Source organism: Camelina sativa, chromosome 11, assembly GCF_030686135.1.
Source record: "Camelina sativa cultivar CO46 ecotype springtype chromosome 11, ASM3068613v1".
NCBI lineage: Eukaryota > Viridiplantae > Streptophyta > Magnoliopsida > Brassicales > Brassicaceae > Camelina > Camelina sativa.
In genome coordinates, this window is record NC_141890.1 from 11,744,367 (window position 1) to 11,981,884 (window position 237,518).

The 237,518-nt window shown below is 36.1% G+C and overlaps 37 protein-coding genes, 5 long non-coding RNA genes and 6 pseudogenes across 88 annotated transcripts; 22 read left to right on the forward strand and 26 right to left on the reverse strand.

Annotated features, from left to right (window-relative positions):
* Positions 1–2,141: 2,141 nt before the first annotated feature.
* LOC147933870 (heat stress transcription factor A-1-like) lies at positions 2,142–3,088 on the forward strand. The gene is made up of 2 exons (XM_087470857.1): positions 2,142–2,555; positions 2,673–3,088. The coding sequence occupies exons 1-2, from the start codon at positions 2,346–2,348 to the stop codon at positions 2,841–2,843; spliced, it is 381 nt and encodes a 126-aa protein (XP_087326983.1). The 5' UTR covers positions 2,142–2,345; the 3' UTR covers positions 2,844–3,088.
* On the forward strand, positions 3,052–4,201 carry LOC104723078 (uncharacterized). 2 transcript variants are annotated; one of them, XM_010441375.3, is made up of 3 exons: positions 3,052–3,192; positions 3,285–3,412; positions 3,552–4,201. In XM_010441375.3, exons 1-3 carry the CDS (start codon positions 3,141–3,143, stop codon positions 3,846–3,848), a joined length of 477 nt encoding a protein of 158 aa, XP_010439677.1. In that variant the 5' UTR covers positions 3,052–3,140; the 3' UTR covers positions 3,849–4,201. The 2 variants fall into 2 exon arrangements, with proteins under 2 accessions (XP_010439677.1, XP_010439676.1); XM_010441374.3 differs by lacking the exon at positions 3,052–3,192 and having other exon boundaries at positions 3,206–3,412.
* Positions 4,202–4,335: 134 nt separating this feature from the next.
* LOC104723083 (uncharacterized) lies at positions 4,336–7,143 on the reverse strand. 4 transcript variants are annotated; one of them, XR_015570998.1, is made up of 9 exons: positions 6,854–7,143; positions 6,409–6,617; positions 6,137–6,291; positions 5,835–5,899; positions 5,559–5,685; positions 5,358–5,378; positions 5,176–5,273; positions 4,930–5,094; positions 4,336–4,723 (listed from the first exon to the last, which is right to left on the reverse strand). It is a non-coding gene; the product is annotated as an uncharacterized LOC104723083 (long non-coding RNA). The 4 variants fall into 4 exon arrangements; XR_015570996.1 differs by having other exon boundaries at positions 5,358–5,415; XR_015570997.1 differs by having other exon boundaries at positions 6,849–7,086.
* A 2,593-nt stretch (positions 7,144–9,736) lies between these two features.
* LOC147933871 (uncharacterized) lies at positions 9,737–11,292 on the reverse strand. Its single transcript, XR_015570366.1, has 4 exons — positions 11,018–11,292; positions 10,724–10,864; positions 10,380–10,540; positions 9,737–10,276 (listed from the first exon to the last, which is right to left on the reverse strand). It is a non-coding gene; the product is annotated as an uncharacterized LOC147933871 (long non-coding RNA).
* A 1,868-nt stretch (positions 11,293–13,160) lies between these two features.
* On the forward strand, positions 13,161–14,462 carry LOC104707578 (uncharacterized). The gene is made up of 3 exons (XM_087472359.1): positions 13,161–13,217; positions 13,315–14,044; positions 14,211–14,462. The coding sequence occupies exons 1-3, from the start codon at positions 13,186–13,188 to the stop codon at positions 14,460–14,462; spliced, it is 1,014 nt and encodes a 337-aa protein (XP_087328485.1). The 5' UTR covers positions 13,161–13,185.
* Positions 14,463–14,545: 83 nt separating this feature from the next.
* LOC104724506 (uncharacterized) lies at positions 14,546–17,731 on the forward strand. Its single transcript, XM_087471620.1, has 9 exons — positions 14,546–15,127; positions 15,216–15,419; positions 15,489–15,578; positions 15,661–15,768; positions 15,849–16,100; positions 16,181–16,219; positions 16,308–16,607; positions 16,704–17,222; positions 17,300–17,731. Exons 1-9 carry the CDS (start codon positions 14,639–14,641, stop codon positions 17,573–17,575), a joined length of 2,277 nt encoding a protein of 758 aa, XP_087327746.1. The 5' UTR covers positions 14,546–14,638; the 3' UTR covers positions 17,576–17,731.
* A 654-nt stretch (positions 17,732–18,385) lies between these two features.
* On the reverse strand, positions 18,386–19,259 carry LOC147933872 (multiple RNA-binding domain-containing protein 1-like). Its single transcript, XM_087472360.1, has 5 exons — positions 19,224–19,259; positions 18,982–19,086; positions 18,791–18,904; positions 18,536–18,730; positions 18,386–18,412 (listed from the first exon to the last, which is right to left on the reverse strand). The coding sequence occupies exons 1-5, from the start codon at positions 19,257–19,259 to the stop codon at positions 18,386–18,388; spliced, it is 477 nt and encodes a 158-aa protein (XP_087328486.1).
* Positions 19,260–19,932: 673 nt separating this feature from the next.
* Positions 19,933–20,679, forward strand: LOC104723082 (heat stress transcription factor A-4b-like). The gene has a single exon (XM_010441377.3). It carries the CDS (start codon positions 20,002–20,004, stop codon positions 20,410–20,412), a length of 411 nt encoding a protein of 136 aa, XP_010439679.1. The 5' UTR covers positions 19,933–20,001; the 3' UTR covers positions 20,413–20,679.
* Positions 20,680–21,428: 749 nt separating this feature from the next.
* LOC147933873 (heat stress transcription factor A-4b-like) lies at positions 21,429–22,091 on the forward strand. Its single transcript, XM_087470858.1, has one exon. The coding sequence runs from the start codon at positions 21,484–21,486 to the stop codon at positions 21,892–21,894; it is 411 nt and encodes a 136-aa protein (XP_087326984.1). The 5' UTR covers positions 21,429–21,483; the 3' UTR covers positions 21,895–22,091.
* A 1,707-nt stretch (positions 22,092–23,798) lies between these two features.
* LOC104727909 (uncharacterized) lies at positions 23,799–24,835 on the forward strand. Its single transcript, XM_010446968.2, has 2 exons — positions 23,799–23,978; positions 24,069–24,835. Exons 1-2 carry the CDS (start codon positions 23,841–23,843, stop codon positions 24,582–24,584), a joined length of 654 nt encoding a protein of 217 aa, XP_010445270.2. The 5' UTR covers positions 23,799–23,840; the 3' UTR covers positions 24,585–24,835.
* Positions 24,836–27,053: 2,218 nt separating this feature from the next.
* LOC104723081 (heat stress transcription factor A-4a-like) lies at positions 27,054–27,646 on the forward strand (annotated as a pseudogene).
* On the reverse strand, positions 27,603–32,531 carry LOC104723080 (uncharacterized). The gene is made up of 15 exons (XM_087470859.1): positions 32,187–32,531; positions 31,951–32,058; positions 31,734–31,848; positions 30,920–31,644; positions 30,675–30,806; positions 30,375–30,464; positions 30,159–30,276; positions 29,737–30,060; positions 29,585–29,649; positions 29,272–29,416; positions 28,825–28,929; positions 28,647–28,748; positions 28,393–28,566; positions 27,995–28,129; positions 27,603–27,891 (listed from the first exon to the last, which is right to left on the reverse strand). Coding segments are annotated over exons 1-15 (2,493 nt in total). The 5' UTR covers positions 32,189–32,531; the 3' UTR covers positions 27,603–27,738.
* A 174-nt stretch (positions 32,532–32,705) lies between these two features.
* On the reverse strand, positions 32,706–37,047 carry LOC104723086 (cyclin-T1-4). Of its 3 annotated transcripts, none has more exons than XM_019232647.2 (8): positions 36,911–37,047; positions 36,299–36,397; positions 35,944–36,190; positions 35,209–35,290; positions 34,692–34,826; positions 34,349–34,524; positions 34,108–34,259; positions 32,706–33,987 (listed from the first exon to the last, which is right to left on the reverse strand). In XM_019232647.2, the coding sequence occupies exons 3-8, from the start codon at positions 36,168–36,170 to the stop codon at positions 33,179–33,181; spliced, it is 1,581 nt and encodes a 526-aa protein (XP_019088192.2). In that variant the 5' UTR covers positions 36,171–36,190; positions 36,299–36,397; positions 36,911–37,047; the 3' UTR covers positions 32,706–33,178. The 3 variants fall into 3 exon arrangements, with proteins under 3 accessions (XP_019088192.2, XP_019088193.2, XP_087326986.1); XM_019232648.2 differs by having other exon boundaries at positions 36,299–36,370; positions 36,911–37,043; XM_087470860.1 differs by having other exon boundaries at positions 36,299–36,767; positions 36,911–37,033.
* Positions 37,048–37,301: 254 nt separating this feature from the next.
* On the reverse strand, positions 37,302–39,276 carry LOC104723085 (uncharacterized). 2 transcript variants are annotated; one of them, XM_010441380.3, is made up of 2 exons: positions 39,142–39,276; positions 37,302–38,600 (listed from the first exon to the last, which is right to left on the reverse strand). In XM_010441380.3, exon 2 carries the CDS (start codon positions 38,560–38,562, stop codon positions 37,492–37,494), a length of 1,071 nt encoding a protein of 356 aa, XP_010439682.2. In that variant the 5' UTR covers positions 38,563–38,600; positions 39,142–39,276; the 3' UTR covers positions 37,302–37,491. The 2 variants fall into 2 exon arrangements, with proteins under 2 accessions (XP_010439682.2, XP_019088194.2); XM_019232649.2 differs by having other exon boundaries at positions 39,054–39,200.
* A 1,096-nt stretch (positions 39,277–40,372) lies between these two features.
* Positions 40,373–41,278, reverse strand: LOC104727910 (uncharacterized). The gene has a single exon (XM_087472361.1). It carries the CDS (start codon positions 41,276–41,278, stop codon positions 40,373–40,375), a length of 906 nt encoding a protein of 301 aa, XP_087328487.1.
* A 2,364-nt stretch (positions 41,279–43,642) lies between these two features.
* On the forward strand, positions 43,643–47,256 carry LOC104723087 (malonate--CoA ligase-like). Its single transcript, XM_019232448.2, has 4 exons — positions 43,643–44,188; positions 44,560–44,722; positions 44,858–44,943; positions 45,131–47,256. The coding sequence occupies exons 1-4, from the start codon at positions 44,177–44,179 to the stop codon at positions 45,284–45,286; spliced, it is 417 nt and encodes a 138-aa protein (XP_019087993.1). The 5' UTR covers positions 43,643–44,176; the 3' UTR covers positions 45,287–47,256.
* On the reverse strand, positions 45,899–46,868 carry LOC104727911 (uncharacterized). Its single transcript, XM_010446970.2, has one exon. It carries the CDS (start codon positions 46,866–46,868, stop codon positions 45,963–45,965), a length of 906 nt encoding a protein of 301 aa, XP_010445272.2. The 3' UTR covers positions 45,899–45,962.
* A 212-nt stretch (positions 47,257–47,468) lies between the features above and the next one.
* LOC104723088 (uncharacterized) lies at positions 47,469–48,589 on the reverse strand. The gene is made up of 3 exons (XR_015570369.1): positions 48,290–48,589; positions 47,942–48,041; positions 47,469–47,842 (listed from the first exon to the last, which is right to left on the reverse strand). It is a non-coding gene; the product is annotated as an uncharacterized LOC104723088 (long non-coding RNA).
* Positions 48,590–48,757: 168 nt separating this feature from the next.
* Positions 48,758–49,593, reverse strand: LOC147933874 (uncharacterized). The gene is made up of 2 exons (XM_087472362.1): positions 49,021–49,593; positions 48,758–48,958 (listed from the first exon to the last, which is right to left on the reverse strand). The coding sequence occupies exons 1-2, from the start codon at positions 49,591–49,593 to the stop codon at positions 48,758–48,760; spliced, it is 774 nt and encodes a 257-aa protein (XP_087328488.1).
* A 605-nt stretch (positions 49,594–50,198) lies between these two features.
* Positions 50,199–52,896, reverse strand: LOC104731608 (uncharacterized; annotated as a pseudogene). Its single transcript, XR_015570368.1, has 5 exons — positions 52,760–52,896; positions 50,925–51,876; positions 50,777–50,825; positions 50,403–50,536; positions 50,199–50,325 (listed from the first exon to the last, which is right to left on the reverse strand). The product of XR_015570368.1 is annotated as an uncharacterized LOC104731608 (transcript).
* Positions 52,897–53,008: 112 nt separating this feature from the next.
* On the reverse strand, positions 53,009–54,948 carry LOC147933875 (uncharacterized; annotated as a pseudogene). The gene is made up of 2 exons (XR_015570367.1): positions 54,843–54,948; positions 53,009–54,702 (listed from the first exon to the last, which is right to left on the reverse strand). The product of XR_015570367.1 is annotated as an uncharacterized LOC147933875 (transcript).
* A 1,809-nt stretch (positions 54,949–56,757) lies between these two features.
* On the reverse strand, positions 56,758–58,616 carry LOC104727912 (uncharacterized). The gene is made up of 2 exons (XM_087472363.1): positions 56,918–58,616; positions 56,758–56,828 (listed from the first exon to the last, which is right to left on the reverse strand). The coding sequence occupies exons 1-2, from the start codon at positions 58,608–58,610 to the stop codon at positions 56,758–56,760; spliced, it is 1,764 nt and encodes a 587-aa protein (XP_087328489.1). The 5' UTR covers positions 58,611–58,616.
* Positions 58,617–59,459: 843 nt separating this feature from the next.
* Positions 59,460–62,468, reverse strand: LOC104723089 (cyclin-T1-2-like; annotated as a pseudogene). The gene is made up of 7 exons (XR_015572669.1): positions 62,391–62,468; positions 61,820–62,095; positions 61,366–61,447; positions 60,850–60,975; positions 60,534–60,715; positions 60,287–60,435; positions 59,460–60,200 (listed from the first exon to the last, which is right to left on the reverse strand). The product of XR_015572669.1 is annotated as a cyclin-T1-2-like (transcript).
* An 857-nt stretch (positions 62,469–63,325) lies between these two features.
* LOC104723091 (uncharacterized) lies at positions 63,326–65,352 on the forward strand. The gene is made up of 6 exons (XM_087475722.1): positions 63,326–63,455; positions 63,779–63,919; positions 64,336–64,416; positions 64,524–64,640; positions 64,804–64,854; positions 64,997–65,352. Exons 1-6 carry the CDS (start codon positions 63,453–63,455, stop codon positions 65,240–65,242), a joined length of 639 nt encoding a protein of 212 aa, XP_087331848.1. The 5' UTR covers positions 63,326–63,452; the 3' UTR covers positions 65,243–65,352.
* On the reverse strand, positions 65,325–67,656 carry LOC104723090 (iron-sulfur protein required for NADH dehydrogenase, mitochondrial). Of its 2 annotated transcripts, XR_015572670.1 has the most exons (9): positions 67,339–67,656; positions 67,133–67,241; positions 66,911–67,033; positions 66,712–66,809; positions 66,495–66,621; positions 66,327–66,412; positions 66,112–66,237; positions 65,613–66,000; positions 65,325–65,424 (listed from the first exon to the last, which is right to left on the reverse strand). XR_015572670.1 is itself a non-coding variant. In XM_010441386.3 (8 exons), exons 1-8 carry the CDS (start codon positions 67,414–67,416, stop codon positions 65,803–65,805), a joined length of 945 nt encoding a protein of 314 aa, XP_010439688.1. In that variant the 5' UTR covers positions 67,417–67,654; the 3' UTR covers positions 65,513–65,802. The 2 variants fall into 2 exon arrangements, 1 of the variants encoding a protein (XP_010439688.1); XM_010441386.3 differs by lacking the exon at positions 65,325–65,424 and having other exon boundaries at positions 65,513–66,000; positions 67,339–67,654.
* A 1,035-nt stretch (positions 67,657–68,691) lies between these two features.
* Positions 68,692–74,695, reverse strand: LOC104723094 (disease resistance protein RPP2B). The gene is made up of 9 exons (XM_019233130.2): positions 74,636–74,695; positions 74,297–74,370; positions 73,854–73,930; positions 73,594–73,756; positions 72,775–73,303; positions 71,480–72,563; positions 71,054–71,365; positions 69,913–70,965; positions 68,692–69,826 (listed from the first exon to the last, which is right to left on the reverse strand). Exons 5-9 carry the CDS (start codon positions 73,263–73,265, stop codon positions 69,137–69,139), a joined length of 3,630 nt encoding a protein of 1,209 aa, XP_019088675.2. The 5' UTR covers positions 73,266–73,303; positions 73,594–73,756; positions 73,854–73,930; positions 74,297–74,370; positions 74,636–74,695; the 3' UTR covers positions 68,692–69,136.
* LOC104723092 (disease resistance protein RPP2A-like) lies at positions 74,054–78,972 on the reverse strand. Its single transcript, XM_087475717.1, has 5 exons — positions 77,084–78,972; positions 75,899–76,940; positions 75,492–75,788; positions 74,636–75,400; positions 74,054–74,370 (listed from the first exon to the last, which is right to left on the reverse strand). Exons 1-4 carry the CDS (start codon positions 78,262–78,264, stop codon positions 74,858–74,860), a joined length of 3,063 nt encoding a protein of 1,020 aa, XP_087331843.1. The 5' UTR covers positions 78,265–78,972; the 3' UTR covers positions 74,054–74,370; positions 74,636–74,857.
* A 2,824-nt stretch (positions 78,973–81,796) lies between these two features.
* LOC147933876 (uncharacterized) lies at positions 81,797–82,711 on the reverse strand. Its single transcript, XM_087472364.1, has 2 exons — positions 82,453–82,711; positions 81,797–82,335 (listed from the first exon to the last, which is right to left on the reverse strand). Exons 1-2 carry the CDS (start codon positions 82,709–82,711, stop codon positions 81,797–81,799), a joined length of 798 nt encoding a protein of 265 aa, XP_087328490.1.
* Positions 82,712–90,948: 8,237 nt separating this feature from the next.
* Positions 90,949–99,195, reverse strand: LOC104723100 (vacuolar protein sorting-associated protein 54, chloroplastic). 7 transcript variants are annotated; one of them, XM_087475715.1, is made up of 20 exons: positions 99,086–99,195; positions 97,885–98,997; positions 97,714–97,776; positions 97,545–97,624; positions 96,417–96,537; positions 96,151–96,225; positions 95,816–95,972; positions 95,320–95,408; positions 94,848–95,104; positions 94,557–94,728; positions 94,389–94,472; positions 93,946–94,090; positions 93,693–93,855; positions 93,287–93,440; positions 92,984–93,065; positions 92,621–92,700; positions 92,252–92,413; positions 92,110–92,177; positions 91,574–91,654; positions 90,949–91,504 (listed from the first exon to the last, which is right to left on the reverse strand). In XM_087475715.1, the coding sequence occupies exons 2-20, from the start codon at positions 98,710–98,712 to the stop codon at positions 91,363–91,365; spliced, it is 3,003 nt and encodes a 1,000-aa protein (XP_087331841.1). In that variant the 5' UTR covers positions 98,713–98,997; positions 99,086–99,195; the 3' UTR covers positions 90,949–91,362. The 7 variants fall into 7 exon arrangements, 5 of the variants coding, with proteins under 5 accessions (XP_087331841.1, XP_087331840.1, XP_010439706.2 ...); XR_015572667.1 differs by lacking the exon at positions 99,086–99,195 and having other exon boundaries at positions 93,701–93,855; positions 97,885–99,064; XM_087475714.1 differs by having other exon boundaries at positions 93,693–94,090.
* On the reverse strand, positions 99,040–103,755 carry LOC104723098 (disease resistance protein RPP2A). 4 transcript variants are annotated; one of them, XM_087475721.1, is made up of 7 exons: positions 103,189–103,709; positions 102,364–103,063; positions 101,200–102,052; positions 100,984–101,110; positions 100,568–100,861; positions 99,872–100,480; positions 99,040–99,729 (listed from the first exon to the last, which is right to left on the reverse strand). In XM_087475721.1, exons 3-7 carry the CDS (start codon positions 101,265–101,267, stop codon positions 99,274–99,276), a joined length of 1,554 nt encoding a protein of 517 aa, XP_087331847.1. In that variant the 5' UTR covers positions 101,268–102,052; positions 102,364–103,063; positions 103,189–103,709; the 3' UTR covers positions 99,040–99,273. The 4 variants fall into 4 exon arrangements, with proteins under 4 accessions (XP_087331847.1, XP_087331845.1, XP_087331846.1 ...); XM_087475719.1 differs by having other exon boundaries at positions 100,984–102,052; positions 103,189–103,755; XM_087475720.1 differs by having other exon boundaries at positions 102,364–103,709.
* On the forward strand, positions 103,205–108,015 carry LOC104723097 (disease resistance protein RPP2B-like; annotated as a pseudogene). The gene is made up of 5 exons (XR_015572665.1): positions 103,205–103,692; positions 104,454–105,554; positions 105,638–105,949; positions 106,033–107,085; positions 107,171–108,015. The product of XR_015572665.1 is annotated as a disease resistance protein RPP2B-like (transcript).
* On the reverse strand, positions 107,994–115,549 carry LOC104723096 (disease resistance protein RPP2A). Of its 22 annotated transcripts, none has more exons than XM_087475700.1 (13): positions 115,422–115,549; positions 115,215–115,268; positions 114,981–115,106; positions 114,788–114,878; positions 114,393–114,481; positions 113,014–114,303; positions 111,717–112,794; positions 111,311–111,607; positions 110,645–111,222; positions 110,051–110,564; positions 109,279–109,961; positions 108,560–108,938; positions 107,994–108,481 (listed from the first exon to the last, which is right to left on the reverse strand). In XM_087475700.1, exons 5-11 carry the CDS (start codon positions 114,401–114,403, stop codon positions 109,281–109,283), a joined length of 4,449 nt encoding a protein of 1,482 aa, XP_087331826.1. In that variant the 5' UTR covers positions 114,404–114,481; positions 114,788–114,878; positions 114,981–115,106; positions 115,215–115,268; positions 115,422–115,549; the 3' UTR covers positions 107,994–108,481; positions 108,560–108,938; positions 109,279–109,280. The 22 variants fall into 22 exon arrangements, with proteins under 22 accessions (XP_087331826.1, XP_087331822.1, XP_087331825.1 ...); XM_087475696.1 differs by having other exon boundaries at positions 114,788–114,903; XM_087475699.1 differs by having other exon boundaries at positions 115,376–115,502.
* On the forward strand, positions 115,451–119,943 carry LOC104723095 (disease resistance protein RPP2B). Its single transcript, XM_010441390.3, is given in 5 exon segments — positions 115,451–115,941; positions 116,427–117,528; positions 117,608–117,919; positions 118,009–119,058; positions 119,142–119,943. Coding segments are annotated over 5 exon segments (3,702 nt in total). The 3' UTR covers positions 119,889–119,943.
* Positions 119,944–122,491: 2,548 nt separating this feature from the next.
* Positions 122,492–125,279, reverse strand: LOC104723101 (protein NUCLEAR FUSION DEFECTIVE 4). Of its 2 annotated transcripts, XM_087475041.1 has the most exons (3): positions 124,685–125,279; positions 122,859–123,790; positions 122,492–122,777 (listed from the first exon to the last, which is right to left on the reverse strand). In XM_087475041.1, the coding sequence occupies exons 1-3, from the start codon at positions 124,991–124,993 to the stop codon at positions 122,633–122,635; spliced, it is 1,386 nt and encodes a 461-aa protein (XP_087331167.1). In that variant the 5' UTR covers positions 124,994–125,279; the 3' UTR covers positions 122,492–122,632. The 2 variants fall into 2 exon arrangements, with proteins under 2 accessions (XP_087331167.1, XP_087331168.1); XM_087475042.1 differs by lacking the exon at positions 122,492–122,777 and having other exon boundaries at positions 122,855–123,790; positions 124,685–125,240.
* Positions 125,280–127,147: 1,868 nt separating this feature from the next.
* Positions 127,148–130,899, forward strand: LOC104723103 (uncharacterized). 2 transcript variants are annotated; one of them, XM_019231530.2, is made up of 5 exons: positions 127,148–129,829; positions 129,934–130,066; positions 130,214–130,305; positions 130,415–130,508; positions 130,595–130,899. In XM_019231530.2, exon 1 carries the CDS (start codon positions 127,284–127,286, stop codon positions 129,804–129,806), a length of 2,523 nt encoding a protein of 840 aa, XP_019087075.2. In that variant the 5' UTR covers positions 127,148–127,283; the 3' UTR covers positions 129,807–129,829; positions 129,934–130,066; positions 130,214–130,305; positions 130,415–130,508; positions 130,595–130,899. The 2 variants fall into 2 exon arrangements, with proteins under 2 accessions (XP_019087075.2, XP_019087077.2); XM_019231532.2 differs by having other exon boundaries at positions 127,167–129,829; positions 130,412–130,508.
* A 4,338-nt stretch (positions 130,900–135,237) lies between these two features.
* LOC104723104 (uncharacterized) lies at positions 135,238–136,021 on the forward strand. The gene has a single exon (XM_010441415.3). The coding sequence runs from the start codon at positions 135,322–135,324 to the stop codon at positions 135,814–135,816; it is 495 nt and encodes a 164-aa protein (XP_010439717.2). The 5' UTR covers positions 135,238–135,321; the 3' UTR covers positions 135,817–136,021.
* A 10,365-nt stretch (positions 136,022–146,386) lies between these two features.
* On the forward strand, positions 146,387–150,112 carry LOC104723105 (pectin acetylesterase 8). Of its 2 annotated transcripts, XM_010441416.3 has the most exons (13): positions 146,387–146,994; positions 147,525–147,640; positions 147,717–147,799; positions 147,915–148,044; positions 148,147–148,226; positions 148,310–148,396; positions 148,503–148,627; positions 148,774–148,834; positions 148,933–148,986; positions 149,072–149,149; positions 149,241–149,346; positions 149,449–149,594; positions 149,682–150,112. In XM_010441416.3, the coding sequence occupies exons 2-13, from the start codon at positions 147,526–147,528 to the stop codon at positions 149,808–149,810; spliced, it is 1,194 nt and encodes a 397-aa protein (XP_010439718.2). In that variant the 5' UTR covers positions 146,387–146,994; position 147,525; the 3' UTR covers positions 149,811–150,112. The 2 variants fall into 2 exon arrangements, with proteins under 2 accessions (XP_010439718.2, XP_087331849.1); XM_087475723.1 differs by lacking the exons at positions 146,387–146,994; positions 147,525–147,640; positions 147,717–147,799 and having other exon boundaries at positions 147,982–148,044; positions 148,330–148,396.
* Positions 150,113–164,635: 14,523 nt separating this feature from the next.
* On the reverse strand, positions 164,636–165,742 carry LOC104723106 (heat stress transcription factor A-3-like). Its single transcript, XM_010441417.3, has 3 exons — positions 165,678–165,742; positions 165,315–165,560; positions 164,636–165,209 (listed from the first exon to the last, which is right to left on the reverse strand). The coding sequence occupies exons 2-3, from the start codon at positions 165,516–165,518 to the stop codon at positions 164,817–164,819; spliced, it is 597 nt and encodes a 198-aa protein (XP_010439719.1). The 5' UTR covers positions 165,519–165,560; positions 165,678–165,742; the 3' UTR covers positions 164,636–164,816.
* A 2,908-nt stretch (positions 165,743–168,650) lies between these two features.
* Positions 168,651–173,851, forward strand: LOC104723107 (pectin acetylesterase 7). The gene is made up of 13 exons (XM_010441418.3): positions 168,651–168,957; positions 170,964–171,080; positions 171,199–171,281; positions 171,523–171,652; positions 171,785–171,864; positions 172,015–172,101; positions 172,200–172,324; positions 172,465–172,525; positions 172,633–172,686; positions 172,774–172,851; positions 172,984–173,089; positions 173,288–173,433; positions 173,532–173,851. Exons 2-13 carry the CDS (start codon positions 170,969–170,971, stop codon positions 173,643–173,645), a joined length of 1,176 nt encoding a protein of 391 aa, XP_010439720.1. The 5' UTR covers positions 168,651–168,957; positions 170,964–170,968; the 3' UTR covers positions 173,646–173,851.
* LOC104723108 (uncharacterized) lies at positions 173,532–175,097 on the forward strand. Its single transcript, XM_010441419.2, has 5 exons — positions 173,532–174,095; positions 174,226–174,295; positions 174,392–174,501; positions 174,583–174,697; positions 174,806–175,097. Exons 1-5 carry the CDS (start codon positions 174,029–174,031, stop codon positions 174,903–174,905), a joined length of 462 nt encoding a protein of 153 aa, XP_010439721.2. The 5' UTR covers positions 173,532–174,028; the 3' UTR covers positions 174,906–175,097.
* Positions 175,098–176,767: 1,670 nt separating this feature from the next.
* Positions 176,768–177,797, reverse strand: LOC104723109 (uncharacterized). The gene is made up of 2 exons (XR_757284.3): positions 177,165–177,797; positions 176,768–176,985 (listed from the first exon to the last, which is right to left on the reverse strand). It is a non-coding gene; the product is annotated as an uncharacterized LOC104723109 (long non-coding RNA).
* Positions 177,798–181,766: 3,969 nt separating this feature from the next.
* Positions 181,767–184,033, forward strand: LOC147933877 (uncharacterized). Its single transcript, XM_087474487.1, has one exon. It carries the CDS (start codon positions 181,916–181,918, stop codon positions 182,321–182,323), a length of 408 nt encoding a protein of 135 aa, XP_087330613.1. The 5' UTR covers positions 181,767–181,915; the 3' UTR covers positions 182,324–184,033.
* Positions 182,387–182,989, forward strand: LOC109127268 (uncharacterized). Its single transcript, XM_087472366.1, has one exon. The coding sequence runs from the start codon at positions 182,387–182,389 to the stop codon at positions 182,987–182,989; it is 603 nt and encodes a 200-aa protein (XP_087328492.1).
* Positions 184,034–193,999: 9,966 nt separating the features above from the next.
* On the forward strand, positions 194,000–195,881 carry LOC104723110 (uncharacterized). The gene is made up of 5 exons (XM_010441420.3): positions 194,000–194,468; positions 194,847–194,924; positions 195,184–195,265; positions 195,369–195,511; positions 195,606–195,881. The coding sequence occupies exons 1-5, from the start codon at positions 194,193–194,195 to the stop codon at positions 195,813–195,815; spliced, it is 789 nt and encodes a 262-aa protein (XP_010439722.1). The 5' UTR covers positions 194,000–194,192; the 3' UTR covers positions 195,816–195,881.
* Positions 195,882–199,533: 3,652 nt separating this feature from the next.
* LOC104723111 (long-chain-alcohol oxidase FAO4A-like) lies at positions 199,534–203,834 on the forward strand. Its single transcript, XM_019231436.2, has 3 exons — positions 199,534–199,991; positions 201,260–201,529; positions 202,009–203,834. The coding sequence occupies exons 1-3, from the start codon at positions 199,722–199,724 to the stop codon at positions 203,782–203,784; spliced, it is 2,316 nt and encodes a 771-aa protein (XP_019086981.2). The 5' UTR covers positions 199,534–199,721; the 3' UTR covers positions 203,785–203,834.
* A 1,741-nt stretch (positions 203,835–205,575) lies between these two features.
* LOC147933878 (uncharacterized) lies at positions 205,576–206,889 on the reverse strand. Its single transcript, XR_015572051.1, has 2 exons — positions 206,776–206,889; positions 205,576–206,173 (listed from the first exon to the last, which is right to left on the reverse strand). It is a non-coding gene; the product is annotated as an uncharacterized LOC147933878 (long non-coding RNA).
* On the forward strand, positions 205,635–207,171 carry LOC104723112 (protein MODIFYING WALL LIGNIN-2-like; annotated as a pseudogene). Its single transcript, XR_015572050.1, has 3 exons — positions 205,635–205,772; positions 205,887–206,098; positions 206,679–207,171. The product of XR_015572050.1 is annotated as a protein MODIFYING WALL LIGNIN-2-like (transcript).
* Positions 207,172–233,868: 26,697 nt separating this feature from the next.
* On the reverse strand, positions 233,869–235,672 carry LOC104727917 (uncharacterized). Its single transcript, XM_087472367.1, has 6 exons — positions 235,507–235,672; positions 235,301–235,401; positions 234,750–235,211; positions 234,551–234,640; positions 234,350–234,433; positions 233,869–233,883 (listed from the first exon to the last, which is right to left on the reverse strand). Exons 1-6 carry the CDS (start codon positions 235,670–235,672, stop codon positions 233,869–233,871), a joined length of 918 nt encoding a protein of 305 aa, XP_087328493.1.
* Between the last annotated feature and the right edge of the window lie 1,846 nt (positions 235,673–237,518).

The window sequence follows — 237,518 nt, forward strand, 5'->3', positions numbered from 1 at the left end:
TACGCCCGCGGGTTTAAACGAGTTAACCCGTTAAATATCCTATTATTTTACAGTGTTGTTAAACAGGTCACAGGCCTTATTTCTATAACAGACCCGTTTATGCCCGCGGGCTCTGAGCCCACTTTAACATCACTTGTTGTTGGTTAGTCCGATTTGATTTAGTTTTCGTGTCTGAGTTTGTTCTCTACTTGTTTGCTTAGCTACTTTCTTTCCTTATTGATGTTGTTCTACCTCTCTCAGCCAAAAAAAAAAATGCAAAGTGATTTCTGTTTTCCGGATGTGATTCTGTTTCTAATTTGGTACTTTTGTTTTGATGTTAATTAAAACTTCACACACATTGCTTTCTCAACAAAATATGCGTACAATTTTACATAAAAAAATTTAATTTATTAAGTTTTCAAATTCCTAATTAATTATATTTTATATAATTAATTTATAATTTTGTTTAGAATATTTTTTTTTCTTCTTACGTTTTATACAGTTTAGAACATAATTACATTAAATTTGTTATTAGATAGAATATAAAATTTTAAAATACTTAGTTTTGTTTTCAATAATTAAAAAAGGTATATATGCCTATATGGTATGTTAGTGTATATTTTTATGTGTATATAATTTTTTTTTTTGGAATATTAAGAATGTGTTGTAATATGTGTAATATTTTGTAATTCATACATTAAATAATTTAAGTTAAATTTTCAAACTATGACTACAAATGTATAGTATATGAAATAAACTAATAGTTTTAGTGTTGGTTCTATAGTACAAACCCTCCATGCTAGGCAGATCACGCAACATGTTCAAATATTTTTAATACGCAAAAACTCATCACACGAACTCCGTGAAAGTAAAACATAGTGTGTAAGATTAAAAATCACTTTTTATCAAATCATTTTTTCAAATTTTTATCAAGTAAAGAACAATACTTAGGTTCACCTCTTCATTCACCTCCTTGTAAAATAGGAAATAAAATTTGTATACATTTGCAATTATGTTTGTTACCTTTTAAAACACTTAGTTTCTAGGGGTGAACCTCTTCATTCACTCTTTATAAAATAAGGAAATAAAATCTGTACACATTTATTATAAAATTAGAAATTTAAACCGCTCTTTTATAAACCCAAAACGATATATAATTTTGTTGTAATTGTAAAATCTAAACCCTAACTATCTCATTTGTAAACCCAAACCATCTCATTTGTAAACCCAAACCGACATATACTTTCGTTCTAATTGTTAAATCTAAACCATAACCATCTCATTTTTAAACCCATACCGACATATAATTTCGTTCTAATTGTAAAATCTAAACCCTAACCATCTAATTTGTAAACCAAAACCGACATATAATTTTGTTCTAATTGTAAATCTAAACCCTAACCACCTCATTTGTAAACTCAAACCGACATATAATTTCGTTTTAATTATAAAATCTAAACCCAAATTCTCATTTGTAAACCCAAAGCGATATATAACCTCGTTTAATTGTAAAAATCTAAACCAAGACAATATTTAACTTTTTTAAAATAAAAGTATACAGAATTTGTTTCTTTAATTAGTTTTGCTTTTTAATTTAATTTTAATTTCTTTTTTTTAATAAAATATTAGATAGACCATTCTGATTGATTGAGAAGGAATGGGTGAATACAAAGGTTCATCCCTAAGGGTGAACCTAAGTATTTTTCTAAAAAAAATTGAATATAAGTAAAGTTAATTTGTTTATTAAATTAATTATTTAATGTTAATGACATGCACGTAAATAATTGCCAACTTCAGTATTTATTTTATAAATATCTTAAAAAATGTATATATAGATTAGTGCATGCGTGGGAGGCTATGATGAATCCAACTGTCACAACACAAAAGTTTTAGAAATCTGAAATGTTGTTGTTTTAAAAAATTAACGGAAACATTGCTTTTTGCGAACTGTTAAAAAGCCATGAATGTTTAACAGTTAAACAAGTTTTTTTTTTTAAAAAAAATTTTTGGATTTTGGTTTTTTACTATAGATATTAAATAAACTGACTGATTGGTAAAAAAAAATGACTATAAAGACTGTTAAATAATTGAAAGTCCCTTGGGCCTTCCTTGCCAATCATCCCCATAAATTATCTTTAGCAATGGCAGCCCAAGCCCATAAGAGGCACTGCACAGGAAAATTAGGTCATACAAATTTTTAATGGTTGATACTACTTTACCCTTTCTCTTCTTTCAGAGTTTGTTGGGTGGGGTTTGATATTTGCGTTAGGGTTCTTATTAAAGAAAGCGTCAGATCTGGGATTCTTGTTCTCGCGCCTTGTGTTGTTGGTTAGTCCGATTTGAAGAGTGTGTTTAAGGAGTGGGGGATGGCTCAAAATTTCCCAAACGGATTGACTTTGTTCCATAGGAGAATCTATAAGCTTGTGGAGGATCCTGCAACGGATCCACTAATCTCATGGGGCAAAGACAACAACAGTTTCGTCATTTGGAATCTGGAAGAGTTTATTCGCAGAGACATCGTTGACAAGTTCGATTGCGGCAAATTCTCAGAGTTTCGCTCTGAGCTTAGGCATTATGTAAGTTCTTCTCATCTAATCTAATCTCCGAGAGAATAAAATTAGAGAAATTGTCTAGATCGCTCTTGGAGTTTTTAATTGAGTCTTGCTGCTATATGTGGTTGCTACTTGGTATAGGGCTTTAGAAGAATCAAGAAGGGATCTGGGGAATTGGAATTCGGACATGAAGATTTTGTGAGAGGCAAACCTGAGCGGTTGAAGGCGATGATGCTCAAAGCTTTTAGGAAGAACAGGGCGAGATTTTTGGCTGAAGAAGCACAAGAGGAAATGCAACGTTTACATATTTGATCAGAATCATCCGTCGTTTGCTGAATGCTATGAATAAAGTTTGTTTGATTAAGTTGCTTTCTTTCTTTGTATAATACTTTAGTAGTGGCTGGCTTTGATGCAATTTGGGGTTTCCCCACAACGATATATCTATAACATCTACTATATATATATATATATATATATCTGTAACATCTATTTATTTATCAACCTATGGGGTTTGGAACTTGCCACTTAATGTAATCGAAAGCTTCAACTTTTAAGAATTTTTTATAAGTGGCTGCAAACTGCTTCCGGTGTGAAGCTTGTATTTGGTTTATGAGGACTCGTCAGATGTGTAAGACTTTTCCCCATGGGAAGCAAGCAGCAGGTAACTCACTATAATGATCTCGATTCGTTATCATCCGAGAAAGTTATCATTGCCGTTGTTGATTCTGATTAAAAGGAAACCATCTTCTCAAGAGAGTGATGGAACATCAAGGTTGGTGGTGGATGCTCGGGTTGAAGAGTTGAAGAATATTCGGACAGAAGAAACAGAAGCGTTTGCCACCAAGCTTCTTGGGCCGGTTAAGAAATTCATCAGGAAAACTGTAAGTTTAAGTATGTATATGTGTTTATTTATGAGGTTTTCATATAATGTATCTGTTTAGGGTGTATATAATATAATGTGCAAATCTGGGGATTTTACTAATTTTTTTTTTTTTTTATAATGGATTTTGGTGTTTTCAGACTACCACTAGAGACCAAGTCAGAGCTATGATAAGATGCCTTAACAAATGCATAGAAGATTTTAACACTTCTTTGGGGAATGAAGGATTCGTGGTTGATGTCACAGTTCCTATACCGGAAGCTGATGATTCCGAGGCAAGATACACCGATGAACACAGGCGTATGGCACTTGAGCTATTGCAGTACTTGAAGGGACATACTCTCGAGTCGTACCTTACGTCTCTAGACCCTCAAGTGCCATACTCTCGAGTCGTACCTTACGTCTCTAGACCCACCACCTACTGCCTTGACCGATGATGCGATACGCGTTCTAAACGTCGTTCGAAATGATGTCCGCTCTTGTGATAGACTCATTGACCGTGTGATGATTGACGGGTATGACTGCAGATCTGCAGCTACTGGTGAGGATTCCAGTGAAGATGAGTGAGGAGGAATTTTGCTACTCTTGTTTGTTTGTTTGTTTCTTTCTTTGTTTGACGTTTAATGCTACTCTTGTTTGTTTGTTTGTTTTAACTAGCTACTCTACTCTGTTGGTTTGTGTTTTAATTAGCTACCTAAACTTGAAAGTGTTATGCTACTTAGCTTGAGTATTTCATCTATCTTGTAATCTCCCTTTTATTATTGTTTAAATGTGTCTTGGATCATGCATCTTCGAATCTTGTGGGGTTCGCTTATAAGAATATATTATCTGGTCCACATTCATGGGGTTCTTCAAATTTGCAACCTTTTAGGTAGGGTATTATTATATGATCTAGACGCCACTTGTTAGTATTATGATACTATATGACTTCAAGGGTATTATTGTATATGAATGCAAGACACACGAAATAAAATAAAATAGTAGATGGGGCCAGTGCAAAACAAAATTTCAACCATGGAAAATCACAAAAGCGACAACAAAACAAAGTGCATATTTTTATGTTTTCATCAACAACTGTCGAGCTTTTTCCTTTCCTGCGGATATATCGTTTTCTTGGTCCAACTTGGCAGCAGAACGCACCCGGATTCCATGCTATTGTCATTGTTGTTGGCCCATTCGCACATAGAGAGAGAGAGAGAGTTGAGGATGGATAACGCTTTTTAGCTTTTCTTCTTAGCTTTGTCACAAATTCAACAAAAGCAGAACCTGCATACTTTCCACTGTTCTTCTTTAGAAGCCTGAGACTCTTGATCTGCACGTTAGATCAATAATTGTTTCAACACAATAGAGCTAATGTTTAATCCCCTTGTAGGGTCTTCAACAAAAATAATCCTAAACATGAGACCTTAACTTCCGCAATTGCACAGAGTTCTTCAAGAATGGCAGTATGTTTTCATGGCTTGTAACTGAGCTATTCAAGAATGGCACATATCATCATTTAATCAAAAGAGTGTGTACCTGTCCAAATGGACTGAAAAGCTGTCATAGTTTTTTCTTGGCTGCCTTAAAAGCTACATGTAACTTTGTACAAGTTTTTTCCATGTCTGAACCTTTCCCAAACTTGTCACTCCGCTTGTTCCAACAGAATCTCAAGATCAAAGCATGCCCATCCAGAACAGTTCCCTGCAAAAGAACACGAAAGTGTCACTGTACTTCATTATAAGTCCAATCAACTTTTCACAGGGGACTCAATTATTAACATACTTGTAGATTTTTGTAGACCACTGGCTTCTATAGAGTCGAATTCTACAAAACCAATAACCGCTTGAAAGAGTCTTCCTATACTTTACATGCTTTATTATCTGCTTATAATGGAAAATAAAAGATTACTAAAACAGACTCACAGTTAAGTGCACATAATGTGTCAGTAACGAACACGGACTTACCTTGACACTCAGAATCTATCCCTGCTTCACAGCCCATATATAACCCCACAAGGTAAGCCTAAAATCAACTTTTAGTTTCCCAAGATTTTCTCAACTATCTTGTGAGTTCGGATAGCTCAATACAACTCAAAAAAAGGAAGAATATATGTTTAAAGCTATTATAGCAGGACATAACTCATTTATATCTGGATCGATTTCAACCTGCTGCTCCAAGTCGACTCTACTCAAATCATTTTCTCCAACATCACTTTTCTTTTCATTGTTATCAGGAAGAGTTTTTGGCTAAAGAATATTTCCAGGAGCCCACTCCAGATACAAGGGAGCATCTCTGTAATATAATAGGGAAATGTAATGAATCAGTTTGGTTTAACAAGCAACATCATTTATTTCCAAGAAGCACGTTAGGGAAAGAAATTTATACAGAAGTTGATCTTCCCGTCTTATTTAATAAACATCATAATTAATGTTGGAGCTTACTTGTAACGCTTGAATGCCATTCACTTAATAGCTGCGCGTGCCTCAGCCGGCACAAGAAAAACAACCTGAAGGTCAAGTGAGTAAGGGCAGGTGAGAGAGCAATTAAGTATCTGTCCAATATACTGAAATAGCACACATGGAAAGAAAAAAACCAAGGCCATCATCGTCTTAATCAGAGGGAGGACAATTTTGTCTAGACTTCCAAATTTTTTCAAACATTTGAGCCAGTTCCTCCTTTTCAGTGGAAGAAAATGGCGAATTTTTTACTAAGAGGATATGTTTGCTTCGGTTCTTCTCATCACCTTTCCCTGTGGCAAATTCTTCGTCAAAAGAAGTAACATTTCTCCCGCTTTAGCAGGGGCTTCTTTGGTCTCCGCAAATCACTTTTGTTTCTCCCAAAGAAAAGCAAGGCGGTCAAGTAACTCACTCTTGCTTACACCATATGTGTTTCTAGAATCTACAACACAAAAAAAAGGAAAAGAATAAAAACATGAAGCAAGCAAAAAAAAAAGGCAGGTTTGAAAAACATTAATGGGTGCATTCTATTCTATAAACAAGAAAAACATAACAGTACCGGGTCGGAATGGATAAAACAATTCCAAGCCGCCTTTGTATGGTTACAGCCAGCTTCAGACGCCTTTTCTTTGTTCCTCTCTCTTTTGCTTGAAGACCAAAACTTAGGAGGGACTACTCAGACACTTGTTTATCAGACGTTTTACAGTGCTTGGCTGGCAAAACAATGGCCCCTGGAAAATTGAGTTATCTAGTTCCTCCATTGCCCCGCTGCATCAATCATCCAAAAAAGAACAAACAGCTAAAGATCAACATAAGGCTACTTGTCGAAAAGCATATATATATATATATATTAAGACCTCAAGGAGTAGCCAAACAGCACAAAAGTCAAAAACCAACATACACGGCTACTTCTTTGCAATGAATTTGCGAAAATGTTCCATAAGATTTAGTAGTAACAACAATAATCAGAGATGTAATAAACAAGAAAAAATCCAGTACCTTACCGGTTACTGTCACTGTCAGCTTTTGTGTTGCCATCGGCTTCTACTACTTCCATGGCTGGAATCTCACCGTTCATCATCTTAATTAACTCCACCAGCTTCAACATTGCCATCAATCGGAAAATTTACGCATGCCCAGAATCATGACCGCCGTCTGAATGATATGAATGATAGAGATTTTTTTAGTCTGCCGCCACCAACGACGAAGAAGAAGAACTCTGGATTGCGACATCTTTGGCGGATATGATTACATTTAGATAAAAGTAACAGAAGACAATGACAGGCCCAAACCCAATAAAGGCCCATCATCCGAGAAATATATAAAAGTATCAGAAAGAAGATGAGGAGGAAGATGAGAAAGATGATGATGATGATGATGATGATGATGATGATGATGATGAGCGCTGAGATCCATAATCTAGGTATTATGTTGTGTTAACTTAGATTAATGTTTAATTTAAAACCTACATGTGTTTTTATGTTTGTGTTAACTTAGAGTTATGTTTTGTTTAAAACCTAAATGTTGTATGTGTTCTCTATGTTGTTGTAATACATACAAATGTTATGTTATCTCCCACGGTTTTAGTCTACGTTTTTGTTTTTATTATAATAAACAAATCATGAGTATCTTTATCATACATCAATGGGATAGAGTGGACCACTAAAAACAACAGAAATTATAAAAGCATGATCTTGTGGGGTTGCTTGTGAATTTGATTCGTTTGACTTGGGTTTTTGGGCATCTATCTATGTTTCTAATAGTAGGAACTAGGAACTACAACATGGAAGCTTATTTTAGTATCATTGAAAAAATTTCTTATATAATAAATAAACTCTGTTGAAAGAAATATCTGCCAAACGCCTAAAATCTAGATAGCTCAGTTCTCAAGACTAATCCTTAATTATAAAGTGTCTGTTTGAATCTTTTACGTCGTGTGTTTAACGCTCGTCCGTTCGATTAAGGCTTCCAAGGGCGTTCTACTTTTTCCAAGATCACCAAACATCTAATTAATCCTTTTGTGTCTCAAATAGCATCTGGAACATATGCATCCATTATGAAGTAGACAGAATATGCATTCACAACAACAATGAGGATATGCTGCATCAGTTTTGGATCTCACTTGCTTAGCCTAGTTCTGATAAACCTTATCAAATACTTTTTCTTTTGACCAATACAGCAACAAGGGTATTGCAAGTACATCCTTTAGAAAACCCAACAATAATGGATAGGGCAGTGAGTTCAACCTTGATGTGTTAAAGTTAATCTCTATGACACACACTTCTCCTAATAAGGGATCTTTTGGTCAAACACTTTGTTTGTAGTTATAACTTATGGGCTTTGTTTGTATCTCTTGGCTTTGTTTTGTGTTGACATTTAATTAACCATTGGAAAAGAAAAAGAAAAAGAAGTTGTGTATATAATTAAGATATCTCTAGCTACTCTTTTGTGCTTAAATCTAATATTGTAGTAATTAAGTAAATTATCCAATTTTCCAAACACATTTAATTTCCTTCCAAAATTTCTCCAAATTATCATTTTTATATGTTATTACAAATTACAACATGTTCTACAAATGGAGAGATCCATTTTGGAAAAAAATATTCTAAAAAAAACAGAATTAATTATTGTAATCTGTTATAAAATAGAAAAAATATATATATTAATTACAAAAAATACTTGATTTTATACGGCAAATAGGAAATAAAGATTGCAAAACAACATGAGACTTGTGAAGAAGATGATGAATGAGATGAGATGTCTCACCTAAATGTTTGTTTTAACTTATATTTATGTTGTGAGAATGAGGAAATGGTGTGAGCTACACAAAGTATAGTCCAATACATTTGTACATGATTAGTACATGGTCACACATATAAACTAAATTAATATATGATGCCTTCGGATATGCATAAAAAGTTGGTGCAAGAAGGATTCGAGGTAGATGATTTAGTTTCTCAACCTGTGGCAGATGATTACACCAAGGAACATGCACTTGGTCTTTTCGAGTATTCGAAGAGCCATACCTTGGAATCCTATCTCACTACATTTCCGCCGCCTACTGCTATAATTGATGATGCTCTTCGTGTTCTAAAACTCACTAAGGATGATGTGCGTCATTGTGATAAGCTGATTGATCGTCTTATGATTGAAAGATATGACTTTTAGAGATGACAGTGGGGGTGATGAGGGTGAGGATGATGAAAGAGTCAAGTGATGAGACTGTTAGTAAATGGGGAGGATTTGCCTACGTTTATAGACCTTTTTGTTTGTTATGTTTGTGTTAATTAACCTAGATTTATGTTTGTCATGTTTGTTTTAATTAACCTGAATGCTACTCTACCCGTAGAGTTATGTTAGTTTTAATTAGCCTAAGTGTTATGCTACTACTCTCTGGGTATTTTATCAATCTTTTTAATCTCCTTTTTATTAATACTAGGGATCATGCCGTTTTTATAAGAGTATTTTTTTTTTTTTTTTTTGTAATTTGAGATTAATTTCAATTAATAAATGTCTTAAAACAATTACATTAATATTTTGACATATTTCTGAAATAAAGTATTTTGGCAAAAAAATGTGTTTTATAATAAATATTTGGAGAGGATAAATTTTTAGTAGTAAAAGTATTACATGTTCATATTTGAGTAGCTTAAGTATTAGCGTTGTATATAACGTAAAAGCTTTCAATATGATATAATCACCTTTTACTGTATGTTGATGATAATTTGGATATGTGATGATAAAAGAGTAGATGAGTTGGATTTGTATAATTAAATGAACAACTTACTTTTACACATGTCTATTAAGCGTATTCTTTTTTGCAGTGGGATTGTTTTAGAGCACTTATACAAAACATAGCATGCGAGCATAACATCAGGGCACAGAAGGAACGAATGAGAGGTATTAACCCTGAGCAGTTTAATTTGGAGACATCTCGTACTTCGAATTGAATTCCAACACATTTAAATGCTGAGAGAAAGTATATTACAGAAGGGGAACCATAAGTAGAGGTACTGAGGTAAGAGATTTCTTTGTTCTGCATCGTTTGAGTTGATGGAGAGCAACTTCCCAGGCCTTCCATCTTGCACTGTAGGAGAAGATGTCTATGATGATGTGACTTCCATGTTTTGATTTAGAAGACTGCAGCCTAGCATTTAGTTTTCTCCAAAGTTCGTAGACCAAAACTTGTAGGAAGAGTTTACAAATGAAGTTGGGCTTCCAGTTAGTCAGTGGTGCTTTACACCATTCAAGTATATCTTGTCAATCTGTTGGTGGTGACAAGAAACCATAAATGGTGATTAGTTTTTCCTAAAAGAAACCATATAGTTAACGAAGAAACAAAAGTCGGCGAAATCATAAAATTGTAGCTAGCTTTATATTTCTTCTCTTTAAGCCAACATTGGTAAGGCTCACTTGCATCTCCAGACCTGCATTCAACATATCAAAACACCATCTGATGCAAAAAAAAAAAGAAAAAAAAAAGGATTTTATCAAAAATCCAAACTGCAACTATTTCGAAAACAGGCTTACCAGTTACCATGCTGAAACAAACTTTCAATAACCATCTTACAGTTGACTTTGTGGAATGTCCTCTACGACACTTTGTCTGTATTTTCCTTTGGAATCTATATATGTGCTAACCCCAAAGCCTGTAGGTTGTTGATTTCTAAAGCCGCTTATCACTACAAAAACTGAAAGAATCACGTTAAAATATTGTGATGAAAGATAAGTAAGTATAGTCTTCCAACCAAGAAAAATTTCATGAGTAATTCTGTTTTGCCAAAGAACCGAAAGTGAATATGATAAACCTAACATTGTGGTGAATGATCATAATATGGGAAGCATGTTAAGTTATTATACACATCAACTCTTACCTTTAGTAATTACTATGCTTTGAAAATCTGACAATCGTCTCTGCTTATATATGTGGCAAGTGCATAAAACCCAACGATTCACAGAAGACAAAACGTTTACATACTAATTATGAACCAAATTCTGGCTACACAATATATTGCCTGCAACATCAAACCCAATTAGAAAATCAGGCGATTCTGATTTCTAATTTTCCAAAGGTTTAAGAAAAAAAACAGAGACCATATATGAACAGACAAAACTGACAAAAGACCCAAGTAAAAGATGAAACTGAAAGATGGAAGGAGTGGAAATACCCATGTTTAAGTATGCCTATGGTGTTAAGAAAACATCTTGAGTTTAACGTAAACTACTTGAGTTTAACATCTTGACTATGGTGACAGACAACCGTAGATTAAGGTTCCCAGATCTGCGATGTACAAACTGTTGCTCTCTGGCCTCTGTCTCTTCTCTCTGCACAGAAGAATACTGATATCAGGCTGGAGGGACGCCATTGATTTCGGATTGAAAGGAAAAAAGGTTGGAAGTGATGGAAGTCATAACAGTAACTAAAGGCTGGAGGGTTTTGAGAAGTCATAACGCTTCGATTCTCTCACGTTTTGACTTTTGAGTAGTAAGATAGGGAGATACACGTGGAATTTGATTTGAGAATTTAGCTTTCCTTATGCTTGCTTATGTGGCATCTTCATAGAGGTTTTTAAAATAGCTGATGTGGATAGGCTGAGGAGCCTCAATGGACTCCTTTTATTAGTAAGTAATTTTAAATGTGGGCTCCTTGGATCATGCATCTTGTGGCAGTTCGCTTGACAAGAATCTTTAGTATTTGGTCCACCTTCATGGGATACTTCAATTTGCTTATTAAAAACATAACAAATTGAAACCTTAAAATATTGTTGGACTTTAGTAGGGTATATATTACTAGTATATGATCCCAAGACACCCACTTGTTAATTCAGGTAAGGTATATTATTATTATATGATCAAGACAAGACACCACTTGTTAGTTTGACTTGAGGAGGTATATGGTATTATATGACTTCAAGACACAAATATATAAATAGTAAATGGGGCCAGTACAGAATAAAATTTCAACCATGAAAGATCCCAAAAGCGACGACACACAATGCATATTCAGCTATTATTCTCTCAAACTTCCCTGTGCTTTCATCAACAACTTTCAAGCTTTTCCTTTTCTTTGCATAATCGTTTTCTTGGTCCATCTTAGCAGCAGAATGCTCACGGATCGCTTCCATATTATTGACATCGTTGGCCCACTTGAGCACCTGAAAAAGGGGCAGATAAGAGAGTCGAGAATGCATCCAAGGATGCCAAATGACCAGACAAGAGTACAACACAAGACTTACCAAATGGTGTCCATAGAAATGGGCGCTCGATAATGCTTTTTTAGCGTCCACTACAACAAATATGTACATTGATAGCAGACGGATATAGCTCATTTTCCGTCACTGCTATGAAAGATGAGATTTTTTTTCGCTTACTTTTTAATAGCATCTTATTAACGCTATGATAGGAAAATTATGTAGCGGGAAACAAAAGTGACTTTTGTCCGCCAATACTTAGTGAAATTATTCACTTAATCGCCAAATAAAAAAAAAACCCAAAAACTCGACACACTCTCTCTCTCTCTCTCGTTACAACCTAAGCTCAACCTAAGAAGATTTCTTCTTCTAAATTCTCTGTGTGTGCTCAAATTCTTCTAAATTTCTTATCAATTCTTCAGTTTTATCGCCGTTTGTGAAAAGCCCCAATTTCGCCGTTTGTGAAAAGCCCCAATTTCGCCCTAAATCTCCATATCCATCGCAATTGATAGCTCGAATCCATTTTTGAGGCATGTCTTTCTTCTTCCTCCTAATTTCGTTATTTGTTTCGATTATTTGTGATTTCAAACAGCTTTTGATTTCGATAAGGGTCAGATTTAGTTATCTGTTTTGTTAGGGTTCGATTTATCTAGATTTATTTCGTTATCTGTTTTTTAGGGTTCGATTATTTACAGATTTTGAGAATGTGGAGTTTCGAATCCATCTGTTTTGTTAGGGTTCGATTATTTACAGATTTGACTCAAAAATAGCTTTTGGATTTGAGTATTTGCGCCTTCATAAACTGAACGATTTTTTTTTTTTCCCAAGTGTTGGTGATTGAAATGTTGGGGAACTGAAGCTTCTCATTTCTCTGTACTCACACAACAGGTTAGTATCACTCAACCAATAGTTAAACATTATTATTACACACGAATATTGGTGATTGCTATGTTTTGTCCTTTGAGTCTGATTCGTATAAATAGTGATTAGATTAGTGAGATTTTACACAGTTAGATATTGGTTTAAGAGCATCTGTATGTGTCTGAAGTAGTGCAGTATTGTCTGAATTGTTGCTTAATGTGAGCTTTGTATAATATGTATCTCTATTTTATCTATAAAGGTTAAAATTTATATTATAACATATAATGTTGGACAAGGCATGGGTGCATCTATGCAGGTAAGGAATTATATTTCATAATTAGGTTTTATTTTGGGTTTGGATACTTTAAGATGTTCTTTTAGTTATGATTTTTTTCTTTAATTATCCATTGAAGAGCTGATCCTGGTTATAAAAGTGGAGCTTGGAAATTTGTAAGGGATGTGTCTGCGGCTTTAGGTGACATAGAAATGATAATATGTCCTTGTAAAGACTGTCGTAATGTAGTACGACAGTTAAACAGTGTTGTGGTTGAGCATCTTGTAATAAGAGGGATGGATGAGGCATACAAGGTGCATAGTGATTGGTATCATCATGGAGATGTGAAGTCAGTAGATGAATTTCAAAGTAAACCAACTCAGTGGAATGAGGAAGTTTTTGAGTTATATAAAGCTGCTGAATTTTTTGATCAAGAGTTGGCTTTTAGAGGTGACTTAGCTGACCAACCTGTGGGCGACTTAAGTGAGATTGCAGAGGGTGAGGACCAACAAGAGGATGAGTTCCTTGCAAAGATCCGGGATGCTGAAACCCCACTATACCCTAGCTGTTCAAACCACAGCAAGTTATCGGCTATTGTGACTTTGTTTAGGATTAAGACACATAATGGCTGGTCGGATAAGAGCTTCAATGAACTGCTTCAGACATTGCCAAGCATGTTGCCAGATGGTAATGTCTTTCACACATCATTGTATGATGTCAAGAAATTTTTAAAGAGCTTTCATATGGGATATGAAAAGATCGACGCATGTGTTAATGATTGCTGCCTCTTCAGAAAGAAGTTAAAGAAGCTTGATAAATGTCCCAAATGTAATGCTTCACGGTGGAAGACTAATAAGCGGACTAATGAGGTAAATGGCTAGCATATGGTCCACGGTGTACTATTATGGGAGAATTACTGACATCATATTGTTGGACTACCATGTGTTCTATGTGCCGATATTTAGATGTAACTGGGCAGTAAAAGGTAATGGAGTTAAAGTGGAAGATGGGTTCACACTTGTTAACTTAAATCAGAGCCAAGTAAGCTTTCAGAAGGATCCGTATATTCTAGCATCTCAAGCAAAGCAAGTATTTTATTCAAGTGAAGATGGATCAAGTTGGTCTGTTGTTATGAGAGGTGCTTCAAGAAGATATAGTAAAGAAGATGTTCAGTCTGGAAATGCAGATATAATTGGTCCATTGCCAGTAGATGTTGACATGGATACTGAAATGGATGAAGCTGAATATGCTAGATCTGATTGTGAAGGCATATATGTGCAAGAGTAGATTCTTGATTCATTTATATATATATATATATATATATATATATATATATATGTTTTTGTTTATGGTTGATGTTTGTTGAATGTTGTAGATTTTATGATGTATTCTATTATATAAGTTCTACGTGATTAAGTTTCTGTTCTAAGTGATTAATTTTCTGTTTACGCAGGTGAATTAAAATGGGTGGAACTAAAAAGAAGGTTGGAGGGAAGAAGGGTGGAGGAAAAAGAAAGAGAAAGTCTAAGGATGATGACGAACCTGAGTTTATTTGTACTGTGGAGGCCCAACCTGTAGCAACAGAACAGCATGTGGAGGCCCAACCTGTAGCAACAGAACAACATGTGGAGGAAGAGGAGCATCATTCCGAAGAACCACAAACTCAACAGCAACCAGAAGAACCAGTAGGAGAGTTTGTGTTGTCTGAAGAACATGAGCAGCCTGCTACGCGTAAAAGAAAACGAGGACCAACAAAGATGAAAAACCTAGCCAAGGATCCATCTGTTAGAGTGAAAGTTGATTACAATGTACTTGGAGTAGCGGTTGGTCCAGGGTCAGTCAAGTTGGCATCATATGTAGGGACATTGATGCGAGAACACATCCCTATCAACATACCTAACTGGAAGAAAGTGAGTCCAGATCTTAAAACACTTCTCTGGAGATCTGTTCAGGTAACAAGAATTTTTTTTTGTTTTTAAAAAGTCTCTCAATTGAACATGTTTACTTTTATAGTTATGGTGTGAGTGTAAGTGAATGCAGGCAAGGTTTGAGCTTGATGAAGATTGGCAAAGGATATCTGTGATTCACCAGATGGGACATTTGTGGCGATCACACAAGTCTGTCACGGTGAAGGCTATAAATTTGGCTGCAAATAACCAAGAGAGGATGAATTTGAGACCACCAAATATTGGTCCTGTTGATTGGCAAAAATTTGTCAAACTCAAAACTAGTGCTGCATTTAAGGTAATTACTTGTGATTATAATTGTTTAGTAGTTGATTGGTGATTAGTAATTAACATGTTTCATTATTAGGCCGTGAGTGAGAAATATAAAGCAAAAAGAAAGAATCAGATACCTCACACCACTAGTCGTAAAGGGATCAGCAGACTAACAGAAGAAATGGCAAGCATATATACTACAACTATGTTGTTTATTATTATACATAGTGCTTGTACTGTTACTGAAATTTTGTTTTCTGGAACAGAAAGCTGAAAGTGAAGATCCTTCCAGCGTGACAAGACTAGATGTTTGGATCAAGTCTCGCACCAAAAAGGATGGTACACCAGTAGATACGAATGCAGCTGATTTGATTGTAAGTCTGAATAGAGTTGTACACCAGTAAATAGTGTGTTATCGACTAGTAAAACCTGAAACTGTCTTTATGTTTTTCAGCAAAAAGCAGCTGAAATTGGTGGAAGTGATGCTCCAGCATTTTTAACAAATCCAGATGAAGATCACCTCGCCAAGCTTTTAGGACCTGACAATTCTGGTAGGCTGAGGGCAATGGGTAGAGGCATGAGTAAGACCAAATTAGCTTGTTTACAAATGCAGAGCAAGTGTATGGCTGAAATGGAAGAGCGGCAAGTAAAATTAGTAAAACAGGTCAATGCCTTGGAAAGTGAACTTGGCAGAATCAAGAATCAGGTTAGATACTTAAGAGTTCTCTACTATTCATCAGCCAGTTAGAGTAATATAAATTGATGTTATTTTTGTTTATGTTACAGAGACCAGAAGCTGAAATGGATGAAAACTCAGCTGCAAGAGTAACATATTCTTACTTCTTTTCATATCAGCTAAGTGATTCTTCTTAGTGTCGTTTATGATTCTTAGTTGCTCATGAAATTGTTGCAGAGTGTAAACAAAAGAGCACATCCTAAGTGTGTGTTTGTTGATTGGTCTGACATTGATGAAAATGTTGGTGAGGGTCGGATTCTTTCTTCTGATCCGGATGACATAGTGAATGACTGTCGTCTTGGCCCTTATGATCTCAAAGTGTTAGTTGAAGCTGCATATAAACCAGATGCATTTCTATGGAGACCTGCACAAAAGATCTTTCATATGAAAGAAGCTGTTGGACATATAATCGCATGGCCAACTGATAAGTGTAGACTGGTAGACAACAACATCCAAATGGAAGACATTGCCCCTATGGTATTTATAATTTCTAGCAATGTGTTAGCAATGTATTACCCCTGTCTATAATGCTAATTAATTATATTGGATTTGTTTACTGATTGTGTTTAACAGGGTATACAAGGAAACAAATGTAAACTATTGGATTTGTCTAAGGGTGACGTCATTGTTGCTGAGGGGCGTTGGGAGACACAAGAACCAAGTGCGTTGGTTAACGGAATTCCTCTTGGACCAAAAGCAGTTAAAGTATTTGTGGATTCAGTAAAGCAGCCTGATACATCACTATGGAGACCTACAGCTGAAATGTCATTTCTTGAGGACTGTTTGATGGCTTACGTATCTTGGCCCCTGAGTAAGGTTGATTTTGAAAATCCCTCAACTCCAACTGGTCAGAATGCTACATCACATGCTTCTTTGTCTGCATCAAAGGCCAAGTCTGCAGCCACAGCTTCTAAGTCTGCTACAGAGTCCAAAACTTCAGCAACAGCTTCAAAGGCTGCATCGCAGGCCAAATCTGCATCTATGTCTTCTAAGTCTGCATCTGGTTCTGAGTCTCCTGTTGATGATGCAACGGGTCCAATATCACCAATAAAGAATACTTTACCATCACAGTCTCCTCTCAGGAAGTCTCCAGTAAGTGTTTTCATATGTTATGAAGTTGTTTTTGTTAATTATATGATGACTGATGGTTTATATTGTAAACATGGCAGCGCATTAATAAAGTTATTTCCAAGGAGAATAAGAAGTGCAAGTTGATGGATTTAACTGAAAAGAATAGGGTTGTGGCTGAAGGACGATGGGGAACAAATGATCCAGAACATAAGGTTCACTTTACTCGCTTGGGTTCTAATGCAGTTAAAGTGTGGATAGATGTTGTGAAGGTGAAAAATGTAAAAGTTTGGAGGCCATCCGATGAAATAGAGATTATTGAAGATGCACTTAGCTCCTGCATTGCTTGGCCAGAGAACAAGGTCATTATGTCTTAAACTGATGGTTTTATTGTGTAATGTTAAGTACTTGAGATTGCTTGTTTATTTTGGATGTTCTTGAGACTTTGATGGTAAACTGATGTTCTTGAGACTTTTGTTATGTATTTTGGATCTGAGACGTTTATTAATCAGATTTTATGAGATTTTATAAAACAGGTTATGTGTGCTATAATCACATATCAGAAAATGCTATAAAAGTACAGGTAAACGTTATGATAAAAGAATATACCATAGCACAGTAAACAAGATAAAACAGCATTTCGCAACAGCTATATTAGATATGTATAACATAGCACGAAAAATTAAATATTGTATAAATTTTTGCAAAATTATAATCTTGATAATACAGCAGTTTATTAGAGCTATGCTATAAAACTATAACATAGCACGAAAAAACAAATGTTGTATAAATTTTTTCAAAATTATGATCTTGATAATATAGCAATTTCTTAAAGCTATGTTATATTTTTATAACATAGCATACGTAATAAGTGCTATTGTATATGGGGTACATATAATAACAGTGCCCTAAAACAGCGCTCATGAAAACGCTATCAAAGACCTATGATAGCGTTTTTCTCTGGTTAACAATGTGCATATTTGTTGTAGTGGTCTAAGGCTTCTTGTTGCTTTGTCAAAAATTCAACAAAAGCAAAACCCGCATATTGCCCGGTATTCCTCTTTGGAAGCCTCAGACTCTTGATCTGCATAAACAAGAAACCGCAACATTGTTAGATGTTTTTGAAAAATGTTATCCAAATCCAACTTGTTTGCACATAATTTCTATATTGTTCCAATGCCAGAGAGCTAATGTTTCATCCCCTTGTAGTTTCTCTAACAAAAAGACCAAAACTTCAGCATTGTACGAGAGAATGGCAGTATGTGTTCATGGTTTGTAAAATAGAACTAATAAGCTGTCCCCATAACATAATTCTATATCCTGAGATAAGTGTGTACCTGTCCAAATGGACTGAAGAGCTGTTTTAGTTCATTCTTGGTTGCCTCAAAAGCTACATTTTTCACATGCAACTTTGTCGAAGTTTTGTCCTTGCCTGAATCTTTTCCAACCTTGTCACTCCGCTTGTTTTCACAGAATCTCAAGATCAAAGCATGCCCATCCAGAACAGTCCCTTGCCAAAGAAGAAAGTGTAACTATACTTCATCTACTCCATTCAACTTTTAAGTTTCCAAAGAGACTTAACTATAATATACCTGTAGATCTCTGTAGACACTGGTGGCTGTCTGACTGTCTGTACAGAGTCGAATTCTACAAAACCGTAACCGCTTCAAAGATTCTTCCCATACCTGTAGATCATGCTTTATTATCTGCTTATAATGGAAAATAAAAGATTAGACTCACAGTATAAGTGCACATCATGTGTCAGTAACGAACAGGAGCTTACCTTGACACTCAGAATCTTGCCCTGCTTCACCAGTTCAGTCAAATGCTTCTTCAAACTCTCATCAGTTGTCTTAAAGCTCAGATTCTTAATATAAAGGACATTTGACTGAAATATAATGGCGTTATTTAAAGGAAATGTTACGAACAGACCAATTCAAAAGATACATATGCAACTTTCTTTTGTCTACAAAATGGATCAGAAAACAAAGAAGAGGATATGTTTGCTTCGGTTTTTCTCATCACCTTTCCTTGTAGCAAATTCTTACCAAGAAGTAACATTTACTCCAGCTATAGCAAGGGCTTCTTTGGTCTTCGCAATCACTTTTGTTTCTCCCAAAGAAAAGCAAGGCGGTCAAGTAACTCACTCTTGCTTACACCATACACCCTGACTATGTTTTTCTAGAATCTACCCACAAAAAAAAGGAAAAGAATAAAAACATGAAGCAAGCAAAAAAAAGGCAGGTTTGTAAAACATTAATGGGTGCATTCTATTCTATTCTATAAAAAGAAAAACATACAGTAACGGGTCGGAATGGATTGGTCTTGGTCTTCAAGCAGGGATGGCTGAGAAATACCCAAATAATACACCCTAACCGATGTTTGTCGCATAATTTATATTTGATTTTGCATGTCACCATGCAAATTCACTTATTCATGTAGATATTTATACAATATAATTTGTGTGGTCATATGTGAAGTGAAACTATTCGTGTAGCTAAGAAGAATCATTTTTATTTTGTTTAAACCTGAATGTTATCCTCCCAATTTAATGGGATTCTCTATTATACAAATCATGAAATGTCTTTATATTGCTTCCAAGGAAAAAAAGAAGACAATGATAGGCCCAAGTCCAAAAAGGCCCATCAGCCGCGAAATATATACAAACAAAAGTTTTGCGACATGATGAGAGTTTTTTTTTTAGGGTTGATGAGATTATTCAGAATTTGGGGGGGGGGGGGGGTTTGTTAGATATTTTATAGATCTGGGGATTCTTCGTGTTGAGAACGAGGAGGAGGAGGGGATGGCTGAGAAGTACCCAAATGGAGTGATGGGTTCGTTCTACGTCGACATATACGAACTTGTGGAAGATCCTTCATCGGATCCATTAATCTCGTGGAGCAAACGCAACAACGGTTTCGTCATGTGTAGTCAGGAGGAGCGAATCCGCAGTAAGATTCTTCTGCCATTCTATTGCGACAAACTCTCTGAGTTTCTCTCTGAGCTCAGCTATTATGGCTTTAGAAGAGTTAAGACGAAGGCTGGTTCTGGGGTAGTATTGGAATTCAGAAATGAAGATTTTGTGAAAGGCCAGCCTGAGCGTCTCAAGGACATGATGATCAAAGCTTCTAGGAAGCGCAGGGCCAAATCCAGAGCTCAGCAAGCTGCCAAAGATGCTGTCGATCGCCTCCAATTGCAACGTTTACGTATTTGATCTGAATCATCATCTTAATTAACTCCACCAGCTAGCTTCAACAATATGGCCATCAATCGGAAATTTACGAATGCCAGAAATCATGACCGTCTTAATGATATGATAAGATATTTTCAATCTGTCAGAAGAAGAAGAGAGTTTTTTTTTAGGTCTTTTTGTTTTTCCTTCTATAAAGAAAATTTTTCCATAATATTGTTTAACATTAATATTTTCCATCAAAAAAACATTTACAAATTAGAAAACATATTTTATTTATTCGATTTTTCGTAATATTTACTCTTTAAAAAAAAAAAAACAATTATCCATTGAATAATAGATAAAAAAAAAGTCACATTATAAGGGATTCACATACAATCAACAAACCCAAGATATCCTTAATAAGGCCATAAGGGTAATCCTAGCTTCTTCTGCAATAATAGGATCAGCCAAAGTATTAGCACTTCTACTAATCTATATATATATATATACATTTTTGAAGTGAATTTTGGATTCTACCTTTTAATTTTACATATTTAAATACTTATTTAAAAAATTAATCCTTAAAAAAATTCCATCACTTCAAATTTTGTTTCCTAAATACACATTTCTAACGAGTAACGAATAACATGCCGTGGGTCGGAAATAAACAGATCAAACCGAAAGACAATATTAAATGAGGTTTGTCACATAATTTATATTTGATTTTGCATGTCACCATGCAATGCAACTTCAGTTATTCATGTAGATATTTTATACAATATACAGTAATTTGTGTGGTTAAACTAATCGTGTAGCTAAGAAGAATCATTTGTTATTTTGTTTAAACCTGAATGTTATCCTCCTAATTTAATAATGTCTCTAACTCTCTATTACACAAATCATCATCTTTTATATTGCTTCCACAATTTGAGAAGGAAAAAAAACAGAACACAATGGCAGGCCCAGGTCCAAAAAGGCCCATCAGCCGAGAAATATGTACAAACAAAAGTTTTGCGAGAATGATTGATCAGAGTTTGTTTAGGTTCAGAATTTTGGGGGGGGGGGGGGGGTTTGTTAGATATTTTATAGATCTGGGGATTCTTCGTCGAGGGGATGGCTGAGAAATACCCAAATGGAGTGATGGGTTCGTTCTACGTCGACATATACGAACTTGTGGAAGATCCTTCGACGGATTCATTAATCTCGTGGAACAAACGCAACAACGGTTTCGTCATGTGTAGCCAGGAGGAGCGAATCCGCAGTAAGATCCTTCTGCCATTCAATTGCGGCAAACTCTGTGAGTTTCTCTCCGAGCTCAGCTATTATGGGTTTAGAAGAGTTAAGAAGAAGGCTGCTGGGTCTGGGAAATTGGAATTCAGAAATGAAGATTTTGTGAAAGGCCAGCCTAAGCGTCTCAAGGACATGATGCTCAAAGCTTTTAGGAAGAACAGGGCCAAATTAAGAGCTCAGCAAGCTGCCAAAGATGCTGTCGATCGCCTTCAACTTCAAAGTTTACATATTTGATCTGAATATCACTTCATCAGCATCCTACTTGCTCCTGCTCCTTTTTTTTTTTGTTTATTATAAATAAATATGGGTTTGTTAGCTTAGTTAAGTTGCTTTCTTGTTAACAACACTTTAGTGGCTTGGCTTTGTTGTGATGATGAAATTTGGGAAACGATTGTAACCTCTCTAGTAGTATTAGTTATGTTATCTCTTCATTCGAACTTGCAACTTACTAGTATAGATTTAATTGAAAAGAAATCATATTCTTCTTTGACTTTGTCTTGAATGTTCCAACAAGAACATTTTAATTATTGTAGTAACAATCACAAATCTTATTCCCGTGAAGATTCTACTTGGTTTATGAGCAAGAACCTTGGAGGACTCATCAGAATCTACAGCAAGATTTATATGTTCATCAATTGTTTGCTTATGTAATTTAGCTACTTTCCCTATCCGAGATTTATGTGTTCTTCTATCTTCTTAGTCTTCGTTTGAGTTTTTTATGTCTTCTTAGTAAATGGGTTCAGCAACTGCAGGCACAGGGGTCTCATCTCGGTTTTGATTATTCTTTGTTACTTTCTGACTTCCAGTTGCAGCTACTGTCAAGCTTTAGTTTCTGTCTCTGTGGGTTATATATTCTTGTGTGAATAGGTAAGCCCTAATATGGTCATCATGGCCCTTGCTGACAACAAATCTGATTTGTTAGATGCAAGGAAGGAATGCAACTGCAGAGGTAAGCAAATCCTATTCTCTCCTGACTGCTTTTTTTCATTGTCATGTTTGGATTTTGCTATCAAGTTCAAAGTTGAGCAATGTGTTATATAGGCCTTATTAGCTGATCCATCGTGACATGACAGAACGTGTTAAGCTATATTCTGGATTTTTCACTTGTCATGTTTGAAAGGGACCAAGCCATTAGGTGATATCTCTTTGTTGTAATATCACATTGTACCTTAACGGCACAAGACTAACCCGAAGAACCGAGCCACCTAAAAAGACCCCACCCACTCAACAAATCATAGGATAGGCTTTTTTTGTATAAAGAGTTGGGTTTTCATCAAGCAGTACAGAGCACATTTCTCTGACCAGCATTGGAGGATGATTTAGTTGTTTTTAACACGTAGTTGTCATCAAGCAGTATAAAGCCAGCTTTTCATAATGACTAATGTATCTTCATATGACCTTACTTATCCCACTTTCGATGTCTGTTTGTTACTTTCTTATGTCAAAAAGCCTAGATTTTACTAGATAGTCTCATTTCTCAAGACTGATATTTTCAAGTGTCTGTTACTCTCATTGGTGTCTGTGTGTTGTGTTAACGTTCAATTGCGGCTTGGAAGGACAGAAGGAACAATTTCGCTCTACTTTCCAGATGATCAAACATCTGATTCCTTGTGTGTCCGAGAGCATCCGGCACATATGCATCCTCATGGCATTAATAACTATAGACTCTATATGTATCCTTGACGAGCGAAGGTTGTTAGCTCACAACCACAGGTCCACAGTGATCAACACTTTTGGATCTCACTGCCTAGCCTAGTTCCCCACTAAACCCTATCAATACTTTTTCTTGACTGGTACAGCAAGAAGGCTACCGGAAGTACAGGCAACAGAAAACCCAACAAGATTGGTTCTCTCAAATAGGGCAGTGAGTTCAATCTTGTTTAAGTTAATCTGTATGGCACACACACTTGTCTTAAAAAGAGACCTTTTGGTCAGTCACTTACGAGTTATGGACTTTTCTCTGTTTGTAGCTCTTGGCTTTGTTTTGTGTGTTTCAAATTTAATTAAGCACTGGCAAAAATGTTGTAAAGGAACAAGCAAAGTTTTACGGAAGCCCAACAACAAATAAAAAAAAGCCCCGTAGCCCAAGAAAAGAAACTGGTCAATTGGATTATACTAGTATATATAAATTTGGACATATAGGGTTTGACAGTTGTGGAAAGCTCCCTAATTCGACGGCAATGTCTCAGGATAGTGATGATTCATCAGATTCACAACCTCCTCCTAATGTAGAAACATTGACAGAGACTTTGACGGAAGAGACGGAAGCTTTTGCCACAAAGCTTATTCAAAATGTGAAAGCATTTGTCAATAGCACTGTAAGTTGTATTAGACTAAAAATAATTCACTTTTTTTAGTTTATATATGTGTGTATTTCAGGTTTTCATATAATATACCTTTGTTTTCAGACTACATCTAGAGATGAAGTAAGGGCTATGGTCAGATGCCTCAAGATTTGCATCCTAAAGTTTAACTCCTCTTTGGGGGAAGAGGGATTAGCGGTTGATAACTCGGTGGTTCAACCTAAGGCCAAAGACTCGGAGGGAAGAAACACGGACGAGTATAGAGAAAACGCAAACGAACTTTTGAGGTTTCTGAAGAATCATACGTTGGAGTATTATCTAACTGCTTTGCATCCTCTTCCTACAACTGCAACTAGCGAGGCATTGAGAACTCTCCGCGTCATCAGATCCGAGGTGCGTGACTGTGATATTCTAATCGATAGAGTGATGTTTGAAGGTTATGATTGCATAACAACAATAGAGGATGAGGAAGAAGAAGAAGAAGAAGAAGAAGATGATGAGGAGGATGAGAAAGAAGATGAAGATGAAGATGAAGATGAAGATGGTGATGGTGATGGTGATGGTGATGGTGATGGTGATGATGGTGATGATGATGATGATGATGATGATGATGATGAATGAGGAAGATGATAATAAGGAGCTGAAATGCAAAATCTAGGTATTATGTCTCTGTTAACTTAGATTAATGTTTAATTAAAACCTATATCTGGTTTTATATGTTTGTCTTAACTTAGAGTTATGTTTTATTTAAACCTAAAATGTTGTGTTCTCTATGTTGTTGTAAGACATGCAAATGTTATGTTATCTCCCACGGTTTTAGTCTACGTTTTTGTTTTTATTATAATAAACAAATCTTGAGTATCTTTATCATGCATATCAATGGGATAAGAGTGGACCACTAAAAAATTAACAGAAACTATAAAAGCATGATCTTGTGGGGTTGCTTGTGAATTTGATTCGTTTGACTTGGGTTTTTAGGTATCTGAAGATATCTTTGAAAATATTCTTCTATAATAAATAAATAAATCTTGTTGAAAGAAATATACGCCTATAACAAATAAATTAAGACTAGAGAGCAAAATTTTTAAACATGGAGAATCACACGAGTCACACACTACACTAGGCTTCTTGATTTGTCACGAATTCAACAAAATCAAACCAGACCGGAAGTCTTTCGGGTCACTGAGTCAATCGGTCGGATCGGTTGAACTACGAGTCAATTAATTTATTGGGTTGTTTACATTTTATGAATATAACATCTATTTTTCTATAAATATATGGACAAAAGTGAACATACATAGTTAAGTACTAAAAAACCGAAAATTAAACTTTTAAATAATTAAATAAAATAATAAGTATGTGATTATTTTATAAATAACAAAATTTATTTTTTAATTTGGTTTGAGTATGAAGTGTGACAAAAATAAAATATTTTAATTTGAACTAACCCGCCGGTCCGACCTACTGGTTCAACAACCGGTTCATAGGTTTTAGCGGGTTTTTTCGGTTTTTTATGGGTTTTTATTTGTTCGGATTTCTAGAGGTAATCCGGACCAGAATACCTACCAGATCGCGGTTGGACCGGTCCGACCGTTCTGTCCAAACCCATCGCATATTTCCCCGATATTTCCCCGATATTTCCTCATTGCCTATAGAAGACAATGACAGGCCCAAACCCAATAAAGACCCATTAGTGGAGAAATCTATATCCCCTATTTAATATTTTGAAAGTACATGACTTTTTTTTTGTAAACTATATAATAGATACATATATGATTTTTTGGTTATAGACTTATGACATTCATGATTTAGATTTATCATAATATACAGGTTAGTTTGATTTTTGGTAACTAGAGATAATATGCATTTAGTTAATTATAATAACATATAAAATCAATTATAGGTAACATTTAAAAGATAAGGAAATCTTCCAACCTAATTAAAACAAACATATGTGATTCTTCTTTCACTTTTATCTGATTTTATATTTAACTTATTTTAAATTATTATATAATATATTTAGTTAATAAAATTTATGATTTTTTTCTCCATATGATGTAATTTAAACTTTTTTAAACGGACATATATTGCTCAATTGATAAATAAAAAATGTATAAAATGTCTCAACCATATTGCCTAAGAAAACTAGACAAAGATTCAAAGTCATACTATAAAAAAAATGATCAAAATGATTCTGAATACGAATGAGCATGAACTTTGATTTATCGGACATTGAAATCATACTATAAAGTCATACTTCAAAGTTATACTATTAAAACCAATATAAATTATTCAATCTATAAAATATTCAAGCTTTAATAATATTATTCTTTAAAAAAAATATCTATTCAACTAAAATTTTGACTGTATAACAAATAAAAATTTGAATATTTAAATTCAATTTCATATATTTCTTTTGTTGAATTGTATAATTTTATATATTATAATAAACTTTTTAAATAATTTAATTTGAAGTATTTTAAAAATAGTTTAATTTGATATTTTTAAGAATATCATAAATATATGATAGATCAAAAATTTAAAATTATAAACACTCTAATTTGATTTGTTATAGCACGGGTCAATAATATGTCACTATAATATGAAAAAATTTCAAGAAATATGATTTCTTGCTAGAGCATGGATTGAAATTTCAAGAAATACAATTTCTCAGATTAAATTAAAATTTGGAATAATGTTGTTTGGTAGAGGCTTTCTCGGTCAAGATGATTTTGACAAACATATGTTACATATTTGATCCTAAAATTAATATGCGGTATATTATGGGTTAAGTTATAGAATTAACAATCAAAATACAATATATAATTTTAAAAACTAAACAAATCAAATAAAATTAATAAACAAAAAATAATTGTTTTTTAATAAATAACTTAACCCGCAGTGTACCGCATGTCAAAATCTAAATCTACTAGACTATTTTACAAAATAGATATTATTTCATAAGTCATATTCAGAACATGATTTCATGGCATAATGTTTTATCCAAAAAAATACTTTTAAAACAAATAAAACAATCACATATATAGTGATTTAAATAAAAATTACAAAATAAATAGAAGAAATTTCAACCCGTGCTCTAACACGGATCCAATTCTAGTAAGCAAAATATTTCGACATTCTGAGAGTTTGTTTAGGGTTGAGGATTCTCTTTCGGGATGGCTGAAAAATACCCAAATGGATTGATGGGTTCGTTCTACGTCAAGATATACGAACTTGTGGAGGATCCTTCGTCGGATCCATTGATCTCGTGGAGCAAACGCAACAACGGCTTCGTCATTTGTAGCCAGGAGGAGAGAATCCGCAGTAAGATTCTTTTAAAATTCAATTGCGGCAAACTCTGTTGAGTTTCTCTCCGAGCTCAGCTATTACGGGTTTAGAAGAGTCAAGAAGAAGGCTGGTTCTGGGGTACTGGAGTTCAGAAATGAAGATTTTGTGAGAGGCCAGCCTGAGCGTCTCAAGGACATGATGCTCAAAGCTTCTAGGAAGCGCAGGGCCAAATTCAGAGCTCAGCAAGCTGCCAAAGATGCTGTGGATCGCCTCCAACTTCAAAGTTTACATATTTGATCATCTTACTACTCGTTTTTTTGCTAATGTTATTCAGTCTTGTGAACTGATTCATTTGAAAAGATTTCTTCTATAATTAAACTCTGTTGAAAGAAGTATATTAAGACTAGAGAGCAAAATTTAAACCCATGGAGAACAATCACAGTAAGCGACTCATATAAATAACACCAAACTATAGAGGAAGGGTCTCCTACTCAGCTATTCTCTCAAACTTAATGCTGCTTTCATCAACAACTTTCATGCTTTTCCTTCTTTTTGCATTATCGTTTTCTTGGTCCATCTTGGCAGCAGAACGCTTTCTGATCGCTTCCATGCTATTGTCATCTTTGGCCCACTCGAGCACCTGAAAAGAAGGGCAGAGATAGATGAGTCGAGATCGGATCCCAAGGATGCCAAATGTACAAACAGGCTTCAGAGATGAGACAAGAGTACAAAACAAGACTTACCAAATGGCGTCCGTAGAAATGGGTGCTGGCCAATGCTCTTTTAGCGTTTAAGGCTTCTTGCTTTGTCACGAATTCAACAAAAGCATAACCAGCATATTGCCCCATATTCTTCTTTGGAAGCCTCAGACTCTTTATCTGCATAAACAAGAATCAGGAATATTGTTAGATTCTTCTGAAAAAATATTATCCAAATTCAACTTGTTTGCACATAATTTCTATATTGTTCCAATACAAAAGAGTTATCGTTTCATCCTCTTGTAGTTTCTCTAACAAAATGAGCAAAACTTCAGCCATTGCACAGACGTGTACGAGAATGGCAGTATGTGTTCATGGTTTGTATAATAGAACTAATAAGCTGTCCCCATAACATCATTCTATATCCTGAGATAAGTGTGTACCTGTCCAAATGGACTGAAGAGCTGTTTTAGTTCATTCTTGGTTGCCTCAAAAGCTACATTTTTCACATGTAACTTTGTCGAAGTTTTGTCCTTGCCTGAATCTTTTCCAACCTTGTCACTCTGCTTGTTTTCGCAGAATCTCAAGTTCAAAGCATGCCTATCCAGAACAGTCCCCTGCCAAAGAAGAAAGTGTCACTGTACTTCATCAACTCCATTCAACTTTTAAGTTTCGAAGAGACTTAATTATTATATACCTGTAGATCTCTGTAGACACTGGTGGCTGTCTCTACAGAGTCGAATTCTACAAAACCATAACCGCGTGAAAGAGTCTTCCCATTCTTTACATGCTTTATAATCTGCTTATCATGGAAAATAAAAGATTAGACTCACAATTATGTGCACATCATGTGTCAGTAACGAACAGGAACTTACCTTGACACTCAGAATCTTTCCCTGCTTCACCAGTTTAGTCAAATGCTTCTTCAAACTCTCATCAGTTGTCTTGAAGTTCAGATTCTTAACATGAAGAACATTTGACTGAAAATATAATGCATTATTTAAAGGAAATGTTACGAACAGACCAATTTAAAAGATAGAACTATATTTGTCTACAAAATTGATCAGAAAACAGATATATATAACGCCGATAAACATAATTATATAGTACCTCACCTGAAACTTACAAGATAGTACTAAACCCGTATATAACGCCACAAGGTAGTACTAAACCCGTATATAACGCCACAAGGTAAAATCTAATTTAGTTTCCTAAAGCTAATCAAGATTTTCTCAATTACTTTTCAGTTCGGCTAGCTCATATCCACTCCAAAAAAAACATATAATTTCATAACGGTTCACATCTATCATAACTGGACATACCTCAGTTACATCTGGATCGATTTCAACCTGCTGCTCCAAGTTGACTCTTCTCACATCATTTTCTCCAACATCATCACTCTTCTTTTCATTGTTATCAGACTCAAGAATATTTGCAGGAGCCCACTCCAGATACAAGGGGCCATCTCTGTAACAATAGGAAAAATGTGATGAAGCAGTTTGGTTTTGACTAGCATGATCATTTATCCCCAAGAAGCGCACTTTGGGGAAAGCCTAACGGATTGTAGACATTTTATACAGAAGTTGTTCTTCCACTCTTGGTTTAATAAACATTAAAGTTAATTTTAAAGCTTACATGTAACGCTTGTATGCCATTCCCTTAATTGCTGCACGTGCCTCAGCCGGCTCAAGGAAAACAACCTGTAGGTCATGTGAGTCAGAGCAGGTTAGAGAGCAATTAACTATCTGTCCAATATATTGAAGTAGCACACATGGAAAGAAAGATACCAAGGCCATCGTCTTCGTCGGAGGGAGGACAATTTTGTCTAGACTTCCAAATTTTCCAAACATTTGAGCCAGTTCCTTTTCAGTGGAAGCAAATGGCAAATTCTTTACTAAGAGGATATGTTTGCTTCGGTTCTTCTCATCACCATTCCCTGTAGCAAATTCTTCCAAAGAGGTAACATTTACTCCAGCTTTAGCAAGGGCTTCTTTGGTCTCCGCAATCACTTTTGTTTCTCCCAAAGCAAGGCGCACAGCAGGATCTTCAGCTTCACGGTCAAGTAACTCACTTTTGCTTACACCATACACCCTGACTATGTTTTCTAGAATCTACAACACAAAAGGGAAAAGGAAAAAAAACATGAAGCAACTAAAAGCTAGATTTAATAAACATTAACGGATGCATTCTTTAAACAAGAAAAACGTACAGTATCGGGTCGCATGAATAAACTATTCCAAGCCTTTGTATTTCCACCAGCTTCCGATGCCTTTCTTTGTTCCTCTCTCTTTTGCTTGAATGTTTTTGGCAGGTTAGAAGTGTCATTCCTGTTGAGCAGGGCCATGTTAAACAACTAATGGAAAATCTGGTTCACAAAAATATCACAAGTTGAAAGATCGAAACTTAGAAAGGGTAGGCCACTGACACTTGTTTATCAGACGTTTCACGGTGCTTGGCTGGCAAAATATGCAACAACCGGCCCTGGAAAATTGAGTTATCTAATTCCTCCATTGCCCTGCATCACCATCAAATGTTTAAAAACCTGAACTAACAGCTAGAGATCAACATAAGGCTACTTCTTGAAAAGCAATTATTCAGACCTCAAGGGGTAACTTACAGCAACAAAATCAACATAAGGCTACTTCTTGCAAAGCAATTACTCAGACCTCAAGGGGTAACCAACAGCAAAAATCAGCATAAGGCTACTTTTTGACATGAATAATACCTTGCCGCACATTCCGGAATCGGGTAAAGGATGTAGGCAATTCCTTTGGACCTTTTCGTCTCCTTGTCAAGAACAAGATGGACTTCTGATATCTCACCAAATTCGCTAAAATGTTCCATAAGCTCTTCTTCTCTATTGCATGAGATTATTGACAACAATCAAAGATGTATAAGATTAATAACAGATAGATAAACAGAAATCAGGGTATATAAAAACAGCAGAAGATGAACAAGACAATCCCGTACGTTGCAGTGTACGGCAGGTTACGGACGAAAAGGCGACCAGTGTCAAGAACATCATCACTGTCAGCTTTAAATTCTTGAGCCCCCTTGCCATCAGCTTCTACTTCCATGGCATCGCCATCATCATCTTTATCAACTCCATCAGCTTCAAAATCTCCATCAATAGGAAAATTACGAATATCAGCATCATGACCATCTTCACCAGCTTTACCATCATCATTCCCCCCAAGATCATCATCATCAGCTTCATCTTCATCTTCACTACTATCAGTTTCACTATCACTGTCCGAATCCGACAGATTTTTCTTAATCCTACTCTTGAAGTAATCCATATCAGAAACATCATCAGTGGGAGCTACAGCGTTGCTCTCTTCAGCCTTTTCAATATCAGATGATCTTTTAACTTTGTTAGGCTCAGCACCATTGGAAACCATTGGCTCATCGGCTTTCTTCACCAAGACCTTCTCTTTAACGGTTTGTTCAGGGGCAGGAGGAATGGACACGTCATTGGACCAGATTTTCGACTTACCCCTCTGATGAACCTCAAGAAATTCCTGGAACTCAGGATCATCAACCTCAGGTTTCCTCTGTTTGCCTCCTTTAGCATTACCACTGTTTAAAAGTTCACTAGACGATTTTTCAAAATCCTCATTAACTTTCTCTTCTTTCTTACGAGAAATACGACTCCATGGACGAGGAGCGTTCTCATCTCCGACTTTATGAGCAATCTATAAAGCCAAAGGAGAATGAATCTAAATTACAGATTCAAACTAGTACACACAGGTGAAAACAGAGCGTAAGTTTTCAAAGTACAAACCTCAACAAAGATACGAGAAGTATCAAGAAAAGACTTGTTGAAATACTTAATAGCTTCTTGAGCTTCGTCAGCACTACGATATCCAATAAAAGCAAATTGTCTACTCTTACCATCACTGCAAACCAAAAAAAACAGAGAGGGATTCAAATTAAACCAATCAATAAAGGCACGACGTGAGAAGGATCGAATTTGGATATAGTAGTAGTAGAAGTATTACATGGAACGCATCAATTTGGCGTCAGTGATTTCTCCTTTCTGTGAAAAGACATCTCGAAGTTGATCCTCTTTCACATGTTTGGGCAAATTCTTAACGCATATCCTCGACCTGGATTTTTTTTTTTTTTTTTTACAAAAGAAAGAAGAAGATGAGTTTCTAACATTGATTGGTTTCTACGAAACCTCAGCTTAACACCCAAAAGAAAGAAGAGTTTATTTGGGAAACCCAATACTTACATTATATGGTTTTGAAAGAGCTTGTTCTTGCAACTGTAGAATTGAAGGGGGGATTCCGAAACTAATATGATTCTAAGAGAAGAAAAAGATGACCTTTGTTTTGTTGTTGTTGTTGTTCTAATTGAAATGTTTGCAAACAGTGTCGGAACGATATATATGATAGCGAGTTTAATCTGCCGCCGACGACGACGAGAGAGAGAGAGCAGCGCGAAGAAGAAGAGGAGAGAGGGTTTTTAGGTCTTTTGTTGTTTCTTCTTTAGGTCGGCCTTTAGATAATGAATAATAACCGAACCAATTTCAGATTTTGAGTAAGTTAACCAGTACATAAAATTTGATTGAAAACTCAAAACTAGCAATTTATTTGTTTTGATTTTCTTACAGGTCTGTTTTGAATTTTTTTATTATACTATTCGGCTCTTAATTTGACAAAAATCCGCCTGATTTTTGTAGATGACCGGAATGGTCAAGAAGCTAACCGATACATTCAGAAACCAATAATGACAAATTGACAATCGGAAGTTGGAAAGAGGTGGACTTTTTTAATCTTAATATAAAACAAAAAGTTACAAAATCACCTCGTTCCCTAATGTACATTGACAAATCAGTTGACCCCTCTGTTTCCTAATGTTATCAAAACTTAAGTATTGACTTGGCTCTAAATAACTTCTGTCAAAAATTCTTGTCTTCCCTACATTATACAAAGGGAATGCAAACAATAGAGTTCCTTATATAGTCCTATGGGATGGTCTCTCATGGATGGAAACCTGATTTAGTTTCTCATCTGTTGGATACACGTTCCAAGAAACAGAAAAAGAAGATATAACCAACATCGTAAATACAATGAGCTTGTTTCGCACCATGGTTGGGATTCAAAGTTGCCAAATATCTCTTGTAGACCCATGAGAAAGTAATAAACCAAAGAGAGATCATTTTTACCTCTCTTGGGAGTGTCTTCTTGGCTATTGGTCAACATGACTATGACTACTTCCTCCTCAGTTTGTCTTGTGACCTTCTTCAACATTCTCACTGTTATTTTGTCGCCTCTTTCCTTCTCCTAACTGTTTTTCACAGGGGCTTCCCATTTTTCTCTTCCGGCTTGGCATTGTTGAAGAAACATCATCTACCATTTCACCTTCCTCAGTATTGCCCCCCACCAAGTGCTTTCTATCAAGAATCTCGCCATGTTCTGTACGATTAATTTCGGAGCTCTTGTTTTGTATATCTTTGTCATCCTCAACAGCTAATTCCACGTCTTCCAGTTCTCTTTCGATCAAGTCATCATCATCCACCAAATCCTTTTTCTTCGTCCTTTCACCTTGGAACTTCTTGGCCTCTAGTTTAGCAGCCTTCACCTTATCCCTAAGCAATTTTAAGTCTTTTGGGGACTGGCTGACCGGGGCATCACCTGTATCAACAACTCTAGATTTATCATCTTCTGGAAGCTGTGCACCTGCTTTCTCTGTTTTTTCCTTCCCAGGTGCCTCAACTCCCGACTTAGCCTTATGTGCTGGATGATTTTCAGTACGCAGGCTATCTTTCGTTTCTGTATCTCTTTCCCCCTTCTGCTCGGTAATGACACTACCCGCCTCACCACTCCCATTATCATTGCTCCGGTTTTGTGTAGCTTTTGACAAACCCCCATGATTATCAGAATTAGAATGTTCATGAGTTGGGCGTGCTGATATTGGCCTAGACCCAACATGATGAGCTGATCCTCCACCTACACTACTTTCGACTTCGCTTCCTTGAGATGCAGGAACACGGTTTTGCTCATACAGCTCAAGCATTTGGTTGCTAACGTCTGCAGTATACAAAAGACAGTAGCACTTAGCATCAGATCCAAAATAACGAATAGAAGTCAAACAGAAACGGTGAAAACAGTCTCATAAAATTAATTCGATGATAAAGATAGTTCTCTCACCCTCCAGTTGTCGAGGTGTGACGTTAAATTCTTGCCACCAAACCTTCTCTCCATCTGATGGTAATTTCACTTTAAGGAACTTCGCAGCAAGAAAAATTGCTCCCGCCGCAATGTGGTGAGGCTTAAATTGCAGGCATAGTGACGTCCGCAGACTGCAAGCATCTTTTTATTGTATGAAGACGAAAATACAAGGCAGATAGATCTATCTGAAGCTTTTCAAGGAAACAGACTTTTAACGTACCCATCGTTAACAAAATTCCATGCAACTTGGGCCAGAGCATTCTGTGCGACCTTAAACTTCTTTATCGCTTCTACAAGAGGTTTATACGGATGATGAACATTGAAATCAAACCCCAGCGTAGAAAGTACAATCTTTTCTCCACTAAGTATAAGCTCTTTTTGTTGCTCATATACTTCCTGCAATTAGCAGAAGAGGATTGTTCACAAACATGCAAGCACAATCCTAGGGTTCGTACAAAATTACTGTCATCGTGAAATAGAATATGCAAGAAAAAAAGTGCGAATTCACTTTTACTAACTTAACAGGAAGCAATGGAGTAGAGAAGGTTTAGAAGTATTCGAACCTTTTGCTTGATCTTCTGTGCAGTAGTAGGATCCTTCTTGTGTATTATCTCATAAGAGACAACAATAACATCTTTTAACGGCCTTGGAGTTTCTTCAACTTTTCCAGCAAGGAACATGCAGACTGTAGCAATCGTCTGGGTGTGCAGGGAGAAAAACAAGGAAAGAGGACTCAGTAATAATCTTAATACTGTTCTGCTCTAATCTCTAGAAGGATAAATATGTACAAAGAACTAGATGCATTAATACCAAGAACGCTTAATATATATCATGGCAAAAATCATCAAACGAAGTCAGTGTACATTCATCTACTGCATCAGCTAGTTTTCCTTCTATATATACAAAGTAAACTGGCAGAGAGATGGAGACAATGAGTGTAAATAGACACCAAGGACAAGGAACTATCTCAACGCTACAAATTCATGCAAACAAGACACCAGCAGACTGGCTCGAACAACAAAGAGTACGCCCATGTCTACAAGTATTCAACTACATCCGGTGCAAAGAAATTATACTCACCCTTCTGTCATTCCTAGCATGTGACTGGCGAATGAAGAATCGGTGACAGAATATTATTGCTGTAGCTATTGTAACCTGAGGACTGTATAAGAAAAAATATATTAGCCACTTTCATTGAGAGAGCCAAAAGTGAAAGCTATCAATGCAGGTGAAACCATGTCTATATGAAGACAATTCACACCGAATACTTTGTTCACCACTATATACTAAATTTTGCATATAGTGGGATATGCAACCCAAGTGAAATCACCAGTTTCACCTTTTTGATGCCAATAGCTGTAACTAGATTACCATAACCTAACTGACATCTACCCCATCAAATTCTATATAGTTTCAAAATTTTGATCTACAAAACCTACAAGTAAAGTGTAATGGTTGGAGGATCTATCATGCTCTAGACAAAGCCCGCAAGAAGTAATCAAATCGAAAAAGCACCAAAATCTAGATATATAACCCAAGATGAACCTACCAGTTTCACGTTTTTGTTGCCAAACTGCCAATAACTTGACAAGATTATTCATGCTCTATCTATGACATCAAGTACTAAAATATTCAGAATTCGATCATATGGAATCTACATGTAAGGGGATCACTATAATACTATAAGCAAAATAGAGGCAGTTATCATGGTTGGAGAAACTATCATGTCCTAGACCAAGCTCGCAAGAAGTAATCAAACAAATGGAAAACGCAACGCATAAAGCTGAAATATATAGGCCAGAATATTATACTTACACTTTCAATCTCATGCCTAAGTCCTGCAGAAAAGTACAGTATGACTTGCGGAAATATGTTTCCTTCTTTAAGTCAATACTATCCAACCTCGACGGAGAGTTTTCTTCAATTTCTTTTCTTCCAAAATACCAGCGGGAAACCTCGTCCTGCTTTTCATTAGAATTCTTGGAGTAAGATGAAATGCCACTCTCCCCGTATGAACAATCTCCAGCTAATACTCCAGCCATTGCTATCTTTCAAACCAGGTCTAGTAAAAGTAGAACCAATGAAACAAATGAATGTACAAAACAAATGAAAAGGTAGAAATCTAATAGATGTAACTAATTTTGCTAAATCCATGAGCTGAGATTTATACCTGGTCACGTTGTGTTCCCAGCAACTGAAGTTTGATACTAGCAAAGAGGGATCTTAATCTCTATCGTCAAAACTAAAAAAATGTAAGCTCTTCAGGAATCTGAAAGGAATGGGTAATCATCAACATAACTCAATGACGAATACTCAGAATAACTGGCATTAAAGGAAACACATTCACATACTCTAAATGAGAGCAAGGGCAACACAATGACATGAATCATGAATAAGAAAAAAAAAAAAAAGCTCCTTTGGCAGGAAAATAGTGTGACTTTGAGAATCATGTAAACGACCCAGTTCCTAACTAAGCCCACGCATCCAGAAAAAGGAAAAAAAAACATAGAAATCGAAAAACTTCAATCGCCATAGAGCTAAATTAGAGAGAATCAAGCCAATTCTACATGAAAATTTGAACTGAAAGATGCAAAAGTTGGTGAATCCGTCACAAACGAACGAGAAAACGTAGAGCAGATCTGAAAGATGCAAAAGTTTGTGAAAATCACCAAACCCGAAAAAAAAAACAAATTACAAGCGAAAAGATGAAAAAATCGAGAAAACGAAACAGAAAACGAAAAAACCAATCGGAAACAGATAAAAAAAATCGATAATTACGCACCAGATTATGGCTTCTTCGACGGCGAATTGAAGCTAAACGCGTCGAACCCGTTCGTCAAACCCTAACCCTAGAGAAACGCGAGAAAGGAAAGAACCCAAAAAAAAGGAAGAAAGGGGAAAAAACAATTGGGATTTTTAACGAATATCCCGATTTACCAGTGATATATGACCCCAAGTAGGAGACTAAATCTTATCTTTTAATTATTTTGGGGGTAAAAGTGAAAACTTATGAGAATGAAGGGACGAAAAAAAGGAAATATCTTTACCAAAAATTGGAAACGTAACCAATTTAAGTGAACCAATTCCGGTCAAATTCTTCGTAAACCGTAGATAAATTCGAACTAAACCAATTTATACGTAGCAGGCTAGCAGCAGTAAAGCACACATACATATAACAACAAAAAACCAAAAAAGGGTTATGACATTTCATAGATCAAACATTGAAGATGACAGAAGGAAGAACTGACTTTGTTCCACTGTACGTTTTCCTTCCTTCGTAGTCTAGATGCAAAATATAACTCTAATCATAAAAAAAAAAAGCTGTGATTGTTGTTAAACTTCTAAATGTCAATTGTTCTTACTTCACACCTTGATTCCACTACTTGCCTCTGCATAGTCATCTGTCCTAAGCTTCTTAAAAACCCTCTCCTCTACTTCAGAATTTGAAATTCCTCTTGTAGCTTCTTCTGACTCCCTGACCTCTCTTTTCCCTCTTTCTTCTGCTTTATTTGCAACATTTCCGCTCTTGAAACTACCCATTGTTGATAAAGAAGAGTCTTTCCCACAAGAAGAAGCACCATTTGTGTTCTTGTTTGTTGCTTGCCGTGCTTCCTCTTTCTCAGTTGCTGTTTTCTCTTTCTCAGTTGCCTTAAACGTCCCACGGCAATTTCGACAAAGCACGGACTTGTTAAGGAAAAAAACCCTCACATACTCATATTCTGCCCTGCATTTGTTGCACATTGTCCAAAAGGTACTGACTTTTGAAGTGGGCTTATTGCTTCTAGATCTACCGCTAGAACTTGGCTGGTTTGGTGGTTGTTTCGGCTGGTTTGGTGGTTGCTTCGGCTGGTTTGGTGGTTGCTTTGGCTGGTTTGGTGGTTGCTTTGGCTGGTTTGGTGGCTGTTTCTGTTGGTTTGGTGGCTGTTTCCGCTGCTGTGGGGACTGTTTAGGCTGATTTGGTGGCTGTTTAGGCTGGTTAGGTGGTTTCTTTGGTGGTTGTTTCTGCTTCCGACTCCTTTTTGGTTTAACTTCGTTGAGCTTCCTTTTCTGATCATAAGCAATTCTCTTAACCTTATCAGATAATAGACACCAAGCAGCCAAAACAAGCTTAAACGCACCCTCTGCGCCTTCACACTTGTTCTTGTCAGGATGAAGCAAAAGAGCTAGCCTCTTATATTGTTTCTTAACTACATCCTCATCAGCCAACGGATCAACACCAAGAATCGCATACCAATCAAGGTCTCCTCCAATGATTTTGTTTCCAGCCGAGATATAAACATCGATCAACATCATAACTTGTTTCAACCCATCAAGCTTTGGATACAGATTCTGAGCCTTGGTTGCTACCTTTTTCGCCCCGTTGTAATCATTCTCCGCAATTTTCCTCTTGGCAATATCCATTGCCTTTATAGCTTCCTCCTTGTTGCATTCCATTGTCTTTTTGTTCTTCAAACGATTTTGCCACCTTGGCTCTACGGGAAAACCAATCCGATGAGACAAAAGAAAAAGGATTCAGAAGAGTGTAACACAGAAGCAAAACCACAATAAGTTACTTAGCCATAATAATCAATCACTAAGTTAAAAAGCCAATTCTCTAAAGCCACAAGATTAATCAATCACAAACAAGTCTGAAGCAATCTAAACAGAGAAAAAGGATACACAACACCCATTAAAGAAGACTCTCTTGTAGACTAGTAACATCTTTGATTCAACTAGGCACAAAACCATACATGCAAATCACCAATTGAATAAGAAACAAGTCCGTGGCCCAAGATTTCTCAAGTTACAGTATCTAAATCTACAAAACATCACACTAATTACAAACAGATTGCCAGAAATCAAACTGAATATACTTAAGGGATACCCAATTTAAAAAAAAAAAAAAAGATCTTTGGGATTATCGTACAAAGCCAAAATCATCATACCAAATAAGTAAAAGTCGGATTTTGATGGAGACCCACTTATTAACCCAGCCACATTCGCGGTTCAGTATCAGTAATAGTATCACAATACCTTAAAACGGTGGAGGCGACGAAATCGGAAATACGAAGAGACCACCGGTGTGTGCGTGTGAAGAAGAGTAATTTAATACCCGACGATGAAGCCAGGAATGATTTAGTTTCCGGTTCATAGAGAAAAAGAAGTGGGTCAAAATTAAAACATTTTAGAAATACAATGACGGAAAAGAAAGTATTGGTTTTTCCCTCTCTCCCTTTCCCGCGCATTCTCCAAGTTAGGCCTTTCCATGAAAATTTCAAAGATTGGTGATTTATTATTAAGCAACAGATCGATCGATCAACAATGCTAAAGTAAAACCTTGTGTTGCAACACGAAATGTAATCCCTTATATATGCAATGTAAACAACAATTTTTCCTTTATCATTCTTATTTTAATTTCTTACTAAACTACATAGGTTTTGCAATATCATTCTTCATTCACCACTACTTTTTGATCTAAATGACTTGTAATTTTACACATATCACTCTTATCTTCTCTTATTCAATTAAAACTTGGATCATGGTTTCACACGGTTGTATCTAATATCTATACCATACTACTACTAGTACTCTCCGTGACAGCTTTACACTTTTTGAACTCACTTGACTTTTGCTTCTGTTGTTGTTGTTGTTGTTACAGTGATTCTCCCTGATAAGCTCTCTTCTACTGACACTATCTCAGAATCCTGCACCAGATATTAAATTTTGAAGTCATGCCTATCTTACGAGCCAATGACCACCAACCTGAGCTTTGTCCCTCGAGGTTAAAAAGCAAGTATCTTGGGCTTTTTTTTCTTGGTATAAGGGATCATCTAGACTCAATCCATCAGGGCTGCTTGATATGCATTCAATTCTAATAAGTCCCCCTTTGCCAATAATTTTTGTTTCCAAACTCAGGTTCTTCAAAAGGTTTCTACTTTTGATCCTATTGGCTTGCGAGTAAACAGCTTCCTGATAGTATGAGTTATTTCGAATTCTTAAAAAGACAATAAACAATAGAAAACGTCTTGGTGTATTCAAGTACTAAGATTAGTTCCATTACAGATCATCTACAGATTAAGAGAAAAAGCTGAATTATGAATTGAGACGAAGAGAACGAAAAATACAAGTTACATGATTACTAGAGATACTTCGATTATTTACCTTCATCTGACTAATCTAGATTACAGAAAAAGGTTCACTACAATAAACACGATTTTACAACTTCTAAATGTGATTGTTAGTCTTAGTTCTTATTTCACATCTGTCATCGGCATCTGAAAAGCCTCTGAGCTTCATAAGTAGAGTTGGGGTCTCTTGTTGCCATCAGCTTATTGAAAAGCCACTCTGCTTCAAAAGTAGAGTATGCATTCCCTGTTTTCATCGGCTTCTTGAATAGCCTCTCTGCTTCAAAAGTAGAGTTTGCGTTTCCTCTTTTGAATAGCCTCTCTGCTTCAAAAGTAGAGTTTGCGTTTCCTCCTTTGAAAAGCCTCTCTGCTTCAAAAGTAGAGTTTGCATCTCCACTTGTCATCGGCTTCTTGTAAGGCCTCTCTGCTTCAAAAGTAGTGGAGTCTCTTTTCTCCTGATTCTTGGAAAGTCTCTCTGCTTCACGTTTTTTCTTCTGTTCCTCAAAATATCTATTTAATTTTTCTTGTGCATCCTTCTGTTTCTGCGAAGAAACAGGCTCGCGTGGCTTCGGTGTTTTCTGTTTCTGCGAAGACTCAGGCTGATGACGCTCAGGCTCGCGTGGCTTCGGTGTTTTCTGGTTAACTTGTTTCGATTTCCTTTTTTGGTCATACACGCTTCTCTTAACCTTATCAGATAACAAATCACAAGCTTGTAAAACCAGTTTAAACGCGCCTTCGGCACCGTGAAACCTGTTCATGTCCGGATGAAGCAAAAGAGCTAACTTCTTGTAACGTTTCTTCACAGCTTCATCATCAGCCATAGGATCTACACCGAGAACTCCATACCAATCAGATTCTCCGTTGATTTTGTTTGACGCAGAGATATAAACATCGATGGTCATCAACACTTGTTTCAAACCTTCAAGTTGCGGATACAGACGCTCCGCCTTGTTCACGAATTTCTTAGCCCCATCGTAATCACTCGCTGAGATTTTCTTCTCGGCGATATCAATCGCTCTTCTAGCTTCGTCCTTGTTACACTCCATGACTGACTTTTCTTAATCAAATTCAGAGAATCGCTTGCAAATAACAAAACCCTAGTTTCTGAAAATTGTTAACAACAAGCGAGAGCGATCGTGGTATGAAAAACTAGGGCGAGTCCAGCGTATATATAGACTACGCGACGCGTTTTCCCCTTTTCACAATGTTGGATTGGAAAAAAGGAAATTTTCTTATTTTGTTTTGTGGGGTAAATTAGGAAATATTAGTCTTTGTTGTTGCCATGTGTCTTAATACTAATTAGATACAAATAAGGATTCCAAGTCATGAAAACCTGATTTCCTTGAATCAAAAATATCTACAACAAATCTTGAAAGTTGAAACCACACCACAATGTTTAAGAGAAGTTAGGAGACACTATACATTGACAACGGAAGGAGAACTTGTTCTTGTCTAAAGATGAAAACATAACCATAACATGTCACAAAGCATCCATGAAAGGCTAAAAAGCAGAACTCTGCAACTTCTAGAAACGTGTAAATAAGTTTGCATGAACATGTAAATAAGTCAGGTGGTTTCTTAACTATTAAAAATAAATGTTGGAATAACTGTTTTAATTGTATGTATAACAGATTATACAAATCCAATATATAGGGAAATTAGGTAACGATATGTAATTAGTTTGCGTAATGGTAGCTAAATTTGTACAACTAATTGATCGCTAATAATAATCACGAAATTAGTGGATTATGAATAATTTCAAGTATTAGAATCTGAATATTATGGATTGCAAATTAATATATTTTTAAAAATAGATGAAAAGATCCAAGTAAGATCCATATCCCTCTGTTCATGATCCGATTATCTTATCCTAAATCTGAATCTTATTTTCTCCAAAGTAGTAATGTTTGGGAGAATTTAGATTAGGAGTGTTCAGACCAACTTCTCCTTATTGAGAGAATTTCGATAACTGTTTAAGTGGCACATTTTGTAAATACTATGAGGAATTTCAGACATTTTCAAGATGTACTTCACTTTTAATAGTACTAGAATTGGACTCGAGCTAGAACACGAATTGAAATTCTTTTTATTTATTTTGTAGTTTTTATTTTAAGCACCAAATTGCGATTTTTTTATTTGTTTTAAAAGTGTTTTTCGTTTTGTATGAAATATTATGCCATTAAATCATATGTTGAATATGACTTATGGAAATAACATCTATTTTGTATAGATTTTGACTCACGGTACACCGCAAATTAAGTTATTTGATAAAAAAAATTTGTTTGTTTGTTAATTTTCTTTAAATTGTTTAGTGTTTAAAATTATATCTTGTATTTTGATTGTTAATTCTATGATGTATAACCCACAGTATACCACATATTAATTTTTTGTTATATTATTAATTTAATCAACTTAATTAGATATGTCTATTAATTTAATATTCATATTATTAACAAAATAATGAAATAATATTTTACCCATGTAGCACGGAATTAATGAAATTTAAAATTTATATTAGTATCTACTCAAACATGTCATGCCACATAACCCCGTCGTGTGATTTTTTTAACTCGTAGTACACCGCAGAAAAAAAATCGTAAATGTCTAAATATATTATTAAATTTTAATTTTTTAATAAAGTTTATTTTTCTTGAAATTGAAATACTTATAATATTTAAACTTCTTAGAAAGTTTAAATATTACTAATATCTTAAACATTTTATAAGTTTAAATATTACTAATATCTTAAACATTTTATAAATTTTAAATATTTTAGTTATTGAAATATTTATAATCTTTAAAAAGTTTTAAAATCTTAGATATTTGAAAATTTTAAAAGTTATTAAAAGTTGAAATTCTTTAAAATAAAGAACCGTAATAAACCACATAAAAATTTAAAATTTAAATGCGTGATAAATCAAAGTTCCTGCTCATTTTATTTGAAATCATTTTGGTTTTTTTTTTTATAGTATGATTTTGAATTTTTGTCAAGTTTTCTTAAGCGATGTGAAACATTTTATACATTTTTTCATTCGTCAGTTGAACAATATATGTCTGTTTAAAAAATTTTAAATTACATCATATGCAGAAAAATCATAAAATCTATTGACTAAATATATTATATATAATTCAACATAATTTTAATATAAAATCAAAAAAAGAAATTCACATATTTTTGTTTTAATTAGATTGAAAGATTTTATTCTTTTTTAAATATTACCTATAATTGATTTTATATGTTACTATAATTAACTAAATTCATAATATCCCTAATTACCAAAAGTCAAATTAACTGGTGAAGAAGAACAATCCTCTGTTCCGACCAAAAAAAAGAAAAAGAACAATCCTCTGTTCCTATTGAATAATATGGAGAAATAATCAAATAGATAATAAGCATTTGCATAAAGTTTGTAACACAATCATTTCAGAGGCATAAATGTTACACTCCATATGACAAGTTTTGTCTATAATTAAGGTCGTTTGACGTCGATTTCAGCCATTTCAGAGCCAGCCGATTGACGTCGCTGTGCTCGATGCCACTGTTGCGGCCTTCTTTGTTAAGGAAGAGGTTGTTCAATTTATCTGCTATTTGACTTGTCAATTTTGAGTGGCTGGGACGAATCATTAAGTATATTTTGCGGGTTTTGTTAATTGTTTGAGTGTCTTCTTCTTCTCGATTGGGTGTGTGTGTAAAAAGAGTAGAAATTAGGAGCGTTTCCTTGTTAGGGTTTTAGCTCTCTGTACGTTTTTGTTCTCTAAGACCCTTGTGTTTTTTTTTTCTTTTCTTTGTTTGGTAAATAAAAAAGGAAAAATAAATTACACTTTTAGAAATTGTTCTACAAGATACTTGCTTTGTTGCAGGAGTCCTGGGAACATGGTTTAGTGGTGGTGTAGCGGTTCCACTTGCACTTAGCTAATCCAGAAGCTGAACTCTTAAGTATGTGATGAATGATTCGGTATGAAATCTATTTGTCTTCTTATTTTCTTGAAGTTTAATTTCGGTTATGGCCACTCAATCTTCAAGAAACTCTTTGTTAGTTCGTAAAGGTATTCTTCTTGATCTTAGTTTTGTGATCTCTGCATTTTGATCCATATCCAAGCTCTTGGTTTTTTCTGGCATCAGTTGTTTTCCCCATGACCAAAAAGGGTGCTCTATAGAATAAAGTAGAAATTCTATTAGAAGGCCTAGCTTTTTTCTGGTTGGCTCTGTTTTCTACCGTATTCTTTATTCAAGCTTAGAAGTGTGCCTTTTATGCTGCTCTTTACTATTAAGTAAGAGTTATTAACATTTTCTTGGGTCTGTAACATCGTTGTTTATGGTTTCTAGGATATATTTCTGTTATTAAGCACAGAGGACCATAGTGAAACTATTGCAGCAAAGAGTGGCGCTCAATATCATCTAATTCCTCTTGTTGTTGACTCAACTTCGGAAACTGTTGCTAGCAATCAGCTTCAGGACAATAGTATTGTAACAGAAGGAAAATTTCTAGGTAAATTCTGAATAGTCCTGACATGAAATTAATGATGAACTTATATTTGAAGCTACACTTTTAATTTCTGCTCCCATACATTCAGGCAATTATTGGTCTGTCTTTTCTGCATTACATCAGCCTTTATTTGTGCAGATGAACCAGCATTGATTGTCTACACTAGCGGTACAACTGGTAAGCCAAAAGGAGTTGTCCGTACCCACAACAGCATCATTTCCCAGGTATATATCCGAACTCCATATGTAGCTCACGTCATGTTTAAAATCCTTTCAACCTGCATTAGAATGTTGCCGCATATGTTAAAAATTGTGATCTTCTTATGAGCTTTAGGGTATTTCTCTGTCTCTCCAGTGAGTAAGCGAAATTATGATGCACCCCTTTATAAGTTATAAGCTTTTATATGTGCAGGTTAAAATGTTAACTGAAGCTTGGGAGTACACATCTGCTGATCATATTCTCCACTGCCTCCCACTACATCATGTTCATGGGCTTTTTAACGCTTTATTTGCTCCTCTTTACGCGCCATCTTCGGTAACTTATACTATCAGTATTTACTTGAGCTAGCTCTTTCTAAATACATTTAACGTCTGAAAACATCAAGCTCGTTATAGGTTTTTAGTTGATGTTTACATTCCTCTTTGAAGATTGATTATTTGCCAAATTTAGTGTTAGCGGAATCTGGCGTAGATGTCCCGTTAATGATGAAAAAACTGACGACGCCATAACTGTATTCACTGGAGTAAGTCTTCGTTTTTTGCTTTTATTCCTTCAAAATAAATTCTAATTCATGAATTAGTTGTCCCTGCGTCAAGTTAAGCGTTGATTTCAAGTTGTATCAGCCTTTTCTTGAACCAATATAGCAACCTTATTTGTATATGTTAACTCAGGTTCTTCAAAAGGTTTCTACTTTTGATCCTATAGGCTTACCAGTGTTTGCGAGAAAACAGCTACCTGATAGTATGAGTATGAGTTATTTCGAATTCTTAAAAGACAATAAACAATAAAAAACGTCTTGGTGTATTAAAGTACTAAGATTAACTCCATTACAGATCATCTACAGATGATGAGAAAAAGCAGAATTATGAATTAAGACGAAGAAAATAAAAAATACAAGTTACATGATTACTAGAGCTACTTTGATTAGTTACCTTCATCTGACTGATCTAACCGGTTCCTTATAACAAACAGGATTCTACAACTTCTAAATGTGATTGTAGTCTTACTTCTTATTTCACATCTGTCATCGGCTTCTGAAAAGCCTCTGAGCTTCATAAGTAGAGTTGGGGTCTCTTGTTGCCATCAGCTCCTTGAAAAGCCACTCTGCTTCAAAAGTAGAGTATGCATTCCCTGTTTTCATCGGCTTCTTGAATAGCCTCTCTGCTTCAAAAGTAGAGTTTGCGTTTCCTCTTTTGAATAGCCTCTCTGCTTCAAAAGTAGAGTTTGCGTTTCCTCCTTTGAAAAGCCTCTCTGCTTCAAAAGTAGAGTTTGCATCTCCACTTGTCATCGGCTTCTTGTAAGGCCTCTCTGCTTCAAAAGTAGTGGAGTCTCTTTTCTCCTGATTCTTGGAAAGTCTCTCTGCTTCACGTTTTTTCTTCTGTTCCTCAAAATATCTATTTAATTTTTCTTGTGCATCCTTCTGTTTCTGCGAAGAAACAGGCTCGCGTGGCTTCGGTGTTTTCTGTTTCTGCGAAGACTCAGGCTGATGACGCTCAGGCTCGCGTGGCTTCGGTGTTTTCTGGTTAACTTGTTTCGATTTCCTTTTTTGGTCATACACGCTTCTCTTAACCTTATCAGATAACAAATCACAAGCTTGTAAAACCAGTTTAAACGCGCCTTCGGCACCGTTAAACCTGTTCTTGTCCGGATGAAGCAAAAGAGCTAACTTCTTGTAACGTTTCTTCACAGCTTCATCGTCAGCCAAAGGATCTACACCGAGAACTCCATACCAATCAGATTCTCCGTTGGTTTTGTTTGACGCAGAGATATAAACATCGATCGTCATCAACACTTGTTTCAAACCTTCAAGTTGCGGATACAGACGCTCCGCCTTGTTTACGAACTTCTTAGCCCCATCGTAATCATTCGCAGAGATCTTCTTCTCGGCGATATCAATCGCTCTTCTAGCTTCGTCCTTGTTACACTCCATGACTGAGTTTTCTTAATCAAATTCAGAGAATCGTTTACAAATATCAAAACCCTAGTTTCTGAAAATTGTTATCTTTACAAGTTACAACAAGCGAGAGCGATCGTGGTATAACAAGTAGGGCGAGTCCAGCGTATATATAGACTACGCGACGCGTTTTCCCTTTTTCACTATGTTGGAAAATTGATGTATTAGGAAAAGGAAATTTTCTTATTTTGTTTTGTGGGGTAAAATAGGAAATATTAGTCTTTGTTGTTGACATGTGTCTTCAGATGATGTAATATTGGGCCAGATGGGCTTTCTAAACCGCCGTATGTTTTCTTGGGCTTTTGCTCAGTTGCTATGTGTAATGTTTATATATCAATAAAATCTTCACTTGTGGAAAAAAAAAGGAAATATTAGCTCTGTGACTTTGTAATTACTGATTTCATAATCCATTTATTTAAGTAGTGGTAGATATATGATATTCTTAATATCGTTTTACCTGATTTTTACTAGTAGATATTATTGATTTGAGATGTAGAACTTAAAAGAGTCAAAAGACTCAAAATAATAATATGTCAGTTGACAGTTGTAAACCTGTGGTAATAGTTCACTCTAATAAATTGGAGTAAAACAGTTGTGAAAACACACAACTTATATAGTATACAATATTTAGTATACACACAAGTATTTTTATATTTACTAACAAGATACAAATAAGGATTCCAAGTCATGAAAACCGGATTTCCTTGAATCAAAAATATCTACAACAAATGGACACTATACATATTGACAACGGAAGGAGAACTTGTTCTTGTCTAAAGATGAAAAGATGACCATAACATGTCATAAAGCACCCATGAAAAGCTAAAAAGCAGAACTCCGCAACTTCTAGAAACATGTAAATAAGTCTTCTCTTATCTCACATATGTAAAAATCAACTCTGCAGCATGACTCCTCAATTTCTCTTTTTTTGTTATATATATTTCTTGTACCTGATTTGCAGCATTACCACTAGATTGGTATCGAAAACCAACTATTCCAGTGAAAACTAACCAATGATGGAGAATATCTCTATCAATAAGTACCATCACCTGTGTTTTGTGTGGCTTTTAGTTTTACCTAGCTCTGATCGGTTTGGAGCGCTCCATTGTTGAGGAGATGATGAGAGGTTGACGACTGGCCTCAAGAAACCTGATTACGGAGTTTTCTAAAGTTTCACTATGATATAATTGACTCTTCATTTCAGTTATCCTAGTGTCAAGATATAGATGATAAACTCACAACTGCAAATATCCGTTTCAAAAATGAATAGAGGATGAAACAGAGTAATAACAGAGATATATCAGGCTTGATAGAGGCTTATAATAATAGAGATTGCAATATGTGATTTTCATCTCTTTACATCACCTACTAAACTACAGAGGGTCAACAATACTCACCGTTACCTTGTTTTAACACTAACTCTTATCCAACTCACTCTTGAATAATGGTTTCAGACGGTTCTATCAAAAGCATACTAGTCTCTCAGACATATCATCAGAAGCGGAATGGAGCAAGAATACCTACCTGCTGAGATCAACCTTTGGAACACAGAAACTCATGCAAAAGACAAATTAGACCGCACAGCAGGAAACAAAGCCGTGGAAATAATGAATGTTACTTATAGGTCAAGAAATGAAAGAAGAAAGATGTATTAGTCTCGTACCTTCCTAGCAAAGAGAAGTGTCTCCATAACTATTCTTTAATTTGCAGTACCGTTAAGCCAAATTTCATCAGATCAAATCAAAAAACCATTACTGATTCAAAAAAACAGAGAAAAAAAACAGATAAATTTTTAATCCTCATGTCTTACTTGTTATGTCGCATCTATCAACAAGTCTCTCTGTTGTAATCTTGATAAAAAGCCTCTATGCTTCCTTTTCATCTCCTCTAGCAGAAGTAGCTGGAATAATCTTTTCTTGTGCTTGATTTGCGCTATCAGAATCTGAAGTGTTCGAAGAAGAAGCATCATCACTTGTGCTTTCGCTTGTTCGTTGAAACTTGGCACTAAATCTGTACACTGGCCTCCCATCGACCATCTCTGGAATGATCTCGGTCGCAACGAAACACTGCCGGCAGTTTGGACAACACAAGGTCTTGTTAAGATAACGTCGAGACTTCACAAATTTACAATGTGTGTTGCACGTCTTGTTTTTGCATACTGTCCAAAAGAAAATGACTTCCTTGGTTCCCGTGGATTCTCCTGTTCCCATGAAGAATCAGGATCAGGCTGCTCAGGCTCAGGGTCAGATTTGTACCTGGACTCGTACTCGTGTGGCTTTGGTGGATCCTGCATTCTGCTCCTTTTCCGTTTCCTCTTTCTATCATACGCAGCTCTCTTATCTTTGTCAGATAATAAATCCCAAGCTTGTAAGACCAGCTTAAACGCGCCTTCCGCGCCATTAAACCTATTCTTGTCCGGATGAAGCAAAAGAGCCAACTTCTTGTACTGTTTCTTCACCGCTTCATCATCAGCTAAAGGATCTACGCCGAGTATGCCATACCAGTCAGCTTCTCCGTTGATCTTGTTTGATGCAAAGATATAAACATCAATCATCCTCAACACTTGTTTCAAACCATCAAGGTTTGGATACAAATTCTTAGCCTTGTCTACGCATACCTTCGCTCCATTGTAATAATTCTCCGAGAGTTTCTTCTCAGCAGTATCCATTGCTATTTTGGCTTCTTCCTCGTTAGATTCCATTGTTTGTTTAATTTACTTTCTCTACGAAAACAAATCAGAAACAGAGTTATTGAATCAGTTCGGTGGATATAACAAAGTTATCGAATGGAGAAACAATTAAACCCTAGAGACGACGCAAGAAACAAAACAAGAGAAGAGAAAAATATATTTAATAGGACTTGCAATACAAGCAAAGAGCGAACGCTTGGTGTTTTGATAATATATAAGCAATTTTTATTTTTCCTTTTACAAAAAGGATATTGATGGGAAAAAAAAAAAAAAAAGAGGAAATTACGTCAAAGAAAAATAATTAAATTGGAATTGGAGTAATAAAACAATTGTGAAAAGCAGAACTATTCATTCATATGTGTACAATTTCCTAATGCTAATACTAGAGGGAGGAAAAAAACAAGATTCCTTAAATCAAGAGGAACTACCACAAACATTGAACCTATATATACACCACAATGTTTTAAGAGAAATTGTAAGGTTACTCTTTGACTATATGAAAGGAGAGAGCTTCCTCTTGTTCCACTCTACTTTTTAGTCTACAGAGATGAAATAAGATTCATAACATATCAATATCACAAATCATTCATGAAAGGCAAAAAAGCTGTAAGTCTTACTTCTTATCTCACATTCGTTCTTGGCTAGCTTCTCAAGAATCCTCTCTGCAGCAGCAATCATTTCCTGCAACTCTTCAAGTCCTTTTTTGAACTTTCTTGACCTTGTTTTACGACATTTTCACCACCACTAGAATTGGCCGATATTGAACAAATTTAGTGAAAGCTAATAGCTCAAAGTGACAAATGATGAAGAACACAACTCACTTAATTAGTACCATCACATATGTTTTGGCTTTCTGATTGATTTCGGCCACTCAATTGTTGTTGTTATTGAGGAGATGCTGAAAGGTTGAAGACTGGCCTCACGAAAGTACTTGCATATGGAGTTTCCGCGGTCGCTGGAATTTGGTTATAGTTGTAATCATCTCAAGTTTAACTTCTAAATCAGAATTAAAAACCTTTACTCTACATTAAATATCTCAGCACATACACAACACCTTTAACCAACATCAATGCTTTTACTTTAAACTGTGCAGTGTAGACCTATATATTTAACTAAAACTGAACTCAATACCAATTGCAATAATGATATTATAGCTGTTAGAAGACTGATTGATCCAAACAATTGTTAGAGTTACCTTTATAGCAAAGAGACCTGTCTCCATTTCAATTCTTTAATTTGCAGTACTGTAAACCCAATTGTCATAAGATCAAATAAAAAACAATTACTGGCGCACAAAATAGAAAAAATTTAAGAGATATGGAGTTGTACTCCTATTGTCTTACTTTTTGCCATATAGGTTCTCGAAAAGCCTCAATGCTTCGAGTCTCGAGTTTGGATTTTCTTTTATCATCTTTTGAAAAAGCCTATACGCTTCGTTTGCATTTCCTCTAGCAGCAGGTGGAGCAGTAGCAGGAACAATCTCTTCTCCTGATGACTCTTTTTCTTGTGCTTGATTTGCGGTATCGGAAGCTGAAGCTGTAGAAGAAGAAGCATCATCACTTGTGTTTTTGCTTGCTGATTGAAAACTGGCACAACTGAATACTGGCATCCCATTGACCATCTCTGGAACGATCTCTGCCGCAATGAAATCCTGACGGCAGTTTGGACAAGTTCGGATCTGGTTAAGGTTATTACTAGACCTCACAAACTCACATTGGGTGTTGCATCTGTTGCACATTGTCCTAAAGGTAACGATCTCCTTTGGTTTCCTTGAAGATTTAGGTTTAGGCTCTGGCTCTGGCTCTGGCTCAGACTCAGAAGACTCTGAAGAATCAAACTCGTACCCGTGTCGCTTTGATCTGCTCCTTTTTCGTTTCAAAGGTTTTGGTTTCCTCTTTTGATCATAAGCAGCTCTCTTAGCTTGGTCAGATAACAAATCCCAAGATTGTAAAACCAGTTTAAACGCGCCTTCAGCTCCATGAAACCTGTTCTTGTCCGGGTGAAGCAAAAGGGCCAACTTCTTGTATTGTTTATTTACCGCTTCATCATCAGCTAAAGGATCAACACCGAGTATGCCATACCAACCAGATTCTCCATTGATCTTGTTTGATGCAGAGATGTAAACATCGATCATCATCAGCACTTGTTCCAAACCGTCTAGCTTTGGATACAACTTGAGCCTTTATAGCGGATTGTTTCGCTCCATTGTAATCATTCTCCGAAAGTTTCCTCTCAGCGATATCAATTGCTCTCTTGGCTTCTTCCTCGTTAGGGTTCATGTTGTTTACTTTCTCTCTACAAAATAACAAATCGAGAAAACAGATTAAATAAATCTGAAAAGAAGATACATATCAGAAACAGAATTGACACAATTCGGTGGATCTAATAACAGAATTCATGAAAGAAGAAACATTGCAAACATCAGAAACGTCTAATAGATATGTGAAAAGTCTCTGATTTATAGAGATCCACTAAAAATAAACCCTAGAGACACGCGAGATATGATGAAAGAATAGGAGAATTATATAAAACTTTCAATACAAGTAAAAAACAAAACGGGTGGATTTTTTTTTTTTTCCTCAACAAAACTACTTATTTTCTTAAGATTTGATTTCACGCAACATTGATTTTCTTCCATAAACTTATCAAGTATTAAATTTTTGATAAATTTTATTGTAAATTATTACTAATGTACAGAATGTAAATATTTTTTTAACCATTTAAAGTGTCACTGTTTGATTTTTTTAGATATCTCAAAATTAGATAGACAATGATTATAAAAATTGCATGTGTAATATTTATTCATGGATATTAAATATTTATATATATTACTATTTTCTAATATTTTCTTAAAATCTATGCAATAATTAATACACAAATGATGATTTCTTAATGTATAAATTTTGGATAACTTTTATTGTTAAATATTACTATATTTGGAATGTAAATATTTATTTGACCATTAAATGTGGCACTTTTAAAATATTTTAGATATTTTAACATTAGATAGACAATGATTATAAAAATTGCATATATGATGATAGACAATATGCTTCCTTAGCTTTAAAATCTAGCAAATACTATTATTGATATAAAATATTTTTTTTATTATTTATTTTTTATTATATTCTTTAAAATCTATCAGTAAATGGAACTCCATAAAAAGTTTAAGACGTACCATCAGTCATCAAACTTGTAAGGAGAGTAACGTTGATGCATCTTAACTTCTGCATATGTTTGGATTGGTTCTGTTTCCTGTTCTTCCTTCAGTGAGCATAAGAAGGAAGAGCATAAGTGGAGAGAAAGGGAAGAGAGGCACATATTTACCTTTACAAAAGTGCAGTGTGGTTAGCAGCAGATTGAGATGAATGAATTCAATGAAAAAGAGAAACAGATTTGAATCAAAGGTTAACTCGAAGCAGCACTGTAAATTCAAGTTCCATAAGACTAAATAAAAAAAAACTATTACTGATGCATACAAAGAAACAAAAAATAGATATAAACTAACTACTAAATCCAAATGTCTTACTTCTTACTTCACATCTGTCATGTGTTCCTTTAAAAGCCTCTCTGCTGCAAGAGTAGAGTTGGCATTCAATGTTGTCATCGGTTTCCTGAAAAGCCTCTCTGCTTCAAAGCTAGTGTACTTAGCATTCAATGGTGTCATCCGTCTCTGTTTCTAAAGCAGAGTTTTTATTTCCTGTTGTCATCTTCTTGTAAATACTCTTTGCAACGTTTGCATTTCCTCCAGCAGCAGCAAAAGCAAAATCAGCAGCGATCTTTTCTCGTGACTCGGGAAAAAATCTTTTCAGTGCGTCTCCACTTGAATATGCAGTCTTTGGCTTTGCGCTAGCAGATGCAGATGCTGATGCTGAGCTAGTAGAAGAAGAAGCATCACTAGTTGTGTTTTTGCTGCTTGATGACTTACCAAAGGGAAGAAAACTCGATGTGATGACTGGCCTTCCATTGACTATGTATGGAATTATCTCGGTCGCTTGGAAATTCTCACTGCAGTATGGACAAGGCAAAGTCTTGTTAGGAGAATTAGACCTCAAAAGTTTACAAAGTGTCTTACATCTATTGCACACTGTCCAAAAGATACTGGTTTCCTTCTTGTTCGATGAAGAATCAAGCTTAGGGTTAGGATCAAACCATCTTTTCATTCTTATGGGTGCAGCATTTGCAATGTTAGATGCTGAAGTTGAGAAAGTGCCTTTGCGCATTGGCTGATTACAGGGACTCATTATGATGACTGGCCTCCCATTGTGTGCCACTGGAATTACTTCGGTCGCAACAAACCACTGACTGCAGTTTTGACAAGTTAAGGCCTTGTTAAGATACTCCCTCTTAAATTCCCAATATGTCTTGCATCTGTTGTTTCTGCACACTGTCCAAAAGTTACCATAATTCGTTGTTTCTAATGAAGAATCAGGCTTAGGTTTAGTCTCAGTCTCAGACTTAGGCTCAGGTTTAGGCTCAGTCTTAGGCTCAGGTTTAGGATCAGGCTTCTTATGCTCAGGCTCAGGTTCAGGCTTCTTACGCTCAGGTTCAGGCTTCTTACGCTCAGGCTCAGGCTTCTTATGCTCAGGCTTAGGCTCAGGCTTAGGCTCAGGCCTAGGCTTAAACTCAGACTCGTACGTATAAGAAGAATTTGGCTTATGTCGCTTTTCTGGTTTATGATTAATTTGGTTTGATCTCCTCCTCTTGCGATCATAAGAAGCTCTCTTAGCTTTATCAGATAATAGATACCAAGCTTCTAAAACCAACTTAAACGCGCCTTCAGCACCATTAAACTTGTTCTTGTCCGGATGAAGCAATAGAGCTAACTTCTTGTAACGTTTCTTCACAGCTTCATCATCAGCCAAAGGATCCACACCTAGTACGCCATACCAGTTAGGTTCTCCTCTTGATCCGTTGATCTTGTTTGATGCATAGAGATAAACATCGATCATCTTCAAAACTTGTTCCAAACCGTCGACCCTTAGATACAAGGCCTGAGCCTTTATAGCGATTTTTTTGGCTCCATCGTAATCATTCTCCGAAAGTTTTCTATCGGCAATATCCAAAGCTCTTCTAGCTTCTTCCTTATTAGACTCCATGTCGTTGAGAGAGTTTTTTCCTCTACCGAAACAATTTGAGATGCAAAAGACAAAAAGACAATAGTTCAGAGGATTGTGTACGTACAGAACCAAAACAGGAAATCAAAGCCACACGAAATATCACACAAAATCAGAAACAGAGTTCGGTGAAAATAACAATACCCATTGAAGAAACTTGTCGCGAAATCTCGTGCTAATCAGAAAGAACCCTAGAAACGCCGCCAGAGAAGAGGAAGATATTAACAGAGGTAAAATAATGGTTTGGTATCACTCCGTATCATGTAATTTTATAGGGCTTATACGAAACGAAGATCTGATTTCCAATTTAATAAACCAATAAACCATTGGGCGAGTCACGCGTGTCTTACACGTAACACTTATGGATAGAAGAAAAAAGGAAAAATTATTAGCTTAGTGTGAGTAATAAATTATTATTATTTGTCACAACAATCTATATATATATATATATATATTTTAAGACATTTATAAAATAAATATTTAAGTTGGCACTCGACACTAAATAATTAATTTAATAGAGAAATTAAATATTTGATTTTTTATAGAAACTAATTGTTTTAAAAGGTAACAAACATAATTGTAAATGTATACATATTTTATTTCCTTATTTTATAAGAAGGTGAGTGAAGAGATATTGTTCTTTAAAAAATTAAAAAATTGATTTGATAAAAAGTGAATTTTAGCCTAACATAGTCATAGTTTTAAAAATTAACTTATAAATTATTTAGTATATGAATTACAAAATATTATAAATACTACAACACATTCTTAATATTCTAAAAAAAAAAAAAATTGTATACACAGAAAAATATACACTAACATATATGATAATACCTCTGTTTAATTATAGAAAACAAAACTAAGTGTTCTAAAAATTTATATTCTATCTAATAACAAATTAGGTTATAAATTGTATAAAACATAAGAAGAAAAAATATTATAAACAAAATTATAAATTAGTTAGATAAAATTTAATTAATTGAGAATTTCAAAACTAAATTGTAAATTAAAACTATTATTTAAAATATATTAATTTGGTACACTGCCGGTAAAAACCTAGTTAGAATACAAAATAGTTCAGGCCTATGAGACCCATCGGCCATAGTGATGATCATCGCTCTGGCTTAGATTGACTCTCGATGAGCCTCATTCGATATCAGAACTTATACACTTATCTGTGGAAGCCATATATCTCTGGAGACAAGGTAGGTTGATTGCACAACGGCTACACCACCGCTATTTTCAACTCTGCTTTCTTGATATGTACGTAGGATTAGATATATGCTTTCTCTCCTAAAGCTCAAGCATTTTTGGCCTCGGATAAATAACCCGCAGCAACAAGGTCTTTTGTGATCTGATTGTAGATTACTTTTTAGGTTTTTTTCTTCTTTCTGATCTTGATTTACTTGACAGAAGAGGGGATTCAAACTTCTTACTCCATCTATATATATCTGTTTCTTTTTGTGGAGATTTATAAATCCAACAATTACATATGATTCATTACGGACAAACAAATTGTTTACAACAAACGTTTGTTTTTCTTGAATATGTGTGGCTTAGAGAAGAAAAGCAGCAGAAGCTGTCCTGTAAAGATTTGAACAGGTTCTTTAAACATATTTGGTGTCTTTGTGGTATGGATACTGCCATGAGCATCTTTGTCTGATGATGATCTTGCAGGGGACTTATCTTATATTTTGTTGTCGAATATTTTGCTATATCACATGTGTCTCTGTCTAAGTTTCAATCTCATTCCATCAGTTATTGTTGAAGTAAAACAGAGCTAAAACAAGAGAAAAACAAGACTTCAGAGTCATGAAACCCAATTTTCTTGAATCAAAAGGATCTACCACAAATCTTGAAAACTACACCAGAGTGGTTAACAGAAGTTAGGACATCACACATTGACGGTGAAAGGAGAACTTTCTCTTGTTCCACTTTAGTTGAGTCTAGAGATAAAGAAAAAAAGAAAAAAAAAAGAAGGATCCATAACATATCATAAAGCATCCTGAAAGGCAAAAAAACAGAACTCAGCAACTTCAAGAAATTTGTGATAAGTCTTTCACTTCTTATCTCCCATTTCCCTAGGCTTTTTAAGCACCTTCTCTGCCCTCGGCTTCTTAAGAACCTTCCCTGCAGTAGCAAGTGACTCCCCACGTACTCTTTTCAAAATTTCTTGCGCTTGATTTGTGGCATTTATGCTACCAGAAATTGGCCGTTACTGAACACTGAACAATTCCACTGAAAATTGTAGGTATAACTAACCGATGATGAAGAAAAGTTCTGTGAATAGGTACCACCACTTGTGTTTTGGGCACTCCATTGTTGTTGTTGTTGGAGTTGAGGAGATGATGAGAGGTTGACGACTGGCCTCAAAACATTTACCTGTGGAATTTTCACGGTTGCACTAACAGATGGTGAAGAAACTCTGTGTGAAGAAGAGGCTCCATTTGTGTTTTTGTTTGTTGTTTGACTTTTGGCACTTGCTTGTGGAGTTTTCTGAGCTGCAGATGGAGAAGAATTTCTCACAGAAGAAGAAGCTCCATTGGTGCTTTTGTTTGTTGCTTTATTTTGGGAGCTGTTTTGTTGTTGTTGAGGAGATGATGAGCAGTTTACTGGCTTCACAACTTGTGTTGCACTGAAAACCTGACCACAGATAAGACAATGTACGGGCTTTATATGACAAAACCCCGTCACATATGGACTTTGTGTCGTGCATCTATTGCATATTGTCCAAAACAACATACTATCTGTATGCTGTTTTGATGAATCAGCAGGGGCAGGGGCAGGGGCAGGGGCAGGGGCAGGGGCAGGAGCAGGGGCATAACTCCAAGGTTTAGGGCTCAGATCCACACGGTGTCTAGCATTTTGATGCCCGCTAGAAGATGATGGTTTGTGTGGATTTAGTGGTTTGGGCATCCCACAAGCAGGCTTATGATTACTTGTAGCCCCAGCACTCGGATACACACTTCCTCTAGCACTTTGATTCCCGTTAGAACATGCTGCTGGCTTGTGTGGATTTGGTGGTTTTGGCATCCCACTAGCAGGCTTATGATCATTTGTAGCCCCAGCACTCGGATCCATTCCACCTCTAGCGTTTTGATTCCCATTGGAAGATGTTGCTGGCTTGTGTGAATTTGGTGGTTTTGGCATCCCACTAGCAGGCTTATGATCACTTTTAGCCTTAGCACTCGGATCCACACCACCTCTAGCATTTTGATTCCCACTATGAGAAGCAGGCTTGTGTGGATTTGGTGGTTTTGGCATCCCACTAGCAGGCTTATGATTGCTTGTAGCCCCAGCGCTCGGATCCACACCGCCTCGAGCATTTTGATTCCCGTTAGAAGATGCTGCTGGCTTGTGTGAATTTGGTGGTTTTGGCATTCCACTAGCAGGCTTATGATCATTTGTAGCCCCAGCACTCGGATCCACACCGCCTCTAGCATTCTGATTCCCATTATGAGGAGCAGGCTTGTGTGTTGTGTTTGGCGGTTTCTGCATCCCGGTATTTGCATCTTTCGACTTCCTCTTTTGATCATAACCACTTCTCTTGACCTTATCAGATAACAAACACCAAGCTTGTGAAACCAGCTTAAACGCTCCTTCCGCGCCTTTAAACTTGTTTTTATCAGGATGAAGCAAAAGAGCCAACTTCTTGTACTGTCTCTTCACCGCTCCATCATCAGCCAAAGGGTCTACCCCGAGAACTCCGTACAAGTCAGCTTCTCCGTTGATCTTGTTGGTTGCAGAGATATAAACGTCGATCATCATCAACACTTGTTGCAAACCATCAAGGTTAGGATACAAAACCTGAGCTTTGTTTGCAAATTTCTTGGCTCCATTGTAATCTTTCTCTGAAACTCTCTTCTCAGCGATATCCATTGCCCTTCTAGCTTCATCCTTGTTACATTCCATGTTGGAGAGCTCACTGTAATAATTAGGGGAGAAAGGTTAAGAGGAATGTTTCCATACATATAAGAGTTGTTTTGGTAAAAAAACATCAAAGTACCGAGTTCAATGTTATACGAAAATGGTTTAACCAGAATATATAATAAACAGTACTTTTTTTCTACAGACGGAATCTAAATTAGAGGATTGCTGCTAAACACCTAATTCGATAATCGAAACTCAAAAGAAAACAGAACAATAAGATCCTCATGACAAGACCATTCAACATAAAACAGTTAACAAAAACAAAAAAAACATTGCTAAGGCACAAGTAAATGTAGATTCATGCAATGCAAATTTTATCATACCTTTGGTAAGGACACAGCGAGACAAAGTAAGAAGCAGAGGAAGAAATGGGAAAATGAAAGGACTTATGTGTTGTGAGACTTAAGTATGACTCCAAAAGACAAGAAGCGTACCCTACACGATTTTTACTTTTTCAATTTTTTCTTTCTGTATGGAAATAAAATGAAGTCATTGAAAGTCAAATAATAATAATATTGCTAAATCCTGTTATGAATTTATAAATTATATAGGCAACTTTCGATTCTTTTTTATTTATATGATTCAACGAGATAACAGGTAAATTCCTTAATTTTCAAATTATATTTACTTATTCATCTTCAGATATTCTATTTCTAAGTTCAGTATGATTTCATAGTTATTGGAGTTTAAGATATAAGGCAAAAACAAAGAAACTTTGTACATGCATTTACTATTTACAGATTCTTAGGGTTAAAACTAGTGGACAGAGACAAGATTTATAAAGTCATGATGATCTACCAAAAATCTTGAAACCAAAACCATCGTGTTTTGGAGAAACATAAAATAAATTGTCTCTCCAAAACTCTTTTACTTATAAGCTCTTCCCAATAGTCGTCTCTCCAAAACCCAGTTCTTCCAATAGCTTGTCAGCTGAAAATCCAGACCAATATTTCACCATCTTCAATTCTTTCATATATCACTGTCATTCATCAGAGAGGCATCAGCCATCAATACCTGAGTTGTTTGCATCTAGAAGCTCACTGTGTTCTACACTCCTGTTGTCATCAGGGTTCATCAAGCTTTGTCTTCTCGTAATGCTATCCTCTTCTTCTGCTTCTCTTTTACTCAAGTCCTTCTCATCCATCAAATCCCTCTTCTGTATATCTTTGTCAAAGGACTTCTTATCTTTCTCTTGTTTAGCATCATCCACCTCCTCTTGAAGCACTTGCAAGTCTTTCTCCAATTGGCTGACCGCAGCATTATCACTTGTCTCAACAATTATAGTATGAACAGAATGGTCATCTCGATTCTTTCCAGCTTCATTTTCTGATTGCTCCTCTCCAATTTCTTCAGGCCTAGACCCCTCGTGGACTGAATGATCATCGCTCTGGCTTAGATTGACTTTCGATGAGCCAACTTCGATATCAGAACTTGGACACTTATCTGTGGAAGCCATATCTCTGGATAAAGGTTGATGCACTACAGCTACACCACCACTACTTTCAGCTTTGCTTTCTTGAGATGTAGGAATATGCTTTCTCTCATAAATCTCATGTATTTGGCCTCGAATATCTGAAAACGCAAATGATAAATAAACCGCAACAACAAGGTTTAGAGCCATCAAACTCGTAAATTTTTAAGAAAAAAGATACACATACCCTCTAATTGACAAGCTGGGATATCAAAATCTTGACACAAGACCTCTCCATATGATTGCAAGTCCATTTTTAGGAGCTCAGCAGCAAGGAAAAGAGCACCAGCAGCTATGTGATCAGGCTTATACTGCAGGCAGAGCGTCGTCCGTCGACTGCAAGGAACTCATGATTGTGTGAAGAAGGAAAAGCACAAGGCGTATAGAGAACCATTAGAATTCAAAAAGCTTTAAAGTAACATTTTTAAGCATACCAATCGTTGATAAGATTCCATGAAAGTGGGGCAAGATCGGTCTTAGCATCGTCAACCATAAATCTCTTAATTGCTTCGACAAGAGGTCTATAAGGGAGACTAATATAGAGATCAAAGTTTAATGTATAAAGAACAAGCTCCTCTCCACTCAATACAAGCTCTTTCTGTTGCTCATATACTTCCTGCAAAAGTGAAATAACATTTATGTGCAAAAGAAAGGAAAGAATAAATCTTTTCAAAAACCTAGTAAAGTAAACAACAAAGAAGAAATGGACAAGGAGAGTTGTAAGATCGGTATTATGAAAAAAAAAAAAACCTTTTTCTGAGCATCAGAAAAATCCTTCTTGTGTATAATCTCATAAGAAGCAATAATAACGTCTTTTAAAGCCACTGGAGTTTCCACAACCTTCCCAGCTAGGAGCATGCAGACTGTTGCAATTGTCTGGAGAGCAAATATAACAGGCAAAGGCATAAGTACCAATCTAATTGTTCTTACTGCTCAAGAAGAATACATCATCGCAAAACAAGCACAAATTTATTAACCGTGCACATCTATCCAAACCGGAAGAGACAGAGAGCTTGATCTCTATCACAGAAAAAGACAGTTTTATCTTGAATAAAAACAGGTAGACTCATCTGATTAATAAAGTAAGTAATACGCTTTGACTAGAACTAGCAAAGATGATGAAATAGAGGTATCTTAAGAAGCCAGGATGTTTTAAATCACCAGACAGACAGCTATAGGCTAAAGACTTATAGTCACTCAAAACAACACATACTAAAAGACATATATATTCCTTAGTAACCATTTCGTTCACCAAACTAAACTCACCCATCTGTCATTCTTGGCGTGCGATTGACGAATGAAGAATCGGTGACAGAATACCGTAGCAGTGGCTATCGTTACCTGGGGACTGCGTTGAGAAACTTATATCAGCCCACATTCATCAAAGGAGCCAAAATCGAATAGGCTTGTTACATTAAGATGGAGCTATGCATACATAGTGAAGACAAAATGGAAATAAGTATACCATTAATGGCTTTTAACTCTTAAGATTCATGTTAATAAACATACCAAGATACAAGGGTGTACAAATCACATACTAAAATTAAACTAACTTAGAGTATCAATGCCCCAGATTGACGAGTACATCACATAATAGAATATATAACAGACCAAAGCATATCTGTCAAAAGGATACTAAGATGGTGAACTTACGAAATACCAACACAATACAGAAACGAAAGCAGCATAAGAAACACAGGTAAGGCAAAAAGAAAGTTACAGTTTCAATCTTTCGCCGAGATTTTCCAAAAATGAACAGTAAGAGTTGCGTAGGCTATTTTCCATGTTCAAATCAATACCATCTCGCCTCGACGGTGAGGTTGTTTCGATATCTTCTCTTGTAAAAACCAAGGGATAATCTCTTCATCATGGAGATTGCTCGCGACTGACGAAACATCGCTGTCATTGCCAGAAGCATTCTCATCCAAATCCAATGCTTCATCCATTTGTTATGTAAAACAGTGATGATCTTAGTCTTTCGACTATTACACAATTTCTGAAAAAAGGAAAACAGAGTAATTAATTGTGATGCCTTTAACAAGTTAATGATAACAAAAAGACTTCAACTTTGAAAACAAACGCATTACAAAGGGTCAAATTGGTTTCGAAAGAAACAGAGACAAAAAGAATTAGTCTTGGGCGATGCAGAGGTAAAGATTGCAAATTTCAATGAATGAATGGTTAAAAATTCATGAAACGATGACCCATGACCCATAAATGAAAATAAAACAAAAATTGCGTAGCAAAAGCCTCAAAGTCGGATTCAGCAGATTAAAAGATCGATACTTTACCTAAAACAAATGCAATCAACGAGAGAAAGAAACTCGTAAACGAAGAACCCTGAGGGGAGGTATTGGTTTAGGATTTAGAAAGAATTTTAATGACTTTAAAAGTTAGGTAAAATATATTGTTATTCAATCAAGACTTTTAAAAACTCTTTAAAAATTTGGTGTTATTGGTTGTGGATTTGTAAAAAGTTATCTAAAATCTTGATAAATCTAGTGTTATTGGATTAAAAGTTTTATAAAGTTTTAAAAGTTAGGTAAAATATATTGTTATTCAATCAAGACTTTTAAAAACTCTTTAAAAATTTGGTGTTATTGGTTGTGGATTTGTAAAAAGTTATCTAAAATCTTGATAAATCTAGTGTTATTGGATTAAAAGTTTTATAAAGTCATTAAAAATTTTATGTTATTCAAGTAAAACAAAAGAATCTTGGATTGTTAATGAATTCAAATTTTATGTTATTGGTTTAGGATTTTATATTATTTCCTTCATAACAAAAGTCATGAAAACTCTTTCATCAAATAGAAAGATTTTACAAGATTAGAAAAAACAAATCATCAAGATTTTAAAAAACTTCCTAAACAATCTCTTAGAATCCTTCATTTTTAACTTTCAATTTTCTATGATTCTAAGAATCAGCAAAAACATAAAGTCATTAAAATTCTTTCTAAATCCTAAACCAATACCTCCCCTAAGCCTTAGAGCAGCGGGGAGTCAAAAGAATGGGAAGAGAAAGAGCGAGCAAGCAAAGCAGTACTACAACACTCCGCTCGTTTCTGAGAAGTATATGTTGGGGGACAAAAGTAGAAGATTTTGATAATAAGAGGATTAAAAAGGAAATAGCTTATCTTTAAAAGTGTGTATGCTTACTTGGCAAAACCTATAACCAATATGATTGAGACACGTGTAAATCCAAATTAAAATTGAAAAAGGAATTATGGGAAATAAAAATTATAAATAAGCTTCGCCGATCTCGTTTTCATATCAGGCGGCGTGTAGGTTTCTGTTATTTGAACCCAAATTCTCACCGGCGACATTGGGTTCTTTGCAACATTGGGTTCGTGAAGATGGTAAATTTTTCTCCTTTCCTTATTCGGGTTTTGATCTGATTCTCGATTAAATTTTAGGGCTGTTGTGATCTTTTGTCAGAAATTACTATTGTTTTTCTTATTGAATTGTGTGTCGCTCTGTGATCTAGATAGGAAAATAAGCCAGTAGAAACTATCTCATATTTGATCAAAGCATGGTTCTTTTAACATATATTGGTCTCTTTTGTGGTATTGATATTGCCTGGAATGACATAACTATATAGATTCCTACCTATGAGGAGCTTTGTTTGATTTGTAGAAATCTGAAGCTTTGCTTAGTAACCATGTTTGTATGTCAATTTCAGGTGGGGAAATCAGTCAAATTATCCTCGAAAGACGTTACACCGGTTAAACTTATTAGTCGAGGTTTAGTATCTGATTCAGTTGCTAGAAACATCAAAGTGTGCCGCAACAAAGGGGACTTATCTGATATCAGTGATGCTGAGGTAAAAAAATGTCTTCTACCTTAATGCTTAATTGATGCTTATTGTAGCTCTCACAAATTTTCCACACATGTATTCCATTAATCTTTAGCATCTGTAGATCCTTCTTAAGAAGTATATAATTTTGTTCCTGTTGATTTTTGTCTGATTTGAATCCCGTCTATGGTTTTAGTCTCTGTAAACTCAACACTTGTTCCTGGATTGTGGCGAATCAGCGTTTTGTTAACATGTAAGTCCATCACGTGTTAATTTAGTTTCACTTAATTCCAACCGTGTAACCTAGTCAAAACTATTTTCTTGTGCTTGTCTTCCGGTTTTTGACATTCTGCTCTATTCTATAATGTTTAATTATATCTATGAAGCTTATGAGCAAAGGCAATTTCTGTACCTTGACTTTGATGGTTATTGCTGCTCATCAGGTTGCTGGTTATCTAAGTAATAAAGAAGAATTCAATTTGAAGAAGAGAGCATGGGAATTGATGAACCCTGAATACCAAAAGGTTTTTGTTCTTAACTTGTCTTTGATCTTCTTAATTTCTGTTAAGTCGTTACTCACATGCTTCCATTGACGTTCTTGTTAATGATCATTCATTTTCTTGATTCTCAGGGAAAGAGGAGGAAAGTCGCCAATGAGAAAAAGAAGGATCCTGCTAATAAGACTGTTCCTAGTAAGAAAGCTTTTGCAACCAGAACCCTAAGCAATGTAGAAACTGAAAATACAAAGGTCGGTGCTACTATTCCTTCAGCTCTCTCTCTCTCTCTCTCTGAAACAATGTCTATATATATTGCACTTTTGTTTCTTTCAGATTTCTTTGGATCTTCCTTATTTTTCATCTGTAGTTAAATGTATCGTCTGACATAATTTTTTCTTGTCTTATTTCATGCAGAGACCGAGTTTGGAAATCAATTACGATGCCTTGGATAAGCTATTTGGTGATGTAAGTTTACTCCTATTTCTAACAAGTATAATGCTGTGTTGCATTCATAGAATTGAAAGTTGAAGAGATATCAGCTTCATGTTGCTAGAATAGGCCTCTTGTTTCTCTGCCGAGTCTCTTATGTGTATTCATATCTTTGTAGGATAACTCTCCAAAGAGGGATAATCTAGAGAAAGCAGTCGGTGTTGGTGACCAAGTGGAATATTCAAATCATAGCAGTGAAGAAAGCCTTTTGAAACCACCGGGTTCTGAGGAAGAAGAACCAGCCTGGAGTGAGGATTACAGTAATGAAGATGCGTATAGAGGAGATGAAGAATGCTATGGTAATGAAGATCTTGAATTTGAAGATGAAGTTGAACAAGAAGATGACGAAGGGATTATTTGGTGATCTCATCTTATGTTGTGAAGTGATCTCAAAATGTCTTCTCTACAATTCTTACTCAGAACATTTGGTTTTTTGAAGTCTATAGTGATCTCTACATCTCTTTATTTGATTCATTATCTGCAAATACATTCTTTTCGTTGCAAATATTCTCCTTGGTGCAATGTGAATAGAGGAGACGCATAATGCTATGGCCATGAAGATCAAGATGAAGAAGAAGATAATGAAGGGTTAATTTGGTGATCATCTTACATTGTGAAGTAATCTCAACATGTCTTACTTTAAAATTTGAAAGTTATATTTTCTTTTTCAAAATCTTGAGATAACTATAAAGGGATCTCATGTCTTATTCAGATTCTTCATCTTCCAATCTAACAAAAAAAAAAGCCTTAACAATTTGTTATGCTGATTCATATGGTTCACAACGAGTGAGTGGCTCTATCGCTTTGTCCTCTGCATATAGATTCTTCTCTTTGCAAACATTCTCTTGGGTAAAATCAGCTGAGAAGGTGAAGCAGCGAAACAAACTTGGGTTATATATTAGCCTCTTGTTCGCATGGCTTGCTCTATGATGAGCCGCTGGAGTGTGGAACGTTTAGCTTCATCTGAATCTCATTCTCTGGATTATCTCTTAGCTCCTTGAGTCCTTTTACCACGTTTTGAGCTAGATCTTCATAAGCTTTTGATACTATAGAACCCGGTGAAGAGACAACCACAGGAACACCTTCATCAGAACCTTCTCTGATCGTCATTTCCAGTGGGATCTATATATAGGCAATTAAATAGTATTTAATGTAAGGCCACAGAGAGAATGAAGAAGGCTTAAAAGCATTGAAACTCGCAGTAACAAATCGTTTCTGGCTTAAATTATTTACCTCACCGATAAGTTTCAAACCCTTCTTAGCAGCAGTGCGGCGTGCTCCTTCTTTCCCAAATATGAAAGAAGGTTCGTTACAGTGAGGACAAACAAAGCAACTCATGTTCTCCACAAGTCCCAAGATCTAGCAGAAAAATGCAGAAAGGTTAAGCAGCTAGATCGAGATCTATATGTTTCCCAGCAGGCAAAGATCACAAAAGAAGATGGCCGTACAGGTACTCTAACTTTGTCAAACATGGAGATTCCTCGATTAGCATCAGCAAGCGCAACATCTTGTGGAGTTGATACAATAACAGCACCTGGAAACAAAATCCCACTCTGATAACTACACATTTTTTCTCAGATAAGGCAACTCGGATATGCTACAACGAGATCAGCTACCTGAGAGTTTCAGGTTTTGAGATATGGAAATTTGAGCATCACCGGTTCCAGGTGGCATATCAACAACAAGAATATCGAGATTTCCCCAATCAACTCCTCTTGTCATCTTAGCAAGAGCACTCATTACCTGTAACAATACCAGAAAGCTTGCTTACTGAACGAAATCTTTTTTTTGTTTGCATAATAAACTCTAAAAAGGATGTAATAAGAAACACACCATAGGACCTCTCCACACAAGGGGTGCATCTTTTTCAACAAGAAGTCCCATTGACATGCATTTAACTCCATAGTTCTCAACTGGAATCATCTTCATATCTTCAAATACAGATTACAGTAAAAACGTAGATGATGTATATAAACACACAACATGCTAATTCTGTTGTTAAAGGTATGTGGCTATCTATCTATCTATCTACCTTGGTTAACTTGAGGCTTTTGATTGATTTTCATCATGATTGGAACAGATGGTCCGTACACATCCGCATCAAGCAACCCAATCTTCAGTTCACATTTGTTGGCCAATGCAACAGCTAAGTTAACTATATACATCAACCCCCAAACTTCTCACATTAGCATTTTGACAAAAGCCAAACACTTTCAATCTCAACACACAAAAAGCTTCAGTGGAAAGACAATACCAGCTGTGGAAGACTTTCCGACTCCGCCTTTACCGGACGCAACGGCGATGATATCTTTAACTCCATGTAACTTGAGCTCCGTCGTCCTCCCGCCGCCGCTAGCAGAGCTCTGCAATAAACGAAAAGGCGAGATATAAAAAAAACTCCAATCTCACACTAATTAAGATAACCCACGAAAGGAACGAGATTTAAGGATCAATGCTTACGAATAATTTATAGGCAGAGACGGAAGCTGAGTAGAGTTCACGGCGGCGGAGTGATCGCAGAATCGCGACGGTGGCCATAGGGAGGAGAGAGAGAGTGAAAGTGGTGACGAGGGCAGTTTAGGAAATGCGAGTGACTAAAGTAAAGGTGTCAACTTTTTTACAGAGAGAAATACAAAACAGAGAGATTGGGAACACAAAGAGAGATTAGATCCTTTTTTTTTTTTGGCTTTTTTTGATGTAAGTTTTGCTTAAGAGTGGGAAACACAACCACACTTTGATCTCTTTTTGGATCTTAATTCTGTGATAAGAGTGTGCTTCATTCGAATCCTTTTATTAGTCTATTTTATGTTTATTTGTGTATGTGTTGCTTCTGCAAATATGTAGAATTGGTTTTGAACACTAACTAGTTCACATACCATTTTTCAATGTTTCCTTAAGTTGAAGGAATTGTGAATGACTCCATCGTGTTTGTTCTTGTATTCTTTAGTTTACAAATGCTTTTGGAATTGTATCTAACAGTAGTATAGATGACAAGTCAAACTGTTTTTGCCAGCCAAAACATATAGTTCATAAAATGATATAATCCAATTAGTAATATTACAACAGTACTTAACTCGATCAACTTGAAAGCTTTGACTTGACTTGTTTCTATGTGACAAAATTAATCTCTTTACATTTCTAAGACTCCATAAAATTCATATATATATAACGAAATGTTAATGATTAAGTCTTAATCATAAAACGGAATTTATCAGTTAAACATAATAATTCATTCTGTTCAATTTCATGTGACCATCTGACTTTTTGATACACAAATTCCTTACTTTGTACTATCTAGAACGCATGATATGCCCATCATTGCTAGTTTATGTTTCTTGCATTTCTTATTAAAAAAAAAAGTCAATACCATGCATTTTGCAGCTACATTCCCATATAAATTCATAACCTCTGTTCCCTTCCTTTAGACAATCTATATAATTCGCCTGGTTTGTCTAGGCTTAACATTTGTTTAGTTCAAAATTCAGAGATTGTAAGCGATGATCCTTGTATATTTCTCGCTACCATTGCTCATATTCTTGGTGTTCCTATGCATCAGCGGTTGTGTAGGATGTTTCTACATGGGACGTCAGCAAGGTATAACTAAAGTCGGTGGTGGATCGACAATGCCAACCGCTTACCCGACCACACCGCAAGCCAACCAAGGTTACATCGCTGAGCTCAACCTTACCCGCCTATGTCATATGCTGTCTAGTCATTATGTTCCCAATGGGCGGTTAAATCATTTCAAATTTATTATAGACCGAAACTGTTTTTCTTTTCTTGTCTTTTGTTGTTCTGTGGTTTAATTTACAGTTTGATGATAACATCATTTGTAATAATCATTCGACCTTTACGCAGTGCCACAAAGGGATTTGATAAAACTGAGACAACATATTATAAGTCTGTCCAAGGATAAAGATATATAAAAGAACAAGCTAGAGTGATGATTCATAAAGTGAGTTTTGATAGATCCTTTGCTAAAGCTTTGTCCTTCTCCATAGCATCCCATAAAAAGCTATCCTCATCTGCGGGGACGCACTTCTGGTGAAAATCCTTGAAACGTAATAGGTTTTCCTGTGACAAAACTTTCCAATCTCCTGATTTCAATCTCAACAGTAAGCTCAAGTTTACCTCTCACAAAATCATCGTTAGCATACTCCTATTGTTGTTCAGAGTTCAGACATAAACTTAAACCCAAAGGTCTTTAGCCGGGAAGCAAAAAATTGAAACTCGGTTACTCATACCTTTCGTTTTCTATTCAAGACCCGGGACCTCTAACTATGGAGGTAATACTCACATCCAGGATTTCATCTCTTATTTTACCATTTTTTCTTTCTTCAATCCGTGAGTGGGACTGACCTCGAATGGTCACAAGAGCCTCGCTAGATGTACGCTCAACAGTGTCTGTAACCCGTATTCCCTGGAAACCACGGTCATTTTCATCTGGAGCATATAACAAACTCATACCACACCTTATCACCTTGCAGCATTCTACTTTCCTTTCAGTTTCATCGGTAAGGTAGAATTCAAAAGAGGCGCTAGTAGGATGACATCTATTACTGTCATTACTCTTTTCCCTCCATTCAAAGACTGGCACACTACAGTTGTTATAACTGATAAACACATGATCAGATCTAAGTTTCCGTGGTTCATGGCAAGATGATCCACATGACTCGTTCCATCCCCCAAGACAGAAACTAAAGCTGATAGACTGACCGTTTTGATTTTTGAACTCGCACTTGCATCTTACAGATAAACGGTTGGCATGATGACCTTCATTATCCTTGAAGGAGACAACAGCAGATAAGGAAGCTCCAATAAATTTACTGTTACACCAGTGTGGAAGCAGGTCGGTTTCTATTGAAGATCCCATTCTCTGATAGCAGAACCATGAGGGTATGTCATTTCCTGGAAAACAAACAGCAACCAGAGGCTCTAGAACTAGTCCCTGCAATGAGTTACAAATAAAATCATTTAAGCAATGAGCTTACGATCGAAGTATCACCAGAACAACAGAGTGAAATGGAGTTGGACCTTATGATTATGTTGAAGAGATGTCCTTGCCAGTAGTTGACTCTTGAGTTGGGCCTGCGCAACAATAGCTTCCTGCTCAGATCGGTTCAGCTTGAAGCAATCCGTGAAAATGAAAGTAGTATGCATCCTATCAGTTACTAGGGGAAGTGTCACTGGTTTTGCTACTTTTTCCAGAGAAACACACCCGTGAGCATCTACATACTGTAGACTAGATGGAAGCACTGGAAGAGAATTGAGCTTGCAGCAATGTTTCAGGTCAAGCAACCACAAGCAATGAAGTTTCTTAATGCTTTCAGGTAGAGTCTCAATATTGTTTCTGCTTAAGCATAGACACCGTAACGAGTGAAAGGAGCTAAATTTATCTGGCAATTTGTCGATATAGCTATTCGTGAGATAGAGGTCCGATAAAAAGGAGCTGCCTGAGAAAGGCAACAATATCAACCCAGCGGTACCTTTGATGCTAGATCCACAGAACGAAAACATCTTGAGTTTACTCAAACAAATCTTTTCAGGTGTCTGTTTGATGGTTGTTCCATCCATAAGAAAAATCTCTAAGCATTCCATCTCCTCTTTGATGGGTGGAAGACTCTCCAACGCTGAACAACCAGAGAGAATCAGTTCTTGAAGAGATTTCAGCTTGCAAAGATCGTTGGGAAGATACTTCAACCTGCGACAATTCTTGAGATTCAGCAAAATAAGGTTGCGAAGACTCCCGATGTGTTCAACAATTTGTTCAATTGCTGAGCCTTCCAAATAAAGTGATTCAATGTTTTCTGATATAATATGAAACTCCTGAAGGTTTGAACAGCCACTGAGGATCAGAGTCTTGAGAAATTTTAGATTGATTCCTTCTGGGAGACTTTTAAGGCTTGTGCACTCTCGAAGGTTCAGGTAAATAAGTTTGTTCATCTGTTCAATTGATGGTCCCAATAGAACCAAACTCGTACAGCCTTCGAGATCCAATCTTTCAAGATTTTTGGCCCTGGACAAACCTGATAAATTCAGCAAGTCTTTTGACCAACTGAGGTCGACCCATCTTAAATTTTCTGTATTCTGTGGCATGAAGACAATGATTAAATAACTAATCAGCACAAAAACTAAATAACTGATCAGCAAAAAATAATATATAGCCATAATGCACCTTCTCATCTTCCCACAGTTGTTTGATGTGGCTATAACGCAGATTAAGATCGACAAGTTCCTCTGGATTGAAATCTAATGGCAGGCAACCGTATGGATAGCCTTGCCAGTGAAGGTACACAAGCTCATCTGGAAAGTGATCAAGCCCTTTGCAGAACTGAAATTTATGATCATTATCACACCACTGAGAACAATGAGAATTGTGGAATTTCAGGAATTTGAGATTCGACATCCTCATGAAAACATCAGGACTTAGCTTGATCCGTTCGATACTAGACATGTTGAAGAAGATGCCTCTAACACATTCAGTTCCCTGGTAGCAAGAGCAAGAGATTAAGATACAGGGAAAGGCTAAGAGAAAGACCATATTAAGTGTAGTTACAATGTACTATAGCAAATGAATTAATGAAATATCTTTGTAGCTCACCGTTTTCTGCTCCAGCACATAGCGAATATCTTTGTGGTTCCATAACCTACTACGTTTGCCTGCCCTTTTGATGGATGACTCATATCCTATTTCCTTCCCCATTGTATGCATAAGATCATGCATCTCAAGCCGATTATAAGAAATGGTTACCATGCACTTATCTTCAAGCTCCTTCATCACAGCTGCAGCATTGACACGGTCTGATTTCAGGATGCTCGAAACGAAATCTGCATTTTCTGATCTGAAAAAACAAGCTATGTCCAGAAATATGCGCTTCTGTTCATCATCCAGTTCTTCATAGCTCCTTTTTAGCACTTTCTGAATCTCCTTGTCTGGCATTACTCTTAGTCTCTCCCATTTCTCCACCCAGTACGTCTTTTCCTTCTGACATAGACCTGAACCTAACAACTTCAAAGCCAACGGATGCCCTTTAGCATAGTAAACAAATTTATTTGATAGATCCATAAATTCTTCCGTGGGGTAAAGGTTGCCCGAAAATGCATCTAGGCAGAAAAGCTCCATAGCTTCCCTTTCATTCAATCTTGGAACTACATATGTTGCATCAGCGTTTTTCAGCAGCAGTTTCTTGTCTCTCGTAGTTATAACAATCCTACTTCCTTTACGGTACATCTCCTGCTGTCCAATGAGAACTTGTATTTGATTTTCTTCAGTCACATTATCCAGCACAATAAACAACTTCTTGTTCCTTAGAAAATCTTCCAATCTTCCATGCGCTCTGACATCCAAATTCTCTTCATCCAATAATTTACAGAGAAGTTTCTCATGCAAATGATGTAATCCATGCCGTTTCGACTCATTGTCAATGTCTTCAAGGAAACAGTACCCATCGAATAGACGATGGTTTCGTTTGTATACGCTATCAGCAACCATGGTCTTGCCAATTCCAGCCATCCCAAGAACTCCAATGGTACGGTTACAGGTTGCATCATCAAACTTCAGTAACTCCTCCAGCTCCTTTGAACGTGATTCAATCCCTGGAAACCCACGTATTTCACATGGAGACAAAGCATTCAACATCCTGAAAGTTTCCCTGGCTATTTTGTCAACAAATTCAATCTCCGGCCTGCCCAAATTGCACGATATCCCATCAAAATGTGAAGTTGAACAAGAGGATCAGTTGAAGAAGAAATGTGCAATATCTACTCTAGATTGTAGAAAACGTTTATGGAAACCGTTGAATGCATTTTAAGAACAAACACACTATTCCAAAAGTACTAAGAAGAAAAAAAAGATCCCAAATCCAAAAGAAGGAAACGTCGGATCTGCTGTATTACCTTTCCTTAGGAAGCACAAAGCCGAGGATATTGGAAGCAGCCCTCAGAGCTTCCTTCCATGCCCCAATTTTTTTGAACCCATCTCCCTTGAAACTCTCCTTAGGGTTTAGGAAGGGAGCTTCAAAACTCCCCTTCTGATTCTCCACATCAAATTTCTTGACGTTATAGAAGATTGGTATAACCCCATGACCAAATTTATCCCTGCACTGCATTATCTTCCAGAGTTCCTCCAAGCACCAGGTGGAGTTGGCATAGTTCTCCGAGAAGACAACGATTGACATCTTAGATTGCTCGATCCTGTCAAAGAGAACTGAGATGTCCTTGCCTCGCAGGAGTTTCCCGTCGAAGAAAGCATCAATACCTTTTCGGTGTAGGGACTCGAGAAGGTAAGAGGTGAAGGTATTACGCGTGTCCGCGCCTCTGAAACTCACAAACACGTCGAACTGGCGCTTCGAGGGATCCGACGGAGAGGAAGATGAAGGAAAAGCCATTAAGGGATTGCGATGATGCAGTTTTCTTGAAAGTCTTCCTGTTAAGTGAAATGGAGAAGACGATGACTTTTAGGCGTTGAACAACGAACAACGAATCTCTCCATGAATCAGCACAGCTTTGTTGACTTTTTAAAAGCCTGACCTTATAAATGTTATTTTTATCCCACTCTCACGTTTAAAGCATTTATTTAACTCTATTGGATTCACTCGCAGTGGACACAACCATTAAAAAGAAGCATGTCCATTCTCAGCAACCCGTCCACATAATATGAAGATTGGTCCGCTAGTAAGCACAAAGATGATCATATTCATAAATCCAATTTTTTACCTTGCAGGTTGAACTAGTTTATTCCCACAGGTTGCATCTTAAAAACATCCCGAAGCCAGTTGCTTTCCAATGAAATATCCACAGCTTTTCTTCCTAAGTGTTGCAACAAGAATCCATCTCGCACCACTTATGATGTTGATAATGCTCAACAGAAAGCCTCAACCTGTAACAGGCCGAGAAAGTTATAGAGACGGTCCACACAAATGAAGAGGGATAATTTTTAAGTTGTCAACGTATACTTCAATAAGTATCTTACTAACCACATATTTGACTCTGGAGAGCTGATCTCCATGTATAAAAACACTTGAGAAATCTGTTAATGAAAATTCAAATTCACCTGCCAACAAAGATTGTGGGGCATGAAAGAACCAGGTAACATGAGCCCCCAAATCCAAGTGTTTCTTTTCGTGATCCAACATATAAGCAACAGTTTGTCATGACATTCCACGAGGAAAGACGATTCTCAGACCAAAATTATTAATTGTTGAACATTACAGACAAAATGTGTGAAGAACTCAATATGCCAATAGACTTATTTATGGGCATAACAAAGACATCCTTCCAATAGGACAATATGGAAACCATAATCTAAACATAACATAAACAGTGAATTTCCTAAGTCACAACAATGATTTCTATTTAAAATTGGTTTCTTATTCCAACAAAGAATATGGTGCATAATCTAACATCGTAATGTTGATACCAGGTCTTAGCGTCCGAGCAAGTTAAGTAATCAGAATCTCTCTTACATGTGTTCTGATATCATGAACTCCCAACCTGAAACATGGATCATAAAATTAGCCACCGAAAAGGCCAATCCTTAACACAGCGGTATCTCTATCCCAAAAGGAAAAACAACTTGGCAACTAGGACATCATGCCTCTTTACTTGCCTTATAATTAGATACAATGCAATATTGATTAAATGCAATATTGATCAAAAGCCAAGGAATGATTTTTCATTTAATATTTGGATACAATGCAATATTGATTAAAAAGCAACTAACTAGGCTCTCCTTCCAACTAGTCTAGTAGTTGAATACCTGGTTAACTTATGCAGTGACTAACACCATCTGTCCTTTATCTTGTGCCCCATCTCAGATCCATTTCTCCTTTTATCCTCTGCCCAGATCCCTGCTCCTCTCAGTATCATATCTTCCAACAGTGAACCACCTTTTGTTTCTCTTGGAGAGATCTTGTGCTTCCGGTTTTTACAAAATCACGCTTCTAATGCCCAATCATATGACTCCATTACGCTTCCAAACTCACCTCTTCCGCTTCCGAAGTGGAAAAAGTGACAGAAGCGGATACGGTGATCTCACCAAAGTTTCCATGCCTTTTAGCCCGAGACTTGTGCAGCCAGACAGGTTCAGCTCGACAATACATCTCAAGTTCTCTATACCAAATGGCAGTTGCTGAAGCCTTCTGCAGTTCTCCAGATCTAGCGTACCAAGTTCAGTGAGATTCTCGATTGACTTTGGAAGTTCTCTTATGGCGGTTCCAGCTAGATATAACTCTTTCAAGTTTGGTGCAAAATCCTTAATCTCCTCAATCTCTGAGCAGCCAGATATATTAAGAAGCTTGAGAGATGTTAAATCCACCATGCCAGGCAGACTTCTCAAATGAGAACAGTCTTTCATATTCAAGGAAATAAGCTTCCCACAACGAGGAATAGATGTGCTAACGTCGAATAGACTCTCACAACCTTCAAGATCGATATGTTCAAGGGTCAGGGCTTCTGATAACATCAGGATATCAGTTAAGTTTCTGGAGTGACTCAGATTGATCTTCTTTAGCTTTCCGAGATTCTGTTTACAACATCAATAATTAAGATAAGTCATCACATGCAAGCTTATAATTCATGTAAGCAGCTCAAAACACTGTAAAGTCAACACTTACTTTCTTCCCTTCCCATAACTTCTCCATGTTACTATAAGGCATGTGTACCTCTACAAGATTCTCAGGATTAAAATTTTGAGGCAAGTATTTCAGAGGATAATTCTCCCAGTGAAGAAGTCTTAGCTCATCAGGCAAAGTATCAAGGCCTTGAGGTAGACTTAGCTTGCATTGATTCTCAGAGGTTGAACAGTAGAACTTCAGCAATCTAAGTCTATGCATCTTACCAAACACAGTAGGAGTAAGCTCGCAGGTCAAGTCAGACGCATCGAGGGAGATGCCCTCAATTGCTTCTGTTCCCTGACAAAAACGATCACATAAGTAGGGAAGCCTCAGATTTTACAACATAAGAACGGATAAATATGAAGTAACTGAAGCGTCAAAAAAGAATGAAACACATTTCGACGTACTGAATTGTTTGTCAATACATCAGCGATGTCGTTAGAGTCCCACAATCTACTACGTTCCCATGGATTTTTGCCTTCTCCGTCAACAATAAATCTACCAATGTCTTGAAAAGGAATAGGGATCTCTATCCTATTTTCCACAATGCTAATGAGCGACTCGTCAATGAGCTCACAGATTGCCAAATATGTAAGAAATCCGCAAGCATCAAGTAATTGCACCACATCATCTTTGTTCTCCCCTCCGAAAAAACACGCAAGGTCCAAAAATATATTCTTTTCGTTTTCATCTAGTCCATCAAAGCTTCTCCGAAATGCTTCCTGAATCTGAGTTGGGGGATTTCTCCGCAAGCTGTAAAGATGTTCCACCATATTGTTTATATACTGCTTTGATACAGACGAAACCAAAACTTTGAGAGCCAATGGGATACCACTACTGCAGCTCATTAGCTCTGAGATTACCACACTTTCTTCTTCTATATATTGTTTGCAAAGATAAATAGATTCAAACTCGTCTAATTTTTGGATCTCGTATGGCTTTTTAACCTTACACTGTATAAGAACTTGTTTTCTCCTAGAGGTTAAGATGATTCTGTGTCCATGAGAAAACCATCCAAACCCTCCAACTACATATTCTGCATCTCTGGCATTACTCACATCATCGAGAACAACGAGAATAGCTTTATTTTGGAACCAGTCCCTCATGAAACTCGATTTTGTCTCACAAGCGCCTATACTTAGTTTTTCTTCTCCAAATACTTTAGAGAAGAAATCATCACGTATGTGTCTAAGCCCTTTGCTCTGAGATACTAGATGAAAGTCTTGCAGAAAGTAACACAAGTCATATTGTGGAGCCAGTATTTCAAAAATCTCTCTAGCAATGGATGTCTTACCTATTCCTGCCATGCCCCAGATTCCCTCAATTTCCACATCTGAAGGCTGGGGGTGATCTAAGAATGCTAAGATTCTGACCAGATTATCGCTATCTTTCAGATATAGCCTTAAGCATGCGCTCCTTACAACTTCCTTGGCGAGTATAAACTGGGTCCTGAAAACAAAAACACACAGAAAAAGGAATTAATGCCACATTATTATGGAAACTCCTCCGAATATTTGAAATGTCAGTAAGCAGATTCCAGAGATTACAAAGTGACACATTGTAAAACTAGTTTAAGAGAGAAGTCAATATACCCATATGTCCATAAATGTCCACCGATGGAGGCCAATTCAGCAATAGCAGCCTTCCATTTCTGAACTCTGTCTGCTTGGACATATTTCCGATACTGCAGCTGTACTAGTTCAAACTGGTCTTCCAAGTCTGAAAGCGTTACCATAAAATATACAGGTATAACTACAAGGTCTTTTGCTTTCCAATGTTCCATGATTGCCACCAAATTGTCCAAGAAGTGACTGCTACGAGCAGAAGTATTTGAAAGTACCATGATAACAACACTACATCTATAAAACATCTCCAGGTCGAGGTTTCCTCTTCCGGAGAGATTAAATGTCCACGGAGTGACCTCTTGCTCCTGCAACTCTGTTAAAATGGATCTGATGAAAGATGTTTCCTCTACATCAAGGATGTCATTGCAGGAAAAGGCTAATATGCATTCTGTTTCCCCAGAAATTCTCCTCACCATCTGCAGGTATCTTATCACAGCCAAGCTGCGGAAAGGATTGTCCTTGGGTTTTATGCCACTCCTCTCACAAGCAGCACTGAGACGGCCAACAAGGGCATTGGAGTCACCCAGATCCTTCTGCACGCAGAGAAAATCAATGATGTCTTTGGCTTTGCAACCAGAGAGAGTCAATCCATGGGTGCGGAGGAAGCTCCTGAAGGCGTTGCAATCAACGGTAGACTCAGACTCAGTAGTAGTAGTAGTAATGGTGCTCCCTTCACCTGAGAAAGCTTTTCCCTCAGTATGAAATCTGTTGGAATATTGACTAGGGGTCCCGAAATTGAAATTTTTGTAACCGAAATCACCAAACTGATGGGACTGAACGAGGCTCATGTCGCGTCTATGACTCCAATCTATGTAAAGTTTCCATCTTTCGGACTCATCTCCGAGTCCTCGTTCGAAAGAGACCATGTCTCCTGCCTCGAGCTTTTTTTCTTTGACGAAACGGCTCCATCCTTTGGTCATCACGTAACTCCCCAGAGTGTTCCAATACGAGTACCGGAATCTCCACATCTTGCCGTTTTTGTCTTGGAAACTCAACAACGTGCCGTTTTGGTTGTTTGATGAGTATGGTCGGAAATGCCTCTCCGCGTCTTGTCTAGGGAGCACGAGTCGGTTGAGTTTCCCGACGTCGCTTGATGTTACCACTATGTGGAACATGTGTTCTTTCTTCGGTGCTGGAACCGTCATCATCGGAAGCTCCGATGTTCCAAGTTAATTCCTTTGGAAAATCTTGATTTTATGAGATGGTTCTTGAATCAAGAAGATTGAATCTCTTTGTTTTGGTTCTTGACAAAAGCTTGCTCTTTTTTCTTGATGTATATATATATATGTGATGGGGTCTTAAGTGAATCTTGATCAAAATTACTCCTTTTTCTTCTTGTCCTTGGACTAAAAATCTTTCTCCTTTTCTTGAGATGTGTCTTGGTGAATCTTGATGGTGTTTTAATCTTTCTCTTGACCTTGAATTGGTGAATTGTTACCGTCGTTTATTTCAGTTTGAGATCTTCAACAAACCTTGCATTAAAAAGAGGATACGAAACTAAAATCCAGCCACAATTATAAGAAAGGGGTTGCTGAATTAATGAAAAAGAGCAATAAAACTATCTTTGACCATGAAAAGTTTGAGGACATATCAAATCTCTATAATCAATCAATCGACAGCAAACTATATTACTATATTACATAAGAACTATCTACTCGTTGACTTCAAATGAAATCAAAGAAGGGATAAGAGTAAGACAAAACTAAATCAGACTTGGAACTCCAATTGGGTTCTTGCCAAATAAGACCGGTTTCTCTCTTTCTCTTTATAAGGATGAAAAAAAATGGTCGCTTGAGATTCTTCAAAGAGCTCCAAGACTCAAAGAAAGATAGCCAATGAATGATATGGTTCGGGTCTAACTTTATGACCAAAAAAGCCATAACTTTGTACTAGTTACAATGTTTTTAATTTTTTTTTTTTACTCTAGAAAATCATCTTTTTTGATACAAAATAAAATCCTAAAACATCAAATATTCTGATATAGAGAGAGTAGTAATTTTATTTCCAGAAATTGATACGCGCATCCATCAAGGCGTGTTAATGTTTTTTTTTTTTTTAAAAAGGAGATATCATTTCATTATAAAGCACAACCTGGCAACCGTTACAGGGAAAAGTTAAGAGTATTTTGAAACACACTTAATGTAGAGAAACAACCCAATACTTAAGAAAACTATGGAATTTGAAAGTATGAGAACCAAAGGCTAAGGTAAGTGTCTTGAGTTGTTGTGGGATTTCTTTGATGAGTATGATCCAGTCCGAGCAGTCTTCGCCTTATTCGAAACTGAATTTCTTGTTGCAGCTGATTTTCAGTTCGGGTTGAGTCTGTGTGTAAGCGAGAGTTGCGTTCCCTCCATAGGTAATAGATCAAAGCTTGGAAAACCATTTTGCAGACTGTATTGAGCTTCCTATTTGTGGTAGGATTCCTTATCCAGCTTAAGCAGTTAGAAAACATTGGGCCCGGGCACGAAGCAAAATGAGAGAAAAAGCCTGACCATAGATTCTGGGAGTAAGGGCATAGAAAGAACAAATGGTCCCTTGATTCGCTGCCAGTAAGACAGAGTAAGCAATTTGTTGGGATTGGGAGATTCCACCTGGATAGCCTGTCTCTTGTCGCGAGTCTATCCTGAACCGTAAGCCATAGGATGAAAGACATCTTTGGGATGTTATCTTTAAACCATACTTGTGCGCTCCATTGAACTGGGGGTCCAGGGGGATATAAGTGTCTCCAAGTTCTTCTAGTCGAGAAAGTGCCTTGAGATTGATTCGGTGGTAACTTCCATAAGAATTGATTGGGACCACCTCCATGGATTGGAGGCTCCTGACCTTGAAGGCAAGAACAAAGGAGGTGCAGAAGGGGATGTCTTCCCCTTGAGATCATCCAATCACCGTTGATTGTTGCTTCACTCACCTTAGCTAGTAGACGGATACCAGTTACCCTTGGACAGGAATCGCCCAGTATTTCCAGTAGAGGGCCTAAAACCAGTCCAATTGTCATGCCAGAAGAAAGCATCAGAGCCGGAAACAACATTGCAAGTGACAAAAGGACGCGCCAGTGGCCTGAGTTTCGCAAGTTTTCTCCATATCCAGCTTCCAGATGCACGAAAATCTGCATCCCATAAACTTTTGTCACGAAGTAAATGCTGCTTTACCCAAGAGACCCACAAAGAACCTGCTTGCGAGAATAGGAGCCAAATCAGCTTAAGACCAAAAATTTGATTCCACTCAACCAGCCTTTTAAGACCTAATCCTCCCTCGTTTTTTGGCTTACAAATTTTTTCCCAGGAGACTTTTGCACCACGGGCTGAAGAGGCAACACCTTTCCAAAGGAAAGCATTACAAATCTGCTCCAACTTCTCCAAGCATTTCGTTGGTAAGAGAAATATTGAAGCCCAGAAATTTATGGTACTATTTATAACTGAGTGAAGCAACTGAAGGCGACCAACAAAAGAGAGGTGTCTGTTAGTCCAGGATGAGATTCGACTCTGAATCCTGTCTATTAGCGGTTGATAGTCTGTTACCGTGAGCTTGTGTGGAGTCAGGGGAACACCCAGATAGCGCATTGGGAGGGAGCCGTAAGTGAGATTGTGTCTCTCGGCCAGATTATTGATGGTGTCTCTTTGGTTGCCATCCAAGTATAAGCAGGTCTTTGAGAGATTTATCCCCAAACCTGAAACTTTTTTGAAAGTAGCAATGATGTCCAAAATTCCGGCTAAAGAGTCTTCATCACCATCAAAGAAGACCAGAATATCATCCGCGAAGCTGAGATGAGTGATGAGAGGGTTTGCACATTTAGGATGAGTTCGAAACCTACCCAGAGAAGCACCTTCATCAAGCTGTTTAGAGAGAATATCCATTACCAGAGTAAACAGTGGCGCTGATATCGAGTCTCCTTGTCTTAGCCCTTTCTTCCCCGGGAAGTAACCTACTAATTCTCCATTTATACCAACTGAGTAGGATGGAGTAGTGAAACAAGCTGATAACCACTGAATAAAGACCGGAGGTAGTCCATATGCTATTAATATGTTGTTGAGAAAACCCCAATCAACATTATCAAAAGCTTTGGATAGGTCAATTTGTAGACAACCTCTTGTGACAAGTCCATCTTTGTTAAAATCAGTGACTAACTCTGAAGCGAGGAGAACGTTTTCGCAAAGCAACCTACCCGGAATGAAGGCTACTTGGTTCCTCTGGACTGCACTTCCTGTGAAGACTTTAAGCCGCTTGGCAAGAATCCTTGAGATTACTTTGTAGATGGTGTTGCAGCAAGCAATAGGCCTGAACTCACTGAGTCTCTCTACTGTAACTGTCTTGGGAATCAGTGCAAGTATCATTGCATTCATTTGCTTCAAGAGTTTGCCTGTTCTGAAAAAATCTGTGACCGCTTCTATTAGTGCAGGTCCCACTAGTGTCCAGGAGTTTATGAAGAATTCAACAGTGAAACCATACGGCCATGGCGCCTTGCTCCTTGGTAGTGAGAAGAGGGTTGAGGTAATCAGTTCAGGACTCGGAATTGAAGTGATAGCCGTAGATGTATCCTCTGAGCATTTGTAAGTGGTCAATTCTTGGATTCTAGCGACTGATAGTGGTTCAACTTGCATGTTAACCAAGCCCAGCAACTGTTGATAATAGTCCACAATCATTGTTATAAGGAGACCCTTGTCCGTAACCCTTTCGTTTGCCTCATTCAGTAGGGAACATACTTGATTCCTTTGTTGATGTGTTAGAATTGATTTGTGGAAAAAAAACTGTATTTGAATCCCCCTCCAAACACCATATAACACGTGATTTCTCTCTGAGAAAGGATTCTTCTGCATTTGACAGGATAGACCATCGACTTCTAGCTAGTTGTTCCTCTTCAAACAGAGCTGCTGAATGAGTTGAAAGAATCTGAGTTTGAATAGCGCTGAGCGCCTGATAATCTTCCGCTGTTCTGGCCTGAATGTTACTAAAGTTGTTTCGGTTGAGAGCTTTGCATGCAATTTTTACTTCCTTGAGCTTCTGACAGAGAGAGAACATACTGTTGCCCGGGACGATAGGAGTGTTCCAAGCTGCTTCGACAATGTTTTGATAGTCTGGGTGAGTGGTGAAGAAAGTATAGAATTTGAAAGGAACTTTCCTCCGATTTGCTTCTTCCGAGGTGATTACCAAGATTGGCGTGTGATCCGATCCTCCAAGAGCATCATACAGAGCATTCGAGTGAGGGAAAGCCGCAAGCCAAGCTTCATTGATGAGAGATCTGTCAAGCTTTCTTGTAATTGGATTTGATGGCTAGTTGTTATACCAAGTATGATTTGCTCCTCTGCTCGACAAATCCAGAAGGTCACACGAGTCTATACACTGCTGAAACTCAGCCATACCCTGTAGAGGCAGAGGATATGGATGAAGGGAGTAGTGGTCTGTTGCATGTAATATTTGATTGAAGTCCCCCAAAATGAGCCATGGAGAATTCCGTAGCAGACTATTCTGATGCAGCTCTACCAAGTTGCTCCATAACTCCCTTCTTGCTACCATACAGTTACGGGCGTATCCAAAGGTGATTGAGAAAGTCTGCAACGAAGAGGGGTCAAAAACTCCACAAGAAATCATTTGATCCATCTTCTTGTAGACAAAAACCTGAATTGCCGGATCCCATACTATCCAAATTCTCCCATTTTGAGTATTAGGTAAATAGTTATACTCATACCTCCATCTGGGGAAGTTACGAGCCAAAAGGATGTCCGCGTTTTCTTGCTGGACGTGTGTTTCCAAAATACCTCCTATGGAAGGTCTACTATTACGAACCCAATGCCTGAGCTCTTGTTGCCTATTGGTTGAGTTTAAACCCCGCACATTATAACAAAATTTTTTTAACATCATCATCAGTGGGCAAAAGGTTGAAAGCACAGCTTTCAAAAGTGATGATGGGAACGACCCTTCGCTGGTGGCCGTCCACTTGTGGAGTGCTTGCTAGTCTTCTGGCTAGCCTTCCTAGTGGTTTGAGTATCCGTAGGCTTAAGAGGACCCGGATCAATACCTTTCCTGCCTTTTGCCTTTGATGACTTCGGTCCAGGGGGAAGAGAGTTTTCCTGTGGATTCAAGCTAGATAGCTTATCCATTCCATTGTTGATCTTATCCGTTTTAGTAACTCCCTTTCCTTCCGCAGCAACTGGTTTAGTGGTTAGCGGGTTTGGAGACCGCAAAAGTTCACCTGTGTCAACAGTCGGCCAGGAAGTCGATTGTCTCTTAACCTCCTGCCATTCATTTGGAGAATCATTCGAAGGAGAATCGAGATACTTGTGTGTGGAGGTCACAATAGCCAGTGAGTTATTGAGAAGCTTTGATGAGGATGCCAGGGACTCCTTTTGCAGGGCTTCAGAGCTAGCATTGGGTGTTGCGGTTTCTTGTGGAATTGGAATCTCAGCTACCAAGTGCTTCTTGACCTGCCAGGTTGGAGTCTTTACTGGGATAGAAATTGGAGGATTAGATGCATTATTGAGCAGACTTGGATGAGTGGGAGCTTTGGTTCGAATAGCAGTCTGAGCAGGTATGTCTGGGGCTGAGGGACATCTATGGTACAAGTGGCCAAACTTGTTGCAGTAATCACACCTTGGAGGGAGACGGGGGTATTCCAACCAGATGCGTACCTCATTACCATCATCATCCTCAACTAGTACTGATTGAGGTAGATCTTATTTAAGCAAAATCTCCACTTTAATTCTTGTGTTTGAGGAAAGAGGGGGAAGCTGGTGCTTCTCAGTATGAAGAGGCTCCCCAATGCCTGAAGCGATAGTACTGAGGCCTGGGAGCGAGTAGAGCTGAGGGGGAACATCTTTGAGAATGACCCAAATTGGCAATGAGACAAGCTTCAGAGATGTTAAAGAAGCTGTTGGAGACCAGGCAGTGACTATGAAGAGACAGTTCCCTGCTTGCCATCATCCAACTTCCAAGACCCACTTTCGGATAAGCTCAGATGGTATGTAAATGAGGACAAGACCATTTGGGATACAGCGAATATTGATCCTGCCTTCCTTACCCCATATGGGATTTAGATCGACAAAGATTTTTCCTGCTGGGGGTGGAGTCTTGTGAAAGTGGGCGACAATGTGGTCCTTCAAGGTGTCTGACGCTCTGAGAATGATTGATGCTGGCGCACGAACTCGAGGTGTACCATCTTCAGTGAATCTTGGTTGAGCTGCTTTGTTTAGGTTACGCAGTGCCGGATTGAATCGCTCTGCCCACATAAGCTGGGTGTCGTCAATTGTGGGAGGAGCAGGCAGAAGATTGGCGGCTAGAGATTGTTCTGCAGGATTATGAGTAGTCAAATTCATGTCGGGAGTAGATGGAAGAGGTGATTGAGGAGTCTCTGAAGGTGGTGGCAACGACGGATCTGAGACAGAAAAGGTCTCCTTGGATGATTAGGGAGGTGGTTCCGGTGGATCTGAGGTGGGGGTTGACATTGCAGAGGGAAGGGGGATTTCTCAACGGTGGCGTGAGGCCAAACCGTCGGTGTAGAAGGGTTTTGCCTTTATCACACTTTCTCTCTCTATCGCACTTTCTCTCTCCCGTGTTAATGTTGGTTCACGGTTCACCTGCTTTTTCCACATCTACTACTATTTATTTAACACATCGAGATTGAAAGAGAGAGAGAGAGAGACATCTCTATCAAAGGAGAGATTGATCGGGCGAGGAGGCTACAATGTTTTAAAATTGAATACCCTTGATCAAAGGAAAAAGAAAACAACATAGTACTTAAATATCAATCTGAAAATATGGCCTCAAGTGTTTTGGAAAATATGTTCTCGTTGGGCGTTGGCAAATGTTTCTCGCTTATAAAGGTGCGGTCATGGTGACTTTTCTACACGCACAATCACAAACTCTTCGACAGCTTACTGGTGGGCCGAATTGATCGAAGGCACAATGATGAAAGTGATCTAACCAATCTCGACAGTAAGTTTCATGAACCAGATCACGATTCACTTGTTGTAGTCACAATCTCGCTTCCTTTCTTTCCTAGTTCATTCATGATGACCCTTAACAAGAACTTCTATCTGTGTCATCGAGAATCCTCATCTGCGAGCAATTCCTCTAAGAGCATCCCCAGCAGGCGTTTTAACCCCATTACATTTTTTTTTTTTTTGAATATAATGTTAAATTAATTCAAGAAAAATAACGTTCTCTTTACAACCGGTCTAGTGTGTTCTGAAAATCTGAGAGAATAAAAACAGAGCAAAACATTCAAATTGTTTCCGAATTTTCAAAGGTCCTAATATCCTCTAGATGTTAGCCAGCCCCGTATAGCCGCTGCATACCGCGTATCCCCCTCCCTCTGAATCTCTAGGAGCTTATTACAAACCTGTCTGTCCAGCAAAGCTAGGAGCTGAGTTGTCGGGATGGTTGATGTGCCATGCCGTCTCTCATTCCTCTCTCGCCAGAGAGAGTAGACTCAGATCTAGAAGCAATAGCGAACCAAAAAAATGTAATCCGATCATTTGAAGGCTGTGTGAGTAGATTTGTAACCATACCCCAATCCGTGGAAAAGCCACGAGGAAGGAGAGAAAGAGCAAGGCCTGACCAAACCTCTGCAAAATAGCTGCAGCGAAAAAACAGATGATCCCGAGTCTCCCGGTGGTGAGAACACAGAACACACAACCTAGGTGGACCCGTATGCCAGATCATCATCCGATCAGCAGTCGAGAGGCGGTTTCTCATAGCAAGCCAAGTGCAAAAGGAGAACTTTGGCGTAACATGAGGAAACCAAACAATTGTGTGCCATGGTACCTGAGGTGAAACAATGCGAGTGTGGTGCCAAGTGTCCTTGGTAGAAAAAGTGTCGGAGAAAGAGTCCCCCTTACTTCTCCACAACACTACATCTAGTCTAGAATTGTCCCGACGTTGCAGCTGCTGAGCTAACGCACTCTCAATGAGATTTAGCTCAGACTCTCGATGGCGTCTTAAACGTCGATGACGCCAAACCTCAGACAAAGTAGCAGAGAATACCAAGCGCAATAATTCCACGACGCCCTATTCGGTCCATAATACATCCCAGCGCATACCACTTATCAAACCAGAAAGAGGTCCGCAATCCATTCCCCACTTCGCACTTACAGAGCTCCCTTGCGACTGTCCTGTATTTTAACAATTTACGCCATATCCACGACCCCGCAGAAACTGTCCCACTAACAGACAAGAAAGATACACCCTTGAGCAAATTATATGACACCCAAGTAACCCAAAGGGAGGAGCTATGCGAAATGATTCTCCAGATCAGCTTCAAGAAACAAACATTATAAGCCTCTTTTAAGGATCAAAGACCCAAACCTCCCTCTTCCTTTAGCTTGCAAATATCCACCCAAGCCACTTTTGCCTTATGCGTATTTAACTCTTGACTAGACCAAAGGAAAGCAGAGCAGAGCTTATCAATTTCCTTGATACAGTCTCGCGGTAGGCGAAATGCCGCCATCCAGAAATTTGTAATGCTCCAAAGGACTGAGCTGACCAAGTTTAACCTCCCCGCAAAAGATAAAGAGCGTGAAGTCCAGGTGTCTATCCTTTTCCTGATTTGAACCAGTAAAGGTTGATAATCAGCTACAGCGAATCGCTTTGTGAGCAAAGGTAGTCCCAAATAGCGGACCAGGAGTTGACCTATTGCAAAAGGAAACCGATCACAAATATCCTGGTAGACCGCCTTTGTGATACCCGCTAAATAGAGTGAGGACTTCTCGAGACTGATCCTGAGACCGGAGGCTTTAACAAACTCCTCAAACACTTTGATGATACCATCAATTGATCTAACCTTCCCATCCGTAAAACCATCAAGTCATCCGCGAAGCTGAGGTGAGTAAGGCCCATTGATCGACACCGAAGATGATATCCAAAGCTTCTAGTGGCTGCAGACTTGTCCAATTTCTTAGAAAGAACCTCCATACAAATGACAAACAAATAAGGTGAAAGGGAGCAACCTTGCCTCAAGTCGTGATGGCTACCAAAGTAGCCTGCAAGTTCCCCAGTAACTTGAACCGAGAACGAAGCTGTGGTGACACACAGAGTGATCCAGTGAATAAACTCCGGGGGAAAAGCCAAAGCATGAAGAGTATTTATCAAGAAAGACCACTGAACTGAGTCAAAAGCCTTGGATATATCAATTTGTATTGCAAAACGAGAGGGACCCATATCCTTATGATAATCCTTCACCAACTCTGTAGCCAACAAGACGTTTTCAATCAACAACCTATCCTTCACAAAGGCAGATTGATTCCCAGAGATGAACTTAGGCAGCACTAACTTGAGCCGGTTAGCAAGAATTTTCGAGATCACTTTATAGAGCACATTGTAGCATGAAATTGGTCTGTAATCTTTCATTTCCTTGGCCTCAATTTTCTTGGGAATGAGTGCAAGGATAGTAGCATTCAATCCCTTAGGAAGAAAACCTTTAACAAAGAAAGAATGTACTGCAATAATCAACTCAGGACCAATAATACCCCATATAGCTTTGTAAAATTCCACTATATAGCCATCAGGGCCCGAAGACTTATCCCGTGGCATTGCAAATAAGACTGTCTTGATCTCCTCCGCCGTGACAGACTTCTTAAGCATAGCGACATCATCAGTTGAGCATCGAAAAGGAAGAAGGGATTGGAGATCATCCACAGTGTTACCCTCATAGTCCTCAGGACAATGTTGAAGGAACATCTTAAAGTGCCTCTCCGCTTCCAACTTGATGGCATCCCTAGAAACCACCACCCCATTTGGACATTGAATTTCATATATTGTATTGACAATCTCTCTAATCGTGACAACACGATGGAAGGCCTTATTATTTTTATCTCCAACAGCCAGCCAATGAAGCTTAGACTTCTGCTTAAGGTACTTCTCTTCCAACTTCGCTACAAACTCCCATCGAGAGAAAGCAACACTCTCCTTTGCCATTAACTGCTGAGACGGGGCTGCCAAAGTGGCCGCATGTTTCTTACAAAGATCCTCATAGGCCTCCTTCGTCCGTTTAACCAAAAATTACACATCCTATCCTTTGCCATAGCACGAATTAGTGCCTTTAAACCTTTCAATTTTTTAGAAAACTGAAAGAGAGAGGAAGTAGATAAGAAGATAGACTCGGTGCTCTGCCAATACTCGGAGACCATAAGCCTGAATTCCTCAAAATCTTGAACTGCATTAACAAACTTAAAAGGTTTATGCTTCCGTTCTCCCTCTACTGATTCTGACAGATGAATACTGCTGCATAAGTGGTCTGAGCAACCACCTGCATCAAACACCGTATATGAACGTGGAAAAGATTAAGCCCATGTATCATTAACCAGCACTCTATCCAGCTTTTTAGAAATCAGATCACCATCCCTGTGGTTACACCAAGTGAACAGTGGACCATGGTAAGCCAAGTCTACTAAAGAGCAATAATTGACGAAATCCTTGAAATCTTGCATTGCAGTGGTAAAGCTCGAAGCGTCTGCCCTAGAATTCTCTTCAACATCCAACGTAACATTAAAATCACCCATCATAATCTACGGCTTGCTGCGTATAATCGGAGAATCATAGTGTGCTTGCAAATCATCCCACAAACCTCTCTACACGTCATCAAAATTTGATGCGTAAACAAAAGAGAAGAAAAACTCAGTAGCCTCACCCTCCAACTAAACCGAACAAGTGACAACTTGATCACTTTTAAAGAATGGCGTTAATCGAGCTGTGGGCTTCCACACAACCCAAATACGACCAAGCCGTGAATATTCATAGTTTGTAATAACCGACCAATTCCAAAAAACATCATCAAACACTTTTGGAGCCTGTTGTTCCTGTACTCGAGTCTCCAAAACACATCCAATCTGAAACTTCTCCCCCTCCACCCACTTCTTCATCACGGAATGCTTAGATGTGGTGTTTAAACCACGCACATTCCAAAAGAAGTCCGACATACTTAATGCTTCTTGGAGGACCGCTTCCTACTGTACACACCCGGATTAGCATCCTTGGTGGGTAAAGCAGAAGATTCAGATTGTTTAGTGGAGCCTTTCCCCAAACGTGAAGGCAGCTTCCTGATTGAATTATCAACTTGGCTTGATACCCTCAGACTCGGGGCAACAACACCACACTTCTTAACAGTAGGAACAATCTCTCCCTCTTCATGATCTTGACATTGCAAGGCCGTATCAATTCCTGAGCCCTCCTGCTCTGTATCCCCTGTTTCAGAGAGTAGAACACCATAACGAGAAGGTGAAACTACTATTGATGTTTCCACCCGAAGCTCACCCCCTCTACTTGCTTTCGCCGGTGAAACAACAGACCAATCCTGCTTTGCGGAGCCGACTGTGGTGTGGTTAACCGCCTCCTGCGAGAGAGGCAAAGCTCCAGCTGAATCCCTTGTCGCGATGACCTTATTTGCAGAAGGCGTCCCTGACTCGGCTATAGTGGTAGCTTCAACATTCTGAATTGCAGGTGAACCCTCTTTGTCAACACTGTCTGAGTTCTCCTGGAGGGTGCTCGTAGTGGACTTCCTCTTACAGTCAGCAGTCCGACGTCCCCACTTCAAACAGCCTGAACAGCGAGAAGGAAGCCAAGGGTAAATAAACTGAACCTGAGCATCAATACCCAATTTAGAGGTGAAACGGTATGTTGCGGGCAACTCCTTTGACAAAGTAGCTGCAACAAACACCTTAGCTTCTTTGAAACTGGAACATTGCTCCGTCTCCGGGTGGAGGCGAATGGGTGTCCCCACTGCACTCGCAATAAAATGAAGACCCTCCCTCGAGTATAGTTGATGCGGTACATTCTTCAACGTGACCCACAACAGAACCGTTGAGATGACTACATCCTCCTCCACGATAGGGGATCACTTGGACATGACCATAGGGATATCAACGATATTCCACATACCCCGCCGCAAAACCCTACTTCAGGTCTGCTCATCCTTGAATCTGAATTTAACTGTGGTAGAATTCACTTCAAAAACATCTATCCGAATGGATTTTTCTCCCAAAGACCAGATCTTGTTAACAATGACCTGGATCTTGCCTACATGAGGCGCAGTGTCTAAGAACTTACCTTGAAGGAAATCATCCCACAGAGGCACCGAATTCTGAACCAAACCATCAGGGATCTCGACACGTGAATCCCCATCAACCACTTCAACATGTAACGTGTGACTTAAGTTTGAGAACCTGTTCTCAACTGCCCCTGCATATGATTTAGGTTGACTCTGAACTGGCAAACCGCTCGGACTAATATGCTCCACCGGAGGAAGAGGAGGCTCCTTCTCCGGCACCAACATCCCCCTAGTAAACCTCCTGTCTCGCGGCTAAGAGAAGAAAACCCTAATTGCCTACCCGATCGCCCTAATAAGACCAAATAAGGAAAGTCCCCAGAGAGTTAAACCAAATAAGGAAAGTCGCCAGAGAAAAAAATCGCGCTAGACATTATACTTTAGTATTTTACTTTACTTTATATCTCTGGTAGTAAGCAATGACTCGCCAAAAAAAAAATTCCAAGTCTCGGAAGAATTCATTCATAAAAGTCTTGCTAATGCCGTGCAGCCCAATGACTCCGACTTCGCAAATTACGTATCTTTTTTTTATATTTTACAAATGCATTTAGTTAAAAACTTTAAACTGACTACGCCTCCCATCAGATGGTCCTTCTATAAACTGGTGGTCTCTTTAGGTGTTGTACATCTTGTATTCTAAGAACATTAATCTTTTTTCTCTCTCTGAAATTAATATTTACGTCTAAAATATACTGCTGAACTCTTTCAAAAACTTCTATCCAGTCACTTGTACCTCTTACAAACTCGGAAAAAAACAAAGATGATAAAAAACATTGCTGGTAAGTGAGAATATCCAAACAAAAAGAGAGAATATTACTTTATAGAGATACTTTTCGCTTCCAAACTTTTGGTACAACCATAAATTGATATAATATTCATCCGGGCCAAGAACTGTAATATGCCTGCGTCCAACCATCAGAATTCTCTTTTAAGTTTTATGGAGTAGCTGAACAAAACGCGGACTTGCTTTCCAGGATACTAAATTGGTTTGCTTTCCACAAATTGTAATGTAACTCGGTGAGACAATAACGTATCATATCTTGTAAACGCCCGTTGGTTGCAGAATGGTTCACTGGTAATGGAGGCAGAAGGAAGGAGTTTGTTACCTGTAAGTTAAATCTACAGGACACGTAGTCCATCTTCAAACCCACACTCTGAATATTTTTACTTTTAACCGATGTGCGAAGAAAAAAATTGCTGTACAATGACGACTTCATCACTCAGCTTCGCCTCCTTCTCTGAAGTTTTGTGCAAAGAATTCATCTAGTTGTCCCCAGTTTGGGATGTCGGATTGATTGGCATTGTCAGATGGTAATGACCGGATACATTTGAGGATAAGCTCAATGTGAAGCTTCAGCCTGATTAAAACGAGACAATATTTATTACAGAAGCTAAGTTGGTTATATTTCCAAAGGATATGAAGTTACCTTTTCTTTGCCTCTGGAGAGCTTATCTCCAAGTTCGTAAGCGTTTGAGAGGTTTGTGTGTGGATAATTAAAATCACCTGCCTACAAGAATCATGAATCTGTATTAGGGAGACTAAGTAAAAGAAGTGACTTTTTAAAAACCCAGGAGATTGGTTCCTGCCTTATGCATTTATAAGAAAGAAACTATAATGTGCTGCGTCATACCATAAAGCTAACGTAAAGTGAAGCAGCAGTATTAAATAGAGGCATGATGGGTAACAAGGGTAAAGAGCAGAGAACTTTGAAAAGTCCAGCACTGATCTATAAAATCTCGATTGCTCAGATCCATAATGTAAAATTAATCACAAAGGTTAATGAGGTTTCTGCCAATCTCAGGTTTTATTGCCCATGCATATGACTAAGTCTCTCATTCGTCAGACAGTTTGTTTTTTAAAACTTGACTCGGCTTCTAGAGACATCTGATTGGCTCAATACGTCAATTCTAGTCCATATTTAAATGCCCTTATCTTTCCGATGAAATCTGTAAATATGCTCACCTGAAGATTGCTTGAACATCGGCTTCATGCAATGTCTCCGACAACACACGGTGTAGGTAGCCAACTTCCTGCAAAATTAAATCCACATTATATAAACCATCTACTATTATCTCTATAAGATTAGTGAATGAGAATAAATCACCCTTGTGAGTGGCCATGCAAACTCTTTAGTTTGTTTGTTGGTGTCTGGAGGTCTGTTCCAGCCCTCGACAACTTTGGGCAACCCATGAAGATGCGCCAATAGTCTTTCTCTCATTATCTGAACCAGTTTTGTGTAAATTTCATCTCGATGAATCCTATAATCCTGAGAATTGGGTAGAAGCTGAAGTTAATGGAAACGAACATTAAAACCGCAATCCTAACATTTTACAGGCCATTTTCTATACAAATAAAATAACCAACTGGTGAATATTTTTCAACTACTTCCTTATCAGGTGCAAAACGACCTCCAAAACCTTACGGCCTGTAAAATTGAAAAGACAAAAGCCAGAAGGCAAAAAGAGAAACATACCTGAGCAACTTTATCAAATTCTACTGACAACATAGGCTTTCGAGTCTCAGGTACTTTTGAAAACAGAATTCTTCTCGTTTCTTGGACCACAAAAGAAAAATAATGTTATGCAGGAACCCAATATATATAGAAAATGAGCTGAAAAATTGAGAGACTAAGCTGATCATCTTAAAAACAAATCATCAGGACATGTAACGACCAGAATAAACATCATTAGCAAGCTCATGTTAAAAATGCTTGGATAACCCGAAGGAAAACACTTTTACAGACTAGAAGAAGAAAATGATGTCAAGACGTTAATCCAGCTGAATAAATTATGAGTGCAACGGTGAAAATATAAAATAACTAAAGAAAAGCACCTACCAAGAATAATAGTGTATGTGAAATCGATTACTTGACTTGCAAGCGCCAAGTGTTTTGCCTTTATAGACTTTAAACCAGATACCTAAGGCATGAGCATGCCATTGAAAAGATCAATATTAGTACATTACATCTGTTTTGCGTAGGAATCAAATTCTTTTATTTTTAAAAAATTCAATAGCAGAAGTAAGAACGTGAGGTGATACACTTGTTAATATACAGGATCACAGGTTATTATTAGAAATTCAGTAACAGCTAATCAGCGATGAAAACTATTTTCTTCATATAAAACATCTTTTTGTATACCTGCATAGCACCAGCACCCAGAACAAGTTGGCATGTCCGAGTGTTGAAAAATCTTAACACTTCAGCAACACGAAAAGCAACTTCCGAGGACAAAGCTGGCAAAGAATGGTTCATATCAATGTACTCTGCCAACATCTTGAGCAATATTAACCCACTGCAGACATAAACGGAATTGCCTCAGCATAACAAATAAATTATAGCCTGGATAGCAGCCAAACATAAAGCAAGTGAAACCTAGCAAACAGTACAAATACTTTGAGAGAAAACTGCCCCTCTCAGGCATGTAAGACAATAAAAGTCTAATCTGGTGAATGGAAAGTGGAGAAAAATATTCATCAACCAACTTCAAATTACTAGAGAAAAAGGAATATATAAACAACATATTATGCATAACAAGAAAACTAACCAGTTTACCATGTGGTAACCAACTCCTTGATAGAGAAGGTTAGATTTTCCGTGCGCCTTCTGATTACTTTGATTATTCGGAACTGAAGATACACCAGCCTTGCTTCTTTCAAGAGACACAGGCGCGACAGTGGATTTTACTTGTGAATCATTGACTGCAGGACCTTCACCAGATTCAGATTTTTCATTTCGTAAATTAGTATTTTGATCTCCAATTCCAGAAGTGAGAGACCCATTGGGAGGTAGCGAATTACTATGGTATGTTTTATGATCAGCATCAACTTTTCTAGAAATCAACTCCTGGGATGCAAAAAGAGAACTGATTATTGATTGGAATTCTTCGGGAACATCTATCTCATCCCATGTTTCTTGATCAAGCACAGCTTTCAGTTTTGTCATCTACAGTAAAGCAAAATACAAATTAGAATAATGACCAGAACTCTGGTTAATGAAAGAGACTATAAAAATAACAGAATGTGCACACCTATGCGATGAAGTCAATATAGTTCAACACTACTTGGTTATAAGTAAGTTTAACATTATGCTAGAGAAAGTACGATGGCTTGGGCATATTGCTTTTGGTATAACTTTTTTCTGCCACTTTTTCACCACTTTTCTTTTTCCGTAAGCCATGAAACTAAACAAAAATGTGAATGTGCTTGCTGTGAAACTTATAAACGTATATAGGGAGACTAACCCGGGCTTCATGCTGGGAATCTACAAAGGCTTTGGCTTGTGATTGCAGCGTCCCACGAATACTAGATCCCAACCGTCCACCAATCTGTTAAGTTACGTACAAATATCATGCAAGAATAAGCAATGCAATTTCTTATCTATATTATGAAGAAAATTTTAGACCAAATACCTTCTCCGTAGATGTTATAAATTCTTGGGTCAGATCATAAATGCTCATGAACTCCTGCAACTTCAGTTTTGGATGAAGAAGAGCACGAACTCCTAGTAGCTTTGCCCACCTAGCATGTGTAACCTCACAAGCCGCAAAGACAGCTTCTGTGTTTTCTCTCAAGACATCGGCCCTATATCAATCAGAATAATGCCTAATTTAGTTCTAAGCATAGAGCAAGGGCCTGTGTCACACAAAACAGCGAGAATTAGGAAAAATGCATTTAAAAAAAAAAAAGAGAAACTAAGAAACCTGAAGTTTCTTGACATGTTCATCAAGCTTGATGCGTCACTTGATTTTCCCTGCAACGGAAGAGTCTTTGAGGTAGCCTTACCCAATGGAGAAGACACTAATGACCCGCCTTGGAAACCTGTTTCCTGGGCTGTTTCAGCTGCTACAGCACCAACAGCAATTGCAGCTGCAACTGAATCAGCTGCATAATGTCCATCGATATTGCAGAGGATCCATTCAATTGCTTTTTTCACTTCCGAAGCCCGGACTAGATGTGCCTGCATTCACTAAATGAAATGAAATCATATTACATCTTAATCAAACATCTAACTGTTCAGAGGGTGAAAATTTCCAAACCTCTATTATATGGTAGATGTATCAAAACCAAAATAAAGAGGCCGCCAGAGGTTTAATATAAATAAAACAAATATGTCTAATTTCCTATAATACTTGTTTAAATCATCAACAATTCCATAATTGATGCATATATTACCTGAACAATCTTAAATATAGCAGTTAGGAGATTCACAAATGCCTCAGCTGACAGAGTCCTCAATTTGTTCGCGAGAGATAAGCCACCACCTGTATACACACTAGGAATAAGCATGGTTCCAAGAGAGACAAACGACCACCGAAGTGGAATACATTATCCTAAGAGAAGATAATAAATTTCTATTTCATCCTTAAAAATAAGTTTCCAGCCAACATTCTTTATCAGTTGGCCACTTTCCACATAAATTACGTCCAAGTCGGGTCTCAGATCAAATTAGAGATTAAAAAGAAAACAAGCAGATGGGAATATACGGTAATATTACTTAAAACACAACTGCTAAAACAAAATCCAATGCTGTTGTTTATACGGGGTTGAACTTGATGAGAATGTGTATTAGATACACTTTCAAATACAAACTTCTGTTCAACTACGTTTATATGCACAAACTAAGTTGCATGAGATTCCACAGATATAGTAATAACAGTTAAGATCTCACCATCAACATCTACAGAGCGCTCCCTATGTGAAAACTCAGATTCGAGCGATCTTGCAACAAGAATTGGAAGCAACTCCGCAACTGCTTTTTTGATTGCATTTTTCATTTCGGATGTGAGTGCATCACGATACATCCTCAAAATTGAGGGGAACTTTGCCTACAAAAACAGTTCAAAGAACAACACATGAGAAGCTGAATTCAGACTATACACTTAATGAGCACTATGAACCAACAATAAAGACCAGAAACAGCATAAACGAAGAAACTAAAACAATAAAGGATTGTCAACTTCAATGGTAACATATGTTGAAAAATAATCCGGACCGGTCACTCACTGTTCTTAGCAATCCAATAACTAGAGGAAGAAGCCGATCACATAAGGTAGAGGTATCCTCTTCTTCTAGCTGAGCCTGTAAAGGTGTAAACACAATATTCAGAATTATGCTGGTCGTTGTTCCAGTTCTTTTTCTGATAATCGACACCACTTCTCAGAGTTTAGGTACTTCTATTAAGTTTTCCACCAACAATCGAGCTCCACAGTACAAAAAGAAGCGCCCATATATTCATTAAAATATATACAGTTGCATCTGATGAGACTTACTTCTTCCATAGTCTTCCCGTTATATGAAATGGATCCCCGTATTTTTGCTGCAGATAGAATCAGTACATCTATCTCCCCAGTATCATGTATTGAGATACGCATGAATTCTGATGTGAGAATACTGCAAAGAAAAATCAGCGAGCCATCAGACGCTAGACCAAATAAACAAATAAAAGAAAATAACAGAGAAAAAGTTACAGGTAGATAACTAGATAATCTCTTTAGTCTTAGTCATTTCCTGTTTGTTAGAGGCATTTGTGCGTTGATTATGAGCTGCAGTACTTTGTTTTTTGTTCATGAACAGTTTCATTGATTTCTAATAAAAATTTTAGACGGCAAAAAAAAAAGAACTAGATATAGAAAGTGAACTTATATTATACGAAATCTTCACGGAACGCACTACCAAAGAAAATCAATATACTAAACATTTAATTGACACAAATGCCTACAGGTTGTACACGTTCTACACCTTTGAAGGTAACAAAATATGAATGAATTAAACAAGTAACGAAGAACAAAGTACATTTCAGTGCAAACCAGGATTCATCATGAAAAGGGAAATTTATTTTTAGCCAGCAAGGCATTAATGCCAATGCGTGAAAGACACAAGTTAAGGGGGAAGTTTAAGAGTTCAGAAGTTATGATTGATTACTAACAGGATACTACAAGCCTAGATGCATTCATAGCCATCAGACGGTAAAAATATCCACCACAGTTATAAGCTTAACATCTCAACAAATGGCCCAAGAACGGGAAAGATGAAACGGATTGATTCATAAAGAAACAGTGACTTTCGCAAATTATAAAGAAAATATCTGTTATAGATAAACAGAGCTGCAAAACCCTGCAAACATTTTTCCAAATGTCGACTGCTTTCACAATCTAAGAAAATTTCAAGAGGTTTATTAGTGAAACCCAAAACATAGTCAATAGATTACATTTTCACCACTTCTCTATAATTGGATTCAGAATTAGATGGCTTTTTTGGTAAGGTACTTGGCACAGTTAAAATCCAACTAAGTCTCCTTATGTTCCCAATCAATCCATTCTAAAAGAGTATTACAGACAGACAGACAGACTGAATACAGCCTATTTTAGTCTCTAATCATAACCTGAGAAGAGACACACCTGTTTATGGAATCTATGGAATTAGTAACATGATCCCGAAGATGGCGGAAGCAGTGCAGACCAGTTAACTCATCCCCAGCCTAAAGAAGGTGGAAAACCATTTTAGTTTCTTGAGAGAGAGCACCCTAATCATCTAAAAGTATCCAACATCAATCACAGATCAACTTACCAACAAGTTCTGAAGATCGTCAGTTATGTCCAAAGCTCCAGCACAATCTGCGGATGCAACAAGCTGAACAATAAAGAATCAAACTTCCATCAAGAAAAAGAGGAAAACACACAAAAAGTAGCTAACTTGACAGTAGTCTAAGTAAAAGTAAATCAGTAGAGAAAAATTTACCAATTTGAGTGCAGAGAGAGCTTGGTTAACATACAAAATAAGTCTCAATTTACGTTGCAGCTCCAACATATTAATCCTAGTTGAGCTCAGCTCTTGAATCTGTCGAGCTGAATCTACCAAATTCCTGTCCAGGAGCCGAATAGTCTCTTTTAACTCACGAATCCTACTACAACCCTCAACAATCTTCACATTCAGATCCTGTAACTGTCCCTGCGCCTCAAAGAACGAATCAGACCTCACAGAGATCTCCTTCACAAGATGCAGCTCCACCACATCAAGATACTGTGACAACTTCTCTTGAAGCGCTAGATTCTCATTCAAGCTCGAGAAAGGGCAAGCAGAACGAAATGTAGCTCCGTCCTCAAGAGCAAAATCCTCCTTAAAGTAAAGCGAAGGAACCTCACGCAAGCAAGCAGCTAAACCCGAGACATGGCTCTCCTGATCAAACCCAGAGCTCTCTTCCCTCGTATGTTTCCTAATATCCTCAAACCTACCATGAGACTCAGAGATCGAAGAAACGTAGCCATGGAAGTCGGATCTGGTAAGGTCCGAACCAGGGAGCTTCGTTGAAGCAACAGGAGCGAACTCAGAGGGAGCTACAAATGTCGATGAAGACCACCAACCAACCCAAGACGCATCGGAACCATAAACACCAGACTTACCTCCATGTGGATTGTTAAGGATCGAAGAAAGACTCTGACTACTTGCATCGGAGATCGATTTGGTTAACGATAAAGGAGAAGACGAAGACGAAGAATGGCCAAGATCTAAGCTCGATCGGCTCGAATTGCCAATGGACCTTCCCATTAGGGAAGGGTGTGAATCCATAAGACCTTCACGAAATCAAAATCATGAACCAAAATCACAAGTTGATCTGGAGAAGAAGTTGAATTTTCAAAAAAATATCAGAAGGATCTTTGGGGATGGATCGAATCGAATTTGTATGTGTTGTGAGAAAGGTTTGGTTTGGTGATGAGAGTTTGGATCTGGAGACAAGTGAAAAGCCCTCTCTGTTCTGGGTTCGATGGTTCGAGAGAGAGGTGGTGGTGGTGTGTGCAGTGCGGGGTTTCACTCCGGAGATTTAATCGACGGTTGATTAGGTATCCACGTCATCTACAAAAAGAAGGATTAATGTTTACTTTTAGTGCAACTCTATTGCAGAAATATTTCATTGACATTTGTAGACTTTGTAGTAATCGACCTGGATCTTTACAAACATCATTACAAAAATGATCCAGCGCTTTTTTGCATATATCCTTTTCCACTGCAATGAATCAGATAGTTTTCAAGTTACATTCAAAATATATCAGCTTAAACCTAGTTTACCGATTCTTTTACCACCTAACAAAAACTATAGAAATAATGCTTGACGGGTTTCTTGATTCTTCATCACCAACCATATATATCTGAATTTTCTTCTCCCTGCTGCTTTGAATCATTGGTGTTCCTACCAACGGTTGCTTGTGTTGTGTCAGACACACATGGTGAAGTCCCAAGTAAAGACAAAAGTCTAAGCGTATTCGATTGTGGTGTCTCAGAAACCATGGAAGATGTGTTCTTGTGTATTCTAAATTTCTCACTTGTTGAAGAAGATCCAAGTGAAAGAGATAGTCCTAGCGGATTCATTTCCGGTGTTTTGGAAGCCACGGAAGATGTATTCTCAAGGACATGAGTTTCTTTGTTCCTCGGATGATGAAATTTACAAACATAGCCAAATTTGCAGTCGCCTGTCTTCATGTAATCTTGGCATTCTGGTTGGTTAGGTCTTTCTGGTAAAACATGATATCCCCAGGAAGACTTGTAAGAGAAATCATTTACCAAGGTAGAAGCTGAGCTATGCTGAACCTACAGAATGAAGCTAGCAGATTTAGAATGAGAAGAGAAACAGAGTCTTTTTAAGCAAATAAGATATCTCATTCATATTGAGTTTGATTAAGTTCAACATGGAGGCCAGAAGCTTACTAGCATGTATTTGCCAATAAATTACCTCAGAAAGGCTTGTGGCTCTAGAGACCCTCTTCACCCCCTTCCTTTTTCTTAGCCTTAAAATAACAGACTCAATAACTCTCTTCAATCGGCATCTCTTATATGGTGATGTTATATCCTCCAAGCTAGATAGATCCCTAGTATCCATGGAAGAAGCAGGACGTTTTGTGCTAAGTGTAACAGCAGCTTTCAGGTTACTTATACTCGGTGGCAGGTGCTGAAGTCTTTTACAATTTTCCAGATCTAATATAACAAGTCTAGTGAGTTCCTTGATTGATGATGGCATCTCTCTAATTGCAGTCCCGGCTAGATATAGCTCTTTCAGGTTTGGTGAGAAATCATGAAGGTCCTCAAGATCTGAGCAGCCAGATAGATTAAGAACTTCAAGAGATTCTAGATGAACAGTGGCAGGCATTATCCGCAAATGAGAACAATCTTTCAGACTCAAGAAAGTAAGCTTGTGATGATGAAGAATAGATGAGTTAACTTTAACCAGACTCGTACATCCTTCAAGATCAATATGCTCAAGGTTCGTCGCCTTTGAAAGCCTTGGGAATTTAGTCAACTGCTGGGAGTGACTTAGAATGATCCTCTTTAGCTTCTCGAGATTCTGTTAAGAAACAACCAATATGAGTCACCGACTACAAACTAATTACCTCATGTATACAGCAGACTACACTATAATGTCAAGATATACCTTTGTTCCTTTCCATAGTTTAGTCAAGTTGCTATATGACATGTTCAGTTCTACAAGGTTTTCAGGATTGAAGTTCCGAGGTAAGGATCCAAGAGGATATTTTTCCCAGTGGAGTAGCCGTAGCTCATCAGGGAAAGAGTTAAGACCTTGAGGTATACAAACCTTGCAATGGTCAGAAGTTGGACAGTGGAGTTTGAACAATCTAAGTCGATACATCCTCTCAAATACAGTAGGACTCAACTCAAATGCTATGTCAGACGCATCCAAAAATATGCCTTCAATTTCTTCTTTCCCCTGAGAAAATTGGAAAAGATGTTCGAAAACATCAGCTTTCTATGTGAAGAAAGGAGCATAAGCGGTAATCTAAAGTTTTCATAAAATCAATAGTCAATAGATACACATTTTCGAAGACTTACTGAATTGTTTGTTAGCACGTCAACAATGTCATTAGGATCCCACAATCTGCTACGCTTGCCTGCCTCAATGTTTTCTTGACAAACAACAAATCGACCCGTGTCTTGAAAAATGTTAGGCATATCTATCCTGTTATCAACAAGGCTGATGAGAGACTCATCAATGAGACCATAGATTCCTAAATCCGTAAGAAAACCGCAACCATCAAGGATGTTTACCACATGATCTTTATCCTCCCCTCTAAAAAAACATGCAAGGTCCAAAAAGATGTTCTTCTCGTTGTCATCTAGTCCACTAAAACTTCTTCTAAATGCATCCTGAATCTCGACTGGAGGATGTTGGCGCAATCTTCTCAGATGTTCTTCCTCATCATTAGCACAATGATTTAGTACAGACGAACCTAAGACTCCCAGAGCCAATGGAATGCCACTAGCGTAGTTCACCAGCTCCGAGATCGATGACATACTTCTACTCCAATTTTCTTTAGTGGAAAAATAGCAGCAAACGCAAAGAGATTCAAACTCGGATAGTTTTGGGATTTGGTAAAGCTCTTTGGCGTTACACTGTACAAGAACTTGCCTATTCCTAGATGTAAAAATGATTGTATGTCCACCAGAAAACCAACCAAACCCTCCAAGCAAAAATTCTGCATCTCTAGCATTACTCACACCATCAAGAACAATGAGAACCCTTTTATCAAGGAGCCTACCCCTTGTGAAACTTAATTTTGTATCACATACGTCTGTGAAAACTTTTTCTTCCCCAAAGATTTTCGAGAAGAATTCATCACGCAAATGACTAAGCCCTTTTGTTTGACACATTATATCAAAGTCTGGCAGAAAGTAGCAAACGTCATATTTCCCAGCTTGTGTTCTGAAAATGTCTCTAGAGATGATAGTCTTCCCTATGCCAGCCATACCCCAAAGTCCAACAATATGTGGGGCTAAAGATTGAGAACAATGCACCAGAGACAATATAACCTCGAAAGGATGCTTGATTCCGTTAGTTTCAGAACTGAGCAGGAAGCAAACATCTTTGAAGATATCCTTGGCAAGCATAATAACTTGATGCCTGCGCATTAGGAAACATCACAAATACAAAGTACCAAAACAACATACTTCTGATAAAAAGGCTCTGCTGCTGTATTGCTTAAGTGTTGGATAGGCAAATCTTTGAAAGGACTTTTTTTTTTTGCAAAGCATATGATTCCGTATAAATGTTGGCAGAGCAAAAGAAAAAAAAAATGTTCTGATCTAATAAAGATTGTCTTTATTTAGAAAGAAACTAACAATATTCCATTAATTTACGAAAGTCAGAGACAGTCACTATATCACACAGATAGAAGATGATGGCACAGTGAAAGAAGAGAGAAATCAATTTACCTCTTCATATAGTGACATCTATTGATGGAAGTTAATTTGATCATAGCCGCCCTCCATTTCAAAACTTGAGATGCCTGGACTGAATTCTCAAGTCGTGAGAATGGTTTTTCAAAATAACAACTCTGACCACTGACGTCCTCAAGACTAACTTTAAAAAACACAGGAATAAGCAGAAGGTTGTTTGCTTTCAAATAGTCCATGGTCGCCACAAATCCGTCCAGACACTCTGTGGAACGAGCATAGTTCATCGAGAAAATGATAACAGCAACCCGAGATCTGTATAGCATCTCAGGACACCCATTCACTATGCTCCTAGTTATATCATATCTCAAAGGAGCAAAGCCACGGAGACACAACTCATTGAAGATGTAGCTGATAAAGTATCTCTCCTCGGAGTCTTGGTCGTTGTCACCACCACAAGAAATGAGTAAGACAGGTTCAAACCCTGTGATGCTATGCCCGGGAAATTTTAGCTGGAGAGGAGTTTCAACTTCCTCGGAGGGTGTGACCGAGTTTCCAAGAGAAGCTTCAACGCTCTTCTTCTTCTTCTTCTTCTTCCCGCCAGAATCACTGCTGAGGAACTCACTGAAAGCTTCCCAGTCTTCTTCCATTGATTTCGAGGATCGATGTGTGGTTTCTTTCCAAAATTTTGGTTTCTCAGATCTTCATAAGTAAGTCAACTCCACTACTCATCCTCAACCTCCCGATATCATTTTTAAAAAAACAAACACCTACTCTCAGATCTTCATAAGCAAGTCAATGAATTTTTTTATTTATTTTTTTTGGTTTTAACCCCAAATTTGTTCTCAATCTTCATTTCCTAACCTTTTGTTTTGTTGTCATGGCTGCTTCTTCATCGTCCTCCAAATTGGATCCATCTCGCCGGAAATACGACGTGTTTCTCAGTTTCCGAGGTGAAGACACGCGTCATTCCTTCACTAGCTATCTCCGAGATTTTCTACGCCGGAAAGGGATCGATGCTTTCATCGATGAGAAACTCCGGCGAGGTAACGATCTCTTAAAACTTCTCGAAAGGATCGAGCAATCAAAGATCTCGATCGTCGTTTTCTCAGAGAACTACGCGAATTCCGTTTGGTGCTTAGAGGAACTCGCGGAGATCATCGAGTGCAAGGAAACCTTCGGTCAGGTGGTTTTACCGATCTTCTACAAAGTTCCGACATCTGACGTGAAGTATCAAAAGGGAAGATTCGGAGCTCCGTTCGAGAGAGCCGATGAGAATTTCCCTGGATTTGAACACAGGGTTCCGGCATGGAGAGAAGCCCTAAGAGCTGCTTCTGAAATCGCCGGCTATGTACTGCCGGAGAAAAGGTACCCCTAGTCCCCCTAATAATCTCGATTTTGACTTTCTGAGTTTTGATTGAACTCTGGTTTAGGGTTTTGGTTATTCTCGGTTTACTGTTTTAAAAGACTAGGGATGTATTCAACTTGACATTTTAGGTGATTTGCATAAAGTTATAAATTTTATGTTATTCAATCATGGATTTTAAAAAGTCTTCTGAAATTTATTGTTATTGAACTGATAATTTAAAAATCTACTTTAAAATCCACTGTTATTCAAAACAGTTTGTGGATTTGGATTTTAATAAGTTTCAAGGATTCTGGAGGATTTGAGAAGATTTGTTTAGTTAAAAATACAAAAATCCAAATCTCATGGTTTTATGTGGGATTTAAGAGAATTTTACCAAAAATCATATCAACTTCCTTAAAATCTATCAAAATTCCAAATTTACTAAATCCCATAGAATTCTCCGAAATCATTGTTTCGATATATCCCCGAGATGTTGGGTTGAGTAGTTTTCATTGAGTTCCCCGTCTATGATTTGGTTAGATGGGTTTGAGATTCAATTTTATTGGTTAAGCCTCGGTTTACTGTTTTATACGTACTGATACGACCTAGATGGCTAGATATAACCACTGGTAGATCAGTGTTCACTATCTTAACTATGCGTCTAATGCAAGGAAACTACTTTCATGATTCATGAAGGTCAATTAGTAGTCCTTATTTTCTTTCTCTTTTTTCTGTTTATTTGTTACAATTATTTCCTTATTATTGATGATACATTTGGCAGCCCGGAGTGTGAGTTCGTTGACAAAATTGCCAAAGAAACGTTCAAGATTCTAAACAAGTTGTCTCCATCTGAAATTCGAGGCCTTCCAGGGATTGAGTCGCATATGACAGAGCTGGAAAAGTATATGGAATTGAAAGAGACAGTTGTGTGCGACTTGTCGGGGTTCTTGGGATGGCTGGGATTGGTAAGACCACTGTTGCGGACTGTTTGTATAAGCGAAACTACGGTGACTTTGATGGTTACTGCTTTCTTGCAAATATTCACAATGAGTCAAAACTACATGGAGTAGATTATTTGCAGCAGAAACTTCTCCGTAAGCTGTTAGATGAAGATAATCTTGATGTTGGAGCTCCTGAAGGAGCACACGAAGCCTTGAAGGATCGTCTTCGGAACAAGAAACTGTTTATTGTGCTCGACGATGTGACTAACGAAAACCAAATAACACTTCTTATTGGGAAAGGGGGAAAGGAGCTGTACCGAGAAGGAACTCGGATTGTTATAACAACAAGGGACAAGAAACTGCTAGAGAATGTTGTGAATGAAACATATGTGGTTCCTAGATTGAGCGGAAGAGAAGCTTTGGAGCTTTTCTGCTTGAGTGCATTTTCTAGTAATCTCTGCGCTACAGCCGAGCTCATGGATCTATCAAACAAGTTTGTGGATTATTCGAAAGGGCATCCATTAGCTCTGAAATTGTTAGGTTCTGACCTATGCCAGAGAGATAAGTTATATTGGATTAGGAAATTGGAGAGACTGCAGAGAAGACCAGATGGAAAGATTCAAGAAGTCTTGAAAATGAGTTATGAGGAACTATGTCCGGAAGAACAGAGCATATTTCTGGATGTTGCTTGCTTCTTTAGATCAGAAAAGTTGGATTTTGTTTCGATGATTCTGAGCACTTACCATATTGATGCTTCTAATGCGATAAATGACCTTGTTGACAAGTGCTTAATAACCGTTTCAAATAACCGGCTTGAGATGCATGACTTACTGCTGACAATGGGGAGGGAAATTGGCTACGAATCATCCATCAAAGAGGCAGGTAACCGCGGTCGGTTATGGGAGAAGGAAGATATTTGTCGCGTTTTAAAGTATAAAACGGTGAGCCAGAATATTTCATTTGTTCTTACGAATTTGATTCTTCTAGTACTATAGTTTCTTAATTATTAACTTTTCTTTTCCAGGGGACTGCAGAAATTAGGGGCATCTTCTTGGATATGTTTAATGTAGAAAGCATGAAGCTAAGTGCTGATATTTTCACGAGAATGTTGAGTCTCAAATTCCTGAAAATCTACAATTCTCATTGTTCCAAGTGGTGTGAAAACCATTGTAGATTTCGTTTTCCGAGTGGGCTTGATTGCTTTCCAGATGAGCTGGTGTATCTCCACTGGCAGGGGTACCCTTTGGATTTTCTGCCATTGAACTTCAACCCGAAGAAACTCATTGATCTTAGTCTGCGTTATAGCAGCATTAAGCAACTATGGGAAGATGAGAAGGTACAACCTTAGCGGTACATTCTCCCATTTTATCAGATTATTGTGTGATCCAGTATGTGATTATTATATTATTTATGTTGCAGAACACCGGAGAGTTAAGGTGGGTTGACCTCAGTTATTCGAAAGACTTACTGAATCTATCTGGCTTGTTTGAAGCTCGTAAACTTGAGAGATTAAATCTTGAATGCTGTACAAGTTTAGCCAGATGTTCATCAATCCAGCAAATGGACAGTCTTGTTTCAGTGAATCTAAGAGATTGCACAAACCTCAAACGTTTTCCAAAGAGCATTAATCTTAAATGTTTGAAGGTTCTTATCCTCAGTGGCTGTTCAAACCTCAAGAAATTCCCAACTATTTCAGATAACATAGAATCTCTATATTTGGATGGCACAGCAATCAAACGTGTTCCTAAATCCATAGAGACTCTACGGAACCTCGCTGTGTTAAATCTAAAGAAGTGTTGCAGGTTGATGAGTCTTCCTGACACTATTTGCAAACTGAGTTCTCTTAAAGAACTTATTCTCTCCAGCTGTTCAAAGCTAGAGATTTTTCCGGACATCAATGAGGACATGAAAAGCTTAGAAATTCTGCTCATGGATGAGACTGCTATCAAACAAACACCCAAAACTATGTGTATGAGTAATCTCAAGCTGTTTTCGTTTGGTGGATCTAAAGTCCAAGATTTCAAAGGTTTGGAATTGCTGCCTTTCTCAGGCTGCTCTCAGTTATCAGACATGTATCTCATAGATTGTAATCTGTACAAGTTGCCGGACAACTTTAGCTGCTTATCCTCGCTGCAGTCTCTATGCTTGAGCAAAAACAATATCGAGAATCTACCAGGAAGCATTAAGAAACTTCATCATCTCAAGTCTCTTTACTTGAAGCATTGTCAAAAGCTCATTTCACTGCCAGTGCTTCCATCAAATCTGCAGTACTTGGATGCTCATGGCTGTATCTCACTCGAAACAGTAGCAAAACCTATGACGCTTCTTGTGATAGCTGAAAAGACCCATTCTACTTTTGTATTCACAGATTGCTTCAAGCTAAACCGAGATGCACAAGAAAATATTGTGGCTCATACTCAACTCAAGAGTCAAATACTGGTGAACGGATCTCTTCAACGTAATCAGCATAAGGTCCAATATCTGTTGCTCTGTTATTATACCAGTGTCATTGCCTATCAAATGTCTTTCTTAAATGGTTTTTTCGGTTTCATTTCAGGAACTAGTTTTGGAACTTTTAGCTGCGGTAAGCTATCCAGGAAATGATTTGCCATTATGGTTCCGCCATCAGAGAATGGGATCTTCAATGGAAATCAACCTGCCTCCACACTGGTGCGATGATAAATTCATTGGACTTTCTCTCTGCAGTGTTGTCTCTTTCAAGGAATATGAAGATCAAACCAGCCGGTTCTCGGTAATATGCAAGTGCAAGTTTAGAAACAAAGACGGTAATTCCATCAGCTTTACTTGCAATCTTGGAGGATGGACGGAGTCATCTGGATTATCAAGCCACGAAGAACCAAGACGACTTAGCTCTGATCATGTGTTCATCAGTTATAACAACTGTTTCCACGCCAAGAATATCCATGATCTCAATAGATGTTGTAACACCACCGCTTCATTCAAATTCTTTGTTACTGATGGCAAAGCCAAAAAAATGCTAGATTGCTGTGAGGTGGTGAAATGTGGGATGGACTTGTTTTATACACCCTACGAGAGTGATTATAGGTTGCAGGGGTTAAAAGAGAAAAACCTCGTGAAAGCGGTGTCTGGAAAAGAAACAGATCTCAATGAAACCACCAACGATGAAGCTGCTTTGGCCAAGAGAGGCCGTTTCTGTTTACAAGAAGAAGAGCTACTGAATAGGAAAAGAACAAAGGAAGAAATCACTTTTTTCTGATAACGAGTGTTCTGTAACTTCTGTTCATAGTTGCATGGAGCCAACAAAGCCAAATCTCTGTAATTAACTAGTTGTAGAGAGCTGATTTGACACGATGAGTGGTTTCAGACATAGGTTGTTCATCCTTCAAAGAGTAATGATATATGACCAAAAGTGTTATTTTTTATCCCTCTTTCTGATACATATGGCTACTTTGAACTTTGAAGTATTAATTAGTACTTCACTTCTAACTATAGTTTAATCTCTGCTCATGTAAGACAAACTTCACCTTTATAATACAAATGATGCTTGCGAGTTGAGATAATTGAACACGACTTATATTGATTCCCCCATTACCAATCATCAAATTTACACAGCTTTTCATCAACATACGCTTACTTTCTTCCTGCTCTGTATCAACGACGCCTTTACCAGAGGTTGCTTGTCTTGCCTCAGACACAGTCATTTGGCTTTCTCAGTTGATGTTTCCAGAAGCTTATCCGACGGTAGACTCAAGAATGCAGATCCAAATGAATCAAATCTCAGCATATCCATGTGCGGACTCTTGGAAGGAATGGAAGATGCGTTCTTCTAGTACGTTAACACCCACATCGGATGTTAAAACGGACAGGACTCATGACGCCGTTTCTTCTGCCAATATATAATTTGCGCACACGTTATTTCTATCATAAGAGATGAAACGAATCCAGTAAGCAAAGGATCACGCACCCACACAGAAGCTGAGATAAGAACAGACATCAGGTTTTAACTTCCTTGGACCCGTTTCAAGATAGTACGGATGTGTTTTTGTCATTAACTTGAACAAGATGCATTGGTGAATAGCTTTATGATGACGTTTAAAAGAAAGAAACTGATTGCTAGTTTATGAAGTGGCTTACCGGCCATCGCGGGAAACCTATGGGGGTTTAGTAAATCTCAGGGACAGGGGTTCTCAGTCACAGATGAATAAATTTCTTTACAAACACTATCACATTTACGCTCTCCGGTGCTCATGTAATATGCATATTCAGGTTGCCCAGGTCTTTCTGGGAAAATATTTCCTGGATGCATTCCCCAAAAAAGACTTGTAAGAGGCATCAAGCTCAACCTGCAAAATGAAGCTATCTGGTTTAGAAGAGGAGAGACGTCTTTTAAGCCGCTAAGAAATCTCATTTGTAAAATATTAATCTGTCAACTCAAGATAACTGAATCCTTTCCCAGTAAGAACCCAAAAAACAAAAAAAGGCAAAAGAAGAAGAGAAAATCAGTTACTGAAGAGCCAGAAGCATTATATAACAAAAACTACAAATACTAGCATGTTACCAAATAAATCAACATCAACATCAAAAGTGGCATCAGAAGCCTAGAGACTGTTAAATCCCCCACACTGGTTAATGGTTAGAGGTGGGATTAACTGGTGCCTTACAAAGTCACATGGGCACCCTCACCTTTAGACGTTTTTGGGAATGATTGAAGCCCTAATATGGGATATCTTCTTCTTATCAGAGACACTATTTTCCCTTTTCCTTTTTCTCAAGCTTAGGATAACAGATTCAATAACTCTCTTCAAACGACATCTCTTATATGGTGGTGCCAGATGCTCCACGCTTGAAATCTCCTCTAAATTCATTGAAGAGGGACGTTTTGCGCCATGGGTCTTATCACATGTTGTCGTGGTAATTAAATACACTGCGCATCTTTTCACCGTGCAGCTATCATCTAGAAGTTTGTTCTGCCAATTGACAGGATGGAATTCGAAGGTAAGCCAACCAGCCAGGAAATCATGGTCAATTCCATCAGCAGGATGCATTTTCGCATTGCCAAAAACAAACATATGATCCTTCCGAACAGTGGGAGCTTCCTTTGGAGCCCAGCAATGGAAAATTCTCTCTAATCTAGGTGAAAGGTCTCTTCTGGCTTTCCTGCATATGCACTTGATGCCAAAACCAGCAGCATTGCGATAATTATCCCGAAATTCAACTACTACAGATAAAGTAAAGCCTGAGAGAGTCCTAAGCATGCCAGAGGTTAGCTCTATCATTACAGATGAACCAGCTTTAAAATTAACTGAGAATTCGTGACCCGCATAGGCAGGTATACAGATGCTGAATGCAAGCGGGTTGTTGTGTTCCTGTTCCAGTGAAGCAACAAAAAAAAACTATCAAATATGTGAAAAGTGCAAATGAAAATGCATGTGAGAGAGAGAGAGAGGGAAAATACCTGTTGATGCCCCTTGGCCATGACTTCAACACTATCTAGAGCTCTTTTCATATATTTTCTGAAAAAATCTGGGGACAACGCAAAGCAATTACTGAATGTGTAGTGCCTTGAAAACTGCTCGAAGCTTAAAGTGAATGACTTAAGAGCCACACAGCCATGTGCATTCAAAATTTCTAGACTAATGGGAAGCTCTGGTAATGATGTGAGATTTTTACAATGGCGTAATCTGAAGCTGTGTAGTTTACGAAGCTCCTTAATGCTTTCAGGAATTTGGCTAAAAGAGTTCCCACCAAGATCCAGTGCCTTCAATGAAGTAAGCCGGCATAACTCGTCAGTTATATCCACCAGGTACGACTTACACAGAAACAAAGTTACTAGGGCATATAATCTTGACGCCAATGAGTGTAGAATTGATGAGGGTAACGGAGTAATAGTGACCCATGGCCAGCTTTCTTGTGGTATTCCCTTGCTTGATAGATATTCAAATGCCGATAAAATTTCTTCTAAATCATCTCTGTAAAAAACAAGTACTGTAAATATCTGATCTTAGTTGCAAATATTTTAAGGTTCATAAGAGTTTTAGAGCCATCTAACCTTGATTCTTGCATAGCAGAGTGAAGTTTTAACGGCACATATTCTTCCGTGGTTATCTTTCTTTGAAGACGTTGTGAATCTCGTAGAAAGAATGTGTCAGGAATTGGAAGATTTCTTAGATTTGAACAGCCAGACAGCTTAAGTGTCACAATGACTTTCAAGTTACTTATACCCGGTGGCAGGTGCTGAAGTCCTTTACAATTCTCCAGATCTAATGTAACAAGTCTAGTGAGCTCCTCGATTGATGGTGGTATTTCTCTCATAGCAGTACCAGCTAGATATAGCTCTTTCAGGTTTGGTGAGAAATCATGAAGGTCCTCAAGATCTGAGCAGCCAGATAGATTAAGAACTTCAAGAGATTCTAGATGAACCGTGGCAGGCATAATCCGCAAATGAGAACAATCTTTCAGACTCAAGAAAGTAAGCTTGCGATGATGAAGAATAGATGAGTTAACTTTAACCAGACTCGTGCATCCTTCAAGATCAATATGCTCAAGGTTCGTGGCCTTTGAAAGCCTTGGGAATTTATTCAACTGTCGGGAGTGACTCAAAATAATCCGATTTAGCTTGTCGAGATTCTGTTTACAAACACGAACAACCAAAATGAGTATTCACGTACTGGTTATTACTTCATGTATGCAACAAAATAATAATGTAAAGACATACCTTTGTTCCTTTCCATAGCTTTGTCATGTTGCTATATGGCATGTTCAATTCTACTAGATTTTTAGGATTGAAGTTCCGAGGTAAAGATCCTCGAGGATATCTTTCCCAGTGTAGTAAACGTAGCTCATCAGACAAAGAGTAAAGGCCTTGAAGTAAAGAAACTTTGCAATGGTTTTCAGAAGTTGGACAGTGGATCTTGAGCAATCTAAGTCTATGCATCCTCTCAAATACAGCAGGACTCAACTCAAATGACAAGCCAGACATATCCAGAAATATGCCTTCTATTGCTTCTGTTCCCTGAAGAAAAAGGGAAAAGAAGATGAGAAACATTTTACTGAAGAAATGAACATAGGCAGCAATCTATAGTTACAGTGAGAATAATAATTATAAATTGTGTAAGACTTACTGTTTTGTTTGTCAGCACATCAGCAATGTCATTAGAGTCCCACAATCTGGTACGCTTGCCTGCGGCTTCGTATTCTTGGCAAACAACAAATCGACCCATGTCTTGAAAAATATTAGGCATTTCTAACTTATTATCTACAAGGCTAATAAGAGACTCATCAATCAAAGCATTGACTCCTAAATCTGTAAAAAAACCACAACCATCAAGGATTTTCACCACATAATCTTTATTCTCCCCTCTGAAGAAACATGCCAGGTCCAAAAATATATCCTTCTCGTTGTCATGTAGTCCATTAAAACTATTTCGAAATGCATCCTGAATCTCGATTGGAGGATGTTGACGCAATCTTCTAAGATGTTGCTTCTCATCATTAGTACATTGCTGTCGTACAGACGAACCTAGGACTCGCAGAGCCAATGGAATGCCACTAGTGTAGTTCACCAGCTCCGAGATCAATGACATCTTTCCCTTCCATTTTTGTTCAGTGGCAAACTGGCAGCAAAGGCGAAGAGAATCATACTCGGATAGCTTCGGAATTTCGTAAAGCTCTTTGGCCTTACACTGTACAAGAACTTGCCTATTCCTAGATGTTAAGATGATTGTATGTCCACCAGAAAACCAACCAAAACCTCCAACCACGACTTCTGCATCTCTAACACTACTCACACCATCAAGAACAATGAGAATCTTTTTATCAAGAAACCTATTCCTTGTGAAACTTATTTTTGTATCATATGTGTCTATAAAAACTCTTTCTTCCCCAAAGATTTTTGAGAAGAAATCATCACGCAGATGACTCAACCCTTTTGTTTGACACATTAGATGAAAGTCTGGCATAAAGTAACTCAGGTCATATCTCTGAGCTTGCGTTCTATATATTTCTCTTGTGATAGCCGTTTTCCCTATACCAGCCATACCCCAAAGTCCAACAATCTGTGGGGCTGAAGGTTGATGACAATGTATTAATGGCAAGATACTCCCTAATAGAAGCTTGATTCCAATTAGGTTCCTGCCGGCTTCAGAACCAAATAACAAGCTGACATCTCTTACAATAATCTTGGCAAGCATACACTCATCCCTGCGCAAGAAAAAAAAAGAACACCAGACAAAATTTAATTAGCCAAACAACTTTCTTTATAAATGCTCTGTCCAATGGCAAATATGTTAAGACAAATCACTAAATGGATTTCCTGGTTAATTAAGCATGTGTGCTCTAGTATATACTTCCGACAAATGTTCACCGAGAAAACCATAGACATGTAAAATGGCCTAATGGGAGAAGAGAGAAATCAATTACCCCTTTATATACTGCTTACTTTTGTAGACAAATAATTTATTTATGGCCTTCCTCCATTTATAAACTTGGGATGCATGTACTGAATTCTCAAAAGAGCCAGGAATTACATTAAAAAACACAGGCAGAAGCGCAAGGTTGTTTGCTTTTAAATGGCCCATGATCGCTGTGAATTCAGCCAGGCACTCTCTGGCATAGTTCATCGTGATAATCATAATACAAACACGTGAACTGTATAGCGTATACGGATCCCCAGTCATTGTGCTCCTGTCTAGATCATAGCTACAAGGGGTGAAGCCACGCCGACATAACTCATTATAGATGCAGCTGATGAAGTATGTCTCCTCAGAGTCTTGGTTTTTACCACAAGAAATTACTAATATAGGGTCAGACCCTGTAATGCTATGCTCAGGCAATCCTTGCTGAAAAGGAATTTCCACTTCCATGTGTTTCTCTCTCAATTCTAGCTTCATTTTGGATGTAGCCGGTGATGTTGGATTCAGAACTGCACTTTGAGAAGAACTTGCGGGAGCAGCGCCAGCGTTGTGCCTTCTGCAGCCAATGAAGAACTTGCTGCTGTCCATATGGTGTCGTTGGAAGAAAACAGAATCTCCAACACTAAGCTGATTTTCCTTAACGTACCTGCTCCAACCTCTGGTAAATTCACACTGACTCCCGATGTTGTGGTATGAGTAGCCAAACAGCCATCCTTTGCCATCCTGGTCCTCAAATCGAATGAGGCTCTCGGTACCTCCCTGGAAGTTGGTGAAGGGAAAGTAATTCCTGGCGTCCTCATCGGGGATGATGAGAGAGTCAACGTTATCCATATCTTTGGTTTTTAAACGCATCTCAAAGAGATCCTCCTTGTTATGGTGACTGAGCATGTTCTTGACAAATTCTTTTTGACTAGTCTGTTCTTCCGCAAGCTCCATCAAGAATGTTCTTACAATTTGGTTGTCAAAAGGATTTTCCTTGTGGCTTCCTAATATTCTTTTGAAGGTGTCGCCGCTGAAGCTTGTAACGACGGCTTCAACTTTGTCAGTGGGCAGGCGCCGGAGAAATTCAACGGCGTCGTTGGAAGTGCATTCAGAAAGAGAACGCGGAGGTTTGCTGTTTTTAAGAAATTCAAAGAAAGCTGTCCAGTCTTCGAATGGGTCCCTACAGCCAACATCTGCGGCTTCGAATTTTTCATCGGTTATCCCTGAACCAGAACAACTATGGCTTATCGGAGAAGTCACCTCTTGTAGGTTGCTTACATCCCTGTAATGAACAAGGACAATATGCTCGTATTCCCTGATATAAAGAGCAATAAACATTATGTTCACTTTTGAGAAATAAACAGGAGTAACGTATATACACATAGTATGAGTACATGAACTCACGGATCTAACATCCAGTAGATACGCCTCTGAAAAGTGGGATTGTGCTCTCCATGCGCATAATAACAATTCAAGGCATCGGTGTTTCCCACCTGTTCATAAACACGTCAATCAAAGAGTCATTAACAAGCTTAAGAACAACATACCTACAAGTTGCAAACACACAAAATCTTGGAGATTGGAATAGTCATTAATAACGTTAAGAACAACAATCTAAAGTTTCAAAAGACGATATTTGGAGACTGGAATAATCATAACAACTAGCAAATTATCTAAGATCATGATAAAAAAAAAAAAAACTCAAGTCATGATAACAAGTACGAGCACAATAATAACATCTAAGAGCATTCAGCAACAATGTGAGAAGTCTCTGAGATCATAGTGCACTATCCTGATACCTTAAGTCGTTCGTGTGCTTCTGCAACAGTTCTACCATCCTTTTTTCTCCGCCAGTGATGGCCATCTTTACGGAATAATTTAAGAACCTTTCTATTAAAAAGAAACAAAGACCCACCTGAGAGACATGAGTTTAAGAAAATTGATTAAATCAAAACCAAACCAGTAAAGTCAGAAAAAAAAAGTCAAACTTACTTGTAGGCCTTTGAGGTGCCGTAAGTGTAAGCGTCAATCTTTCATGATTCTGCAGTATGAACAGCACCTCGGGAGGTTTCAACCACCGGATCTGAGCTTCTTTATGCAGAGTACTAATTCCATATTCTGAGAAAAAAAACAAAAGGTTTGAAACAATCATTAGTCATCGAAATACACAAAGTTTGATACTTTCGAGGCAAAAGAGGAAAATGGAGAAACCCTCAACAAACTCACCGGATTGCATAGCCATTGGGGATGAGACGTGGTCGAATTGAGGTAGTAATAAACCTATTCAAAGACAGAGATGAGTCACACTAAACCAGTACGAACGACAAAGAAGACGAAGAAAGGATAAATACAAAACAAATAAAAAAGAAAAAATCATTAGACTTGACCCACTAAGACGACTCGCACTGTTCACAGTCAATCGCATTTTACAACCTCAACTCCTAACCACTCATTTAATATCCATGGCTGCTGCTTCTTCATCTTCCTCCGCGTCGGATCCATCCCGCCGGAAATACGACGTGTTTCTCAGTTTCCGAGGCGCAGACACGCGCCACTCCTTCACTTGCTATCTCCGAGATTTTCTACGCCGGAAAGGGATCGATGCTTTCATCGATGAGGAACTCCGGCGAGGCAACGATCTCTCAAAGCTTCTCGAAAGGATCGAGCAATCGAAGATCTCGATCGTCGTTTTCTCAGAGAACTACGCGAATTCCGCGTGGTGTTTAGAGGAGCTCGCCAAGATCATGGATTGTAAAAAGACCTTCGATCAGGTGGTTTTACCGGTCTTCTACAAAGTTCCGACATGTGACGTGAGGTATCAAACTGGGAGTTTCGGAGCTCCGTTCGAGAGATCTGAAGAGGTTTTTCAGGGATTTGAACACAGAGTTCCGGCATGGAAGGATGCCCTGACCGCTGCTTCTCAAATCGCCGGCTACGTTTTGCCGGAGAGAAGGTACCTAAACGATTTGACTTTGAGTTCTAATTGAATTCCGGTTAAAGATATGGTTAAGTATCGGTTAATTGTTCTAGAGGATGTTGGGTTGAAAATTAGTGAAATTCCGGTTTAGTAATTGGTTGAACCTCGGTTTACAGTGTAAATAGATGATGGGTTAAGCCACTTCTTGATTAATCAATCATCACTATCTTCTTTACTGTGTGCCGCAGCAAATTTTAAAAATGACTAAACTATGTTTCATTGCATTAAAGGAATAAAACCAGAACGTTAATTGGTCTCTAGTTTCATGAAATTTGTATAGCATTTTACTATCTTTGTTGGTATTCAATAATAGAGTTCTTCTTCATACCAATTTATGTGCTTTGTGTTGTGTCTTACTGTTTCATATTCTAATGAAGCCAAATTATTTCATGGAGATCAATCATTTGCCTTTTTTTCGTTTACTGTGAAACTTATCTTGATAAAAATGATGCATTTGGCAGCCCGGAGTGTGAGTTTGTAGACAAAATTGCCAAGGAAACGTTCAAGGTTCTAAACAAGTTGTCTCCATCTGAAATTCAAGGTCTTCCAGGGATTGAATCGCGTGTGATGGAACTTGAAAAGATAATGTGTTTCGAAGAAAAGACTTGTGTGCGAGTTGTTGGAGTTCTTGGGATGGCTGGGATTGGTAAGACCACTGTTGCAGATTGTGTGTATAAGCGAAACTATGGCCACTTCGATGGTTACTGCTTCCTTGCAAATATTCACAACGAGTCAAAACTAAACGGAGTAGATCATTTGCAGCAGAAGCTCCTCCGTAAGTTATTAGATGAAGACAATCTTGATGTTGGAGCTCCTGAAGGAGCACATGAAGCCTTAAAGGACCGCCTTCGAAACAAAAAGCTGTTAATTGTGCTTGACAATGTGGCCAACGAGAATCAAATTAGACTTCTTATTGGGGGAGAGGGACAAGAGCTGTACAGAGAAGGAACTCGGATTGTTATAACAACAAGGGACAAGAAATTGTTAGAGAAGATTGTGAACCAAACATATGTGGTTCCTATATTAAGCGGAAGAGAGTCTTTGGAGCTTTTCTGCTTGAATGCATTTTCTAGTAATCTCTGCGCTACAGCCTAGTTCATGGATCTATCAAACAAGTTCGTGGATTATTCTAAAGGGCATCCATTAGCTCTGAAATTGCTAGGTTCTGATCTTTGTCAACGAGATAAGTTATATTGGATCAGGAAATTGGAGAGACTGCAGAAAAGACCAGATGGAAAGATTCAAGAAGTCTTGAAAATGAGTTATGAGGAACTATGTCCGGAAGAACAGAGCATATTTCTGGATGTTGCTTGCTTCTTTAGATCAGAAAAGTTGGATTTTGTTTCAAGGATTCTGAGCACTTACCACATTGATGCTTCTAATGTGATAAATGATCTTATTGACAAGTGCTTGGTAACTGTCTCGGATAACCGGCTGGAGATGCATGACCTACTGCTTACGATGGGGAAGGAAATTGGTTATGAATCATCCATCAAAGAGGCAGGTAAGCGTGGTAGGTTATGGGACCAAGAAGATATTTGTCGCGTTTTAAAGTATAAAACGGTGAGCCATGTGTTTCATTTTGTCCTTACGAATGTGATTCTTCTACTGTAGTTTTTTTTTATTTAACTTTTTTTTCCAGGGGACTGCAGAAATTAGGGGCATCTTCTTGGATATGTCTAATGTAGAAAGCATGAAGCTAAGTGCTGATATTTTCACGAGAATGTTGAGTCTCAAATTCCTGAAAATCTATAATTCTCATTGTTCTAAGTGGTGTGAAAACCATTGTAGATTTCGTTTCCCGGGTGGGCTTGATAGCTTTCCAGATGAGCTGGTGTATCTCCACTGGCAGGGGTACCCTTTGGAGTATCTGCCATTGAACTTCAATCCGAAGAAACTCATTGATCTTAGTCTTCGTTATAGCAGCATTAAGCAACTATGGGAAGATGAGAAGGTTAGCGGTAAATTCTCCCATTTTATCAGATTATACTATAGTGTGCTGCTGTGATCAAGTATGTGATTATTAAATTATTTATCTTGCAGAACACAGGAGAGTTAAGGTGGGTTGATCTCAGCTACTCGAAAGACTTACTGAATCTATCTGGCTTGTTGGAAGCTCGTAAACTCGAGAGATTAAATCTAGAATGCTGTACAAGTTTAGCCAAATGTTCATCAATCCAGCAGATGGACAGTCTTGTTTCGCTGAATCTCAGAGATTGCATAAACCTCAAGCGTCTTCCAAAGAGCATTAATCTGAAATATTTGAAGGTTCTTATCCTCAGTGGCTGTTCAAAACTCAAGAAATTCCCAACTATTTCAGATAACATAGAGTCTCTATATTTGGATGGCACAGCAATCAAACGTGTTCCTGAATCCATAGAGACTCTACGGAACCTCGCTGTGTTAAATCTAAAGAAGTGTTTCAGGTTGATGGGTCTTCCTGACACTCTTTGCAAACTCAAGTCTCTAAAAGAACTGATTCTCTCTGGCTGTTCAAAGCTAGAGAGTTTTCCGGATATTCATGAAGACATGGGAAGCTTAGAGATTCTGCTCATAGATGATACAGCCATTAAACAAACTCCCAGAAAAATGTGTATGAGTAATCTCAAGCTGTTTTCGTTTGGTGGATCTAAAGTCCAAGATTTCAGGGGTTTGGAATTGCTGCCTTTCTCGGGCTGCTCTCAGTTATCAGACATGTATCTCACAGATTGTAATCTATACAAGTTGTCGGACAACCTTAGCTGCTTATCCTCGCTGCAGTCTCTATGCTTGAGCAAAAACAATATCGAGAATCTACCAGGAAGCATTAAGAAACTTCATCATCTCAAGTCTCTTTACTTGAAGCATTGTCAAAAGCTCATTTCACTGCCAGTGCTTCCATCAAATCTGCAGTACTTGGATGCTCATGGCTGTATCTCACTCGAAACAGTAGCAAAACCTATGACGCTTCTTGTGATAGCTGAAAAGACCCATTCTACTTTCGTATTCACAGATTGCTTCAAGCTAAACCGAGATGCACAAGAAAATATTGTGGCTCATACTCAACTCAAGAGTCAAATACTGGTGAACGGATCTCTTCAACGTAATCATAAGGTCCAATATCTGTTTGCTCTGTTAGTATAGCAGTGACATTTACATGTTATTCTTAAACGACTTTTTTGGTCTTATCATTTCAGGAACTAGTTTTGGAACCTTTAGTTGCTGTAAGTTTTCCAGGAAATGATTTGCCATTATGGTTCCGCCATCAGAGAATTGGATCTTCAATGGAAATCAACCTGCCTCCACACTGGTGTGACGATAAATTCATTGGACTTTCTCTCTGCACTGTTGTTTCTTTCAAGGACTATGAAGATAGAACCAGCAGGTTCTCCGTAATATGCAAATGCAAGTTCAGAAACGAAGACGGTGATTCCACCAGCTTTACTTGTAATCTTGGGGGCTGGAAAGAGCAGTGTGGATCACCTAGCCACGAAGAACCAAGAAGACTTAGCTCTGATCATGTGTTCATCAGTTATAACAACTGTTACCATGCCAAGAAAAGCGATGATCTCAACAGATGCTGCAACACCACTGCCTCATTGAAATTTTTTCTTACTGATGGCAAAGCAAAAAGAAAACTAGATTGCTGTGAGGTTGTGAAATGTGGGATGAGCTTGTTATATGCACCGGACGAGAATGATTATAGGTTGCATGGGTTACAAGAGAATAATCTCGATAAAGCTATATCTGGAAAAGAAACAGATCTAAACGAAACTGACTTAGATGAAGTTGTTGTGTCCAAGAGAGGTCGTTTATGTTTTCAAGAAGAAGAGCTACTGAACAGGAAAAGGATAAAGGAAGAAGTCTCGTTTTCTAATTACGAATGTACTGTAACTTCCGTTCTTAGTTACACGAAGCCAGCAAAGCCTAATCACTGGACATAACTAATTTCAGAAAGTCGATTTCTACCTTATTAATGGCTTATTCTTGTTCTAAATCTACCTCATTCTTGGCTTGATCTCTTAATTTGAATTGTAGAATCAGCAATGTACAGAGTCTCTGAAGTTTCAAGTCAATTTGGCTACTCTTAAACAATTTTCAAGAAGAGATATTGGGATCTCTGTGTCGCAGACATATTTTTTCTACAAAGATTGAAACCGTTTCCTCTGCTGACTGTCTCCTCAGCACAACAAACTCAACATCAGATCTTTCTATTTTTTTTTTTTTTTTGGTATTTTTAAAATGTAAAAGCTTAACTTTGACTTGTAATAAGATTCACTGAAACTTGAAGTAAAGTTCCAATGCGAACTTATTGCGATTTAATCTCTGCACAACACTCATCAATAAAGAAGATTCTTTGAAACTTGAAGTAAAGTTCGAATACAAATGCATTACCAGATTTGCCACCTAGCTCGCATATGTTAACTTTATCCACAAGCTTTGATATTATACACAACAAAGTATCCTTTTCCATGCATTTGTCATTTGATTTACGTCTTCTAGTAATAAGAAATAAGAACAAGTATAGCCTAAAAAGTTCAGAAAGTCAAATGCTTGAGTTGTAAAATACCAAAAAATCCGCACTAGAAGAATGAAAATCACACAATCAAAAGTCAAAAGTGGAAGCCAAACACACTAAACAATATAACTATTTGCTTCAAAGCTAACCAATGTTTTAGACCGTTGACCTTAGATTATAAATTCATCATTCCTCATACGAAAATAAATACTATTTTAAAACAAATATCATGAGAATTAAGAGTGTTCACATAATGATGTGTTGAAAAGTCACGCAACAAGTCACATGAATATTTTTCCCATACATACAAACCAAAGTAACCCCACAAGATTAATTGAAGCCTCACGTTTCTTTCTTGGTCATTTTTACGTTACCAAACCCACTGAATAAACAACTTTAATGGGATCGTCTCCACTTTATCATTTTACTTATATTGTAAGCTTATAATTAAAATCCCCAAAGATGAAAAATGATGATTTGCTTTTTATGTATCCTTTACTTGAACAAACAGAACCACCACAGCACCATATTTTGAAGAAGAAACAAAAAGCAATGGCTTCACAAACCAAACTTAAGAAACCAAATTCTCATTTTAGTCTTTGTACTTTCCTCTTCTTCACCGTCCTTTTTACAATACCGGCTCTCTTCCTCCTCCGCAGCTCCTCTTGCTCCTCCTCCACAGTCGCAGTCTCCTCTTCCTCTGAAACATACCAGCCACCGTGGTCTGGCGACCTTCAAACCGCCCAGTTTGCCTGGAACCGCCTTGCTTTCTCCATAACCAACCCTCCCAAATCCCTAAAACTCGCTGTTTTCTCCCGGAAATGGCCTACTGGGCCCAATCCCGGCGGCATGGAACGTCATGCTTTAACTCTCTACACTGCTTTAGCCCGCCGTGGACACCGCGTCCATGTTTTCACCTCCCCCTTAGACCATTCCCCTGAAACCAACAAAATCACTCCGGTTTCCGACCAAATCTTATACCCTATAATCCATTCTCACGGTGACGCGGAGCCTGGAAAATGGCGGTACAACAAAGCATGGCAGCTTTACCAAGAAGAGAACAAGAAAGAACCTTTCGATGCGGTTCACACCGAAAGCGTGGCTTTACCTCACTGGATTGCCCGGGAGGTTCCAAACCTAGCAGTCTCATGGCACGGCATTGCGCTAGAGAGCTTACAATCAAGCATTTACCAAGACCTGATCCGTAAACCAGACGAACCAAGATCACAAGGCTTCAATGCAAGCCTATACGGTGCCGTGCTTCCCAAGATACTTGACGAAATCAGATTCTTCCACAACTACGCTCACCACATCGCGATCAGCGATAGCTGCGGAGAAATTCTAAGAGACGTTTACCAAATTCCTGAGAAAAGGGTTCACGTGATCCTCAACGGAGTTGATGAACACGGATTCACATCAGACAAGAAGCTACGTTCTCTGTTTAGGTCAAAATTAGGGTTACCAGAAAACTCATCAGCGGTCGTTTTAGGAGCCGCAGGGAGATTAGTTAAAGACAAAGGACATCCATTACTCTTCGAAGCTTTTTCGAAACTAATCGAAACACATTCTAATGTTTACCTCGTAGTAGCTGGATCAGGGCCATGGGAGAATCGTTACAAGGAACTAGGAGATAAAGTTTCCATTTTGGGATCTCTAAACCCAAACGAACTCAAGGGTTTCTACAACGGGATAGATTTGTTCGTGAATCCAACGCTTAGACCACAAGGACTCGATTTGACGTTAATGGAAGCGATGTTGAGTGGTAAACCAGTGATGGCGTCGAGGTACGCAAGCATAAAGAGGAGTATAGTGGTGAATGATGAGTTTGGGTTTATGTTTGCGCCGAATGTGGAAGCTTTGACGGCGGTTATGGAGGTTGCGGTGGCGGAAGGAGCTGATAGATTGGCGGAGAGAGGTAGAAAGTGTAAAGAGTATGCGGCGGAGATGTTTACGGCGAGTAAGATGGCTTTGGCTTATGAGAGGCTTTTTCTTTGTATTAACGATCAGAAATTTTGTATCTACCCATAATTAGTAACTTACTCAAAGTACTTTTATTTTACCATCAGTAATCTTTTTCCCCCATTATTGGAAAAGTGTGTCATAGCAAAATAAGAAAAGTCATCAGTTACATATGCGACCCCGCCCCATACGTAAGGAATCAGTCATCAGTTACATATGCGACCCCGCCCCATGCGACCCCGCTGTTCCTGCTTGTAATGCTGATGAGTGTCCTGATGATGCAAGCAAGAAGAGCGCGATTGGTGTTGGTAGTAACGCGATTGCTAACCACCCGGTTCTCGCAAAATAAACCTTCCTGCACAAATAAAAACATTCACAACTCTGCAATCAACCAGTAGAGATTATAAGACTAATCACAGATAGATACAATACTTACGCTCGGATATAATCCGGTGTTGCAGAAAGCAATCTTCCAAAGAATGAGAAAGAGGAATAAAGTGTAACAAGAGTTGTTGTGGTTGAGCTTTGTCCTAAAGACTGAGCAATCTGTCCGAGGTTGTTGCTGTACACAAGTCCAATGGTTCCACCGCAGAAGTACGTGACATAGTATAACCAGAAATCTGATCTGCGTAAGAGCAACGACAAAGAATGTTCGATTCCCAAACTTTCAAGCTGATCTTTTGTAATAAGCTTCCCGCAACAAGACTCATCAATATCATCTTCCTCAACAGCTACTGTCTTAACAGGGTTTTGCTCCACATCTTCGTTCAGCAGTTGGTAGCTTTCTCGGTTTGCTTCATGCGCAAGCATCCCTTTATGCAACTCAAGCTCATCAGGATGAACAAGAATGAAACCGGAACCTTCAAGACGGAAACTAGTGTGGATTGTACGGTGATACCAATTCCGAGCGATGACTAAACCGGGAATACATAAAGGGAAGATCAAAAGAACGATTGCACCACCAAAGAGGAGACGAGCAGAGGTCAAATCAGAGGAGTTCGATCCAAAGAGAAGGAGATAAACACCGTTCAAAGCAGCGAGTATGTTGAGCACTAGAAACATGAGAGAGTCACGGCGAACTCCATCTGGTGGAAGTGGCTCAAAAGGCGGTTGGCGAAGGATCGGGATGATTGCGGTGAAAGATACAATGAGAGGTATAAGAGCGTTTAAGAGAAGGTACAGCTCTGGAGAAGCCGGATTGATTGCGTTATACGCTAGAGTATATAACGCGGCGCTTACGCCATTGAAGCTCACTGTGAGAGACAGAGCAAGTGATCTGTTTGCGGGGAAGTTACTAATGCAGAGCACAAAGCAGACTGTGTTGAACCAACAGATACTTAAACCAGCAAGTAAGCAACAGAGAAACACCTGCACAGATCACTAGCAAAACTTTAATAAACTTAAATTAAAATTCTTGCAGAAACGGCAAATTATTAAAGGTTGCATATATAATCTTCACTCCAAAAGCTAATCTTAACATCCAAGAAAATAGTATAAAAAAAAAATCAAAGAAATAAGACTTAACTAAGAGAATTAAAATTCCCATTTAATATTTGTATATTTATTTTCATTGTTTTGTTTCAGTCACAAAAATCCTCTAATTCCCTTGCTCATCCGAAAAAAGACGTTTCAGAAAAAGAAAAAGAAAAAAAGATCCGGTTGTCAATCAATTATATTAACTACAGGTATTATATGATTTGAATAAATAAATGAAACTGGGTCCATATAATTTAAAATTTGAATATTACATTTCCTGTTTTTGACGTCATAATTTAAATATATATGTATAAAATGAATTAAACAACCATCAAACACGAGCCAACAAGCCCTAATAAACAGTCCAAAATAATATTGCTACTTGCTAACCAACTAATTATTTAAAGTTCTAAAATAATGCATAAGACAAATCGACGAAAACAAAGAAAAGAAAAGATTCAACTACCATTCTACTCTACCAATCAAACATCACTCAATCTGAGATTCAATATCTTATTTTCGTCCCATTTTGTGACAATTTCAATAAAAGTAATAATATATCAATTCTTTATTAATTAACCCTTAAAAATTAGTTCTGAAGTTAATTAAATACAAATATATATCGACCCTTAAAAAGTTAAAACGTTACTAAACTCATAAATAAACTCTTTTAACAATGAAGATATCACTTGTAGATTATTATTCCAACCTCTGGAATTTATTGTTTTTCTCCAAAATTTTTTTATTAAATAATAAAATCAGATAGTAGTGGATGAGTGACGTTACCATAATATAAGGTAAAGAAATGAAATGAGTGATGACGAGCCACTGAACTCCGTAACCGACGAAACCCATAAAAGCCGCCGCGAAAAGCACCGTCCAAAGCGGGAAATACATAAGCGCAAGACCCGATGACCATCCGAAAACTTTCCCTAGATCCGAAGCTACGGCTAAGTAGTTTAGCTGCACCTGCGTTATCCCAAGAACCGATTTCAAATCTGACGAGTAAGCTGAGAAATCGAAGTTCGTCCCGGTGAAAGCTTGAATCCATATCGTTGCTACCAGAATCATCCATTTCCGTGACTGTCCTCCCATTCTCTTTAACTTTTTTCGCCGGCTGGTGGGGTAAAAGAGAGAAACGTAGAGATTTTGTGTTTTTGTATGGTAGGGAGAGAATTCGAGTTTTCTTGTTTTTGTGACTGAGCTTTTTTCTCTTTTGGTGTGTTTACAATTTTGATATATAAAACAAATTATTTTGTTGTCAAAGAAAAAGAAAAAGAAATCAATTCGTCTATTTACGTGGCGACTCTTTTGTATTTTCTTGAATAAGATATGTTTGGTTTTATAAGTTTAGATTTTTTTTTTTTTTTTTAATAATTGTAAAGACACCATTTGTCTTTGAAGATTATTAAAGAATGGCTATTAGTATAAATTAGTAACAGTTTAATCACACAATATGATAATTAGTCAATACGTAACAACTACACTTTCTTTCTTTTTTTGGCAGCTATGCACTTATTTATTTGTTTTGTAAAAAGTGCATATACTAACTTCACTTTTAATGTTTTGTTTTCCAACCAAATTGGTGAACATTTTGATTACTCCATAAATCTTACTATGTTAATTGAGAAGTACAAATATGAAACTAACCTTAAAATGTGTAAAAAATTACATTCAATTGCCATTAGAAAAACTTAATTAAGATTAATTAATTAAATAAATAAATATAATTAATTAAAACACGAAAATTGAGGACAAATAAAATAAAATAAATTGTAGAAAATAAAATAAAATCTATTAGAATCAAAACTAATTCGTACTTTAAAAAAAATTAACCGCTAAGATTTTAAAAATCTAATCAAATAAAATCTATATAACTACAAATTTCATCAAAAAACTTTTCGTTAAAAATTTTTCAAAAATTAAATCGATTAAAATATATAATAGTTTCGTTTAACGGCTTAGATTTTAAAAATTAATAAATAAAAATAAAAGATATATATATAGTATCTTATCTATTTAAAAAAGTTATATTTTCTTTTAGCCACCGTTATTTAGGAAAATAAAACTAAGTTGAGATTTGAATATATTTAATACTTGAAGGAATCTTCACTAGCTATATTTAGTTGCTCTTTTAAAATATTAGTGATATCTTTTTACAAACTTCACAACTATAGTAAGATTGCGTTTAATTGACAAAGTTTTAAACAATTTTATTCATTACATGCAAATGTTTTATTGACAGGTTTTCAATAAATATTTTTAAAATATAAAAATTTTAATATAACTAAACCAAATTTTTAATCACAAACCTTTATAAATAACATAATAATAAAATAAATTATTAAAAAATTTCATCAAAAGAAAAAGTTCAGCATGCGGTTTTCCACGGGTTAGTACCTAGTATGTTATTACGTATTGATACATTTGATGCATTATTAAACAACCGGAAATCAACTAAAAATTTAATTTTATCTTTTTCTCCCTTTAATAAAAATTAATTGTATCTTATATACTTTCTTAAACTGTTTCTATTAATTAGGGATTGAGAACTGAAATCCGAACAAAGTACACTCAAGAGATAAAAATTTAAGCATGTATTCCTTCTTTATTTGTCTTGTACTAATATGTTTAATTAGTGATTCATTCAACCACTAGATATAAATATAGCTGGGGTTTTTAGTTTTATAGTTTACTACAAGTGTCGGTATCTTTTGAAAAAATACATTTATGAACAAGATATGATGTTGCATGCCATGGTGCTATCTGTGGAGCATGCGAGGTTACAGCTTATTTTGTGAGATGTTTTTGTCATTTAACATGTCTACTGCTAGTCTACTTGCTATAAATCATAAATACGTACGATATACTACGGTGCTACTATAATTGTTGGAATCTCTGGTTAAGTCTGATTTCACGTGAATCGTAAGCTAAAAGTTTATTCCAGACAGTAATGACATGACATGATGCTATAGATTATCATGATTAGAACATCATGACGCACCAAATAATCTCTACAGTGAAACTAATACAGTTAATTTTTATGAGTGTGATTGCATAATTAATGAAAGGAACACAATAATTAAAAGTTGTGTAAAAAAAAAAAAAGTGTATTTATGTGAAATATAAAAAAACTAATACTCAAGTTTAACAATAGGCTCAAATGTCGTAGCTTTTAGCCCATGTGATATAACTAATGGGCCAATAACAGGCCCATTTATTGAGATCCCGTTCGTGTCCCCCAAGACTGACTGAACCCTGGGTTTTTGCCCAAATCGCCTCCTCACGAGAAATTTCTCCGTCTTGTTCACAAGTCTCTCTCTCTCTCTCTCTCCGATGGCGTGGCTCAACACCATCTTCAATTCTTCTTCTTCGACATTGATCAATGGCAGCTCTTCTCTATTTCCCTAAAATCTCTTCACGAATGACTTCTTCACGTCTCCTCTCTCTCTCACCCATGGATTTGAGGAGGAGACTCTCTCGCGCTAGCTACTTATTCACTCGCCGCCTTAAATCCCCCAAGAGAAGCTTCCACACAACTCGATACCTGCAACAGTACGTTCATCCGCCGGATAAATCGGAAGATCCTTCCTCTGATCGGCAGCATTTGCACCAACGGTTGTCTTCAGTCTTGTCTAAGAGATCTCTAGATTACGAGCAGTGTAAACAACTCATAACTGTTCTATCGCCTCTCGAATTCGATAGGTTGTTTCCTGAGTTCCGATCCAAAGTTAATCCGAAGACGGCTTTGGATTTTTTCCGATTAGCTTCTGATTCGTTTAGTTTCTCCTTCAGTCTCCGTTCTTATTGTTTATTGATAGGTTTATTGCTTGATTCGAGTCTGTTGTCCCCTGCTAGGGTAACTTTGATTCGTTTGATCAATGGGAATGTACCTGTTTTGCCTTGTGTTAACGGTGGTTTGAGAGATAGTCGAGTTGCGATTGCGGATGCAATGGCGAGTTTGAGTATGTGTTTTGATGAGGAAACCAGAAGGAAGATGTCAGATTTGTTGATTGAAGTTTATTGCACTCAGTTCAAGTGTGATGGTTGCTATCTAGCTCTTGATGTGTTTCCTTTTCTGGCAAACAAGGGTATGTTTCCATCTAAGACGACTTGCAACATTTTGCTGACTTCTCTAGTGAGAGCTAATGAGTTTCAGAAGTGTTGTGAAGCTTTTGAAGTTGTTTGCAAAGGGGTTTTCCCGGATGTTTACTTGTTCACTACAGCGATTAATGCGTTTTGCAAGGGAGGGAAAGTGGAGGAGGCCATTGAGTTGTTTACAAAGATGGAAGAAGCTGGTGTTGCACCAAACGTTGTTACTTACAATACTATCATTGATGGGTTGGGGATGAGCGGAAGGTATGATGAGGCATTTATGTTTAAAGAAAAGATGGTAGAGAGAGGTCTGGAACCAACTCTTATCACTTATAGTATTCTTGTCAAGGGTTTGACCAAGGCAAAGAGGATTGGTGATGCTTATTGTGTCTTGAAGGAAATGACAGAAAAAGGTTTTCCTCCTAATGTTATTGTATATAATAATTTGATCGATAGTTTAATCGAGGCTGGAAGTTTGAACAAAGCTATTGAGATAAAGGATCTCATGGTTTCAAAAGGGTTGTCTCTTACATCGTCGACGTATAATACTCTCATAAAGGGATACTGCAAGAGCGGTCAAGTAGTTATTGCTGAGCGTCTTTTGAAGGAAACGCTGTCGATAGGTTTAACTGTAAATCAGGGATCCTTTACATCTGTGATTTGCTTGTTGTCCAGTCATCATATGTATGACTCAGCACTTCGTTTTGTTGGAGAAATGCTACTGCGTAACATGAGTCCTGGTGGTGGATTACTTACTACATTGATTTCTGGTCTCTGTAAGCATGGAAAACACTTAGAGGCAGTAGCACTTTGGTTTAAATTTTTAAATAAAGGCTTTGTAGTAGACACGAAGACTTCAAATGCTTTGCTTCATGGCCTCTGTGAAGCAGGGAAGCTGGAAGAAGCTTTTAGGATTCAAAAGGAGATATTAGGGCGTGGATTTGTTATGGATAGAGTGTCCTATAACACTTTGATTTGTGGATGTTGCGGAAAGAGTAAATTGGAGGAAGCTTTTACTCTCATGGATGAAATGGTTAAGAGAGGACTTACGCCTGACAATTATACATATAGCATATTGATTCGCGGGCTATTTAATATGAATAAAGTTGAGGAGGCCATACAGTTTTGGGGTGATTGTAAACGGAATGGCATGCTTCCAGATGTTTATACATATTCAGTGATGATAGATGGATGTTGTAAAGCTGAAAGAACAGAAGAGGGACAGAAATTGTATGATGAGATGATGAGCAATAACGTGCAGCCAAATACTGTTGTTTACAATCATCTAATCGGAGCATACTGTAGAAGCGGAAGGCTATCAATTGCATCGGAACTCCGTGAAGATATGAGACACAAAGGAATTTCCCCTAATTCTGCTACATATACTTCACTAATAAAGGGGATGTCGATCATTAGCCGTGTTGAGGAGGCAAAACTCCTCCTCGATGAGATGAGGGTGGAGGGTTTGGAACCGAATGTCTTTCACTATACAGCACTTATTGATGGATATGGTAAATTGGGTCAGATGGTCCAAGTTGAATGTCTTCTGCGTGAGATGCATTCGAAGAACATACACCCAAACAAGATTACCTATACTGTGATGATTGGTGGGTATGCTAGAGACGGGAATGTAACAGAAGCTTCTAGGCTTCTAAATGAGATGAGGGAAAAAGGAATTGTTCCAGATAGTATCACATACAAGGAATTTATATATGGATATCTTAAGCAGGGAGGTGTATTGCAAGCTTTTAAAGGCTCTGATGAAGAAAATTATGCAGCGATCATTGAAGGATGGAACAAACTTATACAGTAGCTGATGAGTTAGTAGAAGAAAAGGTTTCTATTCTGGTCCTCAATTTTCCTATATTAGTTGCTCTGGTTGCTTTAGTTTATTAATGTAAATTTTCTGATTTGTATAGTTGTGCATCCTATTCTTGCAGTTGAAAAATTGAGATCAGTGGCGTTCTCGGTTTTGATGGTCTTATTAACGCCTGGGCTCTACATCTTCTTAGAGGAACACGCTAGGATGTGGAGTTCACTTGGTCAATGCATATGGTCCATTGCATCTTACAAGTAAGTTAGTGTGTTCTACTTGGTTCTCCAACCACATTCACTTAACAGCTTCGGCCTGCTTCAATCTTAGGGAGAAAGTTGTTTCTTTTAGCATCATAGGCTATATGGGTGTATGATTTACAAATCCACATTACTGGTGCACGTCAGGTTTATGATTGAGTGCCACAGAATCAAAGCCATATGATAGATTCTGGATCCGAGCAAGCATATCAGACAGCATTCCTGAAAAGACTATACAGGTACAATAATAAATACACAGCTTTGTGCCTTGAGTATATTGCCGCTTACAGTTTTAAAGCTGTTTGCTGTATCCAAAACCCTTTACTTATGTTACACCCTTTTTAGCAGATTCAGTGAAAGATGCATACATCATGGACAGTCAATTAGAAGTTTACGCATGGAGCTATGAGAGTGGATCAATATATGGCTCTTCTATATACAGGTCACATAAGTGTAAAAAACTCCTTCTTTTACTATAGCTGTTTGGCTGAAAGTATTGTTCTTTCTCTTTTTTTTTTTGTGCTTCAGAAACCTTACGCCAGTGTCATCGGAGTAGTTTAGAACTAATTCTTGCCTGACGACACGTTGCTGTGGAAAATTTCCTCAGACGTGCAGAATTTTTGCCCACGGGTCGGAGAGTTTAATGGATTGATATGAAAGGTAACATTTACGGTATCAACTAATCTAACAACAACATTCACCGTATAGTAAAGACTGTCGGTGGGGTTATCACTGTTTATTTTTCTTCTATGCAATTCTTTACTTTTGTTAGTTTTACAGTGGGGTACATAAAAATAGAAGAAAGAATCATGAATTAAATTTGATTGCTTCCACTGCTCTCATGCTTTTTTTTTGTTTTTACTTCATAGTATTGAAGATACCCTAAACAGAGATTGTTTTGAGAAGATTTTAAAAGCCAATATGAAACCTGAATATTCGAATATTATGATCAGTAAATCTCCAAAAGGACTAAATGTGTTAAGAGTTAATTTTTGAGTCCGATACTTAGGATACTTGCAGATCATCGAACCTAACTCATGGTTTATGGGAATATTAATATCGAGTTTTGCGAATGAGATAATGAGAAATGGTAAACTGAGAGTGGGTTACCCGAAACGCTGGGATAGTTGAAACATGAAGATGCATAACATAAGATCACCGCCTTTTAGTGAAAAGAACAACAAAGGAAACATATTGATACCAAAACAGTTCGCATGCACGTGGGTATGGACCATTTTTCTTTACTAATATACATCAAACCACCATTTGATCCCACAGCTAAATTCCATATTTCAGTTCCTTAGATTATGGGTTTCTTCCTTGTTTTTTATTTCTCAAATTTTTATATTTTTTTAATAATGCGTGGCTCATGAAAATTATTGTAAATTCCTTATCTATTAAAAAAAAAGTGTGTGAAGTGGAAGAGGTAAAGTCACTTGTTTAGTCGAAGAACATTTCATTTTCATCCAGCTCTCATGGCCCCTCTTCTTTTCTTTATTTACCAACTAGATAAGGCCCGCACATCATGCGGGTTTAAAAAGTGTTAAAGAAAATAAATCCTAAATCTTAAACAATTTTTTTAAAATATATAAAAAAATTTTATTTTCTAAAGTAAATATATAAATAATTTAAGTTAGAGAATCTTTGTATTTACCTTCATAAATTTATTTATATTTATATATTTTTAATATATTATAACAATTATTACAATAATCTAAAGCTAAATTATATCCCACTAAAACTTTTGTCAAATACTCATCATTACAAATTTTATTATTGTCAAATTTCATAAATGTTTCACAACTTATTCACAAAATATTTTACATGCAACAAATTCATCTAAACAACATTTAATAATTAACCACGTACAATTTTACTCTATATTTTACCATTAAAAATATGTTCTTACACCCAAAATTATTTTATTGTTAAAGTATGCTCTTTATCACCACCTATAAAATGTCTTCTAAAGAAATTAAACAAATTTTATGTTGCTTTACTTTCATTTTGGCATAATTATAGTTCTTGTAATTACTAAAATTGTTTTGTGACATAATTTCTCTAACCATAAAGTTATTTTTACTCCAAAGGTATTTTGGATGAAATACTGGTGAAAATTATCTACTCGATTAAAATAATTTTATGACTAACCCAATAAAAGTTGAGATATTGAAAGAAAGTTAATATAATATAATAAAAACAAAAATTTTAAAATTATAATCAGGATGATATATAAGTCTTAGATAATTCAAATATACAAAATAGAAACTTTATATATAATCCAAAACATGACATATGTCATAATCACCTTAATGATCAACGACGTATTTACTCTTCAGAAGTATCCAATTGTACCAAAACAACTTAAACCTATGACTTCGTCTCAAATATTCTCGAAACATAAATTCTCAACTTATTTTTACCCGAATCAAAAGTTCTCATATATTTCTCCATATACCTGGTTTAAACGGTTTACGAACCTAATCTGATAGAAAACCACATAAATCCGGTTTGAAACCAATTTTAAAATGGTATACCGTTCCAACTTCTCCAAATTTGAAACCGCTTCTCAATTACTCGATCAAGCAGCTCTTGTTTTAGTACCAGAATCATCAACATTATTCAGAAAAGACAACTCTAAATTTTGACCAGAAACATCAACCACCAACTTATCTTCCCAACTTATAATGCTACTAACTGTAAAATCACTTTTGGAACCTCCATCAGTGTCTCTATCCTCGATTAAATTAGCGGGCATTATATACTTCGATTTCATTTCGTTGTATTGTATAGCTTCCGTTGCAAAACCCGCACGAATCAAAAACCCACACAATAGATCGGCAAAATTATATCAAAAAAAAATCAAAGATCAAAGCTTTCGATATAAACATGTAAGTAGGTGATACCCCGTGCTACAACACGGGATTATATATTTTGTTAACATACATCTGGTACTGATCTTATACTTTATAAGAGAAGGACGCAAGTAGGCTGTACATAGATTCAAACCAAAAGTTGATATAATTTTCCAAGTTCCATGCTCCAAATCAGCTTCAAACTTCTTGATATGATCCTTTCTCACAGTAGCTTCTATTTTGTCACCCTATATAAGCAAAAAAAAAACACTTAGAAAGAATTGATATTAATCGATTAGTAAAGGAATATCTAAATTGATATTTAAAATACATACTGTTTCGTCAGCCAGAATCAGTTTGATTGATTCACCAAGTTTAGCGGTATTCATTCTCCAACTGTGGAGAATTTTAACTTGAATACGCCAAGCATTTTTATATGGTTTCAGATCTTTCAAGGGAGTGTATGAAAAAGGAAGAGCCATCATTTTGTCTAACGAATTTAAATGTCTTCTTTAGTATAATATTTCAATAGGAAGCTCTGAATATATTTATAGTCAAATTAGGTAGATTTATGTTATCATTTAGAAGTTAAGATTTGATATTTCTAATATACGCAAAACATATTTACTTCTTTGATTCGTTACAACTGAAAGATGAATATTCCTTTTTAAAATTTTATCGTAAAAGATTAGAGAATAATTCTAATCTCGGAAATCAAGCAATTTAGTAAGATTTGGTAAGATGAATATTCGTTTCCAAAGATTTTATTAAGATCAATCTCGGTAATTAAGAAATTATCATAATTTTTGGTAATTAAAATATATGGTTTTAATTTATATACCTTAATGAAGTCCGAGTGTTTGCCTCTAACGAATAACTTTGTTTGCCTCTAACGAATAACTCTGTTTGGTGACGGAAATAACTATTCTTGAACCAAACCAAAAACAGGACCCGAATATTATAAACATGGAGTACAAACAGATGCGCGAGTTTTATTTCTTCTGTTTCCGGGTTATACAGGATCCGCGTCCCGACCCGGTAGTAATTTGTTAGTCGACTCAAGGGTATAATGGTCATTAATCAAAATCGTAACTATAGGTTAATTTAATTAAATTAAGTGATTCTCTAATCAATTTTAATGCAAAACATACCAAAACAAAGTCATGGTCCAATTGAGTCTAGTGAGTACTTCAGCTTTAATAGAATAGATGTTATGTAGATATAATGTTATTTTCTTAATTAACTGTCCTATTATGTTTCAAAAAAAAATATTTCTTTTGACATAACTTATGTTATTCTTTTTAAATTTGTTATTCACTATTTATTTATTAATAATTATACATCTTAGTGAATTACTTTTTTGTTTATACATGTCAAAATCTTATTGAAAAAACATGTATAATATAAGTAACGTACAATGGAAAATATATTAGTTTTGTTAATTTTCTTTTTTGATTTAGAATTTTTTTTTAGATTTAATGTTAATTTTTTAATTAGCTATTTTGAAAAATAATGATTTTTTGACACGTGTCAACATCTCATCAGTGTATTTAACATCTGTCATGAACATACGATCTAGAAGATTGAGATCGAGCAACATCGACCACATACATGATCATTGTATGTTTTTTTTTTGTCAAACATCATCGTATGTTCTACAGCATCATTTATGTAGGAACATATTCCGTACGGTACGGACATGCAAATTGCGTCTTTAAAGAAAAATTAAAATTCAAAAGAAGTCTTAGTTTATGTTATAGTTGTTTTTTTCTATGGTATCCAAAATAAAAACCAGAAAATACCAATATAATGTAAAATGGAGCCCGTAAACTTTTTGGAAATTTATAATATAATAATGTTTAACAAATAGACCAAAATGTGAGACTGCATCAAACAAAGATAATGATAATACGATGTTTATATTTTCAAATGGTGATTATGAAAATTCTACTTAAATTATGCCGTATACAGAAGAGCGTTTCCACGTTTTTAAAAAGAAATCACAAATATGATAAATATCACGATCAGAAGAAAAAAAAAAAAAAAAAAAAACATCAAAAAATTTGAGTATTCTTTTAGTTTTTGGTATCAGTGTTAAGTACTTTTGCCTTTTAATTGTTAGGCAATATACAACGAAAGATTGCCAAAGAAAAAATTGTAACTTTATTATAAATATTGGACGGTTGGACATAATAATCGCTTTAAGATGTACCCACCAAAGAATATATTAGGTAAGTATTAGCAAAACTGACACTTAGGCCAACCTTTTAAAACATAATATATAATGTGTATGTATAGATGTATGCATATAAATATGTTAAGAAAGGAGTGATCAAGAGCAATTCACAAACCAATCACTTCATACCATATCTAGCAATCCCTCTCATATATAATAGTCTCATGGCCACTAAATTCACCATCCACACTCAAACCCACCGCCCTAAAACCATAATTTCAACCCCAAAATCTCGTCGATGCAATCGAAACAAACGAAAACCATCCAAATCCATAAGCGAAAACATGTTGAACAACGTTTTTCCTCGCAAAACGCTAGCAGAAATCTATCATAATAACATAAATTTGCACCCTCATACTAATCTACTACTATATACTGAAGATGGTCAGTCCGTAAAAGAAGATGAGGAGATGAATCAACAAGAACACGGGAAGGTCTCGAACTCCAACTGCAAAGATGGTAAGTCGATTACCGTGACGGGAGATTTGAGACGTGATGTAGCTCGATTAAGCTTGTTGTGGTACATGAAATGTTCCATAAGCTTTATATTAAGGAAGGCAAGAGCGTTTTACAATGAGTTTTGTTGTGATACGTATGTTGAGAGTAGCAGCGATATGGTTGTGGTAGATCCATATTTTTCAATTCCGGTAATTAATTAATAGCTCAAATATACGTAATACTTATAAACTGTATTATAATTAGTAAAATGTTTCATTAGCTTTGTTGTGCTGTAATGTGTTGTAATGTGTTGTACGTCCACATAGATGTGTAAGTAGACGTCCATGTATGTAACTAATTTTTTAGTTATATTAATCCCGTGTAGTGAATTATGTTTCTATGTTAAAAAAGAAATGTTTCTATATACTTATTATCATCTGCACTTAAAATCCCACAATTTAATTTACGTATGCAGTAGACAATAATTAAAATTAAATATTTTGGAACATGTATGACACATAATATTTTTTAAGAGAAAGTGATTTTTCAAATTTTTTGTTATTAAATTTTGGATTTTAAATATAAAAGTAAGACTAGAATCATCATGTGGAAATTAACATATTTTTTTTATCAAGTTTACAATATTTTCTCGAAAGACATTAATTTTTTAGCTTAAACTCATCAAGGTTTGATCATCGGGATTATACTAGGTATTGACATTCACAACAGTCTTATGCAAACACTTCAATTCTCCTTGAACCAGCAATTTCAATATGGAACTCATCAAGCGTGGCAAAGATATCTTTAGGAAAATAGGATCATAGTCATCGCTGTCAATAAAAGACTCGTATACCAGCAATTTTCAATGAACTCATCATGTTGTCCAATATATATGTAGAATTTGGGAGGAATAACTATTAACCATATGTATTATTATGTATGTATGCCTTGCAAGTTGCAATGTTGGGTCATCTCGTCATTCGTCAATCTTATCAGCGTCAATCTTTATCTCCTCAAATGTAGTCCTTTTAAAAATATGGATTATTCATTCTAGACAATATGCCTCATAAATCTACGGAGCTTTATTGGATCTTCCAATGGGTAATGTGGTATGTATATGGAAACCCATAAATGATAAAATATTTTTTTTTTAAAAACAATGGAATATATAGATTATTATTGCTCGTCATATGATATGTTAGAACCCAGCTCTCTATAGAATGGCAGAGTTGGTTCGCAGTGAATTCTTGAAAATATGTGATTGAGTGACTCCAAGTACAAGTATACAAAATGTTTGAGGAGAGGTATATGGTAACTGTCAGTTTTCACTTCTAAGGTTAGTAATCTCTAGAAGAATGGATGGATCTGTCCATGCATGCAGAATCACATGCATATAACGTTGTAATGTAATTATTAAATTTCATGAGAAGGACCACACGATATTTAAATACATCGTCATTATATATGGTCCTCTACACCATAAATGTTTCTGCACCGTTATATATGGTAACTTATGTTGACTCTTACCTGTCTCATTCAATACGAATTACACGTTCGTATTCGTTACTTCGAGAACTATATAGATATACGAGGCATGAATCATGATGCTGCCTGTGATCCTGTCATGCATGTTGAATAACTGATATTGGTTGACCAAAAAACTGATAATGATGACCGTAATGATCGTCAATGACCACTAGAGATTAGCTAAGAACTTGTATTGACGGTCATGTAATGATGATTAGTCTTAGTCATGTTGTTGTTGATGATGGCGAGGACGAGAACTAAATTTTCTTGTTTTGACCAAATTAACTACTAGAAGGGGTAAATATGTGTGATTTCACAAATTCAAAGTGATAGTTCATGTTTTTAACTCTAGTATATATTAAAAATAGTATTTAACTAACGTGAAAATGGTTAAAATCTCTTTGTAGAAGCCGATGATAATGTTGTGTAATTTTTCGGTGTGAATGAAAATTTGATGTTGAGCAAAAAAATTAAAAAAAAAAATGTTGTAAAAATTGGGTTTAGTTTTAAATTATTCATGTATGGGGGGGGGGGGGGGGTAAAGAACTGAAAAGTTGTTGGGACAAAGAGTAAAATCCTAAAGCCCAACTGGTCTTTTATTTCGACCCAAATTTCAAACTTGGCTTATCAGCCCATATTCAAAATTCCCGATAATGCGAACAAAATATAAAATAATATATCGGACAAAACATCTTTTAATTAAGGTGTTGATTCAAATCAAAGTTCCATGAATTTCATGTACACGAGAGCTGTTTTGTTGTTATATCTAATATGTTGGATAATGCTCTATGCCTTTACATATACTAGGTTTTGAACCCACGCGTAGCATGCGTGTATTTGATATATTTTGATGAAAACTATAAATGATTATTGACAGTAATAAAATATTATTTTATAAAAAATTTTAAATCAGTATTAAAGAAAAAAAAATAAATTTCATATACACAATTTTTTAAAATATAAAAATCATTTGTGTTATAAAATCAAATCTGATAAAAAAATCATGAATTTAACTAGACGTCCAAGCGAGGCGAATCAAACTGATGACCTCACATATCCTAAACCATTTCTTTGACCACGAGAAAAACGAAACAATTTTATCATCATGAATTTAACTCGTTTTCATATTTAGTTGATCGCTACCACCTATGTTTTCATGTTTTTTATTCAATGTTTTCTTATTCTTCGTATTCTTTCTTGTCATTTTTGTTGTCAAATTTTGTGGTAATTGTCATCATTACTTTTACCGTCTGGTTCTTCGTTATACTCTTTTTCTTCTTATTCCTCGTCAACTTCTTTACATTTTTCCACTGAAAAACTTTTTTTTTTAGACTACCACACAACTTGTTAACCCATCAAACTCCAAGAAAAAAATCATTTCTTTTCTCATAAAAAAAAATAAGATAAAAAATAAAAAATTAATGAAAGAATATCAACTTATCTATAAAATCATACACAAAAATATGTTTTACAGCTCATAAGAAATAAAAAGCACAAACGTAGATAAATAAAAAAATTTATGTTTTACATCAATATTTATAATATTTTAAACTTTTAAAAAGTTTCGAAATATAATATTTAAACTTTTTAAAAAGTTTCAATATTTATAATATTTTAAACTTCTAAAATTTAAAAATTATAATATTTAAAAGCTAAGAACTTTTAAAAGTTTCAATATTTATAATATTTAAACTTTTAAATTTTTTAAATATTATAATACATTTTTTTGAAACTTTTTAAAGTTTTAATTTGATCAAATGAAAAACTGGATCAAACCGAATAAAACTTTTAAACTTGGACGCTTGATAAATCAAGCTTTCCTGCTCATTCCAACTTGGAAGCATATTAATCTTATTTATACTGGTTCTGAACCATTGTCTAAAAATTTTATAGCTGATGTGAGATATTGTACATAGTTCTTTTATTTACATAAATTTAAAACTTTCCTTTTTCTAAAAAATTCTGGAAATTTAAAAAATGTTAATGAATGACATGTCAAATCCTGATAGGTTGTTTAAAATAATTCTTAATATAGAAAATTCTGGAAATTTTAAAAAAGTTAATTAGTGAGGTGTCTAATCCCTATTGGTGGTTTAAAATCTTAGGTGGACAGCTTAAGAAGCTTATAGCTCCTACTTTTATTTAGTATAGATTAGTCTAATACTCCTTCCGATATGAAATAAGTGCCGTTCTGGAAAAATTCTCTTAGATTAAGGAAGTGTACAATATGACTATTTTGATCTCAGAACTAAACCTAATTTACAATTTTATTTTTTGTTTCTCTTTTATTTGTGTTAATTTAGTTAAATTTATATTAGTAATTTAATTAGTATTATCACATTGAAAAAAAGACAACGACACTTAATAAAAAAAAAGGAAAATCACTCCTAGAACGACACTTAATTCAAATCGGAGTGAGTAATAATGTTTGATCTCATAACGCCATACAATCTTTCAACACGGATGACCAATATCATTCCATAATCATGGTATATGATTAGTAAAAATTATAACTTGTCCTTAAGTCAAACAGGATCTATGATTATAATTGTACTCTATATTTGGTACAATTGGGTGTTACAGACAAAAACTATATACTAAAGCTCAAGTGCCAATCAATAGACCATAAGAATCACTTTACGATCCTGTACCTTTTGTTACGAATCAAACAATTATATAATGTGTGTTAGAACCAACAGACAGTAAGTTAATAAACGTGAAACAACTCAATTTTCTTAAGACAAGTACATTTAAAATGTCGCCGACAAAAAAAATAGTTTTAGATTTTAATTTTTGTATACACTCGTATTAAAATCTAGCCACCATTATAACTGTTTTAGTTGTCTAGAATCTTAATTTGGTAACACCAAAATCTTCCACTATGAGTTAAAGTATTAAACCGATCAAATTGAAGAAATGGCCAAGTAGGGGGAATATAATCATGCTCGTGTAATCGTTGGATCATAAAGTATGCATTCCATATGTATTTTCATTTCTTAATGATGTAATAATCATGTGATTAGCTTAACTGGCTTTACATAATAATGTTAGTTGACGTTGTTTCTTGGAACAACCCACATGGAATGTTTTTGTATATTCCAGTGTTACAAGTTGCAAACATCTTTAAACCTTAGAGAATTTTATTCTCTCGTCCTCAGATAATTGGTTTCTTTCTATAAATCAACCCTTGTCTTCTGATTTATATTAAAACTTCCCGAACTTATAAAAGTATCAGCTACACCATGTGTCTTCACTAATTTGGTCCATCTATCGCAATACAAAATTAATTTTATTTTTGCTCTTCCCAGTCAAACTATGGTAGAAGAGTAAAAGTAGCACTAAGTTCAGTTAGCATATGGTCTATAATGTTTAATTGCTTATTAGTATAAATCTACAATGTTTAGACATATTGTAGAGTCATGTAGACGAGAGGTGATGGACCATATTATTTTCTGACTGGATTAAACCTGTAATTGGATAATCATCAATTCATGAGAGGTAGATATATAACGACCAATCGCTGTTGAGCATGAACCAATCTCCTATATTTTTTTTGGTTTTTCGTATATAAACCCAATCAATTCACGAAACTTGTCTAATTGTTTTATTGAAAATTATTAAATAAACAATATGTAACGATTAAATATTGGTACATAGTTGGCCAGCTAATGTTTTCTTAAATGCGAACATGTTCTTGTTAGTATTAATATTAATATTTATTTTTGAACATATTTTTCTTATGCTATTCATATTTCTCCCAACTTAACTTTCACTATTATATGCTAATATAAGGTTTAATTGAATAGTTGAACAAAAAGTAAATTGGATAAACAATAATGTAAATTGTTGGTAAATTTTGTACCTTGTGATATTTTAAAATTTAAACCAACTGCAAGTTGTTGCAAGTTTTTAACACATCACCAACTGATAAAGCTACTACAGTATACATTAAAGTTTTTTTTTTTAAGTTTTAAAAGTTAATAAACAGTGGATTTATCACAATAGTCATTAGAAACATCATTAATATTATTGACTAATAACTATATCAGAACCATATAATATTACTTTAACAAAAAACACACACACATAATATTACATATATATAATTAGGTGGAACCAAATATACTAGTAAACTATGATAATTGATAGCATATTTAATTGTCATAATACCCCCATTAGGCTCAATCAAATCTCATTGTTAATGATGATTTACAGAACATGATCTTCTTCACGGCAACATATCGCAGTTGCAGCCAAGTCACCCGCTTTATTAATGTGATACTCCATTTATTTTCTCAAACTTCTTAATGGAGTAAAGAAAAAAGTACTCGATGGGTTATAAATATATAACTCCCTAAAAAAACAAAAATTTGTAGTTCAATAGTTTGTGTTACTACTTATTATCATTATCGGTATAAAATTAAATTTTAAAATCCAATAATATATATATGAATATATGAGCATGCATGTGTGGACTTGTAGATAACAAAAAGAAACATGATAGATCAAATAAAAATATTGGTGATGGACTATTCACTATCGTATATGTATGATTAAGATAACTCATATATCTATATTTGATACAACATACATCTAAATAACCGGTTAAGTGATCATTACTATTACTTGTACTCCAAAACATTATATTTACGGTCAATGGATCTGAGACAACAAAAATTATTTACTCGTCGAGTCATGCACCTGCTATATGTTGAAATCCACAATAATAATTAAAAGTACACCAAATGGAGAAAACTAATCTTGTTTCGAAATATTTAACTAATTGAAAGTGCAATGATCACTCAACTATCAATATCATTTGGTTAGCAAAACACAGTAACTGTGCATGAACACAAACATACAATCAGCTACTCCAATCTTAATACGAGAAGCCGATATATTTCCACAAATCTGTTAATTCACGATGATGTTTACATTACAACTTGCTAAGTTGATGTGATTATTATACGACGGAGGATGATAAACTACGGATACAATTTTGGAGCCCACTGGTTTAGTGGATTTGGAGTCTTATCTTCAAAGCAGCCTTAGTGACCAACTAGAAGATGAAGACCAATTAAAATGGTTGGACAAACTTTTACATCACATTGTCAATGTGTAAACTTCAATGTGACGTATTTAAATTCTTCTCTTCATCTATTGGTTATATATAAAATTATAACCCGACAATAAATCTATATATATATATACATTTTTGAGACATTTATAAAATAAATCTTGAAGTTCATAATTATTTACAAGCATACCATTGACATTAATTATTAATTTATTTTTTATTTAATTAATTAATATTAAGTTTCTATTTATTTTCCATCCTAAATAAATTTCCAAAACAATAAGAACCACTTTCCTTAACATTAAGTATTAAGTTTATAATTATTTAATTAATATTAAGTTTCCAATTTTACAAAACAATATTTTCTTCATACACAAATTTCCTAACCAATCGGCCTAATCAATAAACGAATTGATTTTCAATATTGGAGGAGGATCTGTGGCCGAGATTTTTGATCTCAACGTATTTAAAACTAATTTTTACTTTCACGGGTTTCGTATGATGAGTTTTTGCGGATTAAAAATCTTTGAACATGTTGTCTGACCCGCATAGCATAACGGGTTTGGACTATAGAACCAACACTAAAACTATTAGTTTATCTCATATATACTATAGATTTGTAATCATAGCCTTGAAAATTAACTTATAAATTATTTAGTATATGAACTACAAAATATTACACATACTATAACACATTCTTAATATTCAAAAAAAAAATATTAAATACACATAAAAATATACACTAACATACTATATAAGCATATACCTCTGTTTAATTCTAGAAAACAAAACAAATCTAGAATTTTATATTCTATCTAATAACAAATTTAATGTAATTAAGTTATAAACTTTATAAAACGTAAGAAGAAGAAAAAAAAGTTTAAACAAAATTCTAAATTAATTAGACAAAAGTTAATTAATTAATTTTTGAAAACTAAATCAATGAAAAATTGTTATTTAAAATACAATAATTTATAATTTAGTTCCGCGGTATAGCGCGGATGAAACCCTAGTGCTATATTAAAAGTTATAAAAAAGAAATTGAAGATCACTAACTAGCGAAAGTTACAAAACAGGTTCTCTGTGACGATCCTTTTCAGTTTTCACCAAGAGTTTAACAAGTATAATAATTCTGTGGTCAAGAAATATCATATAGTTTTTTTTGCTAATAATTATATGAATAACATTGAACTATTTTATTTTTTCCTCTAGCTTTAGTTTTAATTAGAATTTTATTAAAGTTTGAAATTTTTTAGTTATAAAGTATAAAAAGATTTTATATTCAATTTTAAAAAATTATTAATTATGTTAGAATCTATCATGTTTTAGTAATGAATTCTAATATTGGTTCCGATAATCTCATTTTAGAACTATTTCGAGTTTTCGACTCTTTTTTGTTAACACTAGCTCTCTAATGTTTGGATCACATCGTAGCTTCAAACTAATTTGGCTTATGTTGGTGAGGTAACACTAAAAAACATTGTTTGAAAGTTTACTCGGACAAATGATATAACTTTTGAAAAGGGAAATATTGGATTGAATATTTGAACACATCAAAATGTAATCGAATTTTTCAGCTGAATACCAAAAACTATCGGATTTCTTGTTATAAATACTCTCTCATGTACATTTTTTACGATGAAACTATGGAAATCTACATGATTGTTTGTTGGCTAAATGGCTATACTACAGCTTCGTTCGCTCTCTAGTCTCTCCCTCGTTCTTTCTTAACGCCTAACTCCCACTTATCAGGTGGAAGTGGAACACACCGCGCCGGTTGTGAGAGTGGGTGTGAAACTAAACACGGACACAAATATAGAATTTATAAAGTCACTTTTAGCTCAACTCAACACAACAGCTGTTTGCAAGAAGAATCCCACCGTCAATCACGTGTTTCATAACTCTATCTTCCGCCACGTGTCAAGTAAAGACTCGTTCTCCAATCATATGCTTTTGCTCCTCCCTCCCGCCGATTAGAGAAAACGGTGTTTAATGTATTTTTGGGTTGAGGCATAAGAAGTAGTATTTACCATTTGAGCAGCAATATGTCACATGAATATGTTTTGGGGAAATAAAAATTGGGCTGCGAGTCTTCTTTGTTTTACAGTTGTCACATACTTTAGTTTTTTTTCAAAGACCATCTTGTAATATGCAAATGGTAGAAAAAACATCGTAATACTGTTATAAAATAAAACAAGATTTGAATGTGGCACGTTGCTTCCTTCCACTTAATCATTTGATAATGATGCATGAACCATAATCATATGGCATGTTTACTGATTTGATGATACCTTCTCTACTGTCGCCGAACAAAGGATATTATTTGATTAACTATACATTTCAATAGATTTATAAGAAAAACACATTAATTAACTTTGATAATGTTTTACGAAATAGTTTTCATTAAATCGACCTTATCCTTTTGATTAATTAATTTATCTTTTAAGCTAACGAACGGGTCTTTATGACCAAAATTACTAAACTTACGAGTCTGATTCTATATCGTGGTTGGTCCGAAAATATAATTTCAACTATACTACTTCTCTACCAGCTTTTTATACCAAATTCCAATTTTAAATATACTTTTTGTTTAGTACCACTTACAAATGTTGATATATGTCATTGAATATATTTTTTCTGAGATAGTTACAGTTTTGTTTTTATTTTTTAGTTCGGTAGGTATCAAATAAGCTCCATAAGAGATTTGACATTGATTAATAAAAGTCTAAATAAGTTTGAACTTTGAACTATTAATCATCTTAATAATTTAATTTTAAAAGATAGAAGATAAGCTTCGAAATGAATAATCCATAATTCCGTTTTGACGTTCGGATGGACCGAATTGACTTTGTTGTTCACTTGTTTACATCACTTTGGTCCTTTTCTTTGGTTACTTATCTTCTTCACCAATCTCTCTATTTTTTGTTTTTAATCAATTAATGTATGTATCACCAATTTTTTAATATGAAAACCTGTCCACCAATCGTATAGTCTTTCACAATTTTCTGATTAGTTTCCAATTTTTAAAAATTGCCAACAGCTATGTTTTAAAATAAAATAATATAAACTAACACTTTTTACTCATTGATTGCAAAATTATTGCGAATAATATTTTCAAAAAGACAATATGCTGCTTTCTTTTCCCGTTATTTTTTTCATTATTTTTCTTTTTCTTTTAATAGGTAAAGTAGTCTAGATGGACGTATTACTGGTAAAATACTTACCTAACTATTCCGCCAAATTTAGTCTTTCAAGTGGTACTTATATAGATAAATAAACTAAATAAAGTGGAAACAGGAATAAACGAGAACAAATGCATATTTTTATTTTCTATTTTGAGCAAAAATTTGTCTACCTGATCCTTACGTATTTTTATTATTAGAAAATTAGAGATCGTTGGCTTTCTAGTTTTGGACTAGGTTTAGTTGGTGATCACCGAAACTAAGGTGAGGTAACACACAGGGAATAAAACATCACTTTGAAAAGACAACAAAAAGTGTCAAAAACAGTCCATATTCCCGAACATATCGTCAGCCGTTTGGTCGCTGTGGGAACGCGTCATTAGCAAGCTGCTGATATGATATATATGAGATTCGTTCGTTCGTTACATAACCTTTACATTTCAACAACACCATTACATCACATTACCAGTCCGACCAGATCACGTCACCCACCCCCGACATTCGGGTCGGATCTTATCCAGCCAATTCAAAACCCGAACATCTTTTTGTGACGTGTCGACTCACTATTATAGACATTTCTGAACTCAAGTTTGTTATATTTCACGAACCACCCCTTAATCTTTTTTCTTGTTAGTCAAACCCCACAATCATCAATGTTATTTTTGACCCAATAAATCGATGTCCTTTTAATAAACCAAGGACTTGAGTTGAATAATAAAGTAAACTTATAGTGTTCTTTATATACTCAACTGCTTATAAAATGTAATTTATATGCTCTTATTATTAACCATCTTAAATTTTACTTAAATCATTTTTTTTTTCTAACAGGACTTATGTATTTAACATTTCTATTTCTTAAAACATAATATTGATTTAGAATATTTGAAATTGACTTTGTAAATTTTTCTTCAGTGTAATGATTTGAAATAAGCTACGTTATCACAACTAACACACATTTTTTTTTAGTAACTTTACATAAATCATTAATTAGGTTCATCCATTTTTATTGATTTTTTTTTAATATGTTGCAATTAAAAGAACTATATAGACTATATTTAATGAATTAGGAAGAATCATTTAGTAATATTTAATGGTTTTGATTTTTGATAATCCATTCTTAAATATATATTTCGTATAGGTGTACTGTATGGTCAATAAAAAGGGGTTATTATATAGCAAAAGAAGAAATGGTCAACTTCGTAAGGAAATGATAATTACGGGTAAAATCTGAAAACATTTTGGTATATAAACATATCATCTTCTCGTACACACCACAATCCTTTTGTTTTATTATTACTTCTTTCTTATTTTTCTTATTATTTTTTTTTTTTGGTTTCACGAAAACGAACGAATCAGTGTCGGCTCTTGGGTTCTGCAAAACAGAGAAAAAAAAAACATTGTACGTCGGATCCAAAACGCGCGTTTTTAACAAACGCTAAAACCTACTCCAGATTCTTCTCCTTTCCGCCATTGCTCGGAAATCGCGTCTTCGAGCAATGTGCTGCTGAAACTGACTATCTGAGTCACCCTTCCGAGTTAGCGAAGTGAAAACTTCGAAAAAGGTTTACACTAATCGCAAGTTTTGGGGTTTTTGTAAGAAACCGCGTTTCCAAGTAAGTAGCGTTTTCGGCTAAAACTTTCTTTCCAAGAAAAGATTTATTCTTTTCCCCATTTGCAAAAGCAAAACTTTCTCGTTGATTCCTTCTACGTTGAGGGGAAAAGATTTCGATTTTTTTTTTTTTTTTTTTTTTGCATTGCTCTTTTCTAGACAAAAAAAACCCATCTTTCTGTTCTGACAAAATCTAATCCATGTCTGAAATTTTCTTGTCTGTAAATTTTTTTTCCTTTTGTTTTTATTAAGCTGGAAATTGGAAACTCAGGTACCGCAAAAATCGAACTTAAACTGAAAAAAAGAACGTTTTTTAAGATACTAAATGCTATAAAAATGGTGTGAACATATAGTTCGGATCTAATTCAAGAATTTTTTTTTGTCTACTTCTGTATTTGTTTCCTTCCTCCAAATTGGGGGAGATCTTGTATTTAAGTACTACTAAATAAAATAATGCCATTTTTGCTATAGATGTTCTCTTTTTATCTGTACTTTGATATAAATATTTGTATCTCTTGTTTTGTGTTTCGCCAGAATGTTCAACTTCAAGCAATGGTTGGTTCTTTTGGTGTGTTCGTTAGTAATTATGAAGACAGAAGGACTGTTTGTTAATATTGCATATGTTCGAAACGCAGTCGCTAAAGGGGCCGGTGAGTTTTATATTATTTGCATACATATATAATATTTATTCATTGTGTTTTTTAAATTCTTTCTTTGGTTTTGTAGTTTGTTTGGATGGAAGTCCACCAGCTTATCATTTAGACAGAGGTTCTGGAACTGGAGTTAATAGCTGGTTGATTCAGCTTGAGGTCTTGTTCTGTTTTTTTTCTATCCCTTGTGTTCTGTTTGTTCCTGCTTTGGCTTTAGGAGATGATTCTGAATGAGATTTTTTTTTTGTGGTTATTGGAAATGCTTTTGATTTAGGGAGGAGGATGGTGCAATAATGTCACAAATTGCCTTAGTCGGATGCATACTCGATTAGGTTCATCAAAGAAAATGGTGGAGAACCTTGCTTTCTCAGCTATTCTTAGCAATAAGAAACAATATAATCCTGGTATGAATACAATTTTAGCTTTTGACTAGACTTGTTGATCAAAACATAATAAGTTACGTTTTATATAAGTTTTGGTTGGTTGTGAATGTAAAAAAACGACAGATTTTTACAATTGGAATAGAGTGAAAGTTAGATACTGCGACGGGTCATCATTCACAGGAGATGTGCAAGCAGTGAACCCTGTGAGTATTTTAGGAAGAAAACCATGAAATATTATCTAGTGTTGTCTTCTTTATTTCGATAATCATAATGGTAATTTGATCAGGCTACTAATCTTCACTTCAGAGGTGCTAGAATTTGGCTAGCTGTTATGCAAGAGCTCCTCGCTAAAGGCATGAGAAATGCCGAAAATGTAAGTTTTTAATTTCTTTCACAAAAAATTCCAATCTCCATTTAACTCTTGCAAGGTTTTTGACACTTAAAGAGTGGTTTTAAAACGTTGATGAAAACTGTGGCAGGCTGTTTTGTCTGGGTGTTCCGCTGGTGGGTTAGCTTCATTGATGCATTGTGACAGTTTTCGTGCTTTATTACCTATGGGTTCCAGAGTAAAATGTCTTTCAGATGCTGGCTTTTTTCTTAACACGTAAGACAATTATTCCACTTTGTAAACATTCTTTATCTCTCTATCATCAACTGAGTTAAAAAGACCAGAAATTAATACGGTTCTTATGGTATGTAATTAACATATTTACAATCTAACAAAAAGACTTTTCATTGGTATGTTTTCAGAAGAGATGTCTCAGGAGTTCAATACATTAAACAATATTTCCAAGATGTGGTTACTCTTCATGTAAGCTTTCTATTTACATTTTTTTCCTCTGTAGTAGTGACAGTTGATTCAATTGCTCATTCTTGTTATTGGAACTTTTTCAATGAATTTTTTTGCAGGGATCAGCAAAGAACTTGCCAAGGTCATGCACATCAAGATTGACCCCTGCAATGGTAAAAAAGCATTCATGTTTTTACTTTGTAGCCTTTTTATGTTACTCTTCAACTTTACTCATATCAGTTACCAACAAATATGCAGTGTTTCTTCCCACAATATGTGGCTCGCCAGATTCGAACTCCACTTTTCATCCTCAATGCTGCATACGACTCTTGGCAGGTGGGTTATATCTCTTTTTTAACTACCAGATTTCTCTATTCCAGAAGATAACTTCAGAAACTCATCTTTAAGTTTCGCTCTTGTTTCTCAGATAAAGAACATCTTGGCTCCGCGTGCCGCTGATCCTTACGGAAAATGGCAAAGTTGTCAACTTGACATCAAGAATTGCCATCCAAGCCAGCTCAAAGTTATGCAAGGTTAGCCTTAGAACCAAAACTTCTTATCAGGTTTTGATGGAACCTTTCTTAACTCATTGCAACAAAAGGTTTAAAAACATTTCCGGGTTTTGTGTTCTTTAGATTTCAGGTTAGAGTTCTTGAGTGCGGTGATAAGTTTAGGAAGATCCTCATCAAGAGGGATGTTCATAGATTCTTGCTACACTCATTGCCAAACCGAGACACAAACTTCATGGTTCTGGCAAGATTCTCCAATTCTAAACCGAACGGTAAAAAAAAAGACTACACAATTAGATCAGTAGAACTAACAATGTACATTTTGTTCTTATGATCATTACTTGTTTCTTAATCTGCAGACAATAGCAAAAGCTGTTGGGGATTGGGTTTATGACAGAACATTGTTTCAGAAGATAGATTGTCCTTACCCTTGTAACCCTACTTGCCACCACAGGGTTTTCACACCTCTAGATGCTCCTCCAATTTAAGAGCTTCTCTCTACTACAAAATATATATATATAGATTTTTTATTATTTTTGAAAAGAAAATTTGCTTATAAAAACGATTCATTTGTTAGATATAGTGAAAATATTCATAGGGTTTAGCCATAGAAAAAAAGAAAAAGAAACGGTGTGATTAATTCTTCAGTGTTGAGAATAAGTAAAAGGAGTAATTTTCTTCAGCACTTGTCTTGTGTGCTATTTAGAGTTACTCCGTTCTTTCATTCTCATGTAAAATGCGAAATTGTTACTTTTATTCAATTAAATAAAGTATATTTCCTTTCTCAGTATATGTTTGAACTTTGAAGCTTTTTTTTTTTTTAATTGATAAGTATTTCTCATCTTAATTGAATGGTTTCAAAATTCCTAATAAAAACTCTAAAGTCTTCAGGAACTCCGAACTCGTAACGGTGATTGATTAAGATTATAGTTATAAATTATTTGCTGTAGACTTTTTATTGTGTTAGTTGTATGGTAGGATTTTTGTTGTAGTTTCGTTGGATATAAGAGTAGGATTTGTGGATAATGGGTTGTGTTGTAGCAGTAAATTCTTTGGTGTGTAGATTTTTTTTTTAATTATTTTTATATATATGTGCTTATAGCTTTAACTTTTGCTGTGAGAAAAAAAAAAAAAAAAAAAAATCTCTAGTGTCTCTAAAACCTTGATTATTTAGCTTTAGGAGAAGAAAAAACCAAAAAATTGTGGTTGTAACCTACAATTAGATCAACTAGAATACTTACGATACTTAATGTTAAAGTCTGATTGGTAAACAATTATTGAAATTGAAACAAGTTTTAAAAGTTTTCGTTGTTTAAACCAATAACCCATGTTGTTCTAGAACCGTGTTTAATCATTGTTTTAAACTTGTTTCTACAACAATTTTTTTACGGTCCAATAACCCATGTTGTTGTAAAATCATGTTGCTATAAGTTTTTGGTTGTAGCTATTCAAAAAAAATGATAAATGTAAGATATGTGTTGTAATTAAAATCGCTTCATTGCGCCATTGCGCTTGAGAAGTGGTCTTCGGAAGCCTGAAACAAGACATGGCAAAGAAGAATGGAATAACCATTGCTACCGATTTTAACATATTTTTGGCTGTTGGGCAGAAAAAAAAAACTCTACTGTCAAATCTTTGGACAAATGTAATTCGGAGCAAGAGTATCACTAAAAGATATTTTAATTCATATACATACACAATATCTAGGGGTGTCAAGTTGGGTAAACCAACCCAAACCAACCCATAACCATAGAGATTTAGTATTAAATGGATAATGAGTCAACTCAACTCATTAAGCAAATGGTTTGGATCAACCCACAAACTCATTTAGCTTAATGGATTAATGGGTTAAATGAGTTGATCCATTTTAGCAACCCACAAATTTAGTCTCTGTGTAATTTTATAAAATCATCAAAGCTTATGTAATTTTATACATAAATTGTTTATCATAAACATGATATATGTCTCCAATATTGCAATACATGTCAATACAAAAAACTATAAATTTTAAAACAAAGTTTCAACTTGAAACTTTCAAGTAAGCTAAATGAGCCAAACAGATCATGCTGCACAAAATTTCACATACCAAAGATGAGCCAAACAGATCACCAAAGCAAATGCAAATACCGCATTTGAAATGTCGAAAGCGCTTTAATTCGACTTAATTTGTATCATACGATCATATAGTATAACGTTAATGACAAAAAAAAAAACAAAGCTTATACCCTCCAAAGCACTCTGCCTTGAATAAGACCGTATGGTACAGGACCAAAGGTTCTTGAGTCTCTTGAGTTATGAGTATAGTCACCTTGAACAAAGACATGTCCTTTAGGAACCTATAACCAAACAAAAAAACATCCATGGAAAGATCACTTCGCCACAAATCCAACAAACTAACTTCTCTATTTGACAACAACTAATAATGTCGAACTGAAACTAAGCAATCTACAACTAATCTGCGGTTTTATGTAACTTTCTCCTTTACACAGCAAATCATTATCTAAATTAAGCCTATCCTTTAATATGTCTTGCAATGTTCCATTAGCTGTAGCATTATCCAAAGTCAAACTAAACACCTTTTTCTCTATCCCCCACTCTTTTAAGCATTCATGAATCTTACCAGCTAATGCATCACCAGTGTGAGGAGGAAGTATATCACAAAATGAAAGAATTTTGCTATTCAAAATCCATTTTGCATCAACATAGTGTGCAGTCACCACTATATATCCATCTCCATAAGCAGTAGTCCAACAATCAGAAGTTAAACACACTCTACTATGAATTTTTTCCAACTCAGACCTTAATCTCAGCTTTTCCTTCTCCCAAGTTTTGACCACATCAGCAGCAGCTGTGTTTCTAGTATAGCATTTATAATCTGGGTTTAAATAACTATGAAAATCCCTAAGCTCCTCATATTCAACCACAAGAAAAGGTAGATTATGTCGTATAATCACCCTACTAAACTTCTCCCTAGCAATTTTATCATTAAACTTCACCCTCTTTCTTTCTACATCCACATTTAGTGAGCATTTTTCATAATGTCTTTTCAAATTAGATGTTCCACTAGTAGGCTGCCACAAATAACTCTTTGGACATTTCTTACAATAAGCCCTTTCTTCACCATCATCAGATTTTTCTATTACAAAGTAATTCCACATTAATGACCTCTTACTTCTTTTTTCATGATGAGAAGAACTTACTAGTGTTCTAGATTGTGATGCACTTGATGATGATGATTGTCCAACAAGACCACTAGGGGGTTCTTCTTCATCATTCAATTCATCAATCATTTGTTCTGCAAACCAAAACACAAAAAATCGTATTTCATATCAGCCCAAAACGAGACAATATAGCAAATAACTAGAACATAACTGTTAGAACAACAACACCAAGCTAAAACCCTTAAACCATTAGAGACACCACATCCACTTAAACCACAGCTAGAACAACAACACCAAGCTAAAACCCTTAACCATTTTACACATCCACTTAAACCACAGCTAGAACAACAACACCAAGCTAAAACCCTTAAACCATTAGAGACAAACACTTAATCGAATCAAGCTAAACACTTAATCGAATCAAGCTAAACACGGAATCAATCGAATCGAATCAAGCTAAACACGGAATCAATCGAATCGAATCAAGCTAAACACTTAATCGAATCAAGCTAAACACGGAATCAATCGAATCCACAAAAGAAACAACTCAAAAAAATATGAAGCATGAGAACATAATTTAAATGGGTTTGAGTGGGAGACAAGATTTAGATCATACCCATGTATCCGAAGTCTGAGTCGATCGAAGAAGACGAAGTGGGAGAGAAATCGAAATCGAAAGTATTGATATCTTCGTAAGAAATGAAAGATGGTTTTGTTCAGAAAGAAAAATTGGTTTAATCTGGTATTCAAAATTAATCAAATGGTTTGGTTTTGGTCAACCCATAAACTCATTTTAATCCAATCCATTTCAACCCAATCCACTAAACTCATAAACCAATTTGACTCATTAACCCATTAATACTCAAATTATCAACTCAATAAGTTTTTGGATTGGTTTGGTTTGAGTCAATCCATTAATTTTGACCCATTTTGACATCCATAACAATATCACATAAACGAAGAAAAAATGGAAATATAAAGAAAAAAAATATTCATTTCCAATTTGAAGGATCTTACTTCTTCAGAAGAGGTCGGGCAGCTAATAATGCTACTCTGATATGGTTGCGAAGGTTGGGAAGAGTCTGTGTTTTGAAGTTATCTATGGTTTGAAGTAGTTGGTTTTTCCGTTGGGTTAATTCTGCCAGCGCTTCTCGATCTATATTTTCCTCTGTTATGTCATAAGTAGCTCGGTTGGTGATTTTAAGCATGATCAATTCAAGTCAGTGGACCGCATGTCAAAGATTTTGGATATTATCTTTGTGGAGTGGGTTAAAAATTATAATTTAGATTTTTTTTTTAATCTCAAAAAGAGAAAAAAAAGAATTATTTACAAGAGAATAATTACCCCAACAATGTATTCATGAAGATTAACAAGCATTTTTTCCTCAAATTGATCAAAACGCTGTGTGAGAGGACCAGTATAGTTCCCGTTATCAACCAAATCATACAGTTGTGATAGATTGATTGCAATATTTGCCTAACAGTTCAATAGCATGTTTATGAGGTTAAATGATATATAAGATTATTTATTTTTATACAAAAAAATCGGAAACATTACGAGTATTTTAATATTAATATCACATAAATCATTTAGATATTATGTTTTTCCCAAAAAAAAAATCACGATAAAGTCTTTGACACATAAAATTTGGAACACATTATCATTAAAAGATATTTTGATATTAGTATCACAAAAAAAATGGAAAATAAAATAGCAAAAAATGTACAAATATTTTAAAGGATCTTCATCTTCAGATAATCTGATTTTAGGTTATTCTTTGAAATCATAGTAGTCTTGTTAGCCGCCAATCCTTTTTTGAAGAAGAAGTTAAGAGCAGATTATTTTAAACTCTTTGGAATTGTATATTTTTTGCTTTCTATATATATTTTTTTCTTCTGTGATACTAATATTAATATACCTTATAGTGACATATTCTAGTGAGACTGTGCTCCAAATTTTATGTGTCAACGACTTCGATCTAGTGATGCTGTTCTCCGAATTTTATGTGTCAAAGACTTTGATCGTGATTTTTTTTAAATAATCACTAGATGATTTTATTGATATTAATATTAAAAAAACTCTTAGGGATCTGAATTTATTTTTGTATAAAAAGAAAATAATATCACATACCGTTATCCAATATTTTTCTTTTGGTTAGATCTATGAAAAACTTCTTAATTGCTTAAATTTATTGTGCTTTTTTTTAAGATCCTAAAACTTAGTCATTTTAATTTAAGTAAATAAAATTGTTTGGTGGCTCAGTGGCTCTAGAATAGAAGATCTCTATGAATTTAGTGATTTGAGTGGAGACGTTTTATAAATACGGAAGAGATGGAAGTTGGAACGTTGATTAGAGAGACATGACTCTTCGTTATTTGTCTTGTTGAGTACATTGCATTGCATGGACTCGAGTCTCATTATTTGTTTCACTTGGTCTTTCCGGTTTTCTTCTTGGGGAAGAGGGGGGAACCTTCTCCTGTTTCAGTTTCAACTTAAATTTTCCAATAAATAAACATTGGTTTGAACTTTACACACCTATCTACAGGGGCGGATCTAGGTGTAATGGAGGTGGGGCACGTGCCCCACACTCATTCATAATAATTTTTCAGTTTGATTTATTATATATAACATATCTTAGCTCATTTGGTAAAAAATGTCACATACTATGTCAAAGGAGAAGGGTTCAATGCCTCTCATCTACATTTTTTTTATCATTTTTTATGTTTTATCCTTGTAAAAAAACTTTTTGTTAAAGTAAATGTTCAGTTGTGCCCCATGTAAATTTTCCTCCTGGGTCTGCCACTGCCTATCTACTTTTTATAGTATTTGTTTCCCGATTATATAGAAATACAGTAATATAGATCTACTAATTCATCAAAGGCCGACATCTCCAATTTTCACATAAATAATTGGAGAAATTTTTTTATAGCTAAGAATCTTATAATTAATTGGTATTGCTTATTATGCTTTTCATGAGAAACCCATATGCAATTAGCTAGTTGTGCTGTATGTATCATTTGCACGCGGTTTTTGGATGGATTATTCTTAATTTAACTGAGATCCCTCTCCATGTAGCTTCCTTTATTAGTTAACAATTATTCCTTTTAATTCCTTGAAATTAAATTAACTCTTTCATATGTATCCATAAAATGGAACATTAAACAATGTCTTCATTTACAAATACGTACGTATAAGTTGCTCGTGATCTTTATAGAGAAAGGTCTGACTTTTACTTTTTGTCACTTTAGCAAGAAAAAAAACGCATAACATGTTTTTGGCTGTTGCGCTACTCGCTCGGTGAGCAGTGCACCGACACTTTTTAGTCCTCGTGCCAAACTATACTTTTTCTTTCTTATTTAATTGTGATAAGATATTTATATCTTACTAAGATAAAGAATGTGAAAAACATAGGTGAAGAAGACTCACGTTATTAGATTGATGATAACTTTTAAAACTAAATATCTGAATAATTAATTATGCATAATTAGTAATTTCAACCTCCAAGAATAATAGTAATTTTTATCAATTGGTTAAAGTAGTTAATTTTAGTTAATTTTTTTTGGACAAACACATTATATCATTCATTCCAACCAAATCAAGGTATAAAGATGAAGATTCAAAAATCCCAAAGTTTAAAAGGTTACAAAGAATGGTATTCCCCAATACCATAAACAAGAAGATAAAAGACATTGAGATTAAACCCATGAGAGCTATGAAACAAATGCTACAAAGCAAATAAGAACATGTGAGATCACGGAGGCTCGAATGATCATCATTGAAGGAAACGATGGATGACAAGATTGTCACTGTCAACAAACACTTAGACATTGTAGAAGGAGCCAAAGCCAAACAACAAGACGAGGTACACTAATAGTGCAAAGGCGGAGGTTCCAGGGACCATGGTGTTAAGGTCCAGGGTAGGCGGATGTGAAGTCCAAATCAGAAGGTAGCTTCCGTTTGAGCGAGGGTAATCTTCAATCTATAGGATCCGAGGGATGGCAGAGGTACTGAAGTAAATTGGCTTGAAGTCGTCGAGTGAGTAAGATGGATTGCAGGGCGAGAGAGCATATAACTTTAAGCCATTACAAACAAACCTTCCAATGAAAACTAGAGCCAGAAGATGCCAATGATATATGTCAAATTGTTACAACACAGGTGGGTTCTCTCTCACTTGGAGCCCTTGGCCAAAGAGATTAAGAAATCCACACAAAGCATCCAATATGACAAAAGAAGATGCAGAGCAGGCCTGGTCGATTTAGTTTTTAACAACACGGACAAGGTTAGGTTGAAGAAGGATGGGTTAAGCTTCGGTTCCACTCTTGAGGGTATAAGACATTTCCATTAAGAAGTTAAGTTGCACATAAAAAGGTTCAGGAAACCAAGGGTATGGGATAAAGGGGTTGAAGAAGCTTCGGTAATCACCGCTCTTAAGCGACATGATCATAATGTCATTCTTCTTCAAGCCTTTAACATCATGAGTACTAATCCTAGATGATTAAATAGGCAAGGTTCTCATAAAAGTTTGAGTTGGGCACAAACAACTTTTTGATAGGTCCCAATTAGAGTAGATGAACACAAGGTTTATTTGGGTAGTTAAAACTACCTCTTTACTAAGATTTTTATTGGCTTTTATAAGAAAAAAACACCCTACAAAGAATAGAACTTTTGAGTTCTAAAGAGATAAGAACACCAGAAGATAACACCCATCCTAACAAGATTCACTAAGATTTAACCCCATCCAAATAATCCAAATACCAAAACCAAAAACCAAAACCGTGAAACTCTCCAACCCGCTAATCATTGTAAAGCGTGTTTGGTCGCTTCATACGAACGGGCCTGCTAACAGGCATTTGAGGCCCATCAATACCCTCCTCTCCAACTCGAACCTTGTCCTCAAGGTTTGTGTCGAAACCCGGAAAGCTAGCGACCACCTGACCTTCTCCCTCCAATGTCGCATCGGCATCTGATAGCCCTCGCCACTTGATCAAGACTTCAGACTGCACCTTGCCTCCCAATTCCACATCACGCTGACGTAGTACGACCTCCGGTTGTAGATGCATTTGTCGGTAGGGTTGCAAGCGAAGATAAACCCAGCTGCCACACTCCAGACTGACGTCCCTACGCTTGGCATCCGCTAATTGTTTCGCGCGATTGTTAGCGCAGTGAAGATGGAGCTTCAATTCAGCCAATAAACCATCCCGGGAAGCCAATTTTTCATCAACCTCAGCTAGAGTGGAAGATCCCACCTCATACGAAGGAACAATCGGTGGAACCCGACCATACAACGCCTGGAATGGAGTCATTCCCGTGGAAAAGTGGTAAGTGGTATTATACCAGAACTCTGCCCATGGAAGAAGCGCACTCTATTGAGAAGGCCGATGCTGCACAAAACAGCAAAGGAACTGCTCGATGCACCGGTTGACCACCTCAGTTTGGCAGTCAGATTGCGGATGATATGCCAAAGACATACGCAACTGAGTCCCGGCCAATTTCCAGAATTCCCGCCAGAACAAGCTAACGAATATGGGATCACGGTCACTCACAATAGATCACAACATACCATGGAGTCGAACAATAGCGTCTACGAATTTAGCCGCCACAATTTTAGTTGTGTAAGGATGAGACAATGAAACCAGATGAGCTGACTTGGTGAGCCTATCGACCACGACCATGATAGAAGTGTAACTCGCAGACTTGGGTAACCCATCTTCAAAATCCATGCTCACATCCTCCCAAGCCTGATCAGGGATACGCAGTTGCTGTAGTAAACCAGCTAATGCAAGAGACGAAGACTTCGCCCGTTGACAAGTATCACACTCAGCCACGAACTTCTTGACTATTTGATGCATAGCAGGCCAATAAAATTGTCATGCTAGCCGTCGGTACGTTCGAAGAACACCAGCGTGCCTACCCATAGGCGTGTCGTGATGTTCCTTGAGAAATTGTGCAACTAGAGGAGATGAAGGCGGCACCACCACCCGATTCTTATAGCAAACAAGGTCATTACGCCATGAATAAGGGTTTTCGGGGTTCATAGTGGCCAATTTTCCTATACACTGTATATACCCATTCGACACCGCTAGTTGTCGTATGTCGTCCGACAGTGTTGTTTGTTGGACGAGCACCGCATTGAGTACAGGGCTCCCCACCACACGGGACAACGCATCCACTGCCGCGTTAGTCCGACCTAGACGATATGTGATTTCATAATCATACCCCACTAACTTACCCATCCATTTTTGTTGTTCTGGGGTCAAGATCCGTTGTTCTAAAAGGTGCTGCAAACTACTTTGGTCCATCTGTATAACAAACCGACGTCCCAACAAATATGGCCGCAAAGTCCGTATCGCAATGAAAATGGCAAGCATCTCCCTTGCATAAGTTGACCATGACTGCATGGCCACACCCAATGATCTGCTCATGAACGCAATAGGACAGTCATTTTGGGAGAGCACCACCCCAATTCCCTCACCGACCCATCGGTTTGGATAACAAAGGGAATCACAAAATCAGGTAAAGCCAATGTTGGAGTGGTAGTGAGTGCCGTCTTGAGGGCAGTGAACGCCTCCTCTACCGACTGTCCCCAAGTGAAACCCCCTTTGCGAAGCAGATTCGTCAAAAGCCTGGCGATCAGACCGTAGTCCTTCATAAATTTGCGGTAGTAGCCCGTCAGTCCAAGGAAATCTCAGAGCTCGGTGATAGTGGTGGGTACCGGCCAATCAAGCATCGCCTGATTCTTAGTACGGTCGAGTTTGACACCCTCATCTGAAATGATATGGCCCAAATACTCCAATTCCCGCTGCCCAAAGTCACACTTCTTAAACTTGACAGCGAGCTTATGCTGACGTAGAACCGCAAAAACATGCTCAACATGCTCCAAATTCTCAGCCCATGTTGCACTATACACCAATATATCATCGAAAAATACCAGCACAAACCATCGCAAAAAAGGTCGAAAGATCTCGTTCATGAGCGTCTGGAATGTAGAGGGAGCATTGCAAAGCCCAAACGGCATAACCAAGTACTCATAATGGCCGTTATGGGTTTGGAACGCCATTTTTGGCACATCGTCCTCATGCATGCGAACTTGATGATAACCCGCGGTCAAGTCCAACTTAGTAAAAAATGTCGCTCCATGCAACTCATCTAACATATCATCCACCGTCGGAATTGGAAACCTGTCTTTGATAGTGGCGAGATTGAGTGCCCGGTAGTCGGTGCAAAACCTCCAGGTGCCATCCTTTTTTTTAACCAACAAGATCAGTGACGAGAATGGGCTCGAACTTGTCCTAATGATCCCTGATTGTAATATGTCTGTGACCTGCTTCTCGGTCTCGTCTTTTTGGAAGTGGGCATACCGATAAGGACGCACATTGATTGGGTCTATGCCTTCCTTTAAAGGTACACGGTGCTCGAACATCCTTTGAGGAGGCAACTCAATGGGTGGCTGGAAGAGATCGTCATACTGACATAGAAGTGGTCGCATATCATCATGGATCTGATCCTCCTTACTCACGGGTTCATCAACGTGTATCGCAAACATGGTACCACCTTGACGGGCTTCCCTTTCCTTTTCTTCTGTCTTGGCTTCCTGCAATTTCGATTGTTGGCCCGAGAGTTTATGAGTTTCGCCAGCCTACGTAAATTCTAAAGTATGGGCTTTCCAATCACATATAATTGGACCAAGAGAACTAAGCCATTGCACACCCAAAACGACATCCAATCTTGTCAATGGCAATGCGTACATGGTCATTGCAAACAACACCCCCCCCCCCCGACACTAACCATAATCTTCTCCAACTTTCCCCGACATAGAAGTGGTCGCATATCATCATGGATCTGATCCTCCTTACTCACGGGTTCACCAACGTGTATCGCAAACATGGTACCACCTTGACGGGCTTCCCTGTCCTTTTCTTCCGTCTTGGCTTCCTGCAATTTCGATTGTTGGCCCGAGAGTTTATGGGTTTCGCCAGCCCACGTAAATTCTAAAGTTTGGGCTTTCCAATCACATATAATTGGACCAAGAGAACTAAGCCATTGCACACCCAAAAAGACATCCAATCCTGCCAATGGCAATGCGTACATGGTCATTGCAAACAACACCCCCCCCGACACTAACCATAATCTTCTCCAACTTTCCCCGACACTGCAATGGTTTACCATCTGCCACCTAAACCACAAAGGGTTTGACCGATGTTAGGGGGATCTTCAGCTACCGCACTGTCTTCAAACATATGAAATTGTGGGTTGACCCACTATCGACCAACGCTGTTAATTGGTGTTTCCCGATTTGTGCCTCAAGTCGTAGCGTTTGAGGCGCATCCCAACCGGTTAACGCATACGCGGTGATTTCCGGTTTCTCCACTTGATCAACCTCTTCCCCTGAATTCTCGTCCACCTCGTTGTCCTCGCCCTCCATAATGAAGAGTTGAGGCTGCTTACATTTGTGTCCAGGAATAAATTTCTCGTCACAGTTGAAACACAACCCTAAACTTTGCTTACGTTTTAACTCCTCCCAGCTAAGCTTTCGTGGAACGCGAGAGTTTGTCTCCTTGGGTGGCGGATCAGTCTCCTTGAATGAGCTTGTACTATAGGTAGTGTTTGACACGACTGTTCTTTGACCCGATGGTCTAAACTTTCTTCATTGGCGTTGAAGTTGTTCATCTTTCATCCTTGCTAGATTCAGAACTTCTTTTAACGATTTTGGCCTGAATATACGAACACTATCGGCGATGATTGGATCCAAACCGCTTATGTACGTTCCCATTAGCGCCTTTTGTGTCCATCCTTCGACCTTGTTCTGAAGTCTCTCAAACTCGCGTTGGTACTCATGCAAGGTACCGGTCTGCTGGATCTTCGACAATGCTTCATCGAAGTCTTCTCCTTTGGCTGGCCCAAACCTTATCCACAACCCTTCTTTAAACACTTGCCAAGAGATAACGATAGCATCATCTCGTAACGTCTTTGATGTAGCCTGCCACCACTCATTGGCCTCTTCCTCCAGGTGATACGACGCAAACCCTACTTTCTGATCCATCGGTGTGTGGTTGTAGTCAAAGTATTGTTTGACCTTGCTCAACCAAGCCGTCGGATCTTCTCCTTGGAACCTGGGGAATTCAAGCTTCAATGTCCTTCCCGTCTGGATAGGGTTGGATGCGTCTCCTCGTTGCACCGCTGCTTGAATCTGCTGCTCATGCGCTGTTGTTCGTGGAGTGGTACATGGAACAATTCTGTCGCTATCATGGCTAGCGTTCACTGCTACGGTTAGTCTGTCCATAGCCTCCTCCATCGCCTGGAACCTACTAGAGAATCCCTGGTTCATCTGTTGAACCTCCTCCTTCAGCTCTATCACGTTAGCCTCCAATTCTTCAATCCTTTCTTTGTTAGTACCGACCATGTTTGACACCACAAAAGAAGTGGTCCAGATCAAACTTGTCACTACTAGGGGTAGAGATGCTTATTGATACCACGAAGTGGTCCGGATCAAAAAGTGAAAATTGCTCTGATACCAATATGATAGGTCCCAATCAAAGTAGACAAACACAAGAACACAAGGTTTATTTGGGTATTTAAAACCACCTTTTTACTAAGATTTTATTGGTTTTTATAAGAAAAAAATACCCTACAAAGAATAGAACTATTGAGTTCTAAAGAGATAAGAATACCAGAAGATAACACCCATCCCAACAAAATTCACTAAGATTTAACCCCATCCAAATAACCCAAATACCAAAACCAAAAACCAAAATCGTGAAACTCTCCAACCCGCTAATCATTGTAACCCGCTAATCATTGTAACGCGAGTTTGGTCGCTTCATACGAACGGGCCGGCTAACAGGCATTTGAGGCCCATCAACTTTCTTTGTGAAGCTTATAAACTCATGGTCAATAATCCTAGGTGAATCTAATGGCAGGGTTCTCAAATAATTCTTGTGTAACCAAAGCAACAAAAGCGTGTTAAGAGCCATTTGCAGTCTTCGGACATAGGCATTGGATAACCACTTAGGTTGGCTAAGGTTTGACAAAGAAAGAATAAAAACACACATGGGCTTTAGTAATTGAAAAACTGGATCACCATTTGACGGATTGGGCTTTAGTAAGCTTAATGGGCCGTAGTTGATGAGGTCTACCAATTGGAAACCTAGTTTCCTGACTGGTGGAGAAAAGTGTGTGTTGCGGCGGCCGTCGTACAGAGATGGAGAAGATTTTATCGATGAGGCGAGCATTTTCGGTGAAGGTAGGGTCCTCCTTGGTAGCTTAGCCTAAGGACTGAAGCAGAGGAGGGGAACCGGAGGCAGAAAGAAACCTCAGAACTAGAGTGCAGTGGTTCTGTCATAGTTGATTTCGGCAAAGGTGATACACGTTGAGGGTGAATGATAGATGTCGTCTGACACCTTCTTCTCCCTAAATTGTTTGCTGATGAAGCTCTCACCAAATGTTTTGAAATTGGTAGGGTTTGAAAGATTTTTAAAGGGGAAACAAAAGGAAAAAATAAAAGCTTAACAAAAAAGAGAATACAAGAGATTGAAGAAGCGATTGAACAAAGGAAGTATTCCGACGCCGGTGAGCTAGAGCTCTACCGGCGCCGGATGTCGTAAACAGGGTAAAGGCCTCGATAATAGTGCCTGGGAGCTTTTTATTTTCTTCCACACCAACTCTTTATTAGTTAATTCTAGTTATTCAATAGGTGAAAACTTTTCTAATAAAAGAGAACATCTATCTATATATATGTAATTGACGTTTCTCTTTTTTCCTTCTTCCTCCTCATCACTAATTTTTTTGACAAAAATATTTTAACAAATTAATTCACAATATTAAAGAAACAGAAAATCTAAAGTTAATGTTTCAATTAATTCACTTATTTATGTAATACTTTTTACTATTAAAAATAATAATTTACAATAACTTAAACTAAAATATAAACCAAAAAAAATGAAAAAAACATTACAACAATAAAAAATATAAAAGTAAAATATAAATAGAAATTACATAAATATAAAATTAGATATTTCTATCAAAACATATAATAATAGTGTAAATATTTGTAAAAGACTAGAAAAGGGAAAATAAAGCTATCATATGTTTAACGGAACAACAATTACTTTCAAGAGTTACAATTATTAGGATAAAGAAAATAAAGTTTTTTTTAAAACAAACACAGAAAATTAAAGGTTTTTTAAATAAAGAGGTTATTCAATCTTTGGTGTTAAATTATAAATTAATGTTATCGATTAAAAGTCGGTAACATGAATTCTTGGTGGATATTATTATTTTCAATTATAAAACCGGAGACTATGTTTTTAGTGTTAAATTATAAATTCATGTTACCGATTAAAAGCAGAAGGATTTGGTGCATATTATTTAAAAATTTCAATAATATAAATAATTGAAATAGTTTGAGTCATCTATGTTATTTATCGCTTTCAAAATTGAAAAATGGTGAAATTTGTTAAACAAAGGTATATGGAGAAAATGAAAAAATATTAATCAAGTGCTCGAAAATTAAAATAATGTATATATTTATAAGAAATGTATAAGGTTACTTGAAATAAAACATATTAATGAAAACTTATTATGAACATCACACACACCAAAAAAAAAGTGAAAAATATTAAAAAAAGCTATTTGTACTAAAAACAATTGCAATAGTAGTGGTCGATTGTATTATCTTCAAAAACTATAATTATTTTCAACAATTCATATTAATAACAAAAAAAGTATAGTATTTGGGCGGGTTATAAATCTAGTTTGATATATATAAAACAATGAGACTTATACAACGTAGTTTAGTTTCTTGATGTTGGATAACCTGGCGAATCTACTAACACACACGCTATGCCCAGTCACAAGTATCTTATTAAAAGGGATGTATGAATGTATCTATACAATGAAGAAGACAACAATGGCTGGCTTCCTCTCTATCCATTTCATTAACACCAAAAGAAAAGAACAGAAAAAAAAAACTATTCTTCTCTCTAAGAAAAAAAAAACTATTCTTCTTCTCTCTAAGCACTGACATAAGAACACAACTCGCCATGACCCTACTTCTTTTTAAGGTTCCACAAAGCTACAAACCAACAACGGCAGTTTCTAGTTTGGATCATTGTGAAAGATACTCTAAAATCATTAGTGATCTCAAGGCCGGTAGTGAGCTTTAAAAACAGGTTTAACCAATTACCAAACCAAAATTTTCTTTGTACATTAGAGAAATCCACAGATAGAAATTACATAAATACTAGAAGAGATTATAGAGTCATATGACAGACATAATGGGGGATAAGAAGATTAAAGAAACATATATGAAGATGGATGATATAGCACAAAATCAATCAGAATTGTACTAGATCATTAGTAGAATTGGTCAAATCTTTGAGGCTGTCAAGGACGAGTTGCAGCCGATCCTCTAATTCTTTAGGAAAAGCTTCTCTTCTCCACTCCCTTTCGTATGCAACAGTTTGCATAAAACGCTCGACGTCCTTTGAATATTTCTCATCCAGTTTGGACAACATCTCCTTTAAACTTCTCTTCCGGACTAATTCCCACTCCTGCACCGTCTTGCAGCTTCTCATTTGTTTCATCCGCGCCTCATGTAGCTTGTCACAATCCGCATTATGCTTCTCCACTTGGCGTTTCCCAATCTTCTCCAAACGCTCAGGTTGGTCTTTCACGAAATCTTCGCATGCGTATTCCAATTGCCTCGACTCCACCACTTTTTTAAACCCCTGGCACAACACACCATCACATTCACATTCACACATTCACATCCAAACACAAAGTTTTCTAATTTTGGAATAAAAATTTTAGTGGCCAAATATATAAAAACTGACATAATTTTGAAATAGTATGAAGTTACTGAGTCCTAAGTATTTGGGAAGGAGGTCTCTGCAGCATTCTAGCGGTTTCGAAACTATGAAAGTTTCGCCGTTTGGTCCCCAGGAGATGATTGAATCCGTCGAAGGTTCATCAACCATCTTATAAACTTTGGTCACGAACTCGACGCATATCTTTCTTTCTAGAACTCCAGGATCCATTATTATTAGTATCCCACCACAGGAGACCACTACCTTCAATATCTACAAAAGAATAAAAAAAAAAATTATGAACAAACCCGATTCCTTTTTTTTTTAACACAAACAGATTCATCATAAACAAAAGCAAAAAATTTTACGAATATTGTTTGCTCTATTTACCTTTGAATTCGATCTTCAGATTAGGGTTTTACTTCAGAGAACGCTCCTCATATGATCTTGCTGCTGAGACGATAACCAAAAAAATAACCCTAATATCGGCGACCCCCTCTGTTAATTTTATGGGCCATTGCTCATTTGGGCCCAAATAAATATGGCCCCAATTTCATATTTCAGTTATTCAGTAAAAGTATGATTTTTCTTTTTTCTTGGTAAGGGAGGGAGAGACGGTGTCTCTTGAGTATGATTCAAATATTCATTCTTGAATGTTGAGAATTGAAGGAGTACTTTTAACTTTTAAGTACTTTCAAGTCCAAATGCAAAAGTGTTACTTTTGTTCTATTACATAAAGTGGAGTATGTATAATTCTTTTCTCTGCCTTTATGTTTGAATCCTTTAAGGTTTTGAGTATCAATTTCTGTATAAAGAATTCATAACGATTACCACAAAAACATTTTAAACATTTTTAAATTAAATTAATGGCTGGCATCTACAATTTTTTCACATAAACATTCTCATCATACCAAAATTTTTGAGAAAACTTTTATAGCTAGGAATCTTAATTTTAATTAAAAAATGTAAAATAATAAAGAATCTTACATAATTTGGTGGTATTATTATTATTATTATTAATGCCAAATCCATATGCAATTGTGCAGATCGATCATTCTAATCACTAGGACCAATAATGATTTAGAGCAGTCGTACGATACATATTCATCGGACTCAGGCATTGTCAAGCGCCAATGTGTCACGTAGGTGGTTCCTATGCATACCAACATAATAGTCTACTTCACATATCTCCTCGTTCAACTTTAACTTTCGAGCAACAGCAGTGAGCGTGGGGAAGTTGGAACTGTCAAGTATAGAGCAGCTCTCAGGATTCTCCAAAATCATGTAATACTCGGGCATTTCACTATCCAGAACTGCTTTAGATGCCCTAATCAAATTCTTCACTTCATCTACTAATTTAGGGGCTCTCGAAACAGGGGAATTCGTAATAATTTCTGCGGTTGGTAAAAATTCTTTCAAGTCTGTCCTAGAAAGAATCACGGCCACCCATGAACAAACATCACCAAAAGAATCTCCATCCTTGGTATGATTGAGAATACCTTTCAGGACAGCTTTCCGGATCTCATGGTTCTTTCCATAGGTGGACCGTAAGTAGTCCGAATGATCCTTATCATTGAACACTGACACATCTTCTCCTTCTCTCGGAACATAACTAGCTACGTTAAACAGATTTTCAGACGTTGAACAGAGCCGGCTTTAGTAACATTCTTGTAAAGCATGATCAATAAGTAACCAAAGAAAGCGATTGACTTTTTGGGTTCTACCGGCTTTGGTGGAACGATTAAACCGTTTCTTGCAGCAGCTGAAGGGAAACTTATCGTTCGCACACTCCGACCCATAGCACGAACAGCTAGTTGCAAATCATCTTGTACTTCCGGCAGTAAGAAACAGATCACTCCAAGGTAAAAGGTCGCTCTCTGGTCACTATCTGTTAGATGCTCATTCTTTGCACACTCAAGACTCAACCGAAACGCTGCATAGTTACGGTTGGCCTCTGTTGTTGCAGCAGATGTTGCATCACCAAGAATCATATCTACTTCCATGCTCATACTTTCAGTGAGAAGTTTAAAATCGAAACAGAACTACGTACTTTGTTTGTTGGCTTTAGAATAGAAGATCTCAATGATTCAGAGTTTTGAGTCGAGACATTTTATAAATACGGAAGAGATGGGAGTTGGAACGTTGATTTGAGAGACGTGACACTTCGTTACTTGTGTTGGGGTGAGTTGAGTATATTGCATGGACTCAAGTCTCATTATTGTTCACTTGGTCTTTCCAGTTTTCTTCCTCTCCGGTGGGATTAATGCAAACGGGGTGTTGTATGCGTGGTTTCAAAAACTAGTTTTTCTACCTTTTCGTGTTTCAGTTTCAACTTTAATTTTCCTATAAATATGCATTTGACTATACACATTTATCTAATTTATTTTCTTTTATACTAGTAGTATTTGTTCTCCGATTATATATAGAAATAATATAGATCTACTAATTCATGAAAGACCGACATCTCCAATTTTCACATAAATAATTCGATGAATTTTTCGCTAAGAATCTTATAATTTGGTATTGCTTATTATGCTTTTTATGCGAAACCCATATGCAATTAGTTGTGTGCTGTATCTATTATTTCATTTGCACGCGGTTTTCGGATCGATCATTTTAACTGAGATCCCTCCCCATGTAGATTTCTTTAGTTAACAATTATTCCTTCTAGTTCCTTAAAATCAAATTAACTTTTTCATATATCCATAAAATAAAACATTAAACTATGGCTTCATTTACAAATCATGTACCTATAGTTTGCTCGTGATAGTTTGATCTTATAGAGGAAGGTCTGACTTTTTAGTTTTTGTCACTTTAGCAAAAAAAAAACTCATAACATGTTTTTGGCTGTTGCGCAGCCACTCGCTCGGTGAGCAGTGTACCGACACTTTTTAGTCCTCGTGCCAAACTATACTTTTTTCTTTATTATTTAATTGTGATCAGATATTTATTTATATCTTACAAAGATAACAAGCTAAGATAAGAATGTCAAAACGACGCACGTTACTAGATTGATGATAACTTGTAAAACTAAATATCTGAACAATTATGCATAATTAGTTGTATCTTCAACTTCCAAGAATAATAATTTTACCAAACGTCGATAGTTCAATTTCTAAAGACTTTCTAACCATATAAAATGCTCTTAGGCGAGAGCCTAGGTCCAGAACTTCTTAATAATTCAAAAATAATAATAATAATAATAATTTTTATCAATTGGTTAAACTAGTTAAATCGGTAAGAACTTTTCTAATAAAAGAGAACATTTGATATATAGAAAACGAATCCTATAGAAAACAATGACGTAGTTTAGTTTCTTGACGTTGGATAACCTAGCCTGGCAAATCTACTAACACACACGCTATGCCCAGTCACAAGTATCTTATACAAAAAGAAAAAACCTTTTATACAAAGTAAAGCAGAAGAATAAAAAAAACAAAAAAGCAAATTAAAAAAGGAGAAAAAGTTTATTTTTTTATTAGCAACTTGTGGATGTATCTATATAATGAAGAAGACAACAATGGCTGGCTTCCATAAAACTTCTAAAGCTCTCTCTGTTTCAGATTCCTCTCTATCCATTTCATTAACACCAAAAGAAAAGAAAAGAAAAAAAAAACTATTCTTCTTCTCTCTAAGCAAAGAATAATTTAGAGGACTCCATTTTCATAAGGTATGCTTCGTTTTTTCTGATTTTCTTTTTTTACCTGAATTTATTGTAACCTTTTATAGTTCTGCATTTTGATCTGTACTCTGTACTTAGATTGTGTTCATTTAATAGAATTAGTTACGGCATTATAATACAATGGAATACTTATTTCGTTTTAGTCTTGTTAGTTGTTACTTCGTAGTTAGAACTAAATTACCCATTTAGGAATCAAGAAGACTGCAAATTTTATTTTCTTATCATTAATGTGAATGCCATATAAGTTTTCTCGGCGAACTGATATGATTCAACACATTTCTTTGCGATCCAACAAAATGAATATTATGATTCTGTAAACTACTATATTCTTACAAAAGACAAGATGATGTGAAAGGATGTTTTTGGTATCTAAAAATACTAATATCCCATAATAGAGATTATTAGCAATGTTCAACAACGGATTATGATAGATTTGTAATGATGATAGTAATTGTTTAGTGGTCTACACACTCTGAGCAAGGTAATAATTACAGACAACTAAAAAAGTTGGTATGAGTAAAAGCTAAAAGATTTCAAAACACGCACATGGAAGATGGATATGTCTTTTTTTGGTTTGTTTTGTTCTGGTGATTTACTTTTTAATAGTCTAAATTTTCAATAGAAGTAATAATGTCGATTAGTGGAATCCGAAAAATAATGGGATAGAATGATATGTTCATTTTACAGGATAAAATAAAATCATAATAATTGGAAATTACACTGTAACTCTGTAAGATACATGTATTGATTGGCCAAGGAAAACAAAGTATTATAAGTGGTACAATTTTGAATTTTTACCAATCACAAAAACTTTACCAAAAACTTTATTAAAAGCTTTACTTTCAGTTTTTTTTGTACAGCTTTCACGTTAAGTTCTTTTTTACAGCTTTGCACTATTTCGTAACAGTTTACAGCTTCAGCTTACAGTTTTTCTGTACAGCTTTAGCTACATTACCAATCAAACCCACAGTGTATTTTATTCCAATGGAGATATAATTCGTATAACTATTATTGATATACAAGTAATATATTTGTCAGTCCTCATGTTACTATATTAAGCCATAATTTACATTGAAAAACAAATATAAGCTTTCATTGGTAACATCGCATAATGCATAATGACAGAAAATAAAAAAAATAAAAAATCGCAGAATCAATTATTATGTCGATTGGATAAATATTGTAGAATAGCATAAACTAATTTCCAATATTAATTATACTTAAGATTAATAATTTCTTAGTATATATATTTATGTTTTTCGATATTTACACATTATAAAATAATATCACATATCATCATAGATATTAAACATTTTAAATACTACTAGAAAGTAATAGATTTATTGCAAACAAATATTATTAAAAAGTGATATGTTTGAAGGAGATGTGGTTGTAGGTGGAGAATCCATGACAACAGATTTTTTTTTTTTTGGTTCATGAATAAATGCTTTGTAATTTTTTTTTTTTTTTTGGATGATGATGTTGTTACAATTTATAGAGAGGGACGTATATGTGAACAAGTAAACTTTGTAATTAATAAGATAAGTAAAATATATTAAATGTAAGACACATTGGTTGGAAGAGTAACATTCGTTTGAATTAGTAACTTGTTGTTATTGACATGCATTAAGTTTGGTTGATTACTAGCTGTTGCTATTCTTGCTGTTGACATGCAAGGACTTCGATTATGCTGGTGTTAATTCTCCGGCAATTAATGAATAGTTAAAAGTTTAGGCAAGACAAACGGGTAAACACACACTTATTTGCCTAATCAATGTTCATGTGTATTTTTTTAGGCAAAAACGCAAGTTTAAGTTTTTGCATTTTCTGAAATATTAGGCAAAATTTTATAAATGGTAAAAAAACTAGCAGAATCGCATTAGAAAACGTCATTAGGCGATTATGCAAGTTACCAAAGCATCCAATTTTGTTTCTAATTAAAATCTGAAACTATATCGAAGCTTGTTTTTTTTATTTTGATAAAACTGTTATAGATCAAATGGGGAGGCTTAAGCAATGTTGGTCAAGTCTGCTAGTGCTGGCAGTGGTGGTGATCGGAACCGGAGCTGTTCCCATTACTTATCTCCAGAGCGCCGTGGCTAAAGGAGCCGGTAATATGCAATACCGGTTTAAATACATATTTTATTCATATACAAAAAACTGCATTTATATAATCAGGTAATTCGATAAGTTATTAAGAATATTCGCTTTTATTTTAAATTTATGTAGTGTGTTTGGATGGGAGTGCACCAGCTTACCATTTCGACAAAGGGTTTGGTTCGGGAGTTAACAATTGGATCGTCCATATGGAGGTAGGAAACTTAATATTGTGGCAAAATTTGAATCACTTAACCCATATATATTAAGTTCTTTATAGTTGTGTGATTGGTAAGAACTTAAATTTTTTTGGCGGTTATTGATCATAAACAGTTTAATGTTTATTTAATTTATCTCGCTGAAATCAAATTCAATGTAAAATATATAAAGTAAAGATGGTTGAATCGAATTTAAATGTAGTGTGTTTGTGTGTGTGTATGTTGTTTAATGTGTTAGGGAGGAGGATGGTGTACCGATGTTGCCTCATGTATTGAGCGTAAGGGTACAATGAAGGGTTCGTCCAAATTCATGAACAAAGACTTTGGTTTCTCCGGTATCTTGGGTGGCAAGCAAAGCACTAATCCAGGTCTAAACTAAAACTGTATTAAACTCTCCTATATTTTCTTTCTAATGATTTACATAAGAGCTATACTCGATTACTTGTGTCGAAATCTAGGTCTGTCTTTTCTTATTATAAGATGGGTTTTATTTTCTTTAGATTTTTACAACTGGAATAGAATCAAAGTACGATATTGCGATGGATCATCCTTCACCGGCAATGTAGCAGCTGTTAATCCGGTAATTAAGTAACTCGATTCTAATATTTGTAGATTTATTTTTTACTTTTTGGTCCCATAAATCACAATTCTTTTTGGTATAGATATAACATATTGACCACGTTTCGGATTTTAAATCCTAAATAACATGTTTATGTATGAACATATGCAGGCAAACAAGCTGTTCTTCCGTGGTGCACGAGTTTGGCGAGCAGTGGTTGATGATCTCATGGCTAAAGGAATGAAAAACGCTCAAAACGTATACTAGATCTTCATATTTCAACATGTCTCTTTTCTTTTGTATCAAAACTTTTAAAGTTCTGAACGTCTTACTGAATTATATATACAACTTTCCAGGCGATACTCTCCGGTTGTTCAGCCGGAGCATTAGCTGCGATTCTACACTGTGACACGTTCCGTGCCATACTTCCACGAACAGCTAGAGTCAAATGTGTTTCCGACGCCGGTTACTTCATCCACGGGTACGTGTACACACACATACTCTTAGTCATAAGTTTTGGCCAAAAAAACATTGAGAAACCAAACCGAAAGCTTAAACAAAAGCCGAACCAAAATTTGTTTATACCTGATCATTGTCACTGAACTGGATTTGATGAAACAGTAAAGATATCTCAGGAGGATCATACATCCAATCGTATTACAGTAAAGTCGTTGCGCTCCATGTATAGCTCTTTATCTAATTATTATCTTTTAAAGTGTTAATTCTCTTAAAATCATCAAAGCAAATCCTAAACTTATTCTTGCTTATTTTTGTTTGTTTTTTTTCCAGGGATCTGCAAAGAGTCTTCCTATTTCTTGCACATCAAAAATGAAACCAGAACTCGTATGTATACTAAATCTTGACAATTTTTTTGGGCATCTATGGAGTGCTATTAACGTACGTGTATTCTCTGATTGTCTTTTTGGGCAGTGTTTCTTCCCGCAATATGTGGTTCCTTCCATGCGAACACCGCTCTTTGTCATTAACGCCGCCTTCGATTCTTGGCAGGTACGATACATAATTACATATTACATACATGATAAGTTTATTTATACAAAAACATATTCATTTGATTGTAAAAAATATACACAAAACCGGATACATATATATATATATGAATTTGGTGATTTTTTATTTCAGATCAAGAACGTTTTGGCTCCAACTGCTGTTGATAAGAGCAAAGAGTGGAAGAATTGTAAGCTTGATCTCAAGAAATGTAGTGCCGCTCAGCTCAAAACCGTTCAAGGTGAACTAAAAAACTTCTATAACTAAACGGGATTTTGGTATTATCTGTATTCTATTTCGGTTTATGTTGGGTTAGAAGGAAGAAGTAGCTGTGTTAATTCTGAATTTTGGTTTGCTTTTTTGGATACGATCAGTCTGGTTTAATTTGATTTAAATGAATAACAAGTGATTAAACCGGATTGGTTTAAACATTCTTCAGGGTTTAGAGACCAGATGATGCGTGCATTGTCACCGGTTCACAGTACACCGTCGAGAGGATTGTTCTTGGACTCGTGTCACGCTCATTGCCAAGGCGGAAGCGCCGCTTCTTGGTCCGGTGTCAAAGGTCCCCAAGTCGCTAACACGGTAAATTACAAAGCTTTCAGAAATTTATAAAATCTTTAATTTTTTTTTATTTTAATTTCGATTTGTAATTTTGTTTCTTTTGTTTTTTTTCTTTGCAGAGAATTTCAAAAGCAGTAGGAAACTGGTTTTATGGTAGGAGTGCATTCCAGAAGATAGACTGTCCATCGCCGACTTGTAATCCCACATGTCCTGCAATCTCTACTGAAGACTAGTCGTATCATCTAAACTGTTACAATTTTTTTAAAAAAATTTCAATTAAAATCGACTTATTTGGTTTTGTTTACCAAAATCATTGCAATTTTTATATCGAGGAATAAAGGAGAGCCAAGCAAAGAGATATAAACAATTGCAATTTGTAGCAAACTTTGAATAAAAGAGTGTATTTTTACTTTGATTTAAAGATTAAATTTTGTATTAATCGAGTGTTATCTGAAAAAAAAAAAAAGTTATCAAATTAATACGAATTCCAAGAGAGAAAGAGAGAAAGAGAGAGACTGTAGTCACTCAATTTTTTTGGTGCTCTGATTCTGTAGGAAAGTAAGAGAACCCTAAAAAAAAAATCATTGCTTTACTAAAAACTTTTGGAAACGCATCGATGGATTCGGCGTTTGTGGACAGAGCTTGGGACAAATGGGTTACTACGGGTAACGTTGGTTCTTCTGGTAAAGTTCCCTCAGATTTTATCTTCTATCTCTCAGTTATGGTTTTTGGGAAGAAGAAGAAGAACCCAGAAAGAAAGAAAGATTCTTCCTTTTGGTGATTTGATTGTTGTATTTTTTTTTTTTTGTTCAGGGAATCCATTGAAGGCTGCTATTTTAATTAACTATGATCCTTCAGGACCTTCTCGTCTCGTATCAACAATGTAAAGCTAATTCATAAAACTTCATACTCTATTGCTCTGTGTTTCTGCTTCACTTATTATTAATCTTGAGGCTCAATTTTGAGTTTTATATTGCAGAGCTGAGCAAGAAGGGATTGATCTTGATCCAGTTGACTTAAAGCAGTTCATTGATTTCATGAGACGTGGCAACCTTCCTACCGAGACCTTTGTTCTTGGATCCAACGAATGTAATTTTTGTTTGCTTTTTTCTTTCTTTTGCTTGGAGTGTATTTTTGTGGTTTGATGATAATAGGATTTGGAATCTGCAGACATAATAACATCTATTCACGAGAATTGGTTTGCTGCTCGGTGCTTAAACACAACCCAGCCTGCTGGTGAAGGAGCTATTGTTATGCACACCGCGGCTTACGTGTTGGTTGCTCTGTGAGCTCACTGAACACTCTGATCTTTTATAACAGTATCTTCTTATTTCTACTTACTTTTTCAGTCCAAAACAATGATGGTTAAATTGGTTATGATTTCTTATTGCAGATATGATGGATCGATTGGATCAGCTTCTCAAGCTGTGGCTGCAGCTGATCAGTTTGCATCGCAGCTGAGTCGGAAAACTTCTAGCTTCATCTTTTGCTAAGATCACGAGTATCAATCACATTGTTGTTCTCTGTCTTTTATAGTAATCAGCTTTGGCTATGATTTGTGAAGGGTCTTTGAGTTGCAGTAACTGGTTTTTCATTTTATCTCATCTTGTGTAACTAGAACAGTCAGAAATCAATTGGTGCTCGTGAACAACTCTGCATATAAATATCACCCTGCAGTTTACCAATTAGAGCAAGTAAGTGTCCATTTCAGAACCATTATGTTGTGTGAGAACAGATCATCATCAATAAGATTAGACAAGAGATTTCTGATCAAGAACGTATACTGGAACATAGATAAACCCTCTTAGAGAAGTATAGAGAAGACTAAGTAGGGAAAAGATGCAGTCAGTATGATTAGCTGAAGTAGCAAGTATTGATAAATATTTTTTCATTCATTCTCATCTTTTATAACTAGAGATGTCAGAAATCAGTTTGGTACAATCCTGTGAACACATCATCTCAGCATGTACATTCGTTGTGGTTCAGTTCTAGACTCTAGTCCTGCAAGAATCTGGAGTTGTTGCTTTGTAATTACTGAAACTAATCAAATTTCATGAAGTACGAAACACCAGATTCTTTCTTGTCCGGCTTGTTGAATTTTGATATCTGAAGCTTCAAACTTCATGTCAGAGTATTGGCTCAGGTAATGGTAATCGTGTTTGTGAACGTCTTTGCGACATAGTGAAGAATACTAACCATTTAGAGCAACTGAGAGCTGATTACAGAACCAAATGTTTTCTAAGAACAGAGAGTTGCTTATCATGAATGAACATAAAGAAAGATTAATGGATGGATTAAATGTTAAATCAGATAATGAAGAAATTTATTAAAGAAGTTTCTAATTGTTTCAACTTTTATATTCTTTTAAAAATCATTAAAATTATATATATAAATATATATATATATATATATAATTTGTTTGCCAAAAAAAGAGAGAGAGAAAGATCCAAAAAGGAAGAAACAAGATTAGATGCCCTGACTTGTAACCATTAGTTTCTCTAGAGAACATAGAGGTTGGGTTGTGCTTGAAAGTGAAACTTCATGGCCTGACAAGAAAAAAAAAAAGAAGAAAAAGTTTGTATCACATGATGCTTTCTTGTTGTTTTTTGTTTGTATAAAATTCCAACACTTTGATCATCACTACTCACTCAGTAACCAGGGTATGCTTACAAATTGGCTTGGACTGTGTTTTTAGAAATAGAAAGGATTGTGTCTTTTTGTTGTTGTTGTTTCTATTTCTTAATTGATTCTAAATATTATTCAGATCAAAACATCTATGACAAGAATTAACATATTCTTGCAAGTACACTTAGCTAGAAAAAAAACTATAAAAGGGAAACAAATCGTTTTGCCATCATCGAGTATTTTTGTAAGATCTTGCACAATTGATTTACTTCAATTATTAATGACAACAATGCTTAAATTAACATTAAACAAAAAGACTTAAAAGAGGAGCAGCTGAAAACAAGGGACCCTGCCATTGACGAAACTGAGAACTCTTTTGACTAAATTGCTCAAATCTACTTCCCATTAGACTTGAGCACAAAATCTACAACTTTTGGTTTACTTTACAGTTCACACATACATAAATAGTGATTGTACACATTGTAATTCAGATCAAAAAAAAAATCTGTATAGAGAAAAAGATACAACAAGGTACACACTGCAGTGAAATACATAGTCTGAGACTGTTTCAACCTATTTAGATATTTAATACATACACATGATTTAATCAAACAAACAAGTAACAACCAACCAACCAACTTTATAAGTGACATTTAAAACTATGTTGTTTGGTTACGTTTAGTTTCCACTAACATCATTAATTGCACAATTTATTCCGCACTAACGGTAGTAATCGAATTGGTTCTGTTTCTTTACTACTTCCACAATCCACACCATTTGTTCTCTTTAACAAATTCAGAACATTACATTATCTCAAAATGGAAAAAAAAGAAAAAAAAGAAAAAAAAACTGAAACACTAAACAAAAGAATCTTCTTCAGTTCACATGTTTCCAATAAATCTTCTCTTCATCTCTTTTGCACAACTAACTTAACGTAATCATCGTCATCTACACAGACACATAGCGTACTGTTAATCCGTAAAAGTTTCCACTTTTATCAAAAACTCATGTATATGATAATATAACAAGTTAACAACAGCGTAAAGAGAATAACCGGTATAAACCGGACAATAGATTCGCTTCACAAAACCCAACAAAATTTGGTATAAATGAGAGTTGACTTTTGCCCTTTTTACGAGTTAAAATCGGTCACTTTGAATCTCATCATCGTCGCAACCTATCCAAAATTAAAAATAAACAAAACAATCAAATCATAAGAATTAACTGTTACAACAGATTCAATAAATCTTAGAACTAATTACACCAACAAAATCACTATCATTTCAAAACCCTAGATCTTTAAATTCAAAACAAAAACAAAGATTTCAACATTTGGGCCAACAAAACAGAGATTAATGATTATTAAAAAAAGGGTGAAATCAGATCAACAAAAACAACAGATTTAAAGATTTAAAGAAAAAATTAAGAATGTAAAAAAGAAGGAGATATATATATATATATATATATATATATATATATATTTCCAGATCTGCTGATTGGATAAGTGAGTATGGATTAGTTGCACGGTCGGGGGCTCCGATTCAGTTGATGCAAGGCGGGATCCAATCCCTGCTCACAAACCAATAAAGAAAAAGGGGGCACGTGTGTGGCTGTGTCAGCCAAATTGGTTCCCGACCTGCACCAAGCGAATCCGAGCCCGACCGTGAGAGTTGAGAGAGAGAGAGATAAAGGAGGAGAAGGAGAGATTTTAGGTTTTTATCATGTAAGAAGAAAGAAGGAAGCCCTATGAAAACAGGGACAACCTCAGCCTCAGCTGTAGTAGGGTATTTATTACAGGTTAAGACCACTCTTTCCCCGACACGTGTTCTTCTTCAAAAAGACATCTTTGCTTTTCACACTGTTGGATGGGTGGGGGGGGGATATGATAAGAGAGAAGAGAAGAGAAGATGTATTCTCCGACCTTCTATGCGAAATTACGGAAACGCCATTTAGTGATGTGAAAGTATAAACCACGTGAGTGTGATCTGTACTGTACTTGTCACGTGGACTACTTCTCCCCCCCCCCCCCACTTTTTGACTTTCTTATTTATGTTGATAATCTTTTTTGACCTTTTTCTTGTAAAAATTGGGTTAACTTTGATGGTTTAAAACCATATAAAACGATAATTAATATCTAAAAATTTCGAATTTTATTTGTATTCTATTTCTTATGTTTTTTACTATTTTGTTACTTTTTAAAATATTTAATTATCATTTTGTGTTTCATTTAGAAATAATATTTTTATAATAATCTATTTCGGCAAAGTATCGCAGCGGCGCATATTGAACGACTAAAAAAATCTATTTTTTATTTATTTTATAGTTAAAATGGTAAATTTTTGTCATTATATTTTTCTATCGGTAGTTTTAGAAACGCTAAGAAATTAAATGATTTTTAACGGTCATTTGTGATTCCAAACAAGTGAAACAACCATCCTCTGTTCCTTTTTATGGAATCAAAGATGTCGTTGTTTTTCTTGAATAAAATGTGTCGCACGTTACCGAACAAAATTAATATCATATATTCTATATCAATATATGAACATTTATTCTCAAATATTTACTTGTATAATAACACAAATGTTATCACATAACAAATTAAAATCACTACAATAGTTTCATTGTATTCGTTAAAATCTATTTTAGATATGTAAAAATGTACCATATTACACGTTATTTTTTATTTTTAATTTCAAATTTCTTTTCGTTAAAACTAGGTATTCTCGCTCTTATCGTACATACTCTTCAGATGATCTAATGATGATAGTTTCAGCTTTCTCTTCTCGTTTTGGTTATGTCTTTGTTCATGTCAATGTTGTAGCCGGTTTGTTTTCAGGTTTATTTCTTTTTACAACATTTAAGTCCATGAATGGAATAAGTTTTTAAATTGGTTTTTAGTTTTTGGTTTTTATATTTTAGTTTTTTTTCTTCTAAATTTGGTTTTTCTTTTTTTGCTAAAAATTCTTAAAAATTAAAAAAAATTTGAAAAATGACTCACGATTAGGAAAACTAATATAAGATGGTTTTTGGTTTCTCTTTATAAATGGGTAAAATCTCCCAAAAACTAGATTTGCTTTTTTTAGGAAAACCAATTGTATAAAATCTTGAATGGCAAGAAACTATATTTTTAGAAAATCAAAAACCAAAATCTAGTTAAAAACTTGTAAACATTCAAGGCTTAAGTCTTGTTAGTTTTTTTCGAAGTCTTCAGGATCTTATGAAAAGTTTGTGAGAGTGTCTATGATTTATATATTATGTTTTAAGTTTTTAAATTTTGGTTTTTTTTCTATTATACGTTGCATTTTCTTTTTTTTAGAGTTATATTTTCGAAAAAGGGAAAAAAACTAAAAAATACCTCATCTATTTTTTATTTGGATGTTTAATACCTGGTTTTTTTTTGTTGGAAGAATAATACCCAGATTAATAAAAACGTGTCAAATAATACCTCAAGAATTAAATATTGTTATTTTCCTACTTACGATTTCTTAACAAAAAATAAATTCCAGTTTTACCCATATTCATTTCTATTATTTTTTAATTTATAAATAACCTTAAATTAATTTTTAATTTTTGCATAAAAAAGTAATTGTTAATATTTCATTTTACCACTATTTTTATTAAAAAACAGATTTCTATTTTATTTCTTTAATTATTTTTAATATTACATTTTATTACCATTTAAAATAGAAAAACTCAAATAAATTAATCAGAAGAATAACTATGATTTTTCAAAACCGTTATCGACTTTGTTTTTTTTTTTCTAATCGTTATTGACTTTGTTTTGTCCATTCAACGAAATTTCACTGTAATTCCCAAGCATTAACCAGCTGCAAGATTCTGAATTTTTTTAAACCCAAATCAGAAATTTTGAATTGAGATATACAAACAAAAGTACGTTATTTTGCCTTCTCTGTCACGTGAGGTGGAAGCTGTAATGCGGCTGTACCGGTGGAAAATCGATGAATTTTTGAATTGATTTGTGAAGCATCGGTGATGGAGATAACCCCATCGTCGCCACACTGTTGCTTCGATCAAATTTGGGCGATTTTGGCTGGACCAACGGCAAAATCAAAGGCTCGTTGGTCGGATCCAACAGAAAAAAAAGAGAGATGAGTGAGGGAAGAGACATGAAAGAAAGAAACAGATTGGTCGAGATAAAGGGATTGATAGCCTCTCGTCGTTTTTCTTCTCCCACACAATTTCAGTTTTAGGGTTTATGTGTATTTGGGAATTTGGACATTAATCTGATCGGGATTTGGTTTGGTTTGATAATTATTGGATTTGTTTTTCTTATTCACGAAACATTGAGAAATCTTAAAACTTTTTTTTTAAATTTTGGAGAAAATAAAATATAAATATTTTTTGAATTAAAATAAATAAAATAGTGATATAATGAAATATTTATAACAATTATATTTGTTTATTTAAAAACATAAAATTAATTTAGTGTTATTTATAAATTAATAGTTAATAGAAATGAATAGGGGTAAAACTGGAGTTTATTTTTTGTTAAGAAATTGTAAGTAGGAAAATGACAACATTTAATTCTTGAGATATTAAATTACTCGTTTTTTTTAATCTGGGTATTATTTTTCCAACCAAAAAAGGCCAGGTATTAAACATCCAAATTAAAAATAGATGAAGTATTTTTTTAGCTTTTTTCCCTTTCGAAAAATAAGGTTCTGCAAGCTACAATTATATATTCCCTTCGTTTTTTAATTTGACTTTTAAATTGTGCATACAAATTAAGATTTTTTTTTTCTAAACTAAAACATCATTTAATATATACATAAACACGAGTCAACCAATGGCAAAACAATTTCCATAATATAAATTATTTAAACAAATAAAAATTAATTTGTTTTACATTGGAAAATTGATATTTGAAAAGATCATCCAATTTAAAACATAAAATTTTAGCTAAAAGATCAAACAAAAATCATCGTGTATTTCATTGTTAGGTTTTAGTAAAACTCAAATGATAAACAAACAAAAAAAAACTAGTAAAGTTGTAAGAGAGGAGCACCTTAACATTGAATTAATAGTTTATCAAATACTTTAGCCTAAATGCTCCTCCATAAATGAATTTATTATAACCGTCCCATATGTTTTTTTGATCAAAATGAATAACCTTGAGTGCTCTTTATATCGGAATATTCGGAGAGATTAGAACAGAGGATATTCAGAAATTTGTTAGTATTGTATTCATGAAAACATTAATGGTCACCAAATATTCACGTTGAAATTATTCTTCTATTAAAAATACGAAACTAAGAATATGATTCTATTTCTGTGATAGTAGACATATGTGCTCAGTCTATTTCGTTGTATAGATTCTAGACCACTCTAATGAATATATGAATGTGAATTGAGTTATGGTATTTTTGCACTCTTTTACGGCACCGACAGTTTCATTTTTCTTCCATCTTAAAACTGACCGACAATTCCCACCACCCGTTACATGATTTTCCGCTACACTTTTTGACCATGCAATGCAATACTTCCAATTTCAGTTTTGAAAAAAGTCTGAAAAAAGCTCATAGAATAATTTTATTTTATACATTTTCCATATGGGTAGTAGGAGTGAATTAGTTGAGCCCGTTTTGGTTATTTAATTGTAATTAGATATCGGTTTAGGATAGTTCGGTTTACTGTAATTAGATGTGTATAACACATCTTGTAAAGTTTGTTACAATCAATAAGAGAAGAAAAGTATTCGACAAATCTCTTTGCTCTCAAACTCTATTATGGTATCAGAGCAATTCTTCCGCAATTCTCTGTGATTTCATCATCTTCTTCTTCAAATTCCTCATAATTTCACCGGTAAAACACTTTGATCATCATCGGATCTACTTCCGCTTCTTTGATTTTTGTGAAAATGGTGAAGAAAGGGGAAAATTTGAGAAATCGAAGTGAAACACCTGAGATTGAAGCATCTGCAGTGAGGATCACTTGCGGATCTGCTGTTGTTGAAGATCCAGAGGTGGAAATGGCAAAACAACAACGTTCTCTTAGATCGGATGGATATGGAGGTCATGGAACTATGTCGAGGTCATCAGAAGCTTCTGATAGTCCATTAAGTCTTCAATCCTCCGATCATCCAGGTTTGATGATTGTTGCTCATACTCTCGATGGAACTAATTACAATAGCTGGTCTATAGCGATGAGGATTAGTCTAGATGCTAAGAACAAGCTTAGTTTCATTGATGGATCGTTGCCTAGGCCAAGCGAGAGTGATTATGATTTCAAGATCTGGAGTAGATGCAATAGTATGGTGAAGTCATAGATTCTAAATGTTGTGAGTAAGGAGATATATGATAGTATACTCTATTACCAAGATGCTGTTGAGATGTGGAATGATTTGTTCACAAGATTCAAAGTGAAAAATCTTCCAAGGAGGTATCAGCTTGAACAGGTAGTGATGACTCTGGGACAAGATCAGCTTGATTTATCTAGCTACTTCACGAAGAAGAAAACATTGTGGGAACAGCTAGTGAACACAAAGTCAAGAACTGTGAAGAGATGTGATTGTGACCAGGTCAAAGAACTACTTGAAGAAGTTGAAACAAGTAGAATCATCCAGTTTCTTATGGGGTTAAGTGATGATTTTAACAATATCAGAAGTCAGATATTGAATATGAAGCCTCAGCCAGGATTGAATGAGATCTACAACATATTGGATCACTATGAGAGTCAGAGAGTAGTAGGGGTATCTACTAGACCAATTTCAAACCCCATTGCTTTTCAATCTCAAGCTGTGATCCCGGATCCGAATTCGATTTTGCTAGCTCAAGGAAATTTTCAGAAGCCAAAGTGTTCTCATTGCTCTCGTATTGGACATACCGCGGATAAGTGTTACAAAATCCATGGGTATCCTCCAGGTCATCCAAGGGCAAAGAAGAACAACTATGTGGGAAGCACAAATCTTGCTAGCACTTGTCAGATAGAATAAATCAAAGATCAATCTAAGGAGAATATCAGTGAGGACATGTCTAAGGAACAGCTCCAACAAATGATCTCTTATTTGAGCACTAAGCTCCAATCTTCAATTGTCACTTCATGCCCTGAGAAAGCCATAGCTTCGACTTCTGCTCCTATACCAACTATCTCACAGATATCTGGTACATTTCTCTCTTTATATGATCTTACTTTCTATGACATGTTGACTTCTTCTATACCTCATGAAACTGAGTTGTCTTTTAGAGCTTGGGTCATAGATTCAGGAGCTAGTCACCATGTTACACATGAAAGAGGTCTTTATAGAGACTATAGATCTTTAGATAAAACCTTTGTTAGATTACCCAATGGTCAAACAGTTAAGATATAAGGTATTTGGCAACATTCAGCTTGCGGATCTATTAGCCCTTCATAATGTGTTGCATATACCTGAGTTTAAATTCAGTTTATTGAGTGTTAGTGTTGTCACTAAATCTTTGAAATCTAAAGTAAGCTTTACTTCCGATGAATGCATAATACAAGCTCTTACTCAGAACCTAATGATTGGGAAAGGTAGTCAAGTCACCAATCTATATGTTTTGAGTCAGGATAAATCACTGGTTAACATGTCTTGTTCTGCATTTCAAGGTAAGTCAGTTTGCTCTGTTTCTAATAATGACTCTGATGTATGGCAACAGAGATTAGGACATCCGTCTATAGCTAAAGTAGAAACTCTATCTCAAATTCTGTTGTTACCAAAATCTAAAATAAATAAAAAGAAAACTCATTGTCATGTTTGTCATTTGTCAAAACAAAAGCATTTACCTTTTAAGTCCATGAATCATATGAAAGAAAAGGCATTCGAATTGATTCATATTGATACTTAGGGTCCGTTTTCAGTTCCAACTGTAGATGGTTATCGCTATTTTTTGACAATAGTAGATGATTTCAGTCGTGCTACTTGGCTATATATGTTAAAACAAAAATCTGATGTCTTACATGTTTTTCCTGGTTTTCTTAAATTGATTGAAACTCAATACAATTCTAGAGTCTGTTCTGTGAGGTCTGATAATGCACATGAATTGAAATTTACTGTTTTTTACTCTCAAAATGGAATTAAAGATTTTCATTCATGTCCTAAGACACATGAACAAAATTCGGTTTTAGAAAGGAAGCATCATCATTTGTTGAATGTAGCCAGAGCCCTTATGTTCCAATCAGGAGTTCCTATAGAATATTGGGGTGATTGTGTTCTTACAGCTGTTTTCCTTATAAATAGATTACCCTCTCAAGTCCTAGGAAATAAGACTCCTTATGAACGTTTAACCTCTAAAATCCCAGACTATCATAGTCTTAAGGCTTTTGGGTGTCTGTGTTATTGTTCTACATCAAGTCTAGAACTAAGATTGATCGTAGAGCTAAAGCTTGTATATTTTTAGGTTATCCCTCAGGTTATAAAGGTTACAAGCTATTAGATATAGAGACATACTCAATTTCATTTTGTAGACATATTATTTTTTTTGAGGATATCTTTCCTTTTGCATCATCCACTATCTCGGATGATGCGAAGACCTTCTATCCTCATATTACTCTCCCTGCACAAATCACCGATGATCAATTGCCTCTAGTGCAATCATCTTCTGATGCTCCTCAACATCATGACGAGTCATCATCCATGGTTTCTGTTCCTTATGAACTTAAACCAACTCGACAGAGAAAACTGCCTTCCCATTTGCAGGATTTTCATTGTTATAATAATAATACTCTTACTATAAGTACACCACAAAAGACTTCTCCTTATCCATTAGAAAAATATATTTCATATTCATATCAATCTCAGCCTTTTTGTGCTTTTATTAATATCATTTCAAAGTCAAAAATTCCTACTCGATATTCAGAAGCTCGGCTGGACAAGGTATGGGTTGATGCAGTGGGAAAGGAGATTGGTGCTTTTATAAGAACTGAAACTTGGAGTTTTGGTGACTTACCTGAAAGACCCCGACCCCGGACCATCTATGGCCGGAGAGGTTCTCTCGTCCCATGACACTACTTAGTCATATTTTAGGGCCCATTCTTTAAACAATATTCATTCGCTTATTCTGTGATTCATTACATAGAGTCTATATGATATAATACTTAGAGTAAAGCAAACATTCGATATTGTATTAAGTAATCAAAGGATTCGATACGAGGTTGCATAATAAGCTAGTACAAGTTGTATAATCGATCCTAACTACCAATAACACCACCACTCATCTTCCTGGCCATGAGTCTCGCGCCTAAGCACTTTCTTTCCCGCGATCACCTTCCTTTCCTGAAACCCAAGTAGCCATCAATAACATTTCTCTTAGGCCATGCATGGCCGTACAATGTCATGCAATGCATGATAAGTCATAATATCAGTCCAGTACAGCAGTTGGCCAGTAGAGAGTTATCCCGTGCATCAGTTCGACGGTGTACCCAGGTATATGTACAGGTACCGGGCCAACTGCCGAGCCGCGTTTACTTTTCTCCGACCATACTGTCCGTACATGGACACTCCGAGTGGTACGCTGATCGGTAGGGAGGTAGCATGCGCATCAGTTCGGTCGTATCACGGTGAACCTAGTGGTCCCCGATCCACTTCCGAGCCGCACCCCCTTATCTCTGATCAACTAGACCAACCAAAGCATATAAATGCTTATGCAGATGCAACTACCCCGTTCCCCAGAGCCCATAAGGTCGGTATTGTACCGTACCTCTGACCCTTAGGCCTTACCGCCAAACTCTATATCTCGGAACCTTCTTCTCTATCTTATACTCGAACTCGAGTTTTTAGTATGTGTTTCCTGTTTCCGATGTGTGTTCTAAATGAGAGAAATGCCCTCTTTATATAGGGTCTTGGGCCGCGGTTTTGGCCACAAAAGGCACCCTTCGGACGAATCCGTTTAATCGCTCATGTTTGCTCGTGTACGCTTGGCCATACCCGTTCAACCGTGCGTTTTCGGTCACGAGCTCCCCAGCTGACCCGTACACCGTCCACTACCGTCCAGCTAGTCGAGCTGGGTTGAGCTGGGTCGAGCTGGGTCGAGCTCCATGGCAGGTGGTCTAGCTGACACTAGCTGGTCGAGCTGTCCGCAGCTGGCCGGGAACTGTCAACAGCTGGCCGAGAGCTGTCCGCAGCTGGCCGAGAGCTGTCTGGAGCTGATCGATCTTTGTCCCATACTTGGCTTGTTTTTCCCCATACTTGGCTTGTTTTTCCCCTATTATCCCGGACCAAGCCACAGCCTACGATCCTATTCAGGATCGCGGGCATTACAAGTCTCCCCCCCCTTGAAAGGGATTCGTCCCCGAATCCGGATCAAGTTGATCTTCACCCATCTCCTTAAAGCACTTAGGATAATCAGCCTTCATCTTGTTTTCTGTCTCCCAAGTAGCTTCTTCTCTCTCCACCGCAGTTCCACAAGATCTTTACCATGTTCATCTTATTCCTGCGCAATTCCTTTGCCATTCGATCAATGATCCGAATAGGTGTTGCTTCTACCGTCAAGTTTTCTTGCAACTCGGATGGGACATCTTCGACTACCTCATCCTCTTCACTTAGGCATTACCGAAGTTGTGATACATGGAAAACCTTGTGGAAAGCGTCTAACTTCGGTGGTAACTCCAGTTTGTATGCCACTGCACCTACTCGTTCAATCACCTTGTATAGACCAACATACCTTGGGCTCAACTTTTTTCTCTTAGTGAAACGCCCTTTCCCCTTGTCTGTCATGGCTTTAAGATACACCAGGTCGCCCACTTCAAACTCTAACTCCTTCCGGCGCGTGTCCCCATAACTCTTCTGTCGGTTTTGGGCTTCCTTCAACTTGATTTTCAAGAACTTTAACTTGTCGACCGTTTCGTCCACAATCTCTAGTCCGAATAACGTCCGTTCCCCAACCGGCGTCTAGCACAAAGGCGTTCAACATGCCCGGCCATACAACGCTTCATAAGGCGACATTGCGATACTAGCTGGGTAGCTTTTTTGTATGCGAATTCCACCAAGTTTAGGTAATTTTCCCAGCCTCCGCCCCAATCCAGTACACATGCTCGCAACATGTCCTCGAGCATTTGAATTGTTCTCTCGGACTGCCCGTAAGTCTGTGGATAGTACGCTGTACTCAAGTTCACCCTTGTTCCCAGGGCCTTATGAAAAGTTTTTCCAGAAGAGCGAGGTAAACCGTGTATCATGATCCGAGACAATGCTCACCGGCACTCCGTGAAGCCGGACAATCTCCTCGATGTATCTGACCACGATCACCTGGGCTCCATTTGTTTCTGCGAGTGCGATGAAATGCGCAGATTTGGTCAATCTATCTACCACCACCCAGACCGCATCGTGCTTTTGCTTACTCATAGGCAATCCGGTCACAAAGTCCATCGTCACATGATCCCATTTCCATTCCGACATGGGTAAACTTTGGACTAAACCGCTTGGCACCTGATGCTCGACCTTGACGAGTTGACAAGTTTTACACTTGGTAACCCACACGGCCACATCTTTTTTCATTCCCTTCCAGTGATAATATCGTTTCAGATCGCGATACATCTTGGTCGAACCAGGGTGGATCGAGAACTTAGACTGGTGCGCTTCCCTTAGAATTTCGTCCCTTATCTCCTTACTTTGCGGCACACACACTTGTCCATTCACCACAATGGTTCCATTGTTCGATGTTTGGAACTCAGTCTTATTATTCTCCGCCCAACCCTTAAGTTTCTCGTCTTTTTCTTGAGCCAAACGAAATCTACTAAGTAGATCCGGTTGATCAGCTGCTCCTAAGCCCAATGGCTCCACTTCACGCGACAATGCATATAAATGCAAGATCCCCAGCATATAAACCAATGCTTCTTGATTTTTCTCAGCTTCCACATCGAAGCGTCTCCTACTCAAGGCATACGCAACCTGATTCGCCTTTCCCGGATGATAGGCATTATCTAAGTCTTAGTCCGCGACAAACTCCATCCACCGTCTTTGCCTTAGATTTAACTATGGCTGGGTGAATATGTATTTTAGACTCTTGTGGTCGGTGAAGATTTGAACTTTGGGTCCATAGAGATATGAACGCCAAATCTTCAACGCGAACACCACCGCGGCCATCTGTAAGTCGTGCGTTGGGTAATTTCCCTCGTGCTTACGCAATTGCCTTAAAGCATATGCGATTACACTACCCTTTTGCATTAGCACACAACCTAGCCCGGTTATAGAGGCGTCGGTGTACACCACGTACGATTCATCCGCTTTCGGCAACACCAGTACCGGAGCACTTGTGAGCATCGCCTTCAACTCGGAGAAACTTTTCTCGCATTCCTCCATCCATAGAAACTTGGTATCTTTCTCCGTCAATCGCGTCATCGGCTCAGACATACTCGCAAAGCCCTTGACAAATATTCGGTAATAACCCGCCAACCCGAGAAAATTTCATTTCTCGGTGGCATTCTTCGGACGCGGCCAGTCCTTTATTGACTTGATCTTTTCCGGATCCACCGACACTCCTTGGTCCGAGACAATGTGTCCAACGAATCCAACACTCTTTTGCCAGAACGAGCATTTGCTTAACTTTGCAAAAAGCTTTTGCTCCCTTAACAGCTCCAGGACTGCCCTTAAGTGATTCTGATGAGTCTCCAAATCCTTCGAGTAGACAAGTATGTCATCAATGAAGATGATTACAAACTCGTCTAAGAATTCTCGGAAGACACCATTCATCATCTTCATGAAGGCTGTCGGTGCATTGGTCAGTCAGAACGGCATGACCACAAACTCAAAGTGGCCGTACCTCGTCCGAAAAGCCATTTTCCGAATGTCCGATGGTTCTATCGGAATTTGATGGTACCCCGAGGCCAAGTATATCTTCGAGAACCACTTTGCACCTTGGAGATTATCCAACAGCTCATCTATCCGGGGCAATGGTACTTATTTTTCACTGTCACCCTATTCAGCCCTTGGTAATCGATGCATAGCCTGAAGCTACCATGCTTTTTCTTTACAAACAAGACCGGCGCACCCCATGGTGAACTACTTAGTCTGATAAATCCTTTCTCCAACAATTCTCCCAATTGTTTCTTTAACTCCGCCATTTCTGCTGGTGCCATCCGGTAAGGCGCTTTAGATATAGGGGTCGTCCCCAGTTCCAGCTCGATGGTGAACGAATCTGATTTATCCGGCGGCACTCCCCGTACCGCTTCAAACACATCGGCAAACTCGTTGGCTATCGGAATATCATCCAGTTCCGTATTTTTCCCAACTTCCCTCGTTGTGATTGTGGCTAAGTATGCCTCACAACCTTTCTCCAGCATCCTTTCCGCCTGGATTGCCGAGATGATCAAACTTCCCGAAGTTGATATTATTCCCTGGAATCTCAATGTTCCTTCCTTTCTCTCAAAGTTTACTCTCCCTCGGTGGTAGTCAATGTGGGTCTTGTACTTTTCCAACCAGTCCATTCCCAACACCATTGATGATGACCGAGATGCCGCAAATCACACCGTACAGGTACATCACCTGCCTGCCGGCTGCTCGGACCAATCCATATCGTGGCTAAGTATGCCTCACAACCTTTCTCCAGCATCCTTTCCGCCTGGATTGCCGAGATGATCAAACTTCCCGAAGTTGATATTATTCCCTGGAATCTCAATGTTCCTTCCTTTCTCTCAAAGTTTACTCTCCCTCGGTGGTAGTCAATGTGGGTCTTGTACTTTTCCAACCAGTCCATTCCCAACACCATTGATGATGACCGAGATGCCGCAAACCACACCGTACAGGTACATCACCTGCCTGCCGGCTGCTCGGACCAATCCATATCCGGTGCTTGGTTCTCATCTGAACCCACCTTTCCCTATCATTTCTGGGCTCACAAAACAGTGTGTGGCCCCCGAATCAAACAAGGTGTGCGTTTCCACACCGCCTATACTTAAAGTCCCTACACATTCCTCTAGAATGCTAAGTACCCATATCCCCCATTCACATGCATTATGATGCTATGTAATGCACAAATTGAACTTAGAAAGGTTCTCGTTACATACCAGTAATCGCCCTGAAATTCCCAGCGGCACTTTCCTCGGATAGCTCATACACGCGTGGTGCAACAGCCTGTCTCTTTGGTGGTGGCGGTAAGGATTCCTCGCCACGGTTTCCACGTTGATGGGTTTGTCTTCCTTCATCAAGCTTCAAACATTCCCTCCTAAAATGTCCCTCTTTCCCGCACAAGTGGCAGGACCTTGGCCCATTGCCATTTTCCATCCTTGGACAGTTCCGGATCTCATGATCCTTACTTCGAGAGCGACCGAATGCACCCTCGGCCTTCGAGCAAGAACCGCTGTGGTACTTTCTGCAAGTCTTGCAATCCCCATACTTAGCTTCGGACCTTGCGTTATCCACCTTTTCCCATTTCCTTTTTTGGTCGGTGGTTTTGGCTGGGTGGGTCGAACGCGAAGAAACTCTCTCGCGTTTAAGCTGTTTCTCCTCCTCTATCCCAACTTCAATCATGACCGCCCTTTCTACTACTTACACGACTGAGTTAAAGACACCGTTCACACAATGGTTGCGGATGTCCACCCTTAGTCCGCGGATAAAGCGAAAAACTTGTGCTTTCTCATCCTCGATTTCCTTACCCACAAAGCGCCTAAGGCGACTGAATTCAGCATCATACACACGTACTGTCATATCCCCTTGTACCAGGTTCAGGTACACACTTTCCAGTCGGTCCCAAGCCTTCGGGGGAAAGAATTTCTTGTTGAATTCTATCTCAATGTCCGCATAGGTTAGGACTTGACCACATGTACGTTTCTCAACCGATACCCACCAATCATGTGCTTCCTCTTCAAGGAAATGGACCGCAATGTCCTTTTGATACTCCTCCGGGCAGCGAGTGGAGTTAAAGTTTCTTAAAAGTCGACTCCTCCACTCGTCAGCCACGATCAGATCCGTACTTCTCGGGAAATGTTTTGTCCTAAGTCTTGAGACATGCTCCAACGCATGCAAGTAGTCCTTTCTCTTTCTCGGAGAATCTTCAGGACTTACTCCGATGGTCCCCGTAACAATCTTGCTACGTACCGTTGGTACCACAGGATCTGGTACCAACGCCTTTGTGAGCACGTCCAGCTGTGCCATCATGGCCTTCATTGTTTCCCACTGTTCCTGGGACGATGGTACGGCATTTGGTTGCCCATTCACGTCCGTAGCACCGCTACTCTCCGGCTTATCATTATCCGGTTGTTTCTCTCCAATCTCAGGTCCGGCTGGATTCTGAGTGTTCGTGTTCCCTGCGTCCACATCGACTAGTGTCTCCGCGGCGCCAATGGTCTCATCGGCCACTTACTTGCCCTTCTTTTTCTTTTCCTTGCTGCTCTTACCCATCTGCCAAACTCATGCATATTAGTCACAGTTAAGTTAAATAAACCGCAATCAGTAAGAATAACTATCGCGAGATCCCATGAAGCCGATGAGTGGTGATACCCAAAACCCGCACTACCGGTCCTAGAACCAAGCATGCTCTGATACCAACTTGAAAGACCCCGATCCCGGACCATCTATGGCCCGAGAGGTTCTCTCGTCCCATTACACTACTTAGTCATATTTTAGGGCCCATTTTTTAAACAATATTCATTCGCACATTCTGTGATTCATTACATAGAGTCTATATGATATAATACTTAGAGTAAAGCAAACATTCGATACTGTATTAAGTAATCAAAGGATTCGATACAACTTATGAGTTTGCATAATAAGCTAGTACAAGTTGTATAATCGATCCTATCTACCCATAACACCGCCACTCATCTTCCCGACCATGAGTCTCGCGCCTAAGCACTTCCTTTCCCGCGATCACCTTCCTTTCCTGAAATCCAAGTAGCCATAAATAACATTTCTCTTAGGCCATGCAAGGCCGTACAATGTCATGCAATGCATGATAAGTCATAATATCAGTCCAGTACAGCAGTTGGCCGGTAGATAGTTATCCCGCGCATCAGTTCGACGATGTACCCAGGTATCTGTACAGGTACCAGGCCAGCCGCCAAGCCGCGTTTATTTTTCTCCGACCATACCGTCTGTACATGGACACTCCGGATGGTACGCTGATCGGTAGGGAGGTAGCATGCGCATCAGTTCGATCGTATCACGGTGAATCTAGTGGTTCCCGATCCACTTCCGAGCCGCACCCCCTGTCCTCCGACCAACTAGACCAACCAAAGCATATAAATGCTTATGTAGATGCAACTACCCGTTCCCCAGAGCCCATAAGGTCGGTACTGTACCGTACCTCCGACCTTTAGGCCTTACCGCCGAATTCTATATCTTGGAACCTTCTTCTCTATCTTATACTCGAACTCGAGTTTTTAGTATGTGTTTCCTGTTTCCGATGTGTGTTCTAAATGAGAGAAATGCCCTCTTTATATAGGGTCTTGGGCTGCGGTTTTGGCCACACAAGGCACCCTTCGGACGAATCCGTTCAATCGCTCATGTTCGCTCGTGTACGCTCGGCCATACCCGTTCGGCCAAACCCGTTCTACCAAACCTATTAAGAAGCTCTCGGAGATTGTGAGTGCTCTTCTTACGGATACCAAACAATATAGACTTTTGATTGGAATACTCTAGTATTTGACAATTACTCGTCTGGATATATGTTTCGCTGTGGCTAAATTGGCTCAATACTCTTCAGCACCACGAAAGTTTCACCTTCAGGCTGTTCACAAGATCTTGCGTTATCTGAAAGGTACGATTGGTCAAAGTCTCTTTTATGGTACAAATGATGATTTCTCTGTTCGTGGTTTTACTGATGCTGATTGGGGAGCTTGTCCTGACAGTCAAAGATCAGTAAGTGGTTTTGCAATCTTTATTGGTCAGTCTTTGGTTTCGTGGAGATCAAAGAAGCAACATATGGTTTCTTTGAGTTCTGCAGAATCTGAGTATAGAGCTATGAGTATAGCTACGAAGGAACTCATTTGGTTCACCTATATTCTGAAGGCATTAAGAGTTCCTTTTACTCTTTCTATCTATCTTTATTGTGCTAACACCGCTGCTCTGCATATTGCTGGGAATTCGGTGTATCATGAGAGGACGAAACATATCGAGTTCGATTGCCACAAGGTCCGTGAAATTATTGAAGATGGCATTGTCAAGACAATGTTTGTTCGGACAGATAATCAATTAGCCGATGTACTAACCAAGGCGCTTCATCCAGCTCCTTTCCAGGCTAATATGCGCAAGATGGGAGTTCTCAACATCTACTCGCCTCCATCTTGAAGGGAGGTATTAGGAATGAATTAGTTGAACCGGTTTTGGTTATTTAATTGTAATTAGATATCGGTTTAAGATAGTCCAGTTGACTGTAATTAGATGTATATAACACATCTTGTAAAGTTTGTTAGAATCAATAAGAAAAAAAAGTATCCGACAAATCTCTTTGCTCTCAAACTCTATTAATGGGAGAAAGAAAAGTTATGTGAAACCGAAAACATGATTATCTTTTGGAATTTTTGGCTATATGCAATTGACTCTGGTTAATTAGTCTTTTAAGACTTTGTTTCTTGTAATTCACGAGCATGAAAGAAACAAACATCTAGCAAGTCGAATGGAGAAGTTGAAGGCAAGAACATTTAGCCACACAAAAAAAAAGGGTGAAGATTTTAAAAAGGGAAATTTCAGTGTATAACCACAAAAAAAATTATAATTCACCTACTAACTCTGGCGATCACTCTGGCGACCACCTTCGCCGGCCATAATTCCGGCCACCATCACTACCATCACCACATGGGTGTAATATGGTAATCTCACTCTATCCTTTGGTTACTCACTTAATTTCATTCATTATATGGCCATATTCTTTATTACATTTGCCATATTGGCTAGTAGGCAAATTCAACAAAAAAGATATGAACACCAAACAAGTAAACCGGTTTATACATTTAATTTACAAAACCGTAAAAATCAAACCAAAGCCCGGTCTGGGACATTCCAAACTAAAGTTTATAGCGTTTGTATAAAAACGCGTCTGCGATTAGATAGTTCAAAGATATTTTGTTGGCAGAAAAAAAAAAAGACGCGCGTGATTAAAAATGTACCGTCCAAGTGGATTCCTAAGAGACCGTACAACTCTCACTCTCTCATGGCGGCGCTATACCAATCTCCTGACACGTCTCTTCCTTCTTCGTTTTTAACTCCCCCCGAGCTCCCTCACACCTGAACCACGACTCCAATAGCAGCCATGACGACGTCGTGCCGGACCATTAACGCAAATGCAATCGCCGCACCGTCTCCTTCGGGTATGATTATCTTTCGTAGTGGCTTTCGCGATTTTGTCCCGATTGATAAGAGGCTTGTTAAATCAAGCCCTCGTGGATTGAAATTACCGTCGAGGACTTGGAGTTTAAGGTCTCCGGGGAGATTGTTCTCTTCGCGCGTCGCGTCTGCTTCTGCTGCGGCGGCTGTAACATCGAGTTCTACGAATCGTTTTGAAGCTTTAGAAGAAGGGATTGAGAAGGTAAAAAGTGGGTTGATTTCAAATTTCATTGAATCGCTGATTAATCGATACAAAATCTGATCTTTTAAAGTAGGGGTTTGAATGTGTGTGTGGTCATAGTTTAAAGCTGAGATTTTTATAAGGATTTATTTGAATGGGTCTGCTCACTGTTTAAAGCTGAGGTTTTTGTATAAGGATTTGAATGGGTCTGTTCATTGTTAAAGCTGAGGTTATTAGGGGTTTGGAAGGTACTAAAAGGGTTGGTTGATTACAAAGATCATCAAATCAAATGATTTTGATGTTAGACAAAATCTTGGAAAAGCTGAGTTTTTTTGCAAGGGATATGATTATGAATGAATGGCTTAACGGTTATTGCGTGATTCATGTTTAAATTTTCAGGTAATTTATAGTTGTCGATTCATGACGTTTCTTGGAACATTAGGATCGTTGCTGGGATCGGTTCTCTGTTTCATCAAGGTAAAAGCCACTGCAGCTTAAGCTTATTTATCTCCTTGCTCTCTCTGGTTTAAGCTACAACTAAAATGAAACATTGTGGAATATGCATAAAGCTAGTTCTTGTCCTAAAAAGTTTTGGAGTGTAATTATGTCTCTCTTTTTGCAACTCACAGAAGAAACATGTTATATAATATATAGTTTAAAACTATATATTATATAATATATAGTTCAAAACTATTAGTTTCTATTCTGCTGGCTCTTTAACATTTGATCGGTGCAGGGATGTATGTATGTTGCAGACTCGTTTTTGCAGTATTCCGTGAATCGTGGGAAGGTGATATTACTTTTGGTTGAGGCCATAGGTAAGAGAGTTTATCTATGTTTCAGATTAAGAACATTATATTGTACGCCTAAAACTTTTATTGATGTGATGCTGATGCTGATGATATATACGAATATTTGTAGATATATATCTCCTAGGAACTGTGATGTTGGTATTTGGACTGGGACTGTACGAGCTTTTCATTAGTAATCTCGACACTTCAGAATCGATTTCACACGATAATGCTTCCAATAGATCGAGTCTCTTTGGCATGTTCACCTTAAAGGTTTGCTCCTTTTATAAACTAATCTCCATCTATATATATAATTGATCAAAAATCTCATTTTTGGTTCATATAATAATATATTTTGTCCCTCCAGGCGCGACCTCAATGGTTAGAAGTGAAATCGGTTAGTGAACTGAAAACGAAGTTGGGACATGTAATAGTGATGCTACTGTTGATTGGTTTGTTTGACAAGAGCAGGAAAGTAGCCATAACTTCAGTCACGGATTTGTTATGTATCTCTGTCTCTATCTTTTTTTCTTCTGCTTGTCTCTTCTTGCTCTCTAGGCTCCATGGGTCACATTGAGTTAATGGTGTTGTCCCTTAACAATAGAAACTTTGTATATGATGTGTATAATAATGTTTTAGCAAAGTTTCACTTTCTCTTTTTTTATATACACTAATTTTTGGTTTATAAAAAAGAAGAGAGCAAAGACCTACTTGTACGTCGTCCGTACTTGTATCCCTTACTTGAATGAATACGTCTTTATACGTATCCTAAGCTTTTTGTACTGTTACTTTCTTCATTCAATGGGTAATCAAATTAAGCATAAGACATCAAATGTTTTACAGAAACCCGTTACATATGACATTTTCTTTAGAAACCTTAATGTAATTTACTAACTAAAACCCAAAGATGTTGCGGAATAAACAGAAAACTTGAACCAGACGTTATCTTTAACCAGTTAATCGGTTGAGAGTCGTATGTCTTGTTAAGTTTCTTGTTTCTTTCCAGCTAAAAACTTTTTTCTTTTGTATCACAAATATGTGTTCAACTCTTTACAAAAATCTATATATACATTTTTTAAGTATATTTTGTGTTCTATCCTTGAAGTTCAACTTATTTACATAATTGATTTTTAAAAAATTACACAAAAAACAATAAATAAAATATGAAAATCAAATTCGATTATCTTCATAATAAACAAAAATAAAAAAAAATCAATTTTTTCCTAAAATATCTCTACTAAATGATTACTATTTCCTAAACCAATTTTGATTTATACTTACACAATCTTTACATTTAACAATATATTTCTAAAAATATTATTAAAATAATTTTTCTGTCTTCCTTTAAAATTAAGATATCTCATTTTTTCTAAGAAAATAAACAATCTAATATTCTATATAATCGATTTCAAATTTATTAATTAAAAATTATAATTTTTATAATTTTTCTATACTTAAAGCAAATAAAATTCCAAATGAAAATTAGAATTTTTATATACTTAAAGAAAATAGAATAACAAATATCTCAATGTTATTTTATAAAACTAAAAAAATATAATTTTATATTTTATCCAACATATTTTTTTTGTTTGTTATAGAAAACATGGAAAAAAACATAATAGCGGGTTAAAATCTATAGAAAATAATTAATCAGTACCTACACATTCTAATATTATACATTTTATCATTATTAAAATACTGGACATATCTAATAAAGTCAGTTAAATTATGATTATGTAAAAAAATAAGTTATCATACGATATACCGCGGGTTAAATCCTAAAATTAAAAATCGAAATACAATTTTACAATTTTAACTCTAATCGTAACAAAGAAATGCAACTAATATTTTTGTTTTTTAATTACAAAAGAGCTTGTCCTGCGGTGTACCGCAAGTTAAAATCTAATAATATGTTCAAAATTTGAAATGATATTAGGTTTTAATCCGCGGTACACCGCGGGACTATTTTTGTAATTTAAAATTTGAAAATACAAATTGTATAATTTTATTTGATTGTTAATTTTAGGATTTAACCCGCATAATAACTTTTTTTTACATAGCTGTAATTTAATCAACTTAATTAGATATGTTTAAAATTGCTTTATGTATATACAAAATATTAATTTCATTTAGAATTTAATTTAATAAATCAAAATATTTTCATTTAGAATTTAATCAATTTAAATTATATTCATTTGGAATTTAATCAATCAAATTTAGTTGGTGTGAAACTAAACATATGTTACTATGTATAATTCTAATAATCACAAGTTTGATGGCACAATTATATATTTTTGCATATAGTATTGTTGGTTTTTTTAAATATTGTGTATATGTTGAATTGGTAAATATCTCTTAAGAACTCGGAATCAGTTGATCAAGATGAATAAATACCCAATCGGAAACAAACTCTACTTTTTTTTTTCGAAACTTCTACGCAACAATTAGCGGAAAGTACTGTGTCTCTGTGTCACTGTGTGTGTACAAGAGTGCACACTTCTGAAAGAAAACATTAAGCACGTTCAAAAATAGGAGATCATAAATTTTATTAAATTCCATCTACCAGTCAGCAACTTGCATTGGACAATCGATTCGATGATATCAATGCATCTATAATTTACATTAAAAAGGGTAAGATAAACCTCTAAATCTGGGGGAGGAAATGAGAAACTTATAATGAATGATGATAATTATGGGGGACAGGTATTGTTAACTGTACTGTCTTCTACATTCAATTCTTTTGTTTTTGTCTCAAAAGGGTCCAGTTTGGTACCTTGATCACTCAGTGGTTGGGCCCTTTTTATGATCTCTGCGCTTTCTTGATTCTATCATATTTTTGAACATTGTCAAAAAAAACTTGATGTAATTGATATTAATCATTCTATACTACTATGGTTTTATCATTCCTTTTGATATCTTGAGACATTCGCACATGGGTGAATCAGACATTCACTTATTTACTAGTTAATTTTAATGTTTAGTATGCTTTTATCATATAAAAAAGGTAGAACAAAGATATGTGAGAGTGATAGAAACAAAAACGTTTTTACAAGTGAATGTGACAGAAACGTTTGAAAAAAGACCCAAACCAAAATGAAACAGAAACGTTTGAAAACAGAAAAAAAAAATGAAACAGAAACGTTTTTGTTATCCGACTCACCGAACTATATATTATCTTTCTATATATATATCACATGTTGTGATCCATATTTTTTAGCCATTTGATATACAGTAAAACCTCTGTAAATTAATAATATTGGGACTAAGACATTTTATTAATTTATAGTGATATTAATTTATCTATAAATTAATAATTATTATTTTATAGTGTAAATTAATAATTATTAATTCATAGATATATTTTTAATTGTTTATTTTTTTAAAAATTATGAATTGGAACAACTATAGCAAAATAAGATTAAACTTTCGGATGTTATAAATTTTATGGTTTAGGAATTGAACTTGTAATATTTAGAAAGCACTATTTACAATAAATTACAAATATTATAGACAAATTGACTTATACACATGAGACACATAAATTCAAATCTATGAATAATAATATTAATTCTCCTATTTTAATAATCTGTCAAATTATCAAATTGTAGATGATGCATATCTAAAAATTAAAACTTTAAATTTAATTATTTGTATGACATGTTATAAAATATTTTAGAGATATCATTATAGGTTAAAAATACAACATTACAATTGTTCTATAGAATTGAGCTTTAGGAGAAACATACACCGTTATATACTGTAGTTGGAACTACTAGTCGTCGTGATTCTGTTTTTGATTATTTATTACAAGTAAAGTGGATATGTATTAAAGAATTTAATACTTCTATAACAACTAGTATGAAAAAGTCAAAAGGTAAATATACTGATTTTGGAAAGAGTAAATTACACTCCATCTGAATAGTCTAATACCCATCCTCTGATTTCTTTTCTTTTTGTTTGTGGATTTTAGGATACATACGACTACGAATGACAAATAAGTTTTCGTAATAGTGTACATATATATCTATTAAATATCAAAATTTAAATTTAAATTTAAACGTAAGATAATATGTCCTTATTATTAATATTTCAGAAAGTTTGACTAGTTTAACAATAATAAAAGGCTTGACTAAGAAAGATTAATCGTAATTAGTGTTATTTTAAGAATGATATTCATGCTTTCTATAAAAAGAAAATCACAAAAAGAAAAATTTAATATATTGTGAAAACATAATTGGCAGCAAACCTGTGTTCTTGCCTGGTATATATCGGAATTTTCCTTCTGGTACCAACCTATTTGATATGGTTCATGTATCATTTAATCTACATAAATACGTACATAAAATATATTTATACGCAAGTATGTTTGTATTTAAACCCCTTGGTCTCTATATAAATAAACACGACACGACATATATATATATATATATATATATATATACTTCAGTACTAGACACAAACTTAAAGGTAAACTATTGAATAAATGGAGAACCAAAACAAAAGCTGTCTTGAGAAAGATCCAATGTCAGAGGCCAAATTAGACGTAGAAGTTGGAAGCCTCCGGCAGAGAAATGATCAAACGAAGCCGTTTTGTGCAAACTCATCACTGACGCAGCGTGAGATGGAATCTCTAGTGGCGATCTGTGATACCTTGATACCCTCCATCGACGGCTCCGGAGTAGGACACGTGGATGATGATTCCGTCGCTGAGTATTTCTCCGCCTCCGCTTCTCAGACCGGAACTCCAGACCGCGTAAGTGCTATTTACATACATACATGCATGGCCATATATATAGAAGATATCTACATAGTCACATAGATCCCAAATATATACACATATACACATATATAAGATAAGTTTTGGTTTTTCTTGGTTAATTTGTTATCTTTCTCGATCAAGGTTTGGTTTTAAAATTAAATTTGTAGCCAGGTGTTTTACAAAACGTTAAACCTTTTTTTTCTTTCTTTCTCAAAGGTGATTCATTTCCAAGATTCGACAACGTTAATTAAACAACAGTTTTTACTGGTTAGACTATATATAATAATTGGATTACATGAAGTGTTTAGCAACTAGAGGTTTATATATTAAATCTGTTTGGTAATTATAGTTGCATATTGCATGCGTGTGTAAATCAGTACTGTTGTCGCTAAAAGAAGAATCAGTACTTTAGATGACAACAAAAAATCAGTACTCTCCGTGAAATATAGATCCGACATATTTCGAGTACACCTAAATTCCGTCATCACGCATGCCATTGATGCCAAACATATCTCAAATTTTTCTAACAAAAAAGAAATATGTAGAAAAATATCTCACAATTAAATTCCCTTTTTTTTTTTTTGGTTAATTCGTCTACTTTTTGCAACCATTTATTCGTTCCATATATGTATGATAATTAGATATAGGGTATTAATATTACTCCGATGACCAATTCAAATATTCCTTTTCGTGTCATAATTACATTGACAAGAAAGAAAGTCAAAATAGATTGATACTTATCTTGTTTACTAGTCAGTCTACTACGATGTTATACTTATTATTGGTCTTGGCTTTAGTCAATGTGGAGATTTTTTTATTTATTATTAACTGATAATGCACTATTAAAAAATTCAGAGAATTCACATTACAATTATAAAACTGTCAATTAACCTAGGCGGTGATAAATAAAAAATCTCCATCATATCAGTTAATAATGATTAATGAATCTGTTCAATGTATAAATTCCTTAAACCTGATTAGATAGCAGTCGATTCAGAGACTGCCATCAACATATCCACTCGAATTAGCGACACTGGTTTGACCGCATAGTTTTGTTGGCGATCCATACAATAAGTCTAAGGAGCAAAAACATTTAGGGTCCAACTGTTTCAAACAAATACAATAGCAATATAAAAAATCTTTTTATGCTAAATCTTAGTATGAAAACTGTTAAATATTTCTTTCTGATTCATATTATTTTCATCATTATTATTTAACCGTTTTTATTTATTTAATTATATCATAAATTCACAATAATATAGGTGGCAAAGTTAATGAGTGAGAGACTTGACCACCCGAAGAAGTGGATACTAAGAGTTGCATTGTGGTTTCTCTCCACTTGGATCGGAAGTTTCATCTTGTGCGGTCGGAGAAGTTTCACCGGCGAGTTTCCTTACTTCCGGATATTCTGCCGGCTGCCGGCAAAACAGAGAGAAGATGTTTTGCTCAATTGGTCTGCAAGCTATTTCTCACTCCTTAGAATGTTCTTTAAGTCCATTAAACTTATCACTGCCCTTGTCTTCTTCACTCAGGTAAATTAAACTTAAATCTTTGTTACTCATTACAATTTCTTATTTCTTAGTACTATATACGTACTCCTAATGTTTCTTTAAGTTTTATGTTTTTTACACACTATATTTTTCAATATCAAGTTTAATCTTACTCTACTAACTAATTAAACTTATCAAGATATTTCAGATTTACATCTCGTTCACTTCACATAGTATGCGAATATTATAAAACAAACTTTTACATAGAAGAATTTAACCATGAAGTCAAGGACATGGTAATGACCTGATTCTTAAATTTTGAGCCAAAATGCAAAATATCGATGTGACCATATATGGTAACGAGGTCTATATGGCCCAATGATTTACGTGTGGTGGACCTGTTGAAAAGTATTCTTCAAAGAGACTCATTACACGATGTATCCGGGAGGAACTTGTCAACTGCTGACAACTGATATAACTTCTAAAACGAATAAAATTTCTAGTGATTTATTAACTTTCAGGTCGATGGAAAAGGAAGGAACTTGTCTTGGAAAGCAATTGGTTACAATGGACCCAGCTTAGATGATAGTGATCTTCAAGAAGAACTAAATGAGAAGAAGAAGAAACCTGAGGAGATCTTTGGACCACTTTACAATGGCATCGTCGATCTCAAAAGCCCTAGAGAAGTCGTTACAAAGAAGTTAACCGATCGTGGGTTCACAGTTTCAACTCCGAAAAAGAATCCAAAAGGATCATCTCTCTCTAACCGGGTGATGACAATCAGATGTGATGCTGTGGTGGTTGGATCCGGATCCGGTGGAGGAGTGGTAGCCGGAGTATTAGCCAAGGCGGGTTACAAAGTGTTGGTGGTGGAGTCAGGAAATTACTATGCAAGAAGCACACTTTCTTTACTTGAAGGGCAAGCTATGGAGGAGATGTACTTGTCCGGTGGGTTGTTAGCGACGTCTGATATGAACGTAGTGGTTCTCGCAGGGTCCACGGTTGGAGGTGGTTCTACAATCAATTGGTCCGCCTCGATCAAGACACCAGAACATGTGATGAATGAATGGGCAGAAAAGTCCAAACTCAAAATGTTCCGAAGTGATTCATATCGAGAGGCAATGGATGTTGTATGTAAGAGAATGGGTGTTCAATGCGGATTTGTAGAAGAAGGGTTTAATAATGAGATCTTGAGAAAGGGTTGTGAAGAATTAGGGTTACCGGTGAAGAATATTCCGAGGAATGCTCCATCCGATCATTACTGTGGGTTTTGTTGCTTGGGATGCAAGAAAGGTCAAAAGCAGGGGACTTCAGAGACTTGGCTTGTAGATTTAGTTGAATCTGGTAATGGTTTGATCCTTCCTGGTTGTGAAGTGATGGAAGTCTTGTATGACTGTGAACAGGGGAAGAAGAAGAAGAAGGCGAGTGGAGTTTCGTTTGCGTTTGGAGAAGAGATATACGTGGTGGAGTCTAGAGCGACGGTAGTGGCTTGCGGTGCACTTAGAACGCCGCATCTGTTGAAACGCAGCGGTTTGACGAATGCTAACATTGGGAGAAACCTTTCCCTACATCCTGTTGTTATGGCTTGGGGATGGTTTCCAGAGGAAGATAAATGGCCGGAGAAGAAGAAGATGAGCTACGAGGGAGGAATAATGACCGCAATGTCTAGCCTTGTAAATGCACAAACGCAGAGGTCATATGGCGAAACGGTGATTCAGACACCTGCTCTACATCCAGGAATGTTTTCAGGGATCACTCCTTGGACATCAAGCAATGATTTCAAAACCCGAATGCTCAAATTCTCAAGAACCGCGCACATTTTTGCGCTTTTGAGAGATAAAGGAACCGGAACAGTCAATTCCACGAGCTGCATTGACTACAACTTAAACGATGAAGACGAAGAGAGTCTAAAGACGGGTCTTGAGAGAGTCTTGAACATTCTGGCCGCATCCGGAGCTGTGGAGATTGGGACACATAATTTAGAAGGTAAGAGTTTGAACCTTAGAACAGCGAGTGCCGTAGAGATTGAACGGTTTGTGAGAGAAGAGAGTTCAAAGCCGTTGAAGGATTTATCAGGCCAGTTATGTTCAGCTCACCAAATGGGAAGTTGTAGGATGGGAATTAGGCCAGAGGAATCCGCAGTGAGGCCAACAGGAGAGACTTGGGAGGTGGAAGGCTTATTCGTAGCGGACACAAGTGTTTTTCCTACGGCTTTAGGGGTTAACCCGATGGTCACCGTTCAGTCTATTGCTTATTGTATTGGACTTAACGTTGTTGATGTTCTTAAGAGGAAGTAATATATATGGTCTCATCTGTTTTTAATAGAACTTAGTTTTATGTTTAAAAATGAAATTACCTTTTTCCTAACAATTAATTAACTTATGTTAAGAATTTCTTTCACAAGTACCAGTTAGCGATAAAATCATTTTCTTTTATTAAAAATATTAGTATTAGTAAACAATAGCAAATTGATCAATAAGAAAACAGAGATTAGAAAAATGGATATTACTTCCTACACTAGTAAGGCAATAGATGATATGAAATACAAATCAAACAAAACAAAAAATATATATATATAAAAAGTTTCAACTCTTTAACTAGGGAAGGCTTAATCTATACTCAAGTCATATAGACCATGCCATTATTATGCTTTTTCTCTTTTTATAAAGGTCACACATTGACCTCGCCTTTAGTAAACGCAAATCATATCTGTTTCCTTAGAATGGTTTTGGAATATATATCATTTAATATTAGGGAAAAATATAAAAAAAGGAGTTCTTTCTAAACATTTGTTCATATACACTTTTTTTTTAAGATTGTCAATTGTGACGAAATGCCCTTACTAATAGAAATTGTGAAGTTTTTAAGAGTTTAAACCAAAAAACAAACAGAAAACCCATGTTACTATACAACTGTGTAAAAAAAAATTTGAAAAAAAAATGTATTGGATGTCAAAAATCAGTTTGTAAATTGCTGATTTCTGGTCTAAATTGTTTAGAATATACTTTCTATGATTTTTTCAAGTTCTGAAACATTTAGATTATTCATTCTACAATTTGTACATCTTCTACGAAGTTTAGACGAAAAAATTGTTCTAAAAACTTCAGAACCTGAATTTTGTATGTTCTACAAAATTAAGAATATGTTTTCTACGTTTTTCTTCATTCTACATCAATTCAGAATTCATTTTCTACGTTTTACCCTATATATTAAAAGAATTAGAAGATATATCATAGACATTTTAGAATTTGTAACCTGGAAACCTTAGAATACCCTAAAAATAGAAAGAAAATAAATTAAATAAGGAAAGTGAATATCTTTTAAATATTTTTAAATATTTTTAATTTATGGTTAAGATTCGTAATTATTGTTTAGATTTGTTCTAATACATTTTAGAATGCGTATTCTTAATTATTTAGAAGATAAACAAATTAAGAAAAATCGACATTCTACCTTAACGTGATCGGTCACCATCTCTTCCACCTTCCACGAAAATTTCCCTTACTTGTTTATGATGCAAATCTACGTTACTTGTGGTGTATGGACACTGGATGCCAACAAGGAGTGGAGATTTATTGATGATGAAGAAAAATCCATTACGAAAAATTAGGCCCACTAGATTGACATAATAAAATTATTTCGATTTAATTTTACTGTTTTTTTAATTTCAGGAGACAAAAAAATCAACAAATTTTATCTGAAAATATAACTAAAGGTATAATTGGCTATTTTTATATCCTAAAACCTATTTAACCAAACTTAAAAAAAAAAAAGTGTACATAGACAAAAGTTGGGAAAAAGCTCTTTTTTTTTTATAATTTTCCCTTAATATTATAGTAATATTCTCCACTCTTTTATTTCCATATTTATCAAGAATTTGCTTCACATATCCAAAATTTTGAGATTTCTGTTGAACTTGTATTATACGCCATAATCTACTTCCTTTAAAATGGTTTGGGAAAATATCATTTGATACAATCAAGAATATTCTCCTCTCTTTTTTTCCTTCCTCAATCTTATATTATCTAGTTGGTGAAAAGTTTTGTCAAGCCTATTAAAAAAAAAAAAATGGAAAAACTACTGAGAAATTGACTCAAACAATTTAAAGTATAGCATTAATGTTGTAGAATTTTATACATCTATGTAAGTGCGTCCGATTGATTTATTCCATTAAGGCACAAAATCATTAGAAACTATGCACAACCTTTATCTCTACTCAGTCGTGTTCTCTCTTGGTTTTGTTTCCTTCATCACATGTTTCGCCGCCGAGTTCAAGAAGACAAAGGTACGATGACATAAACTAACTTTCCATCAGAATAATATCTTATTTTTTGTGTGTGTTTCTTAATTGACAAAATCGAACCGAGTTTTCTGAAATATTCCAGTTGTGTATATATAGAAAGAAGATATTCGATGGGACAAAGAGAGGAACTGCTATATACCAGAAAGCCATGCGTTTGGGCTCGGATCAGCTGCTGTTCTTTGCTTTTGTCTTGCTCAGATCTTTGGAAACATAGCTGTCTTCCTAAATCACCGGACAAGAACTAAAAGAGAAGATGATTACAAGATTACCGATCTTAGTTTACCCACCGTTCTTTTTCTCCTTTCCTGGTATGATATTTTACTCTCTTCTTTTTCCTTTTTTTGGTTCTCATCTAATGTAACCAAGAATCTCCCCCGAAACACCTACACAAATCCTACTGAATTTGTAAGTAAGAGTGAGTAATTCGGTTTGGTTTTTCTGGTTTGATATAAACTAAAACCAAATACTGTAAACCATTTGTATATTGGTTTGGTCCGCTACAATTCCGGTTTGGTTGTTTAAGTTTTGTTTTGGACTAGGTTCGGCTTTAGTTCAATAATAACTTAAAAGTTTAAATATAATGAGTTCATTAATATGTTACTTATGTAGTCTGTTTGGGTTAGGTGACACTAAAATTGGTTTCAAATTTTGTCTCTTTGTTTGGATTTTGAAAATAATAAAACCAGTATAGCCTTATAACAAACTTCGGTTTTGTTTCAACTAAATCATTATGTTTGGTTCGGTTCGGTTTTATTTTAAGGTCAAGAGTTTTATTTCCCATCCTTGTATTTAAACCCTTCATATGTCATGTAACATCCAAGATATAAGAAAGACAGGATTTCTGAGATTTGTTTCTTATTTTTCTTATCTTTCTTACCTATGTGTCAGGTCCAATTTTGTGGTAGTGGTTTTGATTCTGAGTACTGATATAAGCATGAGCCGAGGTCAAGCTTATAGAGAAGGATGGCTCGAGGGAGATTGTTACCTGGTAAAAGACGGTGTCTTTGCAGCTTAGCCATCCTTGGACTTGGAGCCTTGACCATATCAGCCACTAGGATCAAAGTAAAGAAACAACAACTTGTGAAAGTCTTAATCAAAGACCCAAACCAAGAACAAAAAAGTTCAATAGAAGAAGAACAAAAACATGATGAGTACCAAACAAACAAGTCAGAAACTGTCGTGTACTTGGTGGAAGAAGCGTCGTCCACTAATATAAGCAGAATCATATATATTAAAGTAGACTTCTGCTCTCTCCTTATTGGTTGTTTGGTATTTAATTGGTTTGAAAATTAATTGCCTTTCTTAAATTGCCCACGATCTTCTCAATTGTAGAAGCCAACAATTCTCTTTATTACGCAATTTATAGTCCTATATTCAAAAACGTTTTGGCCCACGATCTCCTAAATTTATTGCCATATAAACGTTAGGAATTCATATATTCTAAAAACCTCCATGATCTCTTTAAATGTAATCAAATCGTCACTCATTAATTTCCGATATAAATTTTTTTAAAACAAATCCTACATATCGGCTCCTTCTATAAATTATCCATCTTTCCATATTTTCATTACAACGAACTTCAACATTACCAATTATGAGTACCATTCCATTGAATGACCTTCAGCCAGGACGTGTTCCTCAGGTTGTTTGTGGCCGCCTTCTACGTAAATGGCATGCAAAAGCTTTCCATTTTGGCAAAATTATCAGCCTAGATTTCCTCCTACTGATGAACAGGTATACAACTTCCATACATTTATATATAGCTTTCTATCTTCTATATTTTTAAGATTAATAGAGGAAGAAAATGTAATGCAGTCTACTTTAATTCAAGTTTCAATACCCCAATACCGAGTTTACCGCTTCAGGGATGACCTTCACGAGGGGAGCATCTACAATATTTCTGAATTCCAAGTGGATACTAGCTATCCACAATACAGACTAACAGATCATCCCTACGTAATTAAGTTCTTGGATGGCACCATCCTTACATCCATAGAAGGAAACACAGCCGTGATTCCACATGAGATGTTTCGGTTTCGACAACAAAACGAATTGTGGACTCTTGCTGGAACTAATCAACATTTACCTGGTAGTGTTACCTCAATATTTATGTCTATCAACATGATAATTTGCTCATATATTTATTTGCTCATCCTCTAACAAGTATTCACCTTCCATATGTTGGTGGGGAAATAACAAAGATTCAAGGTACCATTTTAGATGACACATTCTCAGAAGACAAAATTACTTTATATTTGCGACTAGCTGAGTAAGTTTTCCATTAATCTCATCTATCTTTTACATGTTTTCTCCCACCTACTAGAACTTAATTTTTCTTAATTGCCTCTCTTAAATTGCCCACGATCTTTTCAATTGTAGAGGTTAACAATTCTCTTTATTACGCAATTTATAGTCCTATATTCAAAAACGCTTTGGCCCACAATCTCCTAAATGTATTGCCATATAAACGTTAGGAATTCATATATTCTAAAAACCTCCATGATCTCCTTAAATGTAATCAAATCGTCACTCATTAATTCCCGGTATAAAAATTTTTAAAACAAATCCTACATATCGGCTCCTTCTATAAATTACCCATCTTTCCATATTTTCATTACAACGACCTTCAACATTACCAATTATGAATACCATTCCATTGAAGGACCTTCAGCCAAGACGTGTTCCTCAGGTTGTGTTGCCGCCTTCTACGTAAATGGCATGCAAAAGCTTTCCATTTTGGCAAAATTATCAGCCTAGATTTCCTCCTACTGATGAACAGTTATACAACTTCCATACATTTATATATAGCTTTCTATCTTCTATATTTTTAAGATTAATAAAGGAAGAAAATGTAATGCAGTCTACCTTAATTCAAGTTTCAATACCCCAATACCGAGTTTACCGCTTCAGGGATGACCTTCACGAGGGGAGCATCTACAATATTTCTGAATTCCAAGTGGATACTAGCTATCCACAATACAGACTAACAGATCATCCCTACGTCATTAAGTTCTTGGATGACACCATCCTTACATCCATAGAAGGAAACACAGCCGTGATTCCACATGAGATGTTTCGGTTTCGATAACAAAACGAATTGTGGACTCTTGCTGGAACTAATCAACATTTACCTGGTAGTGTTACCTCAATATTTATGTCTATCGACATGATAATTTGCTCATATATTTATTTGCTCATCCTCTAACAAGTATTCACCTTCCAGATGTTGTTGGGGAACTAACAAAGATTCAAGGTACCATTTTAGATGACACATTCTCAGAAGACAAAATTACTTTATATTTGCGACTAGCTGAGTAAGTTTTCCATTAATCCGATCTATCTTTTACACGTTTTCTCCCACCTACTAGAACTTAATTTTTCTTAATTGCCTCTCTTAAATTGCCCACGATCTTCTCAATTGTAGAGGTCAACAATTCTCTTTATTACACAATTTATAGTCCTATATTCAAAAACGCTTTGGCCCACGATCTCCTAAATTTATTGCCATATAAACGTTAGGAATTCATATATTCTAAAAACCTCCATGATCTCCTTAAATGTAATCAAATCGTCACTCATTAATTCCCGATATAAAATTTTTTAAAACAAATCATACATATCAGCTCCTTCTATAAATTACCCATCTTTCCATATTTTCATTACAACGACCATCAACATTACCCATTATGAGTACCATTCCATTGAAGGACCTTCAGCCAGGACGTGTTCCTCAGGTTGTGTGTGACCGCCTTCTACGTAAATGGCATGCAAAAACTTTCCATTTTGGCAAAATTATCAGCCTAGATTTCCTCCTACTGATGAACAGGTATACAACTTCCATACATTTATATATAGCTTTCTATCTTCTATATTTTTAAGATTAATAGAGGAAGAAAATGTAATGCAGTCTACCTTAATTCAAGTTTCAATACCCCAATACCGAGTTTACCGCTTCAGGGATGACCTTCACGAGGGGAGCATCTATAATATTTCTGAATTCCAAGTGGATACTAGCTATCCACAATACAGACTAACAGATCATCCCTACGTCATTAAGTTCTTGGATGGCACCATCCTTACATCCATAAAAGGAAACACAACCGTGATTCCACATGAGATGTTTCGGTTTCGACAACAAAACGAATTGTGGACTCTTGCTGGAACTAATTAACATTTACTTGGTAGTGTTACCTCAATATTTATGTCTATCAACATGATAATTTGCTCATATATTTATTTGCTCATCCTCTAACAAGTATTCACCTTCCAGATGTTGTTGGAGAACTAACAAAGATTCAAGGTACCATTTTAGATGACACATTCTCAGAAGACAAAATTACTTTATATTTGCGACTAGCTGAATAAGTTTTCCATTAATCCCACCTATCTTTTACTAGAACTTAATTTTTCTTAATTGCCTATCTTAAATTACCCACGATGTTCTCAATTGTAGAGGTCAACAATTCTCTTTATTACGCAACTTATAGTCCTATATTCAAAAACGCTTTGGCCCACGGTCTCCTAAATTTATTGCCATATAAACGTTAGGAATTCATATATTCTAAAAACCTCCATGATCTCCTTAAATGTAATCAAATCGTCACTCATTAATTCCCGATATAAAAATTTTTAAAACAAATCCTACATATCAGCTCCTTCTATAAATTACCCATCTTTCCATATTTTCATTACAACGACCATCAACATTACCAATTATGAGTACCATTCCATTGAAGGACCTTCAGCCAGGACGTGTTCCTCAGGTTGTGTGTGACCGCCTTCTACGTAAATGGCATGCAAAAGCTTTCCATTTTGGCAAAATTATCAGCCTAGATTTCCTCCTACTGATGAACAGGTATACAACTTCCATACATTTATATATAGCTTTCTATCTTCTATATTTTTAAGATTAATAGAGGAAGAAAATGTAATGCAGTCTACCTTAATTCAAGTTTCAATACCCCAATACCGAGTTTACCGCTTCAGGGATGACCTTCACGAGAGGAGCATCTACAATATTTCTGAATTCCAAGTGGATACTAGCTATCCACAATACAGACTAACAGATCATCCCTACGTCATTAAGTTCTTGGATGGCACCATCCTTACATCCATAAAAGGAAACACAGCCGTGATTCCACATGAGATGTTTCGGTTTCGACAACAAAACGAATTGTGGACTCTTGCTGGAACTAATTAACATTTACTTGGTAGTGTTACCTCAATATTTATGTCTATCAACATGATAATTTGCTCATATATTTATTTGCTCATCCTCTAACAAGTATTCACCTTCCAGATGTTGTTGGGGAACTAACAAAGATTCAAGGTACCATTTTAGATGACACATTCTCAGAAGACAAAATTACTTTATATTTGCGACTAGCTGAATAAGTTTTCCATTGATCCCACCTATCTTTTACTAGAACTTAATTTTCATTAATTGCCTATCTTAAATTACCCACGATGTTCTCAATTGTAGAGGTCAACAATTCTCTTTATTACGCAACTTATAGTCCTATATTCAAAAACGCTTTGGCCCACGGTCTCCTAAATTTATTGCCATATAAACGTTAGGAATTCATATATTCTAAAAACCTCCATGATCTCCTTAAATGTAATCAAATCGTCACTCATTAATTCCCGATATAAAAATTTTTAAAACAAATCCTACATATCAGCTCCTTCTATAAATTACCCATCTTTCCATATTTTCATTACAACGACCATCAACATTACCAATTATGAGTACCATTCCATTGAAGGACCTTCAGCCAGGACGTGTTCCTCAGGTTGTGTGTGACCGCCTTCTACGTAAATGGCATGCAAAAGCTTTCCATTTTGGCAAAATTATCAGCCTAGATTTCCTCCTACTGATGAACAGGTATACAACTTCCATACATTTATATATAGCTTTCTATCTTCTATATTTTTAAGATTAATAGAGGAAGAAAATGTAATGCAGTCTACCTTAATTCAAGTTTCAATACCCCAATACCGAGTTTACCGCTTCAGGGATGACCTTCACGAGGGGAGCATCTACAATATTTCTGAATTCCAAGTGGATACTAGCTATCCACAATACAGACTAACAGATCATCCCTACGCCATTAAGTTCTTGGATGGCACCATCCTTACATCCATAGAAGGAAACACAGCCGTGATTCCACATGAGATGTTTCGGTTTCGATAACAAAACGAATTGTGGACTCTTGCTGGAACTAATTAACATTTACCTGGTAGTGTTACCTCAATATTTATGTCTATCAACATGATAATTTGCTCATATATTTATTTGCTCATCCTCTAACAAGTATTCACCTTCCAGATGTTGTTGGGGAACTAACAAAGATTCAAGGTACTATTTTAGATGACACATTCTCAGAAGACAAAATTACTTTATATTTGCGACTAGCTGAGTAAGTTTTCCATTAATCCCATCTATCTTTTACATGTTTTCTCCCACCTACTAGAACTTAATTTTTCTTAATTGCCTATCTTAAATTACCCACGATCTTCTCAATTGTAGAGGTCAACAATTCTCTTTATTACGCAATTTATAGTCCTATATTCAAAAACGCTTTGGCCCACGATCTCCTAAATTTATTGCCATATAAACGTTAGGAATTCATATATTCTAAAAATCTCCATGATCTCCTTAAATGTAATCAAATCGTCACTCATTAATTCCCGATATAAAAATTTTTAAAACAAATCCTACATATCGGCTCCTTCTATAAATTACCCTTCTTTCCATATTTTCATTACAACGACCTTCAACATTACCAATTATGAATACCATTCCATTGAAGGACCTTCAGCCAAGACGTGTTCCCCAGGTTGTGTTGCCGCCTTCTACGTAAATGGCATGCAAAAGCTTTCCATTTTGGCAAAATTATCAGCCTAGATTTCCTCCTACTGACGAACAGGTATACAACTTCCATACATTTATATATAGCTTTCTATCTTCTATATTTTTAAGATTAATAAAGGAAGAAAATGTAATGCAGTCTACCTTAATTCAAGTTTCAATACCCCAATACCGAGTTTACCGCTTCAGGGATTACCTTCACGAGGGGAGCATCTACAATATTTCTGAATTCCAAGTGGATACTAGCTATCCACAATACATACTAACAGATCATCCCTACGTCATTAAGTTCTTGGATGACACCATCCTTACATCCATAGAAGGAAACACAGCCGTGATTCCACATGAGATGTTTCGGTTTCGATAACAAAACGAATTGTGGACTCTTGCTGGAACTAATCAACATTTACCTGGTAGTGTTACCTCAATATTTATGTCTATCGACATGATAATTTGCTCATATATTTATTTGCTCATCCTCTAAGAAGTATTCACCTTCCAGATGTTGTTGGGGAACTAACAAAGATTCAAGGTACCATATTAGATGACACATTCTCAGAAGACAAAATTACTTTATATTTGCGACTAGCTGAGTAAGTTTTCCATTAATCCGATCTATCTTTTACACGTTTTCTCCCACCTACTAGAAGTTAACTTTTCTTAATTGCCTCTCTTAAATTGCCCACGATCTTCTCAATTGTAGAGGTCAACAATTCTCTTTATTACACAATTTATAGTCCTATATTCAAAAATGCTTTGGCCCACGATCTCCTAAATTTATTGCTATATAAACGTTAGGAATTCATATATTCTAAAAACTTCCATGATCTCCTTAAATGTAATCAAATCGTCACTCATTAATTCCCGATATAAAAATTTTTAAAACAAATCCTACATATCAGCTCCTTCTATAAATTACCCATCTTTCCATATTTTCATTACAACGACCTTCAACATTACCAATTATGAGTACCATTCCATTGAAGGACCTTCAGCCAGGACGTGTTCCTCAGGTTGTGTGTGACCGCCTTCTACGTAAATGGCATGCAAAAGCTTTCCATTTTGGCAAAATTATCAGCCTAGATTTCCTCCTACTGATGAACAGGTATACAACTTCCATACATTTATATATAGCTTTCTATCTTCTATATTTTTAAGATTAATAGAGGAAGAAAATGTAATGCAGTCTACCTTAATTCAAGTTTCAATACCCCAATACCGAGTTTACCGCTTCAGGGATGACCTTCACGAGGGGAGCATCTATAATATTTCTGAATTCCAAGTGGATACTAGCTATCCACAATACAGACTAACAGATCATCCCTACGTCATTAAGTTCTTGGATGGCACCATCCTTACATCCATAGAAGGAAACACAGCCGTGATTCCACATGAGATGTTTCGGTTTCGACAACAAAACGAATTGTGGACTCTTGCTGGAACTAATCAACATTTATCTGGTAGTGTTACCTCAATATTTATGTCTATCAACATGATAATTTGCTCATATATTTATTTGTTCATCCTCTAACAAGTATTCACCTTCCAGATGTTGTTGGGGAACTAACAAAGATTCAAGGTACCATTTTAGATGACAAATTCTCAGAAGACAAAATTACTTTATATTTGCGACTAGCTAAGTAAGTTTTCCATTAATCCCATCTATCTTTTACATGTTTTCTCCCACCTACTAGAACTTAATTTTTCTTAATTGCCTATCTTAAATTACCCACGATCTTCTCAATTGTAGAGGTCAACAATTCTCTTTATTACGCAATTTATAGTCCTATATTCAAAAACGCTTTGGCCCACGATCTCCTAAATTTATTGCCATATAAACGTTAGGAATTCATATATTCTAAAAATCTCCATGATCTCCTTAAATGTAATCAAATCGTCACTCATTAATTCCCGATATAAAAATTTTTAAAACAAATCCTACATATCGGCTCCTTCTATAAATTACCCATCTTTCCATATTTTCATTACAACGACCTTCAACATTACCAATTATGAATACCATTCCATTGAAGGACCTTCAGCCAAGACGTGTTCCTCAGGTTGTGTTGCCGCCTTCTACGTAAATGGCATGCAAAAGCTTTCCATTTTGGCAAAATTATCAGCCTAGATTTCCTCCTACTGACGAACAAGTATACAACTTCCATACATTTATATATAGCTTTCTATCTTCTATATTTTTAAGATTAATAAAGGAAGAAAATGTAATGCAGTCTACCTTAATTCAAGTTTCAATACCCCAATACCGAGTTTACCGCTTCAGGGATGACCTTCACGAGAGGAGCATCTACAATATTTCTGAATTCCAAGTGGATACTAGCTATCCACAATACAGACTAACAGATCATCCCTACGTCATTAAGTTCTTGGATGACACCATCCTTACATCCATAGAAGGAAACACAGCCGTGATTCCACATGAGATGTTTCGGTTTCGATAACAAAACGAATTGTGGACTCTTGCTGGAACTAATCCACATTTACCTGGTAGTGTTACCTCAATATTTATGTCTATCGACATGATAATTTGCTCATATATTTATTTGCTCATCCTCTAACAAGTATTCACCTTCCAGATGTTGTTGGGGAACTAACAAAGATTCAAGGTACCATTTTAGATGACACATTCTCAGAAGACAAAATTACTTTATATTTGCGACTAGCTGAGTAAGTTTTCCATTAATCCCATCTATCTTTTACACGTTTTCTCCCACCTACTAGAACTTAACTTTTCTTAATTGCCTCTCTTAAATTGCCCACGATCTTCTCAATTGTAGAGGTCAACAATTCTCTTTATTACACAATTTATAGTCCTATATTCAAAAACGCTTTGGCCCACGATCTCCTAAATTTATTGCTATATAAACGTTAGGAATTCATATATTCTAAAAACTTCCATGATCTCCTTAAATGTAATCAAATCGTCACTCATTAATTCCCGATATAAAAATTTTTAAAACAAATCCTACATATCAGCTCCTTCTATAAATTACCCATCTTTCCATATTTTCATTACAACGACCTTCAACATTACCAATTATGAGTACCATTCCATTGAAGGACCTTCAGCCAGGACGTGTTCCTCAGGTTGTGTGTGACCGCCTTCTACGTAAATGGCATGCAAAAGCTTTCCATTTTGGCAAAATTATCAGCCTAGATTTCCTCCTACTGATGAACAGGTATACAACTTCCATACATTTATATATAGCTTTCTATCTTCTATATTTTTAAGATTAATAGAGGAAGAAAATGTAATGCAGTCTACCTTAATTCAAGTTTCAATACCCCAATACCGAGTTTACCGCTTCAGGGATGACCTTCACGAGGGGAGCATCTACAATATTTCTGAATTCCAAGTGGATACTAGCTATCCACAATACAGACTAACAGATCATCCCTACGTCATTAAGTTCTTGGATGGCACCATCCTTACATCCATAGAAGGAAACACAGCCGTGATTCCACATGAGATGTTTCGGTTTCAACAACAAAACGAATTGTGGACTCTTGCTGGAACTAATTAACATTTATCTGGTAGTGTTACCTCAATATTTATGTCTATCAACATGATAATTTGCTCATATATTTATTTGTTCATCCTCTAACAAGTATTCACCTTCCAGATGTTGTTGGGGAACTAACAAAGATTCAAGGTACCATTTTAGATGACACATTCTCAGAAGACAAAATTACTTTATATTTGCGACTAGCTGAGTAAGTTTTCCATTAATCCCATCTATCTTTTACATGTTTTCTCCCACCTACTAGAACTTAATTTTTCTTAATTGCTTATCTTAAATTACCCACGATCTTCTCAATTGTAGAGATCAACAATTCTCTTTATTACGCAATTTATAGTCCTATATTCAAAAACGCTTTGGCCCACGATCTCCTAAATTTATTGCCATATAAACGTTAGGAATTCATATATTCTAAAAACCTCCATGATCTCCTTAAATGTAATCAAATCGTCACTCATTAATTCCCGATATAAATTTTTTTAAAACAAATCCTATATATCGGCTCCTTCTATAAATTACCCATCTTTCCATATTTTCATTACAACGACCTTCAACATTACCAATTATGAGTACCATTCCATTGAAGGACATTCAGCCAGGACGTGTTCCTCAGGTTGTGTGTGGCCGCCTTCTACGTAAATGACATGCAAAAGCTTTCCATTTTGGCAAAATTATCAGCCTAGATTTCCTCCTACTGATGAACAGGTATACAACTTCCATACATTTATATATAGCTTTCTATCTTCTATATTTTTAAGATTAATAGAGGAAGAAAATGTAATGTAGTCTACCTTAATTCAAGTTTCAATACCCCAATACCGAGTTTACCGCTTCAGGGATGACCTTCACGAGGGGAGCATCTACAATATTTCTGAATTCCAAGTGGATACTAGCTATCCACAATACAGACTAACATATCATCCCTACGTCATTAAGTTCTTGGATGGCACCATCCTTACATCCATAGAAGGAAACACAGCCGTGATTCCACATGAGATGTTTTGGTTTCGACAACAAAACGAATTGTGGACTCTTGCTGGAACTAATCAACATTTACCTGGTAGTGTTACCTTAATATTTATGTCTATCAATATGATAATTTGCTCATATATTTATTTGCTCATCCTCTAGCAAGTATTCACCTTCTTGATGTTGTTGGGGAACTAACAAAGATACCATTTTAGATGACACATTCTCAGAAGACAAAATTACTTTATATTTGCGACTAGCTGAGTAAGTTTTCCATTAATCTCATCTATCTTTTACACATTTTTTCCCACCTACTAGAACTTAATTTTTCTTAATTGCCTCTCTTAAATTGCCCACGATCTTCTCAATTGTAGAGGTCAACAATTCTCTTTATTACGCACTTTATAGTCCTATATTCAAAAACGCTTTGGCCCACGATCTCCTAAATTTATTGCCATATAAACGTTAGGAATTCATATATTCTAAAAACCTCCATGATCTCCTTAAATGTAATCAAATCGTCACTCATTAATTCCCGATATAAAAATTTTTAAAACAAATCCTACATATCGGTTCCTTCTATAAATTACCTATCTTTCCATATTTTCATTACAACGACCTTCAACATTACCAATTATGAATACCATTCCATTGAAGGACCTTCAGCCAAGATGTGTTCCTCAGGTTGTGTTGCCGCCTTCTACGTAAATGGCATGCAAAAGCTTTCCATTTTGGCAAAATTATCAGCCTAGATTTCCTCCTACTGATGAACATGTATACAACTTCCATACATTTATATATAGCTTTCTATCTTCTATATTTTTAAGATTAATAGAGGAAGAAAATGTAATGCAGTCTACTTTAATTGAAGTTTCAATACCCCAATACCGAGTTTACCGCTTCAGGGATGACCTTCACGAGGGGAGCATCTACAATATTTCTGAATTCCAAGTGGATACTAGCTATCCACAATACAGACTAACATATCATCCCTACGTCATTAAGTTCTTGGATGACACCATCCTTACATCCATAGAAGGAAACACAGCCGTGATTCCACATGAGATGTTTCAGTTTCGACAACAAAACGAATTGTGGACTCTTGCTGGAACTAATCAACATTTACCTGGTAGTGTTACCTTAATATTTATGTCTATCAACATGATAATTTGCTCATATATTTATTTGCTCATCCTCTAGCAAGTATTCACCTTCCTGATGTTGTTGGGGAACTAACAAAGATACCATTTTAGATGACACATTCTCAGAAGACAAAATTACTTTATATTTGCGATTAGCTGAGTAAGTTTTCCATTAATCTCATCTATCTTTTACACATTTTTCCCCACCTACTAGAACTTAATTTTTCTTAATTGCCTCTCTTAAATTGCCCACGATCTTCTCAATTGTAGAGGTCAACAATTCTCTTTATTACGCAATTTATAGTCCTATATTCAAAAACGCTTTGGCCCACGATCTCCTAAATTTATTGTCATATAAACGTTAAGAATTCATATATTCTAAAAACCTCCATGATCTCCTTAAATGTAATCAAATCGTCACTCATTAATTCCCGATATAAAAATTTTTAAAACAAATCCTACATATCGGTTCCTTCTATAAATTACCTATCTTTCCATATTTTCATTACAACGACCTTCAACATTACCAATTATGAATACCATTCCATTGAAGGACCTTCAGCCAAGATGTGTTCCTCAGGTTGTGTTGCCGCCTTCTACGTAAATGGCATGCAAAAGCTTTCCATTTTGGCAAAATTATCAGCCTAGATTTCCTCCTACTGATGAACATGTATACAACTTCCATACATTTATATATAGCTTTCTATCTTCTATATTTTTAAGATTAATAGAGGAAGAAAATGTAATGCAGTCTACTTTAATTGAAGTTTCAATACCCCAATACCGAGTTTACCGCTTCAGGGATGACCTTCACGAGGGGAGCATCTACAATATTTCTGAATTCCAAGTGGATACTAGCTATCCACAATACAGACTAACATATCATCCCTACGTCATTAAGTTCTTGGATGACACCATCCTTACATCCATAGAAGGAAACACAGCCGTGATTCCACATGAGATGTTTCGGTTTCGACAACAAAACGAATTGTGGACTCTTGCTGGAACTAATCAACATTTACCTGGTAGTGTTACCTTAATATTTATGTCTATCAACATGATAATTTGCTCATATATTTATTTGCTCATCCTCTAGCAAGTATTCACCTTCCTGATGTTGTTGGGGAACTAACAAAGATACCATTTTAGATGACACATTCTCAGAAGACAAAATTACTTTATATTTGCGATTAGCTGAGTAAGTTTTCCATTAATCTCATCTATCTTTTACACATTTTTTCCCACCTACTAGAACTTAATTTTTCTTAATTGCCTCTCTTAAATTGCCCACGATCTTCTCAATTGTAGAGGTCAACAATTCTCTTTATTACGCAATTTATAGTCCTATATTCAAAAACGCTTTGGCCCACGATCTCCTAAATTTATTGTCATATAAACGTTAGGAATTCATATATTCTAAAAACCTCCATGATCTCCTTAAATGTAATCAAATCGTCACTCATTAATTCCCGATATAAAAAATTTTAAAACAAATCCTACATATCGGTTCCTTCTATAAATTACCTATCTTTCCATATTTTCATTACAACGACCTTCAACATTACCAATTATGAATACCATTCCATTGAAGGACCTTCAGCCAAGACGTGTTCCTCAGGTTGTGTTGCCGCCTTCTACGTAAATGGCATGCAAAAGCTTTCCATTTTGGCAAAATTATCAGCCTAGATTTTCTCCTACTGATGAACAGGTATACAACTTCCATACATTTATATATAGCTTTCTATCTTCTATATTTTTAAGATTAATAAAGGAAGAAAATGTAATGCAGTCTACCTTAATTCAAGTTTCAATACCCCAATACCGAGTTTACCGCTTCAGGGATGACCTTCACGAGGGGAGCATCTACAATATTTCTGAATTCCAAGTGGATACTAGCTATCCACAATACAGACTAACATATCATCCCTACGTCATTAAGTTCTTGGATGACACCATCCTTACATCCATAGAAGGAAACACAGCCGTGATTCCACATGAGATGTTTCGGTTTCGATAACAAAACGAATTGTGGACTCTTGCTGGAACTAATCAACATTTACCTGGTAGTGTTACCTCAATATTTATGTCTATCGACATGATAATTTGCTCATATATTTATTTGCTCATCCTCTAACAAGTATTCACCTTCCAGATGTTGTTGGGGAACTAACAAAGATTCAAGGTACCATTTTAGATGACACATTCTCAGAAGACAAAATTACTTTATATTTGCGACTAGCTGAGTAAGTTTTCCATTAATCCCATCTATCTTTTACACGTTTTCTCCCACCTACTCGAACTTAATTTTTCTTAATTGCCTCTCTTAAATTGCCCACGATCTTCTCAATTGTAGAGGTCAACAATTCTCTTTATTACACAATTTATAGTCCTATATTCAAAAACGCTTTGGCCCACGATCTCCTAAATTTATTGCTATATAAACGTTAGGAATTCATATATTCTAAAAACCTCCATGATCTCCTTAAATGTAATCAAATCGTCACTCATTAATTCCCGATATAAAAATTTTTAAAACAAATCCTACATATCGGCTCCTTCTATAAATTACCCATCTTTCCATATTTTCATTACAACGACCTTCAACATTACCAATTATGAGTACCATTCCATTGAAGGACATTCAGCCAGGACGTGTTCCTCAGGTTGTGTGTGGCCGCCTTCTACGTAAATGGCATGCAAAAGCTTTCCATTTTGGCAAAATTATCAGCCTAGATTTCCTCCTACTGATGAACAGGTATACAACTTCCATACATTTATATATAGCTTTCTATCTTCTATATTTTTAAGATTAATAGAGGAAGAAAATGTAATGTAGTCTACCTTAATTCAAGTTTCAATACCCCAATACCGAGTTTACCGCTTCAGGGATGACCTTCACGAGGGGAGCATCTACAATATTTCTGAATTCCAAGTGGATACTAGCTATCCACAATACAGACTAACTTATCATCCCTATGTCATTAAGTTCTTGGATGGCACCATCCTTACATCCATAGAAGGAAACACAGCCGTGATTCCACATGAGATGTTTTGGTTTCGACAACAAAACGAATTGTGGACTCTTGCTGGAACTAATCAACATTTACCTGGTAGTGTTACCTTAATATTTATGTCTATCAATATGATAATTTGCTCATATATTTATTTGCTCATCCTCTAGCAAGTATTCACCTTCTTGATGTTGTTGGGGAACTAACAAAGATACCATTTTAGATGACACATTCTCAGAAGACAAAATTACTTTATATTTGCGATTAGCTGAGTAAGTTTTCCATTAATCTCATCTATCTTTTACACATTTTTTCCCACCTACTAGAACTTAATTTTTCTTAATTGCCTCTCTTAAATTGCCCACGATCTTCTCAATTGTAGAGGTCAACAATTCTCTTTATTACGCAATTTATAGTCCTATATTCAAAAACGCTTTGGCCCACGATCTCCTAAATTTATTGTCATATAAACGTTAGGAATTCATATATTCTAAAAACCTCCATGATCTCCTTAAATGTAATCAAATCGTCACTCATTAATTCCCGATATAAAAAATTTTAAAACAAATCCTACATATCGGTTCCTTCTATAAATTACCTATCTTTCCATATTTTCATTACAACGACCTTCAACATTACCAATTATGAATACCATTCCATTGAAGGACCTTCAGCCAAGACGTGTTCCTCAGGTTGTGTTGCCGCCTTCTACGTAAATGGCATGCAAAAGCTTTCCATTTTGGCAAAATTATCAGCCTAGATTTTCTCCTACTGATGAACAGTTATACAACTTCCATACATTTATATATAGCTTTCTATCTTCTATATTTTTAAGATTAATAGAGGAAGAAAATGTAATGCAGTCTACTTTAATTGAAGTTTCAATACCCCAATACCGAGTTTACCGCTTCAGGGATGACCTTCACGAGGGGAGCATCTACAATATTTCTGAATTCCAAGTGGATACTAGCTATCCACAATACAGACTAACATATCATCCCTACGTCATTAAGTTCTTGGATGACACCATCCTTACATCCATAGAAGGAAACACAGCCGTGATTCCACATGAGATGTTTCGGTTTCGACAACAAAACGAATTGTGGACTCTTGCTGGAACTAATCAACATTTACCTGGTAGTGTTACCTTAATATTTATGTCTATCAACATGATAATTTGCTCATATATTTATTTGCTCATCCTCTAGCAAGTATTCACCTTCCAGATGTTGTTGGGGAACTAACAAAGATTCAAGGTACCATTTTAGATGACACATTCTCAGAAGACAAAATTACTTTATATTTGCGACTAGCTGAGTAAGTTTTCCATTAATCTCATCTATCTTTTACACATTTTTTCCCACCTACTAGAACTTAATTTTTCTTAATTGCCTCTCTTAAATTGCCCACGATCTTCTCAATTGTAGAGGTCAACAATTCTCTTTATTACGCAATTTATAGTCCTATATTCAAAAACGCTTTGGCCCACGATCTCCTAAATTTTCTGCCATATAAACGTTAGGAATTCATATATTCTAAAAACCTCCATGATCTCCTTAAATGTAATCAAATCGTCACTCATTAATTCCCGATATAAAAATTTTTAAAACAAATCCTACATATCGGTTCCTTTCTATAAGTTACCGATCTTTCCATATTTTCATTACAACGACCTTCAACATTACCAATTATGAATACCATTCCATTGAAGGACCTTCAGCCAAGACGTGTTCCTCAGGTTGTGTTGCCGCCTTCTACGTAAATGGCATGCAAAAGCTTTCCATTTTGGCAAAATTATCAGCCTAGATTTCCTCCTACTGATGAACAGGTATACAACTTCCATACATTTATATATAGCTTTCTATCTTCTATATTTTTAAGATTAATAGAGGAAGAAAATGTAATGCAGTCTACCTTAATTCAAGTTTCAATACCCCAATACCGAGTTTACCGCTTCAGGGATGACCTTCACAAGGGGAGCATCTACAATATTTCTGAATTCCAAGTGGATACTAGCTATCCAAAATACAGACTAACAGATCATCCCTACGTCATTAAGTTCTTGGATGGCACCATCCTTACATCCATAGAAGGAAACACAGCCGTGATTCCACATGAGATGTTTCGGTTTCGACAACAAAACGAATTGTGGACTCTTGCTGGAACTAATTAACATTTATCTGGTAGTGTTACCTCAATATTTATGTCTATCAACATGATAATTTGCTCATATATTTATTTGTTCATCCTCTAACAAGTATTCACCTTCCAGATGTTGTTGGGGAACTAACAAAGATTCAAGGTACCATTTTAGATGACACATTCTCAGAAGACAAAATTACTTTATATTTGCGACTAGCTGAGTAAGTTTTCCATTAATCCCATCTATCTTTTACATGTTTTCTCCCACCTACTAGAACTTAATTTTTCTTAATTGCCTATCTTAAATTACCCACGATCTTCTCAATTGTAGAGGTCAACAATTCTCTTTATTACGCAATTTATAGTCCTATATTCAAAAACGCTTGGGCCCACGATTTCCTAAATTTATTGCCATATAAACGTTAGGAATTCATATATTCTAAAAACCTCCATGATCTCCTTAAATGTAATCAAATCGTCACTCATTAATTCCCGATATAAAAATTTTTAAAACAAATCCTACATATCGGCTCCTTCTATAAATTACCCATCTTTCCATATTTTCATTACAACGACCTTCAACATTACCAATTATGAGTACCATTCCATTGAAGGACATTCAGCCAGGACGTGTTCCTCAGGTTGTGTGTGGCCGCCTTTTACGTAAATGGCATGCAAAAGCTTTCCATTTTGGCAAAATTATCAGCCTAGATTTCCTCCTACTGATGAACAGGTATACAACTTCCATACATTTATATATAGCTTTCTATCTTCTATATTTTTAAGATTAATAGAGGAAGAAAATGTAATGCAGTCTACTTTAATTGAAGTTTCAATACCCCAATACCGAGTTTACCGCTTCAGGGATGACCTTCACGAGGGGAGCATCTACAATATTTCTGAATTCCAAGTGGATACTAGCTATCCACAATACAGACTAACATATCATCCCTACGTCATTAAGTTCTTGGATGACACCATCCTTACATCCATAGAAGGAAACACAGCCGTGATTCCACATGAGATGTTTCGGTTTCGACAACAAAACGAATTGTGGACTCTTGCTGGAACTAATCAACATTTACCTGGTAGTGTTACCTTAATATTTATGTCTATCAACATGATAATTTGCTCATATATTTATTTGCTCATCCTCTAGCAAGTATTCACCTTCCAGATGTTGTTGGGGAACTAACAAAGATTCAAGGTACCATTTTAGATGACACATTCTCAGAAGACAAAATTACTTTATATTTGCGACTAGCTGAGTAAGTTTTCCATTAATCTCATCTATCTTTTACACATTTTTTCCCACCTACTAGAACTTAATTTTTCTTAATTGCCTCTCTTAAATTGCCCACGATCTTCTCAATTGTAGAGGTCAACAATTCTCTTTATTACGCAATTTATAGTCCTATATTCAAAAACGCTTTGGCCCACGATCTCCTAAATTTTCTGCCATATAAACGTTAGGAATTCATATATTCTAAAAACCTCCATGATCTCCTTAAATGTAATCAAATCGTCACTCATTAATTCCCGATATAAAAATTTTTAAAACAAATCCTACATATCCGTTCCTTTCTATAAGTTACCTATCTTTCCATATTTTCATTACAACGACCTTCAACATTACCAATTATGAATACCATTCCATTGAAGGACCTTCAGCCAAGACGTGTTCCTCAGGTTGTGTTGCCGCCTTCTACGTAAATGGCATGCAAAAGCTTTCCATTTTGGCAAAATTATCAGCCTAGATTTCCTCCTACTGATGAACAGGTATACAACTTCCATACATTTATATATAGCTTTCTATCTTCTATATTTTTAAGATTAATAAAGGAAGAAAATGTAATGCAGTCTACCTTAATTCAAGTTTCAATACCCCAATACCGAGTTTACCGCTTCAGGGATGACCTTCACGAGGGGAGCATCTACAATATTTCTAAATTCCAAGTGGATACTAGCTATCCACAATACAGACTAACAGATCATCCCTACGTCATTAAGTTCTTGGATGACACCATCCTTACATCCATAGAAGGAAACACAGCCGTGATTCCACATGAGATGTTTCGGTTTCGATAACAAAACGAATTGTGGACTCTTGCTGGAACTAATCAACATTTACCTGGTAGTGTTACCTCAATATTTATGTCTATCGACATGATAATTTGCTCATATATTTATTTGCTCATCCTCTAACAAGTATTCACCTTCCAGATGTTGTTGGGGAACTAACAAAGATTCAAGGTACCATTTTAGATGACACATTCTCAAAAGACAAAATTACTTTATATTTGCGACTAGCTGAGTAAGTTTTCCATTAATCCCATCTATCTTTTACACGTTTTCTCCCACCTACTAGAACTTAATTTTTCTTAATTGCCTCTCTTAAATTGCCCACGATCTTCTCAATTGTAGAGGTCAACAATTCTCTTTATTACACAATTTATAGTCCTATATTCAAAAACGCTTTGGCCCACGATCTCCTAAATTTATTGCCATATAAACGTTAGGAATTCATATATTCTAAAAACCTCCATGATCTCCTTAAATGTAATCAAATCGTCACTCATTAATTCCGATATAAAAATTTTTAAAACAAATCCTACATATCAGCTCCTTCTATAAATTACCCATCTTTCCATATTTTCATTACAACGACCTTCAACATTACCAATTATGAATACCATTCCATTGAAGGACCTTCAGCCAGGACGTGTTCCTCAGGTTGTCTGTGACCGCCTTCTACGTAAATGGCATGCAAAAGCTTTCCATTTTGGCAAAATTATCAGCCTAGATTTCCTCCTACTGATGAACAGGTATACAACTTCCATACATTTATATATAGCTTTCTATCTTCTATATTTTTAAGATTAATAGAGGAAGAAAATGTAATGCAGTCTACCTTAATTCAAGTTTCAATACCCCAATACCGAGTTTACCGCTTCAGGGATGACCTTCACGAGGGGAGCATCTACAATATTTCTGAATTCCAAGTGGATACTAGCTATCCACAATATAGACTAACAGATCATCCCTACGTCATTAAGTTCTTGGATGGCACCATCCTTACATCCATAGAAGGAAACACAGCCGTGATTCCACATGAGATGTTTCGGTTTCGACAACAAAACGAATTGTGGACTCTTGCTGGAACTAATCAACATTTACCTGGTAGTGTTACCTCAATATTTATGTCTATCAACATGATAATTTGCTCATATATTTATTTGTTCATCCTCTAACAAGTATTCACCTTCCAGATGTTGTTGGGGAACTAACAAAGATTCAAGGTACCATTTTAGATGACACATTCTCAGAAGACAAAATTACTTTATATTTGCGACTAGCTGAGTAAGTTTTCCATTAATCCCATCTATCTTTTACATGTTTTCTCCCACCTACTAGAACTTAATTTTTCTTAATTGCCTATCTTAAATTACCCACGATCTTCTCAATTGTAGAGGTCAACAATTCTCTTTATTACGCAATTTATAGTCCTATATTCAAAAACGCTTTGGCCCACGATCTCCTAAATTTATTGCCATATAAACGTTAGGAATTCATATATTCTAAAAACCTCCATGATCTCCTTAAATGTAATCAAATCGTCACTCATGAATTCCCGATATAAAATTTTTTAAAACAAATCCTATATATCGGCTCCTTCTATAAATTACCCATCTTTCCATATTTTCATTACAACGACCTTCAACATTACCAATTATGAGTACCATTCCATTGAAGGACATTCAGCCAGGACGTGTTCCTCAGGTTGTGTGTGGCCGCCTTCTACGTAAATGGCATGCAAAAGCTTTCCATTTTGGCAAAATTATCAGCCTAGATTTCCTCCTACTGATGAACAGGTATACAACTTCCATACATTTATATATAGCTTTCTATCTTCTATATTTTTAAGATTAATAGAGGAAGAAAATGTAATGTAGTCTACCTTAATTCAAGTTTCAATACCCCAATACCGAGTTTACCGCTTCAGGGATGACCTTCACGAGGGGAGCATCTACAATATTTCTGAATTCCAAGTGGATACTAGCTATCCACAATACAGACTAACATATCATCCCTATGTCATTAAGTTCTTGGATGGCACCATCCTTACATCCATAGAAGGAAACACAGCCGTGATTCCACATGAGATGTTTTGGTTTCGACAACAAAACGAATTGTGGACTCTTGCTGGAACTAATCAACATTTACCTGGTAGTGTTACCTTAATATTTATGTCTATCAACATGATAATTTGCTCATATATTTATTTGCTCATTCTCTAGCAAGTATTCACCTTCCAGATGTTGTTGGGGAACTAACAAAGATTCAAGGTATTATTTTAGATGACACATTCTCAGAAGACAAAATTACTTTATATTTGCGACTAGCTGAGTAAGTTTTCCATTAATCTCATCTATCTTTTACACATTTTTTCCCACCTACTAGAACTTAATTTTTCTTAATTGCCTCTCTTAAATTGCCCACGATCTTCTCAATTGTAGAGGTCAACAATTCTCTTTATTACGCAATTTATAGTCCTATATTCAAAAACGCTTTGGCCCACGATCTCCTAAATTTATTGCCATATAAACGTTAGGAATTCATATATTCTAAAAACCTCCATGATCTCCTTAAATGTAATCAAATCGTCACTCATTAATTCCCGATATAAAAATTTTTAAAACAAATCCTACATATCGGTTCCTTCTATAAATTACCTATCTTTCCATATTTTCATTACAACGACCTTCAACATTACCAATTATGAATACCATTCCATTGAAGGACCTTCAGCCAAGACGTGTTCCTCAGATTGTGTTGCCGCCTTCTACGTAAATGGCATGCAAAAGCTTTCCATTTTGGCAAAATTATCAGCCTAGATTTCCTCCTACTGATGAACAGGTATACAACTTCCATACATTTATATATAGCTTTCTATCTTCTATATTTTTAAGATTAATAAAGGAAGAAAATGTAATGCAGTCTACCTTAATTCAAGTTTCAATACCCCAATACCGAGTTTACCGCTTCAGGGATGACCTTCACGAGGGGAGCATCTACAATATTTCTAAATTCCAAGTGGATACTAGCTATCCACAATACAGACTAACAGATCATCCCTACGTCATTAAGTTCTTGGATGACACCATCCTTACATCCATAGAAGGAAACACAGCCGTGATTCCACATGAGATGTTTCGGTTTCGATAACAAAACGAATTGTGGACTCTTGCTGGAACTAATCAACATTTACCTGGTAGTGTTACCTCAATATTTATGTCTATCGACATGATAATTTGCTCATATATTTATTTGCTCATCCTCTAACAAGTATTCACCTTCCAGATGTTGTTGGGGAACTAACAAAGATTCAAGGTACCATTTTAGATGACACATTCTCAGAAGACAAAATTACTTTATATTTGCGACTAGCTGAGTAAGTTTTCCATTAATCCCATCTATCTTTTACACGTTTTCTCCCACCTACTAGAACTTAATTTTTCTTAATTGCCTCTCTTAAATTGCCCACGATCTTCTCAATTGTAGAGGTCAACAATTCTCTTTATTACACAATTTATAGTCCTATATTCAAAAACGCTTTGGCCCACGATCTCCTAAATTTATTGCCATATAAACGTTAGGAATTCATATATTCTAAAAACCTCCATGATCTCCTTAAATGTAATCAAATCGTCACTCATTAATTCCCGATATAAAAATTTTTAAAACAAATCCTACATATCAGCTCCTTCTATAAATTACCCATCTTTCCATATTTTCATTACAACGACCTTCAACATTACCAATTATGAGTACTATTCCATTGAAGGACCTTCAGCCAGGACGTGTTCCTCAGGTTGTGTGTGACCGCCTTCTACGTAAATGGCATGCAAAAGCTTTCCATTTTGGCAAAATTATCAGCCTAGATTTCCTCCTAATGATGAACAGGTATACAACTTCCATACATTTATATATAGCTTTCTATCTTCTATATTTTTAAGATTAATAGAGGAAGAAAATGTAATGCAGTCTACCTTAATTCAAGTTTCAATACCCCAATACCGAGTTTACCGCTTCAGAGATGACCTTCACGAGGGGAGCATCTACAATATTTCTGAATTCCAAGTGGATACTAGCTATCCACAATACAGACTAACAGATCATCCCTACGTCATTAAGTTCTTGGATGACACCATCCTTACATCCATAGAAGGAAACACAGCCGTGATTCCACATGAGATGTTTCGGTTTCGATAACAAAACGAATTGTGGACTCTTGCTGGAACTAATCAACATTTACCTGGTAGTGTTACCTCAATATTTATGTCTATCGACATGATAATTTGCTCATATATTTATTTGCTCATCCTCTAACAAGTATTCACCTTCCAGATGTTGTTGGGGAACTAACAAAGATTCAAGGTACCATTTTAGATGACACATTCTCAGAAGACAAAATTACTTTATATTTGCGACTAGCTGAGTAAGTTTTCCATTAATCCCATCTATCTTTTACACGTTTTTTCCCACCTACTAGAACTTATTTTTTCTTAATTGCCTCTCTTAAATTGCCCACGATCTTCTCAATTGTAGAGGTCAACAATTCTCTTTATTACGCAATTTATAGTCCTATATTCAAAAACGCTTTGTCCCACGATCTCCTAAATTTATTGCCATATAAACGTTAGGAATTCATATATTCTAAAAACCTCCATGATCTCCTTAAATGTAATCAAATCGTCACTCATTAATTCCCGATATAAAATTTTTTGAAACAAATCCTACATATCGGCTCCTTCTATAAATTACCCATCTTTCCATATTTTCATTACAACGACCTTCAACATTACCAATTATGAGTACCATTCCATTAAAGGACCTTCAGCCAGGACGTGTTCCTCAGGTTGTGTGTGGCCGCTTTCTACGTAAATGGCATGCAAAAGCTTTCCATTTTGGCAAAATTATCAGCCTAGATTTCCTCCTACTGATGAACAGGTATACAACTTCCATACATTTATATATAGCTTTCTATCTTCTATATTTTTAAGATTAATAGAGGAAGAAAATGTAATGCAGTCTACCTTAATTCAAGTTTCAATACCCCAATACCGAGTTTACCGTTTCAGGGATGACCTTCACGAGGGGAGCATCTACAATATTTCTGAATTCCAAGTGGATACTAGCTATCCACAATACAGACTAACAGATCATCCCTACGTCATTAAGTTCTTGGATGGCACCATCCTTACATCCATAGAAGGAAACACAGCCGTGATTCCACATGAGATGTTTCGGTTTCGACAACAAAACGAATTGTGGACTCTTGCTGGAACTAATCAACATTTACCTGGTAGTGTTACCTCAATATTTATGTCTATCAACATGATAATTTGCTCATATATTTATTTGCTCATCCTCTAGCAAGTATTCACCTTCCTGATGTTGTTGGGGAACTAACAAAGATACCATTTTAGATGACACATTCTCAGAAGACAAAATTACTTTATATTTGCGACTAGCTGAGTAAGTTTTCCATTAATCTCATCTATCTTTTACACATTTTTTCCCACCTACTAGAACTTAATTTTTCTTAATTGCCTCTCTTAAATTGCGCACGATCTTCTCAATTGTAGAGGTCAACAATTCTCTTTATTACGCAATTTATAGTCCTATATTCAAAAACGCTTTGGCCCACGATCTCCTAAATTTATTGCCATATAAACGTTAGGAATTCATATATTCTAAAAACCTCCATGATCTCATTAAATGTAATCAAATCGTCACTCATTAATTCCCAATATAAAATTTTTAAAACAAATCCTACATATCGGTTCCTTCTATAAATTACCTATCTTTCCATATTTTCATTACAACGACCTTCAACATTACCAATTATGAATACCATTCCATTGAAGGACCTTCAGCCAAGACGTGTTCCTCAGGTTGTGTTGCCGCCTTCTACGTAAATGGCATGCAAAAGCTTTCCATTTTGGCAAAATTATCAGCCTAGATTTCCTCCTACTGATGAACATGTATACAACTTCCATACATTTATATATAGCTTTCTATCTTCTATATTTTTAAGATTAATAGAGGAAGAAAATGTAATGCAGTCTACTTTAATTCAAGTTTCAATACCCCAATACCGAGTTTACCGCTTCAGGGTTGACCTTCACGAGGGGAGCATCTACAATATTTCTGAATTCCAAGTGGATACTAGCTATCCACAATATAGACTAACAGATCATCCCTACGTCATTAAGTTCTTGGATGGCACCATCCTTACATCCATAGAAGGAAACACAGCCGTGATTCCACATGAGATGTTTCGGTTTCGACAACAAAACGAATTGTGGACTCTTGCTGGAACTAATCAACATTTACCTGGTAGTGTTACCTCAATATTTATGTCTATCAACATGATAGTTTGCTCATATATTTATTTGCTCATCCTCTAACAAGTATTCACCTTCCATATGTTGTTGGGGAACTAACAAAGATTCAAGGTACCAGTTTAGATGACACATTCTCAGAAGACAAAATTACTTTATATTTGCGACTAGCTAAGTAAGTTTTCCATTAATCCCATCTATCTTTTACACGTTTTCTCCCACCTACTAGAACTTAATTTTTCTATGTATATGCAGTGATAACAATGTCCGTATCATGGTATGGGATGGATGTACAGCTGAATTTAGAAAGTTATATGCTTCTATTGTTGGCAAATCAACAATACTAATAATCACAGCTGTCAATCCAAAGTCTTATGGAGGTAGACAATCTATATTTATTTTACTACTACAATCTTTACCCTCCCTAATAAATAATTATGCAGGCAATCTGTCATTGAGCATAACATACTCAACCCGTTTCTACACAGGTGACGCCTATGAAGCAATCAAAGTTTTTCCAGTTTTTTTCAAATGATGATAGTTTATAGTTTTTTTTTCTTTTTTTGGTTTATATATGTTTTAAAAAATAGATGAATTTTGGTAAATACAAGAGACTTATTTGCAAAAAGAAAAAAAAAAGTTTTTGTTAAATCGTAAAATAAGTGGAGTATTTATTTATAACCGATATCGTGGTATCATGTAACATAATGTTGTTATGGGATAAAATAATATATTGTATTTGCTTCAAACACATACAAATTCAATTATATACTAATACTACTATGTACACTAAACTAATATCATTCATTTATATACGATTTTAAAATTTTGTTTATTTTCTGATTAATTAAAGGGAAATCTGCACTATAACACACTTTATAACGGATTTTAACCCATGGTATATTAATTTATTTTTTAAATATTTAACCCAAATGACACAACTTATGTTTTATTTGATTATCAAAATTATGAACTTTTTTTTTGTAATGTAGAAGGAAAAATCAGTTTCATTTTCTTAAATATAATATTTTGATGCCGACATTTTAATTTAAATCTGAAATAAAATTTGTAGAATATTAGATTTTTTCTTTATTTTTTTTAGAAAAAATTGAGATATTTTAATTTTGAAGAAAAACATAAATTTATTGTAGATATATTTTAGGAATGCTATGTTAAATGTAAAGATTATATAAATATAAACCAAAATTAATTTAGGTAAATAGGAATCAATTAATAGAGATATTTTATGAACTGATTTTATTTGTGATTTTATAGCCATATTTTAGTTATATTTTGTAAAAATTTTCTAGAGATTAACTTTGTAATTTATTATAGCTAAAAGAGTAGATTGTGAAATGTATTTCAAAATATTAAAATATAGATATAACCGCTATATTTTGAATTTGTAAATGTAACTTTTTGTAATGTTCAAATGTAATTTTCAACGAAGGTTCAAAGTTGGAATGTGTAAATTTAATTTTGAATTTCTGTGAGTAAAATGTAAATATATGAAAAGTTGAAAATGATTTTAGGAAAAAAAAGGTTGAAAATGATATCCTAAAATTGTACAAGTCTGGACAAAAACCCTAGTATAAATAAAATAAGTGATGTAAAGCAAAAGGAGAAACAAAGGATTTGTTATTATTTTACAAAGTTGTATATAATTAATGGTTAACGCACTTATATTGGGAATGTTCAATGGACATAGCACCCATCAACCACTTAAGGTCACAAAGGATACCAATTAAAGAGCGTCGTGACAACTTGTGTATAATAATTATGCATCATATATGTTATTTTCTTCTATTATCTCAACTTATGAGTTATGACTGACGATTAGGAAGATTCGTTCCCAGTTATAACCCCACAAGCACAACTAGTGGGCTACATAACTCTGACTAATCTACGATATATACTTACAAGTTATAACACACAAAATAACGAAAAGAAGACTTCACACGTGTGAGAGATACCCCCACCCAGGACCAATACCTAGTCAACCATAGTTGACCTATTCAGATTTAAGTAAAAAAAACTCAACATGATCGAAAAGAGAAAAACATAATATGGAAAAATAGAAAAAAAGACAGTAAAGACCTGTACGTACATATGTTTTGAAGACATATCAGTGTTTGCTATAGAAGAAGAAAAGAAAACAACATTCTCTCTAAAATCCTTAGTTTTAATGATAAGACAGATCAACTTGTCAATGATATGTGCCACAAAAGATATCGACTCAAAAAAAAAAAAAAAAAAAAAAGCTAAAACCAACAGAGATTCATAAGTCAGCAAGGTGTATTGTAATTGAAGGCTCCTCTGTATGTAATTTCCAAATACCTGAAAAATATGAAGTTACTAAGATTATGAATAAAAGAACATCTTCTTTTTTAGAGGGAGAGAGATGCTCGCTCTTTCTCGTAACTTGGAATTTACTTCTTGCAGTGGATAACTAAAGCTAAAAAGGTGTCAAAACAAACCTCGGTATGTTTCACAGGTCTTGCAATAGGCTCAAACGGATTGCGCGGAATCATGTAAGAAGGATCGTCAATATTATAAGCAGGCTGCACACGAAAAAACAATAACAGATGTCGCATTACCGAAATTAGTTAATAGTCAAGACCTTGAACATCTGACATCAAAGCGATCTCTACTAAACTAAGCTAGAGATATAATATCACCTTGGCTTGCAATATCTTCTTTATTGTTTCTGTGAGGATTCGGACCCCATATGTTGTACTGTTTGAAGTTCCTAGTATCAAACTTAATTCCTTTATAGTTCTACAACCAAAAAAGACAAGTGAAATAGTTATGGCATGGTGGTGCATAAGGTATACAAAACAAACATCATAAAAATAAAGAGAGTCTCTATGAGATTACCTGTGGAGCAGGCGGAAACGTGGTGAAAAAGCTTTGATCATCAGTTGCAGCAAACGTCATCTCGGAGGCAGATGAGTGATGAGGCAAATACGGCGATGTCGCAGCATTCATTGGAGCTTGATTAAGTACGTTATAAGGCATATACATAGACTGGTAAACATAAGGGTTATAGAAGTTTGATGAACCGGGAAACTGTGGTTGAGAAGCAATGCGAACTCCATCATTGACTGATCCCATAACTGAGACAGCATTAGAATCTATCATCAAAGCTTGCGGTTTGATGATGTTTTCACTAGTTATCAACCGAAGTTTCGGATGTATATTAGCACCGGTTCGATTGTTCGATGAGATAATCATAGGGAGTGGTGGTTTTGTAGCATGACAAGATTTACTACATGCAGTTCCTCTTGCTAAACAATAACCACAACCCGTAAAGCTCGGAGGAGGCTTAACTATAATTTCCTGGAGATCAAATACTACATGAATTAGTATATCTCTAACTCTAATGGTGTTTATGCCTCACAAATCAAATAAACACAATGTAAACTAACCTTAATGTCAGCTCCGCTGAAAAGAATGTAATCGTAAACTTTGTTAGAGGGATAATTTTGAAACTCTTTTTTGTTCCTTCCCTCTGAGCCATAACATATCACTGCACAAAACATTCAACCAACGAAAAACCCTATATGTTATCTAAAGATTGCACCACAAGAAAAGAACAAATTAATCATGGAGGTTTTGGAATCGAAATCAGTACCGTTTTGGAGACCTAAAGTCGAATCTTTAAGATTGAGATGATAGAGAATGCCTTCGTAACGCAGATCGTGGTTAGAAATCAGAGTGACAAAGCTTCCTAAGTACAACGATTCGACGGGATTATGTGGAGGAGTTGGCGAGGGATGTTGATAACTTTTAGTTTCCATTATTATTCTTCAGCCGAAGAATTTTACCGGAAAAAATTAAGAAGAAGAAGAAGAAGAAGAAGAAGAGAGGATTTAGCCGATTAGGGTTTTTGATCGCTTTGTCTTGCTCTTTGGTTTGCGGTATTGTTTGTTCAAGATTTGAAATATTGCCTTTATAATGTTTTCGTTCTAAGCTAATAATTTAAGTTCCTGGCGTATGCGTTACTTCATCTTTGGGCCAACGTGGACCGTGTCTGAACGTAAACTTTATTAGAGGCTTTAATTGAGCCCATATGATTTTTTCTTTTAATTATCTTTATAATGCAAATATGTCATTAGAAAAATAACCTGAGAAAAATCACTGAATTGCTTTTTTAATTAGGCGGTTCGGAAAAACAAAAATAAAGAATTTTTTTAAGGTTTTGCTTTTAGTTTCATATGATTGAATGTTTATGTTATATAAATCAAATGGAGAAGCTTTTGTTCTCGTATATGTCTCTCTCTCTCTCTCTCACACACATATTTCTAGGTTTTTTGTGATTTGTGAATTTGCATCAGACATTTGTTAGAGACTTAGAGGTAACTCTTGACCCTAAAATCATTCAAGTTATCTGAATTTAATCATAAAAACCTTTGATGGGTTATTCATGGTGTGAACTGGGTATCACGTAGGCCGCTAAAGTCCACTTTGTTTTTTACTATATAATGCGTTTATGCCACTGACCTCTAATGTCTAAAGTCCACCATTTTTTATTTTGAATTGTGATATTAATGTCACAATGACTCGAGCTCAGTGGGAATAGAAAATAATGATTAAAAAAACACAGCGAAATACAAAGGTTAACAAGATTAATTTGCTTCAAAGGGTAAGCTATTAGGAATGTAAATAAAATCTATATATAATAACAATCCGAATAAATGCGACTGACATCTTTTGGATATTTTTCGAAAAATCGTGATAAATCATTGTTACGGTTATTTGTGAAAAGTTATAATTGTTCACTGTAAAGTTGTGTTTATTGGAACATTCGTATCTTTTGAAATCTATATATATTTGTTTGGTTGAACTGTTTTCATTTTTTTTGCCATAACACAAAATCAACTAAAATTTCAATCTCAACCGTTTATACATTTTTCTCAATTATTTTCTAGCATTCATTTTTTTAAAATTCAAGCAATTCCTCTAATTCTTGATTTAACAAAATATTTTTGTAATGTTAAATTTAAAATTAACATCAGTTTAAAATTTTTGAATCTTTCATTTTTTTGGTACTGGATTTTTTTTCTTTTTTTGGTAATGGAATTTCCGTATATTTCATTGCTAAATATTTCGTTTATCTAACCAATAAGTAAATATGTTTTTAAAGACTTTCTATACATGGTTTTTTGGTCATAGCTAGAGACATTTCTTTTCAAAATTATATTTTTGTTGAATAGACAATTAAAACTATGTATGTTTTCTTTGGACAGCTCTACAATTTAACTGAGAATATATATATATATAAAATTAATAGCAAAATCGATTTTGCAACGTGCATGAATTAAAAGACAGTTAGTTGCTCCTCTCTCTAAGAATATTTTCAATCTTCTGTAATAAGACATCTTAGCCGATCCATTACCTCTATCATAAACTCTTTCAATAGATTCCTTCACTTATCCGTACACATGGTCGGGGATCGATCAAAGCCTTTCTCTCTCATTTAGCCGAAATCTGTTCCCAGAGATGTTTATTGGATTTGGATGTATTAAATAAACCATTCATACCATTACGGAACATGATGTCTCTGCTCTTTTATTCGGCGCTTTCACTTTGTGATCCTCATCACTGCTTCCTTCGAGGAGAATATGTTGAGGCCGCTGCTGAGAT

Bases quoted from the DNA above. Each gene is read 5' to 3' on its own strand.
- LOC104723087 (XM_019232448.2), top strand. The intron at 44,723-44,857 runs GTAAATTCTGAA...TTATTTGTGCAG, and splicing joins AACAGAAGGAAAATTTCTAG to ATGAACCAGCATTGATTGTC. The intron at 44,944-45,130 runs GTATATATCCGA...TTATATGTGCAG, and splicing joins ACAACAGCATCATTTCCCAG to GTTAAAATGTTAACTGAAGC.
- LOC104723080 (XM_087470859.1), bottom strand. The intron at 30,465-30,674 runs GTATTATTCATG...ATGGTGATGCAG, and splicing joins ATTCCGGAATGTGCGGCAAG to GGCAATGGAGGAATTAGATA. The intron at 28,567-28,646 runs GTATATAATAAT...CTTCTTTGGCAG, and splicing joins GTGTCTACAGAGATCTACAG to GGGACTGTTCTGGATAGGCA.
- LOC104723082 (XM_010441377.3), top strand. From the start codon at position 20,002: ATGGCTGAGAAGTACCCAAATGGAGTGATGGGTTCGTTCTACGTCGAC.
- LOC147933872 (XM_087472360.1), bottom strand. From the start codon at position 19,259: ATGTTACTTCTTGGTAAGAATTTGCTACAAGGAAAG. The intron at 18,905-18,981 runs GTAAGCTCCTGT...CATTATAAGCAG, and splicing joins GCAAGATTCTGAGTGTCAAG to ATAATAAAGCATGATCTACA. The intron at 18,413-18,535 runs GTACACACTTAT...TCTTTTTGTTAG, and splicing joins TCTTCAGTCCATTTGGACAG to AGAAACTACAAGGGGATGAA.
- LOC104723094 (XM_019233130.2), bottom strand. From the start codon at position 73,265: ATGGCTTTTCCTTCATCTTCCTCTCCGTCGGATCCCTCGAAGCGCCAG. The intron at 71,366-71,479 runs GTGAGCTACAAA...TCTTGCTACCAG, and splicing joins ATGTGCTGGAGCAGAAAACG to GGAACTGAATGTGTTAGAGG. The intron at 70,966-71,053 runs GTGCATTATGGC...TTCATGCCACAG, and splicing joins AACTGTGGGAAGATGAGAAG to AATACAGAAAATTTAAGATG.
- LOC104727910 (XM_087472361.1), bottom strand. From the start codon at position 41,278: ATGGAGTGTAACAAGGACGAAGCTAGAAGAGCGATTGATATCGCCGAG.
- LOC147933870 (XM_087470857.1), top strand. From the start codon at position 2,346: ATGGCTCAAAATTTCCCAAACGGATTGACTTTGTTCCATAGGAGAATC. The intron at 2,556-2,672 runs GTAAGTTCTTCT...TACTTGGTATAG, and splicing joins GCTCTGAGCTTAGGCATTAT to GGCTTTAGAAGAATCAAGAA.
- LOC104723100 (XM_087475714.1), bottom strand. From the start codon at position 98,712: ATGGATTCACACCCTTCCCTAATGGGAAGGTCCATTGGCAATTCGAGC. The intron at 95,409-95,815 runs GTGAGATCTTAA...GTGTGTATACAG, and splicing joins GCGCTCTGTAGATGTTGATG to GTGGTGGCTTATCTCTCGCG. The intron at 95,105-95,319 runs GTAATATATGCA...TAGTGAATGCAG, and splicing joins CTATATTTAAGATTGTTCAG to GCACATCTAGTCCGGGCTTC.
- LOC104723111 (XM_019231436.2), top strand. From the start codon at position 199,722: ATGGAGAACCAAAACAAAAGCTGTCTTGAGAAAGATCCAATGTCAGAG. The intron at 199,992-201,259 runs GTAAGTGCTATT...ACAATAATATAG, and splicing joins AGACCGGAACTCCAGACCGC to GTGGCAAAGTTAATGAGTGA. The intron at 201,530-202,008 runs GTAAATTAAACT...ATTAACTTTCAG, and splicing joins CCCTTGTCTTCTTCACTCAG to GTCGATGGAAAAGGAAGGAA.
- LOC109127268 (XM_087472366.1), top strand. From the start codon at position 182,387: ATGTGGAATGATTTGTTCACAAGATTCAAAGTGAAAAATCTTCCAAGG.
- LOC104723101 (XM_087475041.1), bottom strand. From the start codon at position 124,993: ATGGGAGGACAGTCACGGAAATGGATGATTCTGGTAGCAACGATATGG. The intron at 123,791-124,684 runs GTAACGTCACTC...TGATCTGTGCAG, and splicing joins TTTCTTTACCTTATATTATG to GTGTTTCTCTGTTGCTTACT. The intron at 122,778-122,858 runs GTAAGTATTGTA...TTATTTGTGCAG, and splicing joins ACACCGGATTATATCCGAGC to GAAGGTTTATTTTGCGAGAA.
- LOC104724506 (XM_087471620.1), top strand. From the start codon at position 14,639: ATGGGTGGAACTAAAAAGAAGGTTGGAGGGAAGAAGGGTGGAGGAAAA. The intron at 16,101-16,180 runs GTTAGATACTTA...TTTATGTTACAG, and splicing joins TTGGCAGAATCAAGAATCAG to AGACCAGAAGCTGAAATGGA. The intron at 16,220-16,307 runs GTAACATATTCT...AAATTGTTGCAG, and splicing joins ATGAAAACTCAGCTGCAAGA to AGTGTAAACAAAAGAGCACA.
- LOC104723086 (XM_019232647.2), bottom strand. From the start codon at position 36,170: ATGGCTGGAGTATTAGCTGGAGATTGTTCATACGGGGAGAGTGGCATT. The intron at 34,525-34,691 runs GTTCGAATACTT...TGCTAATTGCAG, and splicing joins CACAGAAGATCAAGCAAAAG to GAAGTATATGAGCAACAAAA. The intron at 33,988-34,107 runs GTGAGAGAACTA...TGTATACTGCAG, and splicing joins CACACCTCGACAACTGGAGG to ACGTTAGCAACCAAATGCTT.
- LOC104727912 (XM_087472363.1), bottom strand. From the start codon at position 58,610: ATGGAATGTAACAAGGATGAAGCTAGAAGGGCAATGGATATCGCTGAG. The intron at 56,829-56,917 runs GTAACGGCCAAT...TTGCTACTGCAG, and splicing joins GTGGAATTGTTCAGTGTTCA to GGAAGGTTCTTAAGAAGCCG.
- LOC104723091 (XM_087475722.1), top strand. The intron at 63,920-64,335 runs GTAAAAAAATGT...GCTGCTCATCAG, and splicing joins CTGATATCAGTGATGCTGAG to GTTGCTGGTTATCTAAGTAA. The intron at 64,417-64,523 runs GTTTTTGTTCTT...CTTGATTCTCAG, and splicing joins TGAACCCTGAATACCAAAAG to GGAAAGAGGAGGAAAGTCGC.
- LOC104727917 (XM_087472367.1), bottom strand. From the start codon at position 235,672: ATGGAAACTAAAAGTTATCAACATCCCTCGCCAACTCCTCCACATAAT. The intron at 235,402-235,506 runs GTACTGATTTCG...TGTTTTGTGCAG, and splicing joins GACTTTAGGTCTCCAAAACG to TGATATGTTATGGCTCAGAG. The intron at 234,641-234,749 runs GTAATCTCATAG...AGAACTATAAAG, and splicing joins CGTTTCCGCCTGCTCCACAG to GAATTAAGTTTGATACTAGG.
- LOC104723106 (XM_010441417.3), bottom strand. From the start codon at position 165,518: ATGGATCCTGGAGTTCTAGAAAGAAAGATATGCGTCGAGTTCGTGACC. The intron at 165,210-165,314 runs GTCAGTTTTTAT...GTGTTGTGCCAG, and splicing joins TCATACTATTTCAAAATTAT to GGGTTTAAAAAAGTGGTGGA.
- LOC147933877 (XM_087474487.1), top strand. From the start codon at position 181,916: ATGGTGAAGAAAGGGGAAAATTTGAGAAATCGAAGTGAAACACCTGAG.
- LOC104723078 (XM_010441374.3), top strand. From the start codon at position 3,206: ATGATCTCGATTCGTTATCATCCGAGAAAGTTATCATTGCCGTTGTTG. The intron at 3,413-3,551 runs GTAAGTTTAAGT...TGGTGTTTTCAG, and splicing joins AGAAATTCATCAGGAAAACT to ACTACCACTAGAGACCAAGT.
- LOC104723098 (XM_087475719.1), bottom strand. From the start codon at position 102,974: ATGGAAGAAGACTGGGAAGCTTTCAGTGAGTTCCTCAGCAGTGATTCT. The intron at 102,053-102,363 runs GTAAATTGATTT...CCTAATGCGCAG, and splicing joins AGATGTCACTATATGAAGAG to GCATCAAGTTATTATGCTTG. The intron at 100,481-100,567 runs GTATATCTTGAC...GTTTCTTAACAG, and splicing joins AACTATGGAAAGGAACAAAG to AATCTCGAGAAGCTAAAGAG.
- LOC104723096 (XM_087475696.1), bottom strand. The intron at 114,304-114,392 runs GTGAGTTCATGT...TCTTTATATCAG, and splicing joins ATCTACTGGATGTTAGATCC to GGAATACGAGCATATTGTCC. The intron at 110,565-110,644 runs GTTAGATGGCTC...TGTTTTTTACAG, and splicing joins TCTGCTATGCAAGAATCAAG to AGATGATTTAGAAGAAATTT.
- LOC104723108 (XM_010441419.2), top strand. From the start codon at position 174,029: ATGGATTCGGCGTTTGTGGACAGAGCTTGGGACAAATGGGTTACTACG. The intron at 174,502-174,582 runs GTAATTTTTGTT...TGGAATCTGCAG, and splicing joins TGTTCTTGGATCCAACGAAT to ACATAATAACATCTATTCAC. The intron at 174,698-174,805 runs GTGAGCTCACTG...TTCTTATTGCAG, and splicing joins GCTTACGTGTTGGTTGCTCT to ATATGATGGATCGATTGGAT.
- LOC104723103 (XM_019231530.2), top strand. From the start codon at position 127,284: ATGGCAGCTCTTCTCTATTTCCCTAAAATCTCTTCACGAATGACTTCT.
- LOC147933873 (XM_087470858.1), top strand. From the start codon at position 21,484: ATGGCTGAGAAATACCCAAATGGAGTGATGGGTTCGTTCTACGTCGAC.
- LOC104723104 (XM_010441415.3), top strand. From the start codon at position 135,322: ATGGCCACTAAATTCACCATCCACACTCAAACCCACCGCCCTAAAACC.
- LOC147933874 (XM_087472362.1), bottom strand. From the start codon at position 49,593: ATGGAATCTAACGAGGAAGAAGCCAAAATAGCAATGGATACTGCTGAG. The intron at 48,959-49,020 runs GTAAATTTGTGA...AACTGCCGGCAG, and splicing joins CAAGACGTGCAACACACATT to TGTTTCGTTGCGACCGAGAT.
- LOC147933876 (XM_087472364.1), bottom strand. From the start codon at position 82,711: ATGGATCAAATGATTTCTTGTGGAGTTTTTGACCCCTCTTCGTTGCAG. The intron at 82,336-82,452 runs GTATAGACTCGT...TCATCAATGAAG, and splicing joins TATGGCTGAGTTTCAGCAGT to CTTGGCTTGCGGCTTTCCCT.
- LOC104727909 (XM_010446968.2), top strand. From the start codon at position 23,841: ATGTCTCAGGATAGTGATGATTCATCAGATTCACAACCTCCTCCTAAT. The intron at 23,979-24,068 runs GTAAGTTGTATT...CTTTGTTTTCAG, and splicing joins AAGCATTTGTCAATAGCACT to ACTACATCTAGAGATGAAGT.
- LOC104723105 (XM_010441416.3), top strand. From the start codon at position 147,526: ATGTTCAACTTCAAGCAATGGTTGGTTCTTTTGGTGTGTTCGTTAGTA. The intron at 148,227-148,309 runs GTGAGTATTTTA...TAATTTGATCAG, and splicing joins ATGTGCAAGCAGTGAACCCT to GCTACTAATCTTCACTTCAG. The intron at 149,347-149,448 runs GTTAGCCTTAGA...TGTGTTCTTTAG, and splicing joins CCAGCTCAAAGTTATGCAAG to ATTTCAGGTTAGAGTTCTTG.
- LOC104727911 (XM_010446970.2), bottom strand. From the start codon at position 46,868: ATGGAGTGTAACAAGGACGAAGCTAGAAGAGCGATTGATATCGCCGAG.
- LOC104723110 (XM_010441420.3), top strand. From the start codon at position 194,193: ATGACGACGTCGTGCCGGACCATTAACGCAAATGCAATCGCCGCACCG. The intron at 194,925-195,183 runs GTAAAAGCCACT...TGATCGGTGCAG, and splicing joins CGGTTCTCTGTTTCATCAAG to GGATGTATGTATGTTGCAGA. The intron at 195,266-195,368 runs GTAAGAGAGTTT...GAATATTTGTAG, and splicing joins ACTTTTGGTTGAGGCCATAG to ATATATATCTCCTAGGAACT.
- LOC104723090 (XM_010441386.3), bottom strand. From the start codon at position 67,416: ATGGCCACCGTCGCGATTCTGCGATCACTCCGCCGCCGTGAACTCTAC. The intron at 67,242-67,338 runs GTAAGCATTGAT...CGTTTATTGCAG, and splicing joins TCTCTGCCTATAAATTATTC to AGCTCTGCTAGCGGCGGCGG. The intron at 66,238-66,326 runs GTACGGCCATCT...TTTTTCTGCTAG, and splicing joins TTGACAAAGTTAGAGTACCT to ATCTTGGGACTTGTGGAGAA.
- LOC104723107 (XM_010441418.3), top strand. From the start codon at position 170,969: ATGGGGAGGCTTAAGCAATGTTGGTCAAGTCTGCTAGTGCTGGCAGTG. The intron at 172,687-172,773 runs GTATGTATACTA...CTTTTTGGGCAG, and splicing joins CAAAAATGAAACCAGAACTC to TGTTTCTTCCCGCAATATGT. The intron at 173,090-173,287 runs GTGAACTAAAAA...AACATTCTTCAG, and splicing joins TCAGCTCAAAACCGTTCAAG to GGTTTAGAGACCAGATGATG.
- LOC104723092 (XM_087475717.1), bottom strand. From the start codon at position 78,264: ATGATGACGGTTCCAGCACCGAAGAAAGAACACATGTTCCACATAGTG. The intron at 76,941-77,083 runs GTATATTGACTT...TTTTGTTTTCAG, and splicing joins GGACATTTATGGACATATGG to GACCCAGTTTATACTCGCCA. The intron at 75,401-75,491 runs GTAAGTGTTGAC...TGTTGTAAACAG, and splicing joins AGTTATGGGAAGGGAAGAAA to AATCTCGGAAAGCTAAAGAA.
- LOC104707578 (XM_087472359.1), top strand. From the start codon at position 13,186: ATGTTGGACAAGGCATGGGTGCATCTATGCAG. The intron at 13,218-13,314 runs GTAAGGAATTAT...TATCCATTGAAG, and splicing joins GCATGGGTGCATCTATGCAG to AGCTGATCCTGGTTATAAAA. The intron at 14,045-14,210 runs GTAAATGGCTAG...AACTTAAATCAG, and splicing joins CTAATAAGCGGACTAATGAG to AGCCAAGTAAGCTTTCAGAA.
- LOC104723085 (XM_010441380.3), bottom strand. From the start codon at position 38,562: ATGGAATGCAACAAGGAGGAAGCTATAAAGGCAATGGATATTGCCAAG.